Source organism: Erythrolamprus reginae, chromosome 13, assembly GCF_031021105.1.
Source record: "Erythrolamprus reginae isolate rEryReg1 chromosome 13, rEryReg1.hap1, whole genome shotgun sequence".
Classification (NCBI taxonomy): Eukaryota; Metazoa; Chordata; class Lepidosauria; order Squamata; family Dipsadidae; genus Erythrolamprus; species Erythrolamprus reginae.
The window spans coordinates 12,902,317-13,186,872 of record NC_091962.1 but is presented as its reverse complement, the minus strand read 5'-3'; the positions used below and the strand labels follow the sequence as shown (position 1 = coordinate 13,186,872).

Below are 284,556 nucleotides of genomic sequence, written 5' to 3'. Positions count from 1 at the left end.
GAGCTCTTCCCCATTTTGTGACCATTCTTGCACCCCCCCTCCCCATGTTACAATCTCTTGTTTTTATTGTTTTGTGCAAATATTGGATTTCCCAAGATTCCTTTGAAGAAAAATATTATAATAATCCAGGACTGGTTTTCTTTGCTTTGCTTTTTAATAATTCTGCTTAAATGATACAAATGGAGAAATTTTTGATACACCATGTCTTAGCCTCCTGGAAGTAAAATAAATTGACACAGATTTGAAACTGTTTCCTCCTTTCTCTGTTACAGGAAGTCTTTCCTTCCCCTGCAGTGAAAGGCTGCAATATTTTTTACTACCACACTGTGGGTGTAGCTTATTTTATGGGTGTGGCTTTCTGGCCATGGGACCAGGTGGGACCGGTGTGTGTGGCTTAAGGGTCATGTGACTGGCTTAAAGGTGGCCAACACAACTCACATCATCATCGTAACTCTGAGTGGTCACTAAATGAACAGTTGTAAATTGAGGGCTACCTCTGCTTATTTGTCTACTTTAATTAATCTCTGGACTCTTTGTGTTTGCAGAAGCTTTAGAAGAACCACAGCTATGCTACGTTTTGGATGGGATTCTGTTCCTCTACGGGATGGTGCTTGACCGTCCTCTACTGCTGACTTAGGGTGAGCGTTTTGGGGGAACCCCCAAAATTAGATGCCTTGATCCTGAAATCCAGACACGATCGATGGAATTTTTGTAATTAATAATAATAATAATAATAATAATTATTATTATTATTATTATTTATTAGATTTGTATGCCGCCCCTCCCCGAAGACTCGGGGCGGCTCACAACAATAATAAAGACAATATTATAGTGGCAAAAACAATATAATATTAAAAGAAATAACTAAAACCCTATCATATTAAAACCAGTCAACACATACATACCAAACATAAATTATAAAGAGCCTGGGGGAAAGATGTCTCAAATCCCCCATGACTGGTGGTATAGGTGGGTCTTGAGTAGGTTACGGAAGACAAGGAGGGTGGGAGCAGTTCTAATCTCCGGGAGGAGTTGATTCCAGAGGGCCGGGGCCGCCACAGAGAAGGCTCTTCTCCTGGGGCCCGCCAGACGACATTGTTTAGTCGACGGGACCCGGAGAAGGCCCACTCATCGGGTGCTGGGATTCGTGCGGTAGCAGGCGGTTCCGGAGGTACTCTGGTCCAATGCTATGTAGGGCTTTAAAGGTCATAACCAACCAATTGTCTATCAATCTCTTTATTCATCTTTATTTAAACGGCCCCTAATCCTTTACGGAGTGGAGCCTGGGCAACGGACTAGAGAAGGTAACACAACAATAGCAATAGCCTTTAGACTTATAGACCGCTTCATAGTTCTTTGACAGCCCTCGCTAAGCGGTTTACAGAACCAGCCTCTTGCCCCCAACAATCTGGGTCCTCATTTGACCCAGATTAATTTATTAGATTTGTATGTAGATAGATAGATGGTAGATAGATGGATGGATGAAGGATAGATAGATAGTAGATTGATAAATATAGATAATAGAGAGAGAGATGACAGATATCGATAGATTGATAGACAGACAGAGAGATCATAGATAGAGTAGGAAAATAGATATAGACAGAGCAGGGTAGAAGAGATAAGGTAGATAAATATATAATGCGCATTGTGTATATTGCAGATGGCAACCCTTGTGACAGCTGTTACGCAATGCCATTTCATTTTAATGTACGTCAGTTAGTGACACTTCAAAGTGACACTTAAGTGATTCCAAGGCTCTTGAGCTCCCCCGGGGGTGTTTTCTCTCCTTCCAGGGCCTGGAGGTTCAAGAGATGGAGCACTACAGCACGCTAGAAGCTTCAAAGGCACCCCCGGAAGGGCTCCCTCCCAGGAAGACCCCCTCGGAGGAATAAATATTTGGCTTCATCGCCTGACTTCTGGATAGAACCGTCCTGGCCTCTGACCTTTGCCTAATTTGTCATCGGTGGGAGGAGGGGGAAACCAAAAATCAGAAGGAACTTTGGGGTAGCGATTCTTTTCAGAAATCTCCACGTCTTCTTCTAAAATATTCATTTTTTGTCAATGCAAAAGGGAGGAGGCTCACAAATTTGGGCGCCTTGGAATTCTACTGAAGCTACCCAAATCCCCTTGAGTTGCGTTAGGGTTTATTTTGGGGTGGGGGGTGGGGGCTGTTTTTGCTAATCCTCGACTTACGACCGCCAATGGAGCCCAGAACTTCCTTGCCTTTCGTTCAAAATTTTGGAGCAAGGAAATTATTTAAATTGCATTGGACTGGATTTTTTTTTTTTTAAATAATTTTTTAAATTGGTTTTTTAAATGTTACACACACAGACTGCACATCATACAACATAAAACAGTGCCCTGTGAAGGTGCACTCACCACCTAACAACATCCACCCATCATCTGTATATCTGTCATCTGTCCATCTGTTCATTCATCCATTAATATCTATCTATCTATCTATCTATCTATCTATCTATCCAGCCATCCATCCATCTAATCTATCTCTTATCATCAATCTATCATCTATCTGTCATATCTATCTAGCCATCCTATCTGTCTGTCTGTCTATCTATCTTATCTATCTATCTATCTATCTATCTATCTAATCTGTCATCACTCATCTATCATTCATCTCTCTCTCTCTCCATCCATTCCACTCACCCTCCCTCCCTCCATCATCTGTATATCCGTCTGTTCATCCATATTCTCTATCATACTCTATCTTTTCTACCATTTCATTCCTCCCTCCCTCCCTCTTTCCTTCCTGTTATTGAGACATTCGTTATGTGAGGTTTGGCCCCATTTTATCACTTTCCTTGTCAGATTTGTTTAAGAAATGCTACACCCGTAATCAATAATGCCAGTTCCCAGGCACCCTAATTTAATTCATGGGGCCACAGAGATCCTGCAAGGATTTCAAGTGTGAACACCTGTCCCAAATCATTTAGTGACTTCAAACAGTCACTAAAGGAATGGCTGTAAATCGAGGACTCTCTGTGAACTAACGCAGCTTCCTTCCACCAATTGAAAATGGGGGGAATTTATCTTTCTTGGATGCATTGGAGTCACGGTGGGATTCATGTTTTCTTTCTGCTGTGATTTTTGATCTTGTAAGCTGCCTGGACTGTGAAAAGGGCAGCTGTATACATTGTTTTAATAAATGCAGATGTAATATGTAAATAAATATTTTGTCGGTTTTAACACAGTTGCGGCCAGCTGTATAATAAACTGTTTTAATGAACAACCCACCGAATCAGTGCTTTGGATTAAGTTTCCCTTCACCAATTTAAATGGCCAAGGATTCAAAGATGTGATCCACTCAACAGTTGTGGCTTTCATTTAGAGAGAGATGTTAGAATGGCATAGAATTTTGGAATAGAATAAGAATAGAATAGTAGAATAGAATAGAATATTGCATAGAATAGAATATAGAATAGAATATATGGAATGGAATGGAATAATTCTCACTGTCATGAATTTTTTCTCTCCTTAGTTCTAAGTTGCTTCTCTCCTTGTTTAGTTTCCACCCATTGCTTCTTGTTCTACCATCAGGTGCTTTGGAGAATAACTTGACTCCTTCTTCTTTGGGGCCACCCCTGAGATATTGGAAGGCTGCTATCCTATCTCCCCTGGACCTTCTTTTCATTAAACTAGACATAAACCCAGTTCCTGCAACCGTTCTTCATATGTTTTAGTCTCTAATCCCCTAATCATATTTGACATAGAAACATAGAAACACAGAAGATTGACAGCAGAAAAAGACCTCATGGTCCATCTAGTCTGCCCTTATACTATTTCCTGTATTTTATCTTACAATGGATATATGTTTATCCCAGGGATGTTTAAATTCAGTTACTGTGGATTTACTAACCACGTCTGCTGGAAGTTTGTTCCAAGGATCTACTACTCTTTCAGTAAAATAATATTTTCTCATGTTGCTTTTGATCTTTCCCCCAACTAACTTCAGATTGTGTCCCCTTGTTCTTGGGTTCACTTTCCTATTAAAAACATTTCCTTCCTGAACCTTATTTAACCCTTTAACATATTTAAATGTTTCGATCATGTCCCACCTTTCCCTTCTGTCCTCCAGACTATACAGATTGAGTTCATTAAGTCTTTCCTGATATGTTTTATGCTTAAGACCTTCCACCATTTTTTAGCCCATTTTTGGACCTGTTCAATTTTGTCAATATCTTTTTGTAGGTGAGGTCTCCACAACTGAACACAGTACTCCAAATGGGGTCTCACCAGGGCTCTATATAAGGGGATCACAATTGACAATTTTCTCTGCACTCTTTTCAAAGTCTCAGCATCTTTGTACAATATTTAGCAATTTAGCCACATTTGATAAAAGTCGTGTTGCAAGAATTTTTTCAGCCCAAATTAAACCATCCAGGTTAGTTCCAGAATCAATTGAATTGGAAAGGCAAGGAAATGTCATGGCTTTCTATCTGATATTCTACTTTTCTTTTCAATTTATTTTCCTTTACGTCTTTAACCAGTGGAACAACTCGCCACCAGAAGTTGTGGGTGCTTCATCACTGGAGATTTTTAAGAAGAGACTGGACAATCACTTGTCTGAAATGGTCAAAGTTCTCCTACTTGAGCAGAGGGCTAGACTAGAAGACCTCTAAGTTCCCCCTTCCAGCTCTATTCTATTTATTTATTTATTTATTATTTATTTATTTATTTATTGGATTTGTATGCCGCCCCTCTCCAGAGACTCGGGGCGGCTAACAGCGACAATAAAACAGTGTACAATAGTAATTTGGTATTGATGATTAAAAATCAATTAATATAAAAACCAAACATACATACATACATACCATGCATAGAATTGTAAAGGCCTAGGGGGAAAGAAGATCTCAATTCCCCCATGCCTGGCGGCAGAGGTGGGTTTTAAGTTGTTTACGAAAGGCAAGGAGGGTGGGGGCAGTTCTAATCTCTGGGGGGAGTTGGTTCCAGAGGGCTGGGGCTGCCACAGAGAAGGCTCTTCCCCTGGGTCCCGCCAGGCGACATTGCTTAGTTGACGGGACCCGGAGAAGGCCCACTCTGTGGGACCTAACTGGTCGCTGGGATTCATGCAGCAGAAGGCGGTCCCTGAGGTAATCTGGTCCGGTGCCATGAAGGGCTTTATAGGTCATAGCCAACACTTTGATACCCTGATTTTATTCATATATTTTTTTGCCTAGGATTCTTTTATATCATTATTCTCCCTTTACTCCCCAAATTGTACATCCTGTGCTTAATGGATGGATCAAAAGATACCTGGTGCCTTAAAACCTGAGCCAATTGATTTTTTGACTTTAGACGGTTTCAAAGAATTTGACCAGAGTGATTCTTAAAATAACAAAAAGGAAATGGTTAGAAGCGGAAGGAGTTCACTGTTTGGGGCTGATGTTGAGGGGTTTTTTTAGACAAAAAGGATTTGTTTGGGGTTTTTTTGCTTTCACACATTTCTGAGCAGTATTCCTAAGCCGCTCCAATTCTGCGGAGGGGTGGCATACAAATCTAATAAATAATTTTAATTATAATTAATTATAATAAATAATAATAATAATTATTATTATTATTTGTAGAAAGATGGAAAAAGCAGCTATTTGGGGGGGAAATAATCTCCCTAGATTATTACTAAATAATCTAGATTACTAAAAAACAGAAAGAGATTAATTCTCCCAATGTCTAATACTCCTGCCCAGCAACAAAGCCAAAAAGAAACCCTGTAAGAAAATGTAAATAAATAAAAATTAATAATTAGAAGCCGTGGTTTAATGAAATCCATGGTCCCACTCCCTGTTTGGGTCTTAATGGCAACTTTGGACAAAGGCAAATATCTCACGTGTTATTTATTTATTTATTTATTCATCCATTTGTCCAATACACAAATACATAGGAAGAAAAATAGACATGTAGTAATATATATAAGGGTAAAGTGAACTTAGAGGAGAGGATATATAAAAGAAAGAAAATATATAAGACAGGGGACGAAAGGCACACCAGTGCACTTATGTAAGCCCCTTACTGGCCTCTTAGGAACCTGGAGAGGTCAATCGTGGAGAGTCTAAGGGAGAAATGTTGGGGGTTAGGGGTTGACACAATTGAGTCTGGCAATGAGTTCCACGCTTCGATAACTCGATTGTTGAAATCATATTTTTTACCGTCAAGTTTGGAGCGGTTCGTATTAAGTTTGAATCTGTTGCGTGCTCTTGTGTTGTTGCGGTTGAAGCATTCTCTTTTTTTAAAAAATAGAGCATATCTTAAAATAGGTCGGCTGGGAATTCTGAAGTCCACCCATCTTAAAGCATGCTGGCTGGGAATTCACCCCTTAAGGTCGGCTACCACAGCATCCATCATTCCCGGCTCCATTATCGCTTCTTTTTCGCGCTATTACAGGAAAAATTCTTTCAAGAAAAAAAAAGGGGGTCGCAGCGCGCGCGTCCATTCAACTATTTACGGCACCGCCCGCGTTCTACCAATCAAAAAAGTGGGCGGCCGCCACCGCGTCCAATCCGGCTTCATGTTGAGTGGGCGCCTGCGGATTGGGCGCGGCGGCCGAGGCTCGGGGAGAGAGCTTTAGTTCCTAGAGCGGCCAAATCTGTGCCGAATGGGAAATTCGGGGTGTAAGAGCTTTACTGTATTCCTAAAGCGGCCAAATCTGTGCCGAATGGGAAATTCGGGGAGTAAGAGAGCTTTGTTCCTAGAACGGCCAAATCAATTGTCAATAAAGGAGGGAAAAAGTATGACTGACCGTCTTCTATCGACGATTAAAAGCACAAAACCTTTTTGCAGCGTCCTTGCCCATAAAAACTATGAAAATAGAAAATAATTCCTATGATTCCCACATTTGGATGTATAATTCATATTTAATGCCCTCAAATAAGAGTCTGCTGAGCCCACAGCACGAACGAGGGCAGAGCCAGAGCCTCAGAAGGGACCCAAGTTAATTTCTTGGGCTGTAAAGCAAAGGGGGGATTTGCAAGGTTTGTCTAATGCAGCCACACCATGACATCAAAGGACATATGGTGGTGTTTCTTCCCTGGTCTACCTGGCAGGATGGACACGCAGCAGGCTTCTTAATAGGCTGGTTGTGAATGAGACACAACAGTCTCATTCTAGTGAGGTAGCAGGGTTATTAAGCCAATACCATTTCCCCCTTTTAAACTGGGGTGTGTTAGGGTTTTTGTTTTTGGCACACATTTTAAAAAGAATACTTTTAAACTGTAAGCTGCCCAAAACTGTTTGGAGTTGGGTGGCCCCTAAATTTAATATAAAGGCTAAGAGAAAGGAATCCAGGGTGTTTATGAAGGGCAGCTGGTGAAACCTTTCATAATGTGAGCATCAGTTATCAAATCTGTGCAAACATGCGGTGGAATTTAGCTACGTTGGAACTGCTGCAATGGTCCCAAGTGTGAAAAATGATGATTGTGAATCGAGAACTAGCTGTACAGCAGAGAGGATTACAACCTGCATTGAAGTGATAAAAGCTAGTCTCATGGCCCCCCCAGTGGCAAATCCCAGGGCATCACATGAATATTTCTAATAAAACATAATTTTTTTGAAATACCCACCAGAACCACCAACAAAATGAAAACACAAGAAGAAAATCATGAACACGGGTTTTGTTACAGAAGATCTTATAGGACAGAAGTGTGTTTTTCACAGAGGGTTTTTAAAAATGTGTTTACATAAATTGGGGATTTACATAAAATACATCTGAGGATTTACATAAAATACATCTGAACCGCGGGAAGAGGAGGATCTCGTTGTCTTGGTCTCAGGAAGCCGTTGAGAAGAGGGAGATGTTGCAGGTGAAGACGGTGAAGAAGTGGAGACGACGCGTCAGCTGTCACAAGTCTTGACGTAGGTTGGGCTTCAGCAGAATGTAGGAGTCGGCAGAAGTCTTGAGGCTTTTCCTTCCAAATCTGAGGAAGAAAGAAGGGAGTGAGACCACGATAGGGTGGACTTTCAGCCCACGTCCAAACACACCTTGCGTGAATCCCGGGTTGACTCCAGGTGGATTCACGCAAGGTGGAAGTTCTACCATGGAAGGAAGACTTACCAGCGTTGGTCAAGATCCCTGGAAGGCTGGAGACCACAAGGACTGTACAAAGCCACCAGTGGTCCTTCTCCAGGAGGCCACCCAGCATACCCACCAGTTTCTGAAGTGCTTGAAGAGCCACCAGAAGGGGCTTTTCTCTAAGCTTGAGTTGGAGAGATGTTCTCTGCCTCCCGAGGCCCAGCTCAAATGGGGACGTTGCAGGAACCTTCCCCTGGAGTGGGATGAGGATGGAGATGTTACCTGCTGCCACGCCCACCAGGCCACGCCCACAGAACCGGTAGTAAACAATGTTTGAAACTCACCATTGATCCGACTTCAGATTTTCTTTGTGCTTCAGACCTCGGAAGGTTCTCAGGGTGGAGATTGGAGGCAAAGACACTTTGAACGGGGACTAAATGAGGCAGCTCTTAAATAAGGGCTGTATTTTTGCAATAGCTTCACAATAAAGTATTTCTACTGTAGCTTACCTGGTTGTGTTTTCCCTGGTCTACCTGGCAGGGCTGATTGGCAGCTGTTTATTTTTTATACTGGGGTTGTGAGTAGGAAACTGGGGTGGGGTAGTTCAGGGGCCCCTCGGCTTTCCTTACATGGGTGATTTGTGTATGTGTGTTCTGCATTTATTGTGGGGGGGGCGGCAACACAATTTCCACCCTGCTTATGCAGGCTCTTACATTTACACAGAATTTGCCATGGCCAAATCACCAAGGACTTGACCAACTGCCCTACAAAGGCCAGAAGGGACAATTGATCGCAGAGATATTTTTGAACTCGCTACAGCACTGCACCCCATCGCAAAGCTGACCGAGCTTGGGCATTCATTCTGGTCTTCTGCCATCCCTGGTCACTGGGGTCCACTATCCTTCCACCTCCCACCCAGCTGCATGGTCACAGCCAATAACCAGGGAGAGTTAATAATGGCCCATTTGCAGGGCAGCAAAACTAAATGCCAGCCAATACCTAGACCGAGGGATGGTGCTCTGCCTTCTCAATGGATGGTAGAGGCCTCGGACACCGGAGAGGCAGGGGACAGAGCGTCAGGGTCTGGAAAGGCCCACGTGGGGGTCCGGCACACATGCTTCTCCCTTCACTGCCATGCACTTTGCATGACCCCCGAAATGCCACCAGCCCATGGCAGGAGACCTTGAGGGTGGGGGCAAGGTGGCCTGCATCATGGGAAGTGGAGTTCAGGGCTAAATGCAAAGGACAGGGCAGCCATGGCAGAAGCATGATGCCAGACCAACACCGGTGAGGTTTTCCAGATCCCTCTCTGTCTCCCGCCTCTCCAGTGTCCAAGGCCACAGCCATCCACTGAGAAGGCAGAGGGCCAATCCCAGGGCACAGGGATTGACTGGCGTTCAATTCTCCTGCTCTACCAAATTAGCCAGAAGAAAGTCTCGCTGGGTGAATTGGCTGTGATCACGTAGCAGAGAGGAAGGACAGCTAACCATTGCCAGGCTGCAAGTGCTGGCACAGAACCACAGAATGAGAAAGAAGGCCCAGGACACCTCAGGCTATGGTGGCCATGAAAATGTAGCTGCAATCAATTGTCCTTGTGCGCCATTGGGGTTTTCTGTCTGGTTCTAAGAACCATCGCCATGGCCAAATTACGCCAGGCAAAAACCCTATAAAATCTATAATCCTCCAACATCCACCTCTAGCATTAAAATGGGCTATTGGGGATTTTCTTCTGGTTCTAAGAACCATCGCCATGGCCAAATTATGCCAGGCAAAAACGAACACCCAACAACGAACTGCCCTGCGGAGTTTCCCAACGCTGTGCAGTGATGCCTGAGTTGCCAGGCAGGAGGACTGCCGCGGTCGGAGTGCCGGGTCTGTGGAAGAGTGGGGGAGCGACTAAGGTGGGCGAGAGGGGCAAAGAAAGCCCCCTTTACCTGCAGGCAAGTCAAAGGGGGGATTTACTGTCTCTCTCTCCCTGTCTCTCACGCACACATAGACACACACTCAGGGCCACACAAGGGTTCTCTCCCCTCCCGCCTCCTTCCAAGAGTCTCCAACTTCGCAGCCACCGCTGCTCCTCGCCTCTCCTGCCCCGGGAGTGGAGCCGGGCGCCGTTTCTCCCCGCCCGCTGGTTGCAACCGGTGGTGTCCGATCCACCCCTCCCAAGACCGGCTTCCCTGCCACAGTGCCCGCCCGCCTGCCTTGCAGAGTCTGCGGTGGGGAGGTGCCAGGAGAGGGTCTCCCTGTAGCCGCTCTCTCTCCTCGGTGGGGGTGCCGCAGTCTCTGGAGCTGCGGCCTCCACGTGGCCTGGGAAGGAGGAGGCACAGAGAGCCCCCACCCGCCATCCCCGCAGCCCCCCTGGGAGGAAGCCCATCCAGGAACTTGGCAGGCTGTTGTACTCTGACCGGCTTCACAGAGAAGAAAAGAGAGGAAGGATGGAAGAGAGAGAGAGAGAGAAAGAAAGGGAGGGAGAGGGAGGGCGAGGGAGAGAAGGGGAGGGAGGAAGAGAGAGAGAGAAAGGGAGGGAGAGAAAGAAAGGGAGGAAGGAAGGAAGAGAGAAAGAGAGAAAAAGGCTGTTCCCTGTCTCATTCAATCCCTGGAGACTCACACTAAGCTTCTCTGGGGTTCCACTGGGTGACCCTTTCGGCCCCTGAGAGAGCAGTGAGGGCGAATCACCCGACGGACACAGCTGCCAGCCTCCTCCAGTCCCTGAGGACCCCTCACGGTGGACCCCCTCCCTCCCCCCTTCTCTTTCTTGGAAAGAATGCCAGAAGCAAAAAACAACCAAACGCCTCCTCACCAGCAATCAACACCTCTATGCGCATAGATTCACTCCCAAGGTTAGTATCAGACACACAGACCAAGAGTGAACAACGTCCGAATCAACAAGCAGTCCAACTCCTCTCCAGACCATTTTCAACCACACTGACACTGAACACAAGGTGAGAATAAACCCAACTCTCTCCTAGCACTGAATAGTCCCTAATAAAAACATCTGCAAAGGAAACTACCAAGCTCAGAGAACACTAAGGAAACAGGTCTGAGAGGTACCGGCATTCTTTCCACGAAAGAGAAGGGGGGAGGGAGGGGGTCCACAGTGAGGGGGTCCTCAGGGACTGGAGGAGGCTGGCAGCTGTGTCCTTCGCGTGATTCGCCCTCACTGCTCTCTCAAGGGCTGAAAGGGTCACCCAGTAGAGCCCCAGAGAAGCTGTGCAGGGCGAGTCTCCAGGGATTGAATGAGACAAGCAACGGCCTTCTTCTCTCTTTCTTCCTCCCTGTCTTTCTCTCTCTTTCTTCCTCTTTTCTCTCTCTTTCTCCCTTCTTTCCTCCATCTCTTTATCTTTCTTTCTCTCTCTCTCCCTACCTAACTCCCTCTCTTCCTTTCCTTCTCTCTCCCTCCCTTTCTCCCTCTCTCTTCCTCCCTCCCTCTTTCCCTTTCTCTCTCTCTCTTCTCCTCCAAATTATGCCAGTCAAAACCCCTATAAAATCTATAATTCTCCAACAGCCTCACCTATCATTAAAATGGGCCATTGAGGAATTTGTTCTGGTTCTAAGAACCATCGCCATGGCCAAATTATGCCAGGCAAAAAACCTATAAAATCTATAATCCTCCAAACAGCCTCACCTATCATTAAAATGGGCCATTGAGGAATTTGTTCTGGTTCTAAGAACCATCGCCATGGCCAAATTATGCCAGGCAAAAACCCTATAAAATCTATAATTCTCCCAACAGCCACATCTACCATTAAAATGGGCCGTTGGAGATTTTGTTCTGGTTCTAAGCTGTGCAGGGAGAGTCTCCAGGGATTGAATGAGACAGGCAACGGCCTTTTTCTCTCTTTCTCTCTTCCTCCCTTCCTCTCTCTTTCTCTCTCTTCCTTCCTCTTTCTCCCTTCCTTCTTCCCTCCCTCTTGCTTTCTTTCTTTCCCCCTCTCGCTTCCTCCCTCCCTTTCTCTCTCCCTCCCTTTCTCTTTCTCCCTCCCTTTCTCTCTCTCCCTTTCTCTCCCTCCCTTTCTTTCTCTCTTTCTCCCCCTTCGTTCCTTCCTCTCTTTTCTTCTCTGTGAAGCCAGTCAGAGTACAACAGCCACCCGAGTGCCTGGATGGGCTTCCTCCCAAGGGGGCTGCGGGGATGGCTGGCAGGGGCTCTCTGTGCCTCTTCCTTCCCGGGCCACGTGGGGGCTGTGGCTCCAGAGGCAGTGGCGCCCCCACCGAGGAGAGAGAACGGCTACAGGGGGAGCCTGTCTTGGCACTTCCCCACCACAGATTCTGCAAGGCGGGTGGGTGGGCACTGAGGCGGGGAAGCCGGTCTTGGGAGGGGTGGATCGGAGACCACTGGTTGCAACCGGCGGGTGGGGAGAAACGGCGCCTGGCTCCACTCCCGGGGCAGGAGAGGCGAGGAGCAGCGGCGGCTGCGAAGTTGGAGACTCTTGGAAGGAGGCGGGAGGGAAGAGAACCCTTGTGTGGCCCTGAGTGTGTGTCTACATGCGTGTGAGAGAGGGGGAGAGAGAGAGAGTAAATCCCTCTTTTTAGTTGCATGCAGGTAAAGGGGGCTTCCTTCGTCCCTCTCGCCCACCTTCCCCGTTCTTCCGCAGACCCGGCACTCCAACCGCGGCGGTCCTCCTGCCTCGCAGCTCAGGCATCACTGCGCAGCGTTGGGAAACTCCGCGGGGCAGTTCGTTGTTGGGTGGGCCGCCGAGCAGCTTAGAGGGAACACTGGCCATCACCGCCATTTCTACGCTGCCCCTCTGGTTCTACCGCAGCCAATAGCTAAAATGATATCACAACAAAAACTATTTATATCTTTTAAGGACTTTTGTTACATTTTTAACCATTAATTTGTAACCTCCCCCCCAAAACAAACCTTCACTAAAGTACCTAAACCACGTGTTGCAGTAATAAACCACATATTGCAGTAATAAACCACATGTTGCAGTAATAAACCACGTGTTGCCAATAGTACGTGTCAGGCCTTTTGGTTAAATACAACATTGGAAAGTGAATTAAAACTGGTCTACCATTGATGTCTTCGACTGCTTGTCTGTTGTGATTCCCATCAGGTAGAGGGCCTTTGAAATAAGAATAATAAAAAGTCAACATCACCAAATGACCACCTGATGTTCAGAAACTAGAAAACCAATTCATGGATTTTACAAAGGTGCTTTTATGCTCCCAGGAGTGAAAGGAGGAAAGATGGGATGAATTTGAATCTTGTGTCCTTGAGAATATTTCAGACCCCTGGTTTTTACTGTTCCCAAAGATATGACCTCCAGCTCCAGGGGCTTCTGTCACTCTGCAGGAACAGGAAGGCATCCCTAAAATTCCCCTGAGAATTCCTGCAAGAAAGTCAAATCACCTCCTGGACATGACTTAATTTTAGGTAACTTTTGCCTTTAGTTCCTTTAAGTAGCTAGTCCTCTACGGGCTTTGTTTAAGGAATTGAACCTTGGCTAGAATTACTTCAATCCCAAGAATTGGCTTTAATTCCTGGAAAGGAAGGGTCAGCTCCTGGACTTGTAGCAATTTAACTCTTCCCTTTACTTGAATTAGCTAGTCCTCCATATGTTTAAATACTACTTTAATTGGCCAAATAAATCTGAGCCTTGACTAAAATTACCTGATCCCTCCTAAAAATCACTTTATTCCTGAAAGCAAGGTCATTTTTACCTAAGGTCATTTTTACCTTTAGCGCAGGGGTGAAATTAAAGCTATTTTTAACTATGACTTTTTATTTAATTAAATAATTTAATTTAATTATTTAACCTGGCTAAGTTACCTTAGCTTCCACCAGTAGATTACTCTAAGAAATTAAACGTTGGCTAAAAATTTACCCCAAACCTGAAGATTTGACTTTCTTTCAAGAAACCAAGGCCAACTCATAGACCTGAAGAAATTTTACTTTCCACCTTTAATTACTTGAAGTTTCTAGTCCCCTACATGTCTTTTTAAAGAACTTCAACCTGGGCTAAAATTTCTTTCCTGAGTCCCAGACAGTTGAACTTTACTCAAGAAAGCATAAGGACAGCTGCAGGCATTGAAGCAATTTAGCCTTGAAGCCAATTTTAACCCTTATATTTTGCACCTGTAGTAATTTACCCCTTTAACTGCAGCTGGCTAAAATTTCATTTTATTCCTCCTTTTAAACTCCTTTTCACTCCAACGGTCTCGTTTGCTCCTTTGAATAGAACACAGCTGAGATGATCCCAGACTCCATCCATATTTTACTCCTAAAAACTCCAGCCTTGGTTAAAATTATTTGGGACCTAGAAATTTGTCTTTCCTTTCTGAAGACGACAAAGACTGTACAAAGCCACCAGTGGTCCTTCTCCAGGAGGCCACCCACAATACCCACCAGTTTCTGAAATGCTTGAAGAGCCACCAGAAGGGTCTTTTCTCTAAGCTTGGCTGTCTTGAGTTCGAGAGACGTTCTCTGCCTCCCGAGGCTCAGCTGAAATGGGGACGTTGCAGGAACCTTCCCCTGGAGTGGGAAGAGGGTGGAGATGTTACCTGCTGCCACGCCCACCAGGCCACGCCCACAGAACCGGTAGTAAACAATGTTTGAAACTCACCATTGATCCGACTTCAGATTTTCTTTGTGCTTCAGACCTCGGAAGGTTCTCAGGGTGGAGATTGGAGGCAAAGACACTTTGAACGGGGACTAAATGAGGCAGCTCTTAAATAAGGGCTGTATTTTTGCAATAGCTTCACAGTAAAGTATTTCTACTATAGCTTACCTGGTTGTGTTTTCCCTGGTCTACCTGGCAGGGCTGATTGGCAGCTGTTTATTTTTTATAGTGGGGTTGTGAGTGGGAAACTGGGGTGGGGTAGTTCAGGGGCCCCTCGGCTTTCCTTACATGGGTGATTTGTGTATGTGTGTTCTGCATTTATTGTGGGGGGGGGCGGCAACACAATTTCCACCCTGCTTATGCAGGATCTTACATTTACACAGAATTTGCCATGGCCAAATCACCAAGGACTTGACCAACTGCCCTACAAAGGCCAGAAGGGACAATTGATCACAGAGATATTTTTGCACTCGCTACAGCCCTGCACCCCATCGCAGGGCTGACGGAGCTTGGGCATTCATTCTGGTCTTCTGCCATCCCTGGTCACTGGGGTCCACCACCATACCACCTCCCAGCCAGCTGCATGGTCACAGCCAATAACCAGGGAGAGTTAATAATGGCCCATTTGAAGGGCAGCAAAACTAAATGCCAGCCAATATCTGCACCGAGGGATGGTTCTCTGCCTTCTCAATGGATAGTAGAGGCCTCGGACACCGGAGAGGCAGGGGACAGAGCGTCAGGGTCTGGAAAGGCCCACGTGGGGGTCCGGCACACACGCTTCTCCCTTCACTGCCATGCACTTTGCATGAACCCCGAAATGCCACCAGCCCATGGCAGGAGACCTTGAGGGTGGGGGCAAGGTGGCCTGCATCATGGGAAGTGGAGTTCAGGGCTAAATGAAAGGACAGGGCAGCCATGGCAGAAGCATGATGCCAGACCAACACCGGTGAGGTTTTCCAGATCCCATCGCTCTGTCTCCCGCCTCTCCGGTGTCCAAGGCCACAGCCATCCACTGAGAAGGCAGAGGGCCAATCCCAGGGCACAGGGATTGACTGGCGTTCAATTCTCCTGCTCTACCAAATTAGCCAGAAGAAAGTCTCGCTGGGTGAATTGGCTGTGATCACGTAGCAGAGAGGAAGGACAGCTAACCATTGCCAGGCTGCAAGTGCTGGCACAGAACCACAGAAAGAGAAAGGAGGCCCAGGACACCTCAGGCTATGGTGGCCATGAAAATGTAGCTGCAATCAATTGTCCTTGTGCGCCATTGGGGTTTTCTGTCTGGTTCTAAGAACCATCGCCATGGCCAAATTACGCCAGGCAAAAACCCTATAACATCTATAATCTTCCAACAGCCACGTCTAGAATTAAAATGGGCCATTGAGGAATTTGTTCTGGTTCTAAGAACCATCGCCATGGCCAAATTATGCCAGGCAAAAACGAACACCCAACAACGAACTGAGTTTCCCAACGCTGTGCAGTGATGCCTGAGTTGCCAGGCAGGAGGACTGCCGCGGTCGGAGTGCCGGGTCTGTGGAAGAGTGGGGGAGCGACTAAGGTGGGCGAGAGGGGCAAAGAAAGCCCCCTTTACCTGCAGGCAAGTCAAAGGGGGGATTTACTGTCTCTCTCTCCCTGTCTCTCACGCACACATAGACACACACTCAGGGCCACACAAGGGTTCTCTTCCCTCCCGCCTCCTTTCAAGAGTCTCCAACTTCGCAGCCACCGCTGCTCCTCGCCTCTCCTGCCCCGGGAGTGGAGCCGTGCGCCGTTTCTCCCCGCCCGCTGGTTGCAACCGGTGGTGTCCAATCCGCCCCTCCCAAGACCGGCTTCCCTGCCACAGCGCCCGCCCGCCTGCCTTGCAGAGTCTGCGGTGGGGAGGTGCCAGGAGAGGGTCTCCCTGTAGCCGCTCTCTCTCCTCGGTGGGGGTGCCGCAGTCTCTGGAGCTGCGGTCTCCACGTGGCCTGGGAAGGAGGAGGCACAGAGAGCCCCCACACGCCATCCCCGCAGCCCCCCTGGGAGGAAGCCCATCCAGGAACTTGGCAGGCTGTTGTACTCTGACCGGCTTCACAGAGAAGAAAAGAGAGGAAGGATGGAAGAGAGAGAGAGAGAGAAAGAAAGGGAGGGAGAGGGAGGGCGAGGGAGAGAAGGGGAGGGAGGAAGAGAGAGAGAGAAAGGGAGGGAGAGAAAGAAAGGGAGGAAGGAAGGAAGAGAGAAAGAGAGAAAAAGGCTGTTCCCTGTCTCATTCAATCCCTGGAGACTCACACTAAGCTTCTCTGGGGTTCCACTGGGTGACCCTTTCGGCCCCTGAGAGAGCAGTGAGGGCGAATCACCCGACGGACACAGCTGCCAGCCTCCTCCAGTCCCTGAGGACCCCTCACGGTGGACCCCCTCCCTCCCCCCTTCTCTTTCTTGGAAAGAATGCCAGAAGCAAAAAACAACCAAACGCCTCCTCACCAGCAATCAACACCTCTATGCGCATAGATTCACTCCCAAGGTTAGTATCAGACACACAGACCAAGAGTGAACAACGTCCGAATCAACAAGCAGTCCAACTCCTCTCCAGACCATTTTCAACCACACTGACACTGAACACAAGGTGAGAATAAACCCAACTCTCTCCTAGCACTGAATAGTCCCTAATAAAAACATCTGCAAAGGAAACTACCAAGCTCAGAGAACACTAAGGAAACAGGTCTGAGAGGTACCGGCATTCTTTCCACGAAAGAGAAGGGGGGAGGGAGGGGGTCCACAGTGAGGGGGTCCTCAGGGACTGGAGGAGGCTGGCAGCTGTGTCCTTCGCGTGATTCGCCCTCACTGCTCTCTCAAGGGCTGAAAGGGTCACCCAGTAGAGCCCCAGAGAAGCTGTGCAGGGCGAGTCTCCAGGGATTGAATGAGACAAGCAACGGCCTTCTTCTCTCTTTCTTCCTCCCTGTCTTTCTCTCTCTTTCTTCCTCTTTTCTCTCTCTTTCTCCCTTCTTTCCTCCATCTCTTTATCTTTCTTTCTCTCTCTCTCCCTACCTAACTCCCTCTCTTCCTTTCCTTCTCTCTCCCTCCCTTTCTCCCTCTCTCTTCCTCCCTCCCTCTTTCCCTTTCTCTCTCTCTCTTCTCCTCCAAATTATGCCAGTCAAAACCCCTATAAAATCTATAATTCTCCAACAGCCTCACCTATCATTAAAATGGGCCATTGAGGAATTTGTTCTGGTTCTAAGAACCATCGCCATGGCCAAATTATGCCAGGCAAAAAACCTATAAAATCTATAATCCTCCAAACAGCCTCACCTATCATTAAAATGGGCCATTGAGGAATTTGTTCTGGTTCTAAGAACCATCGCCATGGCCAAATTATGCCAGGCAAAAACCCTATAAAATCTATAATTCTCCCAACAGCCACATCTACCATTAAAATGGGCCGTTGGAGATTTTGTTCTGGTTCTAAGCTGTGCAGGGAGAGTCTCCAGGGATTGAATGAGACAGGCAACGGCCTTTTTCTCTCTTTCTCTCTTCCTCCCTTCCTCTCTCTTTCTCTCTCTTCCTTCCTCTTTCTCCCTTCCTTCTTCCCTCCCTCTTGCTTTCTTTCTTTCCCCCTCTCGCTTCCTCCCTCCCTTTCTCTCTCCCTCCCTTTCTCTTTCTCCCTCCCTTTCTCTCTCTCCCTTTCTCTCCCTCCCTTTCTTTCTCTCTTTCTCCCCCTTCGTTCCTTCCTCTCTTTTCTTCTCTGTGAAGCCAGTCAGAGTACAACAGCCACCCGAGTGCCTGGATGGGCTTCCTCCCAAGGGGGCTGCGGGGATGGCTGGCAGGGGCTCTCTGTGCCTCTTCCTTCCCGGGCCACGTGGGGGCTGTGGCTCCAGAGGCAGTGGCGCCCCCACCGAGGAGAGAGAACGGCTACAGGGGGAGCCTGTCTTGGCACTTCCCCACCACAGATTCTGCAAGGCGGGTGGGTGGGCACTGAGGCGGGGAAGCCGGTCTTGGGAGGGGTGGATCGGAGACCACTGGTTGCAACCGGCGGGTGGGGAGAAACGGCGCCTGGCTCCACTCCCGGGGCAGGAGAGGCGAGGAGCAGCGGCGGCTGCGAAGTTGGAGACTCTTGGAAGGAGGCGGGAGGGAAGAGAACCCTTGTGTGGCCCTGAGTGTGTGTCTACATGCGTGTGAGAGAGGGGGAGAGAGAGAGAGTAAATCCCTCTTTTTAGTTGCATGCAGGTAAAGGGGGCTTCCTTCGTCCCTCTCGCCCACCTTCCCCGTTCTTCCGCAGACCCGGCACTCCAACCGCGGCGGTCCTCCTGCCTTGCAGCTCAGGCATCACTGCGCAGCGTTGGGAAACTCCGCGGGGCAGTTCGTTGTTGGGTGGGCCGCCGAGCAGCTTAGAGGGAACACTGGCCATCACCGCCATTTCTACGCTGCCCCTCTGGTTCTACCGCAGCCAATAGCTAAAATGATATCACAACAAAAACTATTTATATCTTTTAAGGACTTTTGTTACATTTTTAACCATTAATTTGTAACCTCCCCCCCAAAACAAACCTTCACTAAAGTACCTAAACCACGTGTTGCAGTAATAAACCACATATTGCAGTAATAAACCACATGTTGCAGTAATAAACCACGTGTTGCCAATAGTACGTGTCAGGCCTTTTGGTTAAATACAACATTGGAAAGTGAATTAAAACTGGTCTACCATTGATGTCTTCGACTGCTTGTCTGTTGTGATTCCCATCAGGTAGAGGGCCTTTGAAATAAGAATAATAAAAAGTCAACATCACCAAATGACCACCTGATGTTCAGAAACTAGAAAACCAATTCATGGATTTTACAAAGGTGCTTTTATGCTCCCAGGAGTGAAAGGAGGAAAGATGGGATGAATTTGAATCTTGTGTCCTTGAGAATATTTCAGACCCCTGGTTTTTACTGTTCCCAAAGATATGACCTCCAGCTCCAGGGGCTTCTGTCACTCTGCAGGAACAGGAAGGCATCCCTAAAATTCCCCTGAGAATTCCTGCAAGAAAGTCAAATCACCTCCTGGACATGACTTAATTTTAGGTAACTTTTGCCTTTAGTTCCTTTAAGTAGCTAGTCCTCTACGGGCTTTGTTTAAGGAATTGAACCTTGGCTAGAATTACTTCAATCCCAAGAATTGGCTTTAATTCCTGGAAAGGAAGGGTCAGCTCCTGGACTTGTAGCAATTTAACTCTTCCCTTTACTTGAATTAGCTAGTCCTCCATATGTTTAAATACTACTTTAATTGGCCAAATAAATCTGAGCCTTGACTAAAATTACCTGATCCCTCCTAAAAATCACTTTATTCCTGAAAGCAAGGTCATTTTTACCTAAGGTCATTTTTACCTTTAGCGCAGGGGTGAAATTAAAGCTATTTTTAACTATGACTTTTTATTTAATTAAATAATTTAATTTAATTATTTAACCTGGCTAAGTTACCTTAGCTTCCACCAGTAGATTACTCTAAGAAATTAAACGTTGGCTAAAAATTTACCCCAAACCTGAAGATTTGACTTTCTTTCAAGAAACCAAGGCCAACTCATAGACCTGAAGAAATTTTACTTTCCACCTTTAATTACTTGAAGTTTCTAGTCCCCTACATGTCTTTTTAAAGAACTTCAACCTGGGCTAAAATTTCTTTCCTGAGTCCCAGACAGTTGAACTTTACTCAAGAAAGCATAAGGACAGCTGCAGGCATTGAAGCAATTTAGCCTTGAAGCCAATTTTAACCCTTATATTTTGCACCTGTAGTAATTTACCCCTTTAACTGCAGCTGGCTAAAATTTCATTTTATTCCTCCTTTTAAACTCCTTTTCACTCCAACGGTCTCGTTTGCTCCTTTGAATAGAACACAGCTGAGATGATCCCAGACTCCATCCATATTTTACTCCTAAAAACTCCAGCCTTGGTTAAAATTATTTGGGACCTAGAAATTTGTCTTTCCTTTCTGAAGACGACAAAGACTGTACAAAGCCACCAGTGGTCCTTCTCCAGGAGGCCACCCACAATACCCACCAGTTTCTGAAATGCTTGAAGAGCCACCAGAAGGGTCTTTTCTCTAAGCTTGGCTGTCTTGAGTTCGAGAGACGTTCTCTGCCTCCCGAGGCTCAGCTGAAATGGGGACGTTGCAGGAACCTTCCCCTGGAGTGGGAAGAGGGTGGAGATGTTACCTGCTGCCACGCCCACCAGGCCACGCCCACAGAACCGGTAGTAAACAATGTTTGAAACTCACCATTGATCCGACTTCAGATTTTCTTTGTGCTTCAGACCTCGGAAGGTTCTCAGGGTGGAGATTGGAGGCAAAGACACTTTGAACGGGGACTAAATGAGGCAGCTCTTAAATAAGGGCTGTATTTTTGCAATAGCTTCACAGTAAAGTATTTCTACTATAGCTTACCTGGTTGTGTTTTCCCTGGTCTACCTGGCAGGGCTGATTGGCAGCTGTTTATTTTTTATAGTGGGGTTGTGAGTGGGAAACTGGGGTGGGGTAGTTCAGGGGCCCCTCGGCTTTCCTTACATGGGTGATTTGTGTATGTGTGTTCTGCATTTATTGTGGGGGGGGGCGGCAACACAATTTCCACCCTGCTTATGCAGGATCTTACATTTACACAGAATTTGCCATGGCCAAATCACCAAGGACTTGACCAACTGCCCTACAAAGGCCAGAAGGGACAATTGATCACAGAGATATTTTTGCACTCGCTACAGCCCTGCACCCCATCGCAGGGCTGACGGAGCTTGGGCATTCATTCTGGTCTTCTGCCATCCCTGGTCACTGGGGTCCACCACCATACCACCTCCCAGCCAGCTGCATGGTCACAGCCAATAACCAGGGAGAGTTAATAATGGCCCATTTGAAGGGCAGCAAAACTAAATGCCAGCCAATATCTGCACCGAGGGATGGTTCTCTGCCTTCTCAATGGATAGTAGAGGCCTCGGACACCGGAGAGGCAGGGGACAGAGCGTCAGGGTCTGGAAAGGCCCACGTGGGGGTCCGGCACACACGCTTCTCCCTTCACTGCCATGCACTTTGCATGAACCCCGAAATGCCACCAGCCCATGGCAGGAGACCTTGAGGGTGGGGGCAAGGTGGCCTGCATCATGGGAAGTGGAGTTCAGGGCTAAATGAAAGGACAGGGCAGCCATGGCAGAAGCATGATGCCAGACCAACACCGGTGAGGTTTTCCAGATCCCATCGCTCTGTCTCCCGCCTCTCCGGTGTCCAAGGCCACAGCCATCCACTGAGAAGGCAGAGGGCCAATCCCAGGGCACAGGGATTGACTGGCGTTCAATTCTCCTGCTCTACCAAATTAGCCAGAAGAAAGTCTCGCTGGGTGAATTGGCTGTGATCACGTAGCAGAGAGGAAGGACAGCTAACCATTGCCAGGCTGCAAGTGCTGGCACAGAACCACAGAAAGAGAAAGGAGGCCCAGGACACCTCAGGCTATGGTGGCCATGAAAATGTAGCTGCAATCAATTGTCCTTGTGCGCCATTGGGGTTTTCTGTCTGGTTCTAAGAACCATCGCCATGGCCAAATTACGCCAGGCAAAAACCCTATAACATCTATAATCTTCCAACAGCCACGTCTAGAATTAAAATGGGCCATTGAGGAATTTGTTCTGGTTCTAAGAACCATCGCCATGGCCAAATTATGCCAGGCAAAAACGAACACCCAACAACGAACTGAGTTTCCCAACGCTGTGCAGTGATGCCTGAGTTGCCAGGCAGGAGGACTGCCGCGGTCGGAGTGCCGGGTCTGTGGAAGAGTGGGGGAGCGACTAAGGTGGGCGAGAGGGGCAAAGAAAGCCCCCTTTACCTGCAGGCAAGTCAAAGGGGGGATTTACTGTCTCTCTCTCCCTGTCTCTCACGCACACATAGACACACACTCAGGGCCACACAAGGGTTCTCTTCCCTCCCGCCCTCCTTTCAAGAGTCTCCAACTTCGCAGCCACCGCTGCTCCTCGCCTCTCCTGCCCCGGGAGTGGAGCCGTGCGCCGTTTCTCCCCGCCCGCTGGTTGCAACCGGTGGTGTCCAATCCGCCCCTCCCAAGACCGGCTTCCCTGCCACAGCGCCCGCCCGCCTGCCTTGCAGAGTCTGCGGTGGGGAGGTGCCAGGAGAGGGTCTCCCTGTAGCCGCTCTCTCTCCTCGGTGGGGGTGCCGCAGTCTCTGGAGCTGCGGTCTCCACGTGGCCTGGGAAGGAGGAGGCACAGAGAGCCCCCACACGCCATCCCCGCAGCCCCCCTGGGAGGAAGCCCATCCAGGAACTTGGCAGGCTGTTGTACTCTGACCGGCTTCACAGAGAAGAAAAGAGAGGAAGGATGGAAGAGAGAGAGAGAGAGAAAGAAAGGGAGGGAGAGGGAGGGCGAGGGAGAGAAGGGGAGGGAGGAAGAGAGAGAGAGAAAGGGAGGGAGAGAAAGAAAGGGAGGAAGGAAGGAAGAGAGAAAGAGAGAAAAAGGCTGTTCCCTGTCTCATTCAATCCCTGGAGACTCACACTAAGCTTCTCTGGGGTTCCACTGGGTGACCCTTTCGGCCCCTGAGAGAGCAGTGAGGGCGAATCACCCGACGGACACAGCTGCCAGCCTCCTCCAGTCCCTGAGGACCCCTCACGGTGGACCCCCTCCCTCCCCCCTTCTCTTTCTTGGAAAGAATGCCAGAAGCAAAAAACAACCAAACGCCTCCTCACCAGCAATCAACACCTCTATGCGCATAGATTCACTCCCAAGGTTAGTATCAGACACACAGACCAAGAGTGAACAACGTCCGAATCAACAAGCAGTCCAACTCCTCTCCAGACCATTTTCAACCACACTGACACTGAACACAAGGTGAGAATAAACCCAACTCTCTCCTAGCACTGAATAGTCCCTAATAAAAACATCTGCAAAGGAAACTACCAAGCTCAGAGAACACTAAGGAAACAGGTCTGAGAGGTACCGGCATTCTTTCCACGAAAGAGAAGGGGGGAGGGAGGGGGTCCACAGTGAGGGGGTCCTCAGGGACTGGAGGAGGCTGGCAGCTGTGTCCTTCGCGTGATTCGCCCTCACTGCTCTCTCAAGGGCTGAAAGGGTCACCCAGTAGAGCCCCAGAGAAGCTGTGCAGGGCGAGTCTCCAGGGATTGAATGAGACAAGCAACGGCCTTCTTCTCTCTTTCTTCCTCCCTGTCTTTCTCTCTCTTTCTTCCTCTTTTCTCTCTCTTTCTCCCTTCTTTCCTCCATCTCTTTATCTTTCTTTCTCTCTCTCTCCCTACCTAACTCCCTCTCTTCCTTTCCTTCTCTCTCCCTCCCTTTCTCCCTCTCTCTTCCTCCCTCCCTCTTTCCCTTTCTCTCTCTCTCTTCTCCTCCAAATTATGCCAGTCAAAACCCCTATAAAATCTATAATTCTCCAACAGCCTCACCTATCATTAAAATGGGCCATTGAGGAATTTGTTCTGGTTCTAAGAACCATCGCCATGGCCAAATTATGCCAGGCAAAAAACCTATAAAATCTATAATCCTCCAAACAGCCTCACCTATCATTAAAATGGGCCATTGAGGAATTTGTTCTGGTTCTAAGAACCATCGCCATGGCCAAATTATGCCAGGCAAAAACCCTATAAAATCTATAATTCTCCCAACAGCCACATCTACCATTAAAATGGGCCGTTGGAGATTTTGTTCTGGTTCTAAGCTGTGCAGGGAGAGTCTCCAGGGATTGAATGAGACAGGCAACGGCCTTTTTCTCTCTTTCTCTCTTCCTCCCTTCCTCTCTCTTTCTCTCTCTTCCTTCCTCTTTCTCCCTTCCTTCTTCCCTCCCTCTTGCTTTCTTTCTTTCCCCCTCTCGCTTCCTCCCTCCCTTTCTCTCTCCCTCCCTTTCTCTTTCTCCCTCCCTTTCTCTCTCTCCCTTTCTCTCCCTCCCTTTCTTTCTCTCTTTCTCCCCCTTCGTTCCTTCCTCTCTTTTCTTCTCTGTGAAGCCAGTCAGAGTACAACAGCCACCCGAGTGCCTGGATGGGCTTCCTCCCAAGGGGGCTGCGGGGATGGCTGGCAGGGGCTCTCTGTGCCTCTTCCTTCCCGGGCCACGTGGGGGCTGTGGCTCCAGAGGCAGTGGCGCCCCCACCGAGGAGAGAGAACGGCTACAGGGGGAGCCTGTCTTGGCACTTCCCCACCACAGATTCTGCAAGGCGGGTGGGTGGGCACTGAGGCGGGGAAGCCGGTCTTGGGAGGGGTGGATCGGAGACCACTGGTTGCAACCGGCGGGTGGGGAGAAACGGCGCCTGGCTCCACTCCCGGGGCAGGAGAGGCGAGGAGCAGCGGCGGCTGCGAAGTTGGAGACTCTTGGAAGGAGGCGGGAGGGAAGAGAACCCTTGTGTGGCCCTGAGTGTGTGTCTACATGCGTGTGAGAGAGGGGGAGAGAGAGAGAGTAAATCCCTCTTTTTAGTTGCATGCAGGTAAAGGGGGCTTCCTTCGTCCCTCTCGCCCACCTTCCCCGTTCTTCCGCAGACCCGGCACTCCAACCGCGGCGGTCCTCCTGCCTCGCAGCTCAGGCATCACTGCGCAGCGTTGGGAAACTCCGCGGGGCAGTTCGTTGTTGGGTGGGCCGCCGAGCAGCTTAGAGGGAACACTGGCCATCACCGCCATTTCTACGCTGCCCCTCTGGTTCTACCGCAGCCAATAGCTAAAATGATATCACAACAAAAACTATTTATATCTTTTAAGGACTTTTGTTACATTTTTAACCATTAATTTGTAACCTCCCCCCCAAAACAAACCTTCACTAAAGTACCTAAACCACGTGTTGCAGTAATAAACCACATATTGCAGTAATAAACCACATGTTGCAGTAATAAACCACGTGTTGCCAATAGTACGTGTCAGGCCTTTTGGTTAAATACAACATTGGAAAGTGAATTAAAACTGGTCTACCATTGATGTCTTCGACTGCTTGTCTGTTGTGATTCCCATCAGGTAGAGGGCCTTTGAAATAAGAATAATAAAAAGTCAACATCACCAAATGACCACCTGATGTTCAGAAACTAGAAAACCAATTCATGGATTTTACAAAGGTGCTTTTATGCTCCCAGGAGTGAAAGGAGGAAAGATGGGATGAATTTGAATCTTGTGTCCTTGAGAATATTTCAGACCCCTGGTTTTTACTGTTCCCAAAGATATGACCTCCAGCTCCAGGGGCTTCTGTCACTCTGCAGGAACAGGAAGGCATCCCTAAAATTCCCCTGAGAATTCCTGCAAGAAAGTCAAATCACCTCCTGGACATGACTTAATTTTAGGTAACTTTTGCCTTTAGTTCCTTTAAGTAGCTAGTCCTCTACGGGCTTTGTTTAAGGAATTGAACCTTGGCTAGAATTACTTCAATCCCAAGAATTGGCTTTAATTCCTGGAAAGGAAGGGTCAGCTCCTGGACTTGTAGCAATTTAACTCTTCCCTTTACTTGAATTAGCTAGTCCTCCATATGTTTAAATACTACTTTAATTGGCCAAATAAATCTGAGCCTTGACTAAAATTACCTGATCCCTCCTAAAAATCACTTTATTCCTGAAAGCAAGGTCATTTTTACCTAAGGTCATTTTTACCTTTAGCGCAGGGGTGAAATTAAAGCTATTTTTAACTATGACTTTTTATTTAATTAAATAATTTAATTTAATTATTTAACCTGGCTAAGTTACCTTAGCTTCCACCAGTAGATTACTCTAAGAAATTAAACGTTGGCTAAAAATTTACCCCAAACCTGAAGATTTGACTTTCTTTCAAGAAACCAAGGCCAACTCATAGACCTGAAGAAATTTTACTTTCCACCTTTAATTACTTGAAGTTTCTAGTCCCCTACATGTCTTTTTAAAGAACTTCAACCTGGGCTAAAATTTCTTTCCTGAGTCCCAGACAGTTGAACTTTACTCAAGAAAGCATAAGGACAGCTGCAGGCATTGAAGCAATTTAGCCTTGAAGCCAATTTTAACCCTTATATTTTGCACCTGTAGTAATTTACCCCTTTAACTGCAGCTGGCTAAAATTTCATTTTATTCCTCCTTTTAAACTCCTTTTCACTCCAACGGTCTCGTTTGCTCCTTTGAATAGAACACAGCTGAGATGATCCCAGACTCCATCCATATTTTACTCCTAAAAACTCCAGCCTTGGTTAAAATTATTTGGGACCTAGAAATTTGTCTTTCCTTTCTGAAGACGACAAAGACTGTACAAAGCCACCAGTGGTCCTTCTCCAGGAGGCCACCCACAATACCCACCAGTTTCTGAAATGCTTGAAGAGCCACCAGAAGGGTCTTTTCTCTAAGCTTGGCTGTCTTGAGTTCGAGAGACGTTCTCTGCCTCCCGAGGCTCAGCTGAAATGGGGACGTTGCAGGAACCTTCCCCTGGAGTGGGAAGAGGGTGGAGATGTTACCTGCTGCCACGCCCACCAGGCCACGCCCACAGAACCGGTAGTAAACAATGTTTGAAACTCACCATTGATCCGACTTCAGATTTTCTTTGTGCTTCAGACCTCGGAAGGTTCTCAGGGTGGAGATTGGAGGCAAAGACACTTTGAACGGGGACTAAATGAGGCAGCTCTTAAATAAGGGCTGTATTTTTGCAATAGCTTCACAGTAAAGTATTTCTACTATAGCTTACCTGGTTGTGTTTTCCCTGGTCTACCTGGCAGGGCTGATTGGCAGCTGTTTATTTTTTATAGTGGGGTTGTGAGTGGGAAACTGGGGTGGGGTAGTTCAGGGGCCCCTCGGCTTTCCTTACATGGGTGATTTGTGTATGTGTGTTCTGCATTTATTGTGGGGGGGGGCGGCAACACAATTTCCACCCTGCTTATGCAGGATCTTACATTTACACAGAATTTGCCATGGCCAAATCACCAAGGACTTGACCAACTGCCCTACAAAGGCCAGAAGGGACAATTGATCACAGAGATATTTTTGCACTCGCTACAGCCCTGCACCCCATCGCAGGGCTGACGGAGCTTGGGCATTCATTCTGGTCTTCTGCCATCCCTGGTCACTGGGGTCCACCACCATACCACCTCCCAGCCAGCTGCATGGTCACAGCCAATAACCAGGGAGAGTTAATAATGGCCCATTTGAAGGGCAGCAAAACTAAATGCCAGCCAATATCTGCACCGAGGGATGGTTCTCTGCCTTCTCAATGGATAGTAGAGGCCTCGGACACCGGAGAGGCAGGGGACAGAGCGTCAGGGTCTGGAAAGGCCCACGTGGGGGTCCGGCACACACGCTTCTCCCTTCACTGCCATGCACTTTGCATGAACCCCGAAATGCCACCAGCCCATGGCAGGAGACCTTGAGGGTGGGGGCAAGGTGGCCTGCATCATGGGAAGTGGAGTTCAGGGCTAAATGAAAGGACAGGGCAGCCATGGCAGAAGCATGATGCCAGACCAACACCGGTGAGGTTTTCCAGATCCCATCGCTCTGTCTCCCGCCTCTCCGGTGTCCAAGGCCACAGCCATCCACTGAGAAGGCAGAGGGCCAATCCCAGGGCACAGGGATTGACTGGCGTTCAATTCTCCTGCTCTACCAAATTAGCCAGAAGAAAGTCTCGCTGGGTGAATTGGCTGTGATCACGTAGCAGAGAGGAAGGACAGCTAACCATTGCCAGGCTGCAAGTGCTGGCACAGAACCACAGAAAGAGAAAGGAGGCCCAGGACACCTCAGGCTATGGTGGCCATGAAAATGTAGCTGCAATCAATTGTCCTTGTGCGCCATTGGGGTTTTCTGTCTGGTTCTAAGAACCATCGCCATGGCCAAATTACGCCAGGCAAAAACCCTATAACATCTATAATCTTCCAACAGCCACGTCTAGAATTAAAATGGGCCATTGAGGAATTTGTTCTGGTTCTAAGAACCATCGCCATGGCCAAATTATGCCAGGCAAAAACGAACACCCAACAACGAACTGAGTTTCCCAACGCTGTGCAGTGATGCCTGAGTTGCCAGGCAGGAGGACTGCCGCGGTCGGAGTGCCGGGTCTGTGGAAGAGTGGGGGAGCGACTAAGGTGGGCGAGAGGGGCAAAGAAAGCCCCCTTTACCTGCAGGCAAGTCAAAGGGGGGATTTACTGTCTCTCTCTCCCTGTCTCTCACGCACACATAGACACACACTCAGGGCCACACAAGGGTTCTCTTCCCTCCCGCCTCCTTTCAAGAGTCTCCAACTTCGCAGCCACCGCTGCTCCTCGCCTCTCCTGCCCCGGGAGTGGAGCCGTGCGCCGTTTCTCCCCGCCCGCTGGTTGCAACCGGTGGTGTCCAATCCGCCCCTCCCAAGACCGGCTTCCCTGCCACAGCGCCCGCCCGCCTGCCTTGCAGAGTCTGCGGTGGGGAGGTGCCAGGAGAGGGTCTCCCTGTAGCCGCTCTCTCTCCTCGGTGGGGGTGCCGCAGTCTCTGGAGCTGCGGCCTCCACGTGGCCTGGGAAGGAGGAGGCACAGAGAGCCCCCACACGCCATCCCCGCAGCCCCCCTGGGAGGAAGCCCATCCAGGAACTTGGCAGGCTGTTGTACTCTGACCGGCTTCACAGAGAAGAAAAGAGAGGAAGGATGGAAGAGAGAGAGAGAGAGAAAGAAAGGGAGGGAGAGGGAGAAAGAGAGAGAAAGGGAGGGAGAGAGAGAAGGGGAGGGAGGAAGAGAGAGAGAGAAAGGGAGGGATAGAAAGAAAGGGAGGAAGGAAGGAAGAGAGAAAGAGAGAAAAAGGCTGTTGCCTGTCTCATTCAATCCCTGTAGACTCACACTAAGCTTCTCTGGGCTTCCACTGGGTGACCCTTTCGGCCCCTGAGAGAGCAGTGAGGGCAAATCACCCGAAGGACATAGCTGCCAGCCTCCTCCAGTCCCTGAGGACCCCTCACGGTGGACCCCCTCCCTCCCTCCTTCTCTTTCGTGGAAAGAATGCCAGAAGCAAAAAACAACCAAACGCCTCCTCACCAGCAATCAACACCTCTATGCGCATAGATTCACTCCCAAGGTTAGTATCAGACACACAGACCAAGAGTGAACAACGTCCGAATAAACAAGCAGTCCAACTCCTCTCCAGACCATTTTCAACCACACTGACACTGAACACAAGGTGAGAATAAACCCAACTCTCTCCTCGCACTGAATAGTCCCTAATAAAAACATCTGCAAAGGAAACTACCAAGCTCAGAGAACACTAAGGAAACAGGTCTGAGAGGTACCGGCATTCTTTCCACGAAAGAGAAGGTAGGAGGGAGGGGGTCCACAGTGAGGGGGTCCTCAGGGACTGGAGGAGGCTGGCAGCTGTGTCCTTCGCGTGATTCTCCCTCACTGCTCTCTCAGGGGCTGAAAGGGTCACCCAGTGGAGCCCCAGAGAAGCTGTGCAGGGCGAGTCTCCAGGGATTGAATGAGACAAGCAACGGCCTTCTTCTCTCTTTCTTCCTCCCTGTCTTTCTCTCTCTTTCTTCCTCTTTTCTCTCTCTTCCTCCCTTCTTTCCTCCCTCTCTTTATCTTTCTTTCTCTATCTCTCCCTACCTACCTCACTCCCTCTCTTTCTTTCTTTCTTTCTCTCTCCCTCCCTTTCTCCCTCTCTCTTCCTCCCTCCCTCTTTCCCTTTCTCTCTCTCTCTTCTCCTCCAAATTATGCCAGGCAAAAACCCTATAAAATCTATAATTCTCCAAACAGCCACATCTACCATTAAAATGGGCCATTGAGGAATTTGTTCTGGTTCTAAGAACCAGCGCCACGGCCAAATTATGCCAGGCAAAAACCCTATAAAATCTATAATTCTCCAACAGCCTCACCTATCATTAAAATGGGCCATTGAGGAATTTGTTCTGGTTCTAAGAACCAGCGCCACGGCCAAATTATGCCAGGCAAAAACCCTATAAAATCTATAATTCTCCAAACAGCCACATCTACCATTAAAATGGGCCATTGAGGAATTTGTTCTGGTTCTAAGAACCAGCGCCACGGCCAAATTATGCCAGGCAAAAACTCTATAAAATCTATAATTCTCCAAACAGCCTCACCTATCATTAAAATGGGCCATTGGGGCTTTGTTCTGGTTCTAAGAACCAGCGCCATGGCCAAATTATGCCAGGCAAAAACCCTATAAAATCTATAATTCTCCAAACAGCCTCACCTATCATTAAAATGGGCCATTGGGGCTTTGTTCTGGTTCTAAGAACCATCGCCATGGCCAAATTACGCCAGGCAAAAACCCTATAAAATCTATAATTCTCTCAACAGCCACATCTACCATTAAAATGGGCCGTTGGAGATTTTGTTCCGGTTCTAAGCTGTGCAGGGTGAGTCTCCAGGGATTGAATGAGACAGGCAACGGCCTTTTTCTCTCTTTCTCTCTTCCTCCCTCTTTCTCTCTCTTCCTTCCTCTTTCTCCCTTCCTTCTTCCCTCCCTCTTGCTTTCTTTCTTTCCCCCTCTCGCTTCCTCCCTCCCATTCTCTCTCCCTCCCTTTCTCTCTCTCTTCCTCCCTCCCTTTCTCTCTCTCCCTCCCTTTCTCTCTTTCCCTCTCTCTCCCTCCCTTTCTTTCTCTCTTTCTCTCTCTTCGTTCCTTCCTCTCTTTTCTTCTCTGTGAAGCCGGTCAGAGTACAACAGCCAGCCGAGTGCCTGGATGGGCTTCCTCCCAAGGGGGCTGCACGGATGGTTGGCAGGGGCTTTCTGTGCCTCTTCCTTCCCGGGCCACGTGGGGGCTGTGGCTCCAGAGGCAGTGGTGCCCCCACCGAGGAGAGAGAACGGCTACAGGGGGAGCCTGTCTTGGCACCTCCCCACCGCAGATTCTGCAAGGCGGGTGGGTGGGCGCTGAGGCGGGGAAGCCGGTCTTGGGAGGGGTGGATCGGAGACCACTGGTTGCAACCGGCGGGCGGGGAGAACCGGCGCCTGGCTCCACTCCCGGGGCAGGAGAGGCGAGGAGCAGCGGCGGCTGCGAAGTTGGAGACTCTTGGAAGGAGGCGGGAGGGAAGAGAACCCTTGTGTGGCCCTGAGTGTGTGTCTACATGCGTGTGAGAGAGGGGGAGAGAGAGAGAGTAAATCCCTCTTTTTAGTTGCATGCAGGTAAAGGGGGCTTCCTTCGTCCTTCTCGCCCACCTTGGTCGCTTCCCCGTTCTTCCGCAGACCCGGCACTCCAACCGCGGCGGTCCTCCTGCCTGGCAGCTCAGGCATCACTGCGCAGCGTTGGGAAACTCCGCGGGGCAGTTCGTTGTTGGGTGCGCCGCCGAGCAGCTTGGAGGGAACACTGGCCATCACCGCCATTTCTACGCTGCCCCTCTGGTTCTACCGCAGCCAATAGCTAAAATGATGTCACAACAAAAACTGTTTATATCTTTTAAGTACTTTTGTTACATTTTTAACCACCATTAGTTTGTAATCTCCCCCCCAAAATAAACCTTCACTAAAGCACCTAAACCACATGTTGCAGTAATAAACCACGTGTTGCCAATAGTACGTGTCAGGCCTTTTGGTTAAACACAACATTGGAAAGTGAATTAAAACTGGTCTACCATTGATGTCTTCGACTGCTTGTCTGTTGTGATTCCCATCAGGTAGAGGGCCTTTGAAATAAGAACAACAAAAAGTCAACATCACCAAATGACCACCTGATGTTCAGAAACTAGAAAACCAATTGACGGATTTTACAAAGGTGCTTTTATGCTCCCAGGAGTGAAAGGAGGAAAGATGGAATGAATTTGAATCTTGTGTCCTTGAGAATATTTCAGACCCCTGGTTTTTTCTGTTCCCAAAGATATGACCTCCAGCTCCAGGAGTTTCTGTCACTCTGCAGGAAGAGGAAGGCATCCCTAAAATTCCCCTGAGAATTCCTGCAAGAAAGTCAAATCACCTCCTGGACATGACTTAATTTTAGGTAACTTTTGCCTTTAGTTCCTTTAAGTAGCTAGTCCTCTACGTGCTTTGTTTAAGGAATTGAACCTTGGATAGAATTACTTCAATCCCAAGAATTGGCTTTAATTCCTGAAAAGGAAGGGTCAGCTCCTGGACTTGTAGTAATTTAACTTGAATTAGCTAGTCCTCCATATGTTTAAATACTACTTTATTTGGCCAAGTTAATCTGAGCCTTGATAAAAATTACCTGATCCCTCCTAAAAATCACTTTCTTCCCGAAAGCAAGGTCATTTTTACCTAAGGTCATTTTTACCTTTAGAGCAGGGGTGAAATTAAAGCTATTTTTAACTATGACTTCCCTGTGACCTGGCATTATTTAATTAAATAATTTAATTTAATTATTTAACCTGGCTAAGTTACCTTAGCTTCCACCAGTATATTACTCTAAGAAATTAAACGTTGGCTAAAAATTTACCCCAAGCCTAAAGATTTGACTTTCTTTCAAGAAAGCAAGGCCAACTCATAGACCTGAAGAAATTTTACTTTCCACCTTTAATTACTTGAAGTTTCTAGTCCCCTACATGTCTTTTTAAAGAACTTCAACCTGGGCTAAAATTTCTTTCCTGAGTCCCAGACAGTTGAACTTTACTCAAGAAAGCATAAGGAGAGCTGCAGGCATTGAAGCAATTTAGCCTTGAAGCCAATTTTAACCCTTATATTTTGCACCTGTGGTAATTTACCCCTTTAACTGCAGCTGGCTAAAATTTCATTTTATTCCTCCTTTTAAGCTCCTTTTAACTCCCACCGGTCTGGCTTGGTCCTTTGAATAGAACACAGCTGAAATTACCCCAGACTCCATCCATATTTTACTCCTAAAAACTCCAGCCTTGGTTAAAATTATTTGGGACCTAGAAATTTGTCTTTCCTTTCTGAAGACGACAAAGACTGTACAAAGCCACCAGTGGTCCTTCTCCAGGAGGCCACCCACAATACCCACCAGTTTCTGAAATGCTTGAAGAGCCACCAGAAGGGTCTTTTCTGTAGGCTTGGCTGTCTTGAGTTCAAGAGACGTTCTCTGCCTCCCGAGGCCCAGCTCAAATGGGGACGTTGCAGGAACCTTCCCCTGGAGTGGGAAGAGGGTGGAGATGTTACCTGCTGCCACGCCCACCAAGCCACGCCCACAGAACCGGTAGTAAAAATGTTTGAAACTCACCATTGATCCGACTTCAGATTTTCTTTGTGCTTCAGACCTCGGAAGGTTCTCAGGGTGGAGATTGGAGGCAAAGACACTTTGAATGGGGACTAAATGAGGCAGCTCTTAAATAAGGGCTGTATTTTTGCAATAGCTTCACAATAAAGTATTTCTACTGTAGCTTACCTGGTTGTGTTTTCCCTGGTCTACCTGGCAGGGCTGATTTGCAGCTGTTTATTTTTTATACTGGGGTTGTGAGTGGGAAACTGGGGTGGGGTAGTTCAGGGGCCCCTCGGCTTTCCTTACATGGGTGATTTGTGTATGTGTGTTTTGCATTTATTGTGGGGGGGCGGCAACACAATTTCCACCCTGCTTATGCAGGCTCTTACATTTACACAGAATTTGCCATGGCCAAACCACTAAGGACTTGACCAACTGCCCTACAAAGGCCAGAAGGGACAATTGATCACAGAGATATTTTTGCACTCGCTACAGCCCTGCGCCCCCCATCGCAGGGCTGACCGAGCTTGGGCATTCATTCTGGTCTTCTGTCAGCGGTCCATCCCTGGTCACTGGGGTCCACCATCCTCCCACCTCCCAGCCAGCTGCATGGTCACAGCCAATAACCAGGCAGAGTTAATAATGGCCCATTTGTAGGGGAGCAAAACTAAATGCCAGCCAATACCTGCACCGAGGGATGGTTCTCTGCCTTCTCAAAGGATGGTAGAGGCCTCGGACACCAGAGAGGCAGGGGACAGAGCGTCAGGGTCTGGAAAGGCCCATGTGGGGGTCCGGCACACACGCTTCTCCCTTCACTGCCATGCACTTTGCATGAACCCCGAAATGCCACCAGCCCATGGCAGGAGACCTTGAGGGTGGGGGCAAGGTGGCCTGCATCATGGGAAGTGGGGATAAATGCAAAGGACATGGCAGCCATGGCAGAAGCATGATGCCAGACCAACACGGGTGAGGTTTTCCAGATCCCATCGCTCTGTGTCCCGCCTCTCCGGTGTCCAAGGCCACAGCCATCCACTGAGAAGGCAGAGGGCCAATCCCAGGGCACAGGGATTGACTGGCGTTCAATTCTCCTGCTCTACCAAATTAGCCAGAAGAAAGTCTCGCTGGGTGAATTGGCTGTGATCACGTAGCAGAGAGGAAGGACAGCTAACCATTGCCAGGCTGCAAGTGCTGGCACAGAACCACAGAATGAGAAAGAAGGCCCAGGACACCTCAGGCTATGGTGGCCATAAAAATGTAACTGCAAACAATTGTCCTTGTGCGCCATTGGGGTTTTCTGTCTGGTTCTAAGAACCAACGCCATGGCCAAATTATGCCAGGCAAAAACGAACACCCAACAACGAACTGCCCCGCGGAGTTTCCCAACGCTGTGCAGTGATGCCTGAGTTGCCAGGCAGGAGGACTGCCGCGGTCGGAGTGCCGGGTCTGTGGAAGAGTGGGGGAGCGACTAAGGTGGGCGAGAGGGGCAAAGAAATCCCCCTTTACCTGCAGGCAAGTCAAAGGGGGGATTTACTGTCTCTCTCTCCCTGTCTCTCACGCACACATAGACACACACTCAGGGCCACACAAGGGTTCTCTTCCCTCCCGCCTCCTTCCAAGAGTCTCCAACTTCGCAGCCACCGCTGCTCCTCGCCTCTCCTGCCCCGGGAGTGGAGCCGCGCGCCGTTTCTCCCCGCCTGCTGGTTGCAACCGGTGGTGTCCGATCCGCCCCTCCCAAGACCGGCTTCCCTGCCACAGTGCCCGCCCGCCTGCCTTGCAGAGTCTGCGGTGGGGAGGTGCCAGGAGAGGGTCTCCCTGTAGCCGCTCTCTCTCCTCGGTGGGGGTGCCGCAGTCTCTGGAGCTGCGGCCTCCACGTGGCCTGGGAAGGAGGAGGCACAGAGAGCCCCCACCCGCCATCCCCGCAGCCCCCCTGGGAGGAAGCCCATCCAGGAACTTGGCAGGCTGTTGTACTCTGACCGGCTTCACAGAGAAGAAAAGAGAGGAAGGATGGAAGAGAGAGAGAGAGAGAAAGAAAGGGAGGGAGAGGGAGAAAGAGAGAGAAAGGGAGGGAGAGAGAGGAGGGGAGGGAGGAAGAGAGAGAGAGAAAGGGAGGGAGAGAAAGAAAGGGAGGAAGGAAGGAAGAGAGAAAGAGAGAAAAAGGCTGTTCCCTGTCTCATTCAATCCCTGTAGACTCACACTAAGCTTCTCTGGGCTTCCACTGGGTGACCCTTTCAGCCCCTGAGAGAGCAGTGAGGGCGAATCACCCGAAGGACACAGCTGCCAGCCTCCTCCAGTCCCTGAGGACCCCCTCACGGTGGACCCCCTCCCTCCCCCCTTCTCTTTCGTGGAAAGAATGCCAGAATCAAAAAACAACCAAACGCCTCCTCACCAGCAATCAACACCTCTATGCGCATAGATTCACTCCCAAGGTCAGTATCAGACACACAGACCAAGAGTGAACAACGTCCGAATCAACAAGCAGTCCAACTCCTCTCCAGACCATTTTCAACCACACTGACCCTGCAAGCCACTTGAACACAAGGTGAGAATAAACCCAACTCTCTCCTAGCACCGAATAGTCCCTAATAAAAACATCTGCAAAGGAAACTACCAAGCTCAGAGAACACTAAGGAAACAGGTCTGAGAGGTACCGGCATTCTTTCCACGAAAGAGAAGGTGGGAGGGAGGGGGTCCACAGTGAGGGGGTCCTCGGGGACTGGAGGAGACTGGCAGCTGTGTCCTTCGCGTGATTCGCCCTCACTGCTCTCTCAGGGGCTGAAAGGGTCACCCAGTGGAGCCCCAGAGAAGCTGTGCAGGGCGAGTCTCCAGGGATTGAATGAGACAAGCAACGGCCTTCTTCTCTCTTCCTCCCTGTCTTTCTCTATCTTTCTTCCTCTTTTCTCTCTCTTTCTCCCTTCTTTCCTCCCTCTCTATCTTTCTTTCTCTCTCTCTCCCCACCTACCTCACTCCCTCTCTTCCTTTCCTTCTCTCTCCCTCCCTTTCTCCCTCTCTCTTCCTCCCACCCTCTTTCCCTTTCTCTCTCTCTCTTCTCCTCCAAATTATGCCACTCAAAACCCCTATAAAATCTATAATTCTCCAACAGCCTCACCTATCATTAAAATGGGCCATTGATGAATTTGTTCTGGTTCTAAGAACCATCGCCATGGCCAAATTATGCCAGGCAAAAACCCTATCAAATCTATAATTCTCCAAACAGCCACATCTACCATTAAAATGGGCCCTTGGAGATTTTGTTCTGGTTCTAAGAACCATCGCCATGGCCAAATTATGCCAGGCAAAAACCCTATAAAATCTATAATTCTCCAAACAGCCACATCTACCATTAAAATGGGCCGTTGGAGATTTTGTTCTGGTTCTAAGAACCAGCACCATGGCCAAATTATGCCAGGCAAAAACCCTATAAAATCTATAATTCTCCAAACAGCCTCACCTATCATTAAAATGGGCCGTTGGAGATTTTGTTCTGGTTCTAAGCTGTGCAGGGTGAGTCTCCAGGGATTGAATGAGACAGGCAACGGCCTTTTTCTCTCTTTCTTCCTCCCTGTCTTTCTCTCTCTTTCTTCCTCTTTTCTCTCTCTTTCTCCCTTCTTTCCTCCCTCTCTTTATCTTTCTTTCTTTCTCTCTCTCTCCCTACCTACCTCACTCCCTCTCTTTCTTTCCTTCTCTCTCCCTCCCTTTCTCCCTCTCTCTTCCTCCCTCCCTCTTTCCCTTTCTCTCTCTCTCTTCTCCTCCAAATTATGCCAGTCAAAACCCCTATAAAATCTATAATTCTCCAACAGCCTCACCTATCATTAAAATGGGACATTGAGGAATTTGTTCTGGTTCTAAGAACCAGCGCCATGGCCAAATTACGCCAGGCAAAAACCCTATAAAATCTATAATTCTCCAAACAGCCATATTTACCATTAAAATGGGCCGTTGGAGATTTTGTTCTGGTTCTAAGAACCATCGCCATGGCCAAATTATGCCAGGCAAAAACCCTATAAAATCTATAATTCTCCAAACAGCCTCACCTATCATTAAAATGGGCCATTGAGGAATTTGTTCTGGTTCTAAGAACCAGCGCCATGGCCAAATTACGCCAGGCAAAAACCCTATAAAATCTATAATTCTCCCAACAGCCACATCTACCATTAAAATGGGCCGTTGGAGATTTTGTTCTGGTTCTAAGCTGTGCAGGGTGAGTCTCCAGGGATTGAATGAGACAGGCAATGGCCTTTTTCTCTCTTTCTCCCTTCCTCTCTCTTTCTCTCTCTTCCTTCCTCTTTCTCCCTTCCTTCTTCCCTCCCTCTTGATTGCTTTCTTTCCCCCTCTCGCTTCCTCCCTTTCTCTCTCCCTCCCTTTCTCTCTCTCTTCCTCCCTCCCTTTCTTTCTCTCTTTCTCTCTCTTCGTTCCTTCCTCTCTTTTCTTCTCTGTGAAGCCGGTCAGAGTACAACAGCCAGCCTAGTGCCTGGATGGGCTTCCTCCCAAGGGGGCTGTGGGGATGGCTGGCAGGGGCTCTCTGTGCCTCTTCCTTCCCGGGCCACGTGGGGGCTGTGGCTCCAGAGGCAGTGGCGCCCCCACCGAGGAGAGAGAACGGCTACAGGGGGAGCCTCTCTTGGCACTTCCCCACCGCAGATTCTGCAAGGCGGGTGGGTGGGCGCTGAGGCGGGGAAGCCGGTCTTGGGAGGGGTGGATCGGAGACCACTGGTTGCAACCGGCGGGTGGGGAGAAACGGCGCCTGGCTCCACTCCCGGGGCAGGAGAGGCGAGGAGCAGCGGCGGCTGCGAAGTTGGAGACTCCTGGAAGGAGGCGGGAGGGAAGAGAACCCTTGTGTGGCCCTGAGTGTGTGTCTACATGCGTGTGAGAGAGGGGGAGAGAGAGAGAGTAAATCCCTCTTTTTAGTTGCATGCAGGTAAAGGGGGCTTCCTTCGTCCCTCTCGCCCACCCTGGTCGCTTCCCCGTTCTTCCGCAGACCCGGCACTCCAACCGCGGTGGTCCTTTTGCCTGGCAGCTCAGGCATCACTGCGCAGCGTTGGGAAACTCCGTGGGGCAGTTCGTTGTTGGGTGCGCCGCCGAGCAGCTTAGAGGGAACACTGGCCATCACCGCCATTTCTACGCTGCCCCTCTGGTTCTACCGCAGCCAATAGCTAAAATGATGTCACAACAAAAACTGTTTATATCTTTTAGGTACTTTTGTTACATTTTTAACCACCATTAATTTTTAACCTCCACCCCAAAACAAACCTTCACTAAACCACCTAAACCACATGTTGCACTAATAAACCACGTGTTGCCAATAGTACGTGTCAGGCCTTTTGGTTAAATACAACATTGGAAAGTGAATTAAAACTGGTCTACCATTGATGTCTTCGACTGCTTGTCTTTTGTGATTCCCATCAGGTAGAGGGCCTTTGAAATACGAATAATAAAAAGTCAACATCACCAAATGACCACCTGATGTTCAGAAACTAGAAAACCAATTCACGGATTTTACAAAGGTGCTTTTATGCTCCCAGGAGTGAAAGAAGGCAAGATGGGATGAATTTGAATCTTGGGTCCTTGAGAATATTTCAGACCCCTGGTTTTTACTGTTCCCAAATATGTGATCTCCAGCTCCAGGAGTTTCTGTCACTCTGCAGGAAGAGGAAGGCATCCCTAAAATTCCCCCGAGAATTCCTGCAAGAAAGTCAAATCACCTCCTGGACATGACTTAATTTTAGGTAACTTTTGCCTTTAGTTCCTTTAAGTAGTTAGTCCTCTACATGCTTTGTTTAAGGAATTGAACCTTGGCTAGAATTACTTCAATCCCAAGAATTGGCTTTAATTTCTGAAAAGGAAGGGTCAGCTCCTGGACTTGTAGTAATTTAACTCTTCCCTTTACTTGAATTAGCTAGTCCTCCATATGTTTAAATACTACTTTATTTGGCCAAATAAATCTGAGCCTTGACTAAAATTACCTGATCCCCCCCAAAAATCACTTTATTCCTGAAAGCAAGGTCATTTTTATCTAAGGTCATTTTTACCTTTAGAGCAGGGGTGAAATTGAAGCTATTTTTAATTATGACTCCCCTGTGATGGTTTGGTCCTTTCAACAGGACCTGGCATTATTTAATAATTAGATTATTTAATTTAATTATTTAACCTGGCTAAGTTACCTTAGCTTCCACCAAATGGATTACTCTAAGAAATTAAACTTTGGCTAAAAATTTACCCCAAGCCTCAAGATTGGACTTTCTTTCAAGAAATCAAGGCCAACTCATAAACCTGAAGCTATTTTAGTTCACCGTTCCACCTTTAATTGATTGAAGTAGCTATTCCTCTACATATTTTTTTTAAAGAACTTCAACCTGGGCTAAAATTTCTTTCCTCAGTCCAAGACAGTTGAACTTTATTCAAGAAAGCATAAGGAGAGCTGCAGGCAGTGAAGCAATTAAACCTTGAAGTCAATTTTAACTCTTATATTATACACCTGTGGTAATTTAGCCCCCTTAACTGCATCTGGCTAAAATTTCGTTTTATTCCTCTCCTTTTAACTCTCAATGGTCTGGTTTGGTCCTTTGAATAGAACACAGCTGAGATGACCCCAGACTCCATCTATATTTTACTCCTAAAAACTCCAGCCTTGGTTAAAATTATTTGGGACCTTGAAATTTCTCTTTCCTTTCTTTCACCTATCAAAGCAAGGTCATTTTTACCTAAGGTCATTTTTTACCTTTAGAGCAGGGGTGAAATTAAAGCTATTTTTAACTATGACTTAATTTAATTATTTAACCTGGCTAAGTTACCTTAGCTTCCACCAGTATATTACTCTAAGAAATTAAACATTGGCTAAATATTTACCCCAAGCCTCAAGATTTGACTTTTTTTCAAGAAACCAAGGCCAACTCATAAACCTGAAGCAACTTTAGTTCACCTTGCCACCTTTAATTACTTGAAGTAGCTAGTCCTCTACATGTTTTTCTTTTTTAAAAGAACTTCAAACTTGGGCTAAAATTTCTTTCCTCAGTCCAAGACAGTTGAACTTTATTCAAGAAAGCATAAGGATAGCTGCAGGCACTGAAGCAATTTAACCTTGAAGCCAATTTTAACCCTTATATTTTGCACCGGTGGTAATTTACCCCTTTAACTGCACCTGGCTAAAATTTCATTTTATTCCTCCTTTTAAACTCCTTTTAACTCCAACCGGTCTGGTTTGCTCCTTTGAATAGAACACAGCTGAAATTACCCCAGACTCCATCTATATTTTACTCCTAAAAACTCCAGCCTTGGTTAAAATTATTTGGGAGCTTGAAATTTCTCTTTCCTTTCTTTCACCTATCATATATATTCTCTTCCTTTCATGTATCCTCTCCTCTAAGTTCACTTTTACCCTTATATATATTACCAGATGTCTATTTTTCTTCCTATGTATTTGTGTATTGGACAAATGAATAAATAAATAAATAAAATAGAAATTTGCCCCATTTCCCTGGGGGAAACCCACTTCGTGGGACTGTGGCCATTCCCCATAGGTATTGGGACCCCTTTAAATAAAACGCCCTTGAGGTGTTTCCTCAAAAACCACTGGTGTTTTACTCCTGAGGAAATACACGTCCTGGTAAAAAATTACTTCTTAAAATTACTTATTAAAATTAGCGGAGTTGCCTTCCTTACTCCCCGAGAATCGACTAAAATTACCTCAAGTGCTGTTTTTACTCCGAGAATAGACTAAAATTACTATCCCCGAGAATGGGCTATATGCGTTAGCTCCCCTCAGCGACCCACAACGTCTAAGAGCCTCAAAATATTTTTTTATTTTAACATATTAAACATTTGATAAGTAGAATAGAATAGAATAGAATTTTATTGGCCAAGTGTGATTGGACACACAAGGAATTTGTCTTGGTGCATATGCTCTCAACGTACATAAAATAAAATATACATTTGTCAAGAATCATGTGGTACAACACTTAATGATTGTCATAAGCAATGATTGTCATAAGCAATGAAGAAGCAATATTAATAAAAATCTTAGGATATACGCAACAAGTTACAGTCATACAGTCAACATGGGAGGAAATGGGTGATAGAAATGATGAGAAAAACTAGTAGAATAGAAGTGCAGATTTAGTAGAAAGTCTGACAGTTTTGAGGGAATTATTTGTTTAGTAGAGTGATGGCGTTTGGAAAAGAACTGTTCTTGTGTCTAGTTGTCTTGGTGTGCAGTACTCTGTAGCGACGTTTTGAGGGTAGGAGTCGAAACAATAGTAATGATAAAAAGGGATTAGTAGGATTACCTCAGCGCGCAAGAGGCACCTGTCGCGGTCTAAAAACTGCGTTCGGCTCCAGAGGCGCCGTGGGGAGAGAGGGGTCGCAGCGCCCTCTTCCGACAGAGCCTTAATTTCTTGGGCTGTAATAGAAAAGGGGGGATTTGCAAGGTTTGTCTAATGTAGCCACAGCATAAAATCAAATGACATATGGTGGTGTTTCTTCCCTGGTCTACCTCGCAGGATGGACACGCAGCTGGCTTTTTAATAGGCTTGTTTTAGCTCAGCCTCGGGAGCCAGCGACGTTTTTTAAAGTGTCCCGCCCATCGGAGGAGAAGGGGGAGGGGGCGCAGCCAATCCGAGGGGCAGGTTTTCCAAAGCAGCCAATCGCCGGTCGGAGAGCGCTTGGCGGGAAAGGCGCGGAGCTCTTGGTGGGCTCACACGTAAGGGTGATTGACAGGAGCACGCCGACTGGGCAGAGCTTTAAATTAGCTTGCCGCGAGACAGCTGCAAGGGACCTTGTGGGTCATCTAGTCCAACCCCGTTCAAGCAGGAGTCCCTGCACCATTTCAGACAAATGTCCATCCCAATCTCCCAGGACTTCCATAGGCAGCTTCTGCTGCACTGGTTGATCTCTTTCACCCTCAGAAAGTTCCTAATTATTTCCAGGTTGAATAATCTCTCCTTGGTCAGCTTCCATCCATTATTCCTTCTCTGGCCTTTTGGTGCCTTGGAAATCAATCTGAGCCCCCTGTTTGTGTGTGTCAGTTTGTAAAATAAAATAAGATAGATAAGGGAACCTTTATTCTCCCTTTTTACTGTGGGCACATTGGCCCATATTAAAAATGAAATTGTGTTGCCTGCTCTCACAATTTACCTACCTACCTACCTACCTACCTACCGTACCTACCTATTGATTTATCTTCCATTATCCATCCATCCAATCATCCATCCATCTACATGCACATCTATATCTAATCTATATATTTTATCTATATGTATCATCTCCATACATCACACAAACACACCATTGTCCATTTTGAATACGTACATGGTATTCTTGGCCTCTGTTTTGTTAAATTTATTTATTTTATTTTTATTTATTTATTTTGTCCAATACAAATTGAAAGTTAAGGAGAATAAAAACGTGTAGTAGTAAATATCGGGGAAGGGATAGAAGAAAATATATGAGAATAGAATACATCAATGAAGAGTAGAGGAAGGATATATGGATGGGAGAAAAGATATATAAAATATAGGAGAGACAATTAGACAGGGGACAGAAGGCACACTAGTGCACTTATGCTCGCCCCTTACTGACCTCTAAGGAATCTCGAGAAGTCAACCGTGGAGAGTCTAAGGGAAAAATGTTGGGGTTGACACCACGGAGTCTGGTCATGAGTTCCATGCTTCAACAACTCGATTGCTAAAGTCATATTTTTTACAGGCAAGTTTGGAGCAGTTGATATTAAGTTTGAACCTGTTGTGTGCTCTTGTGTTGTTGTGGTTGAAGCTGAAGTAGTTGTTGACAGGCAGGATGTTGCAGCATATGATCTTGTGGGCATATAATAATAATATCTGTTCTTCTTCTGTATCTTCTGCAATCAGTCAATCTTATAAATAATGTTTGAGTAAGATTTAAATATGTTAAAGAGAAACATTTAAATATGTTATATATGTGAGAAACATTTAAATATGTTAAAGGGTTAAATAAGGTTCAGGAGGGAAGTGTTTATATTAGGAAAGTGAACACAAGAACAAGGGGGACACAATCTGAAGTTAGTTGGGGGAAAGATCAAAAGCAACATGAGAAAATATTTTACTGAAAGAGTAGTAGATGCTTGGAACAAACTTCCAGCAGAGGTGGTTGGTAAATCCACAGTCACTGAATTTAAATACGCCTGGGATAAACATAGATCCATCCTAAGATAAAATACAGGAAATAGTATAAGGGAAGACTAGATGGACCATGAGTTCTTTTTCTGCGGTCAGTCTTCTATGTTTCTATGAGTAGATTGTTCCCAAACAACTTTATTTGATATACTGTAGAGTCTATAGTCAAATAGTGTTGCTCCATTGTTTTTATGGACCTGTTCTCCTTTAAGAATAAACTTTTATTGTTTCCTTCAAATTCTGTCTTATTATCTGTTTATTTTCCAATTAACAACAAGACTTTTTCATAGGATTTCTTACAATTAGTCTCAAAGATTTCATATAGATTTTATATGTTGCAAACCACTCCAGTCCTCAGAGAGGGGCGGCAGATCAATCCAATAGAAGATAGATAGATAGATAGATAGATAGATAGATAGATAGATAGATAGATAGATATTCATGGTGTAACCAGCCAGCAATCACCCCTTTTGCTTTGTTTTTTTTTCTGTTGGAGGCTGCCTTCCCACCCTACCACACTACAAATATCCAGTTTTAAAATTATCTCTTATTATTTTTGCAGAGGACTAAGAGATCAGAGGGAGATTTGGGCTTATACAGGCAGCCCTCCACTTATAACAGTTCATAACAGTTGTTTTTCGTAAATTGCTTAAGACCCACCTGTGTCGCCAGGCATGGGGGAATTGAGACATCTCCCCCAGGCTTGTATAGTTTTAATGTACGGTCTGTTTGCGATGTATGGTTTTTAAATAACGGGCTTTAGATACTTTCTTTTAAATATTAGATTTATTACACTGCACATTGTTATTATTATTGTTGTGAGCTACCCCGAGTCTGTGGAGAGGGGCAGCATACAAATCTAATAAATAATAATAATAATAATAATAATTATTATTATTATTCATAAAAATCTAATAAATAATAATAATAATAATAATAATAATAATAATAATAATAATAAATATTATTATTTATTAGATTTCTATGCCACCCCTCTCCATAGACTCGGGGTGGCTCACAACAATAACAAGAACAATGTAAGAACAAATCTCATAATTTTAAAAACACTAAAAACCCCATTATTAAAAACAAACATACACAAAAACATACCATGCATAAACTATATAGGCCCGGGGGTGATGTCTCAGTTCCCCCATGCCTGACAGCAGAGATGGGTCTTAAGAACTTTACGAAAGGCAAGGAGGGTGGGGGCAGTTCTAATCTCCGGGGGGAGCTGATTCCAGAGGGTTGGGGCCGCCACAGAGAAGGCTCTTGGCTCTTCTCCTGGATCCCGCCAAACGACATTGTTTAGTCAACGGGACCTGGAGAAGGCCAACTCTGTGGGACCTAATTATTATTCTTATTCTTATTATCATTATTATTATTTAATGACCATTCAAAGTTATAATGGCATAGAAAAAGTGACTTATGATTTTTCACACGTAGCATCCCCGTGATCGAGATTCAGACGCTTGGACACTGATTCATATTTATGACGATTGTAGTGTACAGGGATCACGTGATCCCATTTTGCAGCCTTCTGCCAATCAAAGTCAATGAGGAAGCCAAATTCACTTTAACAGCCATGCTACTTACTTAACAACTACAGTGATTCACCTAACAACAGTGGCAAGAAAGGTCACAAAATGGGGAAGAGCTCACTTAAGAAAAGTTTCACTCAGCCATGTAGATTTTGGGCTCAGTTGTGGTCAAGGGCTACCTTGTATTGGGGATGCTTTGAATTACAAGTCCCATCAGCCACTTCCAGGGTGGGGGTGTTGATAGGGATCCTCCCTTCTTGCAACAGGTTGCCCCACCCTCAAAGTACTCATTGTTTAAAGAAAATCTGGAAATTTAATTTTTAAAAAGTATAATTTTTATACACTATAGGAAATGCTTTGGACTTTCGATCCCATTAACCAATTTTTCACGGTGGGGGCTGAAGGGGATGACCTCTCTTCCAATAGATGTTGGATCCTCCCCATCTAAAATTCAAGGCCATTTTTTAGTGTGTTTTTGTGTTTTGCTTGCACCCCCCCTCCCCATGTTACAATCTCTTGTTTTTTTATTGTTTTGTGCAAATATTGGATTTCCCAAGATTCCTTTGAAGAAAAATATTATAATAATCCAGGACTGGTTTTCTTTGCTTTGCTTTTTAATAATTCTGCTTAAATGATACAAATGGAGAAATTTTTGATACACCATGTCTTAGCCTCCTGGAGGTAAAATAAATTGACACAGATTTGAAACTGTTTCCTCCTTTCTCTGTTACAGGAAGTCTTTCCTTCCCCTGCAGTGAAAGGCTGCAATATTTTTTACTACCACACTGTGGGTGTAGCTTATTTTATGGGTGTGGCTTTCTGGCCATGGGACCAGGTGGGACCGGTGTGTGTGGCTTAAGGGTCATGTGACGGGCTTAAAGGTGGCCAACACAACTCACATCATCATCGTAACTCTGAGTGGTCACTAAATGAACAGTTGCAAATTGAGGGCTACCTCTGCTTATTTGTCTACTTTAATTAATCTCTGGACTCTTTGTGTTTGCAGAAGCTTTAGAAGAACCACAGCTATGCTACGTTTTGGATGGGATTCTGTTCCTCTACGGGATGGTGCTGACCGTCCTCTACTGCCGACTTAAGGTGAGCGTTTTGGGGGAACCCCCAAAATTAGATGCCTTGATCCTGAAATCCAGACACGATCGATGGAATTTTTGTAATTAATAATAATAATAATAATAATAATAATAATAATTTATTAGATTTGTATGCCGCCCTCTCCAAAGACTCGGGGCGGCTCACAACAATGATAAAAACAATATTATACACTAGTGGCAAAAACAATATAATATTAAAAGAAATAACTAAAACCCTATCATATTAAAACCAGTCAACACATACATACCAAACATAAATTATAAAGAGCCTGGGGGAAAGATGTCTCAAATCCCCCATGACTGGCGGTATAGGTGGGTCTTGAGTAGGTTACGGAAGACAAGGAGGGTGGGAGCAGTTCTAATCTCCGGGGGGGGGGAGTTGATTCCAGAGGGCCAGGGCCGCCACAGAGAAGGCTCTTCCCCTGGGGCCCGCCAGACGACATTGTTTAGTCGACGGGACCCGGAGAAGGCCCACTCTGTGGGACCTTATCGGTCGCTGGGATTCGTGTGGTAGCAGGCGGTTCCGGAGGTACTCTGGTTCAATGCTATGTAGGGCTTTAAACGTCATAACCAACCAATTGTCTATCAATCTCTTTATTCATCTTTATTTAAACGGCCCCTAATCCTTTACGGAGTGGAGCCTGGGCAATGGACTAGAGAAGGTAACACAACAATAGCAATAGCCTTTAGACTTATAGACCGCGTCATAGTTCTTTGACAGCCCTCGCTAAGCGGTTTACAGAACCAGCCTCTTGGCCCCAACAATCTGGGTCCTCATTTGACCCAGATTAATTTATTAGATTTGTATGTAGATAGATAGATGGTAGATAGATGGATGGATGAAGGATAGATAGATAGTAGATTGATAAATATAGATAATAGAGAGAGAGATGACAGATATCGATAGATTGATAGACAGACAGAGAGATCATAGATAGAGTAGGAAAATAGATATAGACAGAGCAGGGTAGAAGAGATAAGGTAGATAAATATATAATGCGCATTGTGTATATTGCAGATGGCAACCCTTGTGACAGCTGTTACGCAATGCCATTTCATTTTAATGTTAGTTAGTGACACTTCAAAGTGACACTTAAGTGATTCCAAGGCTCTTGAGCTCCCCCGGGGGTGTTTTCTCTCCTTCCAGGGCCTGGAGGTTCAAGAGATGGACCACTACAGCACGCTAGAAGCTTCAAAGGCACCCCCGGAAGGGCTCCCTCCCAGGAAGACCTCCTCGGAGGAATAAATATTTGGCTTCATCGCCTGACTTCTGGATAGAACCGTCCTGGCCTCTGACCTTTGCCTAATTTGTCATCGGTGGGAGGAGGGGGAAACCAAAAATCAGAAGGAACTTTGGGGTAGCGATTCTTTTCAGAAATCTCCACGTCTTCTTCTAAAATATTCATTTTTTGTCAATGCAAAAGGGAGGAGGCTCACAAATTTGGGCGCCTTGGAATTCTACTGAAGCTACCCAAATCCCCTTGAGTTGCGTTAGGGTTTATTTTGGGGTGGGGGGTGGGGGCTGTTTTTGCTAATCCTCGACTTACGACCGCCAATGGAGCCCAGAACTTCCTTGCCTTTCATTCAAAATTTTGGAGCAAGGAAATTATTTAAATTGCATTGGACTGGATTTTTTCTAAAAAAATAATTTTTTAAATTGGTTTTTTAAATGTTACACACACAGACTGCACATCATACAACATAAAACAGTGCCCTGTGAAGGTGCACCCACCACCTAACAACATCCACCCATCATCTGAATATCTGTCATCTGTCCATCTGTTCATTCATCCATTAATATCTATCTATCCATCTATCTATCTATCTATCTATCTATCTATCTATCTATCTATCTATCTTATCTATCTATCTATCTATCTATCTATCTAATCTGTCATCACTCATCTATCATTCATCTCTCTCTCTCTCCATCCATTCCACTCACCCTCCCTCCCTCCATCATCTGTATATCCGTCTGTTCATCCATATTCTCTATCATACTCTATCTTTTCTACCATTTCATTCCTCCCTCCCTCCCTCCCTCTTTCCTTCCTGTTATTGAGACATTCGTTATGTGAGGTTTGGCCCCATTTTATCACTTTCCTTGTCAGATTTGTTTAAGAAATGCTACATCCGTAATCAATAATGCCAGTTCCCAGGCACCCTAATTTAATTCATGGGGCCACAGAGATCCTGCAAGGATTTCAAGTGTGAACACCTGTCCCAAATCATTTAGTGACTTCAAACAGTCACTAAAGGAATGGCTGTAAATCGAGGACTCTCTGTGAACTAACACAGCTTCCTTCCACCAATTGAAAATGGGGGGAATTTATCTTTCTTGGATGCATTAGAGTCACGGTGGGATTCAGGTTTTCTTTCTGCTGTGATTTTTGATCTTGTAAGCTGCCTGGACTGTGAAAAGGGCAGCTGTATACATTGTTTTAATAAATGCAGATGTAATATGTAAATAAATATTTTGTCGGTTTTAACACAGTTGCGGCCAGCTGTATAATAAACTGTTTTAATGAACAACCCACCGAATCAGTGCTTTGGATTAAGTTTCCCTTCACCAATTTAAATGGCCCAGGATTGAAAGATGTGATCCACTCAACAGTTGTGGCTTTCATTTAGAGAGAGGTTAGAATGGCATAGAATTTTGGAATAGAATAAGAATAGAATAGTAGAATAGAATAGAATATTGCATAGAATAGAATATAGAATAGGAATAGAATATAGAATAGAATATATGGAATGGAATGGAATAATTCTCACTGTCATGAAATTTTTTTCTCCTTAGTTCTAAGTTGCTTCTCTCCTTGTTTAATTTCCACCCATTGCTTCTTGTTCTACCATCAGGTGCTTTGGAGAATAACTTGACTCCTTCTTCTTTGGGGCCACCCCTGAGATATTGGAAGGCTGCTATCCTATCTCCCCTGGACCTTCTTTTCATTAAACTAGACATAAACCCAGTTCCTGCAACCGTTCTTCATATGTTTTAGTCTCTAATCCCCTAATCATATTTGACATAGAAACACAGAAGATTGACAGCAGAAAAAGACCTCATGGTCCATCTAGTCTGCCCTTACACTATTTCCTGTATTTTATCTTACAATGGATATATGTTTATCCCAGGCATGTTTAAATTCAGTTACTGTGGATTTACCATCCACGTCTGCTGGACGTTTGTTCCAAGGATCTACTACTCTTTCAGTAAAATAATATTTTCTCATGTTGCTTTTGATCTTTCCCCCAACTAACTTCAGATTGTGTCCCCTTGTTCTTGTGTTCATTTTCCTATTAAAAACACTTCCCTCCTGAACCTTATTTAACCCTTTAATATATTTAAATGTTTCGATCATGTCCCACCTTTCCCTTCTGTCTTCCAGACTATACAGATTGAGTTCATTGAAGTCTTTCCTGATATGTTTTATGCTTAAGACCTTCCACCATTTTTTAGCCCATTTTTGGACCCATTCAATTTTGTCAATATCTTTTTGTAGGTGAGGTCTCCACAACCGAACACAGTACTCCAAATGTGGTCTCACCAGCGCTCTATATAAGGGGATCACAATTGACAATTTTCTCTGCACTCTTTTCAAAGTCTCAGCATCTTTGTACAATATTTAGCAATTTAGCCACATTTGATAAAAGTCGTGTTCCAAGAATTTTTTCAGCCCAAATTAAACCATCCGGGTTAGTTCCAGAATCAATTGAATTGGAAAGGCAAGGAAATGTCACGGCTTTCTATCTGATATTCTGCTTTTCTTTTCAATTTATTTTCCTTTACGTCTTTAACCAGTGGAACAACTCGCCACCAGAAGTTGTGGGTGCTTCATCACTGTAGATTTTAAAGAAGAGACTGGACAATCACTTGTCTGAAATGGTCAAAGTTCTCCTACTTGAGCAGAGGGCTAGACTAGAAGACCTCTAAGTTCCCCCTTCCAGCTCTATTCTATTTATTTATACCCTGATTTTATTCATATATTTTTTTGCCTAGGGTTCTTTTATATCATTATTCTCCCTTTACTCCCCAAATTGTACATCCTGTGCTTAATGGATGGATCAAAAGATACCTGGTGCCTTAAAACCTGAGCCAATTGATTTTTTGACTTTAGACGGTTTCAAAGAATTTGACCAGAGCGATTCTTAAAATAACAAAAAGGAAATGGTTAGAAAAGGAAAGAGTTCACTGTTTGGGGTTTTTTTTGCTTTCACACATTTGTGAGCAGTATTCGTAAGCCGCTCCAAGTCTGCGGAGGGGTAGCATACAAATCTAATAAATAATTATAATTAATTATAATAAATAATAATTATTATTATAATTATTATTTGTAGAAGGATGGAAAAAGCAGCTCTTTGGGGGGGAAATAATCTCCCTAGATTATTACTAAATAATCTAGATTACTAAATAATCTAGATTACTAAAAAAACAGAAAGAGATTAATTCTCCCAATGTCTAATACTCGTGCCCAGCAACAAAGCAAAAAAAAAACCTATAAGAAAATGTAAATAAATAAAAATTAATAATTAGAAGCCGTGGTTTAATGGAATCCATGGTCCCATTCCCTGTTTGGGTCTTAATGGCAACTTTGGACAAAGGCAAATATCTCACGTGTTATTTATTTATTCATCCATTTGTCCAATACACAAATACATAGGAAGAAAAATAGACATGTAGTAATATATACAGTATAAGGGTAAAGTGAACTTAGAGGAGAGGATATATAAAAGAAAGAAAATATATAAGACAATTAGACAGGGGACGAAAGGCACACCAGTGCACTTATGTACGCCCCTTACTGACCTCTTAGGAACCTGGAGAGGTCAATCGTGGAGAGTCTAAGGGAGAAATGTGGGGGGCTAGGGGTTGACACAATTGAGTCTGGCAATGAGTTCCACGCTTCGATAACTCCATTGTTGAAATCATATTTTTTACCGTCAAGTTTGGAGCGGTTCGTATTAAGTTTGAATCTGTTGCGTGCTCTTGTGTTGTTGCGGTTGAAGCATTCTCTTTTTTAAAAAAATAGAGCATATCTTAAAATAGGTCGGCTGGGAATTCTGGGACTTGAAGTCCACCCATCTTAAAGCATGCTGGCTGGGAATTCACCCCTTAAGGTCGGCTACCACAGCATCCATCACCTCCGGCTCCATTATCGCTTCTTTTTCGCGCCATTACAGGCAAAATTCCCTCAAGAAAAAAAAAGGGTCGCAGCGCGCGCGTCCATTCAACTATTTATGGAACCGCACCGCGTTCTACCAATCAAAAAAGTGGGCGGCCGCCGCCGCGTCCAATCTGGCTTCATGTTGGGTGGGCGCCTGCGGAGTGGGCGCGGCGGCCAAGGCTCGGGGAAAGAGGTTTAGCTCCTAGAGCGGCCAAATCTGTGCCGATGGGAAATTCGGGGAGTAAGAGAGCTTTGTTGCTAGAGCGGCCAAATCTGTGCCGAATTGGAAATTCCATGAGTAAGAGCTTTCTTCCTAGAGCGACCAAATCTGTGCCGAATGGGAAATTCGGAGAGTAAGAGAGCTTTGTTCCTAGAACGGCCAAATCAATTGTCAATAAAGGAGGAAAAAAGTATGACTGACCGTCTTCTATCCACAATTAAAAGCACAAAACCTTTTTGCAGCGTCGTTGCCCATAAAAACTATGAAACTAGAAAATAATTCCTATGATTCCCACATTTGTATGTATAATTCATATTTAATGCCCTCAAATAAGAGGCTGCTGAGCCCAAAGCACGAACGAGGGCAGGGCCAGAGCCTCAGTAATTTCTTGGGCTGTAAAGCAAAGGGTGGGTTTGCAAAGTTTGCCTAAAGCAGCCACACCATGACATCAAAGGACATATGGTGGTGTTTCTTCCCTGGTCTACCTCGCAGGATGGACACGCAGCTGGCTTCTTAATAGGCTGGTTGTGAATGAGACACAACATTCTCATTCTAGTGAGGTAGCAGGGTTATTAAGCCAATACGATTTCCCCCTTTTAAACTGGGGTGTGTTAGGGTTTTTGTTTTTGGCACACATTTTAAAAAGAATACTTTTCAATTGTAAGGTGCCCAAAACTGTTTGGAGTCGGGTGACCCCCTAAATTTAATATAAAGGATAACAGAAAGGAATCCAGGGTGCTTATGTAGGGCAGCTGGTGAAACCTTTCATAATGTGAGCATCAGTTATCAAATCCGTGCAAACATGCTGTGGAATTTAGCTACGTTGGAACTGCTGCAATGGTCCTAAGTGTGAAAAATGATGATGGTGAATGGAGAACTAGCTGTACAGCAGAGAGCATTACAACCTGCATTGAAGTGATAAAAGCTAGTCTCATAGGCCCCCCAGTGGCAAATCCCAGGGCATCACATGAATATTTCCAATAAAACATTATTTTTTTGAAATACCCACCAGAACCACCAACAAAATGAAAACACAAGAAGAAAATCATGAACACGGGTTTTGTTACAGAAGATCTTGAAGGACAGAAGTGTGTTTTTCACAGAGGGTTTTTAAAAATGTGTTTACATAAATTGGTGATTTACATAAAATACATCTGAGGATTTACATAAAATACATCTGAACCGCGGGAAGAGGAGGATCTCGTTGTCTTGGTCTCGGGAAGCCGTTGAGAAGAAGGAGATGTTGACGGTGAAGAAGTGGAGACGACGCATCAGCTGTCACAGGTTTTGACGTAGGTTGGGCTTCAGCAGAACGTAGGAGTCGGCAGAAGTCTTGAGGCTTTTCCTTCCAAATCTGAGGAAGAAAGAAGGGAGTGAGACCACGATAGGGTGGACTTTCAGCCCACGTCCAAACACACCTTGCGTGAATTCCGGGTTGACTCCAGGTGGATTCACGCAAGGTGGAAGTTCTACCATGGAAGGAAGACTTACCAGCGTTGGTCAAGATCCCTGGAAGGCTGGAGACCACAAGGACTGTACAAAGCCACCAGTGGTCCTTCTCCAGGAGGCCACCCAGCATACCCACCAGTTTCTGAAGTGCTTGAAGAGCCACCAGAAGGGTCTTTTCTCTAAGCTTGAGTTGGAGAGATGTTCTCTGCCTCCCGAGGCCCAGCTCAAATGGGGACGTTGCAGGAACCTTCCCCTGGAATGGGAAGAGGATGGAGATGTTACCTGCTGCCACGCCCACCAAGCCACGCCCACAGAACCGGTAGTAAACAATGTTTGAAACTCACCATTGATCTGACTTCAGATTTTCTTTGTGCTTCAGACCTCGGAAGGTTCTCAGGGTGGAGATTGGAGGCAAAGACACTTTGAATGGGGACTCAATGAGGCAGCTCTTAAATAAGGGCTGTTTTTTTGCGATAGCTTCACAATAAAGTATTTCTACTGTAGCTTACCTGGTTGTGTTTTCCCTGGTCTACCTGGCAGGGCTGATTGGCAGCTGTTTATTTTTTATAGTGGGGTTGTGAGTGGGAAACTGGGGTGGGGTAGTTCAGGGGCCCCTCGGCTTTCCTTACATGGGTGATTTGTGTATGTGTCTTCTGCATTTATTGTGGGGGGGGCGGCAACACAATTTCCACCCTGCTTATGCAGGCTCTTACATTTACACAGAATTTGCCATGGCCAAATCACCAAGGACTTGACCAATTCCCCTACAAAGGCCAGAAGGGACAATTGATCACAGAGATAATTTTGCACTCGCTACGGCCCTGCACCCCCATCGCAGGGCTGACCGAGCTTGGGCATTCATTCTGGTCTTCTGCCATCCCTGGTCAGTGGGGTCCACCATCCTTCCACCTCCCACCCAGCTGCATGGTCACAGCCAATAACCAGGGAGAGTTAATAATGGCCCATTTGAAGGGCAGCAAAACCAAATGCCGGCCAATACCTGCACCGAGGGATGGTTCTCTGCCTTCTCAATGGATGGTAGAGGCCTCGGACACCAGAGAGGCAGGGGACAGAGCGTCAGGGTCTGGAAAGGCCCACATGGGGGTCCGGCACACACGCTTCTCCCTTCACTGCCATGCACTTTGCATGAACCCCGAAATGCCACCAGCCCATGGCAGGAGACCTTGAGGGTGGGGGCAAGGTGGCCTGCATCATGGGAAGTGGAGTTCAGGGCTAAATGCAAAGGACAGGGCAGCCATGGCAGAAGCATGATGCCAGACCAACACCGGTGAGGTTTTCCAGATCCCAGCGCTTTGTCACCCGCCTCTCCGGTGTCCAAGGCCACAGCCATCCACTGAGAAGGCAGAGGGCCAATCCCAGGGCACAGGGATTGACTGGCGTTCAATTCTCCTGCTCTACCAAATTAGCCAGAAGAAAGTCTCGCTGGGTGAATTGGCTGTGATCACGTAGCAGAGAGGAAGGACAGCTAACCATTGCCAGGCTGCAAGTGCTGGCACAGAACCACAGAAAGAGAAAGAATGACCAGGACACCTCAGGCTATGGTGGCCATGAAAATGTAACTGCAATCAATTGTCCTTGTGCGCCATTGGGGTTTTCTGTCTGGTTCTAAGAACCATCGCCATGGCCAAATTATGCCAGGCAAAAACCCTCTAAAATCTATAATCCTCCAACATCCACCTCTAGCATTAAAATGGGCTATTGGGGATTTTGTTCTGGTTCTAAGAACCATCGCCATGGCCAAATTATGCCAGGCAAAAAACCTATAAAATCTATAATCCTCCAAACAGCCTCACCTATCATTAAAATGGGCCATTGAGGAATTTGTTCTGGTTCTAAGAACCATCGCCATGGCCAAATTATGCCAGGCAAAACCCCTATAAAATCTATAATTCTCCAAACAGCCTCACCTATCATTAAAATGGGCCATTGGGGCTTTGTTCTGGTTCTAAGAACCAGCGCCATGGCCAAATTATGCCAGGCAAAAACCCTATAAAATCTATAATTGTCCAAACAGCCTCACCTATCATTAAAATGGGCCATTGAGGAATTTGTTCTGGTTCTAAGAACCATCGCCATGGCCAAATTACGCCAGGCAAAAACCCTATTAAATCTATAATTCTCCAAACAGCCACATCTACCATTAAAATGGGCCGTTGGAGATTTTGTTCTGGTTCTAAGAACCATCGCCATGGCCAAATTATGCCAGGCAAAAACGAACACCCAACAACGAACTGCCCCGCGGAGTTTCCCAACGCTGTGCAGTGATGCCTGAGTTGCCAGGCAGGAGGGTTGCCGCGGTCGGAGTGCCGGGTCTGTGGAAGAGTGGGGGAGCGACTAAGGTGGGCGAGAGGGGCAAAGAAAGCCCCCTTTACCTGCAGGCAAGTCAAAGGGGGGATTTACTGTCTCTCTCTCCCTGTCTCTCACGCACACATAGACACACACTCAGGGCCACACAAGGGTTCTCTTCCCTCCCACCTCCTTCCAAGAGTCTCCAACTTCGCAGCCACCGCTGCTCCTCGCCTCTCCTGCCCCGGGAGTGGAGCCGGGCGCCGTTTCTCCCCACCCGCTGGTTGCAACCGGTGGTGTCCGATCCACCCCTCCCAAGACCGGCTTCCCTGCCACAGTGCCCGCCCGCCTGCCTTGCAGAGTCTGCGGTGGGGAGGTGCCAGGAGAGGGTCTCCCTGTAGCCGCTCTCTCTTCTCGGTGGGGGTGCCGCAGTCTCTGGAGCTGCGGCCTCCACGTGGCCTGGGAAGGAGGAGGTACAGAGAGCCCCCACCCGCCATCCCCGCAGCCCCCCTGGGAGGAAGCCCATCCAGGAACTTGGCAGGCTGTTGTACTCTGACCGGCTTCACAGAGAAGAAAAGAGAGGAAGGATGGAAGAGAGAGAGAGAGAGAAAGAAAGGGAGGGAGAGGGAGAAAGAGAGAGAAAGGGAGGGAGAGAGAGAAGGGGAGGGAGGAAGAGAGAGAGAGAAAGGGAGGGAGAGAAAGAAAGGGAGGAAGGAAGGAAGAGAGAAAGAGAGAAAAAGGCTGTTGCCTGTCTCATTCAATCCCTGTAGACTCACACTAAGCTTCTCTGGGGTTCCACTGGGTGACCCTTTCGGTCCCTGAGAGAGCAGTGAGGGCGAATCACCCGAAGAACACAGCTGCCAGCCTCCTCCAGTCCCTGAGGACCCCCTCACGGTGGACCCCCTCCCTCCCCCCTTCACTTTCGTGGAAAGAATGCCAGAAGCAAAAAACAACCAAACGCCTCCTCACCAGCAATCAACACCTCTATGCGCATAGATTCACTCCCAAGGTTAGTATCAGACACACAGACCAAGAGTGAACCACGTCCGAATCAACAAGCAGTCCAACTCCTCTCCAGACCATTTTCAACCACACTGACACTGAACACAAGGTGAGAATAAACCCAACTCTCTCCTCGCACTGAATAGTCCCTAATAAAAACATCTGCAAAGGAAACTACCAAGCTCAGAGAACACTAAGGAAACAGGTCTGAGAGGTACCGGCATTCTTTCCACGAAAGAGAAGGTGGGAAGGAGGGGGTCCACAGTGAGGGGGTCCTCAGGCACTGGAGGAGGCTGGCAGCTGTGTCCTTCGCGTGATTCGCCCTCACTGCTCTCTCAGGGACCGAAAGGGTCACCCAGTGGAGCCCCAGAGAAGCTGTGCAGGGCGAGTCTGCAGGGATTGAATGAGACAAGCAACGGCCTTCTTCTCTCTTTCTTCCTCCCTGTCTTTCTCTCTCTTTCTTCCTCTTTTCTCTCTCTTTCTCCATTCTTTCCTCCCTCTCTTTATCTTTCTTTCTCTATCTCTCCCTACCTACCTCACTCCCTCTCTTTCTTTCCTTCTCTCTCCCTCCCTTTCTCCCTCTCTCTTCCTCCCTCCCTCTTTCCCTTTCTCTCTCTCTCTTCTCCTCCAAATTATGCCAGGCAAAAACCCTATAAAATCTATAATTCTCCCAACAGCCTCACCTATCATTAAAATGGGCCATTGAGGAATTTGTTCTGGTTCTAAGCTGTGCAGGGTGAGTCTCCAGGGATTGAATGAGACAGGCAACGGCCTTTTTCTCTCTTTCTCTCTTCCTCCCTTCCTCTCTCTTTCTCTCTCTTCCTTCCTCTTTCTCCCTTCCTTCTTCCCTCCCTCTTGATTTCTTTCTTTCCCCCTCTCGCTTCCTCCCTCCCTTTCTCTCTCCCTCCCTTTCTCTCTCTCTTCCTCCCTCCCTTTCTCTCTCTCTCCCTCCCTCTCTCTCTCCCTTTCTCTCCCTCCCTTTCTTTCTCTCTTTCTCTTTCTTCGTTCCTTCCTCTCTTTTCTTCTCTGTGAAGCCGGTCAGAGTACAACAGCCAGCCGAGTGCCTGGATGGACTTCCTCCCAAGGGGGCTGCGGGGATGGCTGGCAGGGGCTCTTTGTGCCTCTTCCTTCCCGGGCCACGTGGGGGCTGTGGCTCCAGAGGCAGTGGCGCCCCCACCGAGGAGAGAGAACGGCTACAGGGGGAGCCTCTTTTGGCACCTCCCCACCGCAGATTCTGCAAGGCGGGTGGGTGGGCACTGAGGCGGGGAAGCCGGTCTTGGGAGGGGTGGATCGGAGACCACCGGTTGCAACCGGCGGGCGGGGAGAAACGGCGCCTGGCTCCACTCCCGGGGCAGGAGAGGCGAGGAGCAGCGGCGGCTGCGAAGTTGGAGACTCTTGGAAGGAGGCGGGAGGGAAGAGAACCCTTGTGTGGCCCTGAGTGTGTGTCTACATGCGTGTGAGAGAGGGGGAGAGAGAGAGAGTAAATCCCTCTTTTTAGTTGCATGCAGATAAAAGGGGCTTCCTTCGTCCCTCTCGCCCACCTTGGTCGCTTCCCCGTTCTTCCGCAGACCCGGCACTCCACAACCGCGGCGGTCCTTTTGCCTGGCAGCTCAGGCATCACTGCGCAGCGTTGGGAAACTCCGTGGGGCAGTTCGTTGTTGGGTTGCGCCGCCGAGCAGCTTAGAGGGAACACTGGCCATCACCGCCATTTCTACGCTGCCCCTCTGGTTCTACCGCAGCCAATAGCTAAAATGATGTCACAACAAAAACTATTTATATCTTTTAAGTACTTTTGTTACATTTTTAACCATCATTAATTTGTAACCTCCCCCCCCCAAAATAAACCTTCACTAAAGCACCTAAACCACATGTTGCAGTAATAAACCACGTGTTGCCAATTGTACGTGTCAGGCCTTTTGGTTAAATACAACATTGGAAAGTGAATTAAAACTGGTCTACCATTGATGTCTTCGACTGCTTGTCTGTTGTGATTCCCATCAGGTAGAGGGCCTTTGAAATAAGAATAATAAAAAGTCAACATCACCAAATGACCACCTGATGTTCAGAAACTAGAAAACCAATTCATGGATTTTACAAAGGTGCTTTTATGCTCCTAGGAGTGAAAGGAGGAAAGATGGGATTAATTTGAATCTTGTGTCCTTGAGAATATTTCTGACCCCTGGTTTTTACTGTTCCCAAAGATATGACCTCCAGCTCCAGGAGTTTCTGTCACTCTGCAGGAACAGGAAGGCATCCCTAAAATTCCCGAGAATTCCTGCAAGAAAGTCAAATCACCTCCTGGACATGACTTAATTTTAGGTAACTTTTGCCTTTAGTTCCTTTAAGTAGCTAGTCCTCTACGTGCTTTGTTTAAGGAATTGAACCTTGGATAGAATTACTTCAATCCCAAGAATTGGCTTTAATTCCTCTAAAGGAAGGGTCAGCTGCTGGACTTGTAGTAATTTAACTCTTCCCTTTACTTGAATTAGCTAGTCCTCCATATGTTTAAATACTACTTTATTTGGCCAAATAAATCTGAGCCTTGACTAAAATTACCTGATCCCTCCTAAAAATCACTTTATTCCTGAAAGCAAGGTCATTTTTACCTAAGGTCATTTTTACCTTTAGAGCAGGGGTGAAATTGAAGCTATTTTTAATTATGACTCCCCTGTGATGGTTTGGTCCTTTCAACAGGACCTGGCATTATTTAATAATTAGATTATTTAATTTAATTATTTAACCTGGCTAAGTTACCTTAGCTTCCACCAAATGGATTACTCTAAGAAATTAAACTTTGGCTAAAAATTTACCCCAAGCCTCAAGATTGGACTTTCTTTCAAGAAACCAAGGCCAACTCATAAACCTGAAGCTATTTTAGTTCACCTTTCCACCTTTAATTGCTTGAAGTAGCTAGTCCTCTACATATTTTTTTTAAAGAACTTCAACCTGGGCTAAAATTTCTTTCCTCAGTCCAAGACAGTTGAACTTTACTCAAGAAAGCATAAGGACAGCTGCAGGCACTGAAGCAATTTAACCTTGAAGCCAATTTTAACCCTTATATTTTGCACCCGTGGTAATTTAGCCTCCTTAACTGCACCTGGCTAAAATTTCGTTTTATTCCTCCTTTTAAACTCCTTTTAACTCCAACCGGTCTGGTTTGCTCCTTTGAATAGAACACAGCTGAAATTACCACAGACTCCATCCATATTTTACTCCTAAAAACTCCAGCCTTGATTAAAATTATTTGGGACCTAGAAATTTGTCTTTCCTTTCTGAAGACCACAAGGACTGTACATAGCCACCAGTGGTCCTTCTCCAGGAGGCCACCCACAATACCCACCAGTTTCTGAAATGCTTGAAGAGCCACCAGAAGGGTCTTTTCTGTAGGCTTGGCTGTCTTGAGTTCGAGAGACGTTCTCTGCCTCCCGAGGCCCAGCTGAAATGGGGACGTTGCAGGAACCTTCCCCTGGAGTGGGAAGAGGGTGGAGATGTTACCTGCTGCCACGCCCACCAGGCCACGCCCACAGAACCGGTAGTAAACAATGTTTGAAACTCACCATTGATCCGACTTCAGATTTTCTTTGTGCTTCAGACCTCGGAAGGTTCTCAGGGTGGAGATTGGAGGCAAAGACACTTTGAATGGGGACTAAATGAGGCAGCTCTTAAATAAGGGCTGTATTTTTGCAATAGCTTCACAATAAAGTATTTCTACTGTAGCTTACCTGGTTGTGATTTCCCTGGTCTACCTGGCAGGGCTGATTGGCAGCTGTTTATTTTTTATAGTGGGGTTGTGAGTGGGAAACTGGGGTGGGGTAGTTCAGGGGCCCCTCGGCTTTCCTTACATGGGTGATTTGTGTATGTGTGTTTTGCATTTATTGTGGGGGGGGGGCGGCAACACAATTTCCACCCTGCTTATGCAGGCTCTTATATTTACACAGAATTTGCCATGGCCAAACCACTAAGGACTTGACCAACTCCCCTACAAAGGCCAGAAGGGACAATTGATCGCAGAGATATTTTTGCACTCGCTACAGCCCTGCGCCCCCCATCGCAGGGCTGAACGAGCTTGGGCATTCATTCTGGTCTTCTGTCAGCGGTCCATCCCTGGTCACTGGGGTCCACCATCCTCCCACCTCCCAGCCAGCTGCATGGTCACAGCCAATAACCAGGCAGAGTTAATAATGGCCCATTTGCATGGCAGCAAAACCAAATGCCAGCCAATACCTGCACCGAGGGATGGTTCTCTGCCTTCTCAATGGATGGTAAAGGCCGCGGACACTGGAGAGGCAGGGGGCAGAGCGTCAGGGTCTGGAAAGGCCCACGTGGGGGTCCGGCACACACGCTTCTCCCTTCACTGCCATGCACTTTGCATGAACCTCGAAATGCCACCAGCCCATGGCAGGAGACCTTGAGGGTGGGGGCAAGGTGGCCTGCATCATGGGAAGTGGAGTTCGGGGCTAAATGCAAAGGACAGGGCAGCCATGGCAGAAGCATGATGCCAGACCAACACCGGTGAGGTTTTCCAGATCCCATCGCTCTGTCTCCCGCCTCTCCGGTGTCCAAGGCCACAGCCATCCACTGAGAAGGCAGAGGGCCAATCCCAGGGCACAGGGCTTGACTGGCGTTCAATTCTCCTGCTCTACCAAATTAGCCAAATTAGCAGAGAGGAAGGACAGCTAACCATTGCCAGGCTGCAAGTGCTGGCACAGAACCACAGAAAGAGAAAGAATGACCAGGACACCTCAGGCTATGGTGGCCATGAAAATGTAACTGCAATCAATTGTCCTTGTGCGCCATTGGGGTTTTCTGTCTGGTTTTAAGAGCAATCGCCATGGTCAAATTATGCCAGGCAAAACCCCTCTAAAATCTATAATCCTCCACCTCTACCATTAAAATGGGCAATTGAGGATTTTGTTATGGTTCTAAGAACCAGAGCCATGGCCAAATTATGCCAGGCAAAAGCCCTATAAAATCTATAATCCTCCAAACAGCCTCACCTATCATTAAAATGGGCCATTGAGGAATTTGTTCTGGTTCTAAGAACCATCGCCATGGCCAAATTATGCCAGGCAAAAACCCTATAAAATCTATAATCCTCCAAACAGCCTCACCTATCATTAAAATGGGCCATTGAGGAATTTGTTCCGGTTCTAAGAACCATCGCCATGGCCAAATTATGCCAGGCAAAAACGAACACCCAACAACGAACTGCCCCGCGGAGTTTCCCAACGCTGTGCAGTGATGCCTGAGTTGCCAGGCAGGAGGACTGCCGCGGTCGTAGTGCCGGGTCTGTGGAAGAGTGGGGGAGCGACTAAGGTGGGCGAGAGGGGCAAAGAAAGCCCCCTTTACCTGCAGGCAAGTCAAAGGGGGGATTTACTATCTCTCTCTCCCTGTCTCTCACGCACACATAGACACACACTCAGGGCCACACAAGAGTTCTCTTCCCTCCCGCCTCCTTCCAAGAGTCTCCAACTTCGCAGCCACCGCTGCTCCTCGCCTCTCCTGCCCCGGGAGTGGAGCCGCGCACCGTTTCTCCCCACCCGCTGGTTGCAAACGGTGGTGTCCGATCCGCCCCTCCCAAGACCGGCTTCCCTGCCACAGTGCCCGCCTGCCTGCCTTGCAGAGTCTGCGGTGGGGAGGTGCCAGGAGAGGGTCTCCCTGTAGCCGCTCTCTCTTCTCGGTGGGGGTGCCGCAGTCTCTGGAGCTGCGGCCTCCACGTGGCCCGGGAAGGAAGAGGCACAGAAAGCCCCTGCCAGCCATCCCCGCAGCCCCCTTGGGAGGAAGCCCATCCAGGCACTTGGTAGGCTGTTGTACTCTGACCGGCTTCACAGAGAAGAAAAGAGAGGAAGGATGGAAGAGAGAGAGAGAGAAAGAAAGGGAGGGAGAGGGAGAAAGAGAGAGAAAGGGAGGGAGAGAGAGAAGGGGAAGGAGGAAGAGAGAGAGAGAAAGGGAGGGAGAGAAAGAAAGGGAGGAAGGAAGGAAGAGAGAAAGAGAGAAAAAGGCTGTTGCCTGTCTCATTCAATCCCTGGAGACTCACACTAAGCTTCTCTGGGGTTCCACTGGGTGACCCTTTCGGCCCCTGAGAGAGCAGTGAGGGCGAATCACCCGAAGGACACAGCTGCCAGCCTCCTCCAGTCCCTGAGGACCCCCTCACGGTGGACCCCCTCCCTCCCCCCTTCTCTTTCGTGGAAAGAATGCCAGAAGCAAAAAACAACCAAACGCCTCCTCACCAGCAATCAACACCTCTATGCGCATAGATTCACTCCCAAGGTTAGTATCAGACACACAGACCAAGAGTGAACCACGTCCGAATCAACAAGCAGTCCAACTCCTCTCCAGACCATTTTCAACCACAGACACTGCAAGCCACTTGAACACAAGGTGAGAATAAACCCAACTCTCTCCTAGCACTGAATATTACCTAATAAAAACATCTGCAAAGGAAACTACCAAGCTCAGAGAACACTAAGGAAACAGGTCTGAGAGGTCCCGGCATTCTTTCCACGAAAGAGAAGGGGGGAGGGAGGGGGTCCACAGTGAGGGGGTCCTCAGGGACTGGAGGAGGCTGGCAGCTGTGTCCTTCGCGTGATTCGCCCTCACTGCTCTCTCAGGGGCTGAAAGGGTCACCCAGTGGAGCCCCAGAGAAGCTGTGCAGGGTGAGTCTCCGGGGATTGAATGAGACAAGCAACGGCCTTCTTCTCTCTTTCTTCCTCCCTGTCTTTCTCTCTCTTTCTTCCTCTTTTCTCTCTCTTTCTCCCTTCTTTCCTCCCTCTCTTTATCTTTCTTTCTCTCTCTCTCCCTACCTACCTCACTCCTTCTCTTTCTTTCCTTCTCTCTCCCTCCCTTTCTCCCTCTCTCTTCCCTCCCTCCCTCTTTCCCTTTCTCTCTCTCTCTTCTCCTCCAAATTATGCCAGTCAAAACCCCTATAAAATCTATAATCCTCCAAACAGCCTCACCTATCATTAAAATGGGCCATTGAGGAATTTGTTCTGGTTCTAAAAACCATCGCCATGGCCAAATTATGCCAGGCAAAAACCCTATAAAATCTATAATTCTCCAAACAGCCTCACCTATCATTAAAATGGGCCATTGAGGAATTTGTTCTGGTTCTAAGAACCATCGCCATGGCCAAATTACGCCAGGCAAAAACCCTATAAAATCTATAATTCTCCAAACAGCCTCACCTATCATTAAAATGGGCCATTGGGGCTTTGTTCTGGTTCTAAGAACCATCGCCATGACCAAATTATGCCAGGCAAAAACCCTATAAAATCTATAATTCTCCAAACAGCCACATCTACCATTAAAATGGGCCATTGAGGAATTTGTTCTGGTTCTAAGAACCATCGCCATGGCCAAATTATGCCAGGCAAAAACCCTATAAAATCTATAATTCTCCAAACAGCCTCACCTATCATTAAAATGGGGCCATTGAGGAATTTGTTCTGGTTCTAAGAACCAGCGCCATGGCCAAATTATGCCAGGCAAAAACCCTATAAAATCTATAATTCTCCAAACAGCCTCACCTATCATTAAAATGGGGCCATTGGGGCTTTGTTCTGGTTCTAAGAACCATCGCCATGACCAAATTATGCCAGGCAAAAACCCTATAAAATCTATAATTCTCCAAACAGCCACATCTACCATTAAAATGGGCCATTGAGGAATTTGTTCTGGTTCTAAGAACCATCGCCATGGCCAAATTATGCCAGGCAAAAACCCTATAAAATCTATAATTCTCCAAACAGCCTCACCTATCATTAAAATGGGGCCATTGAGGAATTTGTTCTGGTTCTAAGAACCATCGCCATGGCCAAATTATGCCAGGCAAAAACCCTATAAAATCTATAATTCTCCAAACAGCCTCACCTATCATTAAAATGGGGCCATTGGGGCTTTGTTCTGGTTCTAAGAACCAGCGCCATGGCCAAATTACGCCAGGTAAAAACCCTATAAAATCTATAATTCTCCCAACAGCCACATCTACCATTAAAATGGGCCGTTGGACATTTTGTTCTGGTTCTAAGCTGTGCAGGGTGAGTCTCCAGGGATTGAATGAGAGAGGCAACGGCCTTTTTCTCTCTTTCTCTCTTCCTCCCTTCCTCTCTCTTTCTCTCTCTTCCTTCCTCTTTCTCCCTTCCTTCTTCCCTCCCTCTTGCTTTCTTTCTTTCCCCCTCTCGCTTCCTCCCTCCCTTTCTCTCTCCCTCCCTTTCTCTCTCTCTTCCTCCCTCCCTTTCTCTCTCTCCCTCCCTTTCTCTCTCTCCCTTTCTCTCCCTCCCTTTCTTTCTCTCTTTCTCTCTCTTCGTTCCTTCCTCTCTTTTCTTCTCTGTGAAGCCGGTCAGAGTACAACAGCCAGCCGAGTGCCTGGATGGGCTTCCTCCCAAGGGGGCTGCGGGGATGGCTGGCAGGGGCTCTCTGTGCCTCTTCCTTCCCGGGCCACGTGGGGGCTGTGGCTCCAGAGGCAGTGACGCCCCCACCGAGGAGAGAGAACGGCTACAGGGGGAGCCTCTCTTGGCACCTCCCCACCGCAGATTCTGCAAGGCGGGTGGGTGGGCGCTGAGGCGGGGAAGCCGGTCTTGGGAGGGGTGGATCGGAGACCACCGGTTGCAACCGGCGGGTGGGGAGAAACGGCGCCTGGCTCCACTCCCGGGGCAGGAGAGGCGAGGAGCAGCGGCGGCTGCGAAGTTGGAGACTCTTGGAAGGAGGCGGGAGGGAAGAGAACCCTTGTGTGGCCCTGAGTGTGTGTCTACATGCGTGTGAGAGAGGGGGAGAGAGAGAGAGTAAATCCCTCTTTTTAGTTGCATGCAGGTAAAGGGGGCTTCCTTCATCCCTCTCGCCCACCTTGGTCGCTTCCCCGTTCTTCCGCAGACCCGGCACTCCAACCGCAGCGGTCCTCCTGCCTGGCAGCTCAGGCATCACTGCGCAGCGTTGGGAAACTCCGCGGGGCAGTTCGTTGTTGGGTGCGCCGCCGAGCAGCTTAGAGGGAACACTGGCCATCACCGCCATTTCTACGCTGCCCCTCTGGTTCTACCGCAGCCAATAGCTAAAATGATGTCACAACAAAAACTGTTTATATCTTTTAGGTACTTTTGTTACATTTTTAACCACCATTAATTTTTAACCTCCACCCCAAAATAAACCTTCACTAAAGCACCTAAACCACATGTTGCAGTAATAAACCACGTGTTGCCAATAGTACGTGTCAGGCCTTTTGGTTAAATACAACATTGGAAAGTGAATTAAAACTGGTCTACCATTGATGTCTTCGACTGCTTGTCTGTTGTGATTCCCATCAGGTAGAGGGCCTTTGAAATAAGAATAATAAAAAGTCAACATCACCAAATGACCACCTGATGTTCAGAAACTAGAAAACCAATTCATGGATTTTACAAAGGTGCTTTTATGCTCCCAGGAGTGAAAGGAGGAAAGATGGGATGAATTTGAATCTTGTGTCCTTGAGAATATTTCAGACCCCTGGTTTTTACTGTTCCCAAAGATATGACCTCCAGCTCCAGGAGTTTCTGTCACTCTGCAGGAAGAGGAAGGCATCCCTAAAATTCCCCTGAGAATTCCTGCAAGAAAGTCAAATCACCTCCTGGACATGACTTAATTTTAGGTAACTTTTGCCTTTAGTTCCTTTAAGTAGCTAGTCCTCTACGTGCTTTGTTTAAGGAATTGAACCTTGGCTAGAATTACTTCAATCCCAAGAATTGGCTTTAATTCCTGAAAAGCAAGGGTCAGCTCCTGGACTTGTAGTAATTTAACTCTTCCCTTTACTTGAATTAGCTAGTCCTCCATATGTTAAAATACTACTTTATTTGGCCAAATAAATCTGAGCCTTGACTAAAATTACCTGATCCCCCCAAAAAATCACTTTATTCCTGAAAGCAAGGTCATTTTTACCTAAGGTCATTTTTACCTTTAGAGCAGGGGTGAAATTGAAGCTATTTTTAATTATGACTCCCCTGTGATGGTTTGGTCCTTTCAACAGGACCTGGCATTATTTAATAATTAGATTATTTAATTTAATTATTTAACCTGGCTAAGTTACCTTAGCTTCCACCAAATGGATTACTCTAAGAAATTAAACTTTGGCTAAAAATTTACCCCAAGCCTCAAGATTGGACTTTCTTTCAAGAAACCAAGGCCAACTCATAAACCTGAAGCTATTTTAGTTCACCTTTCCACCTTTAATTGCTTGAAGTAGCTAGTCCTCTACATATTTTTTTTAAAGAACTTCAACCTGGGCTAAAATTTCTTTCCTCAGTCCAAGACAGTTCAACTTTATTCAAGAAAGCATAAGGTCAGCTGCAGGCACTGAAGCAATTTAACCTTGAAGCCAATTTTAACCCTTATATTTTGCACCTGTGGTAATTTAGCCCCCTTAACTGCATCTGGCTAAAATTTCGTTTTATTCCTCTCCTTTTAACTCTCAACGGTCTGGTTTGGTCCTTTGAATAGAACACAGCTGAAATTACCCCAGACTCCATCCATATTTTACTCCTAAAAACTCCAGCCTTGGTTAAAATTATTTGGGACCTTGAAATTTCTCTTTCCTTTCTTTCACCTATCATATATATTCTCTTCCTTTCATGTATCCTCTCCTCTAAGTTCACTTTTACCCTTATATATATTACCAGATGTCTATTTTTCTTCCTATGTATTTGTGTATTGGACAAATGAATAAATAAATAAATAAAATAGAAATTTGCCCCATTTCCCTGGGGGAAACCCACTTCGTGGGACTGTGGCCATTCCCCATAGGTATTGGGACCCCTTTAAATAAAACGCCCTTGAGGTGTTTCCTCAACCACCACTGGTGTTTTATTCCTGAGGAAATACACGTCCTGGTAAAAAATTAATTATTAAAATTACTTATTAAAATTAGCGGAGTTGTCTTCCTTACTCCCCGAAAATCGACTAATATTACCTCAAATGCTGTTTTTACTCCGAGAATAGACTAAAATTACTATCCCCGAGAATAGGCTATATGCGTTAGCTCCCCTCAGCGACCCACAACGCCCAAGAGCCTCAAACTATTTATTTATTTATTTATTTTAACATATTAAACATTTGAGAAGTAATGATAAAAAGGATTACTGGGGTTGCCTCAGCGTGAAGAGGCACCTGTCGCGGTCTAAAAACTGCGAAGTCTTCGGGAGGCGCCGTGGGGAGAGAGGGGTCGCAGCGCCCTCTTTCGACCGAGGAGAAACGCGAACGAAATGCACCTTTTTAAATCTCAGCCTCGGGAGCAAGCCGACCTTTTGTTCCGCCCCTCGGAGGAGAAGGGGAAGGGGCGCAGCCAATCCGAGGGGCAAGTTTTCCAAAGCAGCCAATCGCCGGTCGGAGAGCGCTTGGCGGGAAAGGCGCGCGGCTCTTGGTGGCCTCACAGGTGAGGGTGATTGACAGGAGCACCGGGACTAGGCAGTGCTTTAAATTACCTTGCGGCGAGACAGCTGCAAGGGACCTTGTGGGTCATCTAGTCCAACCCCGTTCAAGCAGGAGTCCCTGCACCATTTCAGACAAATGGCCATCCCAATCTCCCAGGACTTCCATAGGCAGCTTCTGCTGCACTGGTTGATCTCTTTCACCCTCAGAAAGTTCCTAATTTTTTCCAGGTTGAATAATCTCTCCTTGGTCAGCTTCCATCCATTATTCCTTGTCTGGCCTTTTGGTGCCTTGGAAATCAATCTGAGCCCCCTGTTTGTGTGTGTCAGTGTGTAAAATAAAATAAGATAGATAAGGGAACCTTTATTCTCCCTTTTTACTGTGGGCACATTGGCCCACATTAAAAATGAAATTTATTTATTTATCTATTTATTTATTTATTGGATTTGTATGCCGCCCCTCTCTGCAGACTTCGGGCGACATTATATTGCCTGCTCTCACAATTTACATACTTACCTACCTATTGCTTTATCTTCCATTATCCATCTATCCAATCATCCATCTATCTACATGCACATCTACATCTAATCTCTATATATACCAGCTATATGTATCATCTCCATACATCACACAAACACAACACTGTCCATTTTGAATACATGGTATTCTTGGCCTCTGTTTTGTTAAATAATATCTCTTTTTCTTCTATATCTTCTGCAATCTGTCAATCTTATAATGTTTGAGTAAGATTTAAATATGTTAAAGAGAAACATTTAAATATGTTATATATGTGAGAAACATTTAAATATGTTAAAGGGTTAAATAAGGTTCAGGAGGGAAGTGTTTTTTAATAGGAAAGTGAACACAAGAACAAGGAGGACACAATCTGAAGTTAGTTGGGGGAAAGATCAAAAGCAACATGAGAAAATATTTTACTGAAAGAGTAGTAGATGCTTGGAACAAACTTCCAGCAGAGGTGGTTGGTAAATCCACAGTCACTGAATTTAAACATGCCTGGGATTAACATAGATCCATCCTAAGATAAAATACAGGAAATAGTATAGACTATATAGGCTATAGTCAAATAGTGTTGCTCCGTTGTTTTTATGGACCTGTTCTCCTTTAAGAATAAACTTTTATTGTTTCCTTCAAATTATTATCTGTTTATTTTCCAATTAACAACAAGACTTTTTCATAGGAGGATTTCTTACAATTAGTCTCAAAAAGTTCATATAGATTTTATATGTTGCAAACCACTCCAGTCCTCAGAGAGGGGCAGCAGATAAATCCAATAGATAATAGATAGATAGATAGATAGATATTCATGGTATAACCAGCCAGCAATCACCCCTTTTGCTTTATTTTTTTTCCTGTTGGAGGCTGCCTTCCCACCCTACCACACTACAAATATCCAGTTTTTAAATTATCTCTTATTATTTTTGCAGAGGACTAAGAGATCAGAGGGAGATTTGGGCTTATACAGGCAGCCCTCCACTTATAACAGTTCATAACAGTTGTTTTTTGTAAATTGCTTAAGACCCACCTGTATCGCCAGGCATGGGGGAATTGAGACATCTCCCCCAGGCTTGTATAGTTTTATGTATGGTATGTTTGCGATGTATGGTTTTTAAATAACTGGCTTTAGATACTTTCTTTTAAATATTAGATTTGTTACATTGCACATTGTTATTATTGTTGTGAGCTGTCCCGAGTCTGCGGAGAGGGGCAGCATACAAATCTAATAAATAATAATAATAATAATAATAATAATAATAATAATAATAATACAGGACCTGTTTGCTTTGCTTTCTAAGAATTCTGCTTAAATGATACAAATGGAGAAATTTTTGATACACCATGTCTTAGCCTCCTGAAAGTAAAATAAATTGACACAGATTTGAAATTGTTTCCTCCTTTCTCTGTTACAGGAAGTCTTTCCTTCCCCTGCAGTGAAAGGCTGCAACATTTTTTATTACCACACTGTGGGTGTGGCTTATTTTATGGGTGTGGCTTGCTGGCAATGGGACCAGGTGGGACCGGCTTGATGATCATGTGACCGGTTTGTGTGGCTTATATAGATAGCCACACCCACAAAGTAGGCCACACCCGCAGCGTAGTAGTAAAAAACATTTGCAGCCCTCTTCACTGTTTCCCCCCTTATTTATTTATTTTATTTATTTGTTTGGTCAAGTATTGTTGGTATACAAAGATATAATAATGGTTATATACATCAGTGTTTCCCAAACGTGCCGACTTGAAGGTATTTGGACTTCAACTCCCAGAATTCCCCAGCCAGCATTTGCTGATATACATGATACAGTACTCCGTTCTATGCTAAGGAAAAAAACAAAATAAAGCTAACCCGGAAGTCGGACGGCGCGTATCCCTCTAATCTTTTTTTTTTTTTTTTGAAATAGACGTAGATCTAGAATCTCCGCATCTCGCGCGCCGTTCCGTTTCTCAGGCGACCCTCTTCCCGGAAGTGACGGCGTCGGAGGAGCGGAAGTGACGACGGAGAGGAAGTTTCTCCGCGAAGGAGGCGGCGGCGGCAGCTTCAGCCATGTCAGCGGGCGGCTCGGGGCAGCGGGAGCCGGGGGCCTCGGGCGGGTGAGGAAAGCGCTTTTGGGGGCGTGGGGCGGGGAAGGAATCGGGCACGGAGGCCCGGTTCAAAAGCGTCCGAGCGGGGCCCGCTGGGCCTCCCCGGAGAGGACTACAACTCCCATCATCCCCCGCGCCCCTCCCCCCCACAGCCCTTCAGCTGACCCCCGCCCCCATTATCCCCTTCTTACCTCATGCTTTATATAACTTGAATTAGCATAATGATATGTATAATTATGTGTGTGTGTGTATACAATTATATATAATTATATATATAATTATATATGTGTATATAATTATATATATGCATATAACTATACAACACACTGTCTATATGTATGTGTGTGTGTGTGTGTGTATATATATATATATATATATATATATATATATATACACATACACACACATACATATGTATATTTATTTATTTATTAGATTTGTATGCTGCCCCTCTGTACATATGTATATATTGTACATATGTGTGTGTGTGTATGTGCGTATATATATATGTGTGTGTGTGTATATGTATATGTGTATGTATGTATATGACGGTCTTGGCATATTTGGGTTTTTCCCCGTGTAGGATTCTACAAAAACATATATATATATATATATATGTGTGTGTGTGTGTATTTATTTATTTATTTATTTACTCAGTGAGGGTATGGTTAGCTGATGAGGCCAGAAAAAGGCCGAAATAGTTCTATCCTAATCTCCCATAATTTTCAAATTCAGCAAAGACATGTGAAATATATATGTGTGTGTGTCCCCTTTTTGTGGTTGTTACCCTGAAGGGTGAGACTCTTGTGGAGGGCGTTGAGCTGAAAACTTATTAAAAATAATTATTTGAACCAGAGTTACCACCAAAGCCAAATGAGTAGAGTGGAGCAGCTACTCAATGAAGAGCAACTTTATGGGACCCTTGTTTTAACTCGTCCTATCAGTCTGATACTCATCCATCAATATCTTATTAATCAGTTATCATTTCATCTATTATATATTATATCTACGCCAACTGTTTTTCTATATCTCTCTTATCTATCACCCGTCCATCTATCCTGTATCTCTGTTACCTGTCTATATTGCTAAATATCTCTTCTCATTCTCATCTATGTATTTCATCTCTCTATCTTTCTGCTCCTATCTTCTTTCCTGCCTTCCTTTTGTGTCTGATTATCATCTGGTCTCTCTATTCTCTGTCTGTCTGTCTATCTTATCTATCTATCTATCTATCTATCTATCTACATCTATCTCTATGTCTGTCTATCCATATCTATCTATCTATCTCTGTCTGTCTGTCTGTCTGTCTGTCTATGTCTGTCTCTATCTATTTATCTATCTATATCTGTCTGTCTGTCTATGTCTGTCTCTATCTATCTATCTATCTATCTATCTATCTATCTATCTATCTATCTATCTATCTTATCTACCTACCTACCTAACTAACTAACTAACTAACTAACTAACTATCTAACTATCCTATTTCCCCCCAAAATAAGACCTCCCCTGATAATGTGCAATTGGGCTTTTCAGTGCATGGCAATAAAGCCAAGCATGACAAACCAGTGCAGAAGTTGGGTGAAAAATCAATCTGTAGAAGGCCTGAGCATTCTTTCAAGAAGTTCAAGGCCACCCTATGTCCACCGCCGTGGGCGGAAGCAGAAGGAGTTGCAAGGGGGGTTGCTTCAACTGGGTGGGGAGCTCAGATTCGGGTTGCTCGGTGGAGGTGCCAGGATGGCTCCGGAAATAAATTGGAATTTTGAGGAATGCCTTGAATTGGAATGATTTAAATTTGGATGTGACCTGGAACCCTGACAAAGCGCGCTTATTTCAGGGTTCAAATAATAATTATAATAATAATTTTATATATATAAGATTTGTATGCCGCCCCTCTCCGAGGACTTGGAAAATATATATAAAACAGGGTCTTCTTTTAATTTTTCTAATTTCCAAGTGCCAAATATATATACATATATATTTATATATATAAAAAAATATATCAAACAGGGTTTTGTTTTAATTTCTCTAATTTCCAGGCGCCAAAGCAAATAAAAGGCCCAGCTGACAGAAGCAATTGAAAAATTATATTTTTATTTTTCTGATTTCCAGGCGCCGAAGCAAATGGGACCAGCCGGGGCCTTCGCCAGCTCTCTTTCTCCTTCCTGCTACCACCCCTGTGGCTGGCCATCCCATCCAGGGTAGCGGAGACGGGATGTCGGGCTCGGAAGGCTCGGCGGCACCTCTGGGAGCTTTGGATGCGGCTGCAGCGGTGGCCGCGAAAATCAACGCCATGTTGATGGCCAAAGGGAAGTTGAAGCCCTCGGTGAATTCCGCAGACAAGGTTAGTGCTTATGGGGTTTTCCCCCTTTAGGTAGTCCCCGACTTACGACCACAACAGAGCCCAAAGTCCTTGTCGCCAAGGATGTCCGGTTCAGTCAGTTTTGCCCCATTTTACGACCTTTCTCCCCTCCGAATTTGTGGCGTTCTTACGTCAGTCACAGTTAACATTGTTAAGTGATCTGGGCTTCCCCGTTGCTTGTCAGAAGGTCATAAAAAGGGGATCTATTGACCTCTGGGATGCTGCGACCGTCCTAGGTATTAGCCGGTTTCCAAGTATCCGAATTTTGTCATGGGGATGGTCGTAAGTGTGAAGAAGAGTCATAAGTCGCTGTGCCTTTGCATGGTATGTTTGTATGTATGTTTCTTTTTAATAAGGGGGTTTTAGCTATTTTTAATTATTTGTTCAATATTGTATTATTATTGTTGTGAGCCGCTCCGAGTCCACGGAGAAGGGCGGCATACAAATCTAATTAATAATAATAATAATAATAATAAAAAATACTCAAAAGTTAACTTGAGATAAACTGGTCGGCCTGTAAATTTCCCTGTCACCTAGTGATTGGCTCACTAAGTCACCCAGCAGGTTTTCGTGCCTAAATCAGGACTAGAACTCACCGCCTCCTAGTGATTGGGCCAAAGGCACTAGGCTGGCTTTCATACCTAAAATGGGACTGGAACTCCCTGTCTCCTAGTGATGGGCCCAGAATCACCCAGCCAGCTTTCATGCCTAAGTCGGAACTAGCACTCCCTGTCTCCTGGTGACAGCGCCCAAAGTCGCCTACCTGGCTTTCCTGCGTGGGGCTAGAACTCACAAACTCCTGGTTTCTAGCTCATCACCATTACCACCAGACCGAGCTAACTCTGCCTAGTTTTCATATTATTATTATTATTTTTTGTCATCCTCCAGCTCCAGGCTGCGGGCAAAGGTTCGTCGGCGAACAAAAGCAAAGATGACCTCGTGGTGGCGGAAGTGGAAATCAACGACGTGCCGCTCACGTGCCGGAATCTCCTAACAAGAGGGCAGACGCAGGACGAGGTCTGGCGCCCTATCCGCAGTAGCTTTATTTCCCATAATATCAGCTTGGTAGTCTTAAAATAGATCCAGGCCTCCTTGAAGTCCAGCCCTCTTAAAGTCTGTTGGCTGGGGGATTCTGGGAGTTAAAGTCCACCCAATTTAAAGCACCCTACTGGGGGAATTTTAGAAGTCAAAGTCCACCCATCTTAAAGCATGTTGGCTGGGGGATTCTGGGAGTTGAAGTCCACCCAATTTAAAGCACCCTACTGGGGGAATTTTAGAAGTCGAAGTCCACCCATCTTAAAGCATGTTGGCTGGGGGATTCTGGGAGTTGAAGTCCACCCAATTTAAAGCACCCTACTGGGGGAATTTTAGAAGTCAAAGTCCACCCATTTTAAAGCATGTTGGCTGGGGGATTCTGGCAGTTGAAGCCCAGCCTTTTTTAACCCTGTTGGCTGGGGGATTCTGGCAGTTGAAGCCCAGCCCTCTTAAAGCCTGTTGGCTGGGGAATTGTAGGAATCAAAATCCACCCAATTTAAAGCATGCTGGCTATGAAATTGTGGGAGTTGAATTCCACCCATCTTACAGCACCCTGGCTGGGGAATTCTGGGAGTTGGAGTCTTCAAATGTTTGCTTCATTTCGATGGGGAAACCTGGCCCTTTATCTTCCCAAAAAACCCACAGGAAAATAATAAATTAAGTGTAGGTTATTTGGCATGATGGGGGCGGAGTGATGTCTGCTAGAAACACCTTCGCAGAAAAAAGAGACATTTAAGAGGAAATTGGCTTTTCCATTTGAGTTTTTTTTTGCATCGCTAATTATGACTCCCCCCCCCTCCTCCTTTTTCCTCTTCCTCCCCCAATGTCTGCAGATAAGCAAGCTCAGTGGGGCAGCAGTCTCCACTCGGGGGCGATATATGACCGCGGAAGAGAAAATCAAAATTGGCCCTGGGTGCGTATTTCGTTTATTTATATGGCTGGATTTCTATGTCGCTCTTCTCCGCAGGTTCAGGGTGGCTTACAAACAATTATTGATTGATTGATTGATTTTATTTTATTTTATTTATTTATTGCATTTGTACGCCACCCCTCTCCATAGAAAACATCATATAAATCCAATACTAAAACAACTAAAAAACCCTTATTGTAAAACCAAACATCCTTACAAACAAACATACCATGCATAAATTGTAAAGGCCTAGGGGGAAGTGTATCTCAGTTCCCCCATGCCTGATGGCAGAGGTGGGTTTTAAGTAGCTTACGAAAGGCAAGGAGGGTGGGGGCAATTCTAATCTCCGGGGGGAGTTGGTTCCATAGGGCCGGGGCCGCCACAGAGAAGGCTCTTCCCCTGGGTTCCGCCAAACGACATTGTTTAGTTGACGGGACCCGGAGAAGACCCACTCTGTGGGACCTAACTGGTTGCTGGGATTCGTGCAGCAGAAGGCTGTCCCTGAGATAATCTGGTCCGGTGCCATGAGGGGCTTTATAGGTCATAACCAACACTTTGAATTGTGACCGGAAACTGGTTGGCAACCAATGCAGACTGCGGAGTGTGGGTAGTTATCTTCTCCGCAGATTCAGGGTGGCTTACAAACAATTATAAACAATTGCCCTTGTTTCCATCTACATTTTGTTCCTTTCAAAGGAAATCACTGATTTCCTTATTCATTATTCTCAATTTTTTTAAAAAAAAGATGCATTTCAGGGTTTCGGATTATTTAAAAAAAAAATTAACGGGCCTTCCTTTTGTTTCCCCCCTCCAGGGATCGTCCCCTGTATTTGCACGTCCAAGGGCAGACGAGGGAATTGGTGGACAGTAAGTCGATTCTGTTTGGCTTCGGTGGACGAAACTCAAGGAAATGTGGGTGGGCCACGGGAGTCGGGGGGAAAAATGTGGCTCCCATTGAATCCCGTGGCTGATATTGTGGCTTAGCCACTTCAGTGCTGGCTTGGGAATTCTGGGAGTTGAAATTCACCTGCCTTAAAGCACGCTGGGAATTCTGGGAACTGAAGTCCCCCCACCTTAAACCACGCTGTTTAAGGGAGCCACTGTTGACACAAGTGAAACTGTTTGCTTAACATCCGTGGCCGCAAACCAGGCAGGGCTCGCTTAATGCAACAGGAGCGGAAAGCTATCGGCGCGTTTGACGCCTTGTCTTTGGCCCTTGCAGGAGCTGTCAACCGAATCAAAGAAATCATCACCAACGGCGTCGTCAAAGCAGCCACCGGGTCCAGCCCCACTTTCAATGGGGCCACGGTGACCGTCTACCACCAGCCTGCTCCCATTACTCCCTTGCCCCCAGCCGTGGGGCAAAAGACGCCCTTCCAGTCTGGCGGAGTAAGTATTGCTGGACAAAGAAAGGAATCCTAATATATATATTTTCCCCCAGCTTGGCAGCGTGGCAGGTGGGAAATGTTCAGTTTAGCTCTGATCCCTACTTCGGGGCGAGTCTTCGGAGAGGGGCGGCATATAAATTTAATAATTAATAATAATGATGATATAATAGGAAGAGCTAGGAGATTCAGAAGTCTTGACCATTGCTAAATCTAAAGGCAGAAATTTATTTAATACCACTTGAAATACGGCATTCGGAGGGGGGGGTGTTGGCATGAATCCCAGCGACCGATTAGGTCCCACAGAGTGGGCCTTCTCCGGGTCCCGTCAACTAAACAATGTCGGTTGGCGGGCCCCAGGGGAAGAGCCTTCTCTGTGGCGGCCCCGACTCTCTGGAACCAGCTCCCCCCAGAGATTAGAACTGCCCCTACCCTCCTTGCCTTTCGTAAACTTCTCAAAACCCACCTTTGTCGTCAGGCATGGGGGAACTGAAATATTTCCCCCGGGCCTATATAATTTATGTATGGTATGTTTGTATGTATGTCTTTTTAATAATGGGGTTTTTTAAATACTTTAAATTGTAAATTATTAGATTTGTCATGAACTGTTTTATTGTATTGTGAGCCGCCCCGAGTCTACGGAGAGGAGCGGCATACAAATCTAATAAATAAATAAATGATATAAAAAGGATGTTGAGACCCTAGAAAGAGTGTAGAGAAGAGCAACAAAGAGGATTAGGGGACTGGAGGATAAAACACGTGAAGAACGGTTGCAGGAACTGGGTTTATGTCTAGTTTAATGAAAAGAAGGACCAGGGGAGACAGGATAGCAGCCTTCTAATATCAAAGGGGCTGCCCCAAAGAAAAATGAGTCAAGCTATTCTCCAAAGGCAGGTTAAAAAGCAGTGGATGGAAACTAATTAAAGAGGAATGATTGTCTGTTTTATTGTGGGTTTTAGCATTTTAAATGTTTTAATAATATTTATTGTCATTCTATCTATTTTTATTCTCGTGAGCCGCCCTGAGGAAGGGCGGGTTATAAATCTAATTAATAAATAAGGAGGGAAGCAATTTCCTGACAGTTACAACTGTCTGGGGGAATTCTGGGAGTTGAAGTCTACAAGTTGCCAAAGTTGGGAGAACCCTATACTAGAGGATTAAGAAGGCCTAGTCCATCGAGCAGGGCTAGGCCGAAACCGTCCTCTTAGAGAAATGCGATGGGGAGAGGGGTCCAGCTTTGAGACAGCGGTGACCTCCCTGTGCCATTCAACAATAACCTCTTAGGTTTCCTCCAAAATAAATCAGCTGACAGCCCCAGGGGAGAAAGGCTGGAGGTTAAGTGTACACGCCAGTCGCTCAGCATCCGAATTTCTTTTTAAAAAAAAATAATTTTTATTGAAATTTAAAATTTAAAAGAAAATATAGACATACAAAATGACAAAACACAAAAAAGAAACCAAACAAATACGTACACATAACAATAAATACGTTTACAAGAACAATATTATATCAAACACCTTCCTTATATTCTTTTGTTTTCTTGTTTCGGCAAATACATTGGATAAAAAAAAAATTGTTTCGGTTATTAATTTCTCTAAATACATACATCTATTATCATTCCCACCGCCTTATCTTAATCATCAATACAAGAATTCATGTAATTAAAATACATGAATCACTGTCCGCGAATTGTTTTTCCCCAATGGTGTCGTAACTGCCCGCTAAAATTGGCTGCAGATGAAAGGAAAGGCATCGTTTGGCTGAAACGGTTTCCCCGGGTGACATTTGGATATCTGTGTGTTTTCCAGATGCATTATGTCCAGGATAAGCTCTTTGTGGGCTTGGAGCACGCCGTGCCGACCTTCAGCATCAAGGAGAAAGTGGAAGGGCCCGGCTGCTCGTATTTGCAGCACATCCAGATAGAAACGGGGGCGAAGGTCTTCCTTCGGGGGAAAGGCTCCGGCTGCATCGAACCCGCGTCTGGCCGCGAAGCTTTTGAACCCATGTACATATACATCAGGTAAGCAGGGGACGGGAATCAAGGGGGGGCGATACTTTTGTGGACTTTCAGATGGATGGATAGATAGGATGGATAGGGTAGGTAGGTAGGTAGGTAGATGGATAGATAGATAGGTAGGTAGGTAGATAGATATGATAGATATGATAGATAGGTAGGTAGGTAGATAGATAGATAGACATGATAGGTAGGTAGGTAGGTAGATAGATATGATAGATATGATAGATAGATATGATAGATAAATAGATATAATTGATAGATAGGTAGATAGATAGGTAGGTAGGTAGGTGGATAGGTAGGTAAGTAGGTAAGTAGGTAGGTAGATATGATAGATAGATATGATTGATAGATATGATAGATAGATAGGTAGATGGGTAGGTAGGTAGGTAGATATGATAGATAGATATGATTGATAGATATGATAGATAAATATGATAGGTAGGTAGGTAAATAGATATGATAGATAGATAGATAGATAGATATGATTGATAGATAGATATGATAGATAAATAGATATGATAGATATAATTGATAGATAGTTATGATAGATAGATAGATAGATATGATAGGTAGGTAGATAGATATGATAGATAGATAGATTTGATAGATAGATATGATAGATAAATAAATATGATAGATATAATTGATAGATAGTTATGATAGATAGGTAGGTAGATATGATAGATAGATAGATAGATATGATAGGTAGGTAGGTAGATAGATATGATAGATAGATATGATAGATAGATATGATAGATAGATATGATAGATAAATAGATATAATTGATAGGTAGGTAGGTAGGTAGGTGGATAGGTAGGTAAGTAGGTAGGTAGATATGATAGATAGATATGATTGATAGATATGATAGATAGATAGGTAGGTAGGTAGGTAGATGGGTAGGTAGGTAGGTAGATATGATAGATAGATATGATTGATAGATATGATAGATAAATATGATAGGTAGGTAGGTAAATAGATATGATAGATAGATATGATTGATAGATAGATATGATAGATAAATAGATATGATAGATATAATTGATAGATAGTTATGATAGATAGATAGATAGATAGATAGATAGATATGATAGGTAGGTAGATAGATATGATAGATAGATAGATTTGATAGATAGATATGATAGATAAATAAATATGATAGATAGATATAATTGATAGATAGTTATGATAGATAGGTAGGTAGATATGATAGATAGATAGATAGATAGATATGATAGGTAGGTAGGTAGATATGATAGATAGATATGATAGGTAGGTAGGTAGATAGATATGATAGATAGATAGATATGATAGATAAATAGATATGATAGATAGATATAATTGATAGATAGTTATGATAGATAGATAGGTAGGTAGATAGATATGATAGATAGATATGATAGATAAATAGGTAGGTAGGTAGATATGATAGATAGATAGATAGATAGATATGATAGGTAGGTAGGTAGATAGATATGATAGATAGATAGATAGATATGATAGATAAATAGATATGATAGATAGATATAATTGATAGATAGTTATGATAGATAGATAGGTAGGTAGATAGATATGATAGATAGATATGATAGATAAATAGGTAGGTAGGTAGATATGATAGATAGATAGATAGATATGATAGGTAGGTAGGTAGATATGATAGATAGATATGATAGGTAGGTGGGTAGGTAGATAGATATGATAGATAGATAGATAGATAGATAGATAGATAGATAGATATGATAGATAAATAGATATGATAGATAGATATAATTGATAGATAGTTATGATAGATAGATATGATAGATAGATAGGTAGGTAGATAGATATGATAGATAGATAGATAGATAGCTATGATAGGTAGGTAGGTAGGTAGGTAGATAGATATGACTGATAGATAGATAGATGTAGATAGATAGACAGACAGACAGACAGACAGACAGATTCGTCATCCTTCACGCTGAACGTTCCCATTTTTCTCTCCCAGCCACCCAAAGCCAGAAGGCCTGGCAGCAGCCAAAAAGCTTTGCGAGAACTTGCTACAGACGGTAAGCGACTTCACAATTCCATTCATTAACTTTTTAAACTAAGAATTGCCCAATAATTGTGCACACAATATCTATTCTAAGAAAGCCAAGAGCTCACTTTTGCTTTTCGAAACATTCGGGCTTGAGGTTTGGAGTTAGAGTTAGTTTAATTACCCAAATTAATTAAGCTGGGTCTTAGAGCCGAGGTGGCGCAGTGGGTAGAGTGCTGTACTGCAGGCCACTGAAGCTGACCGCCAGATCTGCAGGTCAGCGGTTCAAATCTCATCACCGGCTCACGGTTGACTCAGCCTTCCATCCTTTCGAGGTGGGTCAAATGAGGACCCGGATTGTTGGGGGCAATAGGCTTGGCTCTGTTTTTAAAAAGTGCTATTGCTAACATGTTGTCGGCCGCCTTGAGTCTAAGGAGAAGGGCGGCATTAAAAAATTTAAATAAATAAATTAAATAATGACCAAAATCTGCAATTCCTTTTAAGGTCCACGCCGAATACTCGCGGTTTGTGAACCAGATCACCACTGCAATGCCCTTAGCAGGTAGGTCTTGACCAGTGGCTCAGCTGCGGGTAGTCCTCGACTTACAACGGTTCGTTTAATGACCACTCAAAGTTAGAACGGTACCGAACAAAGGGACCTAGGGGTCATTTTTGACCGTTGCTTCATCTCCCCCCACCATCTGGGTCACGTGATCAAAGGGGTTTGGCAGCTGGTTCATATTTTATGACTGTCGCTGCGTCCCAAGGTTCTCGCGACCTTCGGACCAGCAAAAGTCCACGAGGAAAGCCATGTTCACATAATGACCGGGGTCGTAACTTATCAGCTGCAGTGATTCCGTTAAGAACTGGAAGGGAAGGAAGGTCATAAAATGGTCAGAGGTCACTCTCACAAATGGCTCACTTGGGAATAAACAAATGTCTCACTTAAAGACAGAAATTTTGGGCTCTGTCGTGGTCGTATGTCTCAAGACAGAAATTTTGGGCTCTGTCGTGGTCGTATGTCTCAAGACAGAAATTTTGGGCTCTGTCGTGGTCGTATGTCTCAATTAAAGACAGAAATTTTGGGCTCTTTTGTGGTCGCACGTGGTCGTATCTACATTTCTGACCAGGTCTCTAAACCTAATTTTTAATTCCACCTCCCCTCTTTTTCCACCATGTTCAATCCGCCGCCGCCAATCAACCTGTTCCCATCCGACGCCTCCTTTTGGCTCCCGCCAGGATTCACGCAACCGGCAACCATCGCGGCCGTCCCCCCCCAGCCGCCGTATTACCCCCCCAACGGCTTCCAGGCGAGCTACCCCATGGCCCCGCCCCCTCAGCAGCCGGGCCAGCCTCCTTATGTGATGCCGGGCATCGGGCCCCCGGCGGTTCCCATGGGGCCCGGGGTACTGGCCCTCCCCACCAGCGTCCCTCCCGTGCCCACCCAGTACCCAATGACGCAAGTCCAGCCCGCGGTTACCACCACCCAGGTAAGAACATGCAACGCTTTCTTTGAAAGTCACGGTAAAATAATAACGACAACCGTAGCAGCAGATCTTCGGAAAGACATTATTATTATTATTATTATTATTATTATTATTATTATTATTAATTAGATTTGTATGCCGCCCCTCTCCGTAGACTCGGGGCGGCTCACAACAATAACAAAGACAATGTAAGAACAAATCTAATAATTTAAAAAAACACTAAAAACCCCATTATTAAAATCAAACATACACACAAACATACCATGTATAAACTATATAGGCCCAGGGGAGATGTCTCAGTTCCCCCATGCCTGACAGCAGAGATGGGTCTTAAGAACTTTATGAAAGGCAAGGAGGATGGGGGCAGTTCTAATCTCCGGGGGGAGCTGGTTCCAGAGAGTCGGGGCCGCCACAGAGAAGGCTCTTCCCCTGGGTCCCGCCAAACGACATTGTTTAGCTGACTGGACCCGGAGAAGGCCCACTCTGTGGGACCTAATCGGTCGCTGGGATTCGTGCGGCAGAAGGCGGTACCGGAGATATTCTGGTCCGATGCCATGAAGGGCTTTATAGGTCATAACCAACACTTTGAATTGTGACTGGAAATTGATCAGCAACCAATGCAGACTGCGGAGTGTTAGTGTAACATGGGCGTACCTTGGCAATCATGATATTGGTGATGATGATGATGTAGTAGTAGTAGTAGTAGTAGTAGTAGTAATAAAACAACAACAACAACAATAATAATAATAATACGAGGGTTGCCCAGAAAGTAATGCACCACATTTTTTTTCCTTCCAACAAATATTTATTGAACGGCATGAAACTTACCTGCAAGAAAGAACGATGTTTATTTATTTATTATTTTATTTATTACTTAGATTTGTATGCCGCCCCTCTCCGAAGACTCGGGGCGGCTCACAACACGTGGAAACAAATCATAAATAATCTAAACAGATTTAAAATATTTAACGATTTAAGAAAGACCCCATATACTAACAGACATACACTCAGGCATACCATATATAAATTAAACATGCCCAGGGGAAGATGTTTCAGTTCCCCCATGCCTGACGGCAAAGGTGGGTTTTAAGGAGTTTTCGGAAGGCAGGAAGAGTAGGGGCAGTCCTAATCTCCGGGGGGAGTTGGTTCCAGAGGGCCGGTGCCGCCACAGAGAAGGCTCTTCCCCTGGGGCCCGCCAACCGACATTGTTTAGTTGACGGGACCCGGAGAAGGCCCACTCTGTTGGACCTAATCGGTCGCTGGGATTCGTGTGCTCCCTATTTTTCCACGTAATGTCCGTCCCGTTTTGTGCCCTTCCTCCGGTGAGACACAACCGTACTTCTGTCAACTGTAGGACATAGTTGTGAATGTTCCCAACAGTTATTTTCTCCGCAGTGAGAAATTCAACGACGATACACTGCTTGTAACGTACGTCGCTTACAGACGCCATTTCCAAACACTGCTGCAGTTACACTATCTGCGTGAAGAAAAAACAAAATTTACACACGCACTCCTGACCGTTCAAATAATGTACAGTGTTCCCTCGATTTTCGCGGGTTCGAACTTCGCGAAAAGTCTATACCCACGGTTTTTCCTGCCTGATGACGTCATATGTCATCGCCAAACTTTTGTCTGCCTTTAATAAATATTTTTTAAAATAAACTTTAATAAACTACTCAAGACTCATTTATGCCGCCAGGCATGGGGGAGTTAAGATATTCTTTTCCCCCTAGGCCATTACAAGTTATGCATGGTATGTTTGTGTGTATGTTTGGTTTTATTATAAGGGTTTTTAGTCGTTTTATTATTGGATTGTTACATGCTGTTTTTTATCATTGTTGTTAGCCGCCCCGAGTCTGCGGAGAGGGGCGGCATACAAATCCAATAAATAATAATAATGATAATAAATAAACATGGTGAGTAATAAACTAAATGGTGGCTAAGGGAATGGGAAGTTGTAATTTAGAGGTTTAAAGTGCTAAGGGAAGGCTTGTGATACTGTTCATAGCCAAAAATAGTGTATTTACGTCCGCATCACTACTTCGCGGAAATTCGACTTTCGCGAGCGGTCTCGGAAGGCATCCCCCGTGAAAATCTAGGGCACACTGTATATTTAAAGTTTTGCATTCGTACCATTACTGTAGGATAAGGAAAGAAAAGTGATGCATTACTCTTTGGGCGATCTTCGTATTAACAGTAGCAACAATAACAATATACAGTGGTACTTCAAGATACGAACCCCTCGTCTTACGAACAACTCGTGATACGAACCCGGGGTTCAGAAAATTTTTGCCTCTTCTTACGGACTTTTTTCGAGTTACGAACCGGCGTTCGGAGACTGCTGGGAAGCCGCGCGGCTGTTTTAAAAGGTGACAGCCGGGCGGCGGGGCTTCCCAGAAGCCTCCCGAACGCCGGTTCGTAACTTGAACAAAGTTCGTAAGAAGAGGCAAAATTTTTCTGAACCCCGGGTTCGGTTCGGGAGGTTGCTGGGAAGCCCCCCAGCCCGGCTGTCATCTTTTAAAACAGCTGCGCCGCTTCCCAGCTGTCTCCCGAAGCCGAACGCGGAAGTTCGGCTTTGGCGTTCGGCTTCAGGAGACAGCTGGGAAGCAGCGCGGCTGTTTTAAAAGGTCGCAGCCAGCCTGGGGGGCTTCCCAGCACCCCCCCGAACCCCGAACTTTTGCCGAACCTCGGGGTTCGGGGGGGTGCTGGGAAGCCCCCCAGGCCGGCTGTCACCTTTTAAAAGAGCCGCGCCGCTTCCCAGCTGTCTCCTGAAGCCGAACGCAGAAGTTCGGCTTTGCCGTTCGGCTTCAGGAGACAGATGGGAAGCGGCGCAGCTGTTTTAAAAGGTCGCAGCCGGCCTGGGGGGCTTCCCAGCACCCCCCCGAACCCTGAACTTTTGCCGAACTTCTGGGTTCGGGGGGGTGCTGGGAAGCCCCCCAGGCCAGCTGTGATGTTTTAAAAGAGCCGCGCCGCTTCCCAGCTGTCTCCTGAAGCCGAAAGCGGAAGTTCGGGTTTGCCGTTTGGCTTCAGGAGACAGCTGGGAAGCGGCGCGGCTGTTTTAAAAGGTCGCAGCCGGCCTGGGGGGCTTTCCAGCACCCCCCCGAACTTTTGCCGAACTTCCGGGTTCGGGGTTCGGGGGGGGTGCTGGGAAGCCCCCCAGGCCGGCTGCGACCTTTTAAAACAGCCGCGCCGCTTCCCAGCTGTCTCCCGAAGCCGAACGCCAAAGCCGAACTTCCGCGTTCAGCGTTGGGAGACAGCTGGGAAGCCGGCCTGGGGGGCTTCCCATCACCCCCCCGAACCCCGAACCCGGGTTCGGAGGGGTGCTGGGAAGCCCCCCAGGCCGGCTGTCACCTTTTAGAACAGCCGCGCAGCTTCCCAGCAGTCGCCGAAAGCCGTGTGTTTCATTGTTATTGCAATACCAGCAATAACACATTAGTTGAAGAGAAAGAGCTAGAAATATATATATATTTCTAGCTCTTTCTCTATATCTCGCTATTTGTAAATTGAATGTTGAATGATTGTGGAAGGAGGAATCCTCAGTAATAATAGGAATTCTTGGAACAGTGCTCAAAAAGTTAGCTAGATAAATGGAAAGGTTGAATTTACATAGAAACATAGAAGACTGACGGCAGAAAAAGACCTCGTGGTCCCTCTAGTCTGCCCTTATACTATTTCCTGTATTTTATCTTAAAACGTTCCCCATTGTGCCTTTTGAGTGACAGTTCTAACACGAGGGGTCCATTTCAATATACTTTCTTGGGTGTGTGTCTGTTCCTTTTTACAGACCCCGCTGCCTCCTGCTTTCTTGCCCGCTGTCCCTGGGAAGACTCCCCTCCCGAGCGGGACGCAGCCCCAGATCCAGCCCCTTCCTCAGCAGGGCCAGAAACGGCGGTTCACCGAGGAGCTTCCCGACGAACACGAATCCGGATTGTTGGGATACCAGGTGCAGTAAGCCGCCATGGTTTCCTTACCTGCCCCCCCCTCCTGTTCTTCACCTTGAACTCAAAACGATCGTAGGCTTTTGGACCCCCCACTCAAAAGTTTCTCTCGCAGCCTAACACATCCGTCCGCCTGGAAGTTGAATCGTTGTGTGTCACATCTAATTCATCTCCGCCCCACTGCCTTTTATCCCCAGAGCTAGGGTGGGGCCTCGCTAGTAACGGTGGCTCCTGAGGACCAGCCCATAGATTTCCACTGCTCTCCTCTCATCTGACTTCTGTGACTTACAGTCTCCTCTCGAAAATGTCCAAAGTTGGGGAGCTCACAACCTCCGCTGGCTTGGTCGCTCTGACCGTCAGGACGCTCTTCCTTATTTCCAGGTTGAATCTCTCCTTGGTCAGCTTTGTTCCTCGTCCGGCCCTGTGGTGCCCTGGAAAATACAGCGTGACCCCCCTCCTCTCTGTGGCAAACCCCTCAAGTACCTATAGACTGCTATCATGTCCCCTCCTGGTCCTTCTTCTCTCTAGGTCATCCATGCCCAATTCCAGCAACCTCTCTTCATAAGTCTTGGTTTCTAGTCCCCTAATAATTTTGGATGCTCTTTCCTGCACCTTCTCCAGAGTTTCTATGTCTCTTTTGAAGTGACCAGAACTGAACGCAGTGCTCCAGATGTAGTCTGACCCAGGGCGTTATAGAGCGGTATTAATAATACCTCTCTGGTCTTGGGAGTGTATCCCCCTGTTGATGCAGCTTAGGATTGTGTTGGCCTCTCATGTTTAGTTGATTATCCACCAAGACTTCGAGATCCCTTTCACAGCTACTACGGCTAAGTAGTGTTCCTCTCTACCATTGACAGATGGCCCATGCTCCCTCTCTCTGCCACTCCCCCCTCGGAGCTCCCAGGTTGCCCTGATGTTAACCCTGACTCCCACCCCTCTTCCTCTGATTCTGTTGCTGGAAGGGCCGATAGGCCACAACATTAGGGCTTAGATCAGACCTGGGCAAGGGGCGGCCCGTGGGTCGCATGCGGCCGCCTGCTGTCTGTGACTGGCCCACCGCTATCTGAAAAATGTCCCGCTTTTTAAAAAATTTCTCCTCCCTCGGGACTGTGGCGGGAGCCTGGAAACGGCGGTGCGGAGGCAGCCGCGCAGCTCCTCGGCCCGAGGGAGGCTCAGGACATTGACAATAAGGCGAGCGCTAGGCGATTAGGTCACTGTGGGTGATGTCAGGAGCCCGAGAGAGACGCTAGGGCAGAGCCGAGCGAATGGCCGAAAGAGAGAAAAGCAGCGGCGGCGATTGGGGTGCGGGCGGGCGGAGGAAGGAGAGGAAGAAGGAGAAGCAGTGGCAGTAGTGGAGGGGGGGAAGCAGCTGCTCCGGGTCAGGAAGAGCCACCACTAGGGAGGCCTCTTCTGCGCAGGCGCACCGCGGGCCCCCTCCCTGACGAAGCGTTAGTCCGGCCTTCTAAAACCATCCCAATTTCTCATGCGGCCCCATGGCAAAATTAATTGCCCACCCGGGCTTAGATCCTCCGAAATTGTCATTCAAGCATTAGCTGGGCCAGCCGTTTCTCTTCCGCGGTCAGTTCAGACAGGGGTTCCACTTACCGGCCGCTACCGGTGCGCCCAATACCGGTACAATACAAATTTGCAGCTTTGTAACTCAAATGTTGGGTTTCAAACCAGATTTTAAGTAAGGCGCCAAAAAACCAGAGGAATTTGGAGGGGGAAATTTGGAATAATCTTTTTCAACAGAAGCATTTTGGAGCAGATTTAAAACCAGGCCAGATTTAAAGGGGACAAATCCAGAGATTTCTTTAAAATGCTTTCCAAAGAGAGATCGGTTTAGTTTAAATCCATAAAACACGGAAACAGCTTAACGAAAGTGGCTGGGAATTGTAACTCACAAGGACTTGAGATTTTCTTTACCTGGGTGTCTGAAAAAGACAGGAAAAACAACAACAACACACTCTTCTTAAAAGCAACACACCCCAAAATTGCATACGAAGTCTTCCAATGCCACATAGGAAGTTAGTTTAAAGATTTTAAAAACCCACGCTGGATTTCCAAGCTTCTATTGCCATATCCACAAGAGGGAAAAAAACTTGAAAAACCTGTTAAGTTTTGCTCGGTGACATTTATCCTAACCTTTTTGGGGAAAATAAAATAACAATCTGTATTTGTAGGATTAGGCCAGTCACGGATAGAGTGCCCATCTTCCTATAAAAGACCAATGAATTTTCTTAATAATCAGATATGGTCACCGAGGAGGAGCCGCTAATTAAATTTAAGCAGAAAGTCCATGAAAACATGGTGGGGTAAAGATAGCTCCAAATTTACCGTATTTTTTGGGCTATAAGATGCACTGGAGTCCCACCTTAGTTTTTTTGGAGGAAAATAAGAAAAAAAGCTGATTGGGGGGGTTGATGGCCTCCCTGAATACCCTCAATCAGATGTCTCCAGAGAGGAATTTTCACAACAGGTTTACTTTTTCAACCTGTGAAACCTCTATTTCAGAGGATTTTTTTCCAGCCTGAGAAACCTTCATTTCAGAGGCTTTTTTCAGCTTGTGAAACTTTCAGAAGTTTTTTTTCCCAGCCTCTGAAACCTCCGTTTGAGAGGCTGAGTGGGGCTACATTCGGTGTATAAGACGCACCCAATTTTTCACCCTCTATTTTTTTTGTGTGTGTGTGTGTGTAAGGTGCATCTTATACTCCAAAAATACAATAAACCTGGAGTCTTAAAGAAACTGCCAAACCGTTTCACCTTTGGCGTCTGGATTGTAAAATAGAAATAAATTTCTCTGGTTTAGTTCATTTCCAAGCTTCAGAGAATTGTTCCCGAGCCTTGTTCGCTCCTGGTTAAAGTTGGCATCAGTATCTACCCCGTATAGGCAATTTCTAAACCTCTGCTCCCCGGGAGGCAGGTGGGGGAATAATTCCAATAATTCCAAAACTCCAGGATGCTGTCCGTTGTCCTTATTTAAGGAAACAAAACAGGAAATGTTGGGCGCCCGCAAAAGAGCCGTTTTATTTTTTATTTTTTCATAAAAAGAGGAGCTGATAGCTCACGTCCAGTGTTTTAGGTTTGCTAATGCCGCTATGTTTTTCTGCTCATAGCATGGACCCATTCATATGACTAATTTAGGTACAGGATTCTGCATCGCGACGGACATGGACGGAACAGGCCCGAAGCCAGCAGGTTCCTCAGGAAAGGAGAGAGAGAGGGACAGGTGAGTGGGGCGCTTGGGGCAAACCTACCTCGCTACATGCGAGGTGGGCCAGGGGAAAGGCCATATAAAGGTGACTTAAGACTTAATGTCCGTTACGGCGTCACCGTGTGGACGTTTGTAAAAGCGCTGAACGACTGTCTTGCTTTTATCAAACGTAAACATTGAGCTCGGTCGAGGTCGTAATTCGAGGACTGCCTGTATTAAAAGCCCGTCTGCCTTTCCTTCCCCTTCCTTATACCAAAGAAGATCAAAGCAAAGAAACCATGAGCTTCCTTCTAACCATTTCCTGTCTTCCCCGGGCCAAGCTCAGGTTTTCTCATTGGCCGCCATATATTTAAGACCTCCTTTCTACTTGGTGACGGATGGGGGTGAAGAAAGGAAGGTCTTGTCTCCCCATAAAAACCCGTCCCCTCCTTTCTTTTCCCTTTTTGGGATCTTTTATCCTCCCCTAAACTGTTTTTAGGACATTGCAACTGAAAAATGCCTAAGGCAGGACTAGAACTCCCCATCTCCTGGTGGTTGTCTCACCCAAGCTGGCTGTCGTGCCTAAGGTGGGACTAGAACTCCCTTCTCCTGGTGAATGTGAGACCCAGCTAGCTCTCATGCCTAGGGCAGGACTAGAATTCCCTTTCCCTGGTGATTGTCTCACCCAAGCTGGCTTTCGTGCCTAAAGCAGGACTAGAATTCCCTTCTCCTGGTGAATGTGAGACCCAGCTAGCTCTCATGCCTAAGGTGGGACTAGAATTCCCATCTCCTGGTGAATTTGAGACCCAGCTAGCTCTCATGCCTAAGGCGGGACTAGAACTCCCCATCTCCTGGTGATTGACTCACCCAAGCTGGCTTTGGTGCCTAAGGCAGGACTAGAACTCCCTTCTGGTGAATGTGAGACCCAGCTAGCTCTCATGCCTAAGGCGGGACTAGAACTCCCTTCTCCTGGCGAATGTGAGACCCAGCTAGCTCTCACGCCTAAGGTGGGACTAGAACTCCCCATCTCCTGGTGATTGTCTCACCCAAGCTGGCTTTCGTGCCTAAGGCGGGACTAGAACTCCCCATCATCTGTCTTCTAGCCCCCCAAACCTTCTCCCTTACCGTATATCCTCTTCCTGTCTCGCCTAACAGGCAGCTGATGCCGCCACCGTCGTTACCAGTGACCGGGATGAAGCCGGAGCCTGACGACCGGAACGGGTCCTTGGGGGGCAGCAACGGTAAGCGTGTGGGGCCGAGAGGCCCGCCGTAACCTTGGCTTTGTGCCTCCTTTTTCGACAATGCCTCTCGGGGCGGCCTGGTTGTTGCCGGCATCCCATTCCGGGCCTTAAGCCTCGAGGCGCCTTCTCAATTGTAGTAGGACCCCCCCCATTTGATTTAGTTTCCCCCCCCCCAAAAAAAACCCCACAGTGGACCTGTCCCAACGTGCCCACCCACTCAACGTAGAAGGGATTTTCTCAGTCCTGCGTTGAATAATAATAATAATAATAATAATAATAATAATAATAATAATAATAATAAATAATTTATTAGCTTTGTATGCCACCCCTCTCCGAAGACTCGGGGCGGCTCACAACATAACGACAATACGATACAGTACAAATCTAATATTAAAAAAAATAAAATAAAATTTAAAATACATTATCATAAAAACATCTACTACACAGTCATACACACTCAATCCAACTAGTCACAATACAGGAGTCAGAAAAGAGGGGCGGGCATTAGCTACCCCACACCTGGCGACAAAGGTGAGTCTTTAGCATTTTGCAGAAGGCGAGGAGGGTAGGGGCAATTCGAATCTCCGGGGGGGGGTTGATTCCAGAGGGCCGGGGCCGCCACAGAGAAGGCTCTTCCCCTGGGTCCCGCCAGACGACATTGTTTAGTTGATGGGACCCGGAGAAGGCCCACTCTGTGGGACCTAACTGGTCGCTGGGATTCGTGCGGCAGAAGGCGGTCCCGGAGATATTCTGGGCCGATGCCATGTAGGGCTTTATAGGTCATAACCAACACTTTGAATTGTGACCGGAAGCTGATCGGCAACCAGTGCAGGATGGCGGAACAGCAACCTCTGCAAAGCTTCCCCCGAACCAAGTTCAAATCACCCCATTCTCTCGCCTCCCTCACCCCGCCATCGTCTTTCCAGAAGCAATGGGTGGAAACTAATCAAGGAGAGACGCCACTTAAAAATTAAAACGAAATTTCCTGCCGGTTAGGACTATTAGTCAGTAGGACAGCTTGCCACTGGAAATTGGGAATGCACTCAACACTGGAAGAGATTGGATAACCATTTGTCTGAAGCGATGTAGGGTTTCCTGCCTAAGCAGGGGGTTGGACTAGAAGACCTCCAAGGTCCCTTCCAACTCTGTCGTTGTTATTATTATTATTAGTATTAAGGAGAAATTTCCTGACAGTTGGAACAATTAATCAGTGGAACAGATTGCTACCAGAAGTTGTGAATAATAATAATAATAATAATAATAATAATAATAATAATAATAATAATAATAATTGTATGCCGCCCATCTCCGAGGACTCGGAATGGCTCACAACAAGTAAAAACATCATATACAAATCCAATATTAAAACAGTTTTAAAAACCCTTATTAAAAAACAATGCTCGAACCCTGGAAATATTTTAAATAAAAGGTTGGATAACCACTTGTCTGAAGCGATGTAGGGTTTCCTGCCTAAGCAGGGGGTTGGACTAGAAGACCTCCAAGGTCCCTTCCAACTCTGTTGCTGTTGTTGTTATTATTAAGGAGATATTTCCTGACAATCAGTGGAACTGCTTGCCACCAGAAGTTGTAAATGCTCGGACAATGGAAGGTTTTTTTAAAAGGAGAGATTGGATAACCATCTGTCTGGCGCGATGTAGGGTTTCCTGCCTAAGCAGGGGGTTGGACTAGAAGACCTCCAAGCTCCCTTCCAATTCTTGTTATTCTATCCACCCCAATTCACCCGCCTCTGGGTTCCACAAGATGCTGTTCACTTTTTCTGAAGAATGTGGAAACGGGAGGCCCACTTGCACCTGGAAAGCGACCACAGGCATACACATACAGTATATCTTGTCTGTTGTGGGTTTTTTTTAAAAAAACATTCACATTTTAAAATGTGGGTTGTTTTGTGTTTTAACTTTCCTTGAATAAACTCCAATAAGTGTCGAAATATCTTAGGAAACGATTAACACATACAACACATAACACCCTCCCTAGCTGAATGCCGATGAATATAATACGATAATATTCATTTTTCACCCCTTAAAACAACAGTCCCCCGATTTTTTATTTTTTAAAACTACTCCGCTGCAAATTTAAACTCCTGTTTTGCCAAATCTCTCTCTCTTTTTTTGAAAAAAAAAACAACCAATTTGGGCATAGAACGCTAGCCCGCTTCTTCCTTTTTTTTTTTTTTTTTTTTTTTGGACATATAGTCTTTGAAACGGAGAGCTCGCTACCGCACCGGCCTTGCTAACTTTACTTTTTGTTTTTCTTCTTCTTTTTTTTGTGTGTCTCTCTCTCTCTCTCTCTCTCTCTCTCTGTTCTCTTACATGGTACTGGCGGATCATAACACCGTTGGCGGGACGCCGTATCGCTCGACTGCCACCGATCTGGGGGTTGACCGTTGATTCGGGGGCCTTCAAAACGGTGTCGAAACTAACGTCTTGTTTTTTGTGTTTTTATTTTTTTAATTAACCCGTTTGGGGGAATTGTTTGATCTTTCTCTTCCCCTTTTTTCCTACCCCTTCCCCCCCTTTTGTTTTGGGGCGATGTGGGGCGTGGGGAGGGCTGGGGTTTTTTTTTCCTTTTTTTTTTCTTTTTCCCCCCTCCCCCTTCTCTTTCGTTCTTTAGATCACCCGTCCAAGAAAATGAAAACCAGAGAAAAGGAACTGGGGCTGGTGGCCTACACCGGCGACTCGTCGGACGAAGAGGAAGACCACGGGGGTCTTAAAAATGCAAGTAGCTACTCCCAAACCTGGAGGTTAGGGTACCAGTACCCGTCGTCGCAGCAACGGGCGAAGCAACAGATGCCGTTCTGGATGGCCCCTTAGGGCCCCCCTCCGTCTTCGCCCTTCCGTCTCCAGCAATAAAACCGCATGTATTCTGATCAAAGACAGGTCCGCGCAAACCCAGAAGCTCGTTCCCCCCCTGCTCTCTGCACATGCTCGTGAGATGCAATACGCCTCTTCCTCCCCCTTCCTCTCCCCCCCCATGTGGCTGGGCTGTTTTCCACGCCCCTCGCCTCCTCTCCAGTACCGAACGTCCGCCGTTTGGAGCGACTCAGGGGGGGGGGGGGAAAACCGCCGACTATTTTGGCGACACGATCGCCGATCCTCCGTGGGTTGTGAAGGAGCACCGTTGGCTACTCTCCAGGCTCCCGGATCTTCTCCGCAACGGCTTTTTTGGGAGGGGCCTTCAGAAGAGGCGCCCGCCAGCCGGCTTTGCCCAACGACGCCACACCGGCTGCCGTTCCGTGTTCGTTTCTCGCTGGGAAGGGAAGGATCCCCCCCCTCTGCAACTCCAGATCTGTGTGTGAGACGCTTCCACCATCCAGAACGGAGAACGGAAAACTTTTGCCGGGCCTTTTTTTTGTTTTTTTGATTCTAGAATCATTTCTGTTCTTTTTTCTTTCTTTTTTTTTCAGCAATTTTTTTTTTTTTAAATTTGTTTTAGCAATTAGCAAATGCAGCTTTTGTGTAGCTGTGTAGGCACCGTTTAGATCCGGCTGGAGTTTCTTTGGCCTGGCTGATAAAATCTTTTCATTTCTTGGCCTTTCTCCGTTTTTTTTTTATCAAGCCCCTCTTTACACAACGGGGGAATTCAGACAATTCAATCCTTAGAATTTCAGCCCTGTGGGTGTTTTCTTTTTTTCTTTTCCCCCCTGCTTCCTCCTCCAACATGGGAGTTTATTTTGGCACGATTACAATCTCCTTTCTGTTTCAAATTTGTGAGCGGTGACCACATTTCGATTTCTGGTTGTTTCCCCCCCTTTTTAAAATAATAACAATAATAATAATAATAATACATCTTCTGGAATTTGGCAGAAGGCAATCCTAGCCCAAAATTTTGGGGTTGTTTCTATTGTGGTTTGGAACTAACCAGTTTTCACCCGGACTGTTACCTAGTAAACATATACATGGGGGGGTTTAATTTTTTATTTTTATTTTTTTGCACGATGATATACGCAGCCTTGGGGAACGGGCACCAAAGACTGACTCAGCTTTTTCTCTCTCTGCGTTCAAACCGCAAAAAGGATATTTAAAATTATTGGAACAAGCGTCGGATTATCTTCTTTTCTGGCGGGTTTGCTTCGCCCCCACTCCCACCCCACACTCTGTTTTCTGATTTTTTTTCTACATGTTGTAAATAAAATTGAACCATAATTTCACGATAAATGTACAAAATGTTCTATTTCCATTCTTGTATGGGTTTTTTATTTTTTTTGTTTCCTTTTCAATGGGTTCTGCCGGCTCCCAATTTCTAGAAAGCTAAAGCATTTGATTCATTAGATCTGAATTTGTTTTTTCGAAAATTTTGTTTATTTGGTTTGTAGTGGGGGGGTGAAGGATGGGAAGGATGGTTAATAAAGAACCTGGGAGGAAGTTTTCCTAGGTTTACGTTTCATTTCCACCAATAGGCTGAACTGTTGTGCGTTAACCTCCGCAGCTGTGTGGACTTCAGCTCCCAGAATTCCCCAGCCAGCGTGTGTTGACTTCAACTCCCAGAATCCCCCAGTCATCTTCTTGCTTCCAGAATTGCCTAGGCAATTTGGGCAGACCTCCAACTCCCAGAATTCCCCAATCAGCATCTATGGACTTCAACTCCCAGAATTCCTTGGTTTATGCAGATTCTATCGCTTAGTATTCCCTAGCCAGCTTGTGGAGACGCTAACTCCCAGAATTCCCCAGTCATCTAGCTCCCAGAATCCCCCAGTTTATGCAGATTCTATCAGTATTCCCTAGCCCAGTGTTTCCCAACCTTGGCAACTTGAAGATATCTGGACTTCAACTCCCATTCAATTCAATTCGCTGGCTGGGGAATTCTGGGAGTTAAAGTCCAAATATCTTCAAGTTGCCAAGGTTGGGAAACACGGCCCTAGCCAGCTTGTGGAGATTCCAGCTCCCAGAATTCCTCAGTCATCATGCTCCCAGAACTCCCTAGGCCAGGGGTGGGCAAAGTTGACCCTTCTGCGACTTGGGGACTTCAACTGCCAGAATTCCTGAGCCAATCACGCTCCCAGAATTCCCTAGGCATCTTGTACAGACTCCCAGCTCTCAGATTTCCCCAGCCAGCATCTCTGGACTTCAACTCCCAGAATTCCTTGGCGTCTGTCGACTTCAGCTCCCAGAACTCCATACTGATTCTAGCTCCCAGAATTTCCCAATCAGCCTATGTGGACTTCAACTCCCAGAATTCTCCAGTTTATACAGATTCTGGCTCAATATGTTTGCTTGTCTGCTTGATAAACGTCTATGCCGCCCAATCCCATGGGACTCAGGGCGGCTTACAACAACAACAATAAAATACAATGTTAAAAAGTCAATATAAATAGTAACAACAGTAAAAAAAAACCCATTATACAAACCATAAACCCTTAAATATATATGGATTTCCCCCCCCACCTACAGCTTCAGAAGGAAAGAGGGAAGTGGGACTTTTGGTGGCAACCCAAACGTCCGGTATAACAGCGAAAGGCAGCCCATTTCTGGAACCCTCAAGCAGCCTTGCTCTTCTCTCCGCTCTCACCCCCAGACGGCGTTCCCCTCCTCCCCCAGGAGGGGTGGAGCACAGCCAAGTGGGCCAAAACCACGTCCCTCCCAAGCCACCTGAGGGTACTTTCCCCCTTCGCTCAAGAACCGGAATTGTAAACTCCCACGCATTAAGGGAGACGCTTATAATAGCCACTCGGGCGGCGCAAGCGTCCTGGCCAAAAGGGGGCGGGGCCAGCGGGGAGGAGGCGGGGAGGGGCTCAGCACCGTCGGCGCCGGCGCCATTTTGTCTGCCTCAGCGGGCGGGAAGATGAGGCGGGGTCGCGCGGGCCGTCGGGTGAGGGAAAGCGGAGCCCGTTGACCGCCACCCACCACTCCCGAAGGCCCCTGAGGCGGCATGGAGCCCACCGGGCCTCGGGGCCCAGCCGGAGTAGTCTCCGGCCCGCCCGCGGGGCAGCCCCGGGAATACAAGTTGGTGATGTTGGGCGCCGGCGGGGTCGGGAAAAGCGGTACGTGAGGCGGGGAAAGCCCCGGGCTGGGCGTGAGGGGTGGGAAAAGCCGGATTTGAGCCTTCCTTGACAGGCTTCTTCGTGGCCCGCGGAACTCCCTGCCACTAGAAGCCCTCTCTGGGAGAGTCCGCAGCCTCTTGAACTTGTGGGGGAGATATGAAGCCCCCCCCCCACTTTTGTGGCCTTGAGAAAAGAGGACAAGAGGCGGGGAAGGGCCGGTTTCGGACCTTGAGGGCTTAGTGCCGGTGGAACTCCCTGCCACTGGAAACCCCAAAGCTTTTAAAGGGGTTTTTGCAGGTTCTGAAGGACCTTTGTGTGTGGGGGGGGAACAGTCAGGCCCCTCCCCACTTTTATGGCCTTGAGAAAAGAGGACAAGAGGTGGGATAGGGCCAGGCTGGGTATTGAGGACTTAGGGCCAGTGGAACTCCCTGCCACTGGAAACCCTAAAGCCTTTGGGATGGCGCTTGCATCTTATAAGGGCCTGTGGGGAGCTTTAAGACCAGCTCCTCCCCATATGTGTGTGTGTGTGTGTGTAACATATGTATGTATATGAAATTATGCATACAAACACCCCCCCCTCCAAAATATATATATAGTATATGGACATATGCATAATTTCTTATCTTTTTCTCATGGTTATGTGGTCTGTATTGGAGGTGGTGAGACTTTGAGAGCTACTATGCAACAAAATTTCATTTTAACTTGTATGCCTTTAGGGCAATAAAGTTATTCTAAGTTTTAAATGTTGCATTTTATTTTCCTCCTAGTTACACTATGCTTTTCTATTGTTGTTGTTATTTTGAGCCACACTGGAGTCACTCCTATAAGATGGGAAGTGTAGGATAGGCCAGAGACTGGGTATTATTGTTGTTGTTGTTGTTGTTGCACAAGCCAGGAGGTGTGCAGTTGCCAAGTGTTGTTTTCAAGTTGAAATGAACTGGGTTCAGCCAAGGTGTTAAATTAAAGTGAACTGGAAATTAAGACATATACTGTAGATAGATTCAATTTGATTCAATAAACATAGATGCAATTAAGAATGTATATGTATACATTCTTTATATGTATATATATATACACAAACACACACACATATTTATATTTATATGCACACACTATATACAAACACCCACATCACACTCACATATGTATATATATATGTATATTTACCACTGCCTTAATTGCCCATCTCTCTATACTCTGTGTGTGTGTAGGTGTGTGTGTGTTACTACACACACAGAGAGAGAATAGAGAGATGGGTAATTAAGGCAGAGGTAAATATACATATGTGGGTGTGGGTGTTTGTATATACATATACGGTATATTTGTAAGTACGTTTTTGCCTGGGTATGTTGCAAAAAGGCTTACCTTGATAAAGGAAATTATTGGTTGAAACACTGTATTTATTCCTGATAAGGTTTTTGTGATAACTATTTGATTTGCAGCTAGATGACCTACAATTATTGTTTTGGGTGAAACCATGTGTTTATTCTTGAAACATACTGGGAGCTTTTTTATTGGAATTGTATTTATTTATAGCCAAAAGTCCTGCAAATGTTATTTTGGGTGAAACCACATGTTTTCTCTCAAAACTGATGCATTAGAAGGGCTTTATTATAATTGTACTTATTTATAGGCAGGAATTCTGTAATTGTTCCCCAGCAGAAACTTTTTGTAAGAATTGTGTTTATTTAGAGCTGGATAATAGACGCTCATTAGGTTTATACAGTCACCCTCCTCATATCTCTGACTCCAGGCAGCTTACCGTATTTAAGTCTGGTAAAATACACAATGGAATGTGTAGAATTGATTCTGAATTTGCGTAGTGTTTGCAAGCTTATGGGGCTCTAGAACCTGACCAAACTAAAGATCCCAGTAAGATACACTGCTAAAAAAAATATAAAGGGAACACTTAAACAACACAATATAACTCCAAGTAAATCAAACCTCTGTGAAATCAAACTGTCCACTTAGGAAGCAACGCTGATTGACAATCAATTTCACCTGCTGTGGTGCACATTCAACTTTGTACAGAACAAAGTATTCAATGAGAATATTTCATTCATTCAGATCTAGGATGTGTTCTTTGAGTGTTCCCTTTATTTTTTTGAGCAGTATAGTTGCTGGGCACTGGTCAAGTTAAATTGTAAACTGTGGTCAAAATATTCTCCCAGCAATCTCCCCTTTCACTCTCCTTGTCTGGTATTAACCTGCTTGGTTTTTCTTGACAGCCATGACCATGCAGTTCATCAGCCATCGTTTCCCGGAAGACCACGATCCCACGATCGGTGAGTGAATCTGGCTACTGCTTTACCCTTTACTTTCTTAATTATGGAGGCTTGTCTAACTGGGTTTGGTGGGAACTCAAGTCCTCCTGTAAATACCAACATATTTCAGCATCTGCTGATTTGACAGCTGGCTGCAATTCAAAAGACTTTATAATCTGTTAAAAGAATTTCATCCTGGCGTTCTAGGATTTTTTCCCCCCCTTCCCATCTTCTTCCCAATTTCTTCCAATCTAAATTTGAGGTGCCTCCTACCCCAAAATGAAGATCCTGTCTTATATATTTTTGAACCCTGAAATAAGCGCTTGGCCTTATTGCTATGCACCCAAAAGCCCAGTTGGGTTTATTATCAGGTGATGTCTTATTTTGGGGGAAACTCTTCATTATCCTTTAAGGCTGCGCCAGGCTGAGAAGCCAGTTCCGACATTACAATCTTGATAAAGAAAATGTATTTGTCCGGGACTAAGTTGCAAGGAACAAATGGCTTTTGTCCTCGACCCTTCCCTGTGTAGGGAAGAGCTAAGGATGGACCCTGAATAAAGAAACCAAAACATTTGGATTCAAGGAACTGTTACTTTTTATTACAGCAATTCAGGAGTTGTAGGGAGTTGATACTTCTGTACCACATGTGCTGCTAGAATCGCAAAATAAGACACCATCAAAATCCCCTCCGAATGCCAACAATTGATTATTGTATTAGATGCTGGGGCTCTTCCTCATTCAATCCGGAGAGGGGCAGCATCCCCCCCCCCCCCGCACCAATTGCTCTGCCACCTGTGTGTATGGGGGGGGGGAGATAACCCCCAGAAATAGAGTTGAGAGAGAAGCATCTTTATTTATTTATTTAATTGGATTTGTATGCCGCCCCTCTCCGAGGACTCGGGGTGGCTCACAGCATATATAAAAATAGAACAATACTGTACAGTGGTACCTCGGTTCTCGACCATAATCCGTTCCAGAAGTGTGGTTGAGAACCGATTTGGTCGAGAACCGAATTAATTTATCCCATAGGAAATAATGGAAATGGATTTAATTGGTTCCCAGCCCATTGACTTGCTGGGAACCAATTAAATCTACAATATTTCCTCTATTTCCTATGGGATAAAGATCTCAGGGGACGGGATGAGAGGGAATGGGAGTCGGAACGCCCCTCCTGGCCGCCCTCTTAATAGCCTTCCAGTCTCTACCTTGTAACTTCTCCACGCAGCAGGAAGGGTAGGTCTGGCTACAATACCGGCAGCTTCGTGGGGGCTACTTTCCTCAGCGTTCAGTCGGTTACCTACAAGCAGCTGCACCAATTTTTTTTTCCTGGCGGTGGCGGCTCCGTCGGCTTCCCTTCAAGGAGCAGCAGCAGCGTGGGGAATGTCGCGCGGTTCAGTTGGTTACCTCCAGGCAGTTGCACCAACTTTTTCTTTCCCCGCGGCGGCGGCTTGGGCAGCTTCCGGGAAGCCGCCGGAGCCGCCACCGCCAGGAAAAAAAAATTGGTGCAGCTGCTTGTACGTAACCGACTGAACGCTGAGGAAAGTAGCCCCCACGAAGCTGCCGGTATTGTAGCCAGACCTACCCTTCCTGCTGCGTGGAGAAGTTACAAGGTAGAGACTGGAAGGCTATTAAGAGGGCGGCCAGGAGGGGCGTTGCGACTCCCATTCCCTCTCACCTCGTCCCTCAGATCTTACATTTCGGATAGAAACCAAAATTTTCTGTTCAGTATCCGAATTTTTTCCCGGATACTGAAGCAAATTTTTGCAGAAAATTTTGTTCGGTATCCGAAATGTACGAGAAAGGAAGCGTTCGAAAACCGAGGTACCACTGTAATATAAATCCAACTAATGCTACAATTTAAAAGCAATTAAAAGAGAAACTTATTGACCAACATTCAATGGTCAGGGGAAGATGTAAGAGTCCCAAAGATGAGTTTTTAAGCTCTTTTGGAAGGCAAGGAGGGTGGGGTTAGTGCGAATCTCTGGGGGGAGCTGATTCCAGCAGGTCGGGGCTCCCACAGAGAAGGCTCTTCCCCTAGGTCCCACCAACCGACATTGTTTGGCCAACGGGACCCGGAGAAGGCCAACTCTGTGGGACCTCACCGGTCACTGGGATTCGTATATTTGTATAATGCCCCAAACACCTCTACACACACACACACACACACACACACACACATCGTACATCATTAATTAATGCTGAATGTGTATTACTAGCTTGACCATCTGTACAATTATGACTGTGGATGAATGGTATGTATGTATGTTGTGGAGTTGTCTAAATACGAGTTTTAGCTAAGGTTTTAGTAATTAGATTCTTTTCTTTTCGACTTCTTTTTATTGCTCTTGTAATTCTACGTTGTAATCTCATATTGTTGTAATCCGCCCTGAGTCCTTTGGGATTGGGCGGCATAGAAGTCAAACTAAATAAACAGATAAAATAAATATTATGTGTATTGTGTAAGAAAATTTGAAGGCCTTTTCTGACCGCGTGTCTCCCTGTAGAGGATGCTTACAAAATGCGGATCCGGATTGACGACGAACCTGCTAACCTGGATATTTTGGACACCGCAGGCCAGGTATTTGACAACCACGTAGCCTTTCCTGTTTCGCCCCCCCCCCCCCCCCCCGGGGTCTTTGGTGATTTCTCAACAAATGCTACTTGTCACAGTTTGCACGTTCTGTATGGACAACTGAAAATAATTTCTTAATTGTGGAGGCAAGAATTGAAGGGGGGGGCTCGGCTTCCATTGTTCAGCCCTTTACTTTTTTTTTCACTCACCGTCATTAAACGGTACTTTTTAAAGGTACAAAAATAGCCCTCCAGAATATTCTGGAAGCCCAGCTGTCTCCTGCATTTTGCCAGCCTCAAAAGGTTTCCAGGGAGATGCTTGCTGAAACCACTCTGGCTGGCAACCAAACCCCCCCCCCCCCCGATGTTTTCCCTTCCCACAGGCCGAGTTCACTGCTATGAGAGATCAGTACATGCGAGCCGGCGAGGGGTTTATTATCTGTTACTCCATCACGGACCGCCGAAGTTTTCACGAAGTCCGGGAGTTTAAACAGCTCATCTACCGTGTCCGGCGTACGGATGAGACTCCGGTCGTTCTGGTTGGCAACAAGTCCGACCTAACTCAACTCCGGCAGGTAAAAATGCTTGGGAGGCCGAGTAGATTTTACTGGTGGTCCTCGGCGTAACGGCCAAGATTGAGCCCCGGATTTATGTTGCAAAGCGAGACGTTAGGTGAATTTTATTCCTATTTTTACGACCTTTCTCGCCACAGTTGTTAATCAAAACAGTTCTTAAGTCAGTCGTGAATCTGGCTCCCCCACCTTGACAGACAGTCAGAAATTGAGATCATGAGGTCCTTGGGACTCTGCGACCATCATAAATAAGGGTCCGTTGCCCATTGTCTGAATTTTAATCACATGACCAATGTCTTAAGTCCCTTTTTTAAAATTGCTGTTGCAACTTTAACCCTGCTGTTCTGTTCGAAAAAACTCCCTAATGTTATGTTCCCGGGTCTATTTGACCCGGACTGCAAATTGATCATTTTAGGTACTTATATTTGGTCTTTTTGAAAGCTTTTTTCACCTGGAAACAAGTTTGAACATTTCTGCACACAATGGAATAAAAATTGAACTGAAAAAATTAATCCTTATTGGTTTATTTTGCACATAAATGTGCCTCCCCCCCCCGTTTTTGTGAAAGTTTTTTCAATTTATGGATAGTTTTGCTTGCAAAATCCATTCTATTTTACTAAAGTTGGTGTGGGATTGGTAGCTTGTACCTTTCTGAACATAATGATATGAAAATTGAACTGAATAAAAAAGATCCTTATTGGTTTATTTTGCTCATAAATGGGCCCCCATGCTTATACTCAAATAGGCTTATACTCGAGTAGGCTTATACTCGAGTATAAAATGATATGGTCTTATATTCAAAAATAAACCAATAAGAATCATTTTTTTTCAGTTCATTTCAATTTTTCTTATGTTTAGGATTGTTCAATTTAGTATATCAAAACTTTTGCGTTTATTGATAATTTTGCCTGCAAAATGCATTCTATTTTACTATTCTATTTTGGTGTGGAATTGGTAGCTTGAACCTTTCTGAACATAATGATATGAAAATTAAACTGAAAAAATGATTCTTATTGGTTTATTTTGCTCATAAATGGGCCCCCATGCTTATACTCAAATAGGCTTATACTCGAGTAGGCTTATACTCGAGTATAAAACAATAAACCAATAAGAGTCATTTTTTTCAGTTCATTTATATTTTTCTTATGTTCAGGATTGTTCAATTTAGTATATCAAACCTTTTGGGGGGAAATTCCTTAGGGATTTGTAGCCTTAAAAAATATAAATTGACACGAAATTAAAAAAGGATGGGGGGAGGGGCTTTTTGATCAAAATAAAAATATAAGTCTCAATTTTTCCAGTTCAATTTTCATATCATTATGTTCATAGATGTTCAAACTAGTTTTCCAGTGGAAAAAGTTTTCAAAAAGACCAAATTCAAGCACCTAAAAAAAATCATTTTGATCCGGGTCTATATGACCCGAACAGAGTAAACGTGACTTTTTTTTTGCCAAAAAAAAAAATTTTCCCCCACCCCCACAAATATTTTTTTGATGATCAGCATTGTTAAATTGAGTAAATGAATGCCTAAGATTTTAAAGAATATTTCGGATTTGGAGCATAAAAAAATAAAAAGTGAAAATGGTTGCAAGCAGCCAAGGGGGGGGGGGGAGGCCTTATTTCTGATGTTAAAAAAACAGTAAGAATCATTTTTTTCAGTTCCTTTATATTTTTCTTATATTCAGAAATGTTCAAGGTACCAATCCCACACCAACTCCAGTAAAATAGAATGCATTTTGCAAGCAAAACTATCCATAAATTGAAAAAACTTTCACAAAAACGGGGGGGAGGCACATTTATGTGCAAAATAAACCAATAAGGATTAATTTTTTCAGTTCAATTTTCATTCCATTGTGTGCAGAAATGTTCAAACTTGTTTCCAGATGAAAAAAGCTTTCAAAAAGACCAAATATAAGTATCTAAAATGATCAATTTGCAGTCCGGGTCAAATAGACCCGGGAACATAACATTAGGGAGTTTTTTTGCCCAGCAAAAACTAAGCCCCCCACCCCCCAAAAAAAATTCTCATAGAGAGAACCCCTGAAATGATGAAAAGTCATGAAATTTCAAGTTTCAGATATGCAGGTAAAATGCTTTACAGGGGACTCAAACTTGGTTTCGGGTCACATACGACCCGAACAGAACAGCAGGGTTAAGCATAAAACGTATCAGGAAAGACTTAATGAACTCAATCTGTATAGTCTGGAGGACAGAAGGCAAAGGGGGGACATGATCGAAACATTTAAATACACTAAAGGGTTAAATAAGGTTCAGGAGGGAAGTGTTTTTAATAGGAAAGTGAACACAAGAACAAGGGGGGACACAATCTAAGGTTAGATGGGGGAAAGTTCAGAAGCGACGTGAGAAAATATTACTTTACTGAAAGAGTAGTAGATCCTTGCAACAAACTTCCAGCAGACGTGGTTGGTCAATCCACAGTCACTGAATGTAAACCTGCCTGCGATAAACATAGATCCATCCTAAGATCAAATACAGGAAATAGTATAAGGGCAGACGAGATGGACCAGGAGGTCTTTTTTTGCCATCAATCTTACAGGTTTCTATGCTTCTATAGATACATCAAAACTCTTGAAAAGTCATTACATTTCCATCTGAAATACTTGCTCCTACAAGCCAGTCAGTTTCTTGAGTGCTTTTAACTGTTTAGAGCAACTTCACAAAGAGCACCGGCCAGCACGGTCACTCAGCGAGCTGTCGCACATTGAGGGCTGCCCTCCTTTCATTTCCCTCACTGTCCCCGCTCTGTGTGGGCTTTCTTTTCTCGCCCGAAGGTCTCCAAGGACGAAGGCTCGGCCTTGGCCCAGGAGTTCGGCTGCCCCTTTTTCGAAACCTCCGCCGCCTTCCGCTACTACATCGACGACGTCTTCCACACCCTTGTCCGCGAAATCCGACGGAAGGAGAAGGAGATGGCCATGGCGCTGGAGAAGAAGGCGAAGCCACGCCCCAACGTTTGGAAAACCTTGAAATCTCCCTTCCGCAAGAAGAAAAATTCCGTTACCTGAAAAACCCCCTCCTCTCCTCTCTCCCCCCCCTCGTCCGCCCCCAAAAAAGGCCTCCCTTAACCAGAGAGTTTTTAAACTCTTTTCTCTCTGCCGAGCGTGTAAACTTGGAACTGATCTGTGCAAAAAAACCAAACCCCAAATCCCAGGAGGCATTGAGTGACGCACGGCCCTGTCTGCTTGCAATTTCTGGCTAACCAGCCCAGGTGGGCTTTGCCGAGAAAGCAATGGACCTAGAAACAAGGTAGCCACCTTTGCAGACAAGCCACCATGTCTCGGCGTTCGTGACAGAGAGCCTTAGTTTGCTAATTTTGGTCCGGCTTGGCATTCTGGCCACGATTGGGGAGGCAGCTTTCGGTTAGAAGCAGTCCGAATCCTTCAGCCCGTGGGGCGAGGCGAAGGGGGGCAGGCGGGATACACCGCAAAACTGGGTTTTAAATTTTCACTCTGGGTACAGGATGCAAAGGGGCTGTGAGGAACGGCCTCCTTAAGTCTTTGGGAATTCTGCTGTAGCCTCTGTTTCTCGAGCCGCCTCCTTCGCGAAAGACGGACGCTCCCTTCTTTCCCGCCCTCGTGCGCGGCATCCGCCAAAGTGGGACCAGGGATGCCATTGCCCTATGGGAACTTCCTGTCGGTTACGCCACTTTTAACGGAGGAACGGAGTTGGAAGGGACCTCGGAGGTCTTCTAGTCCAACCCCCCTGCTCAAGCAGGAAACAGACAATTGAAAGCTGCAAGGCCCCACAGCCATCCTGCACTGGGTGGGTGGGTTTGTTCCTTCGTCTTTATATTGGCTTGCGTCAAGGTTACACGTGATTTAAGGCAGGGTGGATGTTCAGGAATCGTATTCACGGATCCAAGTTTGAAAAAAGTAGTCGCAGGATTGGGGTGAATTCTGTCACTTTGGAGAGAGCGAGCGAGCGAGAGTGGTCGATTAGGGTCGCGCTCCGAGAAATGGTAGGAAGGAGGTGTAAAGTTGTAGCATGGCATAGAGCAAGTGGTAAATTGAATATGGGAGACGAGTTTGCAGAGGAAGAGTGGTAAGGCGTCTACTTTGCTTGTGCGAAGACCAGGGTCGAATTTGTAGTATAACTAGCAAGGCATGTCGGTTAGTAGAGTGTTGAGATTTTGGCCACGCTTTTATTTATTAAAAGAGTTTGAGTCAGGGGCTTTCCCCCCTCCCCTGGGCTGCCTTGTGGATGGACCCTAAGAACAGAGTCTACTGAATTATGGAGATTTTGATAAGAGAGGTTTTCAGGTGGAATGAAGAGGCTCACCTGGATATAGAAAAGTCTTGAGTAAGTTCTTTTGTGGAAGGTAAGAGAAGGGTGTGTGGTGGAATCCTCCCCCACAAAAAATTATGTGACCTGGGGGGGGGGGGGAAGCGTAGATTAAGTTGAATTAACTCTTTAAACAGAGAGGGCTTTCCTATCTACATGTCAGGACTTTCTTCCTGTTTTAGTAGTGACCACACGTTCCTGGGGCAATTTTTACAACCTGTTTGTAACTGTGTGTGGTTTAGTCAGGAAATAGAAATGCCCTTTGCTAAGTTTAAAGAATGAGAGAAAATAATGGAAACCTTTTTTTTTAATATACTTTCCTAAGGGACTGAAGAAGCCTTAGATATTTCTTCTGATTTTTAATGGCGTTGGATTTTCACATGTTACCGATTATAGTGTTTGACATACGTTATGTATTTATAGACTCTGAGAAACCTGGTAGTTGGGAAAAGGAATATCACATTCCATTTAGCAAGAGTTATTTTTGAATGTATTTTATTGACTGTAGCAATATATGGTGTATTTAAAATTAGTAAATTAATCTTACGAACAATGCTGGATGCTTTTCCATAGCTATTCATTTAGAAGCAGAATTATACTAATTTTAACTTTTTTATATTATCACATAACTGTGGTAGATACATCAGGTTTTTTTAAAAAGAGACTACAGTAGTTCAGGGTGAATAACATCGCTAACATTTGTGGCCGAAGAAGTCACAATTTTAGTTCAATTTTTGTTTTTTACTTTTCAAGTTCTCATTCCAGAAAAAAAAAAAAAATGACTTGAAGCAAGAATGAATTGTAGCGGATTCAAAGCCTGCTGTTTAAGCCAAATTTTAATTACTATTATTATTATTTTTTAAAAAGCAGCTTTCTTAATTTGTGCCTTAGCAACATTCAGTATTTTGTGGTGCTAATGGTGAAATGTTTTTTTTTTCTTAGCATGATTATTAAGCACTTTCTTCGGACACAATTCCTGTCTTATGGTTCACATATATATATTGCACTTGATACAATAAATATTTTTTTAAGCCTTAGCTTCTGTTTCTTTGATTTGAAAACTGACGGCAAAATTTGCACGTTAACGCTAGGCGTGAAAGAGCGGAGTAAGAATTGCGAAATCGTGAGTTGCCAACCCTGGAAATCTACACAACAGCGAGTTTAAAACGAACACTCAGGAATCAGCCATTATTTGTCACAAAGAAATTCTCTAGTCCTTTTCATACAATGCTTTTTAAAAAAAATTATTTTTGGTCAGCTAAACATGGGGGTCCTCGACTTGACGGCCATCATTGACCCCCCAGATTTCTACTGCTAAGTTGAGACCCTTACTAAGTGAGCTTTGCCCCATTTATGACCTTCTTTGCCACAGTTGTTAAGTGTGAATCACTGCGGTTGTTAAGCAAATCTGGCTTCCTCATTGACTGCTTGCCAAAAAGGGATCACATGACCCAGAAAGACTGCAATCGTGACACAAGTCCGTTGTGAAGCGGCTGGATTTTGATCACATGACCACGGAGATGCTGTAACAAGTTCTGTGAAAAATGGATCTAAGTCATTTTTTTCAATGCTGTAGTAACTTTGGTTGCTAAATGAACTATTGTAAGTCGTCAACTGCCTGTACAGTGTTCCCTCGATTTTCGCGGGGGATGCGTTCCGAGACCGCCCGCGAAAGTCGAATTTCCGCGAAGTAGAGATGCGGAAGTAAATACACTATTTTTGGCTATGAACAGTGTCACAAGCCTTCCCTTAACACTAAACCCCTAAATTACAATTTCCCCTTCCCTTAGCAACCATTTAGATTATTACCATGTTTATTTATTAAAGTTTATTTTAAAAAATGTTTTGTAAAGGCAGACGAAAATTTAGCAATGACATATGACATCATCGGGTGGGAAAAACCGTGGTATAGGGGGGGAAACCGCGAAGTATTTTTTAATTAATATTTTTGAAAAACCGTGGTATAGACGTTCCGCGAAGTTCGAACCCGTGAAAATCGAGGGAACAATACTATTTAAGGGATAATTTTGTGCCTCTGAGGACCATCTCCTGGACAAATCAAATATTCCCAATTGTCCTACTGTGTTTTGCTGAAAATAAGACTTATATTTTTTTGAACCCTGAAATAAGCGTTTGGCCTCACTGCCATGCACTCAAAAGCCTGATTAGCTTTATTATCAGGGGAGGTCGTATTTTGGGGGGAAGTAAGTAGATAATAATCAAAATTCTTGAAAAGTAATTAGGGGTCCTTGGTGCTTTAGAAATACAGTAATCCCTCGTTTTTCGCGGGGGATGCGTTCCAAGACCACTTGTGAAAAACTAATTTCCGTGAATTTTTACGTATTTAACGAGTACAGTATTTGGACTTTTAAAACCCACCCTTTGCATTAAACAGTCATTCTATAATTTTTCTCAGCTGGAACTACATGTGATCTACCAGTTTCTTTGAATTTTTAATGGGTTTAAATTTTTTAATGAATTTAAACCCCCTTTGAAAACCCGTGAAGTAGCGAATCCTCAAACGATGAACCGTGAAGTAGCGAGGGATTACTGTATAGTGTTAATTCGAACATAAAGTATAACTATACGGTATTTCCATCTAAACTACTAGATTTCTACGCCGTTTGGTTTCTCGGCAGCTTGTTCAGCTAGGACAAATTAGTTTTAAAAAAAATTAAAAAAGCTCTTAAGAAAACTTGGGTTTTTTTGTGTAAATCGACTCTGATGCTCAACATCGCAGGAACCCTGTGCTGAATTAAAAGTGTTTCTGTGGGTACGCCTGCATAAACGAAACCACCAATCCTGTTACGGTAGAAAACAATTGTTTGCAAAGCTATTGCTCGTATTCACCGCCCGGTAGACGATGGCATTTTTCTCTCTAACCAAAGAAGGCAGATGCCCTGTTATTGTTTTTTTCCTTACAGGCTCACTGGCAGGAAAAAAAAACCCCCCACCCACCCATCGCTTCCTCTCGTTGGCTTCGAAAGCGCCCCCATGGTTGTCGGGCAGAAAAATAAACATTTCACATCTCTCTTGGGAGTTTGGCAACTGTTATCGCGGAGGTGGCGGCTGGCGCAGCAGCGGAAGGATGAGGTAATGGCTTCATGGAGAGGATGCGGGGTGGGGGTGGGGGGACGGGGGACGGACATACACAATGGGTGGGAGTCGCTTTTGAGATGGGCCGAATGGCCGAGGCTGCCAAAGGCCACTGGGTGGCACAGTTTTTGCAAAAACAGGCCAATGGTTTAAGCCGCCTCTTTGCAAAGGGTGGAGGAAAAACCTGGGAGCTTTAGCAGACAAGAGCGGGGAAGTTTAATACTAAACCGATGTGTAATCTTGATCCCTCTGTTTTAGCATTAAAAACGGAAGCCTGCCTTCCTGTTTTTTATCTTCCGTGCATACCCTAAAGAGAATGAATTCCATTAAAAGGAAAAAAATCTTGGAGAAGCGTAACATCTTCAAGGAAGGAAAAAAAAAATAATTAAAGCCGTTTATTTGCCTTTTGGGAAAAAAAAGCAGCTTTATATACACTGCTCCAAAAAAATAAATAAAGGATGTTTCAAAGAACACATCCTAGATCTGAATGAATGAAATATTCTCATGGATTACTTTGTTCTGTTCAAAGCTGAATGTGGCCAACAGCAGGTGAAATTGATTATCAATCAGTGTTGCTTCCGAACTGGGCAGATTGATAGCACAGAAGTTTGATTTACTAGGAGTTGTATTGTTACTAGGAGTTATATTGGCAGTTCTGTATTAGCAAAACCTTCAGAAGAAAAGGATTTAGGGGTCGTGATTTCTGACAGTCTCCAAATGGGTGAACAGTGCGGTCAGGCGGTAGGGAAAGCAAGTTGGATGCTTGGATGCATAGCTAGAGGTATCACAAGCAGCAAGAGGGAGATTATGATCCCGCTGTATAGAGGGCGGGTGAGACCCCATTTGGAATACTGTGTCCAGTTCTGGAGACTTCACCTACAAAAAGATATTGACAAAATTGAACGGGTCCAAAGACGGGCTACAAGAATGGTGGAAGGTCTTAAGCATAAAACGTATCAGGAAAGACTTCATGAACTCAATCTGTATAGTCTGGAGGACAGAAGGGAAAAGGGGGAAATGATGGAAACATTTAAATATGTCAAAGGGTTAAATAAGGTTCAGGAGGGAAGTGTTTTTAGTAGGAAAGTGAACACAAGAACAAGGGGGCACAATCTGAAGTTAGTTGGGGGAAAGATCAGAAGCAACGTGAGAAAATATTATTTCACTGAAAGAGTAGTAGATCCTTGGAACAAACTTCCAGCAGACGTGGCAGATAAATCCACAGTAACTGAATTTAAACATGCCTGGGATAAACATATATCCATCCCTAAGATAAAATACAGAAAATAGTATAAGGGCAGACTAGATGGACCATGAGGTCTTTTTCTGCCGTCAGTTTTCTATGTTTCTATGTTTAAGCGTTCCCTTTATTTTTTTTGAGCAGTGTATATATTTCTTTTTTCTGTCGGATTGTTGGCTAGCTGATGAGGCTAGAATAAGACCGAAATAGTACTATTCTAGTCTCCCTTAATTTTAAAAATTCAGCAAAAACATGTGATATTTGGCCAATAAAGAATACTATTCTATCCTATCCAACAGTTGTAAAGTTGAGGTCTGCCTGTAGTTTGTAGTTAAATTGTGTCAGTTTGCCAAACCAGAATTACAATTTTTCCCGATGCACCGGGAATTTGCAAGCTCGCCCGTTTCTAACTGCTAAAATCAACGACAATCGAGAACAGGTAAAGTGACTCCATCTTTTTATTTGAATGTCCAGGTGAGCATTAAAACAATATTGACGTTACACATAGCAATTACATGTTGGTTAGGATAGTATAACAGCATTAATGCGGTTGGTACATGGCTCGAGTTTTCTCAAAATGTTTTTCGTGGTGTATTTTTTTTTTTGACACAAAGTTGTAACTTTGTTGTTGTTTTTTTAAGCTCTTTTTTAAATTTTTTATTTATTATTATTTTTTGTCAGCATTTTTACAACAGACACAAAGTGGAAAGAAAAAAAGGGGAAGAGGCAAGAACTGGACGACAACCCAAAAATTAAAAAAAAGGAAGGAAAATGGACTTCACATCTTAGGGGGGAAATTTTATGGTAAAGCAGCTTTTCACGAAAAAATAGTTCCCATGTATTATGGTGATGGTGGCAGTTTATTATTCTATTTTTTTCTTTTTATAGAAAAAAAAAAATTCCATCCTTCGTTTTTCCCATTACTCCCGTGGAGAAATAGAACTTTGTTTCCATAGGCCTGGAAAGACAACAGGTGGGAACCATGGGTCCTGCGGATCACAACTCCCATCAGCCTTGTCGATTTGGCATGCCAAGCAGGGGTGTCAAGTGGAACCAAAAAAAAAGGCCAGGTTCCCCACCCCTGAAATAACCCTAAATCTATTTATACCCTGAGCACTTTTTCCTTAAGAACTATTCCAGGATTTTTTTTCTTTTTTAAAGGGGGGGGGGAAAAAAAGCACAACTTTTTGCTTCTGAGTTGCAAATTAAAAATTGGGAAAAATAAAAACCCGCTCCTTTAAATCGAAAGTTTATTCAGCGATGAAGCAGGAAGGGGCAGTTTTCTGCTCACAGAAATTTTCCCAGGCAAAAATAATAATAATAATAATAATAATAATGCTGATAACATGTCCATTGCTGAGTTAATCCCACATTTGTTGTTACAGGAAATGATTTATTTTTTTTTAATTTAAAACAGCCGCTTGCCATTCAGGCCTCTCTTCTTCTTTTTTTTAACGCCACCCCCTTCCCAAAAAAAAAGGAAATTTGTGTTTGTTAAGACAGATGCCTCTAAAACCGCTGCGTGTTATGTACAAGCGAAGTTTAATTCACCCAAATCATAAGAAAAAACGGCAAGAGGATTTTAAACCGAGATAAGGGCAAGCGAAGAAACCGACACTAGAATATATATATCTATCTATATATATATATATATTTAAAAATAAGGAAGTCGGGAAGAAAAGCTGAATAGAACCAGTTGTGAATACCTGCAATAGACTGTTCAGCACAAAAACACAACTTCCGGTAGTGACAGATAAATTGCATTTTTTTTTTTAATAACAAAAAAGAAAATAAAAACCGAAAGAAACCTGCATCTCGATACTGGTTTAAGTTATACTAATTATATTTTTTTTTTTGCGTTTTTCTTTTTTTTATTCCTCGACGTCAGTACTCGGCATGCAATAGTAGTGCGGTTATGCTCTTTTTTTGTGTGTTTTTAATGTAGGTTTTGTGGTATTCTTAAAATTAATGCACTATCTTTTTTAAAATTTCTTCTTCTCTTCCTTCCCCACGGTTCGTAGGAACCTGGGTTGCGTGTTGTTGTGTGTGGGCCCTGTAAACAACGTCACAACAGAGAACCAAGTCAGCGGCTTCTTAGAGAAACGGTCAGTTCTACGGCTAAAATAGAAGGGGGGCCTTTTTTGGGGTGGGTGGGATGGGGTGGGGGACGGGAGGGGTGTCTCAAGTGGGGAGGAGGGGTTTGAGGAAAGAGTCTTTTGAAGGCGGGCGCGGGTGCGAGTCGATTCCACCACCACCACCCACCCGCGCCTTCTTCGTTGTACCCTGCTAATATTCGCTCAAGCTGTGCCACTTTGCGACCTGCTTCCGGGGGTGTTCGCACACTTCCCGCCAGTGTTCCACTCCGCCGGCCGTGACGCTGTGGGCCCCTAGGATCAGCCGCCCGACCACTTCGTTTTTGGTGGTCCGGTCAAAGTCGATGACCAGGAATTCGATGCTGACATCCGGCAGGAGGTCGGTGGGGATGTCGTAAATGAAGGACTCGTTGAAGATGGGATTCAAAGTGCACTTTTTCACGTGGGTTTTCTTCTTGGCGATCCGCTTCCTGCCGTAGTAGACGTTCACCTTGACGTAAGGATCTGAGGAAGAGGAGGAGGGAGAAAGGCCAATAACACAGTCCGAGACCAATGTGAAGGGCTGCAGCTAGCCCTCCACTTGCAAGGGTTTTTTTCCCCTTTCTTTCTTTCTTTCTTTCTTTCTTTCTTTCTTTCTTTCTTTCTTTCTCTTTCTTTCCTTCCTTCCTTCGCCCACCCCTGAGATAGAGAATTGTGAGCACTTTGTATAGTAACTGCTAGAGATAGCTACTGTGTCTTTTCCTAAGAAATTCTGCAGTATGTGTCAATTATTATTTTCTTTCTTTCTTTCTTTCTTTCTTTCTTTCTTTCTTTCCTTCCTTCCTTTGCCCACCCCTGAGATAGAGAATTGTGAGCACTTTGCATAGTAACTGCTAGAGATAGCTACTGTGTCTTTTCCTAAGAAACTGCAGTATGTGTCAATTATTATTATTTTCTTTCTTTCTTTCCTTCCTTCTATGCTGCCCTTCTCGAGGTGACTCAGGGCAGCGTTGAACACAACAATGTATAAGAAATATATACATGCCTTAGACCCATGCTAGGCAAAGTTGGCTCTTCTACTACTTGTGAACTTCTTGTGAACTATTATTATTATTATTATTATTATTATTATTATTATTATTATTATCATCATCATCATCATCATTAACAAAACAATACAAATCCAATAGTTAAAACAAATTAAAACCCTTAATTTAAAAACAATCGTACATCTCATAAAGACCATACATAAAGCGGAGAGGGCCCAGGGGAATCAATTCACCCATGCCTGACAACAGAGGTGGGTTTTAAGGAGTTTGCGAAAGGCAAGGAGGGTGGGGGCAATCCTAATCTCCGGGGGGGAGTTGATTCCAGAGAGTCGGGGCCGCCACAGAGAAGGCTCTTCCCCTGGGTCCCGCCAGACAACATCGCAGGAGAAGGCCAACTCTGTGGGACCTAACAGGTCCCTGGCATTCGTGCGGCAGAAGGCGGTCTTGGGGATATCCAATTATCCTCAAGATAAAAGGTTCCTGATATCCTGGTCTGAGGCAGGCTGGTTAGCTGCTTTCGCTATCTGGGTGGGCTAGCTTCTGTAAAATGTTACTCCAACAGGTTAGACCAGTGATGGCGAACCTATGGCACGGGTGCCACAGGTGGCACACGAAGCCATAACTGCTGGCACACCAGCCGTTGCCCTAACTCAGCTCCAATGGGCATGTCTGCGCCAGCCAGCTGATTTTCGGCTGGCCTAGAGGCTCTGGGTGGGTGTTTTTGGCTTCCAGAGAGCCTTCCGTGGGATGAGAGAGGGCGCTTTTACCCTCTTCTGGTTCCAGAAGTCTGAAGAGGGTGAAACACGAACAGGGGAAGAGCCTTCTCTGTGGCGGCCCCGGCCCTCTGGAACCAACTCCCCCCAGAGATTATAATTGCCTCCACCCTCCTTGCCTTTCGTAAGCTACTTAAAACCTACCTCTGCTGCCAGGCATGGGGGAATTGAGATATTCTTTCCCCCTGGGCCTTTACAATTTTATGCATGGTATGTCTGTATGTATGTTTGGTTTTTATATTAATGGGTTTTTAATCGTTGTTAGTATTGGATTATTATTGTACACTGTCTTATTGTTGCTGTTAGCCGCCCCGAGTCTCCGGAGAGGGGCGGCTAACAGCAAATCCAATCAATCAATCAATCAATCAATAAATAAATAGAATGAATGAATGAATAAATAAATAAATTAGGCCCACCAGAAATTGGGAAACTGGACTTTACCGGCCTTCAGGGGGATGGGGGAAGTGGTTTTCGCCCTTCCCAGGGATTCAATTATGGGTGTGAGCACAATAGTACGTGCATACACCCTCTTAGCACCCGAGGGAAAAAGTTTCACCATCTCTGGCATAGACCGTGGAGCACCAACTTCAGAGACCACCGAAAACTTTGCGACGGATTGCCTAACGCGGGTGTCCTCAACCTGTGACCCACGGCCCCCTTATCAGGCCCTAGTTTAACTGTCCCTGGGGTGCCTCTGTGTGCGTGCCCACTTCTTTACATCCATGAATGGCCCCACTCGCGCCAGTGTTTCGGACGGTCTGGTTCCACTCACGCAAACGCTGTCACAAGCACTGCAGGGGGGGGGGTCTCGCGGGAGCATCGTCGCATGCCATGAACGTTGCGGGCGCTCACCTATGCGCCTCTCAACCCTCGTGCCCCAGAAAACCATCCCCCCTTTTCCCCCCCGGTCCAGTTCCACCAACGCGGGAAAGTAGGGGATAAACGGGCCGGGATCGACGGCGTTTCCGGCTTTTGAGGAAACCCAACGCTAGGCTGGAGAAAATAGCTTCTACCTGAGAGACCGGTGATGTCCATCTTCGGAAGCTGCCTTGCCTTCAACACCATGACGGTCATCCTTTGGGTGACGGGCTGGTAGGATAAAGACACCTGCAGCTCTCCTCTGCTGATACATTTCTGGAAAGAGAAGAGACAGTTTCTGGGTGACCCTCCTTAAGTCCCTCGAGGCTACCGGCGAAAGAAACAACGTCGTCTGGCGGGACCCAGGGGAAGAGCCTTCTCTGTGGTGGCCCCGACCCTCTTGAATCAACTCCCCCCTGGAGATTAGGATTGTCCCCACGCTCCTTGCCTTTCGCAAACTCCTTAAAACCCACCTCTGTCATCAGGCATGGGAGAATTGATTCCCCTGGGCCGTTTCCGTTTTATGTATGGTCTGTATGAGATGTATGATGGCTTTTTATATTAAGGGTTTTAAAATTGTTTTAATCATTGGATTTGTACTGTTTTGTTGTTGTGAGCCGCTCCGAGTCTCCGGAGAGGGGCGGCATACAAATCTAGTAAATAAAAATAATAATAATAATAATAATAATAATAATAATAATAATAATAATACCTGGACAACCTCCAGAGGCGTTTAAATATGTTAAACATTTAAATACGTGAAAGGGTTAAATAAGGTTCAGGAGGGAAGTGTTTTTCAAAGGAAAGTGAACCCAAGAACAAGGGGGCACAATCTGAGGTTAGTTGGGGGAAAAGATCAGAAGCAAGGTGAGAAAATATTATTTCACTGAAAGAGTAGTAGATGCTTGAAACAAACTTCCAGCAGAGGTGGTTGGTCAATCCGCAGGAACTGAACTTAAACATGCCTGGGATAAACATAGATCCATCCTGAGATAAAATGCAGGAAATAGGATAAGGGCAGACGAGATGGACCAGGAGGTCTTTTTCTGCCGTCAATCTTCTATGTTTGTATGCTTCTATGAGGGAAGTGTTTTTAATAGGAAAGTGAACCCAAGAACCAAGGGGGCACAATCTGAGGTCAGTTGGGGGAAAGATCAGAAGCCACGGGAGAAAATATGATTTTACTTCTGCGCTTGTTGGCTGCCAGAAGCATCCTTAAAGGGTTAAGTTTAAAACGAATAAATAAATAAATAAAATAACACATGGATAAAAACTCCCCCCCCCCATTGCTTTTTTAAAGAAAGAGGGGGGGGGGGGAAGAGAGAGAAAGGCCAGGGAGGTAGGGAGGGATTTGGGCTTCTTTTGTTTGAGTTTGTCCGGCGGTGGAATTAAACTTGGCACCGTGCCGAGTGTTACAAAGCCACTATTAATCCTGTGAATACTGGCCACGTTGCCATGGTTTTCCGTGCCCTACATTCAGGGCTTAAGGGATGAAAAGATGGCCTTCAAAATGTTGCTGTCGAAACAGGCTGAAATGCAGCCCAGTAACAAATCCCTGGACTCTCTCTAATCTATCATTGTCTGTCTAGCTCTGTCTGTTGGTATCTATCTATCTATCTATCTATCTATCTATCTATCTATCTATCTATCTATCTATCTATCTATCTATCTATCTATCTATCACCCATCCATCTATCTATCTCTACCTACCTACCTACCTACCTACTTATCTACCTACCTACCTACCTACTTATCTATCTATCTATCTATCTATCTATCTATCTATCTATCTATCTATCTATCTATCTATCTATCTATCTATCTATCTACCTACCTATCACACCTATCTATCTATCTATCTATCTATCTATCTATCTATCTATCTATCTATCTATCTATCTATCTATCTATCTATCACCCATCCATCTATCTATCTCTACCTACCTACCTACCTACCTACCTACCTACCTACCTACTTATCTATCTATCTATCTATCTATCTACCTATCACACCTATCTATCTATCTATCTATCTATCTATCTATCTATCTATCTATCTATCTATCTATCACCCATCCATCTATCTATCTCTACCTACCTACCTACCTACCTACCTACTTATCTACCTACCTACCTACCTACTTATCTATCTATCTATCTACCTACCTATCACACCTATCTATCTATCTATCTATCTATCTATCTATCTATCTATCTATCTATCTATCTATCTATCTATCTATCACCCATCCATCTATCTATCTCTACCTACCTACCTACCTACCTACTTATCTACCTACCTACCTACCTACTTATCTATCTATCTACCTACCTACCTATCACACCTATCTATCACACCTATCTATCTATCTATCTATCTATCTATCTATCTATCTATCTATCTATCTATCTATCTATCTATCTATCACCCATCCATCTATCTATCTCTACCTACCTACCTACCTACCTACCTACTTATCTACCTACCTACCTACCTACTTATCTATCTATCTATCTATCTATCTATCTATCTATCTACCTACCTACCTATCACACCTATCTATCTATCTATCTATCTATCTATCTATCTATCTATCTATCTATCTATCTATCTCCCATCCATCTATCTATCTCTACCTACCTACCTACCTACTTATCTACCTACCTACCTACCTACTTATCTATCTATCTACCTACCTACCTATCACACCTATCTATCTATCTATCTATCTATCTATCTATCTATCTATCTATCTATCTATCTATCTATCTATCTATCTACCTACCTACCTACCTACCAACCTACCAACCATATCTATCTATCTATCTACCTACCTACCTATCTACCTATCTACCTACTTATCTATCATACCTATCTACCTATCTACCTACCTACCTATCTATCTATCTATCATACCTATCTATGTATCTATGTATCTATGTATCTATCTATATCTATCTATCTATCTATCTATCTATCTATCTATCTATCTATCTATCTATCTATCTACCTATCATACCTATCTATGTATCTATCTATCTACCTACCTACTTATCCATCTATCTATCTACCTACCTAATCTATCCATCCATCATTATCTACAGGTCTCCCCCCCCCCCCCAATCTAATCTATATCTACTGTATTTTTCAGAGACGCACCTTAGTTTTTGGGGAGGGAAATGTTTGGGGGAAATCTGCCTACCGGATATTCATCTGGCTAGCGTCCTTAGTCTGGTCAGCTTCAGCAAATTATTTTAGCCCCTGCTTAGGGCTGGAAAAAAAATCCTTATTAGGCAGAAGTAGCAATGAAAAAGCCTACAAGCTCGGAAGATCCTTAATGCCTCGTTAGGGCTGGAAAGATAAAAGCTTTAAAAAAAAAAAAGCTACATCCGGAGTATAAGATACATTTTCAGCCACTTTTGGGGGAGAAAAAGGTGCGTGTATAGTCTAACAAATACAGTACCTACCTTCCTTATTTACCCTCTCTATCCTTACCTTACCTTACCCCTCCCTATCCATTCATCCATCCATCCATCCATCCATCATTTGTCTATACCTACTTAATCTATTTTATCTATCATTATCTACCGGTGTATTTATCTATCTCCCTCCCTCCCTCTACCTATCTAATCTCTATCTATCTATCTATCTATCTATCTATCTATCTATCTATCTATCTATCTATCTATCTATCTATCTATCTACCTACCTACTTACCTACCTATCTAATCTATCTAGCTATCTTATTTATCTATCTTTATCTATCTATCAATCTATCAATCTCTATCTAGCTATCTATTTAATCTATCTATCTATTTAATCTATCTATCTATTTAATCTATCTATCTATCTATCTATTTTCATCTCTATCTATCTATCATCATCATTATCTATCTATCTATCTATCTATCATATCTATCTATCAATCTATCTATCTCTATCTAGCTATCTATTTAATCTATCTATCTATTTAATCTATCTATCTATTTAATCTATCTATCCATCTATCTATCTATTTATCTTTTTTTCTCTCTCTCTCCCTACACACCTATCTACCTACTCTATTTTATCTGTCCTATCTATCCTTATCATGTTATCTATCTATCTATCTCATTACCAAAGTTATCTATCTCTATTATTTACCTACCTACCTACCTACCTAGTCTATCTTATTCTACCTCATTAGTGGATCCGATAATAGCGCAGTGTTACCGGAGCTGTTATTCTGCCGAGATTTTAACTCTGCTCCCTCTCTTGAAATGCCATCCATCAAAACCCTAATGCAGCTTTAATGACACCGAGACGTAATTTGGATCGATCGGTGGGAACCGCAATGGCTAACGGGTCTTGATCCTCCCTTCTCCCATTTCTCCTCAAAATCTCCCCTCTTTGCTCTGGATGCTTCCCCCCCCCCCCACCGGAGCTGAGGATACAGGCAGTCCTTGACTTATGACCACCACTGAGCCCAACATTTATGTCACTAAGTGAGACATCTTTGAAGTGAGCTTTGCACTGCTTTTCCTCCACCCACTTTAAAAAAAAAAAAAAAGTGGCTCAAGCTGTTTGGTCGTTAAGCGAATCTGGCTTCCCCGTTGCTTGTCGGGAAGTCACAAAAGGGGATCTTGTGACCCCGGGACGGTGCAATTGTCATAAACATGAGTCAATTGCCAAGCATCTGAATTCTGACCATGGGGATGGTGCAACAGTCATAAGTGTGAAAAATGGCCGTAAGTCCCTTTTTTCCAGTGCCGTCGTAACTCTGAACGGTCACTAAGTGAACCGTTGTAAGTGGAGGACCACCCACACTCCTTCCTGCTACCTCTAAGCTCTTCCTAAACTACCTTTCAGGCCATCTCTGTTCGTTCCACCATTCGTATCGTGATCTGTTGTGAGTGACTTTGCTTCGACTTGACTTCTACTCCTCTTCTTTCCTTCGAATGTCAGACTACAATTCCCATCATCCCTCAGCCCACTCCGGGAGCTGAAATCGCACCCGTCTCCCTTGGTTCCCCCCCCACGGAGAACAACCCCCAAAGGTGAAAACCCCAAAGACTGACCAACCAACTAGCCAACCAGCCAACTAGATAGTCAACCAACCAACCAGCCAACCAACCAACCAACCAGCCTTCTAACCAATCAACCAACTAGCCAACCAACCAACTAGCCAACCAGTCAACCAACCAACCAGTCAACCAGCCAGCCAGCCAACCAACCAGCCAGCCAGCCAACCAACCAACTAGCCAACCAGTCAACCAGCCAACCAACCTACCTGGATGTTCCTCTTGATGATCTCCCTCGTCAGATGGACTTTCCCGGTGCTGGGGTCCACCCCCGCGAGTGGTACCATCACCTCCCCGATGACATCATCCCGGGAGAAACGGTCGAAGCTGAGCACCAGGAAGTGGAGGACCAAATCCTGCAGCTGGCTGTAAGGGATGCCGTAGAAGGTGAAGGTCTCGTCGAAGACGGGATCCAAGGTCTTCCGAAGGACCCGGGTCTTCACCCGGTGCCTCTTGTCCGGCAGGATGGTCATCTTGATGTAAGGATCCGAACCTTGGTTGTGCTCGTCCATCACCGGCAACCCGTGGGCTTCTTGGATGGTCACCACCAGGGCCTTTTTGGGGAAGTTATAATCCACCGAGAAGGTCAAAGTCCCTAGCATGACCTCCTCTTCCGGAGAAGACAACGAGGAGGTCTTACTCCCCGCCGGGGTCAAGCTTTGGTGAGGACTAGGGTCTTCTCCGTACTCTACTTTGATGGGGAGTTGGTTGACGGAGGAAGCGGCGTTTGGCCCACCGAGGGGCGCCTTTTCGGAGCCCACCAAGCCCGCTTCGGCCGCGTCCACCAGGAGGTGCCCGCTCCCGTCTTTCCTGGCCACGCCCTTCTTGTCCCTCCGGACCCGTATGATTTTCTTCTTGTTGCTCAGGGTCTCCGGGTAGATGCTGATGCCCTTCAGCATGTGGATGAACTTGTAAGGCGCGCTCTTCTGCCTCTTCTCCAGGTGCTGGTGGCAACAGGTCCACACGAAAACCGTCACCGAGACCGAGACCACCAGGACGGTGGCCCCAATGAGGCCGGCCACGATGGGCGAGACATCTGGAGAACGGGAAAGCGGGCGGGGGAGGGAGAAGGTCAGAACAAAGGCCTGGTGTCCCTTCACCTGCCGAAATCCCCGCCTCTCTTCAGGGGCAGCGGATTCCAAAATTACTGCTGCGCGCAGCGTGGTTTTAGCTCCTGCGCAGGCGCAGGGACAAAATCTCACGAGGGGGGGAGGCTCGCGCTTACGAGGTTTTGGCGATTGATTTTTTTTTGCTTCTGATTTGTATGCCGCCCCTGTCTGAAGACTCGGGGCGGCTCGCAGCATAGCAATAATACAATACGTTACAAATCTTAACAATAAAAAATTAGATCCATTTAAAAGACATTAATAACATAATAAAACCCCTAGCTATGCAGCCACACACATTCAACCTAATCTATCATGCAGTAAGGCCAAAAATATAATAAAAAGGGGAAAGATGGTAATTATCCCCACGCCTGGCGACAAAAGTGGGTCTTGAGCATTTTACGGAAGGCGAGGAGGGTGGGGGCTATTCGAATCTCTGGAGGGAGTTGATTCCAGAGGGCCGGGGCCGCCACAGAGAAGGCTCTTCCCCTGGGTCCCGCCAGCCGACATTGTTTGGTCGACAGGACCCGGAGAAGGCCCGCTCTGTTCAATGAAATTGAATGACAGAGAAGATTCGGAATATTACAAAATTTGGAATGTATTTTTACGAATGGTTAGGAAGGAGGAAAATACAACGTTAGAGTATAATATTCGAATAAATATTCGAGTCCTTCGAGAGGGGCGGCACATAAATCTAATAAATTATTATTATTATAATTATTAAATATAGAAGCATAGAAACTTATATAGCTTTGTTTTAAAAATGGTGTTCGATAGAATACAGAATTTGCATTAAGTGGAACAATTGGGAAATGATGAGGGAAAGGCGGTGAAAGTTATTATTATTATTATTATTATTATTATTATTATTATTATTTATTAGATTTGTATGCCGCCCCTCTCCGTAGACTCGGTTGAACAATATTAGAACAAGTTGAACAATATTAGATATAATATAGATAACTAATATAATTAATATGTCGATAGAAATAGTGGTAAGAGCATCCTGTAGGTAAAATGTAAATAGAGTGGTCCCTCTACTTAAGAACTGAATTCGTTCCGTGACCAGGTTCTTAAGTAGAAAAGTTTGTAAGTAGAAGCAATTTTTTCCCATAGGAATCAATGTAAAAGCAAATAATATGTGGAAACCCATTAGTAAAGTAATAAAAACTCGGAATTTGGGTGGGAGGAGGAAGAGGAAGAAGAAGAAGAGGAGGAGGACAGTCACTGACCAGAGCGAAGGGAGCGTTTCTCTTCTCTGGGTGCTGGCAGAGGTTTATTCCCTCTCCAAGCGCCCAGAGAAAGGAAAATGCTTCGTTCGCTCTGGGCTGCCAAAGCCTCCTTAAGCACCTAGAAAAGCCCGAGATGGCCGGGATTAAAGGGGGAATGTCAGGAAACTGACCGGGCCTTTGTGCCGCTCTCAAATTTCCTGGGAAATCTTTCTGGGTTCGGGTTCTTAAGTAGAAAATGGTTCTTAAGAAGAGGCAAAAAAATCTTGAACACCCGGTCGAAAAAGGCTGTAAAAATCAGCTGACTCGTTTCACCAACCGGCCTTTGCTCAGCAATGGACTGCGGTCCGGACAGTGGTCGCAAGTCGAGGACTTGCTGAACGAGTCATGTGAGAGCAGTCGCAACGAGAGAAACACTATTATTTCCTTATATTGGTTCTGGTTCCTCCGTTTCTTGCATCTTTGCAATATTTCACGAGCAAATAAGATTTTTTTAAAAAATAAAAAAATAGAATTAAGTTTCTGTTCTGGGAAACAATAGAGATATGTCCAGCCTTAAACCAGCTGCAGTTATGAGAGTGATCATCCCACCCAGTGATCTTGCTGACAATGGTTCCATCTCTTTTGTGTGTCTTTATTGTGGGTGGCAGGTTGAGTGTGGGGTTTTTTGTGTGTGACAAAGACGGGTGAGAAACAATTACTGGGATTCTCACACTGTGATCACACCCAAAAGAAAAAAAGTGTGTCTTTTGACCCAGGAGGAGACACAATGAATGTGAAAATTGAGCACAAATCAACTTTATTCAAGCGACTGTCTTTACAAGAAACATCGAAAACTGATGGCAGAAAGAATCTGAGATTTTTTTATTGGTTGGTTTATCATTTTAAACTTTTCTGTTGAAAAGTTTTGCAATTTTATAAATCGTCTTAGTTTTTAAATTTTGAAGCTTAAATTATTTGGTTCCAATGTTTTTTTTTAAAATTAGATCAATTACATAGCACAATACCCCAAAATGTCCCTATCAGAGGGAAGGGAGGTTAACCAGGTTTTATAATAAATGTGTTTATCCCTGGCATGTTTAAGCTCGGTTACTGACAATGGACCCACTACCTAATGAAGGAGAGACACAATCTAGAACTAAGAAGAAATTTCCTGACAGTGAGAACAATTAATCAGTGGCACAACTTGCCACCAGAAGTTGCGGGTGCTCGGTCATCGGAGGTTGTTAAGAAGAGTTTGTCTGAAATGGTGTTGGGTTAATGACTTGGGAAGAAGTTTGGACTAGATAAGAAAGTCCAAAAAGTTCATACGAAAGATGTTAAGGACTCTGGAAAAAGTGCAGAGAAGAGCATCAAATAAAATAAAATAGACGGAGAACGGTTGCAGGAACTGGGTTTATGTCTAGTTTAATGAAAAGAAGGACCAGGGGAGACAGGATAGCAGCCTTCCAATATCTCAGGGGTTGCCCCAAAGAAGAAGGAGTCAAGTTATTCTCCAAAGCAAAAGAGGAAGGAAGGAGAGAGAGAGAGAGAGAGAGAGAGAGAGAGAGAGAGAGAAAGAAAGAAAGAAAGAAAGAAAGAAAGAGAAAGACCAGGGGGGACATGATAGCAGTCTTCCAATATCTCAGGGGTTGCCACAAAGAAGAAGGAGACAACCTTTTCTCCGAAGCACCTGAGGGTAGAACAAGAAGCAATGGGTGGAAACTAAACAAGGAGAGAAGCAACTTAGAACTAAGGAGGAATTTCCTGACAGTCAGAACAATGAATCAGTGGAACAAGAGCTGAGGAAGCTTCTTGGATGAGCATCGAAAGGTCTTCAAAGAAAAAAAACCCAGGAAGCCCAGTTGCCTCTTGCAAAAAACTCCTTTGGGACAACTGTGTGAGGACCTTCGTAGACAGCGGAACGACCTGCCACCAGAAATTGTGGGTGCTCCACGACTGGAGAGATTGGACAAGCCATTTGTCTGCAATGGTACCACACTTGAATAGGGGGGGCGGAGAGATGGATTAGACCAGGGGTAGGCAAAGTTGGCTCTTCTATGCCTTGTGGACTTCAACTCCCAGAATTCCTGAGCTAGCATGGATTGGCTCTCAGGAATTCTGGGAGTTGAAGTCCACAAGTCATAGAAGAGCCAACTTTGCCTACCCCTGTTCTAGTCTGACCCCCTGCTGAAGCACAGGGGCAGGTAAAGTTGGCTCTTCTATGATTTGTGGACTTCAACTCCCAGAATTCCTGAGCTAGCATGGATTGGCTCTCAGGAATTCTGGGAGTTGAAGTCCACAAGTCATAGAAGCCCCAACTTTGCCTACCTCTGGACTAGAAGACCTCCAAGGTCCCTTCCTACTCTGATTACTCTATGGTAAGTAAATACGCTACTACTATTATTCTCCATCAAGGTGAGGAGCCGCCTCCTGAATTAAAGGGGTGGGGGGTTTTTTTGGGGGGGGAGGAAATTGCACCAGGGTTGCGAGTGGCAATCTCCACATTCTGCCCCCAAGGGAGGTGTGCCAGGCGCCCTCCAGGCTGCCTCCTGCTTGTGCGAATGCCCCCGGGAGGGGGGGGCAATTAAAGGAGAGGAGGGGGCCTGCAAGGACTTGCTCTCACTTGGGAGGGGGGGCAAGAGATGACGGCAGCTGGGATTCACCTCCCTTCACCCCCCCCAAGCCCAGCCTTCCCCGGGGCCTCCACATTGTTGAACAATGGCTATCCAGGGAAGAGGGACACGCAAAAACACACACAAAACACACACACACACACACCGAAATAGAGAGGCAGAGCAAACAAAGGCTTTTCCTGTTGTTGTTCTATCCTTTCTCTGCCTTCCAAGGGGCCGGCCCTCGGAACAGGCATCACGTCATCCTCGCTTTTTCCTAGCGTCCCCCCCCCTCCTCTCAACACCTGCCTCCTCCTTTTCCCTGCCACCCCACCCCACGAGAAATGGGGGGGGGGATAGGCATCCCTTCCTATGAGGATCGCCTTGCCCTCCTTCCGAATTAAGACGTGCCCCTCTCTCCTGGCCAAGGTCCAGGCCTGGACACACCCGTGAAGGGGGAGGGGGGCTTTAAGGGGGGGGCAGAGCAGTGAAGGAAGAGCCCCCCACCCTCTAGGAAGAAATCCAAATCTGTACCTTTTTCCTGCAAGGGATCCTTGGGAAACTTCCCACCTTAGGATCGGGGTGGAAGGGTGGCAGAGGAACTCCAAAACAGCTTGCAAATGCAGAGGGTGGGATGGGGGCATTGCCCAGCCTTGCCTTTTGCCCCCTCCCCGAACCCCGAGAAGGAGAAGGTTTCCTCCTAGGCCTGATGGATGCTTTCCTGCTTTTGGCATCCTGGTTATAAGAGGGGAAGATGCTGGAGAAGGAAGGGAGGGAGGAAGGAAAGAGAGGGAAGGAAGGAAAGAAAGGGAAGGAATGGAGGAAGGAAAGAGGGAAGGGAGGAAAGAAAGTGAAGGAAGGAGGAGAGAGGGAAGGGAGGAAAGAGGGATGGAAGGAAGGAGATAGGGAAGGGAGGAAAGAGGGAAGGAAGGAAGGAGCGAGCGGAGAAGTGGAAGGAAAAGGGGGGGGGGCATCTTTCTAGGCCGGCAGGCCCAAGGCGGCAGAGATATTTGTGTAGGGCTGACGGTGTGTGTGTTTGTGTAGCATCCTCTCCGTGCGTGCCTGTGTGTGTTTTTCAGAATCTCTCTTTGCTCCCGCAGGGACCCACGCCTTGCAAAGACGCTCGGGCCTTGAGAGGGAAAGATCCCCCGGCTTCCGATCTAGTAGATCCCCACCCTCCAGCCCCCCCCACACACAAAAAAATCAGGTCGGAAAGGATGACGGGAGCGGGGGGGGGGGCTGTTGTGCAACGCCGCAACGCCTCCAGGGTGATCATTTTTTCGGGGTGGGGGGGAGGAAGAGCGTGAGAAAGGGCGTCCGGGGGATCGGCCGAGCCTCGATCGCTGGAGCCAGCGAGGGATCCCGGGCCTCGAGGGGCTTCCAGGGCCCTGGGTGGCGCAGCGGCCCTTCCTCCCCGCGGGGCGCGAACTCACCGAAGCTGGGGCGGACGCTGGCGATCTCGGCCATGGCAACCGCCGGAGGAGCAGCGGGCCGAAGGAAGCGCTCCGGCGGCCTCTCCTCTCCAGCCCTCCGAGGCGGCTGCGGCGCTGGTGGGGGGGAAAAATAAAAGGATGCTCGCCGGGCTCCGCGAAAAGAAGATGCAGGAGCGGCCGACTGGTCCTCCCGGCGGCCTCGGCTCCGCCCCTTTGGAACGAAGCCCGGACAAGCGCCGCCCCCTTTTCGAACGTTCGGTGTGTGCTGGGTTTTTTTTTTTTTTTTTAAGCCAGTCTCGCTTTTGCCTTTGCGCGCTTTGGAGAGTGACTGGGCAAGCTGGGCCGGCGGTGGATTATGGGTCTGTGCGGATTTTTTTTAAAAAAATTTTTTGGGGTGGTGGTGGTGGAAACCCTTGCAAACGCAATGCATCTTTCAAATAGCCCGTTTTAAAAAGAACTTTTATTTTTTATGCATACAAGACATTACATCTCAACTAGCAAATGCTCTGTCCTATACACATTGGGAAATAGTATCTGAACTCCAAATACGAACTGAATAATCAAATTATCACAGATAACCCCCACTCAGTTAAAGACCTCAGTAGACTTCATCCTTCAGCTTCAACCACAACAACACAAGAGCACACAACAGATTCAAGCTTAATATTAACCGCTCCAAACTTGACTGTAAAAAATATGACTTTAGTAATCGGGTTGTCAAAGCATGGAACTCCTTACCGGATTCTATAGTATCATCCGGTAGGGAAAGCAAGTAGGATGCTTGGCTGCATAGCTAGAGGTATAACAAGCAGGAAGAGGGAGATTATGATCCCGCTATATAGAATGCTGGTGAGACCACATTTGGAATACTGTGTTCAGTTCTGGAGACCTCACCTACAAAAAGATATTGACAAAATTGAACGGGTCCAAAGACGGGCTACAAGAATGGTCGAAGGTCTTAAGCATAAAACATATCAGGAAAGACTTAATGAACTCAATCTGTATAGTCTGGAGGACAGAAGGAAAAGGGGGGACATGATCGAAACATTTAAATATATTAAAGGGTTAAATAAGGTCCAGGAGGGAAGTGTTTTTAATAGGAAAGTGAACACAAGAACAAGGGGACACAATCAGAAGTTAGTTGGGGGTAAGATCAAAAGCAACATGAGAAAATATTATTTTACTGAAAGAGTAGTAGATCCTTGGAACAAACTTCCAGCAGATGTGGTAGATAAATCCACAGTAACTGAATTTAAACATGCCTGGGATAAACATATATCCATCCTAAGATAAAATACAGAAAATAGTATAAGGGCAGACTAGATGGACCATGAGGTCTTTTTCTGCCGTCAGACTTCTATGTTTCTATCCCCTAACCCTCAAAATTTTATTTATAGATAGATAGATTTTTATTGGCCAAGTGTGATTGGACACACAAGGAATTTGTCTTGGTGCATATGCTCTCAGCATATTTATTTATTTATTGGATTTGTATGCTGCCCTTCTCCCTTAGACTTATTTTACCCTTAGACTATCCACGGTTGACCTCTCCAGATTCCTAAGAGGCCAGTAAGGGGCGAGTACAAGTGCACCAGAGTGCCTTCCGTCCCCTGTCCTATTGCTCTCCTATATCTCCTACACCTTTCTTCCATTCCTATATCTCTTCTTCTATTCTTTCATTGATATGTTCTATTACTATATCTTCTTTCTTAGATATATTTTACTACAAGTATATCCTCTATAACCTTCATTATGTATTTTACTATGTGTATACACACTAAAACCCTCATTGTGTATTGGACAAAATCAATCAATCAATAAAAATAAATAAACAGTGACAAACTAAACATGAAAAAACATGCAACAAACGTTTGGGGAATTAAAAAGAACTTTCAAATTTTTTTCTCCCTTCTCCAACTCGACTGGGTTTCACTTAACTGAGGATCATAGGCTTTGTCGTACTTGAGCTACGGGTTTGGGAGTACAGTAGTCCCTCGCTATACCGCGCTTCACCTACTGCGGCTTCACTTCATCGCGGGTTTCTGAGGAAGTCGATTGGCAGATTTAAACAGCCCGCCGAACTCGATCGGCAGTTTAAAAAAAAATTAAAAAATAAATCTAAAATTGTAAATACTGTATTTAAATACTGTATCTAAAATAAATACTGTGTGGGAAGGGTTTATAAACACTTAAAACAATGAAAACTTACCAAACAATTACAATATAAGTACTTAAATAAGTACTATCAGTCGATAAATTCCCCATCGCAGATTTCACCTATCGCGGCCAGGTCTGGAACGTAACACCAGCGCTAGGTGAGGGACTACTGTACTGTTGCATCGGGGGACTAACCCGGGTTTTCCTTCATTTTAGTTAATGTGCAAAACCCAATGCATCTTTCGAATAGCCCATTTTAAAAAGAATTTGGTCATTTCTTTCCCCCATGGGCTTTGTCGTACTTGAACTTCCGTAGTTTGTACAAGTGAACCGATGTGAGTTTACCTTCTTTAAACATGCAAACCAGATACAACTTTCCAATAGCCTCTATTGGAAATTGCAGTCTGTAAAAATAATATATTTATCCCTATTGGAAAGAGCAGTCCACTGGGAACCAAATTATAGATTGCCTTCTTTCCTCCTGGGCTCTAATGTGTGGATATTGTAAGCAGACTTATAAGAATCCAATAAATCGAAGGAATTGGGGTACCCTGCAAGGGTGGGGGGGTGTCTTTATCTGCTTGCTGCCTCCTTGTTTTATTCAATATGCATTTTATTACTGTATTGCGATCTATTTGTTTTATCCTGGACCCAGGCTATGTATTTTATTTTTAATTTGATAAAGACAAGGACTAATCAATAAATAAAACATTCTAATTGACTTTTGGAATTGCATTTAGTGACTAATCTTTTTTTTTTCTTTCATCCAGCTTTTTTTGGTTTTAAGGGCATTTTCGGCCTTTGGACGGTTGTTTTGTTTTAGGTGCAATAGATGGAAGCGTGGAGGATTTGCAGATGCTTTTAAGTAAATAAGGATAATCCCCATGGAGCTGAAAATCCCGCATTTATTATCAGCCTTAAATGGAGTCCAGAGTTATAGGCTGAGTCAAGAGCTGGAGGATTTTTTTAAAAATACAGGTCTTGAGGCCCGATATTTTTAAATTCCGGCCCATGCAACATATGGGATAATAAAACCAGGGAGAAATAATAATAATTTAATAATGCAGAAAATAATAATAATAATAATAATAATAATAATAATAATAATAATAAGCCCTAGAGCAATTAAAGAAAAATAATAAATGGTTGGCATATTCAGGTTATGGGGTCGCTGTAGGGGAAAGAAAAAAAATGTTGCATTCTAAGGCAACTGCCTTCGCGTTTAAAATGCAAAGCAAATTCTAAATAAATGGATTAATCTCAGTAATATTGCAAACAAGCAAAGGAAACCCAGAGGGAATCTGTGACGTCATGGACCTGACCCCGCCCTCTGATCACGTGGTCCCCTGAGGTCGGGAAAACGGCAAAGAAACGGGCGTGCCAGAAACCAACATGGCGGCCTTCGCCTCCCCCTTTTCATTTTATATTGAAATCTCGCCCTTTTAAAACCTGAAGGGAATTTCGCGAGACCGCCGGACGTCTTTGACTCTCCAAGCTCTCCGGCCCTCAACCGTCGGCGTGAAATTTCCGCCGGCTTCTCTTTTTCTCAGTTCCGCGGCCCGCACCAAACATGGCAGACTCGGTGGCACGAGTGCGCCCACTCGCCGTTCCGGACGTCACTTCCGCTTCCGGCCAGGGAAAAAAAAAAGATGGGAAGGGTCTGGGGGAAAAAATGGCTGGAGTGAGCCGCTGCAACCGTGAAGGGATTCCCGGGGAAGATGCTCGGTTAGTTTTGGGGAGGGGGACCCAGGGGGTGGGGTTGGCCGCCCAGGGGAGGCACCAGGCGGGCTCCTCGCGCCCGGAACTCGCCCCCCTCCCTATTTCCGGCGTTACTCGACAGCGATAACCCCGACTCTCATCAGCCCCAGCCGTGGCTGGAGTTTCTGGGGCCTTTTTCGTCTCTTTCCAGTCCAGCGTCCTCTAAAAGCGCTGGACTGCAGCGCCTATCGTCCTGAAATGGATGCCTCCCTCCCCATTCTCTCCCCTAATCTGCTGCTTGTTGAGTGGTAAGACCCATAATCCCCAGCCATGCAACTCTGAGGATGGTCAAGCCCATCCACCATTTTCTTCCTTTTTTTAGCAGTTTAGGGCTCTCTCTCTCTGTATCATTTCTTCTCTTTCTATCTATCTTCATCTGTCTGTCTTTCTGTCTGTCTGCCTGTCTCTCTCTCTGTCTATCTATCTATCTGTCTATCATCTAATTCTATCATTCCCTTATCTATGGGTCATTCTTTGCCAAGTGGACCAATTTTCAAAATCTTCCCCACTCGACCACCTTCAGTTAAAATTTGGCACACCTCAGTTTTATATCGTAAGGAAAATATGTGCAAAGTTTCCTTGAAATTGAAGGTGGTCAAGTGGGGAAGATTCTGAAAATTGGTCCACTTGACAAAGAATGACCCTCTGTCTGTCTGTCTATCAGTCTGTCTATGTGTGTGTCTATCTGTCTAACTACCTACCTACCTATCATCTATCTATCTAGTCTGTCTGTCTATCTCTCTCTCGCTCTCTCTCTATCATTCCATCTATCTATCATCTATCTATCTGATGAATAAATAAACAGGTAATCCCCGATTTACAACCACTCATTTAGTGACCATGATGGTGCTGAAAAAAAAATACTTCTCACACATCCCTATTGTGGCATCCCCATGGTCATGTGCTCCAAATTTGCACGCTCTCCAAGTGACTCATATTTATGACGGTCGCAGGATCCCGGGATCGCATGATTCCCCCCTCTTCTCTGACCTATTCACTTAACTACATGCCGTGATTCACTTAGCAAATGGAGGCAAGAAAGGCTGTAAAATTGGGGTGGGTGGGGGAGACTTACTTAACTCATAACTGCAATTGAGACCAGAGTTTCTGTCAGTAACCAAGGCAGGTGGGAGGTGAGTCACACCCAAACGTGTGGCTTTTTGCTGTGGTTGTTCAAATTCTCTCTCTTTTGGTCTCTGCAGCGCTCCAACGGGAAGCCTTTAGCCGCCATGTCCCTCCCCCCCGTTATGCTACCATGCAAGAAAAGGAAAATAATCCGGATGGATCCCTTTTCCGAAGCCGAACCTGTTCCGATGGAGGCGTCTCCTTCAGGTGGGATCAATCATCTTGGTGATCACGAGGAGATCAACCCTCCTTTGGCCAAAGGGGAGGAATTGATCGCTTTATATTTATGGATGACCCATTTTCCATCCTCTCCGATTCTGTAGTGTCTGTAAGATCAGCCTTTCTCTTCAATTTATTTATTTCTCAAATTTGTAAAATCACCCATCTTGCTGGAAAAAACCCAATGTCGGGCCGCGGGCCAATAAATTGAATAAAACAACATCTGTTTAAAAAAAAAAGCCCTTTAAAAGATTGATTTATTTATCATGAAATTTATTTGCCGTCCATCTTGTTTCAAAACGACTCTGGGTGGCCTAGGACACAAAACATGAAAACCGTCCAATATAAATACTGTATACCCAATAAGTCAAAATATAAAAAGGACGAAATCATGGACCAAATACTTTTTTAGAGACTTTTATTATTGTTGTGAGCCGGCCCGAGTCTGCAGAGAGGGGCGGCATACAAATCTAATAAGTAAGTAAGTAAGTAAGTAAGTAAGTAAGGAAGGAAGGAAGGAAAGAAAGAAAGAAAGAAAGAAAGAAAGAAAGAAAGAAAGAAAGAAAGAAAGAAAGAAAGAAAGAAAGAAAGAAAGAAAGAAAGAGGCAGCCAGATACATGCGGGACTTTATAGTGCATGAGTCAAAAAGAGGGCCATGAAAATATTTATTGACCCCTCGCATCCTGGCCATAAAGTGTTATAACTCCTACCCTCAAAACATTGCTACAGAGCACTGCACACTAAGACAAATAGACACAAGGACAGTTTTTCCCCGAACACCATCACTCTGCTAAACAAATAATTCCCTCAACACTGTCAAACTATTCACTAAGTCTGCACTACTATTACTATTTAACTTACTATGTAACTTGTTGCTTGTATCCTTACGATTTATATTAATATTGATTGTTTCCTGATTGCTAATTTGTACCCTATGACCATCATTAAGTGTTGTGCCTCGTGATTCTGAACAAACTTTTTTTTTAATGTACACTGAGAGCATATGCACTAAAGACAAATTCCTTGTGCGTCCTATTACACTTGGCCAGTAAAGAAAGAATTCTATTCTAAAATTATTATGAGATATATATTATGAAAATAAGTGTACAAATTCCAGGCTAAGAGAGGATAAGAATGGCCACTTTAGCAATGGAGCCACCTAAACATTTCTCTGGTTCCAGGCTTGATGAAATAACCAGGTCTTGTGTTTATTTGATATCTTTTTTAAAAAAATTACTTTTAAAAAAATGTGTGAGTCGCTTGAAAAGGGCGGCATAGAAACCTAATAAATAAGTAAATAAATAAATAAATAAGAATAATCAGATTAACGGTGTAGGAAAGTGTAGAAGCTTGGAAAACATTTTTCTCTCTTTTTAAAAAAAATATTTTATTTACCAATATACAATGAATACATATAATTGCGATTGACAATAAAAACATTCCAAGTTACGGAAGATAATAATCATGTCAGATTATAATCTAAACAATATACTTTGACGATATATTAAGACAAATAAACAAAAAACTCTATGAACATACAAACATACAAAAGAAAGAAAAAAAGAAAGGAAAAGAGAAGAGTAAAAGGAAGAAAGGAGTGGGCGGGTGTACGTTAGATCTGTGTTGAGATTGTGAACTAGATATACAGTGTTCCCTTGAATTCCGCGGGGATGCGTTCCGAGACCGCCCGCGAAAGTCGAATTTCCGCAAAGTAGAGATGCGGAAGTAAATACACCATTTTTGGCTATGAACAGTATCACAAGCCTTCCCTTAACACTTTAAAACCCTAAATTACCATTTCCCATTCTCTTAACGACCATTTACTCACCATTATTACTGGTACTCACCATTGAATAAGACACTTAGTGATCCTGATGTTTATAAACATAATTATTTATTAACAAGTTTTTTTTGTTTGTTATTTATTTGCAAAAATTATTAGTTTGGCGATGACATATGGTGTCATCGGGTGGGAAAAACCGTGGTATAGGAAAAAACCACGAAGTATTTTTTAATTAATATGGTATAGGCTATTCGCGAAGTTCGAACCCACGAAAATCGAGGGAACACTGTATTTTCTGCAGCTCATTTCCTTATATCTAATATTTATAATAAGTAAAAGAAAGCGTTGAGTAAAGTCAAGATAAAGAGGTTTTAAGAAAGCCGGTCCAATTTTAAAGTACACATCAGTGTCTCTTGCATCTATTGAAAAAGAAGGAAAGGTTTAATACCAGATTTGTGTCTGTTTGAATATAAACAGTTCTTGTCATTTGTTAGGCAAGTTGTTCTTTTTTTCTCTAACCAACAGTAGAAAGGATCCCAACAGTTATTAAATGAGGACATTTTTGTGTGTAGTGGAAAATAAAATTTTTATTTTATCTATTTTATCCTTTATCTATGCTGCAAAGCTTGACTTATGAAGCTTCTCATTAAATAAAACAAATGGGATTTTTACCGTTTCTTTTTATTTCTTTTTTGCCAAGATGGCCCCCTTTTGCCCAACCCGAATTTTGGGCAGGGCGAGGAAGGAGAGGTTTCCCCAGCTGTGAAATCCGTGGGGGACACGCAGAGGGTGGAGCCCCTTCAAGAAGGGAAGGAGGAAGCCGAGGAATCGAGACTTTTCATTTCAGTGGGTGAGTCAAATACAAATATTTTTTGTAACTGAGGTTGATTTACATATACCGTATGTCCCGGACTATGAGACACACTTTTTTGTCTACCAAAAGGGGGTGAAAATGTCTGTCCCTACATGGCATCGGACCAGAATATCTCCGGGACCGCCTTCTGCCGCACGAATCCCAGCGACCGGTTAGGTCCCACAGAGTGGGCCTTCTCCGGGTCCCGTTGACTAAACATTGTCGTCTGGCGGGACCCAGGGGAAGAGCCTTCTCTGTGGTGGCCCCGACCCTCTGGAACCAGCTCCCCCCAGAGATTAGGATTGCCCCCACCCTCCTCGCCTTTCGGAAACTCCTTAAAACCCACCTCTGCCGTCAGGCGTGGGGGAATTGAAACATCTCCCCCTTGCCCATGTAGTTTCTGTGTATGATTCGACTGTGTGCTTGTTTTTTATATATTGGGGTTTCTTTTTTGGATTTTTTAACCTAAAACTGTAATTTAGATTGCTAAATATTAGATTTGTTACTATGCATTGTTTTTTACCATTGTTGTGAGCCGCCCCGAGTCTACGGAGAGGGGCGGCATATAAATCCAATAAATCTAATCTAATCTGTCCGTTTTATAGACAGAATATTGCCCAAGCCCTTCCCACCCACTGGCCATCATTTGGGCTCCGCGCGCACCACTTTCAGGCCTTTTTTTTCAACCTTTCCCCAGGCCTTTTTTCAGGTCTTTCCGTGGTCTGTTTTCGAGGCTTATTTTGGGCCCATTTTCTAAGGTTTTTGGCCTGTTTTTGAGGGTTTCTCGGCAAATTTTCCAGGGTTTTTATCCCATTCCCAAGAGTTTTTTCAGCCCGTTTTTTTTCAGCAAAAACAATTAGTTGAAAAAAGCTTCAAAAAAAGCCTATACTGTTTATGTATGGTATGCTGTGTGCATGTTTTTTAAATTATGGGTTTTTAGCTTTCTAATTATTGAATTGAGTTGAAACGCCAGAAGAGACGTCTAGAGAAGCGATGGAGGAAGAGTAGGTCTGAATCTGACCGAACACTTGTAAGAGCTTTTATTAAGACTTACAAAGTGGCGCTCAAGGCGGCAAGATGCGCGTACCATGCCGCCTTGATTGCATCAGCGGAATCCCGCCCGGACGCTCTGTTTAGGGTGACTCGCTCCCTTCTCAATCAGGGGGGAGTTGGGGAGCCCTTGCAGAGCAGTGCCGAGGATTTTAACACGTTTTTCGCTGATAAAGTCGCTCAGATCCGGGTCAGTCGAGGTGACTGGGACACGTACTTGTCCACCTGTCTGGGAAGAGTTTGATCTGGTGACACCTGATGAAGTGGACAAGGCCATTGGATCTGTGAGTTCCGCCACCTGTTTACTGGATCCGTGTCCCTCCTGGTTGGTCTCGGCCAGCAGGGAGGTGACCCGGAGCTGGGTCCAGGAGATTACCAACGCTTCCTTGGGGAGGGGAGTCTTTCCAACTCTCTATAAAGAGGCGCTTGTGCGCCCCCTCCTCAAGAAGCTCTCCCTGGACCCAGCCGTACTTAATAACTATCGTCCAGTCTCCAACCTTCCCTTCATGGGGAAGGTTGTTGAGAAGGTGGTGGCGCTCCAGCTTCAACGGTCCTTGGAAGAAGCCGATTATCTAGGTCCCCAGCAGTCGGGCTTCAGACCCGGTTACAGCACGGAAACTGCTTTGGTCGCGTTGATGGATGATCTCTGGCGGGCCCGGGACAGGGGTTTATCCTCTGTCCTGGTGCTCCTTGACCTCTCAGCGGCTTTCGATACCATCGACCATGGTATCCTTCTGCACCGGCTGGAGGGGTTGGGAGTGGGGGGCACTGTTCTGCAGTGGTTCTCCTCCTACCTCACCGGCCGGTCGCAGTCGGTGTTAGTGGGGGGTCAGAGGTCGACTCCGAGGTCTCTCCCTTGTGGGGTACCTCAGGGGTCGGTCCTCTCCCCTGCTATTTAATATCTACATGAAACCGCTGGGTGAGATCATCCGAGGGCATGGGGTGAGGTATCATCAGTATGCTGATGATACCCAGCTTTACATCTCCACCCCATGTCCAGTCAACGAAGCAGTGGAAGTGATGTGCCGGTGTCTGGAGGCTGTTGGGGCCTGGATGGGTGTCAACAGACTCAAACTCAACCTGGATAAGACGGAGTGGCTGTGGGTTCTGCCTCCCAAGGACAATTCCATCTGTCCGTCCATTACCCTGGGGGGGGAATTATTGACCCCCTCGGAGAGGGTCCGCAACTTGGGCGTCCTCCTCGATCCACAGCTCACATTAGAAAACCATCTTTCAGCTGTGGCGAGGGGGGCGTTTGCCCAGGTTCGCCTGGTGCACCAGTTGCGGCCCTATCTGGACCGGGACTCATTGCTCACAGTCACTCATGCCCTCATCACCTCGAGGTTCGACTACTGTAATGCTCTCTACATGGGGCTACCTTTGAAAAGTGTTCGGAAACTTCAGATCATGCAGAATGCAGCTGCGAGAGCAGTCATGGGCTTACCTAGGTATGCCCATGTTTCACCATCACTCCGCAGTCTGCATTGGCTGCTGATCAATTTCCGGTCACAATTCAAAGTGTTGGTTATGACCTTTATGGCATTGGACCAGAATACCTCCGAGACCGCCTCCTGCCGCACGAATCCCAGCGACCGATTAGGTCCCACAGAGTGGGCCTTCTCCGGGTCCCGTCAACTAAACAATGTCGCCTGGCGGGACCCAGGGGAAGAGCCTTCTTTGTGGCGGCCCCGACTCTCTGGAACCAACTCCCCCCGGAGATTAGAACTGCCCCTACTCTCCCTGCCTTCCGTAAAGTTCTTAAAACCCACCTTTGTCGTCAGGCATGGGGGAACTGAAACATCTCCCCCTGGCCACGTTTAATTTATACATGGTATGCTTGTGTGTGTGTCTGTTAGTACAGTATATGGTTTTTTTTAAATCTTTAAATATTTTAATTAATTGGATTATTTATGATTTGTTTTCACTTGTTGTGAGCCGCCCCAAGTCTTCGGAGAGGGGCGGCATACAAATCCAAATAATAAAATAAATAAATAAATAAATAAATAAATAAATATTGCCCAAGCCCTTCCCAGCCACTGGCCATCATTTGGGCTCCGCGCGCACCACTTTCAGGCCTTTTTTTTTCAACCTTTCCCCAGGCCTTTTTTCAGGTCTTTTTGTGGTCTGTTTTCGAGGCTTATTTTGGGCCCATTTTCTAAGGTTTTTGGCTCATTTTTGAGGGTTTTTTTGGCAAATTTTCCAGGGTTTTTATCCCATTCCCAAGATTTTTTTCAGCCCGTTTTTTTCAGCAAAAGAAATTAGTGGAAAAGAGCTTCAAAAAAAGGCCTATACTGTTCATGTATGGTATGTTGTGTGCATGTTTTTTAAATTATGGGTTTTTAGCTTTCTAATTATTGAATTTGCATTATATATTGTTTTCTGTTGCTGTTGTGAGCCGCCCCGAGTCTGCGGAGAGGGGGCAGCATAAAAATTTAATAAACAAACAAACAAACAAATAAATAAATAAAAAACAGGCTGAAAAAGCCTCAAAAACAGGCCAACCCCTCCCTCAAATACAGATTTAAAAAAAGCCTAGAAAATAGACTGAAAATGGGATCAAAAATGTTTTTTGTGTGGTTGCTTTCCTCTTCTAACTTAAGGTGCCTCTTATCGTCCGAAAAATACAGTAGTTCCCAAGTCACGACCACAATTGAGCCTATCGTTTATCTTGCTAAATGAGTTTGTAATCCTCTTCCGGTCTTATCTGCAGACGAACGCGAAGGCGGCAAAAAACCCAGGCGGAAGGGAGTTAAAAGGCAATGGGAAGGGAAGTCTCCCGAGGACGTCGAAGGAGGAGGAGGAGGAAGAGGAGGAAGCGGAAGGACTTTAGCTTGTGACCTCAAATTGGACGAAACCTTGGACCGGACGCTGGAAGACGGGGCGAAGCAGCACAATTTGACGGCCGTCAATGTGCGGAACATCCTTCACGTAAGTGTGGGCATGGCTGATGAACAGGTCATCTTCAACAATTCGTTTAGTGACCGTTTGAAGTTAGGACAGCTTTGCGGGGAGGGGAAATGACACAGGTAGCCCTTTGACTTCAATATAGGTTCGTTTGAGGGCCACTCAAAGATACGCCCCTGAAAAAAGGGACTTAATCATATTTCACACTTAACGGCAATTGCCGCCTTGTCGCGTGATCAAAATTCGGAGGCTTGGCAGCTGTGTGTGTGTGTGTGTGTGTGTGTGTGTTTGTGATGTGATGCTCCTTTTGTGAGCGCCTGATGAGCAAAAATCAACATTAAGCCAGATTTACTTAACGTCCGCGTGGCTTAATTTAACGGCTGTAGTGAGAAAGTTCGTCCCAGTGGGGGCAAAACTCCCTGGACAAACATCTTAACCAAAACACTGGGCTTGATTGCGTGCGTCAATCAAGGATCATTCATTCATTCATTCATTCATTCATATTTACTTACTTACTTACTTACTTACTTACTTACTTACTTACTTACTTATTTAGTTATTTAATTCAACTTCTATGCCGTCGAATCCCGAACGACTCGGGGCGGCTTATAATAACAATATAAATACAGTGGTACTTTTACCTATGCATGCCTCTACTTACGAACTTTTCTAGATAAGAACCGGGTGTTCAAGATATTTTTGCCTCTTCTCAAGAACCATTTTCCACTTACAAACCCGAGCCTCCGAAAATGTAACCGGAAAAAGCAGGGAGAAGCCTCCGTGGGGCCTCTCTAGGAATCTCCTGGGAGGAAACACGGCTGGAAAAGACGGGGAGAAGCTTCCGTGGGGCCTCTCTAGGAATCTCCTGGGAGGAAACAGCGCCGGAAAAAGCAGGGAGAAGCTTCCGTGGGGCCTTTCTAGGAATCTCCTGGGAGGAAACGGGGTCTCCACCCTCCCTGTGGTTTCCCCAATCGCAGGCATTATTTGCTTTTACATTGATTCCTATGGGAAAAATTGCTTCTTACAAACTTTTCTACTTCAGAACCTGGTCATGGAACGAATTAAGTTCGTAAGTAGAGGCGCCACTGTAGACAAACAATTAAAAGAAGTCAAATATCGTATCTAAGACAATAAAACCCTCATTAAAAACGCCCATAATTGAACAATTTGCTTAACAACTGCATCCTTCGCTTTAACGGATGCAACCAGGCCCTGAAAACCGTGCGCAGCTGGACGCAAACTTTCCCCTTTCCGTTGCTTCCCGAGGGGGATTCGGTGCTCAGCGACGGTCATAAGTCGAGGACCACAGATTTTTCCTATTCCTGCTGGGCTGCAGCTGCCGTGATTGACGGGGCAGCTTTTTAAAAGCCTGCCTTGGAAGTCATCAAGCTGAGAAGTGTTTTTTTCCCCCTATTCCCCCCATAGGAAGTCATCACCAACGAGCACGTGGTGGCCATGATGAAAGCTGCCATCAGCGAGACGGAGGACGCCCCCATCTTTGTGAGTCTGGGGGCCGTCGCAAGAGAAGGGGGAGGAAGCAATTTTCACATGGGGCCTATATCTTTTTTGGGGGGGGGGATAGATTTGGCAGGTTGAATTATAATTTAAAACAACAACTGTTTTTTCCCATTTCTCCCTCTTTCTCTCTCTCTCTCCTCTTCCTCTATTTCTTTTGGTCTCTTTCCCTCTTCTGTCTCTTTCATTTGTTTTCTCTCCCTTTTTCTTTTTCTCTTTCTCTTTCCCTCTGCCCCATTTCTCTCTCCTCTCTTTCTCTGTGTGTCTCTTTTTCTTCCCCTTTCTTTCTTTTTCCCTCTCCTTCCCCTTTCTTTCTTTCTTTCTCTTCCTTCCTTTCTTTCTCCCTCCATTCTTCCGTCTTTCTTTCCTTCCTTCCTTCCTTCCTTCCTTCCTTCTTTCTTTCATTCTTTCTCTTCCTTCCTTCCTTTCTTTCCTTCTTCCTTCCTTCCTTCCTTTTTGTCTCCCTCCTTTCTTTCTCTTCCTTCCTTCCTTTTTTTCTCCCTCCTTTCTTTCTTTTTTTATTTATTTATTTATTTATTTATTTATTTCTTTTTTTCTTTCTTTCTCTTCCTTCCTTTTTTTCTCCCTCCCTTCTTTCTTTCTTTCTTTTTCTTTCTCTCTTTCTCTCTTATCCTCTCTCACACTCTTTTCCCATCTTCCTCTCTCTCTCTTTCCTTCTCTCTCTTTTCCCCCTTCCCCCATTTCAGGAGCCCAAAATGACACGTTCCAAGCTGAAAGAAGTAGTAGAGAAAGGTGTGGTAAGTAAAACGTAATAGCAGCATAGCTCATTCGTTCATATCTATACCCTAAATGGTGGTGTTTAAAAATATTGATCCCTATCCCGTCTCCTGGTGATTGGCCCAAAGTCACCCAACTGTCTTTCATACCTAAGGTGGGACCAGAACTCACAATCTCTTGGCGATTGGCCCAAAGTCTCACAGTTCTTTCACGCCAAAGCAGGACTAGAACTCGCCGTCTCTTTATTTGTAGCCTGCTGCCTATCCCAAAATGGCTTGTTTTTGTCTTATTTATTAGCCTTATAAGATAACACAACAGATTCTCCCTGTTTTCTGAAACCACTTGGATAAATGTGGCTCCATGTTCGGAAAGTTCTAATTATAAATGAATACGTGAATGAGCGGAAGTCGGGTCCTGTGTAGAATTCATGCCCTTCCTGATTTATTTACCTTTTAATGTATTTGACGGCAGAGATGCCAATCATATTTCTTCCCTCCTCCACAGGTAATTCCAACCTGGAATATTTCTCCCATCAAGAAAGCCAACGAAATGAAGGTTGTTATTACTATTATTATTATTATTATTATTATTATTATTATTATTATTATTATTATAAGATTCTGAGGTTTTGATTGAGTCCCCACGGGCGAATAAGCGGCAACATGAATTTAATAATAAATAAATTAATTAATTAATCTACTCCGGCAGCCCTTTTATTGTTCTTTTATATGTCGGGAACAGAAGACCTCTCATGACCCGATTAGGTTACGCCATCAGTGCTAGCAAAGCCACCCAGCTCCGAGACCACCGAGGACCCCACCCTTCGTTCAGCCCCGAGCCTCAAAAGAGTCACTTCCATAAACTCTTTTGATAAAACGTTGTGCAGGATGGGAAACCGGAAGAGGAAATAAATCAGATTTATTTAATTTCACCCTCGCTGGCCTGGCTGGTCCAATTCCCCAGAAAAGCTGTTTTCTCCTTCCCCCTGCCCCTCTCTGTGTGAAAACTCATCTTTATGTTCTTCTTCTTTTTTCCTTGCCCCCCCCAAACCCCCCCCCCCCAAAAAACTGCAGCCCCCACAATTTGTTGACATCCCCCTGGAAGAGGACGATTCGTCCGACGAGGAATACCAACCGGAAGAGGACGAAGAAGACGAAACGGCCGAGGAGGTACACTTTACACAAACGGGAAGGGAGTTGTCTGTAAACCTTGACTGCATGTAGAAGTCTAGCATCTCAAGGGCATCGAACTAGATTTCTGCTGGAGGGGGTTCTTTTCTTTTAAAGCCCCATCAGTGGGTAAGCAATAGCCTTTAGACTTATGGTATACTGTATACCGCTTCCTAGTGCTTTGACAGCCCTCTCTAAGCGGTTTACAGCATATTTGCCCCCAACAACCCAGATTGTTAGGCGGGCAAGAGGCATTTAGAGAGGACTGGAAGTGGTATATAAGTCTTAAGTGCTAGTGTTACTATCCTTCCTTCCTTCCTTCCTTCCTTCCTCCCTCCCTCCCTCCCTCCCTCCCTCCCTCCCTCCCTCCCTCCCTTCCTTCTACCATTCTCCATCACTGGAGGTTTTAAAGAAGTGATTGGACTGCCATTGTCTCAAATGTTATATACTCCCCTGCTTGAGCTGGGGGTTGGATTAGAAGACCTCCAAGGTCCCTTCCAACTGTTATTCTGCCATACATCCTCCCTCCCTCCCTTCTTTCCTCCACTTCCAATTCCCTTCCTTTGTTTTCCTCCCTCCCTCCCTTCCTTCCTTCTCCATCATTGGAGGTTTTAAAGAGGTGATTGGACTGCCATTGTCTCAAATGGTATATAATCCCCTGCTTGAGTAGAGGGTTTGATTAGAACACCTCCAACTGTTGTTCTATTATTCTGCTATCTCTCCCTCCCTCCCTCCCTTCCTTTCTTCCTTCTTCCCTTCCTCTTTCTCACACAAATTTCCTTCCTTCCTTCCTTCCTTCCTTCCTTCTTTCCTTCCTTCTTTTCTTCCTCTTTCTCATACAAATTTCCTTCCTTCCTTTCCTTCCTTTCCTCCCTTCCTCTTCTTCCCCTTTCGCACACAAATTTCCTCCCTCCCTTCCTCCCTCCCATCACTGGAGGTTTTCAAGAGCAGATTGGACATCCACTTGTCTGAAATGAGATAGAGTCTCCTGCTTGAGCAGGGGGCTGGACTAGATGACCTCCAAGGTCCCTTCCAACTCTGTTATTATTATTCTCTTTAGTTCTGCTCCTTTATGGAGGCCTGTAGGTGAATCAGGCCGAGGCCGATCAGCAGCTCTCTCTCTCTCCTCTCTCTCTTTCTCTCTTTCTCTCTCTCTTTCTCTCTTTCTCTCTCTCTCCTCTCTCTCTTTCTCACACACAAACCATCCGATTTGCTTCTTCTTCCTCGCCACAGAGTTTATTGGAAAGCGACGTAGAAAGCAACACCTCCTCCCCTCGTGGGACCAAGCGCTCTCGTTCGAGACAAGCAGATACGGTGGAGACGGACGAGGAAGGAGTCGCTCCCTTGGAGGTAAGCGGGGAGGTGGGGCCGGTCTTCACTTCCTCGACCCCCTGCTTTCCTCCCACACGCTGGTTCCGGTTGTTTCAGCGAACCGCTGCCATCGTTAAGAGAATCCGGCTTTCCCCCCCATTGAGTTCGGATCGTTGGCAATATACACTGCTCAAAAAAAAAAAAGGGGGACACTCAAACAACACAATATAACTCCAAGTAAATCAAATGTCTGTGAAATCAAACTGTCCCCTTAGGAAGCAACACTGATTGATAACCAATTTCACCTGCGAGAGCAATCATGGGCTTCCCTAGGTATGCCCCATGTTACACCAACACTCCGCAGTCTGCATTGGTTTCCGGTCAGTTTCCGGTCACAGTTCAAAGTGTTGGTTTTGACCTATAAAGCCCTTCATGGCATCGGACCAGAATATCTCCGGGACCCCCTTCTGCCGCATGAATCCCAGCGACCGGTTAGGTCCCACAGAGTTGGCCTTCTCCGGGTCCAGTCGACGAAACAATGTCGTCTGGCGGGACCCAGGGGAAGAGCCTTCTCTGTGGTGGCCCCGACCCTCTGGAACCAACTCCCCCTGGAGATTAGGATTGCCCCCACCCTCCTTGCCTTTCGTAAACTCCTTAAAACCTACCTCTGCCTTCAGGCATGGGGGAATTGAGTCATCTCCCCCTGGCCTATATAGTTTATGCATGGTATTTTTGTGTGTATGTCTTGTTTTTTAAATAAGGGGTTTTTAGTTACTTTTAAATTTTAGATTTGTTGCACATTGTTTTATTGTTGCTGTGAGCTGCCCCGAGTCTGCGGAGAGGGGCGGCACACAAATCTAATAAATAATAATAATAATAATAATAATAATAATAACAACAACAACAACAACATTCAACTTTGTACAGAGCAAAGAATTCAATGAGAATATTTCATTCATTCAGATCTAGGATGGGTTCTTTGAGTGTTCCCTTTATTTTTTTTTTTGAGCAGTATAAATTCCCTCAATCCATATCTATACCAAAATGAAAATGTAAACGTTCGTTTGTTCAAAATCTTAAATCTCCGAAAGTTCTTCACCGACTGCTTTGAAATTTTGGCACAGCATTGCATTCAAATACACACATGTTTTACACCTCCATATTATATAGATGTTGCACCTGTTAAAGGTAAAAACATACAGGTGCATTCGAATACGCACATGTGCCGTTTAGCTCTACACACGGATTGCTTCTCACACGGACAGTTATATGTGGCACGTTCTAGAGTCGGCAAACCACACAAACCAGACTGAGCCACAGCAATGCATCTACAGCTACTAAATAAAAAAAAAATGAAATAAGTAAATAAATAAATAAGTAAATAAAGTAAAAAATAAATGAAAAAATGAAATAAACCTGGCGAGAAAAAGTCATGAAACGGGGACAAGGCTCCTTTTACAAATGTCTCACTTAGCGTTGTAAATTTCAGGTGGCCGTAAGTGGAGGACTCCCCCCGTAAGGAATTAACAGAAACTGTTAACAATTCCCAGGATGGTTCTCCATCCTTAAGCCGTTCTGGTTTTCCCTCCTTCAGTCCGAGAAGGGCTCCAGCCCTCCCGCCCAGCGGCACATCAGCGCCGAGGTCATCCCTATGGGTCCCCCTCCGCCCCCCAAGCCCAAGCAAAACAAGGACACCGTTTTCATGGAGAAGCTCCATGCCGTCGACGAAGAACTGGCCTCCAGCCCCGTCTGCATGGATTCCTACCAGGTATGACGGAGGTCTTCATAGAAACATAGAAACATAGAAGTCTGACAGCAGAAAAAGACCTCATGGTCCATCTAGTCTGCCCTTATACTATTTCCTGTATTTTATCTTAGGATGGATATATGTTTATCCCAGGCATGTTTAAATTCAGTTACTGTGGATTTATCTACCACGTCTGCTGGAAGTTTGTTCCAAGGATCTACTACTCTTTCAGTAAAATAATATTTTCTCATGTTGCTTTTGATCTTACCCCCAACTAAAACCTGCCCTTGATTGCATTTGTTCTAATTGCTTGTTCCTGGGCTGCAAGAATCGTATTGATGTTGTTATTACTGTTGTTATTATTTATTTATTTATCATTATTATCATCATCTCTTTTATTCATTAAACATGAAATTCAGTCAACTGAACATTTTAAAAAGTCTCTCAAATACCACAGACTGGCGCTAAGGGTTGATACGGGTTGCTGCCAGCGCACCCAGGTCATAGTTCCCTCTAAGCTGAGCAGTGAGCGATCGCTCACTTAAAAATCATCATCAACTCAGAGTTTTCCAAACCTGCCCAGAAGCCGAGAGGGAAAGAGTGAGAGGGAAGGAGAGAGAGAGGAAGAGAGAGAAACAGAGAGAAAAAAGAGAGGAAGGAAAAGAGAAAGAAAAAGAATGGGAGTAAGGAAGAGAGAAAGAAAATCAAAATCTAGTTTGAAACTAGCTCAACTATTTAAGTGGCATTTTGATATTGATAGAGTTGCTCTATTATGAGCTCACTGTTATAGACACAGAGTACAGCATTTTATTTTGAAATTCTCTGAGGCAAAACAGGGTGGGTTTTTTGTTTGTTTGTTTGTTTGTTTATTTATTTATTATTTCTGTGCCACCCAGTCCCGAAGGGACTGCCGCTCAGACACTATACTTTTCCGCCCCCCCCCCAAAAAAAAATTAGAGGGAACACTGACCCAGGTATCAACCAAGTATCTTCGTAAAATGTACATTGTTCCGAGTAGCACAGGGGTTTTTTCCACCCCAGTTCCACTGGCATTATCGTAGGAAGTTGCAATTTCTTGACCTGTTTTGTGAAATTGTTAGGCGTGGGACCAAGTCACCCCGCTGCCTTTCGTGTCTAAAGCGGGATTAGAACTCGACACCTTCTTGTGATTATTCGTTGTGAATGGGAGGTGCTTCCGTTGCCGGAATTCTTATCACTGCTTCCTTTTCACCCCAAATAAATCTCGTTAAAGAAGACCGCGGGAATTCTTCTCGCGAGACCTTCTTCCAATGTCAACCCCTTCCCTTTCCTTCCCAGTCTCTGGAAGACAGCTTAATTGCCTTCCGCACCCGATCCAAGAGACCCCTGAAGGACGTACCCCTCGGTCAGTTGGAGGCCGAGCTTCGGGCTCCGGACATCACGCCGGACATGTACGACCCCAATACGGCGGACGACGAAGAGTGGAAGCAATGGCTGAGCGGGCTGATGAACAACGATGTAGAAAATGAAGGCAAGTTTGAGGTGGAAAAATCCCCCCAAAAACCTTTGATTTTGGGTTTTACTGATTAGACTGATTTGTGTGTGTGTGTGTGTGTGTGTGTGTGTGTGTGTAGAAATCATAGACACAAAGAGATGATTTCTTGAGCAAAGCTTTGTCCAAGTTGTAATTCTTTCTGAGTTGAGCAGCCTCGTGTTTAGAACCTCTCTCTCCCTCTGGACTTGTAGTTTATTATTTATATTATTATTATTTATTATTATTTATTAGATTTGTATGCTGCCCCTCTCCGCAGACTCGGGGCGGCTCACAGCAGTGACAAAAACAATATACATTGACAAATCTAATACAGTGGTCCCCCGATTATTGCGAGGGTTCCGTTCCAGGACCCCTCGCAATGATCGGTTTTTCGCGAAGTAGCGGTGCGGAAGTAAAAACACCATCTGCGCATGCGCAGATGGTGTTTTTACTTCCGCCGCAGCAGCGAGGAGCCGAAGATTGGGGTTTCCCCGCCGCCCACGCAAACTCCTCGCTGCTGCCGCGCGCACGCCGCTTGTCCGCACGCCGCTTGTCCGCCGCTTGCCTGCCCGCGCGCCCGCCCTTCGCCCACCCACGCCGTTTGCTCGCGCCGCTTCCCAGCTGAGTCCTGAAGCGAACTTCCGCGTTTGGCTTCAGGACTCAGCTGGGAAGCGGCGCTGGGGTTTCCCCGCCGCCCACGCAAACTCCTCGCTGCTGCCGCGCCCGCCGCTTGTCCGCCGCCTGCCTGCCCGCGCGCCCGCCCTTCGCCCACCCACGCCGTTCGCTCGCGCCGCTTCCCAGCTGAGTCCTGAAGCGAACTTCCGCGTTTGGCTTCAGGACTCAGCTGGGAAGCGGCGCTGGGGTTTCCCTGCCGCCCACGCAAACTCCTCGCTGATGCCCGCCGCTCGCCCTCCCGCCAGCAAGAGGGGGAAGACCCAGGGAAGCCGCCCAGCAGCTGATCTGCCCAGCGCCATCTACGCATGCGTGGCCATAGAAAAAAGGGCGCGCATGCGCAGATGGTGTTTTTACTTCCGGGTTGAAAAATCGCCATATAGCCTTTCGCAATGATCGGGATCGCGATACCCGGGGGATCACTGTAATTCAAAATCTAAAATAACTCTTGTACATTTAAAAAATCTAAAAGCAAAGAACCCCAATATAAAACACATACATACAGTCATATCATGCACTAAAACTACATAGGCAGGGGGAGATGTCTCAGTTCCCCCACGCTTGACGACAGAGGTGGGTTTTAAGGAGTTTACGAAAGGCAAGGAGGGTGGGGGCAGTTCTAATCTCTGGAGGGAGCTGATTCCAGAGGGTCGGGCCCGCCACAGAGAAGGCTCTTCCCCTGGGTCCCGCCAGACGACATTGATTAGTCGACGGGACCCGGAGAAGGCCAACTCTGTGGGACCTGACCAGTCGCTGGGATTCATGTGGCAGAAGAAAGTTTCTTGTGTAGGATTAACTTTACTAATTTAGTTACAATGAATACATGGTTAACACGTGACACATAATATACACACAAATCCTGTCAAAGCAGAGGAATGTCTGATTAATTTTTTACTCTAGACCAGTGGTCCGTGGCCCCTTGATACAGCTCCTCATATTGTGGTGATCCCCAACCATAAGTCTAGCGCCAATTCTCCTTACAGAGTCCTGATTGGCAGGAAGGTCAGAGGGACAACCCCACTGCGAACACCTGATTGGTCAGATTGTAAAAATATGTTCCGAGGTGCCAGAATAGAAGCTTTAGTTCCGAACACCGTGAGAAATTTTTCTTTTCCCAGGGTCCTCAAGAGTCTAACAAGAAATTTTGCATTTTCTCCTTATTTATCTGCATCGTTGAAAGGAATTCTCTCGTTTAGATAACGGCCTTTTTAATCCACATCTTCCAGATGAAGCTGACGATGACGACGACGACCCCGAATATAATTTTTTGGAAGATCTGGATGAGCCAGACACGGAAGACTTCAGGAACGACCGTGCCGTGAGAATCACAAGTACGTTCCCCTTGTCTAGTCCTCAACGTACGGCCGCAATACAGTCTGGCGTTGTGGTCATAGGTTGTTGCGGTCGTATGTCGAGACACCACATGAGCAGCAGGCGGTGGAATTTTACTTTTAATGTGTCCACAGTAAGAAAAAATGACAATAAAGGTTTCTCTCTCTCTCTCTCTTTCTACACCATCCATATCTATCATCTCTATCATTCTACAGTGTTCCCTCGATTTTCGTGGGTTCGAACTTCGCTGAAAGTCTATTTCAAAAATATTAATTAAAAAATACCTATACCACAATTTTCCCCGCCCGATGACGTCATATGTCATCGCCAAACTTTCGTCTGCCTTTAATAAATATTTTTTTTAAGAAACTTTCATAAATCAACAGGGTGAGTAATGATCTGAATGGTTGCTAAGGGAATGGGAAATTGCAATTTAGGAGTTTAAAGTGTTAAGGGAAGGCTTGGGATACTGTTCATAGCCAAAAATGGTGTATTTACTTCCGCATCTCTACTTCGCGGAAATTCTACTTTCGCGGGCGGTCTCGGAACGCATCCCCCGCGAAAATTGAAGGAACACTGTATTATCTATCTCTCCATCTCAGGGGTGGGTTCTAACTTACCTTATCGGTTCGCTTTCTCTCTTGCTGCGTGCAAAAACCCCAATGTACTGCTCCCCCCAAAAGCCAAAAACGATGGCGACCTCACGCACAGCGTGGTAAACTCAGAAGGAAAAAACGGATTTTTTTAAAAATCAGAAAAATACAACCCCCCTCCCCCCCCCCAAGAGAAAGCAGATAACAAGTTGGTGACCACATGGACAGTGCCGGAAACTCAGCATCTGCACATGGGCAGAAGGGAAAAAAAACGGCAAAAAAAGGCTACATTTTTTTCGCCTTACAAAAACGTTGAATGTATATACAGTATATATACATTTTAAAGAAGATAGTGCTGGTTCCATGACGTCACCAGGGAGTCACTATGGGTTCGGGCGAACCATCAAAACCAGGAGAAAGCCAGCTGTCTGTCTCTCTCTCTCTCTCTCTCTCTCCATCATCTATTATTCTATCTATGACTCTATCAATCTTTTTGCCATTCTATCTATTTCTATCTCTGTTTCTACATCATCCATATCTATATCATATTTTATTTATTTATTTATTACTTAGATTTGTATGCCGCCCCTCTCCGAAGACTTGGGGCGGCTCACAACATGTAGAAACAAATCATAAGCAATCAGACAAATTTAAAATATTTAACTATTTAAAAACCCCGTATGCTAACAGACACACACACAGACATACCATGCATAAATTAAACGTGCCCATTATCATTATCTATTTTTCTATATCCGTCATTCTATTATCTGTCCATCTCTCTGTCTATCTATCTATCTGACGGTCTACATCATCTATATATCACTTTATTCTCTCTCTCTTTTCTGTCTATTTGAATTTCTATCCCTTTCTCCCTCCTCCCTCCCTCCCTCCCGTCCTTCCTTCCTCCCTCCCTCCCGTCCTTCCTTCTTCTTTCCTTCCTTCCTCCCTCCCTCCCTCCCTCCCTTCCTTCCTCCCTCCCGTCCTTCCTTCTTTCCATCTTCTTTCCTTCCTTCCTTCCCAGCATGCATTAAAATGAAATTGCATAACAGCTATCAAAGGGTTACATACAGTATATATTTATCTATCTTATCCCTTCTTTTCTGCTCTATATCTATCTATTTATCTATATTTCTATCTATTTTTCATTTATCTCTAGTCTATCTCTTTTCTCTATCATCTCTATCTACTATCGCCTTCTATATCATCTATCTGTGATGTCTGTCTGTCATCTATCTCTTCAAATAACTTTTGTTAAACAATGTTTCAGGTGTTTTTAACACACTGGATATATCACTGCCCCCCCTCCCCTCTTGTGTTTGTGCCCCGCAGAGAAAGAAGTGAACGAGCTGATGGAGGAGCTGTTCGAAACGGTGAGTCTCCCCGGCCCTCCGTTGGAGCGAATCCAGGGAAGTCGCTAGTCCTCAAGGGAACCATTTTTTCCCCCGTGTTGTAAAAAGATGCCCGCTTGTAAAACTCAATTCTCCCCAATTCAGTTCCAGGATGAAATCGGGTTCCCCAACGTAGAGGATGATGGATTGGAGGACGAAGAAGGGGCTGCTGAGGCCCGGCCCAATTTTAATACCCCTCAGGTGCTCAGGTATGACAGATTCACCTGCTCTCTTATATTCCTGATTGTTTTAACAGACAGATGTCCGTCAAAATAGGGAAAGGGCTGCTATTTCTCCTTTTATTCCATGCTTCTAAGAGGAAAACACCTTGAACGTGGTCCTTGAGTTGCATCCACAAATAGGACCAGAATTTCCGTTGCTAAGCAAGAACGGTTTTTAAGTGAATTGCTCCTCAATTTTAGGAATAGGAATATTCCTTATTGGCCAAGCGCGATTGGACACACAACGGAGTGTGACTCCGGCTCATGAGCCCTCGTCGTACATAACGTCCTTTCTTACAGGTAGCCCTGTATCGTCATCATCCCGAGTTACAGGCAGGCATTGAAAAAACATTGATCTGCAATTGCTTCTCGCACTTACGACCGTTGTGACATCCCCATAGAACATCTTCTTTTAACGATCCCCATTATCCCTTGCAGGGTGGAGTCTGGACAACTGAATGGAGGTAGTAGAGTATTTTACTGGCCCATTGCCTTTCCTGTTGCCAGGGTGGAGTTTTGTTTGGCAATATAATTTACTGGCCCATTGCCTTTCCTGTTGCTAAGCAGATCACTGCCATTAAGCGAATGCGGCTTCTTCTTTTGACTTCGCTTGTGTCGGACGCCGGCCGAGAAGGTCACAAATTGGGGATCAAGTGACTCTTGGCACACCGCAACTGTTGTATATAGAAATGCTGGCTGAATTTCGATCTACGGGGATGCCATGATTGGTGCGGCGGCCTAGAGGTTAAGCTCTCCCCACACAATTGGGAGGCTGTGAGTTTGATGCTAGGTAGAGGCAGATATTTCTCTCTCTCTGGGCTATTATCTGCCGAACAAAACTCCACACTGGCAACAGGAAAGGCAGTGGGCCAGTAAATTATATTACCAAACAAAACTCCACACTGGCAACAGGAAAGGCAGTGGGCCAGTAAATTATATTACCAAACAAAACTCCACACTGGCAACAGGAAAGGCAGTGGGCCAGTAAATTATATTGCCAAACAAAACTCCACCCTGGCAACAGGAAAGGCAATGGGCCAGTAAAATACTCTACTACCTCCATTCAGTTGTCCAGGCTCCACCCTGCAAGGGATAATGGGGATCGTTAAAAGAAGATGGGGACGTCACAACGGTCGTAAGTGCGAGAAGCAATTGCAGATCAATGTTTTTTCAATGCCTACCTGTAACTCAGGATGACGACGATACAGGGCTACCTGCTCTTCAGTATCTGGAATTCAATTCTATATGTCTTGTTAAAAGCCGGGGTGGCACACCCGTTCCCCAAACTCACCCACCCGCCTGAGCGGGTGGTTAGAGGGCAGCACTGCAGGCTACTTCAGCTAACTGCTAGCTGTGGTTCAGCAGTTCAAATCTCACCACCAGCTCAAAGTTGACTCAGCCTTCCGTCCTTCCGAGGTGGGTCAAATGAGGACCCAGATTATTGGGGGGCTGATTCTGTTAACTGCTTAAAGAGGGCTGTAAAAGCACTAGGAAGCAGTATACAAGTTTAAATGGTGGGTGAAAAGAGGACCCAGATTGTTGGGGGCAAGAGGCTGATTCTGTAAAAGCACTTAGAGAGGACTGTAAAAGCACTAGGAAGCAGTATATAAGTCTAAATGTTATTGCTATTCCTTCCTCCCTCCCTCCCTCCCTCCCTCCCTCCCTCCCTTCCTTCCTTCCTTCTTCCCTCCCTCCCTCCCTTCCAAGGTGGGTCAAATGAAGACCCAGATTGTTGGGGGCAAGAGGCTGATTCTGTAAACCGCTTAGAGAGGGCTGTAAAAAGCACTATGAAGCGGTATATAAGTCTTCCTTCCTTCCTTCCTTCCTTCCTTCCTTCCTTCCTTCCTTCCTTCCTTCCTTCCTTCCTTCCTTCCCTCCCTCCCTCCCTCCCTCCCTCCCTCCCTCCTTTCCGAGGTGGGTCAAATGATGACCCAGATTGTTGGAGACAACAGGCTGGTTCTGTAAACCGCTTAGAGAGGGCTGTAAAAGCACTAGGAAGCGGTATATAAGTGCTATTTCTCTTGCTATTATTAGCAGTTGTTGGTCGGTTGGTGGCCACGCAATGGCTTCCCACTTTTCCCTGAACTTCAGCTCCCAGAATGCCTCGCTGCTGGCGAGGCATGCTGGGAGTTGAAGTTCCACACAGCTTGTCCGGCTCTACTGACCCCCAATATGATTGATTTGGGCTCCTGTCTGTATGAGGGTTGAGGTCTCTCTATTTGTGGGGCAGGGGGCCCGAAAGGAAAGGCAACCCTGTTTGGGAAGGGAGATAGAAAAAAACATTGGCTGGGCCTTCCCCTCCCTTCTGGACTGTGCGGTATCGGAAGTGGACGGCAAGATCAACCTCCGCCCAGCTACAACTGGGGAAGCAGCTTAGAAATAAATGCAAAATTCCCCAGGAGGCCGACTGACCGGCCGCTGGGATACGTGAGGCAGGAGACGGTCCACACTGTCACTGTCCCTCCCCTTCTCGCCGCAGGTTCGAAGAGCCCCTGGCCAACCTGTTGAACGAACAGCACCGGAACGTGAAGGAACAGCTGGAACAGCTGCGGGTGAAGAAGTCCACCGCCAAGCTGCCCCAAGAGGTGGAGAGGGGCAAGCTGCGGAACGAGAAGGCGGCCCAGACACTGGTGCTGGACGCCGGGCAGAGCAGGAGGCTGCAGCAGCAGATGCAACAGGTCGGGTGGGGGGGGGACGCTGCCTCGGGCCTGGATCTCGTTTTGGGGGGGAGGGAGGGGGCCCCTTCCCGTTCTCCGAGAGGGCTTTCCTCCACCGGACGCTTTGCCCCAAAGTTTTGGCTCTCCGATCCTGCCGGGCGGGAGGGTTTGGAGAATGGACGTGTGTATCTGACCATTGGCTTTCTCTACCTGACCGTTTCAGCATGTGCAGCTCCTGACCCAGGTCCACCTCCTGTCCAGTTGCAACCCGAGCCTGGGCTCCGAGGCCAACACTGCCCGGCTCTTTCTGGTAATTTCTGACTTTTTGAGAGCGAGCGTGCTTCATGATGAGTTTTGTCCTCCTCCTCCTCTTTGTCCTTCTCTGTCTTCCTCTTCTCGATCTCCTCCTCCTCCATTTCCTCCACCTTCTCTTCTTTCTCCTCCTCTTTCTCCCCCTCCTTCTCCATCTCCTCTTCTCCCTCACCTTCTTCTCCTTGACCTCCATCTTCTCCTGCTCGACTTTCTCTTCTTCTCCCTCCTCTTTCTCTTCTCCTCCACCTTCTTCTCCTTGATCTCCACCTCCTTCTCTTCTTTTTCATTTCCTCCTCTTTCTCTTCCTTTTCCATCTTCTCTTCTCCTCCCCCATCTCCTTCTCCTTGACCACCATCTTCTCTTCCACCTTTTCTTCTCCGTCTTTTTTCTCCTCCTCTTTCTCTTCTCCACCATCACCTTCTTCTTGACCTCCACCTCCTCCACCTTCTTCTCCAACTTCTCCTCCTTCTCCATTTTCTCTTCTCCTCCATCTTCTCCTTGACCTCCACCATCTCCTCCTCATCTATCTCTCCCTCCATCTTCTCATCGTACTCTTATTTCCATGTCCTTTATGATCCTTGTCCTTCCGCATCTTTTTCTTCTTCTTTTCCTTCTCCATCTTCCCCTTCTCCATCTCCTCCCTTTTCTCCTCCTCCTTTTTCTCCACCTTTTCTCCTCCCCCTCCTTGTCTTTCTTCTCCATCTCCTCCTCCTCCTCTATTCCCATCTCCTGCATCTTCTTCTCCTTGTCCTTCTCCAACTTTTCTTTCTCCTTCTCCTTCTCTATTCTCTTCCTTGTCCGTCTTCTCCTTCCATATCTTCTCCTCCTCTCTTCATCTTCTCTTTGTCTACCTCATCCTCCTCTTCCTTCTGTTGCTCTTGAATCTTCTCCTTCTTGTCCTTATCTTCTCTTTGTCCTTCTTCCTTCTTCCTTTGTCCGAAGTGTTGCGTGACTCTTTAAATAGCCTAAGGGCGTGGCCCAGTAGCCATCAGTGCTACTCACGAGGAAGCCTCCTCCTGAGTAACCACTCTTGCCTCCTATTGGCCCTGCACACCCTAGCATCCAGAAGAGGCTCCTCCTCTTCTCCTGAGTCACTCATCTCAGGTGGTGCAGAAGGCCCTGGTTGCTCTTCAGGCTCTGACACCACATCCTCTTCGCTGTCAGTCTCGGGCGCCAGGAACCACAGGTCGCTTGTACCACACACCTCCACTGTCTCTGAGTCCTCTGGATCCATTGCTAATTGTGCAGGACGCAAACGGGCTGCAACATCTTCCTTGTTGATCTCTTCCCGCTCTGCCTCCTTCTTGCTTTTCTCCATCTTCTCCTCCATTTTTCATCGTGGGCTGAAAAAAACAACAACCACGGAGGAACGGACCCAGAGGGGGAATCTCTGCCCTGCTTCCTTGGGGACCCTCTCCAAATCCCTTCCTTCGCCCTCCCCCAGCGCCGTTTCTCCTCCTTTTCCTCTCCCCAGAACGAGTTGGAAAGCTTCGCCAAGAATTCCCTCCTGCTCAGCCAGCCTTCCAGCCCCGGGTTCCAGACCGCTTTCCAGCCTTTCAACTTGAAAGAGTCTCTGCAGCTGATCAAGGATTTCCACGCCCAGGTCAAGATCGACGGGAGCCCCCGGAAAGCCCTCAAAAAGAAAAGTTGAGTCCAGCCGGGGGAGCCTCTCTTAAAAGTTAGGATTTTTATTGTCAGCAAAACTGGTGTATATGACCTATCAAATACTTATTGTTGTTGTTGTTGTTATTATTATTATTATTATTATTATTATTATTATTATTATTATTTAGATTTGTATGCCGCCCCCTCTCCATAGACTCGGAGCGTCTCACAACAACAAAACAGTACAAATCCAATGATAGAAACATAGAAACATAGAAGTCTGACGGCAGAAAAAGACCTCATGGTCCATCTAGTCTGCCCTTATACTATTTTCTGTATTTTATCTTAGGATGGATATATGTTTATCCCAGGCATGTTTACATTCAGTTACTGTGGATTTATCTACCACGTCTGCTGGAAGTTTGTTCCAAGGATCTACTACTCTTTCAGTAAAATAATATTTTCTCATGTTGCTTCTGATCTTTCCCCCAACTAACTTCAGATTGTGTCCCCTTGTTCTTGTGTTCACTTTCCTATTAAAAACACTTCCCTCCTGGACCTTATTTAACCCTTTAACATATTTAAATGTTTCGATCATGTCCCCCCTTTTCCTTCTGTCCTCCAGACTATACAGATTGAGATTGATGATTAAAAACAATTTAAAACCCTTAATATAAAAAACAGTCATACATCTCGAACAAACCATACATAAAACGGAAATACGAGTTGTAACAGAATGTTAACATAGTTAGAACCGCTATTAGGATTAGCTACACTTTAGTCCAACTTTCTTTTCTTTTTAAATGTCTTTGGTGTTGTTTTGTGTATTGTGTTGATTTATTATTGTGTTGTGTATTGTTGATCGCTGTTGTGAGCCGCTCCGAGTCTTCTGGAGGACAGAAAGGAAAGGGGGACATGATGGAAACATTTAAATATGTGAAAGGGTTAAATAAGGTTCAGGAGGGAAGTGCTTTTATTTGGAAAGTGAACACAAGAACAAGGGGACACAATCTGAGGTGTGTTGGGGGAAAGATCAGAAGCAACGGGAGAAAATATTTTACTGAAAGAATAATAGATACTTGGAACAAACTTCCAGCAGATGTGGTTGGTCAATCCACAGGAACTGAATGTAAACATGCCTGGGATAAACATATATCCATCCTAAGATAAAATACAGGAAATAGTATAAGGGCAGACGAGATGGACCAGGAGGTCTTTTCCTGTCAATCTTCTACGTTTCTATGTTTTTTCACATTTATTTTTCAATAAAACATTTTTTCATATTTTTTTTTAATAAAATGGGTTTTTTATATTTCATTTTTAGTACAACATTTTTCATATTTTGTTTTTAATAAAATGGACCTCTTTTTCCCAAATCCCGATCCTGAACAACGCGTGTGTTGCATGGTTTTTAAATGATGGGTTTTTAAAGATGTTTTTAAATATTAGATTTGTTTCCATTGCAGCATTGTTATTATTATTGTTGTGAGCCGCCCCGAGTCTTCGGAGAGGGGCGGCATACAAATCTAATAGATTATTATTATTATTATTATTATTATTATTATTATTATTATTATTATTTCTGAATGTTGCAAGGAAGGAATTAAATTTGCATTATCCTCTCCTCTTCCCATTTTCTCTCTCTCTCTCTTGATCCTTTTAGTGACCGATTTTGTTTGCTTGCCCAAACAACTGGCCTGGATCCTGGCCACGCAGAGAGTTTTTCTGTATCCAGAGCTGCTGCCCATCAGCTCCTTCAAGGCCAAAACACCCCGGGACAAGATGTTCTTCACCAAAGGAGAAGATAAGTACGTGCATCCGGCTCACTTAGCAGCGGAAATTCTGGGGCCCAGTTTGGGTCGTACATCAAGGAGTTCGATCCCGGCTAACATTTGTCAAACAACATTTGTCTGAAACGTTATAGGTCTCCTGCCTGAGCAGGGGGTTGGACCAGATGACCTCCAAGGTCCCTTCCAACTCTGTTGTCCTGTCCTATCTTATCCTATCCTTCTCTATTTTAAATCTAATTCTAATTCTTCTCTACTACTCTACTGTACTTTATACTCCCTATCCTATCCTATCCTTTCATTCTCTCTTCTCTTCCTACTCTATTCTTCATTCCAATATTCTATTCTATTCTTTCTTCCTATCCTATTCTATTCCATATTTTCTATTCTATTCTATTTTATTTTATTTACTATTCTATTCTATTCCATATTTTCTATTCTATTCTATTTACTATTCTATTCTATTCCATATTTTCTATTCTAATTCTATTGTATTTCTATTGTATTTCGCTTTCTATTCTTGTTATTCGTATTCTATTCTATTCTCCTAATTCTAATTTTTATTATATTCTATTTTCTATTTTACTATTTCTATTCAATACATTGTCACTAGCCTAACCGAACGCCTTCAGGAATTCACTTAACAACTTAAGCAAGGAAAGTCGTAAAAATGGGAACAAGAGGTTCACTCCACTGCTTTGTTTAGCATCTGAAATGATCAGCTCAGTTGTGATCGTAGGTCAAGGACTAACTTGGAATGGTCACTAAATGAGCTATTGTAAGTCAAGGGCTACTCGCCTTCCTTTCCTTTGTTTCAGCTTGTTAGCACTGGGGCTCAAGCATTTCGAAGGCGCCGACTTCCCCAAGCCCCTCATCAGCAAGTACCTTTTAACCACCAAGACGGCCCACCAGCTGACGGGACGGATCAAGAACCGGAAGATGAACAGGGTCCCCGACAACATCATCCGGGTATGTGTTATTATTTATTATTTTATTATTATTATTTATTCCATTTTTATGCCGCTTTGTTAAGGGGTGCAGAGTATTCTCTTAGTAGTCAAAGATACACATACACAGAGGATACGTGGAGGTTTTGCAGATAGAGATACGAGTAATAATTCGGTAATACAATCCAGATACAACAGGTGTGTAAAATATTATTTACTTTGGCAAATATCTTACTCAAGAACAGTCCTAGTCGTACACAATTACATCCGTTAATTAGCGCAGCAATTCACTTAATGACGGTGGCTAGAATGCTCGTACGGTGGGGCAACAATGGACTCGACATATGTCTCGCTTAGCCACACGGAAATCTGGGGCTCGATTGCGGTCCTAATTTGAGGACTGCATCTCTAGATCAGTAGGCAAGATTGGAAGTGTTGGGGCCCGTCCGCGTCTCGTACAGCTGGTCACGGATCCCGAGGATCGAGAGACGGTTGGGGGCCTGGTCCCCTAGGCCTGTATACCTGGCACCCGAGTCTGATAGTGAAGAGGTTGGAGACAATGTGGTGTCAGAGGCTGAAAACCAACCAGGGTGCATGTGAGTTACTCAGGAAAAAAGGAGGACCCTTTCTCGATGCTAGGGTACACAGAGTTGCTAGAAGGCACGAGTGGCTAAGCAAGAGGAGGCCACTGTGTGAATAGACCTCTAGAGGAATTGGCCACGTCTTTAGGCTATTTAAAGTTGAGCCACGTGATGCTTCGGTGCGGAAGTCAACTTTTCTTGGGATATGATTATTTCAGTGATGAATTACGAACTGGGGAGTTGGGCTCATTACCTTTGGCTTCCCTGCCAACTCAGAGTGAGTCAGTTAATGAGAGTTTTATGATCCAAGAAAATATCTGTGACTCTAGTTAGTAACTGTTCTGTCTGGGTCCCCCCAGACGCCAACACCAACCAAAAAGAGTAGCCAGACACACTGGTAAAAAGCAAAGGCAGTTTATATAAGTCAAAGCAAACACAGGTAACAAAAACTGTTCTTACAGACAGGAACACTATGAAGCTTCACAGAGGTTTCACGAAGGCCAGGCAATAAAACAGGATTCTTGCTGGCAAAAACAACGCTGGAGATAATAAAACCCACGCCTCCCCCAAGTCTTCCAGACTTCTAGGCCACAAGCCAAGATCAGAGATGCCGAGAATCGAAGCAAGGTCACAGGACTCCCAATTGATAACTCTCCACAAGACTGTAAGGGCGGGCTGCCTTTTCAACCCTGCTGAGGAGAACCACACCCAAACCCAGCTGTTGACAATTCAGTGATGGAAATACCTTTCTAATTGGCCCCGTCTTTGAGCTGCACGTCTCTGCCGCATGTCTATTATAGCCTGTGCGTCTTCATCCAATGAATCCAGGCTACTACCTGGGGAGAGCCCCCCCCCCCGGGGGTCTCAGGCTGCTCTCCCTCCTCCTCTTCCTGACGTTCCTCTCCCCCGTCTGCCTGGTCCTCCCCCTCCTGTTCACTGTCCTCCTCCTCTGGGCATGGATCCGGCAGAGATCCAGCCGGTCCCTGAGGAGCCTCAGGCTGAATCACAACAGACTCTAGTTAGTAGCTGGCACAAAAGAGACTCGTTTCTAACTCCAAAACCTCCCCGCTCCTAAAATATTAGAATTACATGGCTTAAATCTTGTAAAATCAGTATTTGGGGGCCTATTTCTTGGGGGGGGGGGGGGGGGGGGGCTCGTCGCTGGGGCAGAACGGGATGCCTGATCGATCTGTTCTTTTATCCGTCCTTCCCAATCTTCCCTCTTGATTTTTCCCAGTACTATAAAACAACGAAGCAACTTCCGTCTTTGCCCCGTCTTTGCGAGGAAATTCAACCTGGAGATTGGAAACTGCCTGTAAAGCGCGAAGAACATCGCTTGCCCTTCTGGTTAAAGGTAAATTCTGGTGTGAGGCTTTCCTTCACAATTGTGTGGCGCCACAATGTGGGGGAACTGAGACACCCCCCTAGGCTTTTATATTTTATGATTGGTGTGTATGTGTTGTTTGGTTTTAAATGAGGGGTTTTATATGGGTTTCTTTTTAGTATTAGATTTATTCTTTGACATTGTTTTTACTATTGTTGTGAGCCGCCCCGAGTTTGCGGAGAGGGGCGGCATACAAATCTAATAAATAATAATAATAATAATGTAGCTTTACTAGATAAATGGTCAAAGCAATGGAAACTGCAGTTTAATGTTTCCAAATGTAAAATAATGCACTTGGGGAAAAGGAATCCTCAATCTGAGTATTGCATTGGCAGTTCTGTGTTAGCAAAAACTTCAGAAGAGAAGGATTTAGGGGTAGTGATTTCTGACAGTCTCAAAATGGGTGAGCAGTGTGGTCGGGCGGTAGGAAAGGCAAGTAGGATGCTTGGCTGCATAGCTAGAGGTATAACAAGCAGGAAGAGGGAGATTGTGATCCCCTTATATAGAGCGCTGGTGAGACCCCATCTGGAATACTGTGTTCAGTTCTGGAGACCTCACCTACAAAAAGATATTGACAAAATTGAAGGGGTCCAAAGACGGGCTACAAGAATGGTGGAAGGTCTTAAGCATAAAACGTATCAGGAAAGACTTCATGGACTCCATCTGTAGAGTCTGGAGGACAGAAGGAAAAGGGGGGACATGATCGAAACATTTAAATATGTCAAAGGGTTAAATAAGGTCCAGGAGGGAAGTGTTTTTAATAGGAAAGTGAACACAAGAACAAGGGGACACAATCTGAAGTTAGTTGGGGGAAAGATCAGAAGCAACGTGAGAAAATATTATTTCACTGAAAGAGTAGTAGATCCTTGGAACAAACTTCCAGCAGACGTGGTTGGTAAATCCACAGTAACTGAATTTAAACATGCCTGGGATAAACATAGATCCATTGTAAGATAAAATACAGGAAGTAGTATAAGGGCAGACTAGATGGACCATGAGGTCTTTTTCTGCCGTCAGTGTTCTATGTTTCTATAATAATGATAATGATAATAATAATAATAATAATTTCCCTGCTCCACTTATGGACGTAAATCAAGGACTCGCTGTCATTATCAGGCAGGTGTTAAAAATCCTGTAAGGACATCTCTGTCTTCCCAGCTTTCTTGGTCTCTGCTTTTCAAAAAAAAAAATAATATTTATTTTATTGTATCATGAAAAGGTGAAATACGAAACAGAAAAACATACAAACATCACTAACAACAAAAATTATCTGACAACAAAAGAGGAAAAGGTGATTCAAATAGCAAATAAATTCAACTTTTAACTTGTAGAATTCAGATGCTGGGGAAAAAAAGGGGTGGAACAGCTTTCTTGGCCTTTTTAAAAATGTATTTTATTTTATTTTATTTTATTTTGGTATTTTTATTTTTTATTTTGCTTAATAATTTTATTTGTTTGTTTGTTTGTGTTCTTTTTATCATGAAAGATAAAACTTAAAGTAAAAAAACAAAGCAGCACTAACAACAGCAACAAAAATTAGCATACAAGAAAAGAAAAAAATAAATGTATAGGAAGTAAATTTAACTTTTAATGTATCAAATCCACCCTGGCTGGATTCTGGGGGGAAAAAGGTGTGTGTGTGTGTGTGGGGGGGGATTTTTGTTGGTCATTTTATTTCATTTTAAATACATTACTTTCATTTTTTCAGAAAAAGTTACAATAACAAAAGAGAAAAACAAACAGAACAGCACTAACAGCAACAAAAAATTAGCGTACAACAAAAGAGAAAGAAATTTGTGGCAAGAAAATTTCACTTTTGACACAAAGAATACACCCATCCTTGAAAGTTCACTTGCACCCAATATCCTTTTTTTTCTTTTAACACAACCCACAACACAAATGCCTCTATTTCCCTTCTTTTTTTCTCCTCTCTTTCTCCCAGGCCAGCTTGCCCTCCATCCAAGAGGCCATAGAGCAGCAGCGCGCTAGAGCGGCCTCCCAGGGCCCCGACGTGGATCCCAAGGCGGGAAGCGAGGCGGCTGATCCCGCCAGCCCCGAGTGCCCTCTGCGCATGCCCGAGGGCCTCCAGCTCATCCTGAGACCTGTCAACAATCGCTTCTGCCCACAAAGTTGGCGATGGCAACGTCTGGCCGCGGGCAAACCCTTCCTGGTCCAATCAAGCCTCTGTTTGCCTCCAGCCGTGACGGGCGGCTTCGTCAAAATGAGCCCCAAATTGCCAATGCACATTTCCCCCTTGTCCCAACGCACCTCAGTTGTCCAGCCGTTGTCCACCATGCCCCACCTGAATCTGCAAGGCGTCCTCTCCGCTCCGCTGCTGGACTCCCGGCCACGCTTGGCCCCCGCAGTACCAAACATGGTCTCTTCCCTTCCCGTCGCTCTCCACCCCAAAATGATCCTCCCGGCTCTGCCCACTAACCGCGTCTGGAAGGCTCCGGTCCAGAGGGGTTACCAGAAAAATAAGACTCCCAAAGACGCGCCTTTGATGAAGGCCACGCCGGTGCTTCACCAGACCCCTGTCATCTTCACCGTTCCTCCCGGGACGGTCAAAGTCTTGGGCATCACAGCCAACGGATGTAATGTACTTCGGCCTCTGTCCGCCACCGGGGCCGTCTCGGCACCGCAGTCCATCCCCATCACAACACTACTGGTCAACCCCACGCCCTTCTCCTGCCCGCTCAACCAGCCCTTGGCGGCTTCTCCTACCCTTCCCTTGGTGGTGGCGGCGGCGGCAGCTTCCAATCCGGGCCCTACCGTGCCGGTGTCCGCACCGTGCAACGATTCGGTGATGTCTACTCAGCTTGCGGTGTCAACTGGGGAGGCTCCGGACTACTCCGGCAATGGCAACCCCAAAATGGACGCCGAAGAAGCGGCGGGAGCAGTCGGTGGCCCGTGGTCCCCTCATCCAAAGTCGGGGTCCGGAGAACTTCCTGTCCAGGGTTACATGAAGACAGTTGAAGGCAGAGCTCTTGAGGTTCCGGCCCCTGCTCCCTTCTGCCCCATGGCGGAGTTAGGGGACTTGGAAGCTTCCAAAGAGACCTTGTCTTCGGAAGCGGCCACCGTTCTCCGAAACCCATCTTCCCAGGGATCTCCGATGCCGGAAGAGTTGATTTTGGGCCTCGGGCAGGGCCTGGAGGTCGAGCCACCTTCCTCGGGGCTGAGGAAGGAGCCGGAAGAAGTTCAGAACCCACCCGACTGCCAAGAGGTGGAGGAGGAGGAGGACGACGACGAGAGCCCCAACTCAGCCGGCCCACCCGCGGCATCTTTGACGGGAGAAGGAAACCATGCTCTTCCTGACGACGTCGTCGGCTCCGTAGAGGCCGTGGCGGACAACAGCGCCTCCTCGGGAAAGGGGGAGGAAACGGGGAAGCGTTCCGAAGCGGCAGCTGGCCAGGAGGGAGGAGGCGAGAAAGACGGGCCGGAAGAAGAGGAAGAGGAGGATTTTGAGGACGACGTCCAAGATGACGAGGACGAGATGTCTTCGGCCTCGGAGGAATCGGTGCTCTCCGTGCCGGAACTTCAGGTATTCCTGAACTCCTTTTCTGAGGTCTTTAAGAAGAGGCTGGACGAGAAGACCTCCAAGGTCCCCCCTTCAATTCTGTTATTCTTCCTTCCTTCCTTCCTCCTCTGTGCCTCTTTCTTTCTTTTTTTGTTTTCCTCCCTTCCTTCCTTTCTTCCTTCTTCCCTTCCATCCTCCCTCCTTTCCTTCTTTCCTTCCTTTATGTATCTCTTTCTTTCTGTCTTTTTCCCCCTTCTCTCTCTCTTTCCTTCCTTCTTATATGTGTCTCTTTATCTCTGTCTTCCCCTCCCTCCTTTTTTTCTTCCTTCCTTCCTTCCTTCCTTCCTTCCTTCCTTCCTTCCTTCCTTCCTTCCTTCCTTCCTTCCTTCCTTCCTTCCTTCCTTCTTTCTTTCTTTCTTTCTTTCTTTCTTTCTTTCTTTCTTTCTTCAACACTAGAGGTTTTAAAGAAGAAATTGGACAGCCACTTATCTGAAACAGTATAGGGAGGCCAGACTGGAAGACCTTGAGGGTCCCTTTCAGCTTTGTTCCAATTGATTGATCTGGCACCAATTTTGCATCAGCCTTATAATGGATATGATGCTCAAACAGGCGCCTGTCCATAGACCTGTAGAGCAAAGGTCTAATAGCTTCATTTGTAATTCCAGTCATTTGGAATGGACGAATAAAGGGATGCAGGACAAAAGTGGGGTGGGGGTCCTGGATTGGCCCTGTCCCACCAGTGTGCTGAACGTACTCTCCCCTTGGGGGGGGGTGTGTTTCAGGAGACCATGGAAAAACTCACCTGGCTGGCGTCCGAGAGGCGGCTGAGCCAGGAAGGAGAGTCCGAGGAGGAAAACTCGCAGGAAGAGAACTCGGAGCCGGAGGAGGAAGAGGAGGAGGAAGAAGAAGGCGAAGGAGAACCTCTGGAGAACCAACAGAAGGAGGATGAAATGGCCGACGAGGCGGTGGGCCCAGCAGGCGGGCCAGACTCCTCCCTCGCCTCGACCTGCCCCGCGCCGACGGTGGAAACCAGCAGCAGCCCGCCAGGTCAGTGCTTGGAGGACGTAGTGTTGGCGAGGAGATTGAGGAAGATTACAGGGTCCTTGGGCTATCCGGGCTTGGTGGCTTTCTTTCAGACATCTCACGACCAAACTATGTAACTTCACCAGTGCTGGAAGAGGCATTTTAGCACTGATTTATTTATGATTTGATTTGATTTGATTTGTATGCCGCCCCTCTCCGAAGACTTGGGGCGGCTAACAACAATATAAAAAGACAATGTAAACAAATCTAATATTAAAAATAATCTAAAAAACCCCCATTTAAAGAACCACTCATACATACAAGCATACCCATGTATAAATTCTATAAGCCTAAGGGGAGGGAAAGTCTCAATTCCCCCATGCCTGACGACAGAGGTGGGTTTTAAGGAGCTTGCGAAAGGCAAGGAGGGTGGGGGCAACTCTGATATCTGGGGGGAGCTGGTTCCAGAGGGTCGGGGCTGCCACAGAGAAGGCTCTTCTCCTGGGTCCCTAGATGAGTCGTGAAATGCTGCTCAGAGTCTCCGGAGAGGGGCAGCATACAAATCTAATAAATAATAATAATAATAATAATAATAATAATAATTATTATTATTATTATTATTATTATTATTATTACAATTATAATTATTATTATACGTCTGAAAAGAAACCACCAAGTTCAGGAGTTGCCCACACAGTTACTCCATCGAGGCCTCTCTCGCTCTCCCTTCCCTTTCGCTCCGTCTGCCTTCAACCTTAGGGGCGAACCCCAAAGCCACCACCAAGAGTCGGGCGTCTCACCGAGCCCGGGCCAAACGGGGCCGCGGCCGCACCAGTAAAGACGCCTCCAAGCTGCTCCTCCTTTACGACGATGACATCCTGGAGAGAGACCCTCTCAGGGAGCAGAAGGACTTTGCTTTCGCCCAGGCCTACCTGAACAGGGTAAGGGGAACCGCGGCTCGAGCGGGGTGAAACTCAGCGGGTTCGGGGGGGTAGGCTCTATAGCAGTGTTTTTCAACCAGTGTGCGTGTGCCGCGAGACATGGTCAGGTGTGCCGCAGAGAAGGAAGCTCAGGTTTCGGTCTCGCAACTTTTTGCTGAGAGAGAGAGAGAGAAAGTAAGCAAAAGAGAGAGAAAGAGAAAGAAAGAGAGAAAGAAAGAAAGAAAGAGAGAGAAAAGAGAGAAAGAGAGAAAGCAAGAGTGAGAGAGAAAGAAAGCAAGAGAGAGAAAGAGAAAGAAAGAAAGCAAGAGAGAGAAAGAGAGAAAAGGAGAGGGAGAGAGAGAGAAAGAAAGAAAGAAAGAGAAAGAAAGAAAGAGAGAGAAAAGAGAGAAAGAGAGAGAAAGAAAGAGTGAGAGAGAAAGAAAGCAAGAGAGAGAAAGAGAAAGAAAGAAAGCAAGAGAGAAAGAAAGCAAGAGAGAGAAAGAGAGAAAAGGAGAGGGAGAGAGAGAGAGAGAAAGAAAGAAAGAAAGAGAGAAAGAAAGCAAGAGAGAGAAAAGAGAGAAAGAGAGAGAAAGCAAGAGTGAGAGAGAAAGAAAGCAAGAGAGAGAAAGAGAAAGCAAGAAAGCAAGAGAGAAAGAAAGCAAGAGAGAGAAAGAGAGAAAAGGAGAGGGAGAGAGAGAGAGAGAAAGAAAGAAAGAAAGAGAGAAAGAAAGCAAGAGAGAAAGAAAGAAAGCAAGAGAGAGAAAAGAGAGAAAAGGAGATGGAGAGAGAGAGAGAGAAAGAGAAAGAAAGAAAGAGAGAAAGAAAGAAAGCAAGAGAGAGAGAAAGAGAGAAAAGGAGAGGGAGAGAGGGAGAAAGGGAAAGAAAGAAAGCAAGAGAGAGAGAGAAAAGAGAGAAAGAGAGAGAAAGCAAGAGTGAGAGAGAAAGAGAAAGAAAGAAAGCAAGAGAGAGAGAAAGAGAGAGAGAGGGAGAGAGAGAGAGAAATGAGCAAAAAGGGGAGGAAAAAAAGAGAAATGAGAAAATGATTGAGACAGAATGAGAGGAAAGAGAGAGAAACAAAAGAGAGAGAAGTGACTCTTGATTTAAAGCATATGATAAAAAGCACCCAAAGAATAAGAGAGAAAACCTCCCCAGCCCTCACTTGTTTTTGGAAAGGGTTCCAGAATGTGTACACACACACACAAGGGGGGGGGGGGGGGGAGACAGGGATGGAAAAAGAGAGGAGAGTGTCTTAGGGTGTCATTTTGTGTCATTTTGGTTGGTGGTGTGTCCCAGGATTTTGTAAATGTAAAAAATGTGCCGTGGCTCAAAAAAGGTTGAAAATCACTTTGTTTTAAGTTTAGGATTCTAACATTGGTTATAAGCCCGGAGTGGAATGCTAACGGGACGCGGGTGTGTGCGCTTACAGCAGAGGCAAACCTGCACGCACAGCGCACCCGTAGTAGCAAAATTGGGAGTCCGCTACTGACACTGACGAATGTTGAATCCTTGGTTTCACACCCACCTCCCCTACAGGTCCGCGAAGCCTTGCGTCTCATTCCGGGCAAATACGAAGAATTCCTCCGCCACATTTACGAATTTGAGAACAACCTTCAGAAACAGACGGCGGTCGACCTCTACGCCCGGCTGCGGGTCATCCTCCAGGACTGGCCTCAACTCTTGACCGATTTCGCGGCCTTCCTGTTGCCCGAGCAAGCGCTGGAGTGCGGGCTGGTGGGTCAGGGCTGGGGAAGGGTGGTGGGGAGGGTTGAGGCTGCAGAGGGGGACAGCATCTGGACTCCACACCTGGGCTTGGTTTATTTTCTTTCTCTCTTTCTTTCTCTCTTCTTTCTCTCTTTCTTTCTTTACTTCTCCCTTTCTTTCTCTCTTTCTCTCTTCATTCTCTTTCTCTCTCTCCTTTCTTTCCCTCTCTCTTGCTCTCTCTTTCTTTCCCTCTTTCTTTTTCTTTCTTTCTCTCTTCATTCTCTCTCTCTTCCCTCTCTCTTTCTCTCTTCATTCTTTCTTTCTCTCTTTCCTTTTCTTTCTTTCTTTCCCTCTCTTTCTCTCTCTCTTCCCTCTCTCTCTTTCTCCTTTCTTTCCCTCTCTTTCTCTCTTTCTCTTTCTTTTCCTTTCTTTCTTTCCCTCTTTCTTCATTCTCTCTCTCTTCATTCTCTTCCTCTCTCTCTTTTTCTCCTTTCTTTCCCTCTCTCTTTCTCTCTCTTTCTTTTCCTTCCTTCTTTCTTTCTCTCCCTTTCTTTCTTTCTTTCTTTCTTTCTTTCTTTCTTTCTCTCTCTCTCTTTCTTCCTTCCTTCCAGTTCGAGGAGCAACAGGCCTTCGAGAAGAGCCGGACGTTCCTTCGGCGGCTGGAGATCTGCTTTGCTGAAAACCCTTCCCATCACCAGAAGATCATCAAGGTGTTGCAGAACTGTGCGGACTGCGTGCCCCCGGAGATCACGGAGGTGAGACCCTTTCCTGCCTCCCCCCCCCCCTCTTTGTCCTGTGTCGGGTCTAGCACTGATGATGTTATCTAGTCCGGTGGCGAGACGTCCAAATGGAAAAGACCAAGCTTAAGAGAGCAGCAGGGAGCCCACAGCCCTTTTCCTCCTCCCCTTCCTCCTTCCCCTCCTCTTCCTCCTCCTCCTCCCCTCCCTCTCCCCTCAACTCTCTTCTCTTTTAACACTGATGATGTTCCTGGGTTGGGTCACGAAACAACGGCAACAAAAAAGCCAAAGTCATTTATTATTATTATTATTATTATTATTATTATTATTATTATTATTAGTACCTTTGTGACTTCCGAACCCTTTTTCTCCCCACTCCAGTTGGTGGGTTCTCTCTCTCTCTCTTTCTTTCTATCTGTTCTGTCGGGCTCTCTGGCAGACTCCTCCCAAAAATTCACAGGTACAAATTTCAGACACACACACACGTTTGAAAATTCAAAACAATGTTCTTTATAATGAAAATTCACTTAAACCAAGCCCTCTTTTGGGATAGCCAAGAGCCCTCGTCTCCAAACAACCTGGTAATTGGTACAAGTCCCTTATCAGTTCTGTGATACTTAGCTTGCAGCTGTGAGGCAATTCACAGTCCTTCTTCTTTCACAAAGTGACACACCCTTTGCTCTGGTTTAGTTTCAAAGCGGGGAAAAATCAGCACACAAAAGGTCAAAGTCAGTAAAGCAGTCAGGAAACACAACGATCAGATAATCCTCCACAATGGCCAAACCCACAGGCTGCTATTTATAGCAGCCTCACTAATGACCACAGCCCCACCCAACCACAGGTGGCCTCATTTTCTTTGATAATAATCTCTCAGTTGTTGCTGCCTATGCATCGCTCTCCGCATGCGTGACTTTATCATTAACTCTTGTTCCGAATCCAAGGAGGAGCTGGATAATTGATCTCCTTCTGAGCTGTCTGCCACACTCTCCTCCTCCCTGTCACTCATGTCTTCTTGGTCAGAGGAGCCTTCATCAGCAGATTCCACCAGGGGGCAAAACAGGCCTGCAGCATGTGGATGTCTCCCCCACATCCACAGTCCTTGGGGCAGGAGCTGGGCCAGAGCTAACCACAACACTATCCATGTTGTCGTTTTTCTTGCTTGTTTTGGTTTTAACCCCCTTGAACCTCTGGATGCAGCTGAAGAACCAGATGTGGCAGCTGCTGAAAGGACACGACCACCTCCAGGACGAATTCTCTGTCTTCTTCGACCACCTCCGCCCCTCGGCCAGCCGCCTGGGGGACTTTGAAGAAATCAATTGGACGGAGGAGAAAGAATACGAGGTGTGTGTGAGGGGGTCTCTGGTCCTCCTGGGAGGGGGGGAATAGATTGGGACAGGTGTGGGGGTCCCATCTGGAGCCACAGGAGGTAACCGGGCTCCTTTGCCCTTCTCCCAGTTTGACGGGTTCGAAGAAGTCTCGCTGCCCGACATGGAGGAAGAGGAGGACCCCCCCAAAATCCACGCCGCCTCGAAGAACAAGAGGAGGAAAGAGCTGGGGAGCCAGAATGCCGAGAAGGTGAAAAATCCAGCCCCCCCCTTTTATTTTTTTCAAAGCCCAACAACATAGCAAGAAATGCTGCTTAGATGCCTTCACAGTTGGAGGTTCACATCATCCTAGGGTGGGGGGGGGGGGGGTTGAAGGTTTTAGGTCCTGAGGAGTCCGTATGTCTTTGGTGACCCACCTGGGCTGGAGGTGGCCCTGGACATCTTTGTGTCTACAGCCATAGTCTCACTGGCTGGGAAAGGCTGGGGGTAGGTAGGTAGAGATAGGTAGGTAGGTAGGTAGGTAGGTTTTGCCTTCTCTTTCTGCTCAAGATCCCCATGGACAATTGAGGGGCCACTGTGTGACACAGAATGCTGGACTCGATGGGCTTTGGCCTGATTCAGCATGGCTCTTCTTAGGTTCTTATGTAGGTAGATAGGTAGGTAGGTAGATAAGTACATAGAGTGAAAAGAGATGATAGATATAGATAGATACCGAAGCGGTGGAAGTGATGTGCCGGTGCCTGGAGGCTGTTGGGGCCTGGATGGGTGTCAACAGACTCAAACTCAACCCGGATAAGACGGAGTGGCTGTGGGTTTTGCCTCCCAAGGACAATCCCATCTGTCCGTCCATTACCCTGGGGGGGGGGAATTACTGACCCCCTCAGAGAGGGTCCGCAACTTGGGCGTCCTCCTCGATCTACAGCTCACATTAGAGAACCATCTTTCAGCTGTGGCGAGGGGGGCGTTTGCCCAGGTTCGCCTGGTGCACCAGTTGCGGCCCTACCTGGACGGGGACTCATTGCTCACAGTCACTCATGCCCTCATCACCTCGAGGTTCGACTACTGTAACGCTCTCTACATGGGGCTACCTTTGAAAAGTGTTAGGAAATTTCAGATCGTGCAGAATGCAGCTGCGAGAGCAGTCATGGGCTTACCCAGGTATGCCCATGTTTCACCATCACTCCGCAGCCTGCATTGGCTGCCGATCAGTTTCCGGTCACAATTCAAAGTGTTGGTTATGACCTATAAAGCCCTTCATGGCATCGGACCAGAATATCTCCGGGACCGCCTTCTGCCACACGAATCCCAGCGACCGATTAGGTCCCACAGAGTGGGCCTCCTCCGGGTCCCGTCAACTAAACAATGCCGGTTGGCGGGCCCCAGGGGGAGAGCCTTCTCTGTGGCGGCACCGACTCTCTGGAACCAACTCCCCCTGGAGATCAGAACTGCCCCTACTCTCCCTGCCTTCCGTAAACTCCTCAAAACCCACCTTTGCCGTCAGGCATGGGGAAACTAAACATCTTCCCCTGGGCACGTTGAATTTATATATGGTATGCTTGTGTGTGTGTGTGTATGTTAGTATAGGGGTTTTTCTTAAATTTATAATATTTTAATTAATTGGATTATGTATTGGATTGTCTTTTCACTTGTTGTGAGCCGCCCCGAGTTTTCGGAGAGGGGCGGCATACAAATCCAAATAACAAATAAATAAATAAATAAATAAATAGATGATATAGATGAGAGGGATGGATGAATGAATAGACCAATAGATTGATGGTTAATAGATGATAGATAGATAATAGATGATAGATATAAAGTGAAAAGAGAGATGATATAGATTGATAGATGACATGGATGGATGGATGGATGGATGGATGGATGGATGGATGGATGAATGGATCGATCAACAGATTGATAGATATAGATAGATAATAGATAGATGACAGATAATAGATGATAGATATAGAGTGAAAAGAGAAATGATATAGATAGATGACATGGATGGATGGATGGATGGATGAATGGATCGATCAACAGATTGATAGATATAGATAGATAATAGATAGATGACAGTTAATAGATGATAGATATAGAGTGAAAAGAGAAATGATATAGATTGATAGATGACATGGATGGATCAATAGATTGATAGATATAGATAGATAATAGATAAATGACAGATAATAGATGATAGATTTAGAATGAAAAGAGAAATGATGATGATATGGATAGATAATAGATTGATAGGTAACCGATAGTTGATAGATAGATAGATAGATAGATAGATAGATAGCAGATAGATAGATAGATAGATAGATAGATAGATAGATAGATAGCAGATAGATAGATAGCAGATAGATAGATAGATAGATAGATAGAAGATAGATAGAAAGATAGATAGATAGCAGATAGATAGATAGATAGATAGATAGATAGATAGATAGATAGATAGATAGATAGATAGATAGATGATGGATTGATAGATGGAGAGACAGAGACAGATGAGAGAGATGATAGATCAATAGATAGATAGACAGAAAGACAAACACACACACTTACTTTCTGATTGTACAGCCCAGGGTTGGTTGAAAGATTTGGCCGCCGGAAATTCAACGTTCCCCGAGGAGGACGTGTCCTCGCTGAGTGGGGCAGCCACGTAGCTGAACAGCTGCTTTGCGTAGTGACACAGTCGCCGCTCCCACTCAGGGTGTTGATGTGAGGACTCCTTCCATCAGTCGAGACAGCTGTTAGGGGGCCCCTTGGAGCCGAGGGGCCACAAGTGAGGCCTTCATTGGGGGGCTCCTCTTGGTCCCCTTTCCAGGAGTCGGAGTGGCCCGAAGGACAGAAGGACTGTTGCAGCTCCTGCCACGAGAACACCGGAGACGCCCGGCTGAAGCGGAGCAAACGGCGGGCCTGCGCCAACTGTAGCGGCAAGGTGAGGGGGGGGCATGGCCAGCCGGCCCTACCCACCACCCCGGAAAGATTGACAAATGTCAATCTCCTGGGCCTTCCCGCAGGTGGGAGACCCCAAAGTCTCCAGAAACAAAGAGCCGGGGGAGTTTGCGGAGGGCCGGGCGGCTCAGCGGGAGCCCAGCCCTCGGCTGGAAGGGAAGGAGACTCCCGAAGGCAACGCGGAGAAGAGAGACGACGGGGAAGTCGGCCCCGGCAGGATGAGAGCCGCCAGCCGGAAGGGAGACTCTGCCGCCGGAGGTGCGTCTGGGAAGGGAGGGGGAAGAAGAGGCAGGGGGAGGGTTGTGGAAGGGGTTCTGCGGGATATGAGGCTGGATTTGGGGGCAGAGGGTGAGTATCCATCAGACACAGAAGTCCCTTTCCTTCTTTTATCTTTTATCCTCCCTCTTTCCTTCCTTCCTTTCTTTCTTTCTGTCTTCCTTTCTTTCCTTCCTTCCTTCCTTCTCTTCTTATCCTTCCCCTTTCCTCTTTTCCTTTCCCTTTCCCTTCCTCCCCCTCTATTTCTCCCCTTCTTTCCCTTTCCCCTACCTCCTTCCCTACCCCACCTTACCATTCCTTTCCTTTCCCCCATTTCTTCCTTTCCTTCCCACCCTCTCTCCTTCCTTCTTTCCATCCCTCCTCCCGCCTCCTTCGCTATTTCATTTTCTGCCTCCCTCCTGCTTCCCATCTCCCTTCTCCCCTCCCTCCTTCTTCCACCTCTTCCTATTTCTTCCTTTACCCTTTCCATCCCTCCATTCCCTCCACCCTCTTTCCATCCATCCATCTTCCCTCCCCCCATTTCTTTGTTCCATCTTTCCCACGCTTCTTCCTTCACTCTTTCCATCCATCCATCCTTCTTCCTCCCTCACTCCCCTCGCTCAGAAATCAGAAAAACTGACTTGAAAACTCGCCTCCTGCGTCCGGTCGGATTCACCCTCCTCCCCTCTCCCCTGTTTCTCTCTCCCTCTGCATCCCAGGTGCCGCCCGCCTAGAAGGGAAGCCCCTTTCCTCCAGGGAGCCCCCTCCCGAGGGGTTCCTCCCCTCCGTTGGCAAAACCACGGAGCCCTCCCCTCCCACTTGCCCTCCAAACGCGGCCGACCCTGCCAGGAACACACTCACGGCTCTCCCACCACCACCGCCCTCGAGGGGGTCCGTCGCCCCCAAATCGCATCGCCTGAAAAGCGGCCCCTGCCCCCCTTTGGAGGGGAAAAGAGAGGGGGGACACGGCCCCAGAAGTGGCGGAGAGGCCTCTTCTGCCCCGAACCCCAACGTTTCAGAGACCGAAGATCCTTCGAAAGCAGCCAGTCCGGATTCGAATTCTCCTCCCTCCTTAATTGGGACCTTCGTGGCTTCTCGACCGAGTCTCAAGGAGCCGGGGGGCCAGTCGCCCTCAGGGACCACAAAGCCCAAAGCCAGGGAGATGTTGTCCATGCTGTCCAAAGACGACCTCCCTACCAAGACATTGAGGCCGAGCCTGCAGGCCGGACTGGACATCTCCCCAATGGGGAAAGCAGTTGAAGGAGGGGGACGCCCATTTGCACAAGGAAGATACAGATAGGGGGGCCCCCATCGCAGGAGAAGACCTCCCGCCCCGGACAATCGAAGCCACGGTCTGCGCCAAGAACATCAAGGTCAGCTCTACGGGGGAGAAGGTGGTCTTGTGGACCAGGTAAGTCTTCTCCTTCCCTTTCTTGACGCCTGTCTTAGTTTTTGGGAAGCAGAGAAGTGGGCTGGCTTCATAACTAATTAATTTTTTTTAAAATAAAAAATGAATAATAGATTTTTATTGAATTTACTTGCATTTAAAAACAACATTGAAAATAGAAAAAAAAGAGACAAAAAACAAAACAAGAAAAAAATACACACACACACACAAATGCTGTCTATAATGACAGCTAAGCTGTAATCACTTATTTCTATTAGTTGCTAAGTCAATCTTGTGGCTAAATATACACAAGCTGATACAGGAGATGGGCCTATAGTCTAGAAGCTAAGGCCACTGCCATACAAAGCAGAGCCCCAGGTTCAAATCCCAGTAAGGGTGTGGCTACCCAATGAGGGCAAATAAGCCCGAAATAGATCTATAGTAGTCTCCCTTTTCATTATCAGCATATATATATATATATATATATATATATATATATATATATATATATATATATATATATATATATATGTTTTTCTTAAGTCGGATCACCCTGGTATATTTAAGGAACGTCAAATTCCAGCTGAAAACATTTTAACATATATATATATATATATATATATATATATATATATATATATATATATATATATATATTTGTTTTCGTATATATATATATGACGGTCTTGGTATATTCGGGTTTCTTCCCGTGTAGGATTTGGAAATTTCTGGCGATGTTTCGATGAGGTTTCCAAATCCTACACAGGAAGAAACCCGAATATACCAAGACCGTCATACCTGTACCCGTGAAAATCTACGAAAACAAACCCGAACTTAGAACAATCTACATACATACATACATACATACATACATACATACATGTCACATGTTTGTTTTTTGCTGAATTTGAAAATTAAGGGAGACTAGGATAGATCTATTTCGGCCTTATTTTGGCCTCATCAGCTAGCCATACCCCCTGGGACTTGAACCTGCAATCTTTGCCTTGTAAGGCAGAGAATTATCCTCTAGGCTACAGTATCCAGTCCCTTCAGCTCTGCACCAGGGAAGGGGTATATATATATATATATTTTGCGGGTAGATATAATCTGTCTAAATTCCCTTCCTCTTCCCAGGGAGGCTGACCGTGTGATCTTGACCTCCTGCCAGGAACGAGGGGCCGATCCGCAGACCTTCAGCGCTGTCTCCGAACAGCTGGGCAACAAGACCTCGGAGGAGGTGGGCCTTCCTTCCCCTGTGGCTCTCGGGACCCCCACCCTCCATGGGCTGAAATGGGTCTTCCGGGGGGGCCCCGGCAGGGCGGTGAACCTTGGAGAAAGAATCGGAAGCTGTCCAACCTTGGCCACTTGAAGTAACTGGCGGACTTCAACTCCCAGAATTCCCCAGCCATCAACTAGCTGGGGGAATTCTGGGAGTTGAAGTCCACCAGGCTTAAAAGTGGCCAAGGTTGTAGACCCCCGGTTTAGCGACTGGAGCATGCTAGCTGGGGAATTCTGGGGGAACGAAGCCCGTACATGCTCCCTGGCTGGGGATTCTGGGAGATGAATTGCAGAAACCGGCTGGGGATTGCTGGGAATTGAAGTCTTCACAAGGCAGGCTAGAGGATTCTGGGAATTGATTGATTGATTGATTGATTGCCCTTCTCCAGTGGACTCAGGGCGGCGCACAACTAAGAAGGATTACAAAATTTTAAAAGCCCAAACATTAAAAAATCCCATTCAACCCAAATACTTCTGATACCACAACCGTACAGAACCATACATGCTGTTGGGGGAATTCTGGGAGTTGGAAGTCCCTGTATTCTGGCTGAGGAATCCTGGGAATTAAAGTCCCTGTATTTTGGCCGAGGAATTCTGGGAATTGTAGTCTCTATATTCTGGCTGAGGAATCCTGGGAATTGAAGTCCCTGTATTCTGGCTGAAGAATCCTGGGAATTAAAGTCCCTGTATTTTGGCTGAGGAATTCTGGGAATTGTAGTCTCTATATTCTGGCTGAGGAATCCTGGGAATTAAAGTCCCTGTATTTTGGCTGAGGAATTCTGGGAATTATAGTCTCTATATTCTGGCTGAGGAATCCTGGGAATTAAAGTCCCTGTATTTTGGCTGAGGAATTCTGGGAATTATAGTCTCTATATTCTGGCTGAGGAATCCTGGGAATTGAAGTCCCTGTATTCTGGCTGAGGAATCCTGGGAATTAAAGTCCCTGTATTTTGGCTGAGGAATTCTGGGAATTATAGTCTCTATATTCTGGCTGAGGAATCCTGGGAATTGAAGTCCCTGTATTCTGGCTGAAGAATCCTGGGAATTAAAGTCCCTGTATTTTGGCTGAGGAATTCTGGGAATTGTAGTCTCTATATTCTGGCTGAGGAATCCTGGGAATTGAAGTCCCTGTATTCTGGCTGAAGAATCCTGGGAATTAAAGTCCCTGTATTTTGGCTGAGGAATTCTGGGAATTATAGTCTCTATATTCTGGCTGAGGAATCCTGGGAATTGAAGTCCCTGTATTCTGGCTGAAGAATCCTGGGAATTAAAGTCCCTGTATTTTGGCTGAGGAATTCTGGGAATTGTAGTCTCTATATTCTGGTTGAGGAATCCTGGGAATTGAAGTCCCTGTATTCTGGCTGAGGAATTCTGGGAATTAAAGTCCCTGTATTTTGGCCGAGGAATTCTGGGAATTGTAGTCTCTATATTCTGGCTGAGGAATTCTGGGAATTGAAGTCCCTGTATTTTGGCTGAGGAATTCTGGGAATTTAACTTCCTAAACTCTGGCCGAGGAACACTGGAAGTCCGTGTAAGTCAAGCTGGGGAATCCCAGGAGTCGAAGCCCCCCCCCCAAATCTTCCCAGCCCCTGAGAATCGCTGGTGTAAAACGTCTGCTTTGCCCCGCTTAGGTGGCCCACCGCTTCCGCGAACTGATGACCTTGTTCCACACAGCCTGCGAGGTCAGCTCGGACGAGGAGGAAGACGGGATGAGCCTCAGCCACACCGACCAGCTCTCCGACAAAGAGCCCACCCTCTCGGAGGACGAGCGGGAACAACCGGGTTGTTAAGGCCATGGAGAGGAACTTTTTGGGCCCGGGGGGGCACATTTGACACCCCTCTCTTTCCTCCACAGCTCAAGACACGGGAGATTTAAATTAAAATTTTAATTCCCCTGCACAACGTGGGCTTCTTGGAGGAGAGGGAAAAATCCCACCGCCTCTCTGTAAAAAATTTTTCCTTTTTTTTTTTAAAAAAGCAGGAAATGTATAAATTAATGGGAGGGGCGGGGGGGGGAATATTTATTGAGTGACCGTATTTGAAAGAATTAAAGCAGGATGTTGAGACAAGCGTTTCCTCCTTTTTAAACCAAAAATCTTTCCCCCGTTCGCTCAAAAAAAACGACGCAAAGGGAGAAACGTCCTCGGCAAAGGTTTTATTTCTCTTCGATTTCGAGCGCGATCCGAGCAGCATCCGCGGTGTATCCGCAAAGGAGCTCAGTCCGTGTCGTCGTCCGAGTTCTCGTCCAGGCTGCTCTTCCTGTAGCAGAGGGACAGCGTCCGCAGCTCGTCCAGCGCCTCTCGGAAGTCGTCCATCTCCACCCCGGCGGAGAAGAAACTCGCCCACCGCCGCAAGTCCGTCCCGTGCAGCTCGCGGTAAAAGCTGTCCAGGGTTTGGTATAAGCCCGCTGAAGATTGGAAGGCGGCTAAGACCGGGATGCTCTCGACCCCTGTAGAGGAGAGGAAATCGCCGAGTGGTGAGCTTTCCGGGGTCGGCTGAATTAGTAAGTGACAGGCCGTGATTTTTTGCAGGATTCAGTACTCTGATTGGGCCCTCCCTTCGCCCCCCCCCCCCAGCCTGGTTGATTATAGTTATATAGGTTTTTGTTTTTCTCAACCTTGGTAGATGTTTGGACTTCGATACCCAGAATTCCCCAGGCAGCAAGAGTCCACTTCTTTAAAAAGCAGGCTGCCTGGGGGATTCTGGGAGTCGAAGTCCACCCATATTAAATTATGCCGGCTGGGGGATTCTGGGAGTTGAAGTCCACCCATCTTAAATTATGGCGGCTGGGGGATTCTGGGAGTTGAAGTCCACCCATCTTAAATTATGGCAGCTGGGGGATTCTGGGAGTTGAAGTCCACCCATTTTAAATTATGGCAGCTGGGGGATTCTGGGAGTTGAAGTCCACCCAACTTAAATTATGGCAGCTGGGGGATTCTGGGAGTCGAAGTCCACCCATCTTAAATTATGGCAGCTGGGGGATTCTGGGAGTCGAAGTCCACCCATCTTAAATTATGGCAGCTGGGGGATTCTGGGAGTCGAAGTCCACCCATCTTAAATTATGGCAGCTGGGGGATTCTGGGAGTTGAAGTCCACCCATCTTAAATTATGGCAGCTGGGGGATTCTGGGAGTTGAAGTCCACCCAAGTTAAATTATGGCAGCTGGGGGATTCTGGGAGTTGAAGTCCACCCATCTTAACCCTCCTGTTCTGTTTAAGAAAAGTAACAAATCTTCTGTTCCCGGGTCACCCTGACCCGGACCGAAAACTCTTCATTTGCAGTGCTTATGTTTGGTCTTTTTGAAAGCTTTTTTCACTTGGAAAGTAGTCTGAACATTTCTGCACACAATGATATGAAAATTGAAATGAAAAAAGTAAATCTTATTGGTTTATTTTGCGGATATAATGCACGCCCCCCCTGTTTTTGTGAAATTTTTTTCAATTTATGGATAGTTTTGCTTGCAAAATGCATTCTATTTTACTAAAGTTGGTATGGGATTGGTAGCTTGAACATTTCTGAACATAATGATATGAAAATTGAACTGGAAAAATTGATGCATATTGGTTTATTTTGTTGATGAAATGCACGCCCCCCCCGTTTTTTTTAAATAGTCTTCACTTTATGGATAGTTTTGCTAGCAAAATACATTCTATTTTACTAAAGTTGGTGTGGGATTGGTAGCTTGAACATTTCTGAACATAATGATATGAAAATTGAACTGGAAAAATTGATGCATATTGGTTTATTTTGCACATAAAGTATGCCTCAATTATTTCAATTTATATAAAAATTATGCTGTTAATTTCAAACTTACATACTTTTTTTTAGTAAAATGGATTTGTTTCATAAAATTAGTTCTCTGGCTACAATGTGGTTGATTTTCAAAAGGATATTCCAAATATTTCTAGACAAATATGTATAAACAGTGACAATAATGGCACACAGCAAGGCCGAGGGGGGGTGGCCCTTTTGTGGCAAAAATAAACCAATAAGAACCATTTTTTTCAGTTCATTTATATTTTTCTTATATTCAGAAATGTTCAATTTAGTATATCAAACCTTTTGGGGGAAAATTCCTTAGGGATTTATAGCCTTAAAAAATAGAAATTGACACGAAATTAAAAAAGGATGGGGGGAGGGGCTTTTTGATCAAAATAAAAATATAAGTCTCAATTTTTCCAGTTCAATTTTCATATCATTATGTTCATAAATGTTCAAACTAGTTTTCCAGTTGAAAAAGTTTTCAAAAAGATCAAATTCAAGTACCTAAAAAAATTATTTTTGGTCCGGTCACATACGAACAGAAACAGATTCAAAGTTATGATTTTTTTTTGCCCAGAAAACAATTAGCCACCACCCCAAAAATATTTTTTGATGATCAGCATTGTTAAATTGAGTAAATGAATGCCTAAGATTTTAAAGAATATTTCGGATTTGGAGCATAAAAAAATAAAAAGTGAAAATGGTTGCAAGCAGCCAAGGGGGGGGGGGGGGAGGCCTTATTTCTGATGTTAAAAAACCAATAAGAATCATTTTTTTCAGTTGCTTTATATTTTTCTTATATTCAGAAATGTTCAAGCTACCAATCCCACACCAACTTTAGTAAAATAGAATGCATTTTGCAAGCAAAACTATCCATAAATTGAAAAAAATTTCACAAAAACGGGGGGGGGGGGGGCGTGCATTATATCCGCAAAATAAACCAATAAGATTTACTTTTTTCATTTCAATTTTCATATCATTGTGTGCAGAAATGTTCAGACTACTTTCCAAGTGAAAAAAGCTTTCAAAAAGACCAAACATAAGCACTGCAAATGAAGAGTTTTCGGTCCGGGTCAGGGTGACCCGGGAACATAAGATTTGTAACTTTTTTTGCCCAGCAAAAACTAAGCCCCCCACCCCCCCAAAAAAATTCTCATAGAGAGAACCCCTGAAATGATGAATAGTCATGAAATTTCAAGTTTCAGATATGCAGGGAAAATTTTTTACAGGGACTCAAACTTGGCTTCGGGTCACATACGACCCGAACAGAACAGCAGCGTTAAATTATGGCAGCTGGGGGATTCTGGGAGTTGAAGTCCACCTATCTTAAATTATGGCAGCTGGGGGATTCTGGGAGTTGAAGTCCACCCAACTTAAATTATGGCAGCTGGGGGATTCTGGGAGTGGAAGTCCACCCAATTTTTTAAAATTGCCAAGGTGAGAAACACTGCTAGTGAAACCATTTGGTACGACCAACCACAGTGATAACTAAGGACAGGCAACTCCTAAGCCACACTCTGTGTGTGTGTGTGTGTCCTTACTTGGTGGGCCGAACGACGGCTTCTCCAAGAGGAACCCGTGCTTGTTCAAGGCAGGCGAGAAAAACTGGGGGTAGGGAGGCAGCAGCTTGCTGGGCCCTTGCAGCAAAAGGGAGGCACTGTTGGGGGAAACGTATTTGGGGGTGTTGAAGGGGAATGCTCCCCTCCCCCAATCGTCTCTCCTCTCCCCCCCCCCCCTTCTCCTCCTCTCACCAACCTCAGTGTCCGGGGGGAGACGTTGTGTAAGTAACGGGCCAGCACTTCCTGGCCGGTCTCACACAGATGAAGGGCGGACTTGGGTTCGGTTCCTGCAGGGGGGTTACTGGAAGGAAGAAGGGAAAAAGTCTTAACATTTACAACAGGGGCAGAGCTGGATTGTGAAGAGGACCAAGATACAGTGATCCCCCGATTATCGCGAGGGTTCCGTTCCAAGACCCCTCGCGATAATCGATTTCTCGCGATGTAGTGGTGCGGAAGTAAAAACACCATCTGCGCATGCGCACCCCTTTTTCCATGGCCGCGCATGCACAGATGGTGTTTTTACTTCCGCACCTGGGAAGACCCAGCAGCTGAGGAGCCGCCTGCCTGCCCTCTTGTCCGCCGCTTTTCAGCTTGTCCGCCGCTTGTCTGCTTGTCTGGCCGCCGCTTTTTTTGTCCGCCCGCCGCTTGTCCGCCGCTCTGGGAGTTGAAGACCCAGGGAAGGTTCCTTCGGCCACCCACCAGCTGATCTGCTCGGCAGCGCAGTAGCAACGAGGAGCCGAAGATGGGGTTTCCCCGTTGCCCACGCAAAGGGGAAACCCCATCTTCGGCTCCTCGCTGCTACTGCGCTGCCGAGCAGATCAGCTGGTGGGCGGCCGAAGGAACCTTCCCTGGGTGCCGCCCGCCGCTCGAGAGCAAGAGGGGGAGAGATAGAGAAAGAGAGAGAAGGAAAGAAAGAGATGAGAGAGGGAGGAAGAGAGTGTGAGAGAGGAAGAAGCAAGATAGAGAAAGAGAGAGAGAAAGAAAGATGAGAAAGGAAGGGAGTGACGTCATCGGGTGGAAAAATCGCGATATAGCGTTTCGCAAAGATCGAGATCGCGAAACTCGGGGGATCACTGTATATGTTTAATTCCAGTCGCTTTCTCTCCAAAGAGCGGTCTCCGAAATAGCACGGAGGCCCCCCCAAAATCTGATTATTCCCCCAACTGGTTCCTTTCCTTAGCGGACACGTTAGGAAGCGGAACGTTTAAAAAGATATTTTATTTAGTCGAGCACCTCGAAATGATATTAAACTAACCAAAGTTTCTTTGCAACCCCCCCAAAGCCTGTCACAACCCTCTTAAAAATGTTTGGAAAATTGAAAAGCTGGGAAAAATTTTTTGAAATGGCCTTAAAACAGGTGACCACCGATTGTTTGTGAAATTTATCGTCTTAACCAGGAGGTAATTCTTTGGCGGCCATTCCACCCTTTCACGCTTAATGACCATTGTAGTATTCCCCATGGTTCCCTGATCAAAATTCAGAACTGTCCCACATTTATGACGAGGGGCCTCACGCTCCAACGGCCAAAAGTCAGACGGGGAAGCCCACAACCGCTGTACATGTTGTGTTACTGGCGGTCTCCCTTGGCAAAAGTGGCAAAAAAGGCCGTCGAAGGGAACGGAACTTGCTCAGCGACAAGAATTGCGGGCTCAATTGAGGTCGTACGTTATCTGCATTTGTGCATCGGACTTTGTAAAGGTTTTTTTTTAATAAAAATAATACAGAAATAAGGCTCAGCCGTGCTGGCAAATCCCCCCCCCTCCCCAATTTATTGGCAAAGAGGAACATAAACACACAAAGACTCACAAAAACCCACCCTGTAAGAGTGTGGACGCAAACCACGTACACGTCCCAACAGACCCACCTCACTTGTTGCCGCTTGCCGATCCCGCGCAACACAACCGACTGAGCAAAGCAGACGGCATCGCTTCGGCTGCCGCAAGACGACAACGGACGCCAAGCTGCGCTGGGTTGTTGGTTGTGCAAGGCGTCGGGGAGGGACTGGTTTTCGGCCACAGGGAAGGGCAGGGCGGCCGAGGCCTCTGCGACCTGGGGAGGGGGGGAGAGAAACGGTGTGAGTGTGAGTATGTCTCTTTTCAAGGGGGGTACAATGCACATTCACACCCCAGTGGTTCCCCAAAAACCAAGATCTAACCAGGACTATCTAGGTTTCAACCTGATCTGAAGACAATAAGAGCGGTGTGTGAGTGTGTGTGTCTTCTTTTTTTTTAAATTTCAAGACAAAACAAAGACACAAACAAAAACACACAACAAAAAATAGGAGCCAGAGCTGCTCCATTCTTATCAGAAGGCCCGAAAAAAGGAAAAGAGAATCTTACAGATCATATTAGGAAAAATAGAAAAAGTAAAAGAAGATATATATTATATTTATTATTTATTTATTGGATTTGTATGCCGCCCCTCTCCGGATGTTATATGTTACTACTATTTACAGAATTTATGTAATTTTATACCATCTAATATAATATATACTGTTACATAGATGTTCTTTTATTCAGCCAATCGTAAAACTTATACACCAAATTTTGTAATATTCCGATTCTTCCTGTCCCTTTAATCTCCTCGTCATCATATCCATTTCAGCGCAGTCAGTAATCTTATTATTTCTTCTTCCTTTGGGGTTTCGGCATCTTTCCATCTTTGTGCATAAACTCACCTGGTTGCCGTTAGGATATATATTAATAAATATTGAATTTCTTTTTTATATTTTTGAGAAGGAAGAAAAACCCTGGATTCTATCCAACTTCTTCTTGTATAATTTATTTTAGCCATTTCTCAATTAATTCCAGTAAAGCTTTAAGGCAGGTCCACCACTGATGGTAATATGTGCCTATCTCTTTTTTACATTTCCAACAATTTCCTATTTGGACCGGGAGTCACTGCTCACAGTCACTCATGCCCTCATCACCTCGAGGCTCGACTACTGTAACGCTCTCTACATGGGGCTACCTTTGAAGAGTGTTCGGAAACTTCAGATCGCGCAGAATGCAGCTGCGAGAGCAATCATGGGCTTCCCCAAATATGCCCATGTTTCACCAACACTCCGCAGTCTGCATTGGTTGCCGATCAGTTTCCGGTCACAATTCAAAGTGTTGGTTATGACCTATAAAGCCCTTCATGGCACTGGACCAGATTACCTCAGGGACAGCCTTCTGCTGCACGAATCCCAGCGTCCAGTTAGGTCCCACAGAGTGGGTCTTCTCCGGGTCTCATCAACCAAACAATGTCGCTTGGCGAGACCCAGGGGAAGATCCTTCTCTGTGGCGGCCCCGGCCCTCTGGAACCAACACCCCCCAGAGATTAGAATTGCCCCCACCCTCCTTGCCTTTCATAAGCTTCTTAAAACCCACCTCTGCCGTCAGGCATGGGGGAACTGAGATACACTTTCGCCCTAGGCCTTTACAATTTTATGCATGGTATGTTTGTAGGTATGTTTGGTTTTTATATAATGGGTTTTAACTGTTTTTAGTATTGGATTATACTGTTTTGTTACTGTTGTTAGCCGCCCCGAGTCTGCAGAGAGGGGCGGCATACAAATCCAATAAATAATAATAATAATAATAATAATAATAATAATAATAATAATAATAATAATTCGGTGTGTATGTGTGTCTTCAAGTGACTTAACAACGGTTCGTTTATTTGCCAAGCTCATCGAAATGATATTAAAGTGACCACAATATCTGTGGGGTCCTCAAGGCATGTCGCAACTTTGAGCGTGCCCCCCCACCTGATGTTTGGAAAAACACGTCCTTAAACAAGTCGTCCTCGCCTTTAATGACCATTTGTTTGTGAATGTTTCTTCTTTCATCAAATGTATTGGCGACCCGTCTTAACCGCGAGATCATTCTTGCCAGCTTACGGTTTGGAGACCATTACGGTGGCACTGAAGTGAGAGACTTACGACCGTTTTCCCCCCACACTTAACAACCGTCGAGACAACGGTCAACATGATGAAAATTCACACGCTCGGCCAACCGGCTCGTATTTACAACGGTTGGCAGTTTCCCGGCGTCAACGCGACCCTAACTTTGTGAGCTTCCAACAAGCCGAGTTTAACAAGGGGGATCCAGATTCACTTACCGACCGGCCTACTCAACGACTGGAATGCTTTCACTTTGGTAAAATGGGAGGCGAAAAAACGCAATTAAACTTTGCTTGGTTAGCGAGATGAAACCTCGGGCTCGATTCGCGGTCGCAAGTCGAGGACTACTGTACCTTCCTTCCGGAAAAATTCAGGCTATCGGTCAGGTTGGACATGGTGATATCCGACGCCTGGAGCCGGTAGGGGATGGTCAGCGTGTCCAGGGCGGTGGCGAGAATGGCGCTGGTGTGATAATCCAGAGAAGGCTAGAGAGAATTTGTAAAAAAAAAACGATTAAAAATTCTCTTTTACGGAGATGTTTTAACCGAAGTTTATTCGGGACGATGCTTTTATAACTGCTTTTATCATCGGGGTTTTAACTGAAGGCAATCCTCGATTTATGACCGTCATTGAGCCTTTCTGCAGCTCAGGGAGATGCTATCGAAATCCGGACGCTTGGCCAGCCTTGCTTCCTTACTTTAAGACGGTTTACGGCCGCAATTTCCCGAGATTTCCTTTCCACGAACTTCCGACAAGCGGGGAAACGTTCGGATTCATTTTACAACCTGCACCTTGCAGGGATTCGCTTAGCGACGGTGGCCAAGGGAAACGGGGCCAGAATCAATGAGCAAAGGTCTGGCTTTGCCGTGGAAATTTCGGGTGGTCATACGGCCGAGGATTGCCTGTGCTGGGAACTCCGGGACCAGGATCGCCCCATAAATTCCTCCCCACCCTCGTTCTGCAGCCCCAAAGTGTCACGTGTTCGAATGCTCACCTCGTAGCGGAGGTACGGCAGGGCCACCGGACTGCCAGGTTTCAGCCCCAGGCTTCCGTTTAGCGACAAGGGGCAGAAGAGGGAACTCTGGCTGGACAGACGGGCGATGCCCAGAGCCGTGTTCATCAGCCGGTAGAAACTCCGATGGGGGAGCTGCCAAGAAGGAACGAAAAGACCCACTGGATCTCACCAGCCCAGTGTGCGTCCGGGGCACGGGAGCCTCGAGAGGTTATTCCACACTCCCGGCGCTTTGGCCCATGCGGGAGTTCTGGTTTCGACATCCTGAACTTGGCGTTCTGCCCTCCGCAAGGTGCTAGTCCTCAGTGAGCCCTGGGAAATATTTTTCTTGATCTCCCGGGCCACTGATGAGAAGACAAAGAGAGCCAGTTTGGGTGTAGTGGTTCAGGGGCTGACTTGTAAACCAGGAGAGTGGGAGTTCTAGTCTTGACTTAGGCAGGAAAGGTAGCTGGGTGACTTTGGGCCGATCTCCAGGAGACGGTGAGTTCTAGACTTGACTTAGGCATGTAAATCGGCTGGGTGACTTTGAGCCAATCACCAGGAGAGTGGGAGTTCTAGTCCCATATTAGGCATGAAAGTCAATTGGGTGACTGTGGGCCAATCACCAGGAGACAGTGACTTCTAGTTCTGTCTTAGGCGCCACAGCCAGCTGAGTGACATTGGGCCGGCCCCTCCCTCTTACCCCAACCAACCTCACAGGGTTGTCGTTGTGGGGAAAATAGGAGGAAGACTCGCTATTTCTACAATCTCGAATCATTCACAAAAATAATAAAGCCAGGAGAAAACTCTTAAAAATGCGTAAAAATCCAGACTCACGCTAGATTGAAGGACAGGCGCCAGCCCGCAAGTCAGGATGCCTTTCCCCGCGTATTCGTCCTGCAGCAGCTCCACGACCTTGGACCCGATCCCCGAGAACCCGTTGTGCAGGTCGCAGAGCAGCTGGAAGCCCTGGAGGAGGAGGAAAAAGGGGGCGACGGTGATTTTGGGGGGATTTATTGCAGAGCCAATGGAAAAAGTATGCAAATAGGAATGGGAATCGGGGATTGGCAGGAGAAAGAGCTGGTGTGTGTGTGTGTGTGTGACTTCCGAGGGTTGCTGAACTACAACTCCCAGTAGGCCAAGCTGGTGGTGCCAGTGGGACCTGGATTTTAGAAGCCCCAGGATTTCTCCCTGCGCCTTGTACAAGAGTGGGGTGGGGTGGGGGATGTCTCCGAACTTGGCAACTTTTAAGACTTGCAACTCCCAGAATTCCCCACCCACCCATGCCAAAATCCCCTAGCTGTCTTGAATGCCTAAGTCAAGACTAGAACTCCCAATCTCCTGGTAATTGGCCCAAAGTCACTCAGCTGCCTTTCATGATTATGGCAGGACTAGAACTCCCAATCTCCCGGTGATTGGCTCAAAGTCACCCAGCTGCTTTTCATGCTTAAGGCAGGACTAGAACTCCCAATCTCCCAGTGATTGGCTCAAAGTCACCCAGCTGCTTTTCATGCTTAAGGCAGGACTAGAACTCCCTGTCTCCTGGTGATTGGCTCAAAGTCACCCAGCTGCTTTTCATGCTTAAGGCAGGACTAGAACTCCCTGTCTCCTGGTGATTGACTCAAAGTCACCCAGCTGCTTTTCATGCCTAAGGCAGGACTAGAACTCCCTGTCTCCTGGTGATTGACTCAAAGTCACCCAGCTGCTTTTCATGCTTAAGGCAGGACTAGAACTCCCTGTCTCCTGGTGATTGACTCAAAGTCACCCAGCTGCTTTTCATGCTTAAGGCAGGACTAGAACTCCCTGTCTCCTGGTGATTGACTCAAAGTCACCCAGCTGCTTTTCATGCTTAAGGCAGGACTAGAACTCCCTGTCTCCCGGTGATTGGCTCAAAGTCACCCAGCTGCTTTTCATGCTTAAGGCAGGACTAGAACTCCCTGTCTCCTGGTGATTGGCTCAAAGTCACCCAGCTGATTTTCATCCCTAAGCCAAAACTAGAACTCCCAGTCTCCTGGTGATTGTGAATTCTGGGAGTTAAAGCCCACAAGTCTGAAAAAGTTGCCAAGGTCGGGGAATCCCTGCTTTACAGCCACGGGGAGGGGGGGGGATGCAACGGGGGACACACACATAAGATCCCGCGCTGGGGGGGAGGGGCTTACTCACCTGCAAGTAATCGCACTCTTCCACATAGAAGTGGAGCCGATCCTCTAGTTCCTCCAAGTAGTGTCCATCCTGCAGGAGTTTCTCTCCTTGTCCAAACGCCTCCAGACGGCTGGACTCCCTGCAACGGACGGGAAACCGAATTCGGGCCGGTCCTCCCCCTCCCATCCCACAAATTGGGAGAAGAGCTCCCCCCCTCCCTCTTCGCCGGGACCCCTGACTCACTCCTCTCGGTTGTATTCGTGGATGGTCAGGATGGTCCGCGGGTGGAATTTGGTACGGAGATAGTCTGACCAAGCGGGGGCCGGGCTCTCCGACGCAAGCGGCTTGGCGAGTTGCCGTGGCTTTCCTGGGAGGGAAAAGTTACCACCAGGAGATGCATGGGCTGTTTTTCACTTGGCAGCGAGTTGTTTGCAATGGGGACCGAGGCCTTGAGCTTGTGAGGCTATTGCTGGCTAATATAAAACCTAACATAGGGGCTCCTAAGCTTGGCCATTTGAAGCCTAGTGGACTCCAACTCCCAGAGTTCTGCTGGCTGGGGAATTCTGGGAGTGCTGGCTGGGGAATTCTGGGAGTTGAAGTCCCACTAGGCCTGGAGAGCTGCCTGATCCAACAGGAGGGAGTTCACAAAATTATACAAATAAAATAAAATTAAAATTAAATGGTTAAACTAACTTAAATCTATAATCGGAGTAAAAGACATTAATAAAAACAAATAAAATTTAATAAACATGAAACACAATGAACATAGAATTAAATATGCCAGTGAAATGAAAAATAACATAAAATCAAATGATTAAATCAAATTTATAATTAAAAGTCAAATTAATGAAAATAAAATGCAACGAAATGGAATGAAATGTAGTAAAATAGAATTGATGGACTTAAAATTAATTTAAATGAAATTCAGTTATTAAATTTATAATTGAAATGAAACTAAAATGAAAACAAAAATGAAATGCAATTAAATTCAATCAAAACAAGCCTGCAAAGATTTAGGGCTGGAAAAAATCCTGCAAGCTGGGGAAGATCCTTAGCACCTAGTTAGGGCTGGGGGAAAAAGCTTGGGGGGGGGAAACTACATTCGTAGTATAAAACACCCAAATTTTCAGCCTCTTAAAGGGGAAAAGGTGACTCTTATACTCTGAAAAATATGGTAAAATGCAATAAAATTTAGATAAAGCTGGCAAGCTCCATGACAGTTAAACTCTAATTGAGTACTGCATGCAATACACACACCTCTATTTTTAACACCAGGGAGGCTCCTGGATGCAGAGTCACCATTGGAAAATCTGTCAATCTGAAATGAGAAAAAAATAAAATCAGATCTCTGGTCTCAGTTCTTCTCACCGCAAGACCGAGGCGACGTTCCTTGTGGGGAAAAGGAAGATTTATCCCATGGCTCCGAAGGAAGGAAGTAAAGAAGGAAAGAAAGAAGTAAGGGAAGAAAGGAGGAAGGAAGGAAGGAAGAGGAAAGAAGGAAAAAAAGGAAGGAAGAAAGAAAGGGAAAAAAGGAAGGAAGGAAGACAGGAAGGGAGGAAGAAAGAAAAAGGATAGAGAGATGGTTGATGATAGATAGATAGATGGTAGATAAATTGTATGTATGTATGTATGTATGTATGTATGTATGTATGTATGTATGTATGTATGTATATAACATATTTTTGCTGCGGAGGAAGAAAGACTGGTATAGATCTATTTCAAGCTATTTTGCTCTCATCAGTTAGCTATACCCTTACTGGGATTTGAACCTGAGGAGTCTGCCTGTAAGGCAGTAGCTTTAACCTCCAGGCCACAGGCTCTCCTCCTCTCAGCTTGTACCAGGTGAAGAGTTATATATTTTTTTTTGTCAAATCAACCTGTGGTCTAGCCTTACAGGCAGACACACCAGGTTCAAGTCCCGGTACGTCTACGGGCTAGCTGATGAGAGCAAAATAGCTTGAAATAGATCTATACTAGTCTTCCTTCCTTGTCATTATCAGTAAAAATATGTTACACATATAGAATATGGTTTGTTGGCTATTAAAAATTTAACTGGCTTGGATATGACCCCTGGAGGGGGCCGAGAGAAGCATATCTCCAATGGAGATTTTACACTCGGACGAAGTCAGTAGGGACTGACGAAAGCTTAGTAATTTTTTAGTAGTTTTAAAATAAATTTTAACTGTTCTGGAGATCATGAAGGCTACTGCCTCTTTATTTATAACTATACCTGGAACTCGCATTTTTAGAACAATTCTCTCTCTGTCTCTCTCTCTGTGTATGTGTAACTTTTTTTAAAATTTATTTATTTATTTATTCATTCATTCATTCATTCATTCATTTATTGGATTTGTATGCCGCCCCTCTCCCGGAGACTCGGGGCGGCTAGCAGCGACAATAAAACAGTGTACAATAGTGACATAATACTAAAAACGATTAAAAACCCATTAATATAAAAACCAAACATACATACATACATACCATGCATAGAATTGTAAAGGCCTAGAGGGAAAGAGGATCTCAATTCCCCCATGCCTGATGGCAGAGGTGGGTTTTAAGTAGCTTACGAAAGGCAAGGTGGGTGGGGGCAATTCTAATCTCTGGGGGGAGTTGGTTCCAGAGGGCCGGGGCCGCCACAGAGAAGGCTCTTCCCCTGGGTCCCGCCAAGCGACATTGTTTAGTTGACGGGACCCGGAGAAGATCCACTCTGTGGGACCTAACTGGTCGCTGGGATTCGTGCATACGTATACATACACATATACACATGGGGGAAGAAACACCCATTCCTAGACACGAAGGGGAGAAAGAGAGAGGCTCACCTCAGGCTGCTGGAGGCCTTCCAAATCGGGACTGGGAGCCACTGGGTTTTGCTGGTGTGTTGTGAGGTTGCCTTTCCTGGAAGAGAGAAGATCCGTTCGTGTGAACCGCGACGACAGGAAACACAGATTGTCGTTGACTTATACCACCACAATCAGGACTAGAATCTCCGTGGCTAAGGTAAATGGTTCTTAAGTGAGCGCGGTCTGGTTTTAGCCCCCTCTTTCGCCTGGGTTCGTCAAGCGGAAACCCCCCCCCCCCCCGTTATTTAATGAATCTCCCGGTCGTTAAGCAAATTGGGCTTTTGCGTTGACTTGACTTGTTGGGAACCAGCTGGGAGATTGGCAAAGGATGACCCACTATGATGATTATAGAATGAGGAGGTTTCCCCATAGGGGACTTTGCAAAGGGGCACCCCTTTCCCACAAACACTGCAAGGCCTAGCAAACCCTACTTAACCCACGAGCAGAGTTTTCAAATTGAGAAAAATCAATGGCTTGCGTTTTTTACACCTTAAGCCAATTGGAAAGAACACTTGCTAAACAAACCACATTCATCTCGGTTCTGCAGGCCACATCCACTGCGAAACGTGGCTTGCTTTTTTTAATGATTTTTTATTTTTTTTTAATTTCAAAGTTAAATTTATTTATCTTTTATTTCCAAGTTGAAAAGGACAAAAAGAAGGAAACAAACGTAAAATAACAACATCAAGAAATTGCAGTTGAAAATTTTTAAATGTTCAGCTGACCGAGTTTCGTGTTTAAATTATAATAGTAGTAGTAGTAGTAATAAATCACAGCCTGTCAGGTGCAAAAGGCCAGTGTACTTGGATCTGCACGTATCATACGAAAATACATCACACAGTCCTACACTTCTGGGAAGTGTTCGACTTGTGATATTATGATACAAAATCCTGCATATCAATCTTGTTTGCTGTGTATTGCTGTTTTTTGTAAATTGTTGTTATTTTGAAGGCACCGTATCAACCACTAGCACCAATCAATATTTGTGATACATTTTAAAGGTTCAGTTGACTGAGTTTCATGTTTAATGAATAAAATATAATAATAATATTAATATTAATAATAATAATAATCTTAAGATACTTGGTTGATACCTAGGATGCTGGAAGCAACCCATATCAACCATTAGCGCCAATCAATGATATTTATGATGCATTTTTAAATTTTCACTTGATGTGAGTGTAATGAATAAAATATAATAATAATAATAGTAATAAATAATAATAATAATAATCTTAAGAAGATACTTGGTTGATACCTAGGTTGCTGGAAGCAACCCATTAGCGCCAATCAATAATATTTATGATGCATTTTTAAATTTTCAGTTGATGTGAGTTTAATGAATAAAATATAATAATAACAACATGTGTGCAAAAAAACCCCCAAAGAAAACAAATAACAAATACAGTCCAGTTCAATTATACAGCAATATTCAGTTTGCATTTAAAATATTTTTATGAATGTAGCCCTAGCGTGAGGCCGGGGTAAATCATTATAAGGAATAAATAAATAAACAAATAAAACAACTAACTGCCTTTGATTTTAAAAAAAATCCACTCACCAAGCTACAGGCATGTTTGTTTTCGGATCCTCGTACAGGTACCCCTCCTGTTTCAAAGTGGCCAGACTTTCTGCCCAGAAATAAAACAGTTTTGTATAATTTTTAGAGACCCTTTTGGGCTGAAACACATCGGCTTCAACTTAAAACTCCCAACTGCCACTGAAATTTCCGCCGCTAAGCGAGGCAGACATGAGCCGATTTCACAAACCTCCCCATCTCCTGCCAGGCTTCTCAGCAAGAATTTACCGCCTCTTTTTGAGTCTCACCTTTGAGATCCATAATGATAAGACGGGGGGTAAACGTCTCGCGACCCTGCAGTGTCCTCCCCGTTCGAAACAGGACATCGTGCTGAATGGCTTCGTCTAAGTCGGAAGCCGTGGGGTTGGATAAGAACAGCGCTTCCTAGAAGAGGCAGAAATTTAAGCGGTTGATACTGTGTTATCTACTATTGCAATAAGTGGGGATGGAGTTATTTTGATAACAGAGTAAAGAGAATTGGAAGGGTTCTTGTAGGTCATCTAGCCCACCCCCCACCCCACCCCCAAATATGGGAGATCCAATTGCAAAGATTTCCACCAGGATCTGCAGGAGGGGGGAAAAATACGGAAAGGAAGGAATCTTCCTTTGTAGCAGCCAACCTAAACTTTTGAAGCCCTAATTAGCTCAGGGTGGACTACCTTGCAGGGCTGTTATGAGGATGACAGCATGGTGGGGCTGAAGAAGGAAAAGAAAGCAAAGCCATGCATGCTGCTTTAAATTTTAAATAATTATTAATACTTATTAATTTTATTAATAATTAAAATTAAATTAATATTAATTTAATTAAAATTAATAAATAAAATAATAATTAATTAAATCGAAAGTGACATGTATGGCTTTGCTTTTTTAAAAAAATAATTAATTAAAATTGATTGGCACGTGCAAACACACCAGCCTCCCACATGCACAGTTGCTGGTAGCTTCACTAGAGGTAGGTTAACGCGGAAGTTCATAAGCCCCGCCCTCCGTACGGGGGCCCAATCGCGCGTTTCCCCTGGAATGACGCCATCAAACCCTTGCTTTCCACCACCCCCTCCCGTCCGTGCCGGCGCATGCGCACCCCCTCCCGCTCGCCTCACCTGAAGGCCCCACCAGTGGGCGCCTACGCTCCCCGCGTAGTGGCCCAGCTGAAGCGTCAGCACCTCGCGGACCCCCGACATTCCCTCCGTTCTCGGGTCGGACGCCGCCGGCCTACAGGGAGAGCGGCATAGGCGAGACCGGGCGTTGAAAAAAGTTGACGGGAGGAAGGAAGGGTTTAAAAATAATCATTAAAAATAATTTTAAAATTCCGTCTGCGCAGGCGCGAGTGTCGATCTTAGGCGCCGGCGCGTCGCGCGCGATTGAAGGGGACGGGGAAAGCCCACGCAGTCTTTTCATTGGCTTCCACCGGCCACCAATCAGGAGGGAGCCGCCCACGACTTCCCTCTTAACCTTCAGTATAGATTGGGACCTTATTAGTGGATAAGAGTGGGGGAGGGACTTCCGGTGAGGACAAGCCCTGTCCCTCTAATCCCTTTCGTCCTTGTCACTGCAGAGCCGCTCCGCCTCTTTGCATCTCTATGGTAGTCTTCTGGAACTAATGCAGAGAATTGGCTCCTAACAAATTTGGAGTGGATTTTGTTTCCATTGCGGCATATTTTATTTATTTATTCATTCATTCATTCGACTTATGTGCTGCCCAATCCCGAAGGACACAGGGCGGCTCACAGCAATAAAAATATAATAATAATAATAATAATAATAATAATATTTGTATGCTGCCCCTCTCCAAAAACAATAGATACAAAGCGATAAAAAGTCAAACATTATCTAAAACTAGAACATCATCTGAACTAAAACCCCATTAAAAAGTTATTAAAAAGGGCAGTCACAATCATAGGAATGCACACCATTCATAGAGTTGGTACAATAGCACATTGTGCATTGAAGAATGGAAGTTTTATCTACTATGTTAACACTATGTTTAGTGACCCATCAGCAAGCCTGCAGTCTTAAAACCACCAACACCAGGAGGGGGGAAACTCCCAATGCTAAATATTTATTCATTCATTCATTCATTCATTCATTCATTCATTCATTCATTTGACCTCTATGCCACCCACTCCCAATGGGACATATTATATCAGATATAATGAGCAGCTAGACTTGAAATTAAATTAGTCCAAAGCCCGAGAGAGAGCCATCCTTCTCGTACCATCTCGTGTGCTAAAGTGGAATTGAATTTTCCCCATCCAAGTAGACCATGATAAGCTGCCTAATATCTATTTTTATTTGCTTGGTTTGGCAACCAAATCTAAGGGAACTAGGAGACGGCAAAAAGGCTACCACGAAATTAAGTGTAGAAACAAGTGTCTGCTTGGAGCGAAACTACACTTCTTCCTAATGCAGCCGAGTGAAAATTTGATGAGTTTAATATACCGGCGAAGCAGCGTCTATAGAGGTAGTGCCCAACTTACAACAGTTCATTTAGGGGTTCGCTCGCGCCCTGCGGAATTAGTTGTGGACTCGGAGGACACAGACAGTGGAGGCAAAGTACAAGTTTGGATTCACTAAACAATTTTTTAAAAAGGGGTAACTTTTCTAAGACGACATTCCCGGTCAGTGTACAAACAGCACAAGCCAAAGGGGAAGATTTTTTGGGAACATTTATTACAAGGGGGTTTATTACAAGAACATTTATTACAAGCCATGATGTCTGCGGGTTGGTGGGCTACAAGAAAGCGCTGAGTCGCTCAAACAGTCCAGGGTTACATCCAGAAAGAAAACGGAGTTCCAGCCTGCCTCCGTGGGTGTTGGCTATTTCATTAAAGAAAGAATTTCATATGTATATATGGAGAGAGAGAGAGAGAATGAGAGAGTCGGGTTAGCAACGGGCTTCAGAATAAACACACACACACAAAATCATCTTACAAGCAACTTTCATTCATTTATTTTATTCATTAGTCTGCATTGGTTGCTGATCAGTTTCCGATCACAATTCAAAGTGTTGGTTATGACCTATAAAGCCCTTCATGGCACCGGACCAGAATATCTCAGGGACCGCCTTCTGCTGCACGAATCCCAGCGACCAGTTAGGTCCCACAGAGTTGGCCTTCTCCGGGTCCTATCGATGAAACAATGTCGTTTGGCGGGACCCGGGGAAGAGCATTCTCTGTGGTGGCCCCGGCCCTTTGGAACCAACTTCCCCCAGATTAGAATTGCCCCCACCCTCCTCGCCTTTCGTAAGCTTCTTAAAACCCACCTCTGCCGTCAGGCATGGGGGAACTGAGATATTCTCTTCCCCCTAGGCCTTTACAATTTACACATGGTATGTCTGTATGTATGTTTGGTTTTTATAATAAGGTTTTTTTTAGTTATTTTAGTATTGGATTGGATTGTTACATGTTGTTTTTATCATTGTTGTTAGCCGCCCCGAGTCTACGGAGAGGGGCGGCATACAAATCCAATAAATAATAATAATAATAATAATAATAATAATAATTAAGATGTTTTAAAATCCCGCCTTTTATTATTTTGATAAGTAATTCAAGATGGTGAACGTACCTAATACTGCTTCCTCCTATTTCCCCCCACAACCACCCTGCAAGATGGGCTGTTGGCTTTCCCATGGGCCCAAAGTCACCCAGTTGGCTTTCAAGCCTAAGGCAGCGCTAGAACTCCCAGTCTCCTGGTGATTGGCCCAAAGTCATCCAATCGGCTTTCTAGGCCTAAGGTGGGACTAGAGCTCCCCATCTCCAGCTGACTGGTGAAAAGTCACCCAGTCGACTTTCATGCCGAAGGCAGGACTAGAATTCACCCTCTCCTGGTTTTTTAGCTGGGTGCTTTGATGCAGAGATGAATAAATCTCTTGAGTTTCTCCCTCTGCCCTTCCTAAACCGACTCCTTCAGCTCTGAAAACAGCCAAACTTGCCTTTTTCATGCTGCAGCCACTTGCGTTCCAAATAATACTGGTAGCAGCTCTCAAACTCCAGATCGTTGTAGTTGCAAACCTCGATGGGAACAAAAGGATCCAGAGCGGCGAAACCTTCCTGGAGATTGGGAAAAGAAGGATTGGGATGTGTGGGTGTATGTGAATGATGAGTAGAATTAAAATCAAATAGTAGTGGAGGTTCTTTTAGCTTGTCCAAAAGGACAATAAACTTGAAGGTGAAATCTACCATCCTCTTCTTTTTGCATAGAATAGTTGTAGCTCAGGGTTGAGCTGTAGATTCCATGTTGCTGTCCTGACTAGGGTGGTTTCCTTACAGACGTCTCGTGACCCAATTAGGGAACACCATCAGTGCTAGAAAGGGTGTGTAGCTCTTCCTAAAGAGGAGTTGATTTGGGGAAAGTTTTATGAATGGTTGGAAACTAAAAATAACTGAGAAGTATTTTCTTTTACTTGCTTTTGAAGAAATACATGATGATTTAATTTTAATCGATTAAAAACCCAGATGACGAAATAAGGGCTGGTGGCAGCATTGGATAAGGAGTTAACACAGAGATGAAAGGATTAAATTATATATTGAGTTAAGATGTTAAGATGTTTATGTTTTATTATAAATAGAAAAAGGGAATATAAGGGACTAGATTTTATAATGTTGTTATTTGTAGATGAAATATATCTCACGTGGGGCTAATTTTAATTAACTTAGCAAAGGATAAAAAGTACATATTGAAAGTATTATTAGCGCTTTTCTCTCTCTGAAGGTTTAACATATCTAAGAAATATTATTATTATTTTAAGCGTTGATTCTGTGTTTTTTATTGCTCGTGTTGTTTTATTGTATGTTGCAAGAAAAATAAAGAACAATTTTATCCCCCCCCAAAAAAGAGCACCCAGTGCCCCACATTCGTCCTCCTCCTCCCCAAATCTCTTCCTCAAAAACCCCACTCCTGTCTAGCATTGATGATGCTACCTAGCTGGGTCAAAAAATGTCTACCAGGAAACAACCCAGCACTCCCTAGTTAGCTCCTCCTCTTCCTCCATCTCCTCCTCCTCCTCCCACCTAGCACTGATGATGCCATTTTGTTCATGAAACACCTCCAAGGAACCCAAGAAGGTCAGAGAGTGTCGAAGACCAGATGGTCCTTCTGAACAGGCCAATTAGAGAGCGACGAGGGTTGGACTCCATTCTGGGTTTCCCTCCAACCAGCTGCCACTCACCCGTCCCAGCAACTCGTGCGGCAGATAAAGCGGCCGGGGTGTGAAGGGGGCTCCTGTCTGGCTGAGCGAGCTCACGATGGCTCCTCCCGTCTGAAAACACGCACAAGAGGAACAAACAAGTCAGGGCCACAACGTCTATCCGTGGCCAGCCTCCTAGAAGCCGTGGCATCTGGCTCGGCTCTGAATCGGTCTTAAGGATCTGTCACTTATTTTGACAGGTGTAGTGAGAGCTTATGCACTGGGGGCAAATTCCTTGCGTGTCTAACCACATGTGGCCAACTCTATTCTTATTCTATCTCTTGTCTTCTCTACCATTATTCTGTTCTATTCCTAGTCTATTCCCATTCCTTGTTCTATTTTCTTTTTTTCTTTTCATTTCTATTATTCTATTCTATTTTTATTATTCCTATTCTCTATCCTATCCTACCTCTTAATTCTATTTCTATTCTATTGCTTTTTCTATTCTATTCTATTCTTATTCCTTATTCTATCATATCTCCTATTCTATTCTCTATTCTGTTATTCTATTCTCTATTCTATTTGTTATTCCTATTCTCTATCCTATCCTACCTCTTAATTCTATTTCTATTCTATTTCCTTTTTTCTATTCTATTCTCTTTCTCTTCCTATTCCTTATTCTATCATATCTCCTATTCTATTCTCTATTCTATTTTCTTTTTTCTATTCTATTCTTTTATTCTCTATTCTATTTCTATTATTCCTATTCTCTATCCTATCCTACCTCTTAATCAATTTCTATTCTATTTCCTTTTTTCTATTCTATTCTATTTCTATTCTTATTCCTTATTCTATCATATCTCCTATTCTCTATTCTATTTTCTTTTTTCTATTCTATTATTCTATTCTATTCTCTATCCGACCCTACCTCTTAATTCTATTTCTATTCTATTTCTTTTTTTCTATTCTACTCTATTTCCTTTTTTTATTCTATTCGATTTCTATTCTATTCTCTATTCTCTTCCTATTCCTTATTCTATCATATCTCCTATTCTATTCTCTATTCTATTTTCTTTTTTCTATTATTCCATTCTATTCTTTATTCTATTTCTATTATTCCTATTCTCTATCCAACCCTACCTCTTAATCAATTTCTATTCTATTTCCTTTTTTCTATTCTATTCTATTTCTATTCTCTATTCTCTTTCTCTTCCTATTCCTATAATACCTCCTATTCTATTCTCTATTCCATTTTCTTTTTTCTCTTCTATTATTCTATTATCTTCTCTATTCTACTTCTATTATTTTTATTATTTCTATTATTCCTATTCCCTATCCTACCCTGTCTTATCCTATTGCTTATTCTATCCTATTCTTATTCTAGTCTTCCTGGGAGGAAGTCGCCATCCTCACCCAATCATTCTCCACCATCTTCCTGAGGTTGTGTATCAGCGTCAGCTCCTCCACAGAGACCTGAAGAGACGAAGAGAGAAAATCTCTACATTTTCAGTATCTCTGGAAAAACATGCTATGTTCACCCTCATTCCACACTGAGAAGGTCAGAATGGGATTGGGCAGCATAGCAGTCAAATTAATTTAAAAAAATAGAATAACAGGGATCCTGGTGGTCTTCTACTCCCCCCCACCCCTGCTCAAACAGCAGGCCCTATACTATTCCAGACAAATGATTGTCCAAAAAACTTTCAGTGTTGGAGCATTTGCAACTTCTGGTGGCAAGACGTTCCACTGGCTAGTTGTCCTCACTGTCACGTTCTAGGTGGCTTCTCTGCTTGATTCATTTCCACATGTTACAGAACAAATGGCTAAGCAGACGGACTTAAGTCGAGGGCTACCGTTAGTTGCTAAGCCTTGCTTAAATCTTCATTGCTTATTTGACCCCTACGACAATCATTAAGTGTTGTACCCCATGATTCTTGACAAATGTCTCTTTTTCTTTTATGTACACTAAGAGCATCTGCACCAAAGACAAATCCCTTGTGTGTACAATCACACTTGGCCAAGAAAGAATTCTACCTAATCTACCTTAAACCGAAGGTCACTTAAGTGTGAAGTGCAACCAGGCAACCTACACCCTGCTTGTTGTGCTTCAACGACGGCTTCCCCCAAAGGGAGTTGATTCCATCCACCGCCACCAGCAGCCGGAAGGATCCCTGGCAAGATTGCTGCTTCAGCTCTTTCAGGATCACCCCGACGGCATCGCTGGCGTACTTCACCCAAGCCAAGCCCTGAGAAAGGAAAGAAGGGGGGAAGGAAGAAGGCAGGGAGGGGGGGGGGCTATGGGGTCATCCAGCGGCAACGGCTGGCCTGCCCCCTTTGTAGTTTGCGGGACTGTGATAAAATCCCGGCTTCCTTTCAAAGAATTCGAGGCGGCTTCCATAAAGCTCCCGACTCTTATATTCCCCGAAGCCACAACCCTGTGAGGTGGGTCGGGCTGAGAGGAGTGACCCAGTTGGCTTTCATGCCTAAGTCAGGACTAGAACTCTCCGTCTCCTGGTGATTGGCTCAAAGTCACCCAGCTGCCTTTCATGCCTAAATCGGGACTAGAACTCTCCATCTCCAGGTGATTGGCTCAAAGTCACCCAGCTGCCTTTCATGCCTAAATCGGGACTAGAACTCTCCATCTCCAGGTGATTGGCTCAAAGTCACCCAGCTGCCTTTCATGCCTGAATCGGGACTAGAACTCTCCATCTCCAGGTGATTGGCCCAAAGTCACCCAGCTGCCTTTCATGCCTAAGTCAGGACTAGAACTCACTGTTTCCTGGTGATTGGCTCAAAGTCACCCAGCTGCCTTTCATGCCTAAATCGGGACTAGAACTCTCCATCTCCAGGTGATTGGCTCAAAGTCACCCAGCTGCCTTTCATGCCTGAATCGGGACTAGAACTCTCCATCTCCAGGTGATTGGCCCAAAGTCACCCAGCTGCCTTTCATGCCTAAGTCAGGACTAGAACTCACTGTCTCCTGGTGATTGGCTCAAAGTCACCCAGCTGCCTTTCATGCCTAAATCGGGACTAGAACTCTCCATCTCCAGGTGATTGGCTCAAAGTCACCCAGCTGCCTTTCATGCCTGAATCGGGACTAGAACTCTCCATCTCCAGGTGATTGGCCCAAAGTCACCCAGCTGGCTTTTATGCCTGAGGCATTACTAGAAGTCCCAGTCTCCTGGTGACTGGCTCACCCTGCTGACTTTCATGCCTAACATAGCACTAGAACTCCCAGTCTCCCGTTTTCTAATCCAGCCCCTGAAGCACCACAACAAACCGGGTCCTTTTTTAAAAAACATGCTAAGGGAATTCGTAAAGCCCCTCGGACACTTTTACAAAGTGAAACGGCCACGAATACACTATCCCACAGGCAGTTGGTTTAATTCAATAACAACAGTAAATGAATTCCGCCCTTCTTCCACCTCTAGCGCACGCCTCACCTTCTCAGCCAACTCTGCCAGCGAGCAGCCTTCTTCGGTGACATCTCGCTTGCCCCAGACGTACTTCTGTCGTGTTTTGATCTGCGGCGCAGAGAGACAGAGAGAATTAAAATAAAGCCGCAAAATGAAAAGTCTGCGAAGCAACTAAAAGCGAGCCATGAAAGCGGCAAATAGCCAGAAATGTATTGCTCCTGACCGGGGGTGAAATCTAGCAGGTTCTGGAGAACCGATAGTGAAAATTTTGAGTAGTTTGGAGAACTGGCAAATACCACTTCTGGCTGGCCCCGGAGTGGGCTGGGAATGGGCATTTTGCAGTATCCTTCCCCCAGGAGAGAGGAGGAGGCAATTGAGATTTTGCAGTATCCTTCCCCCAAGAGTGGGGAGGCAATTGAGATTTTGCAGTATCCTTCCCCCTGGAGTGGGGAGGGAATGGGAATTTTGTTTATCCTTCCCCCAGGAGTGGGCTGGGAATGGGCATTTTGCAGTATCCTTCCCCCAGGAGAGAGGAGGAGGCAATTGAGATTTTGCAGTATCCTTCCCCCTGGAGTGGGGAGGGAATGGAAATTTTGTTTATCCTTCCCCCAGGAGAGGGAAGGCAATTGAGATTTTGCAGTATCCTTCCCCCAGGAGTGGGGAGGGAGTGAGGATTTTGCAGTATCCTTCCCCCAGGAGTGGGGAGGGAGTGAGGATTTTTGCAGTATCCTTCCCCCAGGAGAGGGAAGGCAATGGAGATTTTGCAGTATCCTTCCCCCAAGAGTGGGGAGGGACTGGGCATTTTGCAGTATCCTTCCCCTGGAGTGGGGAGGGAATGAGGATTTTGCAGTATTCTTCCCCCTCGAGTCAGGAGGGAATGGAAATTTTGTTTATCCTTCCCCCAGGAGTGGGGAGGGAATGGAGATTTTGCAGTATCCTTCCCCTGCCACGCCCACCAAGTCACACCCATTCAACCGGTAGGGAAAAAAAATTGAATTTCAGCCGTTAACAAACCCCTGATAGAATACAGTTAGTCCTTCAATTATGACCAAAACTGGGACCAGAATTTCTGTAATGAAGGCGATTGCTATGCGAGTCGCACCTTGTTTTACGACATTCGCCATGGTTGCTAAGCAGATCACTGTCAATTTTTAGTGCGTCGCGGGGGTCTCAACAAATACAGCCTCCCTCATTCTGACTTATGCCAGAAGGTCGCAGGAAGGGGATCGCAAGACTCCGGGATACTGCAATGGTCATTTGCCCAGCGTCCGAATTTGGATCGCGTGGCGACGGGGATGCTGCGATGGTCATAAGTGTGGGAAACGTTCCTCAGTGCCATTGTGATTTTGAATGTTTGAATTTTTAATTAAATTTATAAGCCGCCCAATTCCTGACGGACTCTAAAACGGACATACAACAATTTAAAATCCCTAGTACAAATTCATCATTTCTAGGCCGGAGCAGAGTGCTACAGCTCAATGTTTAGTGATGAATTGTTTAATGATGAATGTTCATTAAATAAAGTCAAGGCCGACCCATAATTGGTGGACCCCAGGGGAAGAGCCTTCTCTGTGGTGGCCCCGGCCCTCTGGAATCAACTCCCCCCAGAGATTAGAACGGCCCCCACCCTCCTTGTCTTTCGCAAATTACTCAAGACCCACCTTTATCGCCAAGCATGGGGGAGTTAAGATATTCTTTCCCCCTAGGCCATTACAAGTTATGTATGGTATGTTTGTGTGTATGTTTGGTTTTTATAATAAGGGTTTTTAGTTGTTTTATTAATTGGATTGTTACATGCTGCGTTTTTTAATCATTGTTGTTAGCCGCCCCGAGTCTGCAGAGAAGGGCGGCATACAAATCCAATAAATAATAATAATAATAATAATCAGGGTTTTCCCCGCCCACCCATCTCCGTCCCCAAAGCTCGAGAGAAATTCCTGTCCACCTGGGCTAAAACATTTCCGTTGGTGATTCTGAAATTCTTCAGCCAGTTTGCGGCTTCCATGGGCTGGTCTAAGCGCTCGCTATTGTAAGAGGACGGCAGCAATTCTTTGCAATTCTTCAGCCAGAGGTGAGCTGCAGCAGGGAGAGAAAGAACACACACACACACACACACACACACAAAATGCCTCATTTTAAACATCAGGAGTTTCTAGCGTCTGCCGAAAATGAAGCCATCCTGTTTGAACATTTCCAAAATGAAATAGCTTCCTTTTAAAAGAAAAAAAAACCCACACCCTTCCCCTTGATTTCTCTTCTCAAGAATACTGGCCAAACTTTTTTTAAAAAACATGTATTTGAAATAACCTGTCTTTAAAGCAAAAAATTAAAAAAATACAGACACAGAGTTGACTTTTATGTGCAAGCCCAAAATTCACCCCTTTTGCCAGCCAGAGCGCCCGTTTTTGCGCTGCTGGGATTCCCCTGAGGCTCCCCTCCATGGGAAACCCCACCTCCGGACTTCTGTGTTTTTGCAATGCTGCAGGGGAATCGCAGCATCGCAAAAACGAGCGCTTCGCTGGCAAAGGAAGTCCAGAGGTGGGGTTTCCCAGCGAACGGAGCCTCAGTGAAATCGCAGCATCGCAAAAACACCGAAGTCCTCGAAACCCCACCTCCGGACCTCTGTGTTTTTGCGATGCTGTGATTTCAGAGGCTCCCCTAGCTGGGAAACCCCACCTCCAGACTTCTGTTGCCAGCGAAGCGCCCGTTTTTGCGCTGCTGGGATTCCCCTGAGGCTCCCCTCAATGGGAAACCCCACCTCCGGACTTCCGTTGCCAACGAAGCGCCCGTTTTTGCACTGCTGGGATTTCCCTGCAGCATCGCAAAAACCCAGAAGTCCGGAGGTGGGGGTGTCCCATGGAGAGGAGCCTCAGGGGAATCCCAGCAGCGCAAAAACGGGTGCTTCGCTGGCAACGGAAGTCCAGAGGCGGGGCATCCCAGCGGCGGCAGTGGGTTTGTAAGGTGAAAATAGTTTGTAAGAGGCAAAAAAAATCTCAAACCCCGGGTTTGTATCTCGAAAAGTTTGTAAGACGAGGTATCGCTGTATAAGCCCCAAGTGCTATCGCTTTGGCTCTTACCGTCTGGAATGTGAACGATGACCCAATTCTGCCTTGCACAATAATGCACAGCGTGGCAGAGAACCATGGTCTTTCCTGTACTCTTCTCTCCATCTTCAAGAGGGTTTAAGGAAGCCACAGCTGTACTGCAGAGGAATGTGTGTGTATGCGTGAACAGGGACTTATGGCTATTTGCTTTAGCAACCGTTCCAAGTTACAACGGCACCGAACAGTAGTCACATGACTGCAGGAGGCTGTCAATTTGAGCCGGGTGCCGGGCGTCCAAAATTGCCATCATGTGACACATGTATGCAGCTGTCATAACTTCGAAAAGCGGTCATAAAATAGCTCTGCAGAGATCCTTTGTAACCTTGAATGGTCACAAAGTGAGGACTACATAGATATTTAGAATGAGAAGGCATCCTGCAGAGTAGCCCTGTTCTTATTCTGTAACCACTTTTAGCATCAGCATCTTCATTTAACGACCTCATAATCCCTTGCGGGGAGGAGTCAGGACCACTGAATGGGAGTGTTTTACTGGCCCACTGCTTTTCCTGTCACCAGAATGGAGTTTTGTTCAGCAGATATATTCTCACTGTGCCCAGAGAGAGAGAAATATCTGCCCCTACCAAGGTTTGAACTCCCAGCCTCCTGATTGTGAGGCGGGAGGCTCCACTTTCTAGGCCACCGCACCACTCCTCTGTAACTATTTTAGCATGAGGACCAGAAACTTGCTCGTTCGCCTTCGGTGAAAGAATAGCAATGAGAGACTCGGCTCTGTTTCAAAGGATACAGAGGAGATATCGGACGGCTGGGTGAGAGAAATTGGTGTGTTTTAAGTAGGTGTTGAGTTCTACCGCCGGCTGTCGAATCATGACGCAAGCTTCATTGAAGGTTTTCGTCTGCCGGGGAAAAGAAAAAAAGTCAAGACTTTCAGAAAGAAAGAGAGAGAGAGAGAGAAAGAAAGAAGAAAAGAAAGAAAGAAGGAAAGAAAGAGAGAGAGAGAAAGAAGGAAAGAGAGAGAGAGAGAGAAAGAAGGAAAGAGAGAGAAAGAAAGAAAGAAGGAAAGAAAGAGAAAGAGAGAGAGAAAGAAAGAATGAGAGAGAGTGAAAGAGAGAGAGAGAAAGAAAGAAGGAAAGAAAGAAGGAAAGAGAAAGAGAGAGAAAGAAGGAAAGAGAGAGAAAAAAAGAGAGAAATAGAGAAAGAAAGAAGAAAAGAAAGAAAGAAGGAAAGAAAGAGAGAGAGAGAAAGAGAGAGAAAGAAGGAAAGAGATAAAAAAAGAAATAAAGAAGAAAGAGAGAAAGAGAGAGAAAGAAGGAAAGAAGGAAAGAGAGAGAGAGAAAGAGAGAGAGAAAGAAAGAAGGAAAGAAAGAGAGAGAGAGAAAGAAAGAGAGAGAAAGAGAGAAAAAAAGAAGAAAAGAAAGAAAGAAGGAAGAAAAGAAAGAGAGAGAGAAAGAGAGAGAAAGAAGGAAAGAGAGAAAGAAAGAAGAAAGAGAGAGAGAGAGAGAGAGAAAGAAAGAAATCATTTCAGCGAGATCAGTGTTAGGCTAAGCCTTGGTGCTGCTTTTGATGGCCCAGCCTGGGGTTTGGCCTGCAACATTTCGTAAGGCAGACACACGTCACCTGGAGTTTGAAGCGAGCTGGGAGCCCGTGAGGGAGCATTTCCTTCACTTCCTCAGGAGAGATGGTGTAATATTGACCCAAATGCTCTTCGCTGTGTTTGGCCTGCGGGATGGAAAGGAGGAGAGGCGATTAGCGGAATCTGGTCGGTCTTGGTTTTTTCCTTTGTTGCAGGAATTGCAATGAAATTATTCCCAGGAGTCATGGAATGACAAGTCACCACATTAGGTTGCCACAAGGAGAATTCAAGTACTGTATATTTCGGAGTATAAGGCTCTTTCCACCCCCAAAAGAGGCTGGACATTTGGGTGCCTCTCATACTCTGAATTTGGCTTTTTCAAAGGCCCCCCCCCCCCCCCAGCCCTAACGAGGCACGAAAGATCTTCCCAGCGCTTCCCAGATTGCAGGCTTTTTAACTGCTACTTTGTCTGAATAAGTTTTTTTCCAGCCCTAAGTCTTTGCAGGCTTTTTTTTCTTTTTTTTTTTTTTTTTTTTTTTAAATCTCTTTATTAATTTTTCTTATGTCATTCCCATCACATATTATTTTGAATTACAGATTATACATATTCTCAGTTAACATTCTGACAGTAAGTTTTGACCGGTTTTCTTTCATTATATACATTGTATTTTATATTTTTAAATTCTAAAATCTATTACGTTCATTAATTATACACGGTAACTGTAGGTCGTTTCAATTGTACTGTTGTTTCATATTATGTTGCTTTTATGTTCTCTTTTGAACCCATTCGTGCCATTTTTGCCATGTTCTTTTTGATTCTGTTAATTTATTTCCCTTAATTGAGTTCGTGAATTCGTCCATATCTACACATGCATATATCTTATCTATAATTAGATCTTCCGTTGGTATCTGATCACTTTTCCAGAGTTGTGCTATCGCAATTCTTGTGGCGGTGTTAATATGTGTTGTGAGGAGCATTGTTTGTTTTGAATAATGTTTTCTCCAAACTCCTAAAAGCATAGCTTCCGGTGTGAGTTCTATTTCCTCTTTCGTGATCTCTGTGAGCCAAGTATGAGTTATTGTCCAAATTTTTTGTATCATGGGGCAGGACCACCACATATGGAAAAACGTACCTCTTTCCTTTTTACACTTCCAACATGAGTCTGATAACGTTGGGTGGATCTTTGCTAATCTCGCCGGTGGGAGGTACCATCTGTAGAATAATTTGTAATAGTTTTCCTTATATGCTGCCGAAAGGGTTATTTTGGATATTGTGGTCCATGTTCTTTCCCAGTCGGCAATATGGATGGCGTGTTGCAGGTTTTTTTCCCACGCTATCATTGGTGTTTTGGTCGTATCTTTTATTCTTTCCTGTTCTAAAAGTATTTGGTATATTCTGCTTATTTGTTTGTTTTCATTTCCTATCAGAATCTTATCTAATGGGTTCATAGATTTTTGAATACCGGGTGTTTGATTGTCTTTTTTAAATCTGGATTCTATTTGGGCGTATGTCCACCAATCCATTTTATGATTTAATCTTTCCAGTTCTTGTCTAGATTTGAGTTCCCCGTTTGGGTGTAATATGTCTCTGTACTGGATGGTTTTGGCTATGTCGATCAAATTTGGGTAGATGATGGCTTCCATAGTGGAAAGCCATCTTGGAATTTTGTCGTAGTGTTTATTTTTAATTTCGTACCAGGTTTTTAGTAGTGATTTACGGATCAAGTGCCTGTCAAATATAGTTTGTTTTTGCAATTTATCTTTCCATAAATGCGCATGCCAGCCTGTTTGTAAGTCATGACCTTCTAATACAAGTATTCTCTTATTTTTTAAGTTAATCCACTCTTTTATCCAAATTAGGCTTGCCGCTTTGTAGTATAATTTTAGATCCGGGAGCCCCAGGCCTCCTCTAATTCTATTATCTTGGAGATACACATATTTTATTCTTGGCCTTTTGTTTTGCCAGATGAATTTGGAGATGATTTTATTGATTTCTTTAAAAAAATTTGGTTCCAAGTTAATCGGAGCTGTCTGAAAAAGATATAAAAATTTGGGAAGAATATCCATTTTTATTACAGATATTCTGCCTAACATTGATATTTGTAGGTCTTTCCATTTCTCTAAATTTTTTTTGGTATCTTGCAATAATTTGTCATAATTGTCCTTTTTAAGTGTAATTGTTTTGTTTGTTAATATTAATCCTAAGTAACGAGGCACGAAAGATCTTCCCAGCGCTTCCCAGATTGCAGGCTTTTTAACTGCTACTTTGTCTGAATAAGTTTTTTTCCAGCCCTAAGTCTTTGCAGGCTTTTTTTTCATAAGAACTTAAGAAGAGCCCTGCTGAATCAGGCCAAAGCCCATCGAGTCCAGCATTCTGTGTCCCACAGTGGCCCATGGCGATCTTGAGCAGAAAGAGAAGGCAAGACCCTCCCTTTCCCTTGACCCCCAACAAATGGGACCCAAGGAAACCCTGCCTGCCTCAACCAACATAGAGGCAGCACATGGACATCCGTTTCAATAGCCACCGATACACTCGGCATCCATGAATCTGTCTAATCCTGCCTCGAAGCTATCCAGGCTGACAGCTGTCACGACCTCTTTTGGAAGGGAATTCCATAAACCAAGGACCCTCTGGGTGAAGAAATATTTCCCTTGAATTGTCCTCGCTTTCTTACCTAGGAGCTTTAGGGAGGGGGGCCCTTGTCCCAGTGTGCTTGAAACTGTGTTTGCGTTTTGATGACTACCAAGAAAGCTCATTAATAGTCCTTAATTAGTAAACTAAGGATTTGTACAGACTTTGTGTGTGCTGCGTTCTTTGTAGTCCGCAGCTAGGGCAGAACACTAAGTGTGAAAAATGGATTTTTTCCCAGTGCCGTTGTAAATCTGATCTGTCACTAAATGTACTGTTGTAAGTCAAGGATCTTGTCATATATTCACTATGTTGGGGGTATCTAGAGAGCTCTGGATGCAAGCCATTGAGCCTTCATTATTATTATTATTTATTATTATTTATTAGATTTGTATGCCGCCCCTCTCCAAAGACTTGGGGCGGCTCACAACAGTAATAAAAACAATATAATAGTGGAACAAATCTAATATTAAAAAAACATATAAAACCCTATCATTATTTAAAAAACCAAACAGCACATTCATACCAAACATAAAACAAAGTATAAAAAAAGCCTGGGGGAAAGGTGTCTCAACTCCCCCATGCCTGGCGGTATAAGTGAGTCTTGAGTAGTTTACGAAAGACCGGGAGGGTGGGGGCAGTTCTAATCTCCGGGGGGAGTTGGTTCCAGAGGGCCAGGGCCGCCACAGAGAAGGCTCTTCCCCTGGGGCCCGCCAAACGACATTGTTTAGTCGACGGGACCCAGAGAAGACCAACTCTGTGGGACTTTATCGGTCGCTGGGATTCATGCGGTAGCAGGTGGTTCCGGAGGTACTCTGGTCCAATGCCATGTAGGGCTTCATACAATCTTTCTTCCTCTCTTTGAGCATGAATTAAGGCGGGACCGAGAGCGCCTTTAGTCCACTGGGCTAAGATTGCTTTCCTGATCTGCTGGTGATCTCGAGTTGAGAAAAAAACAGGTTTAAATCCATCTCCACCATCCACTTTAGGTGCCTATGCCCACCCTGGATTTATTTGCTCCAAGCAACAGGGAAAATCTGTTGCCAGGCAACTAGGACTCTGGATGGCAGGGGTTGGCCCTGTGCTTCTGCGGAGGGTGTGTGTGTGTGTGTGTGTGTTACACGACAGGGTCTTGGCTGCCTGTTGTGGTTTCCATGGAGACCCCCCAGAAGATTCAGCAGGAGAGTAAAAAAATCCTCGACTATAAAACCTCTCAAGGATGGTTTTGCCTGCCACGTTTTAGGTTGCTGCAGCCTCAGATTGTAAAAATGAAGGTGATTGTGATATCTTCTCCCTAGCAGACACACACACCTAAGGGGAAATTCTATTTTTTTTATGATAGCAGGGCTGTTTGATTATTTCTACAGCCTCACAAAGGACATAGTGTGTTGAACACCTGCCAGCCTGACTTTAAAAAAAAAATTGCAACCAAAACCTGCCCGTTGGCAATTTTTTAGAGCATCATAAGTATGTTTGCACTTTATGTAAAGAAACAACTGCAATCGATTCCGGATTTTTAGAGAATCCTTGCAGCTTTCTTACAGGGGGACTTGGGGAATCTCCCACGCAGATTCCCTGGAGGCTGTGAGTAAATTGTGATACTAAAAATCAACTCTATAGGAAAACTAGAACTCTCTTTCTTTGTAGGGCATTCTGATAGAAATATACACAATTAGAGGAGAACCGAATGAAAAAGCCATAATGCAGGGAAAAGTGGAAAATAAAAGAGGAAGAGCCGGGGTGGCGCAGCCGGTAGAGTGCTGTACTGCAGGCCACTGAAGCTGACTTGTAGATCTGAAGGTCAGCGGTTCAAATCTCATCACCGGCTCAAGGTTGACTCAGCCTTCCATCCTTCCGAGGTGGGTAAAATGAGGACCCATATTGTGGGGGCAATAGCCTAGCTCTGTTTAAAAAAAGTGCTATTGCTAACATGTTGTAAGCCGCCCTGACACTAAGGAGAAGGGCGGCATAAAAATTGAATAAATAAATAAATAAATAAGAGGGTAACTGGCAGGAAGCTGGAGGGGACACCACTGGGAGACTTGAAAGAAAAAAATTAGTGACAGATTGTCATTGATTGTCTATGGTTTGTTTGCTAGGCGTCGAACCCAAATGGATGGCATGTAATCAAAAAATAGTTACGGAATCTTCCAAGTTGTTGTGGGTTTCCTGATCTGGTTTACCTCCCCACCCAATCAATCCAAGTCAAGTAGATGTTGGATAAAAGGGCGAAGCAGCAAAGGACACGGTTGCTTGCATATAATTTAAAATGATCCCCAGTTTATACTAGACCCTACAGTCTAATGCAACTCACCCTGACCAAGGCAACAATAATCTTCCCAAATGAACACACACGGGTTTGATCAAACAATAAATATTCACGTGTATGCCTGTACTGTACAGTTGTGTTTTTGTATAGTTTGTCTTTTCCCTCCCCTCTCTTCTTATTTTCTTCCTTTTTCTATGTTTGTGTTTTTGTTTCTGTATTGTTTTTTTTAAATCTCAATTTAAAAAAAATCTATTTTGCATGGCTCAAGAGTTGCAAACCCTTGCGAGTCCACAAACAACTGGAAATACTTACAACAGTTCATTTAGTGACCGAAGTGACAATAGGGTTTTATGGCTGTTTTTTCCACTTACAATCGTTGCAACATCCCAACATGGCCCTGTGATCATTTTGATTAACTGATCAACAGAGTTGGAAGGGACCTTGTAGGTCATCTATATAAATAAATAAATAAAATTGAACGGGTCTAAAGACGGGCTACAAAAATGGTGGAAGGTCTTAAGCATAAAACGTATCAGGAAAGACTTCATGAACTCAATCTGTATAGTCTGGAGGACAGAAGGCAAAGGGGGGACACGATCGAAACATCAAAAGGGTTAAATAAGGTTCAGGAGGGAAGTGTTTTTAATAGGAAAGTGAACACAAGAACAAGGGGACACAATCTGAGGTCAGTTGGGGGAAAGATTGGAAGCAATGTGAGAAAATATTATTTTACTGAAAGAGTAGTAGATCCTTGGCACAAACTTCCAGCAGACATGGTTGGTCAATCCACAGTAACTGAATTTAAACATGCCTGGAATAAACATAGATCCATCCTGAGATAAAATACAGGAAGTAGTATAAGGGCAGACTAGGTGGACCAGGAGGTCTTTTTCTGCCATCAATCTTCTATGTTTCTATCTAGTCCAACCCCACCACCACCTTGCCCAAGAAGGAGACCCTACACCATTTCTGACAAATGGTGGCCCAATCTCTTCTTGAAAGTTTTCAGGGATGTATGCGTGGCAACTGGCTCATATTTACGATGGTCCAGAGGTCACGTGGTCGCTTTTTGCGACCTTCTGACGAACAAAGTCAATGGGGAAGCCGGATTCCCATAAGGGTGACTAATTCAAAGAACTACAGAGATTCACTCAACAACTGTGGCAAGGACGGTCATACAGCGGGGCAAAACTCACTTAACCACTGTCTCACTTCGCAACAGGAATTTGGGGCTCAACTGCGGTTATCAACCGAGAATAGCTGACCCCTTCCAAGCTTCCACCTTTCCAAATGTTAACTCACTGGGTCATTCTCGCTGGTAACAAAGGCCGCTCGGAGCATTTCTGGTTGAAGTTGAGTTGACATTGTCCTCTGCCAAGTTCTGGGGTAGAGAAAGCCATCCTGTCCCAGCTAAGGAGAGAAAGAGTCTGTGTGAATAGCTTTCCAGCTTTCCAAAACGACAGCTAGAAAAAGGGAAATTTATTTTTTAATTGGATTTGTATGCCACCCCCCTCCGAGGACTCGGGGCGGCTCATAACATATTAAAATAATAAAATATATACATATCTAAAAAATCCAATGAATATAGATTAAGATTTTAAATAACATTCATTCCCATTCACACAGCAAGACATATTAAATGAACCTCTAAAACTTTTTTTTAAAGGCATATTTAGAAACAGGTCATTGGGTATCATTAGCCTGAAGAAAAAAAACACACGACTGTGATCCCTTTTGGTAGCTCAAAAACCATTCTTTGTCCCCAAATCACAGACAGGTAGGTGAACTCACCTGATACCCCCGAGGGATGAGTTTTCTCAAAGTCCTCAGCATTGTCCCCCTGCCAATAATAATAACAGCAATTGTTTTGAACAAAATATAACGAGAGATTTATTTTAAACTCTCACATCCTGGACATAAATTGTTTCAACTCTTACCCTCAAAACAACGCTCTAGGGCACTACACACCAGGAGAACTAGACACAAGAACAGTTTTTTCTCAAACGCCATCAATCTTGCTAAACAAATAATTCACTCATCACCATCAAACTATTCACTAAGGCTACACTACTATTAATCTTCTCATTGTTCCTATCACCCATCTCTTTCCACTTATGACTGTATGACTGTAACTTTGTTGCTTGTATCCTTATGGTTTATATTAATTTTGTTTTTGATTGCTTATTTGTACTCTATGACAATCCTTAAGTGTTGTACTTAATGATTCTTGACAATTTCATTATGTACACTGAGAGCATAGGCACCAATGACAAATTCTTTGTTTATCCAGTCACACTTGGCCAATAAAGAATTCTATTCTATTCCATTCCATTCTATTCAACAGGATTTTCACTTTTAAACTTTCTGAAAGCCAAGCAGTTAATATTGATGGCATAAAGAAGAAAGTTAAGTTTCCAAATTTGTCAGAGAACCAGCAAACTAACTCTAGAAAATGTATAAATAAGATACGAAAGGATCTGGTCTTCCTTGGTTCTCTTTCATCGCCACAAAATACATAATGAGATTCACCAAGAAAACATGGTGCTGTTCCCATTCCAGCATGCCCCCCCCCCCAAAAAACCCCCAATTCTCCTTTGTTTCAGTATTTTTGCTTTACAACCTCCAACACCGGAACATACAGATAGCCCTTGACTTATAACTATTCATTTAGTGACCATTTGAAATTACTACGGCACGGAAAAAAATTGACTCACAAGCCATTTTTTCGTATTTACGACTGTTGCAGAATTCCTGGGATTGAAATTCAGATGCTTGGCAACCGGTTCATATTTACGACAGTCGTTGCAGTACTCTGGGGTCGCGTGGATCCCCTTTTTGTGACCTCCTGACAAGCAAAAATCAATAGGGGAGCCAGATTCACTTAACCACCAAACAATTCACTTAACAACTGCAGCACGAAAGGTGGTTAAAATGGGGGGGGGGGGATCCACGTGTCTCACTGAGCAGCGTTTCAGGCTGGGTTGTGGTCATAAGTTGAGGACTACCTGTCCTTGGTTCTTGCTGGATTGGTTAGTGCAGTTTTTCCTCTTCAGGTTGGTTTCTTCTTCTTGTGTAGGGAACCTAACAATAGTATAGGATAATTGGAGAATAGAATAGAATTCTTTATTGGCCAAGTGTGATTGGACACACAAGGAGTTTGCCTTTGGTGCAGATGCTCAGTGTACATAAAAGAAAAATAGACATTTGCCAAGAAACATGAGGTACAACACTAAATGATTGTCATAGGGTCAAATAAGCAATCAGGAAACAATATTAATATAAATCTAAAGGATACAAGCAACAAATTACAGTCACCACTGTAGTGGGAGGAGATGGGTGATAGGAAGCTCTATTTTCATCTATATTATAAAGGAATACTGTACACTTTAATTCAAGGAAAGCTTCCCCATTTCGTAGCCACTGCAGCAAAAGCAGCCTGCCCACGTTGGGAGAACCCCCCCCCTCCCAAGTTGGGAAAGGCTGCAACGACAACCCTGCACGGTAGGCTCGATGGAGAGAACAAGCCCCTGGACGAAGGATAACACTGTCATTCCTCGCGTTATTTGATGAGAAAAGAGGGGCGAGCCGTTGCCCAATTCTGCGTCCCTCCTCTCGCAATCCCTCCTCTCGCAAACCTCGCATTAAAACGGGGAATAAAAGCAAAACAGCTTCCCCAAAAGGCTCAGTCACCCCCGCCTTCCGCCAAAGGAATCTATCTTTCTCTACCTACGAGAAAAAAGGAGGATAAAAAGCCAACCGAGTTGCTAGATCGCTGTGAGGGGTTTAAAAAAAAAGAAAATATCTCCGTCCTCTCATCTTTCCAACGTGCTGGGCGCCGCCATCTTAACTCGCCGCACGCCTTAGCCCAGCGGCATCTCCGCGTTCGGACGACGGATCCTGGCGAGGGACATTCTTCCTCCGTCGTAATCTTTTTTTTCCCCACTCCCTCCCACAGGAGCGCGAGTACGCGCCGCGCCTCCCTCACCCGCCTTCCTCGCTAAGGCTTCGTCGATTGGCGGGCAGGCTGGAGGAGAGGGCGGGTCCGTCCGGCGTTGATTGGCGGAGGCCCGTGTCTCTCTCTCTCTCTCCTCTCTTGTCTCTCCGAGACAGGGAGGCTGAGGGGAAGGATAAGGTTGGTTTACCAAAAAAAAATAATAATAATAAGAGGGAGGGAGGCGTGGGCGTGGCCAAGGGCGCGCTCGAGCGCGAGGCAGGAGCGCGCAGGCGCGCGCTGTGAGGCCAGAGCGCCGCCGCCACTGCCGCCATTTTGGATCCGCGGCCGCCCTCAAGAGTGAGGGGCGAGCGAAAAAAAGGAGGCAGGCCGAGGCCGCCGTTTGCCCGCCCGGCGTCCCGGCTCCAGCAACCCAACAGCCGCCATCCGGGCCCTGCGGGAGGAGGCGGCGGCCTGGCCGCGATACGGTGAGTGTGAGGCGGCGGAGGGGGAGGTGGGGGGAAGGAGAAGAGCGCGCGCGCAAAGGGGGGGGGATTCCGTGTCACCGCCCTGACAGCTAGGCCGAGGTGAGCAAATCCCCGCGACAAGACTTTCCTGAGGCCGGGAAGGCGAGGGGGGACTAGCGAAGAGCCACTCGCTTAGGCCTAGACTTCGTGGGAGGGGGGGGCTTTTTGGAAAAACCCGCTTTTGAGGGGAGGGGGAGGAGGAGCGGGGGGGGCGTTTTACAAGGTTGGCATCCCAAGCGCGGCCGGTGGGGTTGAGCTGCCATCCTCTGCCAGTGTGTGTGTGTGTGTCTGTGTGCAGACTTGTATCTCAGCCTGGGAGGTCTCCGTGTGCCACACATTCGTGAAAGGGGAGGGGATGCATGGAGGGGGCGCGGGCGTGTGGGGTAGGTGAGCGCACCAGTATCAATAGGGGCATTATTTGTGCGTAGGGGGGGGCGAAATTTATCTGAGTGTGTGTTAGTTGTGTGTGCGCACACCTTAGTCTGAAACTATTAGCTCTGTGTGTGTGCCCGCACGGTTGATGGGGGAGTTTCTGAGTATATGCATACTTTACCTAAATGTGTGTGTGTGTGTGTGATGCGATGTGTGTGCCCACTTGTAACTGAGCCTGTGTCTGCATTGTGTGTGTGTATCAATATGTGCACTTAGTATTTGTAGGTGTGTGTGTGTATGTGCGGAAATTTATCTGAGTGTGTGTTAGGGGTGTGTGCACCCCTTAGTCTGAGTCTATTAGCTCTGTGTGTCTGTTTGTGTGTGCGTGTGCGTGTACAGTTTATGGAGGAGTGTCCCAAGCCTGTGCATTACCTAAATGTTATGTGTGTGTGAGGTGTGTGTGCACACTTGTATCTGAGCCTGTGCCTGTATTGTGCGTGTGTGTGTGTATCAATATGTGCATTGAATATTTGTATGTGTGTGTATTTGCTGAAATTTACCGGAGTGTGTATCAGGTTTGGGCGCACACCTTGGTCTGAGTCTGTTAGCTTTGTTTGTGTGTGTATGCGCGCACACTGTTTATGGCGTGCACACCTTTACCTAAATGTGTGTGTGTGTACACGCGCACACACTTGTATCTGAGCCTGTGTGTACATTGGGTGTATGTGTATCAATATGTGCATTGAGTATTTGTGTGCATGTGTGTTTGTGGTGAAATTTATCTATTAGCTCTGTGTATGTGTGCGCACACATGGACTCTATTTTGGGGGGAGTGTCCTGAGTGTATGCACACCTTTACCTAAGTGCCATGTGTGTGAGTGCATGTTTGTGTGAGTCTGTTAGGGCTGGGTGTGCACCTGTTTGTGTGTGGGGGTGTTGCATAGTGTGTGTGTGTTATACGAGCACATCTTTATGTGTGCATTATGTGTATCAATATGTCTATTGTATTTATATTGTGGTATGCATGGGCACTTTCATCTGTTAGGTTTGTGTGTGCACCCATTTATGGACGGGAGGGTTGTATGGGGTGTGTGAGCACAGGTTTATCTAGGTGTGTATTAGGTCTGTATGTACACATTTGACTCTCTGCATGTGAATACCCCCCTCTCCATTCACACCTTGAAGTGCATGCGAGGGTCTGTTAGGATTGAGTGTGCACCTGTTTAGGGGAGCAAGTTGTACAGTGTGTGTGTGTATTATGTCAGTACACTTTTACTGTGTATTGTGATATTGTGGGAGATTGTGATCCCGCTATATAGAACACTGGTGAGATCACATTTGGAATAATACTGTGTTCAGTTCTGGAGACCTCACCTACAAAAAGATATTGACAAAATTGAAGGGGTCCAAAGACGGGCTACAAGAATGGTGGAAGGTCTTAAGCATAAAACGTATCAGGAAAGACTTCATGAACTCCATCTGTATAGTCTGGAGGACAGAAGGAAAAGGGGGGACATGACCGAAACATTTAAATATGTTAAAGGGTTAAATAAGGTTCAGGAGGGAAGTGTTTTTAACAGGAAAGTGAACACAAGAAGGGGGCACAATCTGAAGTTAGTTGGGGGAAAGATCAAAAGCAACATGAGAAAATATTATTTGACTGAAAGAGTAGTAGATCCTTGGAACAAACTTCCAGCAGACGTGGTTGGAAAATCCACAGTCACTGAATTTAAACGTGCCTGGGATAAACATATATCCATTCTAAGATAAAATGCAGGAAATAGTAGAAGGGCAGACTAGATGGACCATGAGGTCTTTTTCTGCCCTCAGTCTTCTATGTTTCTGTGTATTAGAAGTGCATGCATAGCTTTATCTGAGTCTATTAAGTTTGTAGGTGCAGCCATTTATTGGGGGGGGGATATATTATAATGTGCACCTCTTTATCTGAGTGTTACTTGCCAGTCTTTTAGGACTGTGCAGTTATAGGCTGTGCATCATGGATGTGTATATTATGTTTGCATATGCACACCTTTATGGGGGGACGTTATGCTTGCACCCCTAGGTTTATATACTGTACACCTATGTGTACTCCCAATGGTATAGGTGGGCATCTCATCAATGCATGGGTGTATAGCTCTACACCTACATGCACAGTACATCCCCATGATACCTACATATACGAGAGAGGATGGCTTAAGAGAGCTACTCGATCTCTAGTTAGGTGTGGGGTGGGGAGTCTCCCTATCTTGGCAAAGGATTTTGAGAAGGGGGCCACCCCAACAAAACACATTGGGGAGTTTGCCTGAGTCAGTTGCATTTTCATAGCTTAATTTTGTAGGTTTTCCTTTTGGGATTTTTGTTCACACTCTTGGGCTTGGGTTTTGTTTTTTTTTAATTAATAGTGCCCAGGGCCAGGTGACCGATAAATTGCAATAGGAGAATTTACACATGGAATCCTTATTGTCAGTATCAGTGTTGTCAGTCCAGTGTTTACACTGGAATTTGTGGTACAGTTCCAGAATTTTTGATTTGGGCGACGACATCTTCCTGTTCTTAATTGCGATGTGTTTCTCTGTGTTTGTTTGTTTCACCATGTGTCTATGTGTGTAGACTTCTGGTTTTAGATATCTATTTATAAAAAGTCTTTTTTTGGATCATCATGATAGGAATTCAGATGGCTGAACCTTGCAAAATGTGTATGAAACTCTTGACCACACATTTCCATAGTTGTAAACTTTTACGGAGGGTTGCTAAATAAATTTGGTTTCCAAGAATTATTGCAGGGCTCCTTCAAGCCGAAGATTGATTCCTTAAAATCACCTCAGTGTTGCCATGTATTCAGCCTAAGACATATTTCATTTGTGAGAAGTAGCACAGAGTGTGCAATGTACACACACTCTCATGCATAAACACACAACGTGTTTTGTTTGATATACAAATGTTGGAAAACTCTCAGCCAATCACTGTTTCTCGGCGTGTCCGTGCACCATAATATATCATCACGTATGACAGATTACATGTGCTTTGCATGCTAATTTTTTATTTAAATGTAGCCTTTGGCTCCTATATGGCGAAAGAGATTCTTGACAATCAGGTTAACCTGTTTATAGAATTGCCCTGGAGAGCAATTCCTCCGCAGATCTTGCCCAGACAGCTTTATAAAGATTGTTAATTTTTGTTGTCGTATGTACGTTCCCACAGATCATTTAGCTGGTCAATTTAGGTTACTAAAAAAGAGAAGAAAAGGAGTGCTGTTTAAGGTTTAAAATACATCCAACATTATATGTCTGAAGTCGGTTTCCTGCCTAAGCAGGGGGTTGGACTAGAAGATCTCCAAGGTCCCTTCCATCTTTGTTATTTTACCCTACCCTACCCAGGGAAGAGCAGGACGGTCATGTTATTATACAACTTGGGAATAAAATATACTTTACTAAAGCTGGTCTCCATAGGTCATTTTTTTCCCCTCATCTAGAAGGAAGCTTTCCTTCTGTTTGTCCCTGAAGCAAAAACTTTACAGCTAAGCACTTTTACTTTACAGTGATCCCCCGGGTTTCGCGATCCCGATCATTGCGAACGGCTATATCGCGATTTTTCAACCCGGAAGTCAAAACACCATCTGTGCATGCGCGCCCTTTTTTCTATGGCCACGCATGCGTAGATGGCGCCGGGCAGATCAGCTGCTGGGGGGCTTCCCTGGGTCTTCCCCCTCTTGCTGGCGGGAGGGCGAGCGGCGGGCATCAGCGAGGAGTTTGCGTGGGCGGCGGGGAAACCCCAGCGCCGCTTCCCAGCTGAGTCCTGAAGCCAAACGCGGAAGTTCGCTTCAGGACTCAGCTGGGAAGCGGCGCGAGCGAACGGCGTGGGCGGGTGAAGGGCGGGCGAGCGGCAGCGAGGAGTTTGCGTGGGCGGTGGGGAAACCCCAGCGCCGCTTCCCAGCTGAGTCCCGAAGCCAAACGCGGAAGTTCGCCTTTGCCTTCTGGCTTCAGGACTCAGCTGGGAAGCGGCGTGAGCGAACGGCGTGGGCGGGCGAAGGGCGGGCGAGCAGCAGCGAGGAGTTTGCGTGGGCGGTGGGGAAACCCCAGCGCCGCTTCCCAGCTGAGTCCCGAAGCCAAACGCGGAAGTTCGCCTTTGCCTTCTGGCTTCAGGACTCAGCTGGGAAGCGGCGCGAGCGAACGGCGTGGGCGGGCGAAGGGCGGGCGAGCGGCGGGTGCGCGGGCAGGCAGGCGGCGGAAAAGCGGCGGGCGGACAAGACAAGCGGTGGGCGCGGCAGCAGCGAGGAGTTTGCGTGGACGGCGGGGAAACCCCAATCTTCGGCTCCTCGCTGCTGCGGCGGAAGTAAAAACAATGGTGTTTTTACTTCCGCACCGCTACTTCGCGAAAAACCGATCATTGTGAGGGGTCCTGGAACGGAACCCTCGCGATAATCGGGGGACCACTGTAGTTGTTATCATCAGATAATAAGGATTCTCCTTGTTTTCCTTTTGTGATAACTTTCATCCCTTTGTTCATCAACCTTAAATCTAAATACTCAACGCCAGTAATGGGTATCACTTACCTTTGCTACTGGTTCGGAGATGTCTGCTCACGCACACTCGCTTCGCTTGCAGATGATCTGTAATGATGTCTGGGCGGGTGGGCGGAGCCTCCCGCCACTACTGCTACTGATTCGCTCGAACCGGTGCGAACCAGTAGCAACTCACCAGTTGCGCTGTCCATCAATTCTTGTTGACTTGTTCAGAGTTTGATGGAAGGGATTTTTTTGTAAAATTTTTGTAATGTGTTTTGAGAGAATGAAAAAACATTTTGGCCGGTTTGGGGAATTCCAGGGTTATTATGATTATCTCTCTTTTTCCTGGACCTCCTATTAATTGGGAGTTTACTCTTTGAGATGTTCTTAAATTTTAACTACTGTCCTCTCTTGTTGTAGACAGTTAGAAGCACCCTCAATTTTAGGGATGGTGGCTCTCCTGAAACCACAAGATGGGCAGCAAATAAATTTGACAAATAGATAAATTGGGGCTGAATTTTCCCAGACCATCCTCCTCCTCCTCTTGTTGTCTCAGCAATGGGCTGGAGGACCAAACCAGTAAGGGGGCGATAAGAAGATTGATATTCCCAATGGTGTAATTTATTACGGTTAAATAAATAAATTAATAAATTAATAATAATAATAATAATAATTTATTAGATTTTATGCCGCCCCTCTCTGAGGACTCAGCTGACTTGATTGATTACCTGTCTGAATCAAATAATATATTTGCCTTCATTCATCAATCAAATAGTCTTTGAAAGAAGCCAATCGGAGACAATAGGTAGATGTAAAGATGTTTGTTTGTTTGGATTTATGTGCCATCCATCTCGTCCAGAGGTGGCACAGGCAACAGGAAAAATAGTGTGAAATCCATGACAAATAGATTTGTCTGAGACAAATCTTCCTCCTTTTCATAGGACATCTCAGGAAACGTTTGGCTTGAAGCACTGTGTTTCTTTTAAGTGTTTCTTTTTGAAATTTTCATAAATGAAAAGCTAATACCGTTTTGTATTTGGACAACTGGAGTGCATGTAAGTCTTGGCTCCAATTTATTTCCCCCCCCCCCCTTCGGTTCTGCCCTAACACAATTCTGAATCTCTGCCCTCGGAAGCGAAATCATTCTGTCCCCTGTCTTTCTTTTAACAGTGAGAAGATGTTGGCTACCAACGTCCGGGAAGAGCAACCCACGGACCGCCTGCCTGCCATCTTTTAAAGAGAAGACTTTCTGCCACGGCACATAACTGGGATGGACCCTCAGCATACTGCTATGTTAGGGTTGGGCTCTGGTTCTGAAGGGTTTTCTGGGAAGAGCCCCTCTGCGGGCACCACGGGAGCTAGGCGAGAAGCGGAGGTCGATGGTAGCGCAAAGGAGGAAGAGGAGGAGAAGAGGAGGGGCCGGGAGAAGAGCGATGAGGCGGGGAAAGAGGGGAGCCTGTCCGATGCCCAGCACCAGTTTTCTGTGAAGGAAACAAACTTTTCTGAAGGGAATTTAAAACTGAAAATTGGCCTCCAGGCTAAGAGAACTAAGAAACCCCCCAAGAACTTGGAAAACTATGTCTGTCGCCCTGCCATAAAAACCACTATTAAACAGCCCAGGAAGGTGCAGAAAGTTGGAAAGATGGGTGAGGAGAAGAACGATCCAGGATCTGCGAAGCAGGTGAGTCTCACCTGAGTTTAAATCCTCTTTTGGATATCCATCCAGTGGGTTTGGGGGGGTCCTGTCCTTTCCTTTTTTTAATTTAATGTTAATACAAAAATAAATTCCACTAATACAGCTTTGCAATATCGGAAATTTCTTTGTCAATTCTGCATTTTTTGTAATTGAGGCTATTGTTTTTACATTTAAACATTTTTATATACGTCTGTTCATTTTTTTGTAATTGAGGCTATTGTTTTCCATTTGAACATTTTTATATACATCTGTCCATTTTATGCACGCTATGCATTGTTTTACAACCAGTTGGATTCTAAAATTACGTTCATCACATTTTAGTATTTCTTTCTATATCAATTTACACATTAATGCTCTTTTCAGGCCAATCATACCATCTGTCCCATGTTTTGTAATACATTGTTTCGTCTCTCTCTCAATTCTCAAACTAAATCACTAATTTATTCATCTCTGCGCATTCTAGCACCTTTTTATGATCACTGCATTCGAGGGGTTCTTTTCGTTTTTCAAGTTTTGAGCGAATGTAATTCTCGCTGCTTTTATTATGTGCTGCATAATGTAATACATTTCTTTTCTAATACCATTTTTTATTATTCTGTTATTCTATTTTATTATTATTTATTCATCTCAATTTCTTGGTCTGTTACTTCCTCAATCCAATTTTTAATTTCCCTCCAATATTTCTTTGCATTGGGACATGTCCCCCACATGTGGTAGAATGTCCCTTGTACATGATTGCATTTCCAACCGTTGGGCAGTATAGTTGAATACATTTTGGCCAATCTCGCTGGTAGTAGGTGCCATCTATAGAATATTTTAATTATGTTTTCATTATATGCGGCCTTCATTGTCATTTTATAATTTTTTCCTCAAATTTGTTCCCAGTACAGTGATACCTCGTCTTACGAAATTAATTGGTTCCGGGAGGAGGTTCGCAAGGCGAAAAGTTCGTAAGACGAAACAATGTTTCCCATAGGAAACAATGTAAAACGGATTAATCTCAAAAACGGCGCTCTGTTGGGTGCCGCCGCCCAGCTATCACCTTTTGAAACAGCCGGGCGCTTCTCTGCGTTCTCCTGAACGCTGAACCCGAAAAGTTTGGCAAAGGTTCGGGTTCAGGAGGTTGCTGAGAAGTGCCGCCGCCAGGCTGTCACCTTTGCAGAAGGCCCGCGGAGCTGTCGGCCGGTCAGGAGGCTCAAACAGAGGTGGGGAATCCCAATAGGGAATTCCATGGGCGGAGCTTTGACGTCCTTCCTGGAGTCCACGTTTCAGCTGGCCAGGAAGGACGTCTCCGTGACTTCAAAGCTCCGCCCATTGAATTCCCTATTGGGATTCCCCACTTCCGTTTGAGCCTCCCGACCGGCCGACAGCTCTGCAGCTCTTCTGCAAAGGTGACAGCCGGGCGGTGGCGCTTCTCGGCAGCCACCCGAACGCCAAAACTGAACTCTTGCCGAACTTCCGGCTTCGGTGTTCGTGGTGGTGGGTTTGTAAGGTGAAAAAAGTTCGTAAGAAGAGGCACAAAAATCCTGAACCCTGGGTTTGTATCTCGAAAAGTTCGTGGGACGAGGGGTTCGTATCACGAGGTACTACTGTACTCTAATTCAATATTATACCCAAAAATTTTTGCTCATGCGATCATTCTTTCTTTTACAGTTTAGTAAACAATTGTATACTTTAGTAATCATTTTTTCATCTGTACCTGTTAGAATTTTTATCAATTTCTTGTTCATTTTAAAAGCCATATTGCTCTAAATCCTTTTTATATTTTGTTTGGATCTGTCAGTAGGGCCCCCAGTCTATTTTGATTGTTTGTAGTTCTTGATTTGATTTTAACTTCCCTTGTTCGTCTAGTAGTTCATTATATGTAACTATTTTATCTATGACACTTGGATAGACCAATGCTTCCATAGTTGTGATCCATCACAGAATTTTTATTTCCTTAATTTTCCTCCAATGCATCCCATGAATGCATCTCCTAATTGATGTCTTTGGAAATAATTATATAATTCTTTCCCTCCCATAAGGATGCATGCCAATCTCTTTGTAGATCATGTCCTTCGATTGCCAGTCCTCTTGTTTTTTAAGATGTGGTAGCCCCACATGTATATCTTGATGCAGTCCTTATAACATGCCATGGTTGGTTGGTATTCTCCCAACGTTGTGGGGTCCAAAACCAGCCCCTAAGAAAAATGCTGATTTCCAGCAAAGTTCAGCAGAAATTTGAGATTTAAATGGACAAAATTCTTGAATTGTAGTGCAGGCTTTTAACCCTTAAGTTATGTAGCCTCAGATCTGGATAGTTTATCAGGGTTTGTTGATCAGAAAGGCTCTCAATGGAGCTTCCCCCCTCTCCACCAAAGGCAACTGGACACTTATCAAAGATGTCCAGTTGCCTCTTGAAAAACCACCGTGTGACCTGGACAACCGAGAATCTCCATAGACATTGAACAGAAAGGGCTGGTCCTGGTCTCTGCCAGTGGCCTCTGAATCATCTGTCCAGAGTGGACGCGGGGGTAAAACCACCCTGCATGCTGTTCGAAGCCCTCAGATAATTTTCTTTTCCTATGAAGTTTATATTCTGCTTTTCTTACTATAAACCCTGTGTATGCCCAGCTGTCCTCATAATTATCGAGGAGCAACGATGCTTCTCAGGCTGCATGTTGGTTTTCTAAATGCATAAACCGTAGGCCTCGCTGGCAAGGAAGGTATGTGGATGTAACCAGAGCAGGTAGGAATTGTAAGAGGAGAAACAAAGTGTAAAGAAGACAGGTGTATCAATTCATTGCGGAGTTGCAAGAGGGGTGTTTTTTTGGTGTGTGTGTGTGTGTATAGATGACTAGAGATACCAGTCATTTCTCTGGGGACAACAGATTCCCAACGCCCGTATTTCAATAAACATTGTATTTTGAAGGTCAGTGAGAAATTGTCCTGTAGAGGCTGAGTGTGTGTGTGCGGTGATGTTTAAAACTCCATTCCGCCTTTTCTCCCAGGTGACATTGGTTCACCTTCAGAATTCGACCTGCGTTCATTCCGGCCTCACCCGAATCCTCATGTCTTTGCGAACCTGGGTTTCAGATGCATCCGATTGGATAGAATTTCTCTCGCTCCCCTCCGCTTTCAGGATCCATCAGTGTATTCTTATTCAAGTAATCCCATCGTGGCGTTTCTCGAATGCCTTCTTCATTTGTGTGCTTAAAATGTTTTTCAAAAGCCCTGCAAAATGCTTTTGAAATTAATGTTCCCATTATAAAGCTTGAGAATGGAGCTGGAGAGGCCTCGATGTCTGTTGTTGCTGCCCTAAATCATAAAGTTCCTTTGAATTTCAGTCCTACAAAATAAAGTTAGATTCCAAATACAGTCATCCCTCCTTTTTTGCAGGGTTTGCGTTCCAAGACCACCCGTGAAAAACGAATTTCCCTGAAGTAGAGGAAAGATATTTTTTTATGTATTTAACAAGTATTTGGACTTTTAAAACCCACCCTTTGCATTACAGTCATTCTATAATGTTTCTCAGCTGGAACTACATGTGATCTCCTACCAGTTTCTTTAATAGAGTATAGTATAGTACTGTAGAAGGATTGTATGAATTTTTAAATGGATACAAAACCAGCTGTGGGAGAAAATATTCTTTTTTTAAAAAAAAATTCAGGTATTTGTATTCCTTTTCATAGCATGACTTAATGGTACGAGCAGTTTTGAACCCATTCAATTGCTGATGCTTTAAAATATAGCTTGAAAACATGTGTTAGTATGTGCGAGGATCCTGTGAGAATTAGCGTGCATAAAAACATCAGAAAACCCAGGTGTTTTAATACCATAACTGAACAACTTGGCAAAATGCGCCCAACGGCTTCTTGTGACTCTTGATAGTTCCATAATTCATGCCTCTAGCTGGTGTTTTACCATGTAAGCAGGCACCTCTGCTGCAGAACGAACTGTTGCTAAAATTAGCCGAATGATTTATCTGCTATACCTGTAACTCCAGGCTATTGTTGGAAGGCAGAAAGTTTAAAAAAAAAAAAAAAAAAAAAAAAAACCCTCTGGTTCTTCAGCTGTCACAATTCCAGTATGTAAGTCGTCCAACCAAAATTCATACCTCGTCCTTTAAGAGCAGTGACATTAAAATAGAAATTTTGTAGAGAAAGTCTAAATACCTGCACGCTCTCTATCTCTCTTGCTCTCATGTCCCATTTTTCCCCAGTTCTTTCACTCTCTATAAATATTTATGTTGTTGGCCTGTTGAGAGTGGGGTCCCTCTTCCCCTCCCATTATTTTGTAAAGAGCAGGGGAGCTATCGTTCTCCAGATGTTCTTGGATAGTCACCACCTGTTATCCCTGGGTATTGTCTGCGCTGGGCTACGACTGTGGCTGCAGCGCCTTTTTTCATTGCCATTTTAGAGGCAGGATTGTCTTATTTTCTTTTCCCTCTTTAGAATAGAATAGAATAGAATTTTATTGGTCAAGTGCGATTGGACACACAAGGAATTTGTCTTGGTGCATATGCTCTCAGCGTACATAAAAGAAAAAGAGACATTTGTCAAGAATCATGTGGTACAACACTTAATGATTGTCATAGGGGTCAAATAAGCAATGAAGAAACAATCAATATTAATAAAAATCTTAGGATACAAGCAACAAGTTACAGTCATACAGTCCTAAGTGGGAGGAAAAGGGTGATAGGAATGATGAGAAAAACTAGTAGAAATAGAAGTGCAGATTTAGTAAAAAGTCTGACAGTGTCGAGGGAATTATTTGTTTAGTAGAGTGATGGCGTTCGGGAAAAAACTGTTCTTGTGTCTTGGTGTGCAGTGCTCTGTAGCGACGTTTTGAGGGTAGGAGTCAGTTTGTGTCCAGGATGAGATGGGTCGGTAAATATTTTCCCCGCCCTCTTTTTGACTTGTGCAGTATACAGGACCTCAATGGAAGGCAGGTTGGCAGCAATTGTTTTTTCTGCAATTCTTTGTTCAGCAGGAAGCCTTTTCTAAAATCATAGCTGTCAGATCAAAATCAGCAGTCTGATTTTTGTTGTTGTTTGGACGTAAATGTGTCCCCCGCATGATGGTTTGGTGGGTAAGTTTATTGGAGAGAGACGCTTAAGGAATGAAGGCCTTGCCACAGGGAAACCATGGTGTTTTGCCCAGATATTTTAGGAAAAGTGTGAAGATGGACCTTCTAAAATACAAGTGAATTGTGGGGTCCTTGGGTCTCTCTGAGCTAGACCACACCGTCAGTGTTAGAAGGCATGTAGGTTTTGCGGAGGGGCGCTAGAAAGCCGTGAGGTTTGCTGGTGATCACGATGCTGCCCAGCAGGAAAGCAATCCAAGTTCAAACAGCAGCCATATTAGAAACACAAAACAATGATTGCTACTACGAGGGCTGAGTTACTTTTCCTTTCAAAGAAAGCTTACTTGATAGTCAAAGAGTAACAAGTAGAAACCAAGCAGGCCTTTCAGGGAGTAGTTTGCCCAACAGAAATGCTGCACTTTCTAATGTTGTTGTTGTTGTTTCACAATGGCACAACCTGCCATTATGGTAGGCCATCCTCTCGTTCCAGGGACGCTTCCCAATAAACTGCCCCTCAGGATGTTTCCTCCTTTATATCAACCATGGCCTGCTATTATCGCAGTTGGAATTTAGAAAGAGGAGGAATGTTAAATATAGATATATGTATTTTAATTTGGGAAGGATGTTCACAGGTAAAGTTCTGATCATCACACCCTCCAGTGCTATTTTTAGGATGTTTATTTTCTGAGCCTCCGGGGTAGGGACTTCCCTTTTTCCACTCCTTATTATTTTTGTTTTGGAAGTGAATAAAAGACTAATAAGGAATGTTAACACTCGAGTTGGAGGTATTGGTGTTTAGGAGGTGTTCTTCTTACTAAGAGGGAAATCGTCTTTTGACTCTTCGTCTTTCGACCTAAGCCACTCTTCTCAGGGGTCCTCCAAATACACAGGGGGTTATGGGTCTCGGAATTCCCCACCCGCACGATGGAGATTGTAATCCCTGCCCAGATGCAAGGCTCACCTCTGCACCACGTCCCCTGCAAGGTTCATGCGTAAATTGCAAAATGCAGCAGTCCGTAGCCTAAAATTGCAAAGGGCGGGAAACGAGGCTTTAATCCTACAGTGCCAAAGGGAGAGGGGGAATTAAATAAAAAAGATACCCCGAGGCCCAAGGATTTCGTCTGACATAACAGGGCAGTAATTTGTCCAGTAATTTTGTCAGAATTATTAAATTTATCCCTAGGGCTCCCTTTTGAACCTAGCTTGTTTGTTTGTTTTGCCCTGAAGTGGAATTTGCTAATGATGAGCAAGCCTGTGATTGTGCTAAAAGCAGAACACAGAGTGTGTATGATGCAACAAGAGCCTGGTAGATTTGTATAGGCCTCTCTGTCTCTGTCTGTCTGTCTGTCTGTCTGTCTGTCTCTCTCTCTCTCAGATGTCACCTACTACAAAATATCCCGCTTTTCCTAATGGTTCTCAACTAAACTCCTTCCCTCCCTCCCTTCCTTTCCTCCCTCCCTGCTCTATGCCTCCCTCCCTATTAACTCCCTTCCTTCCCTCATGCTCTATTCCTTCCTTCCTTCCCTCTCTTCCTCCCTCCCTTCCTGCTCTATGCCTTCCTCCCTCCTTCTTACTCCCTTCCTTCCTTCCCTCATGCTCTATTTCTTCCTTCCTTCCTTCCTTCCTTCCTTCCTTCCTTCCTTCCTTCCTTCCTTCCTTCCTTCCTTCCTTTCCTCTCCTCCCTCCATGCTCTATGCCTCCCTCCCTTCCTCTTACTCCCTTCCGTCCTTCCCTCATGCTCTATTCCTTCCTTCCTTCCCACTCTTCCTCCCTCCCTTCCTGCTCTATGCCTTCCTCCCTCCTTCTTACTCCCTTCCTTCCTTCCCTCATGCTCTATTTCTTCCTTCCTTCCTTCCTTCCTTCCTTCCTTCCTTCCTTCCTTCCTTCCTTCCTTTCCTCTCCTCCCTCCATGCTCTATGCCTCCCTCCCTTCCTCTTACTCCCTTCCGTCCTTCCCTCATGCTCTATTCCTTCCTTCCTTCCCGTTCTCCTTTTCTGTCCTCCCTCTTGCGTTCTTTTTTCTTTTCCTCCCTCCCTCCCTTTCCCACCTCTTCCCCCTCCCCTCTTTATATTTCTAAATTGAAAGCTACCCTGGCCAAGCTTGACAGTAGCTGCACTTTCTGTCTAGAAGTGCTTCACTCTGATCGCAGATAGGACGTTGGCTGCTTCGATTCCCTCCCGAGGGGGAGAATTTTGTACATGCTCAGAAGGGCTCCAGGCCTGGGTTAAACCAGGCCCACGGAGCAGAGGAAGTTGGAAAGAGGAGCCAAGGCAACACCCGTTTCAAACCGCAAGGCTCAGAAGTTCACCCTGCAGGGGAAACCAGAGCAAAACCCGAATGAGCTGGGAATTTATCTCGCCTCCGACTCTCGCACATAATTGCCCACATCTCACCCAGATGGGTTTTTACAAGAGGCTGCAGTCTGCATACCAACACATCCAGTCCAGGCCTCACCACCATCCTGATTATTATTATTATTATTATTATTTAAACCTCCTTTGTCCCTCCGTTCTTAAGCGTGCTCGGACGCCCTCGGTGGCCTGGCTTCCTTGGGAAATCACGACTCAGGCACCCGGGCAAGCGAGCAGCCGCCCAGATGAGCAAGCGTAGAGCGGCTGGAATCTTCCACCTATTTATAGCCAAGCCCTGCCGAGGCCGTTCCAGTCTCGGCAAGGAGGGTGGGGGAGGCAGCCAACCCCGCTACGCAGTTTGTGAGTCCGTCGAAGCAGCCGAACAAGATGGAATCCCCCCCCCTTCTCTCCCCCTCGCTTTCCCGGGAAATTGCTGAACGCAGGTGTCTTTCCAGCCCCCGCAACGTCCTTGAATATTGCAGGCGAACTCCGCAAAATACATTCTCCCTCCTCCTCCTCCTCCTCCTCCACCACCATGGTCCGTCCTTCAGCCTTCCTCACTGTGGAGGAAAATGCCCTGCGAGGGTTTCCTTTCGAGCCTACGTTTTGTGGCATCGGCTAACAACAACCCAGCGCGTCCATCAGTAAGGCGTGCCCACCTGTCTACCTGCCTCCCTTTCATTGCCAGGTATTGCTAGGACGTTGCGGAAGGGCAAGAAGCTACACACACACACACACACACCCCTACTTTTTTCTTTTGTAATGCTCCAGATCGGGGGTTTCTCACCCTCCCAGCTAGGTGTAGTTCAGCCCCCAGGATTCCCCAACCGACCTGTAACCCACTCGCTGTGGATTCTGAGGCGGCCTCAGTTTCCCCAGGAGCCCCCTACAGAGAAATCTCAAGGTTAAAACCTTCAGCTGAAAGTAGCCATTTCCTGGAAGGCGGGGGGGGCGCAATTATACCAAGCCCCCTTCCTCTATTTACGAGATGTACTGTGTGGTTGTGAATGACTTGGCTGTCTGATTTTATTACATATGGGATTTTAGTAGTATTTTTTTTAATTAATTAGATTTGTTGTTGTGCTGTTTTTGTTCCCTGTGAGACGCCCCGAGTCTTCAGAGAAGGGCGGCATATAAATAATAATAATAATTATTATTATTATTTATATGCCGCCCTTCTCTTTAGGACGCCCCTAAAGGAGGCTGAAATTTTGGGTGCGTCTTATAATCTGAATGTAGTAGTAGTAGTAGTAGTAGTAGTAGTAGTAGTAATAATAATAATAATAATAATAATAATAATAATAATAATAATAAGGCCAGCAAGGTCCTAAAAAGGGGGCAAAAAAATTCATTTAGCCGATGTCTCGCTTAGCAACAGAAACGTTGGGCTCAATTCTGATCATACGTTAAGGACAATCTGCCCATGCATAAATAAATAAAAGAGGCGTAAAGTCAGGTGGAGAAAGAAACAACCTTTTCTTAATCCCCGTCTGCCCATGTGACAGCTGTCATTTACTCTGTGGCAAGTATTAAGATAGGTTTCCTAATCCCCAGTTGCTTCTTGGACTGAGGAGGAGATAATTTATCCCAGATATTCTATACAATTCTCCCAAATCTTCCCCCTTCTACCCAACTTTGGCATCAGGGCAGGGGTGCTTTTTTTCCTGAAATTGTGAGAAAGAGTTTTTGGGGCCTGCCCTCTTCAGTTTTCACAGCACTAGCTGGAACCCGGAATGCCTTCTACCTGAAGAATTTGCTTCTCTGCCTGTCGATTACGAATAGATCCTTTTTCCTCCGTTGTCTTTTCTAATCTGTATTTTGAAAGGTGAACTATAAGCGAGTTGTTACCTTAATGACAGGTGTGGGGGAAGAGGTTTTGTAAGGTTGAACCCGTGCAAAGATTGGGATGGGCCAGTTCTAAACTGGGTCATGAGCCTCACCAGAACTCAGTTTGGGATTAAGCTCTGGGGTAAGTTGCCATGGATTGCGGCTACGTTCCCGTGGGGTTTGGTGGGTTAGGATCTGGCTGTTGAGGGGGCAGCTGACAGGTTGCAGTCAGGTTGAGACTGTGTCCTAGGTGGTTTGGCAATTAAAAAGGCTAGAATTTGTCAACCTATTCTGCCGCACGAATCCCAGCGACCAGTTAGGGTCCCACAGAGTGGGTCTTCTCCTGGTCCCGCCAACTAAACAATGTCGCTTGGCGGGACCCAGGGGAAGAGCCTTCTCTGTGGCACCCCCGACCCTCTGGAAGCAACTCCCCCCAGAGATTAGAATTGCTCCCACCCTTCTCGCCTTTCGTAAGCTTCTTAAAACCCACCTCTGCCGCCAGGCATGGGGGAATTGAGATACTCTTTCCCCCTAGGCCCTTACAATTTTATGCATGGTATGTCCGTATGTATGTTGATTTTACAATAGGGGTTTTTAACTGTTTGTATTGGATTGTCATATGTTGTTAGCCACCCCGAGTCTAAGGAGAGGGGCGGCATACAAATCCAATAAAATAAAATAAAATAAAATCAAAAGTAGTACCGGAAGGCAGGACAAGTCGCAGCGGATAGAAACTAATCAAGGAGAGGAGCAACCTGGAATTAAGAAGGTTTTCATCCATTTAATAATAATAACAACAACAACAACAACAACAATAGAGTTGGAAGGGACCTTGGAGGTCTTCTAGTCCAACCCCCTGCTTAGGCAGGAAACCCTAAACTACTTCAAATGGTTATCCGACATCTACTTAAAAACTTCCTGTGTTGGAGCATTCACAACTTCAGTATAAATTTTTTATTTTTTCCTTCATACGCTTTAGTACAATGTCAAATATCTTCTATTTCCAGTACAATAAAATTCAGTATTTTGTTAGTAACTCTTGTAGAATCCCCCAAAATATCATAATACAAAATTATTAATTTCTCTGTAAATCTTTTGTCCCTTACTGCAAAAAAAAAATAATAATAATTATCTAATCTTGTCATCCAGCAATCACAATCATCACGTATTACCTCTCTTCATTAACGTTCCCTCAAATATATACTGACAAATAATATTTCTAACATTCTAATTAAGGCCACAGTGACTCCTATTTTTCTTTACACATTTTACTTAAATCTAAAAACCCCTATATCAAATCACAAATATTGAAAATACTGTACTAAAAAAGGGAAAAAAGAAAAAAATATTAACTAATTTCATACTTTTTTAAAGTACACTATTAATCATCTATTGTTCCTTGATTCAATTTTTATGAGTCTTTCAAAACCATCTCTGTTCTTATATGCCAATTTTACATACCGTTCACAACTTCTGGAGGCAAGCTGTTCCGCTGATTAATTGTTCTCAGTGTCAGGAAATTTCTCCTTAGTTCTAAGTTGCTTCTCTCCCGACAGTGAGAACAATTAATCGGCGTAACGACTTGCCTCCAGAAGTTGTGAATGCTCCAACACTGGAGGTTTTAAAAGAGAGATTGGACAACTATGGGTTTGAAATGGGACAAGTTTCCTACTTGGACTCAAACAGTGTTTCCCAACCTTGGCAACTTGAAGATATCTGGACTTCAACTCCCAGAATTCCCCAGCCAGCAAATGCTGGCTGGAGAATTCTGGAAGTTGAAGCCCAGATATCTTCAAGTCGCCAAGGTTGGGAAACACTGGACTAGAAGACCTCCATGGTCCCTTCCAACTCTGTTATTCTGTTGTTATATTCACTTTAAAAGGCGAGAGAAATAGCTGCTAAGAAGAAGATTGGAAGTCATTTCTTTATTTTTCTTTCCCCTACCACCACTGTCTTTCTCACTTCTTTTATTTCTTTTCCGGAAGTGACCTCCAGAATGCTTAAGAGACTTGTTTAAAAACAATAACAACCCAAGGAAATTGCGTATGCGGGTCCCAGCCCCATCACACGCCACCCTACCAGCTCCACCTCTTGCTTCTTCTACCTGCTGGTTTTTGACACGGGTCCTCCAGTGAGTTGCTGGTGACTTTCAAGAAGGCCGGGTTGTAATTTCGAGAGAGGTTGCCATGCCAATGATGGCTACGGCCGCCTTCCCCCTCTCCACCCCAGCCGCAACAAGAGGAAGTAAAATATAATACCTTCTGCCTATGCCGCCCCCGCGCCCCCCCAGGAGAAAATGAAAGCCGCAAACCCAGCAAATACAGCTGGTGGCTGGTTAGAAGAATTTATTATTATTGTTTGTTTTGTTTATTTATTTATTTACTTACTTATTTCATTCATTTATTCAATTTTTTTAATGCCGCCCTTCTCCTTAGACTCAGGGCGGCTTCCAACATGTTAGCAATAGCACTTTTTAAACAGAGCCAGCATATGGCCCCCACATTCTGGGTCCTCATTTTACCCAGTACAGCACTCTCTACCTGCTGCATCACCCCGGCTCTTGTTGTTATTGTTGTTATTTTTAAAAACTACCAAACCAGTTCTGTAACCCCATCCGAGTCCTGTTTTGACCCTTGCTGGACCAGGCTGAGAAGTCTGGCTTGAGATTTGTATCACCACACCAAGCTCGGCTGGATGGCAACCACACTTCCTTCCTTCCTCTCTTCCTCCCTTCCTCCCTTCCTCCCTTCCTTTCCTCCTCCCTCCCTCCTTCCTTCCTTCCTTTCCTCCTTCCCTCCCTCCTTCCTTCTTTCCTTTCCTCCTTCCCTCCCTCCCTCCTTCCTTCCTTCCTTCCCTCCTTCCTTCCCTCCCTCCCTCCCTCCTTCCTTCCTTCCTTTCCTCCTTCCTTCCTTCCTTCCTTCCTTCCCTCCGTCCTTCCTTTCCTCCTTCCTTCCCTCCCTCCTTCCTTCCTTTCCTCCTTCCTTCCCTCCCTCCTTTCCTTCCTTCCTTTCTTCCTTTCCTTCCTTCCCTCCCTCCTTCCCTCTCTCTCTCTCCCCTTCTCCCCTGCTACAAAGCAGGTACTTTCTCAGACTTGGCCTCTTGGGGTGGGGGGGGCACAACAACAACAACAACAACAACAACAGGTGTTTCCAGAAAGGCTTATCTGTGTGGACCTGTTGCAATGCAAAGATTGCAATACAGTTGAAAGCTCTTTGGAAGCTTGGGGCAGTCAAGGTCATCTCTGGCTGTTGAGCAAGGTCAGGAATCAAGGTGTCTATAAACCGGACGGCTGAGACGCTGAGCTTGTCAATCAGAAAGTTTGCCTCAAACAAATGGTTGCACAATCTTTCATTGGAAACCTGCCAATGTTGAAGCATCCACAACTTCTGGTGGCAAGTCGTTCCACCGGTTAATTATTCTCACTGTCAGGGAATTTCTCCTTATTTCCAGGTTGATTGATTCTCTCCTTAATGAGTGTCCATCCCTTGCTTCTTGTCCTGCCTTCAGTTGCTTTGGAGAATAGGCCAACCCCCTCTTTTTTTGGGTCTCAAATATTAGAAACTTGCTATCATGTCTCCCCTTAGTCCTTCTCTTTGTTAGGTTACCTAGGGGATTCCCAAGATGACTGCCTGTTACTGGACTACCCCAATAATTTATCTTTTTAAAATATGAAAATATTTAAAACCCCACAAATACCAATATATAAAACCCAAGTGATTGTTATGACTTTTTTAGAAAATCCCTTCCAACCACTTGTTGTTGTGGGTTCAGTTCCCACATCATTGTTTGTTAAACCCTAAGCAGGCAGTCGTGTTCTCGCGGCGTGGCTAGAGGGTTTTTTCCCTGGTTTGTTTTATTTCCTGTTTGCTTATTGCTCGGTTTTGCTTCCTTTGAAACATTTTCTGATGTATCGATAACATTGTTTGGATTATCCACTTAGGTCTTATTTTGCAAACAATATGTGTGTGGTTTAAAAGTTGTTGTTGTTGTCCTCTGGAGCAAGAAGTTAGATACGTGATTGCCCAGAAATGAACAAATAAGACTATTACGAAACATGGACAAAATAGTATAAATGGGTTAGCTGTGGGACGAAGATATAGATTTATAAAATGCTGTAAAATTATGTAGAAATTGTATAATTTCTGCAGCACGAATCCCAGCGGCCGGTTAGGTCCCACAAAGTTGGTCTTCTCCGGGTTCCGTCGACTAAACAATGTCGCCTGATGGGACCCAGGGGAAGAGCCTTCTCTGTGGCGGCTCCGACCCTCTGGAATCAACTTCCCCCAGAGATTAGGACTGCCGCCACCCTCCTTGCTTTTCGTAAACTCCTTAAAACCCACCTCTGTCGTCAGGCTTGGGGGAACTGAGACATCCCCCCTTGCCTATGTAATTTTGTGCATGATATGACTGTGTGTATGTATTTTATCTATTGGGGTTTTTTTCTTTTTAGACTTTTTAATGTAAAACTGTTATTCTAGATTTTAATTATTAGATTTGTTACCATGTATTGTTTTTATCACTGTTGTGAGCCGCCCCGAGTCTACGGAGAGGGGCAGCATACAAATCTAATAAATAATAATAATAAATATAACAATAATGTATATAAAAGATTGTAGATCTGCTCAAAAGGAATGTTGCGATATGTAAAATATGAAAGGGCTCTCTCTGTCTGTCGGTCCGTCCATCCATCCTCTATGTCTCTACCCTCCAGCTAGCTCCCCTTCTAGAGAACCAGTTGTTAATAAACAACGGGAACCACAAAACCCTTTTGACATCTCTCCCCCCCCCCCCTCTCCATCTATCTATCTATCTACCTACCTACCTACCTATCTCTGCATCTCACTGTCTCTGCCCTGGCCGCTTCTCCACCCCCACTCTTATGTTCTCAAGCTAGGTGAGGATTGACTGGGAGGGGAAGGCAAAGGCCGGAGTCAGCCAGTAGTGGGATTACTACATGGAGCCACAGCAGAGGGCTCACAATATGTTGTAAGCAGCCCCGAGTCCTCGGAGACGGAAACTTAAACTTAAAACTCAAAGCGCTCTGGAGCCACTGGTTGCTGACACCTGCCCTCCCCCCTCCCCTGTCTTCTCTGGCTGTCTATTCATCCATCCATCCATCCATCCATCCATCCTCTATATCGCTAGCTAGCTATGGTTCTTTAGTCAGTTTAGTTGTTTCATTTTGCTTCATCTTCCTACCAGCCTGTAAGATTAAGCCTCTCCTAGAAGAGCATTTATGGCACAGCTGGGGAAGAGAAATAATGTGTTTGACGGGCTTCCTTTCCTCCCCTAATGATGCCTCCTTGCCTACACTAAATTATGTCTCCAGTTAAATAGTCATGTCTTTTCTCCCCCCCTCCCCATTCTGTTCTGGAAATCCCCCAGCATGCTGGAGGACCTACGAATGAAATATTAATTAGCAACCTGGATAAATGAGGGAATTCCTTTCATTTCGGAATTGGACTTACGGATGTGTTTTTAAGTCCTCGGAGAGAGGCAGCGTAGAAATCCAATTAATAAATAATAATAAATAAATAAACAGCAAGAGACTTTTCGAAAGAGGAAAAAACCTCCGTATTGGGGGGGTGGGGGTGGAATTTTCAAGAATCTCCCTTCCCAAATTGCTTCTAGCCCCATTCAGCAACTAGTTTTGTAAGTTGAGGGTGTCAGGGGGTATGATTGCCCCTCTGCCTACAAACTAGTAAGGAATCACCCGCTTCCCAATCTATAATACTTTGGCCATAATTCAATGCTACATGGGATATGAGGCCTCCAGCTACTGCTGACATATTACAAGTATTGAATGAGTGAATGAATGAAAGAATGAATGAATGAATGAATGAATGAGTGTATATGTGTGTAATGAGTCCTGACAAACTTATATTTTCTTTTATGTACATATGAACCAAGACAAATTGGTTCCCACCCTCCTTGCCTTTCGTAAGCTGCTTAAAACCCACCTCTGCCGCAAGGCATGGGGGAATTGAGATACTCTTTCCCCCTAGGCCTTTACAATTTTATGCATGGTATGTCTGTATGTATGTTTGGTTTTTATAATGATGGGTTTTTAACTGTTTTTATTATTGGATTAGTATTACTGTATATGCTGTTTTATTATTGCTGTTAGCCGCCCCGAGTCTCCAAAGAGGGGCGGCATACAAATCCGATAGATAGATAGATAGATAGATAGATAGATAGATAGATAGATAGATAGATAGATAGATATGACAGACAGACAGACAAATAAATAAATAAATTCCTTATGTGTCCAATCACACTTGGCTAATAAAATTCTATTCTTTTATTTATACATACATACATACATACATACATACATACATACATACATACATACATATATTTTCTGAAAAATCTTTGGTTTCTTTCCTGCATTCTTGCAGTAGGATTTTTATTTCTGTCCTGAGACATCATGCTTAAAGCTTGTCTTTAAAAAAACCCCAACCCTCCTCTTCTGTCACAGAGTTCCCCCCCCCCCCACACACACACTTTACTTTCAGTCCCTGTGTCTGCGAAGATTCCCAGTCACCCAGGTCATGGTTGTCTCAAAGATGTTTTTTCCAGACTATGTTTCTTCCCTTCAGAAAGAAAGACCCTGCCTTTCCGGAGGGCTTCTCTACACAAACAGACACGGTTTATCTTGTCCACATTTTCCAGTCTTAAAGTATTTGTGAGCAAGACTCAGGTTCACATTGTCAATAATGTGGTTTGCAAAAAAAAATAAATATTTTTTTAAAGAAAAATTAATATTGTAATCCCGGCAGGGTGACATACGTATTTTCTAGTCTGCACTGTTATTCGGTCTTGATAACAACGTGTATAGTTTTCTCCACCACGCGGATGCTTTAAAGTGTCTGTTTTGTTTTATTTTGCAGGACTCCTCGAAGCTGTACAAGAAAAGCGGAGAGGCCGGCCCAGCGATGGTGGAGACCTTGCTTGCCGAGAGCAGAGCCCGAGCTAGCAGCCCAGCATTGAAGAAGCTTTCCCCTCAGCGTTCAGAAGGGCTGGAGTACGCGAAATCGGCCTTCTCCACTCCCACCGGCAGCCGCGAGCCCGACTTGAAAGAGCGAGCCCAGGCCAACGGACCCCCGGCGGTAACAGAGAAACTGTCCCAGCTGATCTCAACCTGCCCTCTGGCCAAGTCTTCCAAACCAAAGCAGAAGAAGCCGCCCATGACGGTCATTTCCGGATTTGCTAAGGATTCTGGAAAGAAGCTGCTGTCGCCTGGGGCCCCTGCGGCTACTGCGACCAAGGACTTCCTGAAGAAACCAATTTCAAGTGGCGCCCTCGGCCTCAACTTGGGCAACAAGGAGCTTGCCAAGAAAGCACCAGGAAACAGCGGCGGTTCCGGGGGTTTAATTAGTAAGGAAAACGGGAGCAAAAAACAGCCAGGGTCCTGTCCAAGCATGGCTGGGCTCACCAACAAGGACTATGAGAAAAGGCCATCCGTCCTTAGCTGCCCGGTCGGACCGATCAGCAAGGAAGGCGGAAAGAAACCACTGCTTGTGACAAGCATGGCACTGTCTGGAATGGCCAGCAAAGACTGTGGGAAAAGGTTGCTGGGGACCAGCAGTCCCATCGGATTGGTCAACAGGGATCCCGGGAAAAAATCCCTTGGCATGGTCAGTCCGCCCGGATTGGTTAATAAAGACTCCCTGAAGAAACTTCCGTTGCCCGGAAGTGCGGTTGGATTATTTCATAAAGACGTTGCAAAGAGACACCTGGGCTCCAGCGGTCCGGTCGGATTGGTCAGCAAGGACTCGGCAAAGAAGCCGCCGAGTTTTGGGACCTCAAGCGGATTGATTAACAAAGAGTCTGGAAAGAAGCCATCGGCAGCCGGGCCCCCAGTTGGGTTGATGGCGAAAGACTCCGGCAAGAAACACATGGGGGTGGGCATTATGGCCTCTCTAACTTCAAAGGACTCTGGGAAGAAATTGATGGGGAGCGCCAGTTTGGCGGGCTTCGCCAGCAAGGACTTGGGGGTGATGAAAGCTGACACCGCTAACCTCCCGGCAGAGCCCTACAAGCGGTCTTGTGGTAGCGGCTCGGCCCCTCTGGAAGGCCACATGCCCGCCGGGCTTCCGAAGGACGGGGCTGGGGGCAGTAAACCATTCGAAAAGCACCTGGCGAGGCAGAGCAAAGACAGCCTCCCGGAAAAGTTGCCGTCCCAACGAGACGTTTCCAGCAAAGACAGGGCCTGCGGTCAGCAGGAGATCTCGCCCGGCGACAGGGGCCCACCCGAATCCTCAAAGCAAGAGAAGCATCTCCCGGTGTATTGCACTTCTCCTGAATTCAGGACTGCCGGAGGCGCTTCGGAGATCTCGACCGCCAAGTCTCCGTTTAGTGCCGTAGGGGAGGGAGGGCTCCCCTCCCCTTCCCCAACCGCCTCGGTCGCTAGTCTAACCCATAGTCCCCCGACGGCTCTGTCTCAAGTCCCCTCCAACCCGTCGCATTCAAACCACATGCCGGATCTCTTAGACAGCCTGTCCGAACAGAGCGGCAAGATGCCGTCTGCCTCCGACGGCGCACGCTCCGTTATGAACAGGCTGGGGAATCCCGGCTTGTACGCAGCCAGCAAAGGGCTTGTTCCCAACTCAGTCTGCACGGAGGAATCGAAACTGGGTCCTGCCCCATGCAAGAAAGCCAGCCTAGTCAGCGAAGGCAACCTCCACGCTCCCATCGCCCCTTCAGTGGTCAGCTTCTCCAGCCTGTTCAACAACAAGCCCTTTCTCAAGATGGGGGCGGTGAGCTCTTTAGGGAAACCGAGGCGAGGCCTGGACATGCTGAGGGGGAGCAGCAGCGCCGACTCCCAGGGCGGCAAGCCCTTGAAGAAACGGAAAGGGAGGAAGCCCCGTTGGACGAAAGCCTGCCGGTCTCCCAAAGAGCTGGAGTTAGAGAGGCCCGAGCTTTTAAAAAATGTCTCTTGCGGCCCGCTGTCCAGTAGCAGCCTGGACCAGGCCAAGCTCTTTGAAAACACGGGGCCCCCGCCCGCCTTTGCTGAACGCGACTTCCTGAAACGCCATTTGCCCAAGCTGAGCAAAAACAGCAGCCTGCAGTCTCTCTCTCTGCTGGGCAGTATGGAGAAGGAATCGGGGAAGTTCTACAGCACCCACGTGCCGATGTCTGTGAGCTGCCTGTCGGACGACCTCTTCCCCGACATGTTCAAGTCCAAACGGAACCGGTCGAAATCCAAGGAGATGCCCCAGTTGGAAGGGCCGCCCAAGCGGGCCTTGAAAATCCCCACCTCCAAAGTCTTCTCCATGCAGTCCAAGGAAGAGCAGGAGCCCCCCGTCTTGCACCCGGAAGTGGAGATCCCTTCCCTCCGCCAGAGCCTCGCGGGGCAAGATTTCCCGAAGAAGCGAGGCCGCCCCAAACGGCCGATGCACTCAGGAGTCAAGATGAAACCGCCCGTCCTTTCCGCCGCCCCTTTCGTCACTCCCGAAAAGGTGGATGAGACCGATGATGCCGTGGACCAGCCGCCGCCGCCACCACCACCAAGCGGGGACTTTTTCGAAAGCCGCAGCCAACTCAGCAACACCGAAGACAACGGAGACTCGAGTGCCGGCAGCGCCAGCGACCCGGAAGACGAACCGGAGCACAAGGAAGTCAAACGTAGCAACGGTCAGCTGGTGAAAACCATCATCCGAAAAATCAACAAGATGAAGACGCTCAAGAGGAAGAAGATCCTGAACCAGATCCTCTCTTCCTCGACGGAACCCAGCAAGGGGAAAGTCCAATCCAAAGCCCACACCAGTGTCTCCAGCTTGGCGGCTACCTTCAGCACCAAACTGGGCCAGCAGATCAACGTCAGCAAGAAAGGAACGATCTACATAGGAAAGAGACGGGGCAGGAAGCCCAAAGCCATCTTGAGCAGCCTTCTGGCGGCCGGTTCGAATTTCGCTGTCCTGGAGAAATCAAGCCAACAGACCAGCGGAGGGATGCTGGGACAAGCAGGCGGCCCCTTGCTCCCATCAGGCTCCAGTAGCAACCCCGAGGTTCTCCCGTCCCCCGTTTGCTCTCAGTCGTCGGGCACCAGCGGAGGGCAGAGCCCCATCAGCAGCGACATGAGCTTCGTGGAGCCCAACTCGGTGTCCTGCTTCCACCTGCACAGCCGGCAAGGGAGCGTGGTCCAGACCTTGGCCATGAGGAAGGCCTCGCGGGCCCGGAGGAGGCTCTCCCCCCCTACCCTGCTCCCCAACTCCCCTTCCCACATGAGCGAGCTGGGCTCCCTGAAGGAAGCCACCCCGTCCCCCATCAGCGAGTCCCACAGCGATGAGACGGTGCCGAGCGACAGCGGCATTGGCACCGACAACAACAGCACGTCGGACCGGGCGGAGAAGTTCTGCGGGCCCAAAAAGCGCCGGCACGCCTTCGAGCACGTCTCCCTGGTGACCCCCGAGGCCTCGGCCGTCCTGGGCGGCCTGAAGGAGAAGCACAAGCACAAGTGCAAGCGTCACGCCCACGACTACCTGGCGTACGACAAGCTGAAGCGGCCCAAGCGCAAGCGGAAGAAGAAGTTCCCGCAGCTGCGGGGCAGGCAGGACCCCGACTTCCTGGCCGAGCTGGAGGAGCTGATCAGCCGGCTGAGCGAGATCCGCATCACCCACCGCAGCCACCACTTCATCCCCCGGGACCTGCTGCCCACCATCTTCCGCATCAACTTCAACAGCATCTACAGCCACCCCAGCTTCTCCCTGGACCCTTTGCACTACCTCCGCAAGCCGGACCTGAAGAAAAAGCGGGGGCGCCCCCCAAAAATGCGGGAAGCCATGGCCGAGATGCCCTTCGTGCACGGCCTCAGTTTCCCGCTCTCCGGCACGGGGTTCTACCCTTCCTACAGCATGCCTTACTCCCCTTCGCCCCTGGCGGCCCCCATCGGCCTGGGCTACTACGGGCGCTACCCTCCCGCCCTCTACCCCCCCTCCCCCCTCCCCCTCGTTCACCACCCCGCTCCCTCCCCCCTCTTACATGCACGCCGGCCACCTGCTCCTCAACCCTGCCAAGTACCGCAAGAAGAAGCACAAGCTGCTGCGCCAGGAGGCTTTCCTGACCGCCAGCCGCGCGCCGCTTCTCTCCATGAGCACCTATCACCCCAGCGTCCCACCCGAGATGGCCTACAGCTGGATGCTGGAGCACAAGCACCGTCACCGCCACAAGCACCGGGAACACCGCTCCTCGGAGCAGCCGCCGGTCTCCCTCGAGGCCTTGCCGCCCGCCGGCTCTTCGCGGACGGTCTTGGAGTCCCTGAAGCGCTACCGGTTCGGCAAGGAGGCCGTGGGCGAGCGGTACAAGCATAAGGAGAAGCATCGCTGCCACATGACGTGCCCTCACCTCTCGCCCGCCAAGGGGCTGCTGGGCCGAGAGGAGCAGTGGTCCCGGCGGGACGTCACCGAAAACGGCGGCCGGACTTTGGGATTACAGACCCCTTTGCAAATAGACTGCTCCGACTCTCCTCCCAACCTCCCGCTGGGGAGGTTCACTCCGAGTTCCGAGCCGGCCAGTAGCGACGAACACACCAATCTTTTTACCAGTGCAATAGGCAGCTGCCACTCCGCGGGCTCGGCCGGCGGCCGTAAGAAACTGTCCGAGGGCTCTGGGTTCTTCGGCCCCCAAGAAGGATCGCTCGGACGGCCCCTGCTCCGGAAGGAGACCTTGCCTCCGATTGAGAAGGCCGCGCAAGGCCTGTCAGGTAAGCGAGTGCTTTTCCCCGCCTTGGAGAGGTCGAAGTAGAGCCCGCTTTGTGAAAGGGTTTCTCAGAGTTGTGAGGGGGCTCTCCCCAGAATCCTCGGTGGGTCGGGGTGGAGTCCATGGTGGTCTCTGAGCTTGGGGGTTTTGCTTGCCGGCGTTTCGTGACCGAACTAGGTAATCTCATCAGTGCTGGAAGGGACTGAGGTTTGTGGAGAAAGGAGGCAGGGAGGGAAGGAAGGGAAGGGAAAAGAAAGGAAAGGAGGGAAGAAAAGAAAAAGGGGAGGAAGGAAATAAGAGCCCCTGTTCAATGGGAGACCCTCTCCCATTCCAGGCAAAATGACTGTCCAATCTCTTCTTCAAAACCTTCAGTGTTGGGGCAGCCAACGGTGTCACCGATAGGAAATTTCCTTAATTCTAGGTTGCCTCTCTCCTTGATTAATTTCTTGTCCTTCCTTTTGGGTGTTTTGGAGAGCAGGTTGGAACCCCCCCCCTCTTGTTTGGGGCAGCCCCTCAGATATTAGAACACGACTGCCATGTCCCGTCCCCCCAATTCCTGCAGCCCTTTTTGATACGTTTCAGCCCCCCAGCCCCGTAATCCTCTCCGATCCCCCAATCCGCCCTAGCATAGAAGGCTGTCGGTCCCCTAGCCCCTTCTTTTCTGGTGTGCCTCCTCTTCTATGGGCCTGCCCCACAAGGCTCAGTGCTGACACGCTCGCCGTGGTGTTGGCACCTTCCATTGAAAGAGGAGGGGACTTCCTGTCTTGACTGTTGAGGGATCGAATCTTGGCGGCTGAGCATTTTAATAGCAGCTTTTTTAAAAAAAATCCTTGGCAGGTTTGCAATCTATCATCCTTCCTTTGCTGGTTATGTTATTTTATTATTTTATTTTTTATTTTCCAACGAACTTTCTGGTTTGGCAGGCTGAGCTACTTTAGTAGTAGTAGTACTAGTTGTTGTTGTTACTATTATAAACTTTTATTCATTAAACATGAAACTCAGTCAAATGAACATTTGAAAATGTATCACAAATAATGATGGGCAATGATGGTTGATACAGGTTGCTGCCATTAATATTGTTGTTGTTATCATCATCATTATCTCTTTTATTCATTAAAATCGGTTCAAATCTCATCACCGGCTCAAGGTTGACTCAGCCTTCCATCCTTCCAAGGTGGGTCAAGTGAGGACCCAGATTGTGGGGGAAATAGGCTGGCTCTGTTTTAAAAAGTGCTATTGCTAACATGTTGTAAGCCGCTCTGAGTCTAAGGAGAAGGGCGGCATAAAAATCAAATAAATAAACAAACAAATATGAAACTCAAGTGCCATAATAATTTTAAGAAAATACTTGGTCGATACCTAGGAGGCTGCAAGCAACCCATATCAACCATCAGCGCCAATCAATGATATTAATGATACAATTTTAGATGTTTAGTTGACATCGTTGTTGTTGTTATTATTACAGTGTTCCTTTGATTTTCGCGGGTTCGAACTTCGTGAAAAGTCTATACCACGGTTTTTCAAAAATATTAATTAAAAAATACTTCGCGGTTTCCCCCCCTATACCACGGTTTTTCCCGCCCGATGACGTCATATGTCATCGCCAAACTTTCATGCACCTTCTCCGTACTGAAGGAGCGGGTCCAGCAGTCACATGGGGTTGCTCATGTCCAATCCGGTGGAACTGAGCCTAGTATTAAAAAAGCTTGCCGGATCCGCCCCTTCCCCAGAATTCGCTCAGTTCGCATATCCTGCGGTTGTATTGTGATAGCTCGTTCAACATCTAACACCTTCCCTTCGATCTTTTCCTTCAAAAAGTAGTAAGATTTATTGTCTTTTATTATTTACTTGCACTAATTGCGCCAGCCGTTTAAAAGAAAAAAAGAAAAAAAGCGGCTAGGTTTTTTTCCTTGGGAGAAGTTGCGGTTTCGTTTTCCCCCGGCGGTTTTGCCGGTTACGATTCCTGCGGCCGCTTGTGGATTCTTCTAATCCTTTGGCCTGGAGGTTCTGGTGCAAGTATTTACCAATTGAATTATTGATGATTATTGTATACAAAAATATTTAAGGGCTTAAGAAATACCTCCTGCGGAGTGAGACGCCTTCTAGTCTCCTGGACTTAGTCGATCGCTTCCCCTTTAAGAAATTTTACGCAGCGATCTTTTTCGGCGCGAAGGCCTTCGCGCCCTTTTTAAATCTAGGCCTCTCGTGTTGGCCCCCTGCCAGCCGTGTAGGCCTCAGTCCACCGCGTGGATCCCGGAGCGGGCCTTGGGGGTCCCAGGCTAAATTCTCCACCGGCTAAGCCTCCAACCAGAGTGCCTTGGTTTACTTAATTATAAAGTTTAGGGAGGCTGGCCCCGCTGGGTTTGGGGGCACGAACTCTGGGTTTGCCCAGATTGTCCTCAAGTTTCAGCAGCTTCGAGGCCTCGAAGCAGGATCCTTCCTCTTGGGAAGTCCTTGAAATTCTTCTCCTTATTATTCAGTTATTGGCTCAGCCTTGTCTTCTTTTAATTGTCAGACTATGGCTACTTTTCCCAAGAGAGGCACAACTAAAGGTCCCAGAGAGGCCAGGCCTACAGGCGATGAAATTACTAGTATCCCCCAGGCCTCTTCCTCCTCTTCTCCAGGGGCCCGCCCCCCGACCAAGGTCACCAGGGCCGAGAAGAGAAGGGACCTAGCCCTACAAAAAATCCATGACAAATCAGCAAAACGTTTGAAAGTGCAGGCCCAAGTAATCAGTAGTCAAGACCCCCCAGAGGCTTCTAGTCTGCCTCCTTCTGGGGTCCCTGTGTTATCTCTGGATGAGCCAAACCTAGACAGACCCCAACCTAACCTATGGGGCATAGGTCCAGAGGAACCAGATATTATTGAAGATTCCCCCCAGCCAGGATCCTCCCAGGCCTTTAGGGATTCTTCTGCCATTTCTGCTGACATTTCCAGTTTACCTCCTGAGTTCCAGTCTATTTTTGCTGTGTTGTCCAAAGCCATTGATGCCAAACTCTCCACCATCAATGAGCTTCCCTTACCTCTTCCTCCTTCTCGCTCCTCCCGCCCCTTGGGTTCTCCCCCAGCGGTCAGAGCTCCTATTCAGGATGATTCAGATTCCTCCCAGGATGAATATGAGGATATAGAGGATGATGAGGATGCCTTTCAAGGCCTATCAGATGATGAGGAATCCCAAATAAAGGTTCCTCCTCCTATTACTATTTTTCCTTCTCAATTATTCAAATCTCTCCTCCTCAAAGCTAGAATTTCTACGGGATTAGCGGCCCAGGAGAAACAAGCCTCCACTTCCACTGATCCCCCGGAGGAGAATTTACCTTACTTCACAGAGGAACAGGAGGATAACGAGGTAATTCCTATGCCTAAGTTGTTTAAAGATGCTTTACTCAAACAGTGGGAATTTCCAGCCTCTGGCCTTAATCCCTCCACCAAGGACAGAAAGTTGTACAAACTTTCCTCTTCCTATGAAGAGCTTCTATCCTTTCCCAAACCGGATGAACCTGTCAAGATTCTTCACTCGGCAGCGGCTGTGCCAGGCGAGGCGGAGGAAGTCCTCCGCCCAGAGGACAAGCGCATTGAGCAAATGCTCAAAAGAGGATTCACCGCTGATTCCTGGGCCACTAAAAGCTCTGCAGCGGCTTCCTTTTTCTCCAGAGCCATGCTGCTGTGGCTTCGCCAACTTCAACAGCATATTCCTCCTGATGACTTGAGAGGTCAACAAGACTTCAACAAGGTTTTTGCAGCTGCCCAGTACGTGGCTGATGCCACCTTGCAATCTACTAGGTTTTCTGCTAAGGCTATTGCAGCTTCTACTACGGCAAGAAGACTCCTATGGATTCGCCCTTGGCAAGCGGGAGTTCGCCAAAAGTGGCAGTTATCCCAGGGTCCCTTAAAGCGCGACCTTCTCTTCGGTGATCTTCTGGATCCACTCCTCACGGAAACCACGGACAAGAAGAAGGTTTTGGGACCAACCACAAAAAAGGCTACCAAAACGCAGTCCTTTCGTCGCCCAGGGCGCCAGCAAGATCAAGCGGCTTCCTACCAGAGATCTCCAGGTCAGTATTCCCCCCGCTTTCGTTCCCAAGGTAGGAACTCCAGGGGTAGAGGGTTTCGCTTCCAAAGGGGAGCTTCCTCTAACAGGGCTTCAAATAAACCTAGATGGTAATCTTACCTCTATTCCCATAGGGGGTCGCCTAGCTCATTTCGCCTCTAATTGGCGTCTCACCTCCAAGGACCCTTGGGTCATTGACACTGTTCAAACAGGCCTTCTTTTAGAATTTATTTCTCCTCCCCCTAAACGTTTTATTTCCTGCCCTTCTCCCAGGTCATCCTCAGATTGTAACCGTATGGAGGAGGCCATTTCTCATCTATTGTCCATCAGAGCCATTCAACCGGTCCCTTCCGGTCAGAAGGGCCTAGGTTTTTACTCCATCCTATTTATGGTTCCAAAGCCCTCCGGAGGTTGGAGAGCTATTTTGGATTTAAAGAAACTAAATTTATTCATCAAATATAGGAAGTTTAAGATGCACTCCTTGTCTTCTATTTTGGCCGCCATTCACTCGGGAGATTTCATGGTCTCCTTAGACCTCACTGAGGCCTACCTTCACATTCCTATAGCCAAATGCCACAGAAAATTTTTACGTTTTTCCTTTCAAGGCAGGCATTTCCAGTATAGGGCGATGCCATTTGGCCTTTCCTCAGCCCCTCGGGTCTTTACAAAGCTCTTGGGCTCCCTGGCGGCCTATATCAGGGCGTTTCCCATCCACATTTTATGTTATCTTGATGATATTTTAATTCATGGGAACTCCCTAGAGAAAGTGAAAACAGACCTTTCTGTCACCATGTCAGTCCTTCAGGACCATGGATTTTCCATCAACTTTGATAAGAGCCACCTCCAACCCTCCACATCCATTTCTCACCTGGGATCCATTATTGATTCAGAATCCTCCCAGGTTTTTCTCTCTCCCGAGAGAAAACTCAGTATAGTGGAGTTAATTTCTAACATTTTATCTAATTCTTCAGTTTCCATAGTCACTCTATCTTCCCTTTTGGGGAAGATGGTGTCATGCATAGGCATCATTCCCTGGGCTCGCCTTCATGCTAGGGAACTCCAGTGGCTCCTGTTACCTTTTCAGAGATCAGGGCACAGCAACTCAAATCGACGCATTGTCATCCCACTGAGTGTTCGCAGATCCTTCAAGTGGTGGAAGTCTCCGGCCATGGACAGAGGATCCCCGTTCAGGTGCCCGGATCAATTTGTCATCACCACAGATGCCAGTCTATCGGGATGGGGCGCCCACGCCCAGGGGATGATAGCCCAGGGCACGTGGTCCCCGGAGGAAGCTTCCAGGCCAATCAATTGGCTAGAGTTAAGAGCCGTTTCCCTGGCTCTGAAGCATTTCTCTCCTCGCATTCCCAACCGGCACGTTCTCATTCTCACCGACAACATTGCCACGAAAAGCCACATTTGCAGACAGGGGGGCACGAGATCCAAGGCTCTCATGAGGGAGGCCCTCAAGCTGGGCCTTTGGGCGGAAAAACATCTCCAGTCGCTCCTAGCCGATCACATCTCGGGGAGTCTCAACGTCCAGGCGGATTGGCTATCCCGGGCAACGATAGACCCAGGAGAATGGAACCTCCATCAAGACCTGTTCCATCAAATCACCCTCAGATTCGGCCTACCAATTCTGGATCTCTTCGCGACCAATGCGAACGCCCAACTCCCTCGCTTCTATTCCAGATTTCCATCCCCGGGAGCGGAAGCAATCAATGCCCTCCGGAGTCCATGGCCTCCAGGCCTACTCTACGCATTTCCTCCAATTCCAATCCTCCCGGACGTGATTCACAAGGTCCTCACCGAGAGGGCCCGAGTAATCCTAATCGCCCCTCACTGGCCCCGCCGGCCCTGGTTCGCGGATCTCCAACAGCTGTCCGTCCAGGACCCTTGGCGACTCCCCGTTTCGGGGGATATGCTGCGGCAGGGGGCCTCCTTCCATCCAGACCCGGAGTGGTTCCACCTCACCGCCTGGCTGTTATCAGGAGAGATTTAGAGCTGCGTGGTCATGACCCCGATTCAGTGGAGGTCATTTTAAAAGCCAGAAGGGGTTCGACCAATCGAATCTACGACCACACGTGGTCCAAGTTTCACCAGTGGTGTCTACAGGAAGGTCTCTCCCCTCTGTGCATCCCCATACACAGAATAATTTCCTTCCTTATGCAAGGCTTCCATAAAGGACTTTCCACCAGCACCCTCCGGCGTCATCTGGCAGCCATTTCATCTGTCCTAGGAGGTCCCCGCAGACAGCCTCTCCGATCCTTCCCTGAAGTTCAGGAATTCCTCAAGGGCATAGCCAACCTCAGACCTTCCAAGGTCCACAGGTACCCATCATGGGATTTGCCACGGGTTCTCCATTCCCTCACGCAGGCACCATACGAACCCCTAAAATCGGCGTCCCTCAGGTACCTATCCTTTAAGGTAGCATTCCTGGTGGCTATTACCTCTGCTCGACGCATTTCGGAGCTGGCTGCCCTCTCAATCAGGCAGGACCTTTGCCAATTCCATCAGGACAAGGTAGTCTTGCGACTGGACCCCACCTTCTTACCCAAGGTCAGTTCCATGTTCCACAGATCTCAGGATATTGTCCTACCTTCCTTCTGCCTCCAACGAGACCATCCCTTGGCAATTAGATGGCACACCCTGGATCTCACCAGAGCGCTGAGAATCTATATCCAACGCACAGGACCCTTTCGGAGGTCAGAAGCACTTTTTGTAGCCTATCATCCCAGAGTCATGGGGGCCAAAGTGTCTTCAACAGTAATAGGCCGTTGGATCAGAGGGACTATATCTAAGGCCTATGAGTCGGCCTCCCTCTCAGTTCCAAGGAACATCACAGCGCATTCCACCAGGAGCGCAGCCACCTCGGCCGCTTGGGCGACTCAAGCCCCGTTGGAGGAGGTCTGCAAAGCAGCCACTTGGGCCTCGCCAAATTCCTTCATCAGGCACTACAAGATTGATTCTTACGCTTCAGCGGACGCTGCCTTCGGCAGAAGGGTACTCCAATCCGTTATCTCACACGATAGCAAGCTAATCCCACCCTAGGGACCATCTATTGGGTATGTCCCATGTGACTGCTGGACCCGCTCCTTCAGTACGGAGAATAGGCGTTGATTGCTTACCTGAACGCCTCTTCTCGTACGGTGAGCGGGTACAGCAGTCACTTCCCGCCCTTGTATGTGTCTTCTTTACCTTTCTATATCTTTCTTCCTCTAACAATGAGAGTTGAACACTACAGAGCTTCACAACTGAGCCTAGTCTATGGATTCGCGAATTCTGGGGAAGGGGCGGATCCGGCAAGCTTTTTTAATACTAGGCTCAGTTCCACCGGATTGGACATGAGCAACCCCATGTGACTGCTGTACCCGCTCACCGTACGAGAAGAGGCGTTCAGGTAAGCAATCAACGCCTATTTAATAAATATTTTTTAAATAAGCTTTAATAAATAAACATGGCGAGTAATAATCTAAATGGTTGCTAAGGGAATGAGAAATTGCAGTTTAGGGGTTTAAAGTGTTAAGGGAAGGTTTGTGATACCGTTCATAGCCAAAAATAGTGTACAGTGTTCCCTCGATTTCCGCGGGGGATGCGTTCCGAGACTGCCCGCGAAAGTCGAATTTCCGCGAAGTAGAGATGCGGAAGTAAATACACCATTTTTGGCTATGGACAGTATCACAAACCTTCCTTTAACACTTTAAACCCCTAAATTACCATTTCCCATTCTCTTAACAATCATTTACTCACCATTATTACTGGTACTCACCATTGAATAAGACACTTAGTGATCCTGATATTTATTAACAATAATTATTTTTTTTGTTATTTATTTGCAAAAATTATTAGTTTGGCGATGATGAATGACGTCATCGGGTGGAAAAAACCGTGGTATAGGAAAAAACCCGCAAAGTATTTTTTAATTAATATTTTTTGAAAAACCGTGGTATAGGCTATTCGCGAAGCTCGAACCCGCGAAAATTGAGGGAGCACTGTATTTACATCCGCATCTCTACTTCGCGGAAATTCAACTTTCGCGGGTGGTCTCGGAACGCATCCCCCGTGAAAATTGAGGGAACACTGTATTATCTTTTATTCATTCTTTTAAATATTCAACTGAACATTTTAAAGTGTCACAAATACTACTGACGGGTGCTAATGGTTGATAACGGGGTTGCTGCCAGTGTCCCAGGTATCAACCAAGTATCTTCTTAATATATATGATGTTCCCAGTAGTGCAGGTTTTGTAAAAATTATTATTATTATTATTATTATTATTATTATTATTATTATTTATTAGATTTGTATGCTGCCCCTCTCCGTAGACATTTTTTGCAGTTTCGCTGGTGTCATTGCAGGAAGCTGCAACTTCTTGATGTGTTTTGTGAAATTCTTGGACATGGTACCAAGTGCCCCGATGACATATCAGGGTTACATGTTTCATCCATAGGGGTGTAGTTTTGATGGGCAGGTTGCAATATTTCGCAATTGTTTCCAGTTCTTTTTCTTCGACTCTGGCATCCCCTGGTACAGCGATTTCAGGAAACTGTACTCTTCTGCCCTCGACAACTGATTTATTTATTGATATCAACTGAACCAGGAGATGCCAGAGGAGTTGTTGTTGTTGTTGTTGTTGACTTAATAAACTCAACCTGTAGAGTCTGGAGGACAGAAGGGAAAGGGGGGACACGATCGAAACATTTAAGTAAGGTTCAGGAGGGAAGCGTTTTCAATAGGGAAGTGAACCCAAGGACAAGGGGGCACAATCTGAGGTCAGTTGGGGGGAAAGATCAGAAGCAACAGGAGAAAATATGATTTTACTGAAAGAGTCGTAGATGCTTAGAGCAAACTTCCAGCAGATGTGGTTGGTAAATCCACAGGAACTGAATTTAAACATGCCTGGGATAAACATAGACCCATCCTAAGATAAAATACTGTATACAGGGTAGACTAGGGCAGACTAGATGGACCAGGAGGTCTTTTTCTGCTGTCAATCTTCTATGTTTCTATTATTATTATTATTGTTGTTATTGTTATTATTAATTATTATTATTATTATTTATTATTATTATTCAGGCAGTTTGGCCGCTAAAGCCATGTCTCAGTGGGTCTAATCATCCTTCCCTTTCTGACCCTTTTTGCCTTGATGCTGTCATCAATCTCTGGGTGCCGGCTTTAACCGCCTGCCCTCTCCTTTCTCTGGTTTTGCCCTTGGTGGGACAGCCTGGAGACAGCCACCTCTGGAATTGATGGCTTTTTAAAAGAAGAAGGCGATGGAGGAAGAACGGAAACCCAGCCAGCATGGCTTGCTTTTTAAGGCCTTCGTTCCTCCTCCTTGTACCTATATCCAGGCTCGTGCAGGAAGGAGGACTGAGAACGGCTGTGCAAATAAATTAAAACACCTCCCACACTTTCTCTCTCTTTCACACACACACACACAAGCACCTCTGCGCTGGTGTTGCAGAGCGTGAATATCCCCAATGGGTTATTTCTTTTTTTTTTTTTAAAAAAGGGAGGGGGGGGACATAAAAAAACAGGTTGCCTTGGTTAGTGAAGAGTCCTGGGAATTTCCTGCGGAATTCCATTAGCGTGAGCAAGCGCAGGGATTTGATGAAAAACAGCCCTAATTAGAAAGAAAACAGAGACGTGTGTGCTTCCCGACCTCCTCCTCCTCTTCCTCGATCCCCTGCCAAGTGCCATCTCTGAATCACCCAGCTCTCTGTAGAGCTGGCGCATTTAAGGGGTGAGTCAGAGGAAAATGGATCTCCTTTCAGTAAAGCTGTCCTCTCTTGCCTCCCCCCCTCCAGCCCCCCCCCGTCCCCTCCCAGCAATTGGAACCATCTGTTCTTTCGCCCCTGCCTGCCACTTCTCCAGGCCAGTTGGGCAGGGAAGGCTTAAAACTCTCCCCTCTAGGAGGGCCAATTCGTTATCTCTGTACGTTTATGAGATATGTATCCCCGCCTTTATTACTCGGGGCAGCCAACGTAGCTAACGTTCCTTCCGCTTCCTCCTCTTTTCCCCATGACGACAACCCTGTGAGGTGGGCTGACTGGCCCGAAAGGTCACGCAGGCAGCTTTCCTGCCTAAGGCAAGACTAGAATTCACAGCCTCCCGGTAATTGGCACAAAGTCACCCAGTCAGCTTTCATGACTAAGGTGGGACTAGAATTCACAGCCTCCTGGTAATTGGCACAAAGTCACCCAGTCAGCTTTCTTGCCAAGGCGGGACTAGAATTCTCCGTACTGAAGGAGCGGGTCCAGCAGTCACATGGGTTGCTCATGTCCAATCCGGTGGAACTGAGCCTAGTATTAAAAAAGCTTGCCGGATCCGCCCCTTCCCCAGAATTCGCTCAGTTCGCATATCCTGCGGTTGTATTGTGATAGCTCGTTCAACATTCTAACACCTTCCCTTCGATCCTTTCCTTCAAAAAGTAGTAAGATTTATTGTCTTTAATTATTTACTTGCACTAATTGCGCCAGCCGTTTAAAAGAAAAAAAGAAAAAAAGCGGCTAGGCTTTTTTCCTTGGGAGAAGTTGCGGTTTCGTTTTCCCCCGGCGGTTTTGCCGGTTACGATTCCTGCGGCCGCTTGCGGATTCTTCTAATCCTTTGGCCTGGAGGTCCTGGTGCAAGTATTTACCTATTGAATTATTGATTATTTATTGTATACAAAAATATTTAAGGGCTTAAGAAATACCTCCTGCGGAGTGAGACGCCTTCTAGTCTCCTGGACTTAGTCGATCGCTTCCCCTTTAAGAAATTTTACGCAGCGATCTTTTTCGGCGCGAAGGCCTTCGCGCCCTTTTTAAATCTAGGCCTCTCGTGTTGGCCCCCTGCCAGCCGTGTAGGCCTCAGTCCACCGCGTGGATCCCGGAGCGGGCCTTGGGGGTCCCAGGCTAAATTCTCCACCGGCTAAGCCTCCAACCAGAGTGCCTTGGTTTACTTAATTATAAAGTTTAGGGAGGCTGGCCCCGCTGGGTTTGGGGGCACGAACTCTGGGTTTGCCCAGATTGTCCTCAAGTTTCAGCAGCTTCGAGGCCTCGAAGCAGGATCCATTCCTCTTGGGAAGTCCTTGAAATTCTTCTCCTTATTATTCAGTTATTGGCTCAGCCTTGTCTTCTGTTAATTGTCAGACTATGGCTACTTTTCCCAAGAGAGGCACAACTAAAGGTCCCAGAGAGGCCAGGCCTACAGGCGATGAGATTACTAGTATCCCCCAGGCCTCTTCCTCCTCTTCTCCAGGGGCCCGCCCCTCGACCAAGGTCACCAGGGCCGAGAAGAGAAGGGACCTAGCCCTACAAAAAATCCATGATAAATCAGCAAAACGTTTGAAAGTGCAGGCCCAAGTAATCAGTAGTCAAGACCCCCCAGAGGCTTCTAGTCTGCCTCCTTCTGGGGTCCCTGTGTTATCTCTGGATGAGCCAAACCTAGACAGACCCCAACCTAACCTATGGGGCATAGGTCCAGAGGAACCAGATATTATTGAAGATTCCCCCCAGCCAGGATCCTCCCAGGCCTTTAGGGATTCTTCTGCCATTTCTGCTGACATTTCCAGTTTACCTCCTGAGTTCCAGTCTATTTTTGCTGTGTTGTCCAAAGCCATTGATGCCAAACTCTCCACCATCAATGAGCTTCCCTTACCTCTTCCTCCTTCTCGCTCCTCCCGCCCCTTGGGTTCTCCCCCAGCGGTCAGAGCTCCTATTCAGGATGATTCAGATTCCTCCCAGGATGAATATGAGGATATAGAGGATGATGAGGATGCCTTTCAAGGCCTATCAGATGATGAGGAATCCCAAATAAAGGTTCCTCCTCCTATTACTATCTTTCCTTCTCAATTATTCAAATCTCTCCTCCTCAAAGCTAGAATTTCTACGGGATTAGCGGCCCAGGAGAAACAAGCCTCCACTTCCACTGATCCCCCGGAGGAGAATTTACCTTACTTCACAGAGGAACAGGAGGATAACGAGGTAATTCCTATGCCTAAGTTGTTTAAAGATGCTTTACTCAAACAGTGGGAATTTCCAGCCTCTGGCCTTAATCCCTCCACCAAGGACAGAAAGTTGTACAAACTTTCCTCTTCCTATGAAGAGCTTCTATCCTTTCCCAAACCGGATGAACCTGTCAAGATTCTTCACTCGGCAGCGGCTGTGCCAGGCGAGGCGGAGGAAGTCCTCCGCCCAGAGGACAAGCGCATTGAGCAAATGCTCAAAAGAGGATTCACCGCTGATTCCTGGGCCACTAAAAGCTCTGCAGCGGCTTCCTTTTTCTCCAGAGCCATGCTGCTGTGGCTTCGCCAACTTCAACAGCATATTCCTCCCGATGACTTGAGAGGTCAACAAGACTTCAACAAGGTTTTTGCAGCTGCCCAGTACGTGGCTGATGCCACCTTGCAATCTACTAGATTCTCTGCTAAGTCTATTGCAGCTTCTACTACGGCAAGAAGACTCCTATGGATTCGCCCTTGGCAAGCGGGAGTTCGCCAAAAGTGGCAGTTATCCCAGGGTCCCTTAAAGCGCGACCTTCTCTTCGGTGATCTTCTGGATCCACTCCTCACGGAAACCACGGACAAGAAGAAAGTTTTGGGTCCAACCACAAAAAAGGCTACCAAAACGCAGTCCTTTCGTCGCCCAGGGCGCCAACAAGATCAAGCGACTTCCTACCAGAGATCTCCAGGTCAGTATTCCCCCCGCTTTCGTTCCCAAGGTAGGAACTCCAGGGGTAGAGGGTTTCGCTTCCAAAGGGGAGCTTCCTCTAACAGGGCTTCAAAAAAACCTAGATGGTAATCTTACCTCTATTCCCATAGGGGGTCGCCTAGCTCATTTCGCCTCTAATTGGCGTCTCACCTCCAAGGACCCTTGGGTCATTGACACTGTTCAAACAGGCCTTCTTTTAGAATTTATTTCTCCTCCCCCTAAACGTTTTATTTCCTGCCCTTCTCCCAGGTCATCCTCAGATTGTAACCGTATGGAGGAGGCCATTTCTCATCTATTGTCCATCAGAGCCATTCAACCGGTCCCTTCCGGTCAGAAGGGCCTAGGTTTTTACTCCATCCTATTTATGGTTCCAAAGTCCTCCGGAGGTTGGAGAGCTATTTTGGATTTAAAGAAACTAAATTTATTCATCAAATATAGGAAGTTTAAGATGCACTCCTTGTCTTCTATTTTGGCCGCCATTCACTCGGGAGATTTCATGGTCTCCTTAGACCTCACTGAGGCCTACCTTCACATTCCTATAGCCAAATGCCACAAAAAATTTTTACGTTTTTCCTTTCAAGGCAGGCATTTCCAGTATAGGGCGATGCCATTTGGCCTTTCCTCGGCCCCTCGGGTCTTTACAAAGCTCTTGGGCTCCCTGGCGGCCTATATCAGGGCGTTTCCCATTCACATTTTATGTTATCTTGATGATATTTTAATTCATGGGAACTCCCTAGAGAAAGTGAAAACAGACCTTTCTGTCACCATGTCAGTCCTTCAGGACCATGGATTTTCCATCAACTTTGATAAGAGCCACCTCCAACCCTCCACATCCATTTCTCACCTGGGATCCATTATTGATTCAGAATCCTCCCAGGTTTTTCTCTCTCCCGAGAGAAAACTCAGTATAGTGGAGTTAATTTCTAACATTTTATCTAATTCTTCAGTTTCCATAGTCACTCTATCTTCCCTTTTGGGGAAGATGGTGTCATGCATAGGCATCATTCCCTGGGCTCGCCTTCATGCTAGGGAACTCCAGTGGCTCCTGTTACCTTTTCAGAGATCAGGGCACAGCAACTCAAATCGACGCATTGTCATCCCACTGAGTGTTCGCAGATCCTTCAAGTGGTGGAAGTCTCCGGCCATGGACAGAGGATCCCCGTTCAGGTGCCCGGATCAATTTGTCATCACCACAGATGCCAGTCTATCGGGATGGGGCGCCCACGCCCAGGGGATGATAGCCCAGGGCACGTGGTCCCCGGAGGAAGCTTCCAGGCCAATCAATTGGCTAGAGTTAAGAGCCGTTTCCCTGGCTCTGAAGCATTTCTCTCCTCGCATTCCCAACCGGCACGTTCTCATTCTCACCGACAACATTGCCACGAAAAGCCACATTTGCAGACAGGGGGGCACGAGATCCAAGGCTCTCATGAGGGAGGCCCTCAAGCTGGGCCTTTGGGCGGAAAAACATCTCCAGTCGCTCCTAGCCGATCACATCTCGGGGAGTCTCAACGTCCAGGCGGATTGGCTATCCCGGGCAACGATAGACCCAGGAGAGTGGAACCTCCATCAAGACCTGTTCCATCAAATCACCCTCAGATTCGGCCTACCAATTCTGGATCTCTTCGCGACCAATGCGAACGCCCAACTCCCTCGCTTCTATTCCAGATTTCCATCCCCGGGAGCGGAAGCAATCAATGCCCTCCGGAGTCCATGGCCTCCAGGCCTACTCTACGCATTTCCTCCAATTCCAATCCTCCCGGACGTGATTCACAAGGTCCTCACCGAGAGGGCCCGAGTAATCCTAATCGCCCCTCACTGGCCCCGCCGGCCCTGGTTCGCGGACCTCCAACAGCTGTCCGTCCAGGACCCTTGGCGACTCCCCGTTTCGGGGGATATGCTGCGGCAGGGGGCCTCCTTCCATCCAGACCCGGAGTGGTTCCACCTCACCGCCTGGCTGTTATCAGGAGAGATTTAGAGCTGCGTGGTCATGACCCCGATTCAGTGGAGGTCATTTTAAAGGCCAGAAGGGGTTCGACCAATCGAATCTACGACCACACGTGGTCCAAGTTTCACCAGTGGTGTCTACAGGAAGGTCTCTCCCCTCTGTGCATCCCCATACACAGAATAATTTCCTTCCTTATGCAAGGCTTCCATAAAGGACTTTCCACCAGCACCCTCCGGCGTCATCTGGCAGCCATTTCATCTGTCCTAGGAGGTCCCCGCAGACAGCCTCTCCGATCCTTCCCTGAAGTTCAGGAATTCCTCAAGGGCATAGCCAACCTCAGACCTTCCAAGGTCCACAGGTACCCATCATGGGATTTGCCACGGGTTCTCCATTCCCTCACGCAGGCACCATACGAACCCCTAAAATCGGCGTCCCTCAGGTACCTATCCTTTAAGGTAGCATTCCTGGTGGCTATTACCTCTGCTCGACGCATTTCGGAGCTGGCTGCCCTCTCAATCAGGCAGGACCTTTGCCAATTCCATCAGGACAAGGTAGTCTTGCGACTGGACCCCACCTTCTTACCCAAGGTCAGTTCCATGTTCCACAGATCTCAGGATATTGTCCTACCTTCCTTCTGCCTCCAACGAGACCATCCCTTGGCAATTAGATGGCACACCCTGGATCTCACCAGAGCGCTGAGAATCTATATCCAACGCACAGGACCCTTTCGGAGGTCAGAAGCACTTTTTGTAGCCTATCATCCCAGAGTCATGGGGGCCAAAGTGTCTTCAACAGTAATAGGCCGTTGGATCAGAGGGACTATATCTAAGGCCTATGAGTCGGCCTCCCTCTCAGTTCCAAGGAACATCACAGCGCATTCCACCAGGAGCGCAGCCACCTCGGCCGCTTGGGCGACTCAAGCCCCGTTGGAGGAGGTCTGCAAAGCAGCCACTTGGGCCTCGCCAAATTCCTTCATCAGGCACTACAAGATTGATTCTTACGCTTCAGCGGACGCTGCCTTCGGCAGAAGGGTACTCCAATCCGTTATCTCACACGATAGCAAGCTAATCCCACCCTAGGGACCATCTATTGGGTATGTCCCATGTGACTGCTGGACCCGCTCCTTCAGTACGGAGAATAGGCGTTGATTGCTTACCTGAACGCCTCTTCTCGTACGGTGAGCGGGTACAGCAGTCACTTCCCGCCCTTGTATGTGTTTTCTTTACCTTTCTATATCTTTCTTCCTCTAACAATGAGAGTTGAACACTACAGAGCTTCACAACTGAGCCTAGTCTATGGATTCGCGAATTCTGGGGAAGGGGCGGATCCGGCAAGCTTTTTTAATACTAGGCTCAGTTCCACCGGATTGGACATGAGCAACCCATGTGACTGCTGTACCCGCTCACCGTACGAGAAGAGGCGTTCAGGTAAGCAATCAACGCCTATTCCCTGTCTCCTGGTGATTGGCCCCAAATCATCCAGCTGGCTTTCTCGCCAAGGCAGGACTAGAACTCCCAGTCTCCTGGTTTCTAGGCCTGCACCTTGACTGAACACCAGCCGGGTTCAACATCTATAATTCCTCACCACCTGCTACCTCAATTTTGGGTGCTCAAGTGCAGAATGCAAGAAACGGCCTGTTAGATGGCTACGCCTGTCTTACTTTGGCCCCTGTGTGGAAACGGTGGATGATGACTGGACTTCCAGTCAACCACGGATTGTCCGTCTCTGGGCGACCAATCTTTTCATCCCAGCCAAACCTCCTGCAGATTTCAGTCGTCCTCCTTCCCCCCCATGACAGCGTCATCACCGACTCTAAAATGTCTCCCCAGCCCTGCCTGACTCATCTCAGATGACAGGGCAGGTATGGCCGAAACGTGCCCGAGGGGGAAGAAGCCGGCTTCAGCTGTCCCTAACCCTCACCCACCCACCCAATAACACAATCACAGAAATAGATCCTCCAGGCGGAGTGGGGCAGGCGTCCAAGCAGGAAACAGAGGCTGCCTCTTCTATTACTGGGTTTTCGCTCCCCAGATGTTGAGAGAAGCATTTTGGCAAAAAGACTAAAATGAAGGTTCGGATTTCTCAATGCCTCCCCCCACCCCCCCGCATGGCCCTGGGCCTGTTTTCGCCATGTTATATATAGGTCGTCCTCAACTTTAGGACCCTCCACAGTTGAGCCCAGAATGAGATGTTGTTATGCGAGGAGGAGTGAGTTCTGCTCCGTTTTGCAACGGCGTTAAGCAGTCATTCAATTAATCACACAGTTGACTTGCTAACAGCAGGCTGGGGTGGGGAGGGAGAGAGAGGGAGGGAGAGAGAGAGAGAGAGAGAGACAGACAGAAAAAGAGGGAGAAAGAGAGAGAGAAAGAAAGAGAGACAAAAAAAGGGTGAGAGAAAGAGAGAGAGGGAAATTGAGAGAGGGAAGGAGAGAGAATAGGAGAGATTGGGAAAGAGGGAAGGAGAGAAAGAGAGAGAGACAGAAAAAGAGGGAGAGGAAAAGAGAGAGGGCAGGAGAGGGAAAGAGAGAAGGAAGGAGAGAGAGACAGAAAAAGGGTGAGAGAGAGAGCAAGAGAAGGAGAGAGAGGGAAAGAGATGGAGAGAGACAGAGAAAAAGAGGGTGAGAGGGAGAGAGAAGAGAGAGAAAGAGGGAAAGAGAAGGAGGGAAAGAGGGAGAGAGAAAGAGAGGGGGCAGAGACATAGGAGGGGTTGCTGCAGCCATTACCTGCCTGTAGAGGTGACATTAGCGCGCAGCATCCTTTGGCCTGTTGCCAAACCAGACACACACACACACACACACACACACACACACACACACACACACACGCAAACACCAGATCCTTAAAAGGCCAGCCAGCTGGGTTGCGAAGACACCTGGTCTTTTAATCTCCCCCAAACGTCCCCGTGGGAGGCTCTTTAGCCATCTGGCACTCACGCTCGCCATCCATTTAGCCGCTGGGGCTCAGGGTCATTTGAGAAGGACACCAGGGTGCCCTCGGCTCCCTTGAAGGCTCAATCGGGCCAGCGGGTCCCCAACCTCGAAGAATTGAATAGAATAGAGTAGAATTCTTTCTTGGCCAAGTGTGTTTGGACACCCAAGGAATTTGTCTTTGGTGCAGAGGCTCTCAGGGTACGTAAATTAAAATAGCTTTTGGAGAGCAGCCTCGAAGAGAGACCTGAGGTTGCAGAGGGCTTTCCGGTGTGTTGTGGCATGTTGTGGACCCAGATTGCTGGGGGAAAGAGGTTGGCTCTCTGCAAGTGCTTAGAGGGGGCTGTCAAGCATTGTGAAGCGGTATATAAGTCTAAGTCAGTGTTGGGGAATTCTGGGAGTTGAAGTCCAGATATCTTCAAGTTGCCACAGTTGGGAAACACTGGTCTAAGTGCTATTGCTGTTTTTTGTGCTGTTCTTAGGTTGTTTTGGCAATTTTGGGGGTGGGTTTTTTGGGGGGGGGGCATTTTCAGGCTGTTCTCAGGCTGTTTTTTCAGCATGTTTTCATTTTTCAGGCTGTAAACGGGTACATAGAATAAGATCTATGGAGAGGGGCGGCACACAAATCTAAATAATAATAATAATAATAATAATAATAATAATAATAATAATAATAATGATAATATATAAAGGCCTGAAAAAGCGGCCTGGTTTATGGCTGTTTCCCGGCGCTCCAGCACCCGTGAAGACCAACATGCATGCCGGAAACCAGAACACCAGCTGGCAATGGTGCGCGTTCCCACAGAGAGGGCCTCCTCTAGCAGGTGCACCATAGGTTCGTCACCATGGTTTTAGGCTGAAGTCTACGGAGATTTTCAGTCATCCTGGTTGTCCCAAAGGTTCCTTCCCCCCTCCAAAAAAAGATAACTGGACCTTCTGGGTTTTTCTTTGAAAACGTTTTGCTCCTCATGCAAGAAGTTTCTTCCACTTTAGGGTGAAGTATCCCACTCAGGCTGAATTTTGCCCTCAAAATTCCTTTTGCTGCTGCTGCTGCTGCTGTTGTTGTTGTTGTTGTTGTTGTTAATCCACCCCATGCTTTTGCAGGTGACATCAGAATCTGGGTAAAACCTTACCTCCGTGGAGCCATATCTACCGGCCCGTGAGCCATTGCCCTAACTTAGCTCCAGCGCAGTTGTGCACACAGGCCAGCTGATTTTTGGCTCGCGTGGAGGTTCTGAGAGGGCATTTTCGACCTTCGTGAGGGCGAGGGAGGCCGTTTTTTGCCCTTCCCAGGCTTTAGGGAAGCCTCTGGAGTTGTGGATGGCCAAAAATGGGTCAACCAGGCCCACCAGAATTTGGGAAATGGGAGAGCGTGGTGGTGGGGGGCATGGGGTGTGTGTGGAAGCACTGAATTATGGGTGTGATTTCGGCACCCGAGGGGGAAAAAAGGTTCGGGCATCACTGCCCTAAATGTTGTCTCCCCTTGGCCTCTGTTGAAACTGCAGAGGGAGGGGAAGTTTCCACAACTCTTATTCTCTCTCCCTCTCCCTTTTATTTCCTCCGCCAGGCGCCCTTCCAGGTCAAGAAAAGCTCTCGCAGAGGTCAGTGGAAGGCACCGGTTGCAGCCCTTCCAGGAAGCGGTCTTCCTCCGAGAGCACATCGTCCACAGGTGGGCCGGCCTGCTTTCATCCTAAGATAGTTGTAGGGAGGAATGATACAACTCTACATTCTGTATATGCAGCTTGAAAGCAATTAGACACCTGTGTATGGAATGCAAATGAAATAGTTGTTGAAAAAGAAGTGGGTGGCTCAATTTACTGATTTCTATTTTATTTTATTTCTATTTATCTGATGGATTGGATTTGTATGCCACCCCTCTCCGACAACATAAGAGAAAACAGTATAAAATATCAAAGTCATCCAATTAATATAATTAAGTACTCTAAAAACCCTGGAACATTAAAAATCATTCATTCACATTCAACAACAAGCACACATCGAACTCGTCAGCCAGTAGCTAGGGTCTAGTGACCCCAAGCCTGACGGCATACATGGATTTTCAAGTTCTTGCGGAAGGCGAGGAGGGTGCGGGGGGCAGTGCGAATCTCTGGGGGGAGCTGATTCCAGAGGGGCGGGGCCCCCACAGAGAAGGCTCTTGCCCTATGCCCCGCCAGAGCGACATTGTCTAGTTGACGGGACCTGGAGAAGGCCGACTCTGTAGGACCAAACCGGTTGCTGGGACTCAGTTGGCGTTTCCACAAGTATAATAATAATAGAATAGAGTAAGGATGATAATATTGTAAACTTAATATACAATATAATAGTACTGACAGAAAATCGTTAATGTTTTACTTGGTTCGACTTAGATGTATGTTATGTTTATGTTGTGTGTTGTAAGTCTACTGTACGATTTTTTTGTGTGTATATGTATGTACATGTATGTATGTATGTATGTATGTACGTATATGGGGCTACCTTTAAAAAGTGTTCGGAAACTTCAGATCGTGCAGAACGCAGCCGCGAGAGCCATCGTGGGGCTTCCAAGATTCGCCCATGTTTCTTCAACACTCCGTGGCTTGCATTGGCTGCCGATCAGTTTCCGGTCACAATTCAAAGTGTTGGTCATGACTTTTAAAGCCCTACATGGCATTGGGCCAGATTACCTCCGGAACAGCCTGCTACCGCACGAATCCCAGCGACCGATAAGGTCCCACAGAGTTGGCTTTCTCCGGGTCCCATCGACTAAACAATGTTGTTTGGCGGGCCCCAAGGGAAGAGCCTTCTCTGTGGCGGCCCCGGCCCTCTGGAACCAACTCCCCACGGAGATTAGAACTGCCCCCACTCTCCCTGTCTTTCATAAACAACTCAAGACTCATTTATGCTGTCAGGCATGGGGGAGTTAAGATATTCCTTCCCCCTAGGCCATTACAAGTTATGCATGGTATGTTTGGTTTTACAGTATTATAAGGGTTTTTAGTTGTTTTATTAATTGGATTTCTACATGCTGTTTTTATCATTGTTGTTAGCCGCCCCGAGTCTGCAGAGAGGGGCGGCATACAAATCCAATAAATAAATAAATAAATATGTTTCTTTTTAAAGGAAAAACCAGTAAAGTAGGTGTCTTCCTTCCTTCAAGGGCCATTTATACAGTTCGGCTACTAATTCAGAGCCGCCTGCAAAGTGTTTTCGCTCTCACTGCCAGTTAAAAGCTGTTGCTACCAAGCAGAACGAAACTTTCCTTTAACCGAAGCTCCTTTCTTTTCCCCGCAGTCGTCGGGATCCCGTCGCGCGGTTCCAGGATCGGCTCCTCCTTGGAAGATCCCGCCGATCACCTCCTGCAGCGCCTGGCTCACCACGAGAGCCCCGGAGCCTTGGACAAGACCCTGGAGTCCGTCCTGGGTAGCGCCCCCACCCTGCCCTCGGACAGCCCCAGCCGGAGCCCCGGGCGGGAGAAATCATGTGACCTCCTGCTCCCCGGGAACCTGGGCAACGGGCTCTCCCTCCTCTTCAAGCGGAGCGTGGCGGAAGCCATGCAGAGCCAGACGCGCCGGATGTGCAGCTACGACAAGATCTTGGCCACCAAGAAGAACTTGGACCACGTCAACAAGATCCTCAAGGCCAAGAAGCTCCAGAGACAATCGCGGACGGGCAATAATTTCGTGAAACGCCGGCCGGGGAGGCCCAGGAAGTGCCCCTTGGCGCCAGCGGTCTCTGCCCAAGGGCTCCAGGCGAGCCGATTCCTCGGGCCCGAGCTGAGCGGCGACAGCAGCAGGGAGCCCGATTGCCTCCTCCACCGCGGCCCTGATACGGTGACGGACGCCATCGAGTCGGTGGTCCAGGGCGTGAACGAGAAAGGGCCGAAGAGGAAACGGTGGCTGGAAGAAGAGCTGACCCGGAAGAAGCAGAGGCCGATTTCCGGAGAGGAGCAAGAGAGCCATAAAAGGTGGGAGCCCTCTGGATTTTGGGGTGTGTGTGGAGGTCTTCAGCATAAAACCCATCAGGAAAATTCTGAGAGTTGAAGTCTGGGAGAATTCTGGGAGTTGAAGTCCACCAGGCTTAAAGTTGCCACGGTTGGAGACTCCTGGTCTGGAGGACAGAAGGGAAAGGGGGGACACGATCAAAACATTTAAATAGGTTGAAGGGTTAAATAAGGTTCAGGAGGGAAGTGTTTTTAATAGGAAAGTGAACACAAGAACAAGGGGACACAATCTGTGGTTAGTTGGGCGGAGGGAGATCAGAAGCAACGTGAGAAAATATTTTACTGAAAGAGTAGTAGATCCTTGGAACAAACTTCCAGCAGACGTGGTTGGTCAGTCCACAGAAACTGAATTTAAACATGCCTGGGATAAACATATATCCACCCTAAGATAAAATACAGGAAATAGTATCAGGGCAGACTAGGTGGACCAGGAGGTCTTTTTCTGCCCTCCATCTTGTATGTTTCTAAGAAGGCTGTAGTCCTCATGATCGGTCGAATCCAGTGGCCAAGACAACGGGTAGGGGTGGGGGTCCTCTTCCAAAGGGAAATTACAAGCATTGTCCTCGACTTTATAATCCCTGTCAACCCCCCCCAAAAACCCCTCTGCCACTAAGCAAACCATTTGCTTAAGGGGATTTGGTCTCGTTTTACGGCCTCTCTTGCCACTGTTGTTAAGGGGACCACTGAATTGTCAGGTGGTTGTTAAGTGAGTCTGGCTTCGCCCATTGACTCGGTTTTATAAGCAAGTGGCCAAATTTTGTCCCGACGAGCCCCCTTGCCAAAGACACCGGAACCATCGGTGGACAGGCATCCATATTTCGGTTGCTTGACCGCAGGGATGCTACGACGGTCGAAAGTTGGGGGGGGAAGGGCTCACTTTTTTTCCCAGTGGCATCATAACTGAACGGTCACTAAATGAACCATCATAACTGGAGGACTCCCTGTGCAACAGCTTGACTCCTGTTGATTGGGCCCAATGGGTGGGCCCAAGATTTCCAGAGACCCACCACTAACTCACTCCCCTCCCCTTACCCCCCAATGTCTCCTTCCAGCTTTTCAGAAGCTGCCCCAGACCCCCTCCCTCCTCCCCCTCCTCCACCCCCTCCCCTCCCTCCCCCTCCTCACCCCTCGGAGGCTGCTGGGAAGCCCCCGGAGAAAGCCGAACAGCCGACGGCCCCCCTGGTCCAGCGGGAGAAGAAAGCGGCCCGCCCTCCGAAAAAGAAGTACCAGAAGGCTGGCCTCTACTCGGACGTCTACAAGACCAGCAAGTAAGTTGGGAGGGGGCTGAGGTCTCCTCTGAAGATAGAGCCCCCCCGGCTCTATATTTCTCCCCATCCACCCAACCCGGGCCTTGATTTTCCCTGGTTGGGCTCACATTGGCCAAGACAGACAGTCCTCACTTAGCGACCGTTCACACCAGCCCAGGGGTAGGCCAAGTTGACTTGTGGACTTCATCTCCCAGAATTCCTGAGCCAGCTGAGGAATTCTGGGAGTTGAAGTCCACAAGTCTTAGAAGAGCCAACTTTGCCTACCCCTGCACCAGCCAATTGGGAGTTCGCTTTGGGGTGGGTTCGTTCCTTCTGTCTGTCTGTCTGTCTTTCTTTCTCTCTCTCTCTTTCTTTCTTTCTTTCTCTTTCTTTCTTTCTCTCTCTCTTTCTCTCTCTCTCTCTCTCCTGTTTCCCTTTATCTCTCCCTTGCCGCCGCCTTTCTCTTTCTTTTTCTTCCTTACTCCTTTCTTTCTTTCTTTCTCTTTCTTTCCCTTTCTCTTTCTATCCTTTTTTGTCTCTCTCTTTCCTCTTCTTTCTCTCTCCTTTCCCTCTGTCCTTCTCTGTCTTTCCCTCCCTCCCTCCCTCTCTCTCTCCCCCCCCCTCCCTCTTTCCAAATCCTCTCAGCCCAGGGGGGGTGGACCGCAAGTGTAGACACGCTCGGTGCTGTTGGACTCAACTTACCGTCTTCTCTGGAGCCCACACACAAAATTCCTGAGCCGCGTCCAAGTTAAAGACTACTCCACTCACAAGACGCATGACTCACCCCGCGTTTCCTATTTGATTTTATCGGGTCCCTCCCCTCCGCCCCTCTCGGCTTTCAGGGGGAGATCCAAAAGCCCCTCAGAAAGGCATTTATTCTCAGGAATGTTTCCTCCAGAAATATATAAAAGTCCCCCCTCCAGCAAGGAAGAAACGCTCTCGTCTGGCCTCTCTCCTTGGCAGCCATGTGGGTTTCCAGAGAAGGGGGGGGGGGCTCCATGTACCACGAAGTTAACCAAGTTAAATGCAGAGGGGTTCCCCCCCCCCTTCCTTGTGGAGCCCAAAGCCTCTGTGTGGTATTTCTCTCTGGATAGAGTGGGCTTTGTGGCCCAGGCTTTTTTTTAAGGGGTGGAGTGGAGAGAGACAGAATTTACGGGTGGTTCTGACCACCGATAGACTTCCAAAATTGCTTACGTTAAATTTACGGTGGCTCTCAACCTTCCTAATGCTGTGACCCTTTAATACAGTTCCTCATGTTGTGTGTCCAATCACACTTGGCCAATAAACAATTCTATTCTGTTCTATCCTGTCAGGTAACATGATTCAGACAACCGGGGCTGTGTGAGATCCTCAGTGCTCCCTAAGCTGAGTTATTTTGCAGGTGTTTCTTGACCCAAGTGGGCAACCTCATCAGTGCTGGGAGGGTGTGGGCTCTGCTCTGTTTATATATATTTATATTTATTAATATATATTTATATATATTTATATATATTTATATATATTTATATATACAGTATTTATATATATTTATATATATTTATATATATGTATATTTTATTTTATGTACGTTGAGAGCATATGCACCAAGACAAATTCCTTGTGTGTCCAATCACACTTGGCCAATAAAAATTCTATTCTATTCTATTCTATTCTAAGCCCACTCCCTTCTAGCACTGGTGAGGTTGCCCACTTGGGCCATGAAACACCTGCAGGAAAAACCACCAGGCTCAGAGAGCACCAAGCTAGCTACAGATACACTCTCTTCTGTTGGTAGAAACGGGGAGGCGGTGACTTCTAGTCCCGCCTTCATCCCCAAGACAACCTGCTGACTTTGGGCCAATCGCTCCCTGTCCTAAGAAGGAAGTCAGCCCTTGTCTGGAACAGGAATCCAATGGGAATAGAGCTGAAAGTTGTAGGTTATCTCTCTTCTCTTCCCCCCCCCCCCCCAGTGCAATGCGTTATTAGCACACTCGGAGGGGGGTGCATGGAGATAATGGTTGCTGGGGGAGCCTGCCCTCTGGTGGCGGTACAATTGATTGCACCATTGCACGCCGCTCCGAGTCTCCGGAGAGGGGCGGCATACAAAACTAATTAATTAATTAATACATTGCAAATGGGCTCCTGGAAATCTGGTGGGGCCCTTGCTTTGAAAATCTACTTTGTAGTGGATTCAGCCTGTAGACTTGATACCCTATAAAAGACGCCATTTTGATGCTGGTAGATGCGACACGATCTTTTTAAACGACCTGGTTATATGTTAAAACAGCAGCTGGAATTTTATTTGCACAGCAGTGCAAAAGCGAAGAGATTCCCTACAGAGGAAGACTTTAATATAAAGAATATTAGAATGTGCAGAAATGTATAGATTAACACTAACATTAGCAATGGAGAAAGAAGTCAGGTTCTACATTTAGGCAAGAAAAAAAAACAAATGCTCAGGTACAGTATAGGTGGTAGTTTGCTCAACAGTAGTAACCAAGAGAGGGATTTTGGAGTCCTAGTGGGCAACCGTTTAAATGTGAGCCAGCCGTGTGCAGCAGCTGCCCAAAAAGCCAACACAGTTCTAGGCTGCATCAACAGAGGGAGAGAATCAAGATCACGTGAAGTGTTCATACCACTTTACAAGGCCTTGGTAAGGCCACACTTGGAATACTGCATTCAGTTTTGGTCGCCACGATGCAAAAATGATGTTGAGACTCTAGAAAAAGTGCAGAGAAGAGCCACAAAGAGGATTAAAGGACTGGAGGCTAAAACATATGAGGAATGGTTGCAGGAACTGGGTAAATTTCTAGTTTAATGAAAAGAAGGACCAGGGGAGACGTGATAGCGGCCTTCCAATACCTCTTTCTCTCTTTCACACACTTTCTCTCTCTTTCTTCCTCAGCCCCAAAAGCCGCCTGATCCAGTTGAAGAAAGAAAAACTGGAATACACGCCCGGAGAGCACGAATACGGCTTGTTCCCTGCACCTATTCACGTAGGTGAGTGAAGACCACCCTCTCTGTTGGCTCCTCCTCTTCCTCCTCACTGAACTCTGGTAGAACCACGAGACGTGCAGCTTCCTTTGGGGTGGTGGTGGGAAACTGGGTGTCAGGGAGGAGGTACCTTGTGGGTTCAGGATTCAGCCAAGGATTGCTGTTCCTCAAGATAAGAGCACCCCCCCCCCCCAAGAACACCAAACCTTCCTTTGCCAGAATTAGAGTCCGTTTGATGTAGTGTTAAAGCACCAGGCCAGAAACCAAGAGGCTGGGAGTTCCAGTTCAACCGCAAGCTTGAAAACCAGCTGGGTAATTTTGGGGACAATCGGCAGGAGTCTGGGAGTTCTAGTTCTTATTATTTGACTTTGTTTATTATATCTACTATTTACTGTTGTAAGTGGCCCTGAGTCCCATTGGGATTGGGCGGCATATAAGTCAAATTAATTAAATTAAATTAGTTTTGCCTTAGCCATGAAACCTGGCTGGGTGACTGGGCCAATCACCAGGAGGCTGGGAGTTCTAGACCCACCGTAGGCGTGAAAGCCAGCTGGGTGACTTTGGGCCCATCACCAGGAGACGGTGAATTCTAGCAAAAGCCAGCTGGGTGACTTTTTGGACCAGTCCCTCCTCTTCAGCCACCTCACAGGGTTGTCGTCATGGGGAAAAATAGGAGGAGGAGCAAGACGTATTAGATATCTTCTCCGTCTTAAATTACTCTTAAAAATATTTTTTTTAAAGGATCAAAACAATTTTTTTAAAAAAAAAATTCTACAAATGCCACTGCTACATTTTCCAAGTGGAAAAGACGCCCTGCCTGTGCTACTTTTTGTTTCCCAAAGGTTTGGAACCGTTTCTTCTTAAGCAATAAAGTAGGCAATCTTTTTTAGTTCAGGAAGATAGGTTTTGTGATTAAATTTTAAAAAAAAGACGCCCCTTGCAAGCATATAGCTGTTTGGTCCTCTCTTCCTTTCCGTTGTGTGTGAGTTGTAAAGGGTTTGCAGCCCTGGAAGCCAGGTTTGAATTCCTGAAGTGGGTGTGGGTATATGACTTCTCCCCACAACGGGAGGGAGGAAGGGGGGGGGTGACATTTACACCCAGCCCGACATCTTCCCCAATTATGGCAAGCGCCTTTCCACCGTGTCTGTAGTTACAGGACGGAGGCAAGCTGCCAAGGGTAACAATAACCTGGAAGGGGCCCAGCGAGGAGGCCGGGCCTGGCCGTCAGTGCGAGCTGCCTATTTTCCTCCCCCCCCCAGCCGAGAATCCGCCTCGTGGAGTCCCACCCCCACCCCCTTTGCTCCTCCCACTGCCCTCCCCACCCTCAAATTCACAAGAGAGGAAAGCTCCCCCCTGCTATCGTCCTTGGAGAGGGGCAGCATACAAATCTAATATTATTATTATTATTATTATTATTATTATTATTATTATTATTATTATTATTATGTCAATACAACACAGCAAACGAGATCACTATGCTGGATTTCGTATTTCATCACCAGTCAGGCACTTCCCAAGCACCTAGGACTGCGTGATGTAGCGGCGAATTATGTTTGCTGATCCCAGTAAAGTGGCCTTTTGCAATTGACAGATGGAGATTTTGTCAATTCCAATGGTTTTCAAATGTCCACTGAGATCCTTTGGCCTTGCACCCAGCATGCCAAGTACCACTGGGACCACTTTCACTGGCCTATGCCAGAGTCGTTGCAGCTCGATTTTTAGATCTTCGTATTTCACTAATTTCTATTATTATTATTATTATCATCATCATCATCATCATCATCATCATCATCATCATCATCATCTTTTGTCCTCCACCTTCCAGTGCTGAGAATCTATGGAGATCCTCAAGTCCTCCCATGGAGGGTAGGGGCTTTTCTTCCCCCCCAAAAAAGCAACTGGACTTTCTTGGGGTTTTTTTTTTTTTCCTTTGGAAGATGTTTCTCTTCTCCACCACGACGCTTCCTCAGCTCTGACTTGGACAGTGGGGAACGGAAGGATGGATGTTCCTTGCGGGCACAGCTGGCCCTTTGCATCCTATTTGAGCAGCGATGGGATCTTCTTCAGCTTGGGTACCGAAAGGCTGTGCATGCCCAAACCCATAATGCAGTGCGCACAACCCCTGCGCTGTCCACCCTTCGCACATAGGCCTCACCGAAGCCTCTGGACTCCTGGTTGGCTTGTTTTTTGCCAGAGCTTTTAAGAGAGAAAAAACAGCCGGGAAGAAGGTCAAAAATCAGCTAGCCACCAGGCTCTGCAGCTGACATAGGGCAACGCCTTACGTGCCCTCAGATAGGCTGTGTGGAGAAGGCTCAGGGGATTCTGACACAGATAAAACTCCAAGTGGCCTCAATGACGCTCTAAAACAGGGATCACGCGAGGTTCGCCACCCCTGTTTTAGAGCGTCGTTGAGGCCACTTGGAGGTTTATCTGTGTCGGAATCCCCTGAGCCTTCTCCCCACATTTATTTTCACCACTCAGGTGACCCCAAGGACATCGATCAGTCTCCAAGCAGCCTCAACGGCTCTCTAAAAAGGATGCAAATGACCAGCAAGGAGTATCAATCCTTCCCTTCCCCACCATTCCACCAGAACTGGAGATACTTCCTGGATGAGGAGTGAAACCTCTTCAAAAAAAAAGGGACCTTTGGGACTTCCAGGGCTGAGCTGCTCCCACCTTGTCTTGGAGGAAGGAAGCCCTTGCTTGCTTGCCCCCCGTGTGATGAGAATCCCCCATGTGGGAATTTGTGAAATGGGAAGAGGGGCTTTAACAGGGGGGGGTTCCCCTCCTCTTCCCTCTTCTCCAATCCCAGACTGCCGTTTCCTTAGACCCTCCTGGAAAGATCGGGCTGCTTTAATGAGATCCTCGGTCCGGGCTTAAGATCCTTCCCTGCATCACACAGGATTTATTTCTCTGCCTTAGCTGTGGTTGCTCCTTTTTTATTTTGAGGGCGAGAGCCAGCGTGTCCCCCCCCCCCCCAATCTCTGGGCCAGCCGCCAGTCTCTTGAAAGAGCCTTTTGTTTCCTCCAGTGAGGTCATAGAAGTGAAAACAGATTCCCAGCAGATTCCGCCGCTTCCTGGAACTGGCGGAGCAAAACTTGAGGCTCTGGAAAATCCGAACAAATGTGGAGAGCTCCGCGGCTGCCTCTACTCTCTCCCTCTCTCGCAAAGAAGCCCCAACTCCGGGACTTTCCACTCCCTTCTACGGCTCTGATGCCTTCCGGGCGCCTGGGCTTCCAATCCCAGAATCCTCAGCCCCAGGCAGGGGAATTCTGGGAAGTGTGACGGGCAAGCGGTCAGGAGCCTCTCCGAATTCGGTTCTCTGGCTTAAAAGGGCACCCGTGGAAACAGCTGCCTGGGAATTCAAGGCAGATGGATCTTTCTTGGTGATTCTGGTTGAATCTGCAGCCCCTAATGCAGCATTTCTCAATGCCGCGAGCCCTTCGTACCGTTTCCTCGTGTTGTGGTGACCCCCAGCCATAAGTCCAGCGCCAATTCCCCCAACAGAGCCTTTAAGCAGATTGGCAGGAAGGTCACAGGGACGTCCCCACTGTAAACGCCTGATTGGTCGGATTGTAAAAATATGTTCAAAAGGCACCAGAATAGAAGCTTTAGTTCCTTTTTTTAAAAAATAATTTTTATTGATTTTTGTAATATAAAGGAATACACACCACACAAAACAGTGCGCAGTGAAATGTCACCCAACAGCATTCATTCAGTCCCTCCGCCAAATGAAGGTGTACAAATTTATAATTTTTTAAAACCAGGAACATCAACGTACAGTGGTACCTCGTGATACGAACCCCTCGTGATACGAACCCCTCGTGATACGAACCCCTCGTGATACAAACCCCTCGTGATACAAACCCCTCGTGATAGGAACCCAGGGTTCAGAAATTTTTTGCCTCTTCTTACGAACTTTTTTTGGCTTACGAACCCACCACAGATCGCAAAATGGCGCTCCGCTGGGCGCCACCGCCCAGCTGTCACCTTTTAAAACAGCTGGGGGGCTTCTCGGCGTTCTCCCGAACCCGAACTTTTCGGGTTCGGGTTTGGGAGGCCCCCGAGAAGCGCCGCTGCCCGGCTGTCACCTTCTGAAACAGCCGGGGGGCTTCTCGGCGTTCTCCTGTACACCGAACCCGGAGGTTCGGATTCTGGAGGCCGCCGAGAAGCGCCCGGCTGTTTCAGAAGGTTACAGCCGGGTGGCGCCGCCCGGCGGAGCACTATTTTTGCAATCGGCAGCAGCGTTTTTGGCCAATCTGGAGGCTGGATAGGAGGTGGGGAATCCCAATAGGGAATTCCATGGGCGGAGCTTTGACATCAGGAAGACGTCCTTCCTGGAGGCCGAAAGTTCGGGTTAGTGAGAACGCCGAGAAGCCCCCCGGCTGTTTTAAAAGGTGACAGCGGGGCGGCAGCACCCATTTTGCGATTCCCCCCCCCCCCCCTTTGCACGCATTAATTGCTTTTACATTGTTTCCTATGGGAAACAATGTTTCGTCTTACGAACTTTTCGCCTTACAAACCTACTTCCGGAACCAATTAAGTTCGTAAGACGAGGTATTACTGTATTTACAAAGTGTAGAGTGATTCCAATTTCCTCTTCCGGAAGCATCAAGCCGAGGAACCCGAAGGGGGCCAGGAACAAAAACACCCACTCCTAGCTTTCCCGCAGGGAACGGCAAATTCGTTTAAACACACCCTTTCCTGCCATGGAAGAGTTGTGGATTTTAGCGGCTCTTTCTTGTTCTTTCCCGCAGCAACACTCATGTAAGGAAGGAGATCTTGAAAGATTCTTGGCAGATCATAGCTGCACGCAGGCGGGGGAGAGCATGAGAATTTTATTTTGTTTTTATTTATTATTATTTTATTTTTTTTGCAAAAAGTTGAGAGTCTCAATCATCTAGTCAGAGGTTCCCTCTGGTATAAAATCTGGAATTATAGTAGCCGAGGTCAACAGGCGCCAAGGAATTCTGGGAGTTGAAGTCCACGAGTCTTAAAAGTTTCCAAGTTTGAAGATCTCTGATCTTGGGCCTGGTTGTCCCAAAGGTGTTTTTTCCCCAAAATGAATGTGGATCCCCCCCCCCCTCAAAGGCATTTCGCTTCTCATCCACGAAGCTTCTTCGGTTCTGACTGAAGGCTGGAGGAGGGAAGGACTCTCCGAGGGAGTGCTAATGACCAGAGGGCTGCGAGCAGTATAAATCTTTCCAACCTCCACTCTTCGGTCAGAACTGAAGAGGCTTCTCGGGTGAGAAGCGAAAGGTCTTCGAGGAAAAACTGAGTCCAGCTGTCTTTTGAGCAAACACCCTTGGGGCTGTTTGCAAAATAATAATAATATTGGAGATAGAGAAAAGCAGCTAGGCAGGAGTCTACAGAGAGGGGTGGCATATAAATATAATAAATAATAATAATAATAATAATAATAATAATAATAATCATAATCCCGAAGGTATAGGTACAGATTAGGTGAAACCTGAGTCAAAAACATGAGAAGGCAGGACAAGAAACAACTATGGATGGAAACTAATCAAGGAGAGAAGCAACCTGGGATTTAGGAGAAACTTCCTGAGCGTGAGGGCAGTTAACCAGTGGAACAGCTAGCCACCAGCAGTTGTGGATGCTCTTGCCTCGAAGGGTATAGGGTCTCCTAGACTATATATAGGGCTGGACTAGAAGACCTCGCAGGGGTCCCTGCCAGCTCTGTTCTGATTGGATGCATTTCTTCGCTCCCCTCTCGCAGGAAAATACCTTCGGCAAAAACGGATCGACTTTCAGTTGCCTTACGACATTCTCTGGCAGTGGAAGCACAACCAGGTAAGAGGGTGTCCAGTTCGAATGGCCCAGGTCTGAATTCGGCAGAGTCACCTGCTTTCGGCCGCAGCTGCCCTGAACAAAGCCAGCCGTCTTTTTTTGCCAACGGCAGTGGTTGAAAAAGAAGGAAGGGAAGATGTTGAAAACATGTTCTCCTTCCTTCCTTCCTTCCTTCCTTCCTTCCTTTCTTCCTTCCTTCCTTCCTTCCTCTCTTTTTCCTCTCTCCCCTTTCCTTCCTTCCTTCCTCTCTTTTTCCTCTCTCCCCTTTCCTTCCTTCCTTCCTCTCTTTTTCCTCTCTCCCCTTCCTTCCTTCCTTCCTTCCTCTCTTTTTCCTCTCTCCCCTTCCTTCCTTCCTTCCTCTCTTTTTCCTCTCTCCCCTTCCTTCCTTCCTTCCTCTCTTTTTCCTCTCTCCCCTTTCCTTCCTTCCTTCCTTCCTTCTTCCTTCCTCTCTTTTTCCTCTCTCCCTCTTCCTTCCTTCCTCTCTTTTTCCTCTCTCCCCTTTCCTTCCTTCCTTCCTTCCTCTCTTTTTCCTCTCTCCCTCTTCCTTCCTTCCTCTCTTTTTCCTCTCTCCCCCTTCCTTCCTTCATTCCGTCATTCCTTCCTTCCCCTTTCTCCCTTCCTTGCCTTTTCTTCCTTTCTCCTTTCCCCTTTCCCACTTCCCTTTCCCTTCCTCCTTTCCTCTTCCTTCCTCCTTTCCCCCTCCTTCTTCCCCTTTCTCCTTTCCCTCTCTTCCTTCCTTCTCTCCTTCCCTCCCTTTCCCTCCCTTCTCCTACCTACCTGCCTGCACTCAACACTTCCCATCCCCTCTAACCGTGCCTCCCTCAGCCTCCTCCCTCCCTGCCGTGATCAATTGTTCATCTGGCAGGTCTCTTAATCCTGCCAGGGACTTTTATTCTGACAGGGAGGCTCTTCAGCAAGGATGTCTGGTGGGTGGATGTGAGTGTGTGTTTGTGTGTGTGTACGCCAGGGTGAGACACCCCTCCGGAGAATTTAGATGTTCTGCCAAAATGCCTGAAAAAATTTCAGGCCTTATTTTTCTTGGATCCAGGCCCAAGGGGAGAAAAAAAAAAAATCCCCCTCTTCTTTCCACCCCCCTCCCCAAAAAACATTTTCTTCATTTTATTTCTCCCGCTTTAAAAGCCAAGCTGAAGAAGGAGGAGGAGGGGTTTGCTAGGCAGCTTCATAATCTCCGAGACCGCCTTCTGCCGCACGAATCCCAGCGACCGATTAGGTCCCACAGAGTGGGCCTCCTCCGGGTCCCGTCAACTAAACAATGTCGGTTGGCGGGCCCCAGGGGAAGAGCCTTCTCTGTGGCGGCCCCGGCTCTCTGGAACCAACTCCCCCCGGAGATCAGGACTGCCCCTACTCTTCTTGCCTTCCGTAAACTCCTCAAAACCCACCTTTGCCGTCAGGCATGGGGAAATTAAACATCTCCCCCTGGGCACGTTTAATTTATACATGGTATGCTTGTGTGTGTGTCTGTTAGTATATGGGGTTTTTAAAAAAATCTTTAAATATTTTAATTAATTGGATTATTTATGATTTGTTTTCACTTGTTGTGAGCCGCCCCGAGTCTTCGGCGAGGGGCGGCATACAAATCCAAATAATAAATAAATAAAATAAGAACCTAAGAAGAGCCCTGCTGAATCGGGCCAAAGCCCATCGAGTCCAGCGTTCTGTGTTCCACAGTGATCCCCCAATTGTCCATGGGGATCTTGAGCAGAAGAAGGCAAAACCCTCCCTTTCCTTTGACCCCCAACAAATGGGACCCAAGGGAACCCTGCCTGCCTCAACCAACATAGAGGGTGCACATGGACATCTGTTTCAATGACCACCTATGATACACTTGGCATCCATGAATCTGTCTCATCCTGCCTCGAAGCTCTCCAGGCTGACAGCTGTCACGACGTCTTCTGGAAGGGAATCCCATCAACCAACCCTTCCCCATATGGGAAGGGGGAAAAACTCCTTCGATCCAAAGTCCCTTCCATTCCTCTTCTTCTGTATTCTGAGCAGGGGTTGGGGGGGTCAGACTAGAAGACCACCGAGGTCCCTCCCCAGCCCTTTTGTTCTGTTCCTGGGCGGCCCTGCCTTCTGCAACTGCAATAAACGGCCCTTTCTCCCTTTCCTTTTCAGCTGTATAAAAAGCCGGACGTCCCACTTTATAAAAAAATCCGATCAAGTAAGTCCCTCCGGTGTTTGTCACGGCTTCCCCAGGGGTGGGTGGGTCCCCAGACAGCCTTCCCACCTTGAGTCCCCTGTACCCACCTCCCTTGATTTTACATCATTCCAGGCTGTCTGGCTGATAGCTTGAAAATCCTAGGGGGGGGGAGGGTGAAGGGAAAGGAAGGGAGGAGGGAGGGAAAAAGGTTGGAAGAGGAATGGAGGAAAGGAAAGGAAAGGGAGAATGGGAGGGAGGGAGGGAAGAAGAAGAAGAAAGGAAGGGAAAAGTAGAAGCCAGGAGGAAGGGGAAAGGAGGAAGGAAGGAAAAGGAAAGGGAGAAGGAGGGAGGATGGGAAGAAGAAGAAAGGAAGGGGAAAGGAGGAAGCCAGGAGGATGGGGAAAGGAGGAAGGAAGGAAGAGGAAGGGAGGAAGGGAAAGGGAAGAAGAGGAAAGGAGGAAGGGAAGGGAGAAAGGGGGAGGAAGGAAGGAAGGGGAAAAGAGGAAGAGAAAGGGTAGGAAATTTGAAGCCCCCCCCCTCTCCATCCTAAGCTGAATTCGGGATCTCCTTCCATCCTGTGCTTTATTTCTCTCCGCCGCTGCCCCTCCAGATGTTTATGTGGATGTCAAACCCCTGTCTGGTTACGAGGCCACCACTTGCAACTGCAAACATCCCGAAGACAGCCGGAAAAGCGGGTGCCTGGACGACTGTTTGAACAGGTAGGTGTGGCGTGAGGATTCGAGCCCAGGGACTCCTCGACAGGCGAGGGTTCGTTTTAGGGACCGTTCCGAAGTCACAACGGCCCAAAGTGACAAATTTGCACCTTCACCCCCTGTGGTCACACAATCCAAATTCAGAGGCTTGGTGGCTGGTTCATGTTTATGACGGTCGCAGCGTCCCCAGGTCACGTGGTCCCCGTTTGCGACCTCTCCTGAAAGCCCAAGTCAGCAGAGAAACCAAGACTCATTTAGCAGCCATGTCACTAGCAGAACAACTGTGGTGATTCACTTAACGACCGTGGCAAGAAAGGACGCAAAGTGGGACAAAACTCACTTAGCAAATGTCTCGGCAACCTAAATGTTGGGCTCAATTGTGACTGTAAGTCAAGGATTCCCTGTAATTGAGAAGGGTTAGGGAAAACAGAATAGAATTCAGAATGGAATAGAGAATGGAATGGAGGGGAGGATATGGAATAAAATAGGATAGGATAGAAGATAAGATAGAGAACAGAACATAAAATAGAATAGAATAGAGAATATAGTAGAGATGAGTAGAGAAAAGAATGAAATGGAGGATAGGATAGAGAACAGAACAGAATACAAAATGGAATAGAAAATAGAATAGAATAGAATTAAATTTAAACATGCCTGGGATAAACATAGATCCATCCTAAGGTAAAATACAGGAAATAGTATAAGGGCAGACTAGATGGACCATGAGGTCTTTTTCTGCCCTCAATCTTCTATGTTTCTATGAATGTAGAAGAGAATAGAGAATATAATTGAATAGGAGAGGAGAGGAAGAGGGAGGAAGGGAAAGAGAAAAAATGGTGATGAGAAAAAGGGAGAAAAAGAAAGGAAAGAAAGAAAGAAAGAGAAAAAGGGGGAAGGGAAAGGAGGAATTGTGGGATTTGAAATCCACAAAACTTAAAATTCCCGTGGTTGGAAATACCTTTTCCAACTTAAAAAAAAAAACCTTATTCACTTTTCCCAGTGGGTTTTAGAGCGGCGTCTCTCAACCTCGCCAACCTCTAAAGATGGGTGAGACTTCAAAAAAATATTTTTATTTTCCCCCTCCATGTGTCCAAGAGTTACATCACCATAAAGCAAAACATAATAGAAAATCACCAAAACCCCCACCTTGCTTGGGTTTCAATCTAAATCTTTTTATTACCAATATCGGCCCGTCTGGACTTCCATTATCTTCTCGCTCATCCCTCCTTTGCCTTCCTCTTCCCTTCTCCCCTCAACTCTTTTTGACTTTCTCTGCCTCTTCCACTGCTCCCCTTCCTGTCCCCTCCCACGCCCACAGGGGAATTCTGGGAGTTGACGTCCACCCCTCTCTTTAAAAAAAAAATAAAGCTGCTCCAGGCGTCGGGTCGCTCCCGGTGCCTTCTCACCCCCCCCCCCTGCCTTGGGCTCTCCTTTCAGGATGATCTTCGCCGAGTGTTCGCCCAACACCTGTCCCTGTGGGGAGCAGTGCTGCAACCAGCGGATCCAGAGGCACGAGTGGGTGCAGTGTCTCGAACGCTTCCGGGCGGAGGAGAAAGGCTGGGGCATCCGGACCAAGGAGTCCCTGAAGGCCGGCCAGTTCATCATCGAGTACCTGGGAGAGGTGGTCAGCGAGCAGGAATTCAGGTAAAGGCCCTGTGTTGGAAGCCCTCTCGCCCAGGAAAAGGAAGGTGGGGAGAAATGCCTAGGTCAGTGTTTCCCAACCTTGGCAACTTGAAGATATTTGGACTTCAACTCCCAGAATTCCCCAGCCAGGAAATGGTGGCTGGGGAATTCTGGGAGTTGAAGTCCAAATATCTTCAAGTTGCCAAGGTTGGGAAACACTGGTCTACGTTACACAGTCTGGAGGTACATAAAAAGAGCCAAGCTGAATCAGGCCAAAGCCCATCGAGTCCAGCATTCTGTGTCCCACAGTGGGCCCCCAATTGTCCATAGGGATCCTGAGCAGAAAGAGAAGGCAAAACCCTCCCTTTCCCCTGACCCCCAACAAATGGGACCCAAGGGAACCCTGCCTGCCTCAGCCAACATAGAGGCGGCACATGGACATCCGTTTCAATCACCACCTATGATACACTTGGCATCCATGAATCTGTCTCATCCTGCCTTGAAGCTCTCCAGGCTGACAGCTGTCACGACCTCTTCTGGAAGGGAATCCCATCAACCAAGGACCCTCTGGGTGAAGAAATATTTCCCTTGATTTGTCCTTGATTTTCTTACCTGTGAGCTTTAGGGAGGGCCCCCCCCCCCCTTGTCCTAGTATTGTGTGATAGAGAAAATAATTTTTCTCTATCCACCTTTTCTATCCCATGCATGATTTTATACACTTCAATCAAGTCCCCCCTGCAACGCCGTCTTTCAAGGCTGAAGAGACCAAGGCGTTGCGACCTGGTATCATAAGGGAGGGGCTCCATTTCCTTTTAGTCTGATCCCCTGCTCAGTATAGAATGACTGACTCGGAAGGTCATCTATTTCAGTTCCCCCCGCTCAGAATACAGAATAACAGATTCAGAAGGGACCTTGGAAGTCTTCTAGTCTAGCCCCTTGCTTAGAATATAACAGAGTCTGAAGGGACTGTGGAGATCCGCTAGTCTGACCCACTGCTTACTATAGAATAGCAGGCTTGGGAGATCTTCTAGGTCGGCCCTCCCACTCAGAATACAGAATAACAGACCATGGAGAGCCGCTAGTCCAGGGGTAGGCAAAGTTGGCTCTTCTATGGCGTATGGACTCCAACTCCCAGAATTCCTGAGCTAGCATGCATTGGCTCAGGAATTCTGGGAGTTGAAGTCCACAAGTCATAGAAGAGCCAACTTTTGCTTACCGCTGCACTAGTCTGACCCCCACTGCTCAGAATACAGAATAACAGAGTCGCAAGGGACTTCGGAGGTCTTCTAGTCTGACCCCACCCCAGACTTAGAATGCAGAATAACAGAATCCGAAGGGACCTCGGAGGTCTTCCAGGCCCCCCCCCCCTTCACTTAATGTTTGCTTGGCTTGTCAGGAACCGGATGATTGAGCAATACCACAATCACAGTGATCACTACTGCCTCAACCTGGACAGCGGGATGGTGATTGACAGCTACCGCATGGGGAACGAGGCCCGTTTCATCAACCACAGCTGCAACCCCAACTGCGAGATGCAGAAATGGTAAGCGCCCCTCCCTCTCTCTCCCCCAGCCCCCCTCCGGCTGCCTTCGGAAAACCGCCCCTTGCCTCACCGTGCCCCAGAAAGCGAATGGAAGCTCAAATCCGGGCAGTCCTCGGTTTATAACTGTTCATCTAGTGACCATTTCGTCACTGAAAAAAATGGACTCCTACCGCCATTTTTCCACACTTACGATGAGTGTGGAAAAATGATGAGAATATATCTCCCGAACGAAATTCCGCCCAGGCGACAGGAAGAGCAGTGGGCCAGTAAAAAAAACACTGCTTGCTCTATTCAGTTGCCCAGACTCTACCCCGCAAGGGATTGTGGGGTCATTAAATAAGGATAATTATGATAGTGATTCACTTAACAATTATGGCAAAGGAAGTGCAGAATGAAGTAAATAAAATGTTAAATACAGTGGTACCTCAAGATACGAACCCCTCGTCTTACGAACAACTCGTGATACGAACCCGGGGTTCAGCAAAATTTTGCCTCTTCTTACGAACTTTTTTCGAGTTACGAACCGGCGTTCGGAGACTGCTGGGAAGCCACGTTGCTGTTTTAAAAGGTGACAGCCGGGCGGCGGGGCTTCCCAGAAGCCTCCTGAACGCCGGTTCGTAACTCGAACAAAGTTCGTAAGAAGAGGCAAAATTTTGCTGAACCCCGGGTTCGGTTCGGGAGGTTGCTGGGAAGCCCCCCAGGCCGGCTGCGACCTTTTAAAACAGCCGCGCCGCTTCCCAGCTGTCTCCCGAAGCCGAACGCGGAAGTTCGGCTTTAGCGTTCGGCTTCAGGAGACAGCTGCGAAGCGGCGCGGGTGTTTTAAAAGGTCGCAGCCGGCCTGGGGGGCTTGCCAGCACCACCCCGAACCCCGAACCCGGGTTCGGGGGGGGTGCTGGGAAGCCCCCCAGGCCGGCTGTCACCTTTTAAAACAGCCGCGCGGCTTCCCAGCAGTCGCCGAAAGCCGTTTTTTTTGCGGGGGGTTTTTTGGTTGCACGGATTAATTGACTTTACATTGTTTCCTATGGGAAACAATCTTTCGTCTTACGAACCTTTCGTCTTACGAACCTCCTCCTTGCACCAATTAAGTTCGTATCATGAGGTATTACTGTATTAGGTGGATAATTACAAAAGAAATAGCGATATTAGTTAAACAAAGAGAATTAAGAGACTGCAAAGAAATAAAAACTGCAGCATTGGAAAGCGCTCAAGCGGTAGTGGTATTGGGTTGGAAAGAGTCTAAAAAATGGACATTACAGAACTGGTTCTGGTACATGGTGGATCACATTCATTTTGAAATCATGGAAATTAGATTAGAAAATAAATTGGAGAAGTTGATGGTACGATGGAATAAGGTGAAAGATTATATGTTGAGTAGAACTTGTGACGAAAATGTGAAAAATAAACTCCAATCACTCTTTGAATAGTAAACAAATGCAAATTAGAGCTAAGGAAATAAAAGAATATAAACTAGTAAATATTTGAACCCCCGCAACTGGTGGTGGTGGTGGTGGTGGTGGGTATTGTCAGTCGGGTGATGGGCACATGCATGTTTGTTTTATGTTATTTTTTAATGTGCAAAACCAATAAAAATATTTTTAAAAAACCAATTATGGCAAAGGAGGGTCTTAAAAAGCGGCAAAGCTCCTTTAACAACCATCTCACTTAGTAGTAGACATTTTTGGGACTACAGTATTTGTACAATTGCGCGGAGAAATGCATTAAAACCTAGTTGTTGTGTTTAGGTGGCTTTTGTTGTTGTTGTTGTTTTAATGAATCTTTTTATCATTTTCCTCTCTGTGCCTTCAGGTCAGTCAACGGCGTTTACCGGATCGGACTCTACGCTTTGAAGGACATGCCAGCCGGCACCGAGCTGACTTATGATTACAATTTCCACTCCTTCAACGTGGAGAAACAGGTGAGGGCAGGGGTTTTTCTTGGGGGGGGGGGGAAAGGGGTCTCCGTTCTGAGTCGTAAACATTAGTCAGTGGCCAAGAGTCTTAAATTGTTTGATCTTGGGGCTCCAACGATGCTGCAATGTTCCCCAAGACCCTTCGTAACATCCAACTGTCACTGATCGACAGGAAGTTTGTGTCTTAAAAAGCAGTTCAAAAATCAAACAAACGAGGGGTGCAGTTTGGTCTTGCTTGTCCCCCCCCCCGAGGACCCCCCCGCCCACCCATTTTAACCCGCTCCCCCGTTTTCCTTCCCCCTAGCAACTCTGCAAGTGCGGCTTTGAAAAATGCCGAGGGATCATTGGCGGCAAGAGCCAACGGGTGAACGGCCTGCTCAGCAAGGCCAACCAGATGGTCACGGCCCAGAGGCGGCCGAGCCGGTCCAAAGAAAAGAGGAAGTCCAAGCACAAGTTGAAAAAGAGGGTGAGTGAGTGGGCACCCCAAGTTCACCTGGGCACTTCAGCATCGGTCCGAGGCATGGGTGAAGTTCCAAAAAACCCCACACCAAACAAACCCCAACCCGCGGGGCGGGAGAGGGGTGAAACCTCTCGCAGCTCCACCCCATGGAAGCATTTCAGGGAAACAGAAATCAGTAAATTATTGTGTTTTTTGGAGTATAAGGTGTAGTTTTCCCACCTTCAAAAGAGGCTGAAAAATTGGGTGTGTCTTATACTCCAAATGTAGCTTTTTTTTCACCAGCCTAACAAGGCGCTAACGATCTTCCCCACTTGCAGAATTTTTTCATTGCTACTCCAAAGTTTGTTTTTCACCAGCCCTAAGTTTTAGCAGGCTTGTTTTCATTGCTACTCTCTGGGAGGAAGAATTTTTGCAGCCCTAAAGAGGTGCTCTTCCCTGCTTGCAGTATTTTTTCATTCCTACTCCCTCCGAAGACGTTTTTTTTTCAGTTCTAAGGAAGTGCTAAAGCAAGTAGGATGCTTGGCTGCATAGCTAGAGGTATAACAAGCAGGAAGAGGGAGATTGTGATCCCCTTATATAGAGCGCTGTGAGACCCCATTTGGAATACTGTGTTCAGTTCTGGAGACCTCACCTACAAAAAGATATTGACAAAATCGAACGGGTCCAAAGACGGGCTACAAGAATGGTGGAAGGTCTGAAGCATAAAATTTATCAGGAAAGACTTAATGGACTCAATCTGTATAGTCTGGAAGACAGAAGGAAAAGGGGGGACATGATCGAAACATTTAAATATATTAAAGGGTTAAATAAGGTTCAGGAGGGAAGTGTTTTTAATAGGAAAGTGAACACAAGAACAAGGGGACACAATCTGAAGTTAGTTGGGGGGAAGATCAAAAGCAACATGAGAAAATATTATTTCACTGAAAGAGTAGTAGATCCTTGGAACAAACTTCCAGCAGACCTGGTTGGTAAATCCACAGTAACTGAATTTAAACACGCCTGGGATAAACATATATCCACCCTAAGATAAAAATACAGGAAATAGTATAAGGGCAGACTAGATGGACCATGAGGTTTTTTTCTGCCGCCAGTCTTCTATGTTTCTAATAATTTTCCCAGCTTGCATGATCTTTTCATTGCTACTCCTAAGTTTTTTTCCAGCCCTAAGTCTTTGCAGGCTTGTTTTCATTGCTATTCCCTGCACACACAAAAAAAAGGGGGGGGGGATTAGCTCTAAAATAATGTGCTGAAACTGACCAGACTAAAGACACTAGCCAGATGAATACCTGGTAGGCAGATTTTTTTTTGCTTATTTTCTTCCCCCAAAACTAAGGTGCGTCTTATGCTCCGAAAAATATGGATAAAACAAACCCCATATTTGTAAATATTCTGTATCTTTCTTTTTTCTTTTTGGTCTTTGATGTCCGCCTTCTCTCCATTTCTGCGCAATCTTAATATTTTTATTAATTCCATCATCGTTTCCGCTCTTGTCTTCCAGAAGGGCCACGTTCCCGAAGAGCCCAGCGAGAACGCCACTCCTCCAACTCGGCTGACTCCCCAGCTGCAGATGAAGCCCATGTCCAACAGGGAAAGGTGAGGGGAAGAGGAGGGCTACCGGCTCTCAGCCTGGGCTCTTGCCAGCCTCAACAAAAGGGTGGGGCGATCCTTCCTCCTACTAGAGCCGAGGTGGCCCAGTGGTTAGAGTGCAGCACTGCAGGCTATTTCCAGCTGACTGCTAGCTGCAGGTTTGGCAGTTCAAATCTCACCAGGCTCCAGGTTGACTCGGCCTTCCATCCTTCCGAAGTGCATCAAGTGGGGACCCAGATTGTTGGGGGCAAGAGGCTGAATCTGTAAACCATTTAGAGAGGGCTGTAAAGCATTGTGGAGCTATTTATGTGCTATTGCTATTGCTATTGATGGATGGATGGACAGATGGGTAGGTAGGTAGGTAGGTAGATAATCAAATCTCACCAGCTCCAGGTTGACTGAGCCTTCCATCCTTCTGAGGTGGGTAAAATGAGGACCCAGATTGTTGGGGGCAAGAGGCTATTGCTATTTATGGATGGATAGGTGGGTGGATGGATGGATGGATGGATGGATGGATTAGGTAGGTAGGTAGATAGGTAGATAGATAGACAGACAGACAGACAGACAGACAGAAAGACAAACAGACATAGATAGATAGATAGATAGATAGATAGATAGATAGATAGATAGATAGATAGATGGATGGATGATAGACAAACAGACATAGATAGATAGATAGATAGACAGACAGACAGACAGACAGACAGACAGAAAGACAAACAGACATAGATAGATAGATAGATAGATAGATAGATAGATAGATAGATAGATAGATAGATGGATGATAGACAAACAGACATAGATAGATAGATAGATAGATAGATGATAGATAGAAAGATAAACAGACATAGATAGATAGATTGATAGATAGATAGATAGATAGAAAGAAAGAAAGAAAGAAAGAAAGAAAGAAAGAAAGAAAGAAAGAAAGAAGCCTTCCATCCTTCCGAGATGGGTCAAATGAAGACCCAGATTGTTAGGGGCAAGAGGCTGACTCTGTAAAACCGCTTAGACACAGCTGTCAAAGCACTATGAAGCGGTATATAAGTCCTAAGTGCTATTGCAATTGCTACTTGGTGGGTCTTGCAGAAGTTGTAAGTATGTGTTGTATGGTTTTAATTGCTGGGGTTTTATATATGTTTTTTAATATTGGATTTGTTTTACTGCTATATTGTTTTATTATTGTTGTGAGCCATCCCGAGTCTTCGGAGAGGGGCGGCTTACAAGTCCAATAAATCATCATCATCATCATCATCATCATCATTATTATTATTATTATTATTATTATTAAAGAACTAAGGAGGCCCAGCCTGGTGCTTCGGAGTGGATGACCCCTGGTTTGCCACAGCTTGGCTAGCCAGGAGTGGAAAACATGGTTGGTTGGTTGGCAGTTGATTAGTGGGTGCCTGGTTGGGTGAAGATTGGTTGGTTGAT

The 284,556-nt window shown here is 46.0% G+C and overlaps 8 protein-coding genes, 1 long non-coding RNA gene and 1 other non-coding gene across 18 annotated transcripts in view; 6 read left to right on the top strand and 4 right to left on the bottom strand.

The window, feature by feature from the left end:
- Positions 1 to 32,034: 32,034 nt before the first annotated feature.
- LOC139175173 (uncharacterized) lies at positions 32,035 to 42,137 on the bottom strand. Of its 2 annotated transcripts, none has more exons than XR_011560489.1 (3): positions 42,053 to 42,137; positions 41,847 to 41,959; positions 32,035 to 32,089 (listed from the first exon to the last, which is right to left on the bottom strand). It is a non-coding gene; the product is annotated as an uncharacterized lncRNA (long non-coding RNA). The 2 variants fall into 2 exon arrangements; XR_011560488.1 differs by lacking the exons at positions 41,847 to 41,959; positions 42,053 to 42,137 and adding exons at positions 33,376 to 33,501; positions 33,592 to 34,204 and having other exon boundaries at positions 32,050 to 32,089.
- Positions 42,138 to 46,075: 3,938 nt separating this feature from the next.
- Positions 46,076 to 47,837, top strand: LOC139175471 (high affinity immunoglobulin epsilon receptor subunit gamma-like). Its single transcript, XM_070766596.1, has 3 exons — positions 46,076 to 46,085; positions 46,257 to 46,348; positions 47,510 to 47,837. Exons 1-3 carry the CDS (start codon positions 46,076 to 46,078, stop codon positions 47,606 to 47,608), a joined length of 201 nt encoding a protein of 66 aa, XP_070622697.1. The 3' UTR covers positions 47,609 to 47,837.
- A 22,511-nt stretch (positions 47,838 to 70,348) lies between these two features.
- On the top strand, positions 70,349 to 94,252 carry KHDC4 (KH domain containing 4, pre-mRNA splicing factor). Of its 2 annotated transcripts, none has more exons than XM_070766381.1 (14): positions 70,349 to 70,497; positions 72,598 to 72,829; positions 73,736 to 73,864; positions 74,716 to 74,795; positions 75,607 to 75,659; positions 76,015 to 76,181; positions 77,986 to 78,197; positions 80,180 to 80,240; positions 80,714 to 80,771; positions 81,449 to 81,699; positions 85,481 to 85,639; positions 88,751 to 88,863; positions 89,983 to 90,068; positions 92,700 to 94,252. In XM_070766381.1, the coding sequence occupies exons 1-14, from the start codon at positions 70,451 to 70,453 to the stop codon at positions 92,897 to 92,899; spliced, it is 1,848 nt and encodes a 615-aa protein (XP_070622482.1). In that variant the 5' UTR covers positions 70,349 to 70,450; the 3' UTR covers positions 92,900 to 94,252. The 2 variants fall into 2 exon arrangements, 1 of the variants encoding a protein (XP_070622482.1); XR_011560510.1 differs by having other exon boundaries at positions 70,387 to 70,497; positions 88,779 to 88,863.
- On the top strand, positions 77,326 to 77,452 carry LOC139175620 (small Cajal body-specific RNA 4). Its single transcript, XR_011560542.1, has one exon. It is a non-coding gene; the product is annotated as a small Cajal body-specific RNA 4 (non-coding RNA).
- Positions 94,253 to 95,771: 1,519 nt separating the features above from the next.
- On the top strand, positions 95,772 to 106,809 carry RIT1 (Ras like without CAAX 1). The gene is made up of 5 exons (XM_070766380.1): positions 95,772 to 96,066; positions 98,295 to 98,351; positions 100,835 to 100,908; positions 101,285 to 101,476; positions 104,266 to 106,809. The coding sequence occupies exons 1-5, from the start codon at positions 95,955 to 95,957 to the stop codon at positions 104,494 to 104,496; spliced, it is 666 nt and encodes a 221-aa protein (XP_070622481.1). The 5' UTR covers positions 95,772 to 95,954; the 3' UTR covers positions 104,497 to 106,809.
- Positions 106,810 to 110,548: 3,739 nt separating this feature from the next.
- On the bottom strand, positions 110,549 to 127,093 carry SYT11 (synaptotagmin 11). 2 transcript variants are annotated; one of them, XM_070766196.1, is made up of 4 exons: positions 126,284 to 126,458; positions 120,131 to 120,957; positions 115,010 to 115,136; positions 110,549 to 112,705 (listed from the first exon to the last, which is right to left on the bottom strand). In XM_070766196.1, the coding sequence occupies exons 1-4, from the start codon at positions 126,315 to 126,317 to the stop codon at positions 112,395 to 112,397; spliced, it is 1,299 nt and encodes a 432-aa protein (XP_070622297.1). In that variant the 5' UTR covers positions 126,318 to 126,458; the 3' UTR covers positions 110,549 to 112,394. The 2 variants fall into 2 exon arrangements, with proteins under 2 accessions (XP_070622297.1, XP_070622296.1); XM_070766195.1 differs by lacking the exon at positions 110,549 to 112,705 and adding an exon at positions 127,022 to 127,093 and having other exon boundaries at positions 114,463 to 115,136; positions 126,284 to 126,397.
- A 2,982-nt stretch (positions 127,094 to 130,075) lies between these two features.
- On the top strand, positions 130,076 to 176,567 carry GON4L (gon-4 like). Its single transcript, XM_070766479.1, is given in 33 exon segments — positions 130,076 to 130,165; positions 131,401 to 131,530; positions 134,026 to 134,175; positions 137,939 to 138,156; positions 139,558 to 139,632; positions 140,355 to 140,405; positions 140,890 to 140,940; positions 141,459 to 141,554; positions 142,788 to 142,904; positions 144,460 to 144,633; positions 145,930 to 146,122; positions 148,024 to 148,128; positions 150,055 to 150,095; positions 150,219 to 150,322; positions 152,814 to 153,012; positions 153,215 to 153,301; positions 154,778 to 154,949; positions 156,572 to 156,716; positions 157,514 to 157,664; positions 159,461 to 159,577; positions 161,550 to 163,148; positions 163,907 to 164,171; positions 164,907 to 165,088; positions 166,601 to 166,798; positions 167,380 to 167,523; positions 168,703 to 168,846; positions 168,961 to 169,080; positions 171,652 to 171,765; positions 171,848 to 172,040; positions 172,757 to 173,300; positions 173,302 to 173,448; positions 174,559 to 174,661; positions 176,334 to 176,567. Coding segments are annotated over 32 exon segments (6,261 nt in total). The 5' UTR covers positions 130,076 to 130,165; positions 131,401 to 131,427; the 3' UTR covers positions 176,493 to 176,567.
- A 275-nt stretch (positions 176,568 to 176,842) lies between these two features.
- On the bottom strand, positions 176,843 to 192,881 carry MSTO1 (misato mitochondrial distribution and morphology regulator 1). The gene is made up of 14 exons (XM_070766480.1): positions 192,562 to 192,881; positions 191,710 to 191,845; positions 191,444 to 191,513; positions 189,862 to 189,937; positions 188,300 to 188,360; positions 187,286 to 187,409; positions 187,064 to 187,181; positions 185,738 to 185,869; positions 184,904 to 185,056; positions 184,263 to 184,394; positions 181,888 to 182,072; positions 180,220 to 180,324; positions 180,006 to 180,121; positions 176,843 to 177,151 (listed from the first exon to the last, which is right to left on the bottom strand). The coding sequence occupies exons 1-14, from the start codon at positions 192,640 to 192,642 to the stop codon at positions 176,919 to 176,921; spliced, it is 1,722 nt and encodes a 573-aa protein (XP_070622581.1). The 5' UTR covers positions 192,643 to 192,881; the 3' UTR covers positions 176,843 to 176,918.
- Positions 192,882 to 194,112: 1,231 nt separating this feature from the next.
- Positions 194,113 to 213,599, bottom strand: DAP3 (death associated protein 3). Of its 6 annotated transcripts, XM_070766447.1 has the most exons (15): positions 213,266 to 213,402; positions 212,541 to 212,616; positions 212,250 to 212,380; positions 211,327 to 211,375; positions 210,838 to 210,945; positions 204,682 to 204,783; positions 203,852 to 203,960; positions 203,080 to 203,172; positions 201,948 to 202,078; positions 200,030 to 200,110; positions 198,677 to 198,832; positions 198,000 to 198,059; positions 196,629 to 196,718; positions 195,393 to 195,510; positions 194,113 to 194,278 (listed from the first exon to the last, which is right to left on the bottom strand). In XM_070766447.1, the coding sequence occupies exons 4-15, from the start codon at positions 211,366 to 211,368 to the stop codon at positions 194,193 to 194,195; spliced, it is 1,176 nt and encodes a 391-aa protein (XP_070622548.1). In that variant the 5' UTR covers positions 211,369 to 211,375; positions 212,250 to 212,380; positions 212,541 to 212,616; positions 213,266 to 213,402; the 3' UTR covers positions 194,113 to 194,192. The 6 variants fall into 6 exon arrangements, with proteins under 6 accessions (XP_070622548.1, XP_070622547.1, XP_070622550.1 ...); XM_070766446.1 differs by having other exon boundaries at positions 212,250 to 212,616; positions 213,262 to 213,414; XM_070766449.1 differs by lacking the exons at positions 212,250 to 212,380; positions 212,541 to 212,616; positions 213,266 to 213,402 and adding an exon at positions 213,521 to 213,599.
- A 6,460-nt stretch (positions 213,600 to 220,059) lies between these two features.
- Positions 220,060 to 284,556, top strand: part of ASH1L (ASH1 like histone lysine methyltransferase) — an 81,094-nt gene continuing 16,597 nt past the window's right edge. The window contains 15 exon segments of the mRNA XM_070766388.1: positions 220,060 to 220,550; positions 236,701 to 240,741; positions 240,743 to 241,514; positions 260,687 to 260,788; positions 262,390 to 263,062; positions 264,151 to 264,366; positions 267,230 to 267,324; positions 273,056 to 273,129; positions 275,263 to 275,308; positions 275,898 to 276,006; positions 277,438 to 277,644; positions 279,020 to 279,166; positions 280,973 to 281,081; positions 281,380 to 281,541; positions 283,034 to 283,128. Coding sequence (XP_070622489.1) covers positions 220,140 to 220,550; positions 236,701 to 240,741; positions 240,743 to 241,514; positions 260,687 to 260,788; positions 262,390 to 263,062; positions 264,151 to 264,366; positions 267,230 to 267,324; positions 273,056 to 273,129; positions 275,263 to 275,308; positions 275,898 to 276,006; positions 277,438 to 277,644; positions 279,020 to 279,166; positions 280,973 to 281,081; positions 281,380 to 281,541; positions 283,034 to 283,128 — 7,259 coding nt within the window. The 5' untranslated portion in view covers positions 220,060 to 220,139.

What these genes read in the sequence shown, in the direction of transcription:
- LOC139175471 (XM_070766596.1), top strand. An exon ending in TCCTCTACTGCCGACTTAAG is followed by an intron (nt 46,349 to 47,509) that starts GTGAGCGTTTTG and finishes CTCTCCTTCCAG; the next exon opens with GGCCTGGAGGTTCAAGAGAT.
- KHDC4 (XM_070766381.1), top strand. Translation starts at nt 70,451, where the DNA reads ATGTCAGCGGGCGGCTCGGGGCAGCGGGAGCCGGGGGCCTCGGGCGG. An exon ending in CCCATGTACATATACATCAG is followed by an intron (nt 78,198 to 80,179) that starts GTAAGCAGGGGA and finishes TTTCTCTCCCAG; the next exon opens with CCACCCAAAGCCAGAAGGCC. An exon ending in CCGGATTGTTGGGATACCAG is followed by an intron (nt 85,640 to 88,750) that starts GTGCAGTAAGCC and finishes TTCTGCTCATAG; the next exon opens with CATGGACCCATTCATATGAC.
- RIT1 (XM_070766380.1), top strand. Translation starts at nt 95,955, where the DNA reads ATGGAGCCCACCGGGCCTCGGGGCCCAGCCGGAGTAGTCTCCGGCCCG. An exon ending in TTTTGGACACCGCAGGCCAG is followed by an intron (nt 100,909 to 101,284) that starts GTATTTGACAAC and finishes CCCTTCCCACAG; the next exon opens with GCCGAGTTCACTGCTATGAG. An exon ending in ACCTAACTCAACTCCGGCAG is followed by an intron (nt 101,477 to 104,265) that starts GTAAAAATGCTT and finishes TCTCGCCCGAAG; the next exon opens with GTCTCCAAGGACGAAGGCTC.
- SYT11 (XM_070766196.1), bottom strand. Translation starts at nt 126,317, where the DNA reads ATGGCCGAGATCGCCAGCGTCCGCCCCAGCTTCG. An exon ending in TCATCAAGAGGAACATCCAG is followed by an intron (nt 115,137 to 120,130) that starts GTAGGTTGGTTG and finishes TTCTCTTTCCAG; the next exon opens with AAATGTATCAGCAGAGGAGA. An exon ending in CACCGGTCTCTCAGGTAGAA is followed by an intron (nt 112,706 to 115,009) that starts GCTATTTTCTCC and finishes CCTCTTCCTCAG; the next exon opens with ATCCTTACGTCAAGGTGAAC.
- MSTO1 (XM_070766480.1), bottom strand. Translation starts at nt 192,642, where the DNA reads ATGTCGGGGGTCCGCGAGGTGCTGACGCTTCAGCTGGGCCACTACGCG. An exon ending in TGCCGTACCTCCGCTACGAG is followed by an intron (nt 184,395 to 184,903) that starts GTGAGCATTCGA and finishes AATTCTCTCTAG; the next exon opens with CCTTCTCTGGATTATCACAC. An exon ending in GCCGTCGTTCGGCCCACCAA is followed by an intron (nt 177,152 to 180,005) that starts GTAAGGACACAC and finishes TCTCCTCTACAG; the next exon opens with GGGTCGAGAGCATCCCGGTC.
- DAP3 (XM_070766449.1), bottom strand. Translation starts at nt 211,368, where the DNA reads ATGCTGAGGACTTTGAGAAAACTCATCCCTCGGGGGTATCAG. An exon ending in TGGCAGAGTTGGCTGAGAAG is followed by an intron (nt 198,833 to 200,029) that starts GTGAGGCGTGCG and finishes TTCCTTTCTCAG; the next exon opens with GGCTTGGCTTGGGTGAAGTA. An exon ending in TGAAGCACAACAAGCAGGGT is followed by an intron (nt 198,060 to 198,676) that starts GTAGGTTGCCTG and finishes TCGTCTCTTCAG; the next exon opens with GTCTCTGTGGAGGAGCTGAC.